The 288,358-nt window shown below is 44.0% G+C and overlaps 4 protein-coding genes across 8 annotated transcripts; 3 read left to right on the plus strand and 1 right to left on the minus strand.

The window, feature by feature from the left end:
- The first annotated feature begins 26,970 nt into the window (after positions 1-26,970).
- PIEZO1 (piezo type mechanosensitive ion channel component 1) lies at positions 26,971-194,289 on the plus strand. Of its 2 annotated transcripts, XM_031950143.1 has the most exons (51): positions 26,972-27,515; positions 103,066-103,161; positions 131,171-131,293; positions 134,271-134,313; positions 134,646-134,799; positions 147,622-147,787; positions 148,455-148,668; positions 151,173-151,344; positions 151,618-151,707; positions 152,161-152,239; positions 155,701-155,798; positions 156,841-157,101; positions 158,119-158,230; positions 159,253-159,434; positions 159,959-160,107; positions 160,663-160,845; positions 161,475-161,581; positions 162,175-162,335; positions 162,449-162,625; positions 164,923-165,048; positions 166,006-166,206; positions 166,827-167,031; positions 167,334-167,438; positions 169,747-169,900; positions 170,364-170,607; positions 170,736-170,832; positions 171,275-171,443; positions 174,740-174,829; positions 175,103-175,188; positions 175,767-175,838; positions 179,170-179,270; positions 181,551-181,668; positions 181,968-182,003; positions 182,571-182,743; positions 183,156-183,268; positions 183,561-183,773; positions 184,156-184,414; positions 184,807-184,995; positions 185,129-185,417; positions 185,877-185,976; positions 186,314-186,461; positions 187,373-187,587; positions 187,993-188,151; positions 188,528-188,675; positions 191,531-191,719; positions 192,291-192,383; positions 192,493-192,665; positions 192,770-192,892; positions 192,970-193,049; positions 193,259-193,439; positions 193,580-194,289. In XM_031950143.1, exons 1-51 carry the CDS (start codon positions 27,452-27,454, stop codon positions 193,827-193,829), a joined length of 7,530 nt encoding a protein of 2,509 aa, XP_031806003.1. In that variant the 5' UTR covers positions 26,972-27,451; the 3' UTR covers positions 193,830-194,289. The 2 variants fall into 2 exon arrangements, with proteins under 2 accessions (XP_031806004.1, XP_031806003.1); XM_031950144.1 differs by lacking the exon at positions 175,767-175,838 and having other exon boundaries at positions 26,971-27,515.
- CTU2 (cytosolic thiouridylase subunit 2) lies at positions 194,231-209,311 on the minus strand. Of its 2 annotated transcripts, XM_031950145.1 has the most exons (16): positions 209,013-209,311; positions 206,060-206,134; positions 201,356-201,434; positions 200,841-200,900; positions 199,677-199,737; positions 198,825-198,934; positions 198,273-198,571; positions 197,997-198,132; positions 196,697-196,828; positions 196,084-196,175; positions 195,784-195,887; positions 195,503-195,650; positions 195,293-195,359; positions 195,077-195,135; positions 194,765-194,911; positions 194,231-194,661 (listed from the first exon to the last, which is right to left on the minus strand). In XM_031950145.1, the coding sequence occupies exons 1-16, from the start codon at positions 209,081-209,083 to the stop codon at positions 194,589-194,591; spliced, it is 1,713 nt and encodes a 570-aa protein (XP_031806005.1). In that variant the 5' UTR covers positions 209,084-209,311; the 3' UTR covers positions 194,231-194,588. The 2 variants fall into 2 exon arrangements, with proteins under 2 accessions (XP_031806005.1, XP_031806006.1); XM_031950146.1 differs by lacking the exon at positions 194,765-194,911 and having other exon boundaries at positions 209,013-209,310.
- RNF166 (ring finger protein 166) lies at positions 209,218-221,792 on the plus strand. 2 transcript variants are annotated; one of them, XM_031950148.1, is made up of 6 exons: positions 209,218-209,516; positions 215,214-215,370; positions 217,239-217,351; positions 218,375-218,489; positions 218,713-218,820; positions 220,433-221,792. In XM_031950148.1, exons 1-6 carry the CDS (start codon positions 209,323-209,325, stop codon positions 220,496-220,498), a joined length of 753 nt encoding a protein of 250 aa, XP_031806008.1. In that variant the 5' UTR covers positions 209,218-209,322; the 3' UTR covers positions 220,499-221,792. The 2 variants fall into 2 exon arrangements, with proteins under 2 accessions (XP_031806008.1, XP_031806007.1); XM_031950147.1 differs by lacking the exon at positions 209,218-209,516 and adding an exon at positions 209,575-209,942.
- A 34,900-nt stretch (positions 221,793-256,692) lies between these two features.
- On the plus strand, positions 256,693-266,619 carry SNAI3 (snail family transcriptional repressor 3). Of its 2 annotated transcripts, XR_004231628.1 has the most exons (4): positions 256,693-256,940; positions 262,945-263,553; positions 263,668-263,883; positions 265,713-265,798. XR_004231628.1 is itself a non-coding variant. In XM_031950149.1 (3 exons), the coding sequence occupies exons 1-3, from the start codon at positions 256,865-256,867 to the stop codon at positions 265,892-265,894; spliced, it is 867 nt and encodes a 288-aa protein (XP_031806009.1). In that variant the 5' UTR covers positions 256,693-256,864; the 3' UTR covers positions 265,895-266,619. The 2 variants fall into 2 exon arrangements, 1 of the variants encoding a protein (XP_031806009.1); XM_031950149.1 differs by lacking the exon at positions 263,668-263,883 and having other exon boundaries at positions 265,713-266,619.
- The last annotated feature ends 21,739 nt before the right edge of the window (positions 266,620-288,358 follow it).

Here is a 288,358-nt window from a genome sequence, read left to right on the forward strand (position 1 = left end):
GGATTTTCTGCCTTAAAGAGGATAGTTGGATTCAATTAATTTAAGCTCAGAATCCATTTAGGACTCTCTTTGGGGGCACAGACTTCTTTCTTCTATGGGAAATATTTGGGGCTGGGAAATTTTGCTTTTTGTTTTAATTAAGGAATACAAAGTGTGGGACAGGGAGGTATTAAAAAAGAGAAAAAAAAAGTTGTAGGATGTATATCTTCCAGAGAGCCCAGATGACAACAAACCTGAGCTATAGATATATAGAGAAAGCACACAGTACTTGCTCTGGATGGAGGGGAGGAGATCCCCCTATCTAGAATAATCACAGGAAACTTCCTATGCCTTGGTCTTAGGAACAGCTTATATTTGCCTCTTCAAAATAGCCACCTATTGCTCCTGACTGCCTTCCAAGCCAAGCCCAGACACGATTAATCCATTTTCCATGTGACAGCCCTTCAATTATACATGTAATAGGAATATCTCCTAGATAAAGAGAACTCAGTCTTCTTGATTAAATCTAGGGAAGGAATCAACTCCATCTTCCTTCTTTAAACCTTTGATGTAGCCAGCCTCCATGCCTGGAGTGCTCTCTTTGCTTCCACCTCCCAGACTCACCTGCTTCTTAAGCCTCCTCATCACGGCCTTTCCCAATTCCTAATTCTAGTAGTACATTTCTTCTTGATTTATCCTGTGGATAGCTTTCTTAAATAACCTTGTGTAGTGTTTCTCCCATTAGACTGTATAGGATAGTCTTTTGCCTTTCTTTATATCCCTACCACTTAGGACAGTGCCTGGCACATAACAGATGCTTAATAAATCTTTATTGACTGACTAGCAGGCTTTAAGAAGGCCTTAACATTACAAGAACCAGGCACATCAATTAAGGGTTAGAAATTTTGAAAAATAATTTTGCTGTAATTTATTATATGTATATTATAACATATATAATAGTATAATATATTATATAATATAATAATGTAATATAACTTTTCCTGTTTGTGCAAATGTACTTTAAATACAAATAATTACAAGTAGAGATCACAATTTTATTTTGAAATTTAAAAAATTAGCTATCATTGCTATTTTCTTTGCCTTATGAATTTAAAAAATGCACTGTGAGCTGATGTACTTTGATATTTTATGATATTCTTAAATTCTGCTCCTTCTATTAGCATTATATTAGGTAGGAGGGATTCTTAAAAGCCATTGGATGGAGAGGGGCAGCTAGTTGGAGCAGTGGATAGAGCATCAGCCCTGAAGTCAGGAGGACTTAAGTTCAAGTCTGGTCTCAGACACTTAACACTTCCTGGCTGTGTGACCCTGGGCAAGTCACTTAACCCCCATTGCCTCAGCAAAACAAAACAAAAAAAGCCATTGGATGAAGGGAAATGACAAGTATCTTGGTATTGGCTAGGGAGACTCAGCCCAGTTTGGAACCCAGGGATCCTAGCATCTGGTGATTTACAGTAGAAGCCTTTGCCTTGGCTTTCTATCCTGTCTCCAAGCAATTCTTTCTCAGAGACTTGGCTGAAAGGCTTCCACCTTAAACTGTCAGATGCTCGAATCTATAGGTGATTCCATTTCCTTTCATTTCTCTCTTCTTAACACTTAATACTGTTTGCCTCAGTTCCTCATCTGTAAAATGATCTGCATAAAGAATAGCAAATCTCCAATATTTTTGGCAAGAAAACTCCCAATGTAGTCACAAAGAATTGGACATGACTGAACAGCAACCAACAATAAAAGCATTTTCCTCCTTCCTACAACTGAGGGTTGTTGGGCAAAAGCATTAGGATATAACAGAGAGTACTGAATTTGGATTCAGTCCTGACCCTGACTTTTACTTGCTGTGTGACCCCAAACAAGATCTTTGTACCTTACTTTCTTCATCTATAAAATGGGATTAATAATGCTTGCACTTGAACTCCTGTCCTGGGACGGTACATTCCTGATTGATAAGAGATCTGCAAATTGAGTCTGATCCAGACCTAGCATACTGCTCTTCTGCCATCTTGGTGCTAGGCTGATGCCCATCAAATCTTCCCCCTCAGCCCACAGATCAAATATTGCTTCCTGGTTACCATTCCCTTCAAGAGTGTTGTCTTCCTCTATTAGAATGGAAGCTCTTTGAGAGTGAACTTCTTGCTTTTTGTCTTTTTATCTCCAGTGTTTAGAATAGTTTCTGGCATATATTAAAAGATTAATAAAATCTCTTTTTCATCCATTCATCTATCATTCTCTATTTATCTCACAGGATTATCGTGTTTTATAAACCTTAAGACATTGTAAAACTATGACCTATTAGTATTATTTTAAAACAAATAAGCAAATCTATTTATTTAGCTCTTCTAAGAATTCTTGGGGTTGTTCCCAATCTGCATTTTTTTCCCTTTATGTCTTTGCTTTTAGATGTTTTCTTTTTTTAATTTATTTATTTTTAACATACATTGCTTTATGAATCATATTGGGACAGAAAAATCGGAGCAAAAGGGAAAAACCATGGGAGAGATAAAATAAACACGGAAAAAAAAGAAGTGAACATAGCATGTTTACTTTCATTACAGCCACTTTTACATTCAGTCTCCTTAATTGTTTTTCTAGATGTAGATGGCACTTTCTGTCCAAAATCAATTGGGATTGCTTGAAAATGACTTCTTCTTCTTCTTTTCTTTCTTTCTTTTTCTTCTTTCTTCTTCTTCTTATTAGTTATGTCAGTTTTTTGGGGAACTGAGAGAGAAAAATGTTATAGCACACTTTTCCCTGTTAGAATATCTAGGACATAAAAGACCTAGATGGGCTGAATCTCTTCTAAGTTCCCTTCCAGCTCAAAAGCTATACTCTTAATGGATTGTTGAAGAGGATGGTACAAACTTTTCATTCTCTGGGGGCCTCCATTAATAGAAGCAGGGCAGTCTGTCTGGGTTTCTTTAGCCAGAAAAATAGAGGAGATATTTTTTTCCAAGAGCTTTCAGAGTTAATGCCACAATTGACCTTCCCTGTACCTGTCATCACTAACCATCATCATCAGGAACAGCTTTCAGTCCCCCAAATAAGAAAACCCAATCATTTCTTCTAATGGGACTATGAAACTGCCCTGATTAGATTTCCTTTATTTTATATTTAAAGCCTTTCAGAACCTGGCTCCAACCTACCTTTTCCCAGCCTTCTTATAAATCGCTTTGCTTTCCATACTCTAGAGTCCAGCCAAATTAGCCTTATTCTTGTTCTTCATGTATAACATCTATCTCCTCTATCCATGACTTTGGCAAGGATGTCTGTGGGATGCTTCCCCCTCACTTGCAGAAACCTCCCAGAAGTTCTAATTTCCTTTAACTCTCACCTCATTCACCACCTGCATATCACCTTTCCTGATTTTTCTTCCCCCTCAGATGGCCCCAATTTCTAATGCCTCCCTCTCAAAATTACTCTGTATTTATTTTTGGTAAATATTATATATACTTATGTAGAAGAATGGGGCCCTGTAGAAACCATTCCATGGAATATGTACCCAGAGCTCCCCTGGAAACTTCTGGGGGAGTCCAATAATCAATAAACATTTAAGGACTATTATATCTGCAGGAACATAGTGCTCAGTAATTGGACATTTGGGGCAAAATACACTTCGTGGTTATTTCTGGCCATTTGGTAGCCGGGTGCTGAAAGAATATGGCCTTTTAGAACGCCTTCCAAATGTTGTAATCTCTTAGTTCTACTCCCTGCCCTGCCTCCCCCCACTTTTTGAGGGAGAGGGAAATGGGATGTTGCATTTGTTCAAATCAAAAATAACTTCATGCATTATTTCCACGTGGCAGTCTCCTCCCCCTTTGATTCTTACATGCAGGAGTAAGGGAATGGGCAATACACTTTTTCCCTAGGTGAGTTTGAAAAGTACATAAATTTTTGGATGTGTTGGCTGTGTCCACCTGAATGTTAGGCGACAGCATAACAGATGCATCGGGTGGAGGTGTTTGCTGTGGAAGAAGCTGAGTATGAAGTTCACAAAAGGCTTTGTTTGGAGTGGAATGATAGAACAGAGCCCAAGTGAAATGTAAAATGCCAGATTATCACTTTGAAAAATTGTTTTATGTTTTTCTGAGGTTTAAGTATTAGACACTCAGTCTAATAGTAGTTATCCATTGCTCCTGAATTCTGTGTTTTTCATTCTGTTAGTGCATATTATGGTTTTTTGATCGCTAAGATTCCTTTGTGAATAGGAATAAATAATTTTTCCCATACGCCAATTCACATTATGTGTTAGGACTTTTACTCCCCTCTCTCTCTTTGGTGGGAAAGGGAGTAATGTTCTAGATGTGAACTATAAGTAAATTGTTCTCAAGGTCACCAGAGTGACTTAACATGCTAATTAATGTGAGAAAAAGTAGTCCTGTCTCCCCAGAGTTAGGATCTCCAGGACCGAACCCAGTCCAAACCATTTGGTTGAATGCAGGACAGAGAGGGTCAAATGTTTCAGATGTTATGGGACTAGCTGAATGATGGCTAGATCTCTATAAAAGGTATCCCAAAAGGCTTGAAGTAGTTTTAAATTTTAGCAGCATTAGTATAAATGTTACAAAGTTGCCAAAAAATTTTTGAAAGGTTAATCATTTAAAATTTAAAATTTTTGATATTATTACTTTTAAATATTTGCAGTATTAACCAATGATTATTTAATACTTTAACTGATAATTATTTAACATTTTAAATTGTGGCTTCATTATTAATTGTTTTAAACAATTATATTAATAATTCAGTGATAAATTTAATTATGAATAAATCTTAATATAATTCTATTATTTAATTTATAAAAATATCAGTGGTTCTTATTCAATTATTAATAAATATTAAATATAATTATATTATTATTTGACTTTTTAAATGTTGGTGTTTTTTATTCAAAGTAAACATAATCACCATCATGTGTTATACATTGCCTATTTAATTTGTGAACTTGGGAAAAACTGTCCTTAAACACTACTCAGTTTGCAGTTGTAAAACTAGTCTTAAAATGAAACAAAATGTAAGGTTTCAATGTATATGTAACAATTTTGACATTTCTAATGAAAATAGATCAGATACCAAAATGATCAAACAAGATTTCGTATAGTTTGAGAAAGCGTCATCCAGAAACTGTCACACACATAACAGGATTCCTTGAAATTTTTTTTTATTATAGCTTTTTATTGACAAAACATACACATGGGTAATTTTTCATCATTGACCCTTGCAAAAACTTCTGTTCCAACTTTTCCCCTCCTCCCTCCACCCCTCTCCTAGATGACATTTAGTCTCATATATGTTAAATATGTTAAAGTATATCTTAAATCCAATATATGTATACATATTTATATAGTTGTCTTGCTACAAAAGAGAAATTGGAATTAGAAAGAAGGTAAAAATAACCTGGGAAGAAAAACAAAAATGCAAGTAAACAATAACAGAAAGAGTGGAAAAGCTATGTTGTGGTCCACACTCATTTCCCAGTGTTCTTTTGCTGGGTATAGCTGGTTCTGTTCATTACTGATCAATTGGAACTGATTTGATCCCTTGAAATTAAAATTAAAATCTTGTTATTCAAAGTTCACACAACTTATTTTACTGTACCTGTAAAAATAAATTGAAATCACAAAACTTTCAACTGATGTTTTAGTAAGTTTGTAGCATTCATTCTTCTGATATTATTAAAGCTTAAAATTACAATAAGCCTTTTGGGACACTCCAGATAGTTATACTATTTCCCTCTACAGACTTTTAGGTCATGCATGGAGTGTTCCACTGTTTTCCTTGTAATTCCAGCACCTACTGCAACATCTGGTATATGAGGAGACTTAATAAACACTTTTTGATTGATTCTGATAGAATGTTATCTTACAGCTGTAACAGTGAGACACTGTTTATTGAAGATTAAAGTTCTTTCTTTGCCATATTTTGTTCACTGTCACATTTTCCCAGAAAGCAACCCAAAAATAATTTTGGAGGCAAAATAATAATATTGGGCTTCCTTCTACAGCTCACCTCCCAGAAATTGCAAACTAGACTCATTTCCAGGATGAGCCCCTACAGGAGCTAACAATACATTTGTCCTTTTTAGGAATATTAGTCGTTGTTCAATCATTTTAGTCATGAATAGTGAGGATTTCTTGGTAAATACACTGAAGGAGATTTGCCATTCCCTTCTTCAGCTCATTTGACAGATGAGGAAACTGAGGCAACCAACATTAAGTGACTTGCTCAGGGTAATCCAGCCAGTAGATGTTTGAGGCCATATTTGAACACAGGAAGCTGAGTCTACCTGACTCCAAGCCTGGCACTCTATCTACTAGTCCATCATTAGGTTGAATAAATTATCTTATAATAATGTAATGAAATATTATTGCACCACAAGAAATGGTGAAAATGAGAAAAACATGGGGGGAGTTTGGTGAATAGAAGCAGAATGAAGCAAAACCAAGGGAATACACACAGTGACAATAAGGTAAATCGAAACAAACCTAAAAGACTACAAAACTCTAATTGGAATGAACAGAGTCAGAGAGATGATGAACACATTGACTTCCTGTTTCCTTTTATTACAAGGTTGGCTTTGGGGGAGAATATTTGCAAATGTCCTTAGGACCAAACAAATGTGAACATTAATTTTTTCAAATGAGTACACTGACCTAGCTGATTTTTAGAATCACTTCTAATTCCTTTGCCCATTTTTTTTCATCATTCAATCATTTTTTCAGTCACGTCCAACTCTGTGTCCCCATTTGGGGTTTCTTGGCAAAGATACTAGAGAGAGATATTGATGAGGAAATTGAGGCAAATAGGATTAAGTGACTTGCTCTGGGTCACACAGCTAGTGTCTGAGACCAGCTTTGAATTCAGGAAGATGAGTCTTCCCGATTCCACTCCAGTGCTCCAAATACTGCACCATCTAGCTGCTCCATGGCCAATTTAGTACATATTAATTAAATGAATACTGTATGAGGAACATACATATTTTTACCAACAAACTGGTATTACTTACAAAAGAGATAAAGTAGTAATAGGGAACTAGGAGCAAGCATTTATTAAGCACGTACTAAGTATAATATACTTTATAAATATTATCTCAATTGATCCTCACAACCATCTAGGGAATAGAAGAATTGTGCATATTTAACATATATTGGATTATTTGTTGTCTAGGGGAGGGGCTGGGGGAAAGGGAAGGAGAAAAAAATTGAAACATAAGGTTGTGCAAGGGTGAACGTTAAAAATTATTTATGCATATGTTTTGAAAATAAAAAGCTTTAATTAAAAAACCCCAATAACCCAGGGAGGTACATATTTTTATCTCCATTTTACAGATGAGGAAACTGAGGCAGTAAATGATTTACCCAAGATCATACAGCTAGTAAATATCTAAGATTAGATTTGAATTCACTTCTTCCTGATTTTCAGGTCCAGTACCCCCTAGCTGCCTAAGCTTGAAGTAAGGAAGTCATGAGTCAAAATCCTTCCCTGACACATTAATTCTGTGATCATGGGCAAGAATTTGAATTTTGGGAGCCTTTGTTTTGTCAATTCTCATAGTAGGAATTGTAAAAGGGAGCTAAAGCTATTGTAGTGTTTAAGGGGTTGTTTAGAACTGGGGATGAGATACTATATGTAAATCTCTTTGTAAACTTGAAATATTATATCAGTGCTGATTACTATGATCTCATAGGGCTGTTATGAAAATCCTTTTTAAATGTTAAAACTATACAAATATGAGTTATGGGTCAATCAATATTTATTAAGCTCCTACTATATGACATTGTTCTAAATGCATACAGTTTTATATTGTTTATATTGAGAGAGATGACCTGAATTCAGATCCCACCTTTGATAAATACTCCCTCTGTGACTCTCCCAGAAATCTGTTGAAGAATCATAGAATCTGGAGTTAAATGAGACTTCATAAGTCAGTTAGTCTAACTTCCCAACATCACCATTTTACAATTGCAATTGTAATATTCACTAAAATGAACTGCTAGCTGGTGCAGCTAACAGGATAGAGCACTGGCCCTGAAATCCAGCCTCAAACACTTAATATTTACTAGTTGTGTGATCCTGGACAAGTCACTCATTATTTATTTATTATAATTATTTATTAATGTGTTATATTACATGTAATTAATATATATTATATTTTATACCATTTTTATTAATTATTAATTCTAATTGCCTCAGGAGAAAAAGACAATTGACAGCCAATTTCTATTATTTGTCAAAAGAAGCTGTATGATTGAGAATCTAATATTTCCTCTTGCATGTGATTATTCTTCTCACTTACTTAACTTAGGGAAACTCATCTTTTAGTTGTCTGGATACACATCCATAATGTTTTTTGTTTATTGTTTGTTTTTTTCTGTTTTATTCCATCTATGTTTGTTTCATACAAATTGGGGAACGAGAAGCCACCTAACAATTCTTTTACTTGTTGTGAATATTTTTAATTTTCTTTTGTGAATTTATTTATTTATTGGGAATGCAAATACAGCATATGGGCTATTCAGCTATTATTTCTTATTCTTAGAACTTGCTTAATCCACTTTCTCTTGTGATCATACATGTCCTTGATGATACTTTCTGTAAAGGAGTGTGTGGGTAAATGTTTAACAACTGGCTTTGGGAGGGGTTGGGAAACTATACACACAATATATTTTAGAGTTTATTCTGCATTACTAAAATTTTCTTTATCACTTTATAAAATATAGCCAATCAACAAGATAATAAATCAGCCTCTGATTTGTAGAATTTGCTGAGTTTCAAGGTGTGGAGGCTTATCCTGAAAATTTAATAATTGGCTCTTAAGGTCCAGCCTGCTCTAGCAAACTCCCATTTTTACATCACTTATCACATAATCACATAAGAATGAGTGAAGCTATCTGGTCCAAATACTTCACTTTATAATTGTTGTTTGTCCTTCATTATTGAAGAAGAACATGACATCAAGGAGGTGAGACCATGACATGCAAGTGAATTGGATTTAAGTGATTTAAGATTTAAGGGCAAGGTCACCTGTCTCACTTTCTCCTCTAGACCTATCTGGATCCAATGGCCAGATATCGATCAGCATGGCTGGAGATGGCCCTGGCAGTGGGAGACCTTGCCTTTTTAAGATAAGATCTTCAACGGGTTTCAGTTTGATTGAGGTCACAGCCATTCAGCGATATAGTAAAAGGATATTTATTAAGTGATTTGCTCAAAGGTGTAGAGATAAGCACCACATGGGAGATTTGAACTCTTGTCCTCTTACCCCAGAATGAAAATCCTTTCCAAAATATCGCCTTCTTCCTCACTTCTCTCATCTAATTGTTCTTGGTAACATGCTCCAGCCTACTCATATATACTAGACCTCTTTCCTTGCTCTTAGAGTAATTATGAGAATTTTGACATTACACTGTTCTGTGATTTGATGCCATAGGGCATCACCAAGAGACCATAGGGCTCAAAACCCAAAGTAACTGAAGCATCCTATATCGTTCCACCTTCTAAAAAAGCCTTCTAGGAATATTTGGGACTGCCTGATCATTTTCTGTGGAAGTCCCTTCAAAGGCTCCATGACCTCCCAATTCCATTCTCTTTATACCATTACCTAGACTAGTTGGACAGTTTGGACAATGGAAGAATGCTAAAGAAATTGGAGACTATAGTTTTTTTATGAAAAGCATATATTTTGTGCATAATTATTTAGCACCCCCTTGGAGATGCATGATATCCTTCCTCCCAAACTCAGTTCAGAGTCACAGAAAATATTCTTCAACTGTTTCCTCTTGGCCATAATGACTAGAACCTTTGGGAATATGAGAAAAGGACAATTTCTAGCCCTCCATCCTTTCTTTCCTACCAGTCTCTATCTTCCCTGGTAGAAGTTTAGCTCCTTGAGGGCAAGATTGTTTCATTTTTGTTTTGTGTTTCCATTTGTACACAGTAGGTGGTTAATTAATGCACATTGGTTGGTTGAACCATTTACAAATATTATAGTCTTAGTTAATGGAAACTGAGAGGTTTAAGCAACTTGGCGGTGGTCATTCTGCTAGTGTATGTCAGAGATAACACTTCATTTCCAAGTTGAAAACTACTCCACAGTGCCTTCTTTTATATTTTACAGAAAAGGAAACTGAGGCACAGGGAGGTAAGTTTCCTGTCCAAGATTATATAGATAAGTAGCAAAATCAAGGTTGTGCATCTGGGATCTTTGACTCTTTCCATTATCCACCCATTGGTGCCTCTCACCACATCCTCCTGCCCCTCTGAGAAAGAAGGCAGAATTGTGTCACCCACCAAAGCCCCTGTCCCCTCACTTTGGCTTCTTTCTGCCTACGCTCTAGGAAGCTGTCTGCACTCTAGCCACAAAAGTTGAAGATGAATTTTCTTAAGTGCTAACTCTCATTTCTGCAGTAGTTTTCCATGTACATAACAGCCAGACTCTATGAGTTTCCCAAGATGTGCCGGCTTAGGAAGAAAAACATCAATCTCTGGATTCCCTTCTCTTTTGCCCCCCTTCTCCACCCATTTCTCAGAACCCCTTGCTGGCAGAGACCTACTAAAAGGAGTTTTCCAAAACTACAGCTATAAAGCAGTGGCAAAAATACATAGATGTGAGCTCAAATTATGGCCCTGGTTCTCCCCATAAATAAATTACTTTCCCCAGGACTCAGTTTCCTTCTCTGTAAAGTGAGAGGGTCAGAACAGATAATCTTTAGAATCATTTGCATCTTCAAATCCTATAGCTAGGAGGGTCGGGGAACATCCAGGGGGACAGTGGGCTGGTTAGGCAGTGTGGGGAGTCAGGAGAGACAATGTCACTAAAGGCAGGACTTGATCAGGGATCAGATTACTGTGCACCTGAGACAAACCAAGTCTTAGCTCGATGCCTCCTCATACTTCCTGCCAGGTCAAGGACTGACCCCGGGACTTCAATAAGTCTCTCTCTATGGCTCCACTCAGTATTAGCTCTACCTAGCAGAGTATGACTAGAAAACCAGTCAGAATCCAGCTGGGAGCCTCTCCCCACCAGCATTTGCTTGAAAAGTGAGTTAACAGGCACCCCCCTCACCTAAGGGAGGGCCCTGTCTGCTACCGGCCTGAAAATGAGAAAGGAACAATGCAGAGGGAGATCTCCAGAGCATCTTGCTCTCTGATTTCAGGTAGGAATCACATGGCCATTGTCTGCATGGAAAAGCAATCTGTTGCTCGAATAAAGAGCCTCTCTGTTCGAACCAGCCTCTGCTCTGTCCCACAGGGCCCAGGGACCTGTTTATCCCAAGAATCCAGGGAAACCTAGAAGTTTGGAGGCAGAGACTTCGCAGAAGTGTGCCAAGTGGTAGATTTTTTTCCCCCATGGGGTAACGCTTATGTTCTGGTGGAAGAATTTCTGCTGCTTTTTCACAGAAAAGGAGAACTGGAAACCTCTTCAGCAGCCTAAGGATTGGAATAAAATACCAAGACAGGAAATTCATCAAGCATCTGGCAAAAGGGCATGAAAATAACCCCAAGCTCTGCGGAGAAATCAAAGGAACACTTGTGAGGGTTGTCACTGAGGGGATCCCTGCGCTGGGTGGAAAATTAGGCTAAAGTGTCCTCCAACTCATCACCAATATCATCAGCCATAGATTTTGCTGGTTATTTCGCTCTGTGTGTGTGTGTGTGCTAGAGTGTTAGTTCTTCCAGATCTGAGACTATGGATTCTCTTTTTCCTCTTGCTTCCTCCTCCCTCTCCCAGTCACCTAAACCAGGCACTGGACAGACTCGGATAATGAAGGATGATCCAATCCAATCCAACAAGCATTTAGAAACAGCTGGATTTTTTTTTAAATTTTATTTTATAATAACTTTTTTCTTTTGCTGAAGCAGTTGAGGTTAAGTGACTTGCCCAAGGTCACACAGCTAAGAAATGTTAAATGTCTGAGATTAAATTTGAACTCAGGTCCTCCTGACTTCAGGGCTGGTGCTCTCTCCACTGTGCCACCTAGCTGCCTCATAACTTTTTATTTTCAAAAATATATGCAAAGATAATTTTCAACATTCACCCTTGCAAAACCTTGTGTTTCAAATTTTTCTCCCACCTTTTGCCCCATACCCTCCCCTAGACAACAAATAATCCAATATAAGTTAAACATGTACAATTCTTCTAAACATATTCCCAACTTTATCATACTACACAAGAAAAATAAGATCAACTTAAAATACTATGTAAATGTCACTGATTATTCAGAACATAGTGGATGCTTTCTTCTGTCCTGATCAAAGCAAAACTGGAGTACCAAGCTCTATTTAAATGTCACATCCATTAGGATTGGTCATCACATAATCTTGTTATTGAACGGAAGACCTGAGTTCAAATATTGCTCTTCTTCTCTCTGTTTTTCCCCTTCCTCCTTTTTTGGTCTCTCGGTCTCTCTTAAACTTCCTAGAAATTCAGCTTTTTGCACACAACAGAGCACACATATGTGGTTATGTATGCGGCTGCTGTTGCTACAGTTTCTTTCCTTGAGCATAGGTTGCCTAATCATGATATATTGAGATAAATATTTCAGTCCCTAAAAGCAACCTCATGAATTTGCAAGGCTAAGAGCTTCTTGTTGTCTCAGACAGAGCTGACTGGCAGGAGGAGAAGGTTTCTACAGCTCTCTGCTTCTCAGAAAAGACCATGAAGGGATGATGGGCACAAGCCCTGATCTGCTAAACTAGAAGACATGGAAATGGAAGGAAATGTTCAGATGGTACTGAACTGAGACAAAAGCAAAATAACAATTCACGGTTCCACTGTTTCATGTTTTAAGTATCAGTCTTTTGGAGGAGCACAATAGTTCTAGATTATTTTATCGTGCTCTAAGTATTTTTCAACGGGCCTCTTTTCTCAGTCTTGTCTTAAGCATTTATTGTGTATGTGGAGAAAATAAATAGCTGTTCCATACCTCATCTATTTTTCTGTTCCCTTTTAGGAAATCCTACACGAGTCATACTAAAGCTTTTTTTATAAATTTAATTTTTTTGTTGAGGCAATTGGGGTTAAGTGATTTGCCCAGGGTCACACAACTAGGAAGTTTGAACTCAGGTCCTCCTGACTACAGGATTGATGCGCTATCCACTGCACCAACTAGCTACCCCATACAAAAGCTTTAAGTAATTGTCCCCAAACTTTTGGTTTAGGGACATGAAATGTCAGAGAAAATGAAACAGAGGTTTTGGAAGCCAGGTTCCCCAGGATTTCTCTAAACTTTGCATGAGCCTAGAATTTAGACTTCATTCCTCAAGTATAAACAAACTCCCACCAAGTCATATTCTCTCTGTCCTATGATTCTGAACCCCCAGCAGTCAATATTCAAACCATATTTCCCCCTCCCCTCATTATTTTCTCTCATTTCTATTCTCTTCAACCTATCCCTCTCTTCAATAACCCACTCCACTCACCCCTTTCACTGTACTCTCTGGAATTCTTATTTCATAGGTAACAAAGTTGCTTTCATCTTAAATTTTTTCTTTTCCCACTCCTTCCATCTTCTGGCATTCTCTGAAACCTGGTTTCCTTTTGATGACACAGTCTCCTTGGCTTCCCTTTCCAGCACTGGTTACACTTCTATTCATTTCCCTGACTCATTAGTCAAAGTGGGGAAGTTGCAATATATCCCTTTTTGCCTTTTGCCTCTTCCAACTCACCCTTTACATAATCACTCCATAACCTCTTCCTTTGAGGTTCACTCAAATCTTTATCTCTCAGCCAATAAAAATTCTAGTAGCCATTAAAAAAAAAAAGACAACCTACTGCATATTCCCTTTCTTTCCTCAAGGAGACCTGCATCTGGCTCTCAATTTTTCCTCCCTACTTGGACCCTCATACTAAAGGACTTCAACATGCATGTTGATACTTCAAATTTCTATTTCCCCAAGTTATTCATTCCCCATGACATCTGCCCCACCTCAGCTATACAGAAAGATGACCTTGCTGTCACCCATAAATGTCCCACTTGGAAAAAGAGCTTTCCTGTGACAATCACAAGGGATTCTTTCTCTGTCTCTTTCTCACTCTCTCTCTCTCTCTCTCTCTCTCTCTCTCTCTCTCTCTCTGTTTCACTGCCAGGATCCTCCTTAGAAAATGCTCATCTATCCGAGAGCCAGTATGGCTTCAGAGAGTTGAGGAATGACTGCTATGGTGTTTGCTGCCCAATAAGTTCAGGATAAATGTCAGGAATAGGACAGAGATCTATATACAATATTTGTCAATGTAACAAGCTTTAGATACTGTCCGGTGTAAGAGCTTGTGGAAGACCATAACAAAATTTAATTGTCTGGAGAAGTTCACTATTGTATATTAGTTCCATGATCCCATGTGTGCACATGTGCTCTTATAAATTCCCATTCACCAGTGGAATGAAGTAGAGCTGTGTGCTTGTTCCCATACTTTTTAGCATGATGTTTCTAGTGATGTTGTCAGACACCTTCAGTGGTCGGCTGCCACAATGCCAATAAATTTTCTGACTTGAAAAGGTTACCAGCCAAAACTAAATGGAAGGAGATTTGGTGTGGTTTTTGGGTTCACAGATGATTATGCACTCAATGCAGCCCGTGAGGCTGAGAGGCAACAGAGTTTTGATTGATTCTCTGCCACTTGGGCTAATTTTAACCCTTTACCAAGAAAACACAGGTTCTCCATTATCCATAAGTGGAACCATCTGTTTCAGCAAATGAAGAAATTCTGAATGCTGGGGATACACTTACCTTGACAGTGTATTTTCCAGGGATATCTGCATAGATGAGGAGGCTGATACGTATGTCGTCAGAGTTAGCTCAGTGTTTGGGAGGCTCCAAAGGAAAATGTGGGAGAGAAGAGGTATTAGGCTACTTACCAAACTGAAGATCTACAGAGTTGTTGTGCTGACCTGTCTGTTGTATGCCTGTGAAACCTGGACAGGACCAGTGGCATTCCAAGAAACTGGATTGCTTCCATTTGAATTGTCTTAGGAGGAGAAGAAGGAAGAGGAAAAAGAAAAAAGAAGAAAGAAGAAGGAGAAGAAGAACAACAACAACTATGGAATCAGTTGTGAGACATAGGAGACATGGCCTTCTGAGCTCATAATGATCTGATCAGTTATAGTTGGACACACTGTACACAAGCCCTGACATAATGATATCATTTTGTAAACCAAAAGGTTTTTTGAGATCAAAGGACAATGACCAACCAAATGTCCCACTTCAGTGTTTACAGATTCTAAAAAATTCCCTTATCTGATTTCAATATGTTGTCATTCTATCACTCCCTCTGTCTTATAACTTCAAATCCTGTTTTCTTCATCCTCATCATGACCCTCCCTAGATACCACAGTTCTTCCTTAGGCCATCAGCCTATAGAGGCTACATTCAACAATCTTTTCCATCTTATCTCCTGGTGAACCAGTTCAACTTTACAAGGTCTTCTTCACTTAAGTCCCTTGCTCCCTCAGCCTTGTTTTTCCAAGCCTCGGCCTTGGATGATTCCCACCATCCACAGCTTTTGATTCTTTTCACACTCTGCAGAACAAAATTTGGGGGAGGGGGAATCTCAAAACTGTGCTTACTAGATCCACTAGAAATGAATGCTACATAATCTCAGCTGTGCCCTCATTGTACCAAGACAGTCCTTTAAACATTCCATAATTGATTCACTATCTTACTTGCCACATCATTTTTCCCAAACCTTTTCTATCCTCCTCAATTCTCTTGTGGCTCCCTATTCCCCAACTCTCTCAATTGAGAGTTATCCTCATCTTTCACTGAAAAAAAATTAAATCCATGCACTAAATGATATGTGCTCACCTCCTCCTTAACCCGCTTCTGTAAGCTGGGTTTTTACCTATCTCTTCCATCATTCTTGTCTCACATAAAGAAATTAACGCTTCTTGCCAAGACAAATATGATACCATTTTATCCTGCCTTCTCTAACAGATTGTTTCTTCTATCATCTCCACTCTCTACTCCAATCTCTTACTGTCTACTGGATGCTTTCCTATTGCCTACTCTCATATTCATGTTTCCCTCATTCTCAAACAAAACAAAACAAAATAAAACCCAATATTTCATTCGATTCATCCAAGCCTATTAAGTATCATCCTATATCTTTTCTCTCTTTTGTAGCCAGACCATTTAAAGAAAAGCATCTGATGTACTGAGTTAACGTATTGATCATCCATCTTCAAATCATTGGTTGGTCATCCATTTAATTTTTTTATATGGATTTTAAGGTCATTAAAAAAAAAGGAATATGCCATCTGGGGGAGGAGGTGGGGGGGCAAGAGGTGAAAAATTGGAACAAGAGGTTTGGCAATTGTTAATGCTGTAAAGTTACTCATACATATAACCTGTAAATAAAAGGCTATTAAATAAAAAAATTAAAATTAAAATTTTAAAAAAAGGAATATATGGCAATACATGGATTTAAATTCTCAAAGATACATCTGATTTCAGTTATTCCATATTAGATAAAACACTTAATCTCAGTTAAGGCAAATCACTTAATTTCTTTGGATTTCATCATCCTCAACTATAGAATGGGGATCATAATAACAAAAATAACATTTATCTCACAATTGTTGTTGTCAGAATCAAAAGAAATAACATTTGTAAAGTGAGTTGCAAACCTTAAAGCATTTTTTATTATTTTAGAGCATTGGGAGTGGTTTGGTGAATAGAAAGCAAGATTTAATGGATAGAAAGAACGTGGATAAAAGAGCTCACGATATAGAACTATCCAGAAAATAGTCACATGAATGAATTAATGGATCTGTAGATGCACTGAAGTGAAGATATGTGTTTACAAAAATGGGTTTGACACATTTTCCCTATGGTGGAGAAAGATCCTAGAATCCCAAAGGTAAGGCTAGAAGGGAGCTCAGAGGTCATGTAGTCAAAATTCTTAGCTGTTTATTAATTTAAAAAAAAAACTAGTTCCTAGTTTCATTTAATAATTCAATGGAGATTTTTTGTTTTAAATTTCATTAATCTCATTTGATTTTCTGAATTTCTATTTTGGTATCTAGTTAGGGTTTTTAAATTTTTTCTAGTTTTTAAAAAAATTATATTCATTTATCTGTTCCTTCTCATAAAAATTTTCAAAATATGAAATTGCCCCTGTGGACTTCTTTACCTATGGTATGTTGAATTTTTATTTTCATTTTCTTTGATATTTTTTTCTAGAAAAAACACCAAACTTTGATCATGGACAATGTGAGCAAAAGAAAGTGATCTTTTGGGGGTAGTTCACAATATTGAACCTTATTTGTACAAGTATATTTCCTAAAATGGAATCATTGGATAAAAAAGTATAAATAATTATATAATATTGCTACATTGTTCTGAACAAAGATTGAACTAATTTTCATTGATCCTACTAGTGTCCTCATTTCCATGGTCCGAAAACTGTTGACACCTTATTATTTTAAAAATATATATTTTATTTTAGTCAACATAAAGTGGCACATTTACCTGGTTTCAATTTTTCTCTCTTTAATTGTTAGTGAGCTTGAACACTTTCCCTTGATAGAACTGTCTGTATTTATTTCTATAAAACTGACTATTCTTCTTTAATCACTTATCAAGTGGACTTTATGTCAGCTCTTGATGTATTTTGGAGAGCAAGATTTGACAAGTTACATTTGTAGCACATTGCTCTCCTTTGCCTCAAACTTTCTTCTTTGTCCATGAATAGAGTGTTGGAATTGGAGTCAGAAAGTCCTGGGTCATATTCCATCACTGATACTTCTTATCTGTGAGAATCTCTCAGTTTCCCTTTAAATCAGCCAGCTTCAATTCCTTTATTAGTAAAATGGTCCCATTTCTTGCTGGAAAAGAGAGGGAAAAGAAATGAAGGCAGTAGGGTCACCATCTGTAGAGATCTATATAGGATAAATCTATAGGTAAATCTGGACAGCACACTAAAAGCAGAGCTATCACCTTGAAAACAAATGTCTATATAGCAAAAACGATGGTTTTTCCAATAGCAATGTACGATTGTGAGAGTTGGACAGGAAAGCTGAATGCCACAGAATTGACACTTTTGGATTGTGGTGCTAAAAACTTCTGAGAGTCCCTTGGGCAGCAAGGAGATCAAATTAGTCAATACTTAAAGAAATTAATTCAGACTAGTCATTGGAAGGTCAAATACTGAAACTGAAGCTTAAATACTTTGGTAATATAATGAGAAGACAAGACTCATTGGAAAATATTCTGGTGCTGGGAAAGATTGAAAACAGAAGGGAATGGGAGAGGATGGAATGGTAGCATGAAAACAATGAACATGAGTTTGAACAGACCTGAGGAGAGAATAGAAGACAGAAAGATTTGGTGTGCTATGATCCATGGGGCCTCAAAGAATCAGACATGACTAAATGACTGAATGACAACAACAACTTGTCAAAAAGTGGCCAAAAACCGCTATTGTGGGTACCATTTGCCATTTTTGATAAGTTGCCAATCTACCACTCAGAGTTATTGAATTAAATGAGATAAATGTTCATTAGACATTTTATAAACTCTGAAGCACTTATTGTATGAATGTCAGTTATTATTATAAAGGATATTTTTTTAACCTGATCTGTGCTTTCATCTGTGTAGGGATGTTTGGAAGGGTAAAGGTTTCTTCCTCTGCCTAAGCGGGTTACTCAGCATCTTTTCCACAATTTAAAAGGCTTAGAGAATTGGCTAGAGGCACTGAGTGGTTGAATTACTTGTCCAATCACAAGGCCAATATTTATCAGCTCTAGGGTTTAAACATGGATCTTCCTTGAATCTCAGTTGGGCTGTATGTGTTCCCTGGCATCTTGGTCAGCAGAAGTCATAAGATTACAGAGTTGAAGGGACCATAGAACCATAGTCCATAGAGCTGAAAAGCACCTTAAAAGTCATTGAATCTACCCTCGTCTGTTATTTTACAGATGTGGAAAATAAGACCCAGAATGACTAAACAGTAAGTGGAAGGGCTGAGATTTGAACTTATGTCCTCTCAATTTAAATCCAGAGTTTTCCCTCTGTGTTACTATTATTCCTCTCAATGTCTCATGGTTTTAGAGTTAAAAAGAGCTCTTGGAAGAGTCTATTTGATTACATTTCATTGTATTTTTTCATTTTTATATATTCAGACATATCCATCTGGTCTTTGATAGCATCATCCATTTTATTTTCCATAGTCAGAAATTGTATTTTCCCTTCACATCTGGGATACATTTTGCTAATCCATTTCCATCTTTTCTCCCCCCTCATACAATGGATTTTAGATTTAATTCTTTGATTCATCTGGAATTTATTGTCATATACTGTGCACAGTATAGCTGCAAGGCCATTTTCTTTCATACTGGATCTCAATTGCCCAGACATTTATTGAATAGGAAAGTTCTTTCCCCGTCAGTGTTGCTTTGAGTTTTTCATTCGTTGAAGCCTTAGAGTTGGACTCTGAAAATTCTGAACTGCATCTTCCTTGTTGTAGGAGTCCTCAAACTTTTAAAACAGGGGGCCAGTTCACTGTCCCTCAGACTGTTGGGGGGCCAGACTATAGTAAAAACAAAAACTTTGTTTTGTGGGCCTTTAAATAAAGAAACTTCATAGCCCTGGGTGAGGGGAATAAACGTGCTCAGCTGCTGCATCTGGCCCGTGAGCAAGAGCAAAGCTTCTTAAATTATGAAATTGCATAACTGAATGTGGGGTTGTGGAATTATGATTTATTATCAGTGAGTGTTTGATTTGTATATCTATTTTATAGGCCTCTTTTTCTGGAATCAGGTAAAAAACTTCTTGGGTGAAAAAGAGTCAGGAGTGGGAAAAATTTAAGAAACTCTCTCCTAGAGCATCCTTCCCAAGCCTGAGTGATTACAGATCTTTTCCTTTTCTCAAGTATCTGTCCAATGGCTGACTTTTAAGTCCAGTTTCCACTTTTCCTTCCCTTCTCTTCCTTTTCTTCCTCTCCTCCAAACTCTAAGGGCTAAGTTAAAGGAATTGAGGTTATTTGAGGAAGGGGCAGGTTGGATGCCATACTTCCTATTTCATTTATTTCTATAGACGGTGAAGCTATGTTGGTCAGTAAATATTTACTATGTGTCCACAATATGCCAGACACTGTGTTAAGTACTGGGATATAAAATAAGGCAAAAGACTATTCCTTCTCTTGAAGATTTCATAGTCCAAGGGGAGAGATAACATGCAAATAACTATGGATTAAACATAGGATTTTAAGATAGGATAAATTAGAGATATTCAAAAGGAAAAAAAAACCATGTTATGTCCTAGGAAACAATAAAGTGTGGATATATGGATACTCAGGAATCTAAGTGGAGTGACAGGGATGTTAATGATTATAGAGTTCTGTCATCCTAGGGAAAATGAAGAAGGTGCAGGAAGATGTGATTATAATCTCCATTGGAAGGATGGGCAAAGTAGAGCACAGAGAACAGTAAGTGAGCTGAGAAGACACACAAGAAATTCATTATTTTGGCTTTTTTGGTCAGATCCCAAAGGTCTATTTCACATGAGCCAGACAACCTATGTTTGGTCTTAGCTACTATCTAACTTTATGATTTTGGACAAATATCTTCCCTCCTCTGAGATTTATCTGACAATAAGGAAATAAGTGCTAAGCTAGAACTGGAAGGAAATGCAATGGCCACCTAATCCAACGTCCATCCCTCTTTTCATTAAATAGACTAGGAAGCTAGTGTTCATGAAAATTGACTTGTCCAAGAACCTAGAGGTGGGAGCTGAAACTGGAAGTTCTAACTAGCTCGTTAATGATTTCTAGGGTCAGCTAAGTGACGCAGTGGATAACAGACTGGCCATGGAAACAAGAGGACCTGACTTCTCCTTCATTACAGGGAAGGGTGGAAGGGCCAAGCTGAATCTGCCTCTCCATGTGCACACCTAAGTCTCTTATGTTTCTCCCTAGGGCCAAAGGATTTTCCTGCCCTCTGCAGAAGTAACAATCATAACTTGTTCCTGAGCTGCAGCTAATATGTAAGTTTCCTTTTGCAATTCTTTGAAAGGTATCAAGGAAGAAAGACATGTGGAAGTCTTGGAGTGGCTTTAACATAAACATAAGGGAATACTGGGAAGGACAGAAAAACAGCCAGCCCGACTAGAGAGGGAGCTGTGCCTTAAACCTGAGGGAAATACAGGAGTGAAGATGGCTGCCTGGAAACCATGACTCTGTACCATTCCATTGTGATAATTATTCATTTTCAATCAATGAGCATTTTTCCTTTTATTTTTCTCAATTACATGTAGAAAACCATTTTAAATATTCACTTTTTAGAATATTGAATTCCAAATGTCCTCCCTTAGAAGCAATAAATTGGGAAAAAATTTTAAATTGAAGGGTTCTGATAATGGCCTCATTTCTAAAATTATTGAGAATTGACTCAAATTTATAAGAATTTAAGCCATTCTCCAACTGATAAATGGTCAAAGAATATCAACAGACAATTTTCAGATGAAGAAATTAAAATCATTTCCAGTCATATGAAAAGGTGCTCTAAATCACAAATGATCAGAGAAATGCAAATTAAGACAACTCAGATACCACTACACACCTCTCAGATTGGCTAAGATGATAGAAGTTAATGATGAATGCTGGAAAAGATGCAGGAACACTGGGACACTGATGCATTGTTGGTAGAATTGTGATCAGTTCCAACCCTTCTGGAGAGCAATTTGGAACTATGCTCAAAAAGTTACTAAACTGTGCATACCCTTTGATCCAGCAGTGTTCCTACTGGGCTTATATCCCAAAGAGACCTTAAAAGAGGGAAAGAGACCCATATGTGCAAAAATATTTGTGGCAGGTCTCTCTGTAGTGTCCAGAAACTGGAAACTGAGTGGCTGCCCATCAGTGGGAGAATGGCTGAATAAATTGTGGTATATGAATGTTATGGAATATTATTGTTCTGTAAGAAACAATCAGCAGGATGATTTCAGAAAGGCCTGGAGAGACTTACATGAACTGATGCTAAGTGAAATGAGCAGAACCGGGAGATCATTATACACGACATGATTATACAATGATCAGTTCTGATGGACGTGGCTCTTTTCAACAATGAGATGATTGAGACTAGTTCCAATGACCTTATGATGAAGAGAGCCATCTATACCCAGAGAGAGGATTGTGGGAACTGAGTGTAGACCACAACATAGCATTTTTACTCTTTCTGTTGTTGTTTGCTTGCATTTTGTATCTTTGTCATTTTTTTCCTTTTTGATCTCATTTTTCTTGTTTTAAGCAAGATAATTGTATAAATATGTATGCATATAATCCAATGATTTAACATATATTTTGACATGTTTAACATATATTGGATTATTTGCCATCTAGGGGAGGGAGTAGGGGGAAGGAAGGGAAAATTTGGAACACAAGATTTTTCAAGGGTCAATGTTGAAAAATTATCCATGCATATGTTTTGAAAATAAAAAAGCTTTAATTAAAAAAAAAATTTCCTCCCTCACTCTTCCCCTATTCCCTTCTTGAAAAAAACAAGCAATTTGATATTGATTATTCATGTGCAGTCATGTAAAATATATTTCCATTTTACAAAGGAAAAGACAGGCTAAAAAATAAAATAGGAAAAAAGCAAGGAAAAACAAAGTTTTAAAACCATGTTTCAATCTGCATTCAGATTTCAGCCATTCTTTCTTTGGAGGCGGATAGAATTTTTCATCATGTCCTTTGAAACTGTTTTGGTTCAATTAACATTTTTAAAAACCTAAAGCCAGGCACTGTGCCAGGCCTGAGGATACACAAAAAGTGTCTGCCTTCCAAAAGCTTACATTCTGGGGGTGTGGAAAGATAATATGTATGGAGATAAATAAATAAATACACGAAGTAAATAAATTGGGCAGATAGATAAAGCCATGGACAGAGTGCTGCAGTTGGAGTCGGGAAGACCTGAATTCAAATTCACAAACATTTATTAGCTGTGTGATTCTGAATGTCACTTAAGTTTTTGTCTGCTTCAGTTTCCTCATCTGTAAAATAGGGAAATTAATGTACTTCCCTCCCTAGGTTGTTATGAGGACAAAATAAGATATTTGTAAAGCTCTTTGCAAACCTCAAAGTACCATTATAAATGCTATTATTATTTTTATTATATGTTTTTATTCACAAAACATATGCATAGATAATTTTTCAGCATTGATCCTTGCAAAACCTTCTGTTCCAAATTTCCTCTTCTTTCCTCCACCCCTTCCCCTAGATGGCAGATAGTCCAATACATGTTAAATATATTAAAGTATATGTTAAATTCAATACATATATACATATTTATACAGTTATCTTGCTGCACAAGAAAAATAGGATCTAGAAAGAAAGAAAAAACTGAGAAGGAAAACAAAAATGCAAGAAATGCTATTATTATTAATTAATAAATTGTAATTTCTGGGGAAAAGGGACATTAGCAACTGGATGCATTCTGATGCATCTATAGAAATAGATGGGCAAAATGGAACACAAAGAACAATCTCCTACAGGAACTGTGTGAGACAAATTAGGGATGATGGGAGGGGAAAATGGGAAGGAATACATTCAAGACTTGCAGTATGAAAGTATAGCATAGGAAATGGGGTGTTGAGTTACAGGGACCAGCAATAGGTTTGGGATATCTTTTGGACAGACCATTTTCTAGCACAGCATGGGAAAGCCCTTGAGATGGTCAGCATGAATATTGAGGTATAAATATGCAAACATAATTAAATACAAACAGCAGACATTTATAAAGCTATATTTTTTTTGTTCAGACTCATGAATTTATCAGTGTAGGTAGGAAGTACTAATGTGTCGATTCCTTCCATCAATATGAATGGAATACATATATATTATAGATATTCAAGTCTTACAGAGGTATATGGGGTGCTGAGAAGTTAACAACTTGTTCATAGTCACAAGGTTAAAGGATCAGAGGTTGTAGCTACCTCCAAAGTCTGATTCCAACCTTCAGGACTGGCCCTCTATCCACTAACCCAAACCACTCTCAGTTTCAGTATTTAAAGAACATATTATTTCATCACTTCCTTAACCAATGCAGATTGCAGCTTATTAGAAGGCAGCTTTCTTAAGTTGATATAGCTGAAAAACTTCATCTGATGGCTAGGCTTTCTAGAGATGAGCCTTTAGAAACTTAACTGGATGACAAATGTTAGATGAATTGCACAAGTTTAACCTATATTGGATTATTTGCTGTTTAAGGGAAGGAGAGAGAGAGGGAGGAAAACTTGGAACACAAGATTGTGCAAGGATGAATGTTGAAAACTATCTTTGCATGTATTTTGAAAAATAAAAATCTATTATTATATTACAATTTTAAAAAAAGAAACTTAGCTGGGATGTTCCTTAGGGATCAAAAATATAGTCCATTGCTGACTGTACCCAGAACATTTCCTATGAAATGAGACCTAACAAACGATGCCTTCTGCCGATTCACAATCTGAGCACCCAGCAAAACTTATACACCATGTAGGGTATTGGGGGAGAATATTGTTAGAAAGACAGAGACACACACAGTTTGGGGTTCCATTTTTTCCTTCTTCCCCTTTTTTAATCTCCCTCTCCCAAGACAGCAAGTAATCAGATATAGGCTGTACATGTACAATCATTTTAAACATATTTCCATGCTTGTCATGTTCTCCATCAAAATCCTTCTGTGTTCCACTGTATTCTTGGGATGGTACTGGGTTCTGAAAGGGACAAACAGGAAAACCCAGGGGGAGGCTCTTGGTGCACTGCTGTGCAGTGAGAACCAGACTACGGAAGCTTGAAGAAACTTCTCATTAGAAGGTTCTAATCACTCCTATAGATAGTGAAACTTGTGGCCACAGCAACTCAGAAGGAGTTTCTATTAAGTAGGTAGAGTAAGGACATTGAAATGAAAGGAGTAGAAATAGAAATAAGAATTAAAAGTGGGACAGTGATTTCCCTGATGGAGAAATCTTCAGGGTAAGGAAGTTCCCTCTACCAATACAATTCTCTGCTATTTATAATATTTGAGAGGTAGCTAGAATATTTATCCATGAAGTGATTATTAAAGGGTCTTAAACCCAGATCTTCCTGGCTCCAAAATTAGGCACTCATTGGCTTTATTTGGCTAGAGTACCCTCATACACGGCTGGCTCTGTAACCCAAAGAGATCATAAAAGAGGGGAAAGGAGTCCATGTGCAAAAATAGTTATAGCAGCTCTTTTTGTAGAAGCAGGGAATTGGAAATCTAGTGGATATCTATCCATTGGGGAATGGTTCAAAAAGTTATGGTAAATGAATATAATGGATTATTACTGGCTGATTTCAGAAAAGCCTGGAAAGACTTACATTATCTGAAGCTGAATGAAGTGAGCAGAATGGGGACAGCATTGTACACAGTAACAGCAAGATTGTGTGATGATAAACTATGATAGACTTAGCTCTCCTCAGCAATGCAGTGATCCAAGACAATTCCAGTAGTCTTGGGATGGAAAATGCCATCCGCACCCAGAGAGAGAAATGTGGAGTCTAAATGTGGATCAAAGCATATAGCATTTTCACTTTTTTTCTTTTTCTTTCTTGTGGTCCTCCCCACCCCCTTTGCTTTGGCTTTTCTTGCACAACATGACAAACATAGAAATATGTTTTAAATGATTGTACATGTATAACATATCTGATCACTTTCTGTCTTGGGACAGGGGAGATAAAAAAGGGAGAAAGAAAAATTGGAACACAAAATCTTACAAAAATGAATGTTGAAAACTATCTTTACACATATTTGGAAAAATAAAATACTAAGAAGGGAAAAAAAAGGGGGGGGTATCCATCCACACAGATAAAATTCAGGATATCCTATATAGCCTAGACAGGGCATGTTAAGTGAATGACTTTGCAACTGCTAATGAACTAATCCCTTTCTTGTGAATTAATCATGATTGTCCCTGCTTTATGGGGAAGTAAACCTAGCAATAGAGAAAAGTGATTTGTGCTGGCTAGTTTGAGGCAGAAATGACTTGGATAAGAAGTCGGGAGAGGAGAAGCCCACTACATATCTTTGCCCTTCTAGGAAACTATCCTGCCCCTCGAAGAAAAATTTCGAGCTCCCTTGGGCCACCCCAGAGTTCCTGGGGCCACACAATCCAATACCTCCCATTCACCAAGGGCCCAGACAGGGGACTAATCGAGGAACATAGATTAGCAGATGGGTCCCTGTTGGGCAGATACAAGAGGGCATCTGGGCCTTATGTGATTTCTCTCTAAAATGAAAATTAAAAGGGCTGATGGATGGGGTCCCTTGCCGCTCTAACTTCCAGGGTTGGGGGGGGCTGAGGGGGGTGGGGGGAACCGAGAGAGTATATGGATGCTGAGTTGTGTAGATCTCCTCTTCTGGCTCTAGAGTGCGCTGCTTCTCCGCCTCCGTGGCCAGTGAAGCAAAGTGAAAGTCGGTTCTAAGGCTGGGACCGCTCCAGCCCCGGGTTGGGGGCCTCGGATTGGGGTAGCGAGTTAACACTAGTACCCGGCCAGGCCAGGAGGGTCAGGATCCCACAGGGATCGAGAGGTCCCACCACATGCTCCCTGTGGGCCAGTAAGGAGGAGCGGGAAACTAGGCAGGATCCCCCCAGACCCCCCCTTCCCCCCACACACACACACGAGTTAGAGGCTCGTGCCAGGGGGTCTCGGGGCCTCGCAGAGCTCCCCAGGATCACTCTGGTTGGTGGCTGGACCAGCTGGGCGTCTGCCTCTTCTCGACCGGTAGGGGAAAGGGCTAGGGTCCCGAACCACCTCTGCCAGGTCGGGTGGTTCGGAACCGGGAGAAACGCAGACTGGGGAACCGGGGAAGCGCCGGAGCGCGGGGCTACAAAAAGAAGGCGGGGGATCCCGGGGGCGCAGAGCCAGCCTGCTGTCAAGAGGGAACCAGAAGAGGCGGTGGTGGGGCGGCCGCGGGAGTGGGCAGAGCCAATAAAGAGCCGAGGGCGGGAGGCGGCCGGGAGGCGGCGGCAGAAGAGGCGCTCGCTCGGGGGAGCTGAGAAGCCGACACCTCGGGGTGCGCAGCGCAGTCCCGGAGCTCGGTGCTGCGCCGCGTGCTGCGCCCGGGACACGCTCGCTCGTTCGGCTAGGCTCCGGACCCGGGACTAGGGGCGCCGGGCGCCCAACTCCGCCTGCTGCACGAACTTCTCTCGGCCGCCCCCACCCCGGGTTAAGTCGGGGAGCCCCCACCCCCACAGGCTCCGGGACCGCGGCGGGCGGCGCCCTCCACTACTTTTCAGCGCGGGAGAAGCAGAGGAAAGCCGGGGAGCTGAGTTTCCTGGAAGCGGCGCCTGGCACATGGAGTGAGCGCGTCCGGCGGCTCTAGGCACCATGGGGCGCTGCTCCCTGGCTGCCTACCCGGTCCCTTAGCCCCTCACCCCGGCGCCCCGGGACTCGCGGATCGCAGCCGGCCTCCGAGTCCTCTTGCCCAGCCGCCAGAGCCGGAGGGTCGGGGGTGGCCCCGGCATGGAGTTGCACGCGCTGTGTGGATTCCTCTACTGGCTGCTGCTGCCCTTCTCCCTTCTAGCGGGTGAGTCCCCCGATGGGGAGAGGAGACGGGGGGAGGGGAGGAAAGGGGGTCCTAGACACTTGGGCCCCGTCCCCCGGGAGAAGGGGAAAGAGACATTTCTAATAACCTGCACCAAATAGACCAAATAAATAAAACAAAGGTTTATTTAGCACCGACTGGCGGTTAGGCACTGTGGAAGTTACAAAGATTAGTCAAGGCAGAGTTCCTGTCCCAGGGGAGTTTATTGTCCAGCAGGGAATAAGACCCTCATCCCCTCCATTCTCCCCCGACCCCCAGTGAATACAACTATCATTTACACTAAGTTCTTAGTGAACGATAAAACAAAACGCGATGGGGGGCCCCAAAAGCAAAGTAACTCCAGAACTTCTCAGTTTGGACAGCAGGTTCTGAGACCCTGGCAGCTCTTCCCTGTCTCTGCAGCCCCCCTCCCCTCTCAGCAGCCCCCTTCCCAGGGAATGACTCGGATCTCCATGACGCCAGCATGGTCCCGGGAAAGGCTCGTGGGGGAGGTGCACGTTCGTGCGGCTTCCGACCTCTCCGTATTCCAGGGTTGCGCCCATGGGCAGTCGTGGGATCCCCAGCTCTCATCAATCTGAGGTCCCCTGGCAGTTGCTGTCCAGTCAAGGGGGGAGGCGCCCCACCGAGAGCCCCGGTGGAAGCAGGGGTCTTGGGGCGGGGTTCTCTCTGGAGACTAGGGGGCGTCCAATACATTCAGTATTACTGTGTCTCTGTAAGGGGGTGGGGGGGCTATCATCTTTTCTCTCTCTCTCCTTAAAAAAAAATGCCAACTTGCATCACTACTTCCTGACCAATCTGGAAGAAGGCGGGTTTCCTGCCTGGAACTGTTTAATTTGGACCCTCCCGTCCAAAACTAACGTCTATTCCCGCGCCTGCTCCTACCGTCACTAACCCTACTCCTCCCTACCTCGAGCTGGACGTGCAGAACTGGTGGTGTCCCTTCCTTTGGAAAAAAAAAAAAAGTCAGGTCTGCTCAGAGCTCCCCTAGTTCTGGCCCGAGTGGGCCTCTACAGTGGCAGCTTGGATTGGACCGGCGGAGGTGGGGAAGGGGGTGGGGAGTCTAGCACGGCCTCAGCTCAGGCAATCCTCTTGGGGGAGGGGACCTAAACTGGACTTGTGGAAAACCCCTGGCGTGATAAAGGACTTCGTTCTCGGGCTCGTTAGGCAAAGGAGACATCCCTCATCCCTTTCTTTTTGTGCGGACGTGCTGTCAAAGACGCTGTCCCCAAAAGGTCCGTGAGTCTCAGAAATGGGCATTTCTTTTACCCCTCTTGAGTTGTCAGGGGAGAAAAAAATGTGGTCCTTAGTGGTTCAACCTGCTAGTGGGATCCACCCTAGGAGAAAGGGAAAATGTTCTTCCACCTTCCTTTCAGGGTCCCTCTCCCACTACTGATATCCCCTTTCTTCCATCCTGCTAGTCATATAATAGCAAATCACATTCCGGTAGCCCTTTAAAGTTTACAAAGGGCTTCCTTCTCACAATACCCCCTTTTTACAGAGACCTTGCCCAGTCTCACAGTTCCTAGTTATCAGAGGCGGTGATTTGAATTCCAGTTCCCTTGATTTCAAATCCAAAACTCTTTCCTAAATTCAGCCTAGTCCTCTAGTCCTCTCTACCCAGTACTCCATGCTCTAAAACTACCTCCAGGCTTCCTCCCACCCCACCACTCAGTCTCTAAGTGGGACCAAGTTCTGCTTGAGTAAGCAAACTGATTAAACTAATTCACACTTAAGTGGAAATAGAATATTTTAATTTTCAAAGAGAAACACTTCTTGATTTTGATGATGCTGGAATTTGCAGCATTAGAAGAGAGATAAGGAAAGCCTTACCAATACCCCTTTAATCACTTCACCCAGTGTTATAAGACAGTCCTGGGTAACAATAAGAAAGGGGGGGGAGGGAGGGGATATAGAGCAGAGATTTTATGGAAAAGGATTCTAGATGAGTGTCCCAGCCTAGCCGGCAGAGAGGATTTATCCTTGGTTTGGTTTGTAGGAAAGAAATCTCACCAAACCTAGGAACATTTTCATAATGCTGGAAAAAAAAAAAAAGAATCAATGAAGACCATTGAAGGGGAGGGAGAGGCTTTTAAAACTTTCCTCTGCCTAGTCTTTGGACAGAAATGTCCTGGACCTACCCAGGAGAACCAAAAAGGCAAATGGGATTGTAAACAGAGTTGTCTTGTTTGCTTTCTACCTTCTGTGGGGGACAAGGTAAAAACAAGCCTGATCGTTTGGAAGTTTTTAAGTTGAGGCAGAGGAAATAAAGAACTCTTTAAAAAACAAAAAGCCTCAGATACCTTTATCATGCTGGTCTCTGTTGAAATTTTATTTTGAGGCAGGGGACTATCTGACGGATCTCAAGTTGTTGTTTTGTTTTTTTTTTTTCCTTTAGTTTAAGTGTTAGAAACATATAGTATTAAACTCTAGAGAGAGAAAGGAAGGGGGAAAACTTTGTGCCAGTAAGAGGATTATGGGTCAATAGGACCTACCCCAGAGAGGGTCCCCAGGGCAATCTAGAAAGGAAACCTGTATTATGCAGCCATCATCCAAATTGTGGGAGGTTTCTCCTTAATTCTCTCCTTAATAATGGTGATTTCGATAACTCCCCTTCTATACGTTAAACTTCATTTTCAGAGTACTTTTCTCACAATAACTCTATGAGGTAGGTAGCACAATTATTATTTCCCCAGTTTTTCCAGATGAGGAAAATAGGCCCAGAAAAATGGAAGAGGCCCACATTCATTTAAAATAACTTTCCTCGACTGGAAAATGGAGGCTTGGATTAGTTTCCCTGCCATTCAAAGTTTTCAAAGTTCCCTGTCATTCCAATTCCAATGCCCAAGAAGTCTGTGACTGGAAGTTCCCATATGATTAATGTGCTTGCCAAGTACCAGGGTTGAGCAAAGGGTTGAGTAGGTGTTCTTGACACCCCAGTTTTCTTGCTCCTCTGGCATCTCCGCTGCCTTCAGACAATGGCTGGCTGCTGCAGCTCTTTGGGAATGAATAACTCATCTCCAGTGAGGTATCAGTCAGAAGATATTAGTCAGAAATTTTGCCCTGCATGGGCTTAGGCAACAATTGAGGGTGCAGGTTTGACTCATCTTGGCCCAGAGTCCCCAGGCCTTCACTCCACTCCCTATAAGGCATCTCTGCCTAAAAGCAGGCGGGTGCTAGAACACCTGATACCACTCACCAGAGTGGTTGTCACTCAAGGAGCCCGGACTGAAAGGCATTTGAGAATCAGAAGGAAGAGAGAAATATGGCTCCTGGCTCGGGTCCTAGGGCCCCTTGGGGACACTGATTTCTTGGTCTAAGCCAGCTGGTTTCAGTCCTACCTAAGTAAGAGTTCTCCCCACCCCCACTGGAGTCTGTGGCTTTGAACCCAAATTCTGAAATGACGTTTCTCAAGAGGGGCGGGGTTCCCCTGTGTTGGGGCAGGCCCCAAAGCCACAATAACTAGTTAGGAAAGACAGACATGACTAGGGCCCTGGTGAGATAGGCAGAAACACAGCCTTGCCGGGGCGGAAAGACAAACAGGTGGTTAGAAAGCAGTTAGCCTATCACTGCTGATGTTTCATATCTGGGGCTGCTGCCGAGCAGGTTGTGAAAAATCTACCTCCTGCCTTTCAGGAGAGGGTGTCTGGGGGCGTGTCCCCAGGGGCCTTTCATGTGTGAAGGCATGACTCTGCCAGCTGGAGTGCCTCCTCACCCCAGGGGCACATGCGGGCAGCGAAGCGTTCATCCCTCACCCGTTTTTGTCCTCAGAGGGACTTCTATGTCCATGTTCTCTTTGGATTCTCACAGAAATCTTAGAGGTGGGTGAGGTATTATTGTCCCATTTTACAGATGAGGAAACAGCGACTCAGAGTGGTTAAGTGAATTGCCCCAGATCACACAGCAAGGCAGTGGGAAGGGAGGAACTAATTCTGATACTTCTAATATTAATAATAGACCATATTTTGAGAACACCTTAAGGTTAGCAAAACACTTCACACATAATCACTCTTCGAGTGAGGTAGGTGACACAAGAATCCCCATTTGACTTATGAAAAACCTAAGGAGTGGGTTGGGGTGTCAGCATTAATTAAGTGCCTACTAAGTACCAGGCAGTGTGCTAAGGTCCTTACAGCTATTACCTCATTTGACCCTCATAACAACATTGGGAAATAGGTTCCATTACTATTCCTGTTGTACAATTGAGGAAACTGAGACACACAGGGGTTAAATAAATTGACCCAGGTCACACACAACTACTACTACTACTATCTAACATTTATATAGTACCCACTATGTACCAGACCTTGTGCTAAATGCTTTACAAATATCTTCCTACTTCTTGATCTTTTCAACAATGAGGTAATCTAAGATAATTCCTCTAGACCTCTGATGGAAAATGTCATCCTCTTCCAGAGAAAGAACAATGGAGATGGAATGAGAATCAAAGCATAGTATTTTAGCCTTTTTTGGCTTGGTTTTTTTGGGTGTATTTTCCCCCTTTTTGATCTAATTTTTCTTATGCAGCATGATGAATCGCACATTTAACTTATATCGGATGGCTTGCTTTCTTGAGAAGGCGGAGGAAAGGGAGAAAGGGGGAGAGAGGGTGAAAAATTGAGAACACAAGGTTTTGCAAAGGAGAATGTTGAAAACTATCTTTGCATGTATTTGGAAAAATAAAATACTATTAAAATGTAAAAAACAAAAAACAAATATTGTTCTACTTGATCCTCACAATTCTGGGAGGTAGATGCTAATTTTATCTCCATTTTTAAGATGAGAAAATTGAGACAGATGACAGTTAAGGGACTTGCCCAGAATCACATAGTATGAGGCAAAATTTGAACTCAGGTCTCCCCCACTGCCAGACCCACCACACTAGCTAGATGCCCCTTAGAGATTACCTCCAGGTAAAATCTCCAGATTCCCAGTCCGATATTCTTCATGAACCCACTGAGAGGATTTAATCTTTGATCAGGAACCCTCACTGCTCACTTGACAGTAATTGGTCCTAGCTTCCCTCCAGTCCCCTGTATTGGAGGCCAATTGGAGGTGGGAGTGTAGAAGTAAATAGTCTCTGTGGGTGTCCACCCTTTTCAGAAAAGAACCGAAGAAGATGTGGGTGATGGGGGATGGGAGGTGGTGGGTGGTAACTGGACTACCCAAACTGCAAGCGGCTTCCTGCAGCCTTGTCTCTTCAGTCTGTTAACTTTCATTTCCTTTCCTGCAAAACAGAAGTTACATCCCAATTATGGGTGATACCTCATTAAAGTTGGAAGAAAATGGTCTGAAACCTGGGATCATTTGAACCCCAGTTCTGCTGCTTACAGCCTAAGGATCTGGGGCAAGGGATCTGGGAACCTGGGCAGCCTCTAAGCCTCAGCTTCCCCATTTGTAAAATGAAAGAGTGGATTGAACTAGGAGACTTCTAAGACCCCTTTAAGCTTTAACTCTGTGATACCAGAATGGTCAGTGTCTTGTTTCATCTTATTTCCTTACATTCATCAACAAAACCAAATAGTTAAGGAAACAAAATAATATATAAACCACCAAATGATTCATGTGTTCTCCAAAGGAAAATAAACTGAGAAATAAATAGCAATAAATTAAAGTGGGGCAAATTTTTTTAAAAATCAAGCTCCCACATTCTGGGTTCCTGGGAATATAAAGATGAGAATTAACAGAATATTAAGTTGTAATCAACACCTGTCTTCTGGGAGCTTGCTGTCATCTCCTATTCACTACCTTCCCACATCCCTCATCCTCTTCTCCCCTCTGATTGGATGGTTGAATCCTGAGCTCCACCCACAGCTTTCCTTTATAGAGGATGGAGACTACTTTTTGGCAATCCATTTTCTATCTACAGTCATATATGGTGTCAACTACATGGCACAAGATGTCACCTCTCTAGGTATTCTCTAGGGTCCCATCTCCCCCCTCTCCTTTGTTTCCCAGATTTTTGTATTTTTGTCTACTCTTATTAGATGGAATGGCACATAATAGATGCTTAATAAAGGTTCACTGGATTGAATATACTAATAAGGAATACAACATGTACACAAGTATAAGTTAAATTGTGTGGAAGTGAAAGGATCTGAAGAGGGACAAAGCATTAGCAGATAGAAGGGTAAGGTGGGAAGGAAACTTGGAGAATGTAGCATCAGACCTGGACTCGAAGGGGAGGATTCTGGAAGACAAATTTAGAGCTGGATCTGGCCTCCAAGGCTGTGTAGTCCAATCCCTCAGGGAGATTCCCATGATGCATGCAAAGTCACATAGGAGGTAGGAAGCATCAGAGGCAGAATTGGAACTCAGGTACTCTAACTCTAAAGCCAGGATGTGCTTTCTCTCTCTGCCTCCCAAGGGCTGTGTGGATGAATGAGATCCCTGACAGCCATAGGGGAAGTAATATAATATGACAAAACTCTGAAAAGGTAGATTGGAGCCAGATTATGGAGGGAATCAGCCATAAGGAGTGGCTTATTTGCCCCAGTTTCCCTATATGCTCTATGCTTCATCTATTAATAGAACCTCCAGAATTTAAGAATATCTCCAAGGGTTTTTTCCTTTTTATTCTCTCTTGGCTTTTCCCTTTTGCTCTGATTTTTCTCTCCCAACATGATTCATAAAGAAATCTGTGTTTAAAAGTTAATATACATGTATAACCAGAAAAAAATAAAACAATTAACTAAAAAAAATAGAATATCTCCAAGGAAGCTGTGTCAATAGACACCATTGATCTATAAGTCAAAGAAAAATAGAGTAAATAGGAAAAAAAACCTCGATTTCAAAGTAAAATTATAATACCTGCTTGTAAATTATTTGTATTTAAAATATATTGCTCAGATAGGAGGAATTATAGTAATTTTTAAAATTGCATCAATTGATGTCCATGGTCCTAAAAGTGTTAACTGAACTGATGTTTTGCTTTTATTATGCATATGTTCACACATGTATATGTTTCACTTTGAGGTTTAAAGTGAAATGTTTTTGCTAATTGCTGCCCTTCTGTCTCCTCAAAACCTCTTATACAGCAGAGGGAAAGAGGGAAGCCCAGCATCCTGAGTCACATTTAGATTGGATTAGTTGCTATCCAAATAAGTAACAGAAAGCGTTCTATCTTGTTATAGAATTAAAAGGGAAACTTTGAGCCTCATCAAGGTGATTTCTTGGCTTTTTTTCTCTCTCCCATTCCTGCCTCTGTCCCTAGCTACATCCTCCCTATCAATTAAGAGCTAGTTCAAGTTCTGAAGGAGCCCTTCCTAACTACAGTAACTCAGGAGCAGCTCCTGCAGCATTTATAAGCCATCCTACTTACTATGGCCCTTCTCCTCTCAAAGATTATTTTTGTCATCTTCCACATTCAGACTCTTAGCAAGTTGAAGGCAGAGATGCTGCCTTATCCATGTTTCCAAATGTCAAATAAACTTGACAAGCACCAACCAACACTAACATTTCCATATACGAAGAACAGAAATGGAAGATTGTATATGAAACAATCTCTGTAACTACAGCTTTTGGGGGGGGAACATTTATTTTATTCAACACAGAAATAACCACATTACTCAGTTTGTCTGGATCTAAACTTCCACTGACTTGTATGGTTTTTAAAAACATTTCACTGATGCTCTTTATTATTTGGCATCATTCCCACATTCTCACCCACTTCCTTCCTCTCTTTCCTCTCCTTCACCCCCAGATTAAAGCTCTTCCTTATTACAAATAAGTGTAGTACAAATCCACACATTGTTTATATCTGAAAACATATCTTTCTAGGTCAAGGATTTTTCCTTTTTTAGATATATTTTTGGTGTGTTATGCCCTTTTTTTAACAGTCAAATGAAGCCTATGGATCTCTTCCCAGAATTTGTTGTTGTTGAGATGTGCCCAACTCTGTGTGAGCCCCATTTGGAGTTTTCTTGGTAGAGATCTTGAAGTGGTTTGCCATTTTTGCCATCCAACTCATTTTACAGATGAGGAAACTGAGGCAGAGTGAAGTGACTTGCCCAGAATCATAGAACAGGATTTGAACTCATGAAGATGAGTCCTCCTGAATTCAAGCTCAGTACTCTGTCCACTACACTACCTAGCTTTCCCTTCTTTCCAGAATAATGCTTTTAAATGCATAAAGTAGGATTCACAGGATTACAAAGGAAAACAATTATATTAAAATGAATTATTGGAATTTTTTTAAGTGTGTTGACTGACCCTGGGTTGAAAACTGCTAATCTGGTCCTATGGTGCCAAATTCAGCAAAATGAATATTAATAAACCTTACCTAATGACCCCTGGAGTTCCCATATTGACTTAGGGGAAAAACATATTAACATCATCTATGTTCTACTGTATTTTTATTTATTTTGCTACGTATTTCCCAATTACATTTTAATTTGATTAAGGCCACAAGCTTGGGTGTTGTGGGTGACATATGCCTACTATGGCATTTTTGAAATCTCTGACTTAGTTTATCCTTTCTGCCAGTGGGTGGGAAGCATGGCTCATCATCATCATGAGAGATCATTGCATTGGTGAGAGTCCTTGTCTTTTGCAGTTCTTTCACAGTAGTGTAAGTTGTTTTCTGTGTCATTCTGGTTCTGTTCACTTTGCTAACTGAAATTTTCTGTTTCTCAGACACTGCTGTTGCCTTGGTAATTTTTTATATTATACTTTGTGTATATGTGTATATATATGTATATGTATAAATTTCATTTTCTTTTTTCATATCTTGATAATGTTCAGGATAGAGATTTGTATTCATGAGTGGTCCGTATATTTTTTTCTCACTTCCTGCTGTAGTGGTGGATGATGAATTTGTTTTGTTTTTGTAAGTCGTTCCTAAACTTAATTTTTTGTAAATAATATTTTATTTTTCCAATTATGTGTAATGGCAGTTTTTAACATTCATTTTCTTTTCTTTTTTATTATAGCTTTTTATTTACAAGTTATATGCATGAGTAATTTGATGGCACTGACAATTGCCAAACCTTTTGTTCCAATTTTCCCCCTCTTTCCCCCCATCCCCTCCTCCAGATGGCAGGTTGACCAATACTCAACATTCATTTTCTATAAAATTTTTGAGTTTCAAATTTTTTCTCCCTCCCTCCCTCTCTTCCATCTTCCCTCCCGAGATGGCAAGCAATCTGATATAGGTTATGCACGTGCAATCATGTAAACATATTTCCACATTAGTTCTGTTGTGAAAGAAGAAAGAGAGCAAAAGAGGAAAACTTCCAGAAAAGAAAAAAGTGAAAATAATATGCTTTGATTTGCATTCCATAATCTTTATCTGGATATGGATTGTAATTTCCATCATGAGTAAGTGGAATTGTTTAGGATCACTGTATTGCTGAAAAGAGCTAAATCAATCATAATTGATCATCGTACAATGTTTCTTTTATAGTATACAATCTTCTCCTGGTTCTGATCATTTCACTTATCATCAGTTCGTGTGAATCTTTTCACGTTTTTCTGCAATCTGCCTGCTTATCTCTTCTTAGAGCACAACAATATTTTATTACATTTGTACACCACAACTTGTTTAGCCATTTTCCAATGATTTATATCCCCTCTATTTCCAATTTTCCCCACAAAAAGAACTGCTATAAGTGTTTTTGTACATTTGGGTCCTTTTCCATGATTTCTTTGGAATAGAGACCTAGCTCCTGGATCAAAGAGTATGCACAATTTGAATGCCCTTTGGACATAATTCCAAACTGTTCTCCAGAATGGTTGATTCAGTTCATAATTCCAACAATCTATTAATATCCCAATTTTATGGGTGATGAATTTGAAACATAGCCAGTAGGGGAATTTGTTTAGCTGGATATCGTTCAAATGATGAAGATCTTGTTTTTGCTTTTTTGTTCCAGTGGGGGGAAGAGAATGAGAGGGATGGATTATAAATGCTTGTAAAAATAAATAGATTTTAGGGGAAAAATTTGATTGATTTTCAGGATAAGATGCAGACTGAAGAGGCTGGTCTTCAGAGTTTCCAACTCCCTTTTGCCTTCAGCACTTGACAATCTCTGGAGGCCTGCCTGAGGTCTAGAAGAGGAGGGCTTTTTCATTTCCTTTTTCTCCTCTCTAGGGAGGGTCAGCACCATGCCTCTTCCCTGGGTCTCTAGGAAACGCTATTGTTTCAGCAGCCAGCAAAATCTTAGGTGTAAGTTTAATGGAAGGGCCAAAGGGCAGGTTTTGTGTAGAAGAGACTTACGTTGTTTTTATGTGTTTTCTGGGTAGATTGGGGCCATTTCACACAGTCTCTGCAGCTAGTCTCGGAGGCTGTGGCCTGTAACTGCTTCTTCAAGCAGAAAAGAATGTAGGAGTGAGTTCCTCTCTTGGGCCCAGGGCAAAGAAACTCTCTCCTGACATCCTGATTGATGCAGCTGATTTCCACCCTTGAAAGAGTTTCCAGAGCCACCTAGGGAAAAGACCTGTCAGCTTTTAGGGACCCTTCTGGGCATATGATTTCATCCACAAATATCCCCGACTTCTCAGTCATTTTATCTGTTGAACATCAAGTCTGACATCCTGCCCATCCAAGGGATGGAGGAACTCCCCCTTAGGGGGAACAGTCTCCACTGTGGATCATCATTGGGAGAGGATTCCCATATATCTTCCCTAAGGCTTCTGGGTTCAAAACAGCCACAGTGTCCGTTCTGCAACAGATGCTGGGGACCGTCTGAATAGAGGAAATCTGGCCCAGCCCGGCCAGTCTTTTCCTGGTCTCCTCGGGCCATGGAAACATGCCACAGCTTCAGAGACATAAGAAAAGGGGTCAAATAGCCAGTTGTAAGTCCCAGAGAGAGTCTCAAAGCACCCAGGCAGGTGACTATGGACACTACAGCCAGATATGTGGGTTCTTTTGCAAGTTTCTAAGGTCCCCCTTCATCCATTCACTCTAACTCTAGGCCTATATAGCAACAGAAGTCCATATGAACTTGTCTACACATGTCTGGACATTTCTGGGTTTTTTCCTCAATTCATTCATTTATTCAACAAGGTATCTGGCTGTAGGACAGAACTGTTTTCTTAACCTCCATTTGCTACTAATGTGTGAACCTGGGAATCATCCCTTCTTTCCCTTGCCTTTTTTTTTTTTTTTTTTTACAATTAAGGACTTCTACTGGCATTAATTTCATTGACATTTATTAGCTGCCTATTGTATGCTAGCCCCTGGGAGCCAAAAAGAGATAAAACCTTGAAATCTAATCATCTCACCCCCCACCCCCCCACCCCCCCACCCCCCCCACCCACCCCTCTGTGTGTGTGTGTGTGTGTGTTGCTGAATCAATTAAATGACTTGCCCAGGGTCACACAGCTAAGAACTGCTAAGTGTCTGAGGTCATATTTGAACCCAGGATTTCTTGACTTCAGGGCTGATGCTCTGCCCACTGCACCACCTTGCTGCCCGACTATCTCTTTTAAGTGGAACATCCCATAGTTCTATAATTCCAAATATTTGTTGGATGCTTAATATGAATGTGGCTCTCTCCTTAGTCTCGGGGTAACCTTTTCTCCTTCTTTACCTTGTGTTTATTTTGTATTATTTTGTTTATACTCACTTATGGGCATCCCATTCCTCCTGATGGAAGCGACTAAGTGAGGGGCAGTAGAGAGAGTATTAGATTCGGAAACCTGAGTTCAAATATTGCCTTTGCCATTTGCCAGCTGTGTGACCCCAGCTGAGCCACATAATGCTTTCTTGCCTTAGTTTCCTTATCTGTAAAGTGAGGGCAATAATAATAATATCTTCCTCACAAGGCTGTCTGGAACTTCAAAGGATATTGTGAACCTTAAACCTCCCTGTATTATTATGCTCAGGTGACACACCTTGAAGAAAGGTGTCGGTGTGTGATTAAATGCTCATTTGAAGACTAGACAGGAGGTACCCATAGTTCAAATGAGGCGGGACTAGAAGGGAGTTGGGTTTCAGACTAGATGGGGGATCCCAGGCTGAGCACGGTACATGCAGGTGTCTGAGAGAAGCTGTGTTTGGATAGGGAGTGTGGGGACCATGGAGGGGGTCCTGAGAGCAGGGAAGCATTGGGCTGGACAGAGGGTAGGTCATAGGATGTCTGTCCAGTACTGTTTCCACTATTCTGGCTCCTTTGAACTTAAACCTATAATTAATAGGGAGCTGGTGAAGGTCTTTGAGGGTGTCTGGGTAGCGGAAGGCTTCTGGATAATCAGTCAGACCTCCTTCCTCTTTAGATTCAGAGGTAGCCGGGCACCTTCCACTTTGGAAGGGAAACAAGGAGGGCCTGATCAGAAGTAGGATGGATTTGGTGGGACCCCCAGCACACAGGGGAAGGGAACCTGAGCTGAGCTGGGAAGCTGGTGGTTAAACTCATGGTCCGGCCTAACTCGGGACTAGCAGAAGCCCTTTGGGATTAACCCCGGGCTGGCTGGGTCATGGAGGAAGAGGAACTGAGTCACAGAAGTGGCTGGGCCCTGTGTAGCCTGGCTGGGCTGCTCCCTCAGGCCAGTGGCTCTGGCCTGGGCTGCCCTCCTGGCACACAACAGGAGCCCTATGGCCTGGGCCACCAGTCTGCTCCCCTCCACCCCCCAGCCTTGCCCGAAGGTTTCTGTCGTGTAGGGCTGGGTAATTTCGTGTGTGTGTTGGTAGTTTTAATAGCATAATCATAGGGGGTATTTTTAGTCTCCCTCTAACGGACAGGGCTGGTTTTTGGGCGACTGGCTGTTTACCAGCCTTCGATCTCCAAGCTATTTTTCTCCTTAAGTAAATACAGTCCCAGGCTCCTCCAGGCCTCTGCTGTCCCCCTGCCCCCAGGGCTGGGGCTAAAGCAGGCCAGTGGGCCCCACAGCTGCCTCCTGTGGTTGCTTTTTTAAGAGAGCTGGGTGGCTAAAAATGGGCCCAGGGTGTTGGCTTCTGGAGGCCTGGAGAAAGGCAGCACCCCACAGGGAGGGAAGTTGGGCCTGGAGGGCTGGGCTGGCCTGGTTTTCATTCTCCTGATTCCGGGTATTGTCTTCTGAGGAGGGGTCCCGCCACAGGCAGCCTGGGACAGCTGGGATCCTGAGGGTCAGCGTGGCGGGGTGGGCCGCCCGCCCCTCACTCCCCACACTCCCCATGAAGCTCAGCCTCTGCTCTCGGCTCTCCCTGGCGCTCTCCAGGCCCCGGCTCCGCCTTGGCCCTTGTCGGGCAGTGTCAGGATTTGTTTTTGGAACTCTGGCTCCCCAGAAGCACGGCCCTCTTCCCTCTCCCCCCTCCCACTGCCCTCCTCTTCCTCCTGCCTTTTGTTTAGAAGTTACCGATGTTGGATCTCCTTCTCAAATTAACCTTCTGGAAAAAAAAAACCCGTGCTATGTAAACAAATTCCTTCTGCCTGGGCTGGAGGTACCAAAGGAATGTGATTGCGGCCGACTCCTCTGCGCTCTGGTCCAGCCCTTGCCAAGGGCAGCATCCACCCAGGTCTCCCCCTCCTCCTCTCCCTCTCCCTCTGCTTCCCTCTGACTGGCTGGGGGGCCAGAAGGGGCCTGGAAGGCCGCCCACTTGGGACCCCTTAATTTACTTATGAGCAAGCTGAGAAATAAAGTGGTCTCCTCAGACTCATACAACTCGCAAGCATCCGAGGGGAGATTTGAAGCAGAGTTTTCCTAATTTCCAATCCACTACCTTCCATGTCACCTGTGAAGAAAGAAGGGCTCTCCAGGGCTTTGAGTGGGTGGGACACGTGAGCTGGGTGGTACAGTGTATAGATCCTGGTCAGGAGTTAAAAAGGTGCATCTTCCTGAATTCAAATATGGCCTCAGATACTTCCTAGCTGTGTGATCCTGGGCAAGTCACTTAACCCGTTGACCTCAGTTTCCTGAGCTGGAGAAGGAAATGCTAAATCATTCTAGTTTCTTGGCTAAAAAAAACAAAACAAAACAAAACAACCCAAATGGGGTCACAGAGAGTTAGACGTGATTGAAAAATAACTGAACAACAACTTTTTACTCCATCTCCTCCCTCTTTCTCTCCCCCCTCCCATGCACAAATTGGCCAATATCTCGGCTCGTGGTCCATACTCTGCCATGAATTCCGAACAAAGTCCCCGATGTTCCATCTTTTAGAATCCCCTGTGATTTCGTCACCTGACATCTTGGAGCGCAGCTCAAGCTTTACCTTCTCAGATGAAGGGTGAGATCTTCCTGGCCCTCATGGAAACTCCCCCCAAACACACACTTTTTTCTGCTCAAAAACACTCAGTAGCTGCATTACTCATTTGGCAGCTATGACCTGCCTTGTTGTGTTATTTAACTAAGTGTTTCTTTGTAGGATCTTAAAACATAGAATGTAAGAGCTGGGAAGGTTCTTGGGAAATAGAATATGAGAGTTGGAAGGGGCCTTCGACCACAGAATGTTAGACCGAAGGCATAACAGCTGGAAGGGACCTTCCAATCTGGCCAGTGAGAATTGGATGGGACTTTCAAACATGGAATCAATGAGCTGGAACAGGTCTCTGGGCCAACCCCTCCTCCCCCGTTGGAAGGTAGAAGAACCTGAGACCTGGAGAGAGAAATGCCCTCGCCCAGGGAGACCCAGCCAGTGAGTGTGGAAGCCTGGCTCGGCCTTCCCCTCCTCCCAAGACTTTAAAGACAGGATTCTACCTTCTTTTGGGCAAAGCAAAGCGGGTGCTCGCTAAAGATTTCTCAACTGGAATCGGGTTGGACTTATCTCAGTCCTTCCTTCTGCTCTCAATACTAGATACTAGTGTTTTTAGAGCTTTTTTTCCCCTCAAACTACTGTGTTTGTATTATAGTGAAAGGATCTTTCTGGCTTGGAATTAATTCCTTACCCTGTGATTTTTAAGCTGAATGCTCTTGGGCAAGTTGCTTCAAATCTTAGTATATTTATCTGTAAAATGGCATGATAATAATACTATACATGGTGAAGAAAGGACAATAAATTGGAAAGTACTTTAGAAATGTTAGTTTTATTGTTACTGATGTTATAAATGTATGAACAATGCTTCCTCACTGCTTTCTTGAAGGTCAATCCAACATTCATTTGTACCAACAGTGTGATTTTTTTTTGGGGGGGGGGGTGATTAAAAAAAAAAGAAAGAAACTGCCAACAGAACCATCTGACTGGTTGAGATGGTTGGCTGTTTTTTTGGGGTGTTTTTCTCTTTAGCTCATCTGTGTGGTTTTTTCCAGTTTATATTTTTATTATAAGATCAGAGCCAGGACAAATCACTGACTAATTCTATGGGAGTGAACTACTCCCCACTAATGTGTTTCCACAGGAGCTTGAGAGAATGTATGTCTGGGGGGAGGGGGTGTAAGTGTCTGCTAGGAGCTTCTGATACCTGAAGATCCAGACAATGAAGATTACTTCTGTCTCCCAAGGGAGAGCAGCTCCAAGGTCCTGTACAGGGAGCCTTTGTCACATCCCTCTCTGGCGTGCTTTTGCAGCCTTTGTCTGAGTCCACAGATCTCTGGGGGATCAGGAAAGATGGAAGAGGGGAGATGGGGGCTAATTTCAAGCGCTCAGATAGAGCATCAACTGGGAGAAGGATATGTGTGTGTGTGTGTGTGTGTGTGTTGTATATGTCTCTGTGTGTGATTGTGTGTCTGTGTGTGTGACTGTGTGTCTGGGGTGTGTATTTAGGGCCGACAGGATTGGAGGAGCAGAAAAGAGAAAAGCAGAACCAGGTTCCCCCTCCACAGCTGGAAGGAAGATCCAGGAGCACTTATTGTTTGACTACATCATTTGAGCAAAGAGCAGACATTTATGCAGCCTGTGAATGCTGCCCAGTCCTTGGTCTCCGGGTGGGTGGAAAGAGCTTCCAAGAAATGTCTCTGATTGGGTCCTTGTCCTCCAGAGCCTCAGCTCTGTAGCTGGAAAAGGGAAAAGAAAGCTTCCAATGGGCAGCTACGGGCTAGTGAATCTCTGGGTCGGGCTCAAGAGGCCTGGATTCTGGTCTGGTTCTGACCCACTCCTCAGATAATTTATTAGGCTCCAATAAATATTTACAAAGTACCTGGTACACACAGAGTGCCGGAACGAGAGGGTTTCTGCCCTTCCGTTCCTGTAGGCCGATTTCTCCCTGCATGGAAAACGAGGGACTAGATTGTCTCTACAGCTGCTTCCACTTCTGACTGGTGTTGGAGGGGCCTTCCTAGCTCAGACATTCTATGTCCTAAGCCAGGGTCCTAGACCTGGAGTTAAAGGACCCTAAGGAGTCCGTGGAGCAGTTTCAGGGGATCTGTGATCTTTGGTGGAAAAAAATTACACTTTTATTTTCAATTTTAATTTCAATCTAACTGAAATTTAGTACTTCCTTAAATTATTTAAAAACATTATACTGAGAAGGATCCAAAGACTTCACCAGACTGCTAGAAGGGTTCAGGACACAAAAAGGGTGAAAATCCACTGCTCTAAGGTCTTTCCTGGCATTGTGTGTCCTGAGCTCTCCTTCTTGGTGGGCTGTCTTCCTCTTCCTCTTCCTTGTCTTCCTCCTCCTTTTTTTCCCCCAACCCTTCTTTTCGTTCTTCTCCTCCTCTACTTCTCCTTCTCCTCCTCCTCCACTTCTTCTTCTTCCTTCTCTTTCCATTTCCTATACTCTTTCTCCTCCTTCTCTTTTCCCCCTGCCCCCCTCCCACTTCCTAAGCTCTCCTTCTCCCCTTTCCTCTCTTCCTCTTTTTCCCTCTTCTCCTCCCTTTCCTCTTCTTCTTCCTTTTCCTCCTTCCCTTCTTCCTCCTCTCTTCGCTCTACTTCCTTCCTCTCCTCCTTCTCTCCTTCCTTTTCCTCCTTTTCTTTCTCTTCCTTCTCTTTCTCCTCCTCTTCCTTTCCTTCTCCTCTCCTTCCTTTTCTTTCTCTTCCTTCTCTTTCTCCTCCTCTTCCTTTTCTTCCTCCTTCTCCTTCTTAAGCCCTGGCCAATCAGGACTTACATAATTAAGATTCTCTGAGGACACTCTGTGGTTCAGGAACCATGGGATAGATCTGGTCCTTTGGTAAGGAGCTCTGAATCATCCTAGGCAGGGGAAGAATTGGTGGCCATTAGTGACTGGGTGACTCAGAGGATGTAGGTCTGGACTGAATGGGAGCACATGGCAGAATGAGATGTGGCTGTCAGTGAGTAGGAAGTCTGTATGAATATCCTAGACTGGGTAAGGAAGAAAAAATTCCTTCTCATTGAGATTTGTAATGTCCCAAGATGTGGGTGGGAAATTTATTCATTCAAAAAACCCATATTCAGTACGTTCTCAGTACAGGGCATTTTAGAAGAAGGAGCATGACCCAACGAATAACATAAGGAGAAGAAACAGTTTCAGGCCCTTTACAAATATTATTTTATTTAATAATAATAATAGCTGACATTTATATAGTACCTGACTGTGGGTCAGGCACTATAAAGCACTAAGTGCTTTATAATTATTTTCTCATTTAATTTTCATGACAACCCATCTTAAAATTCTTTTTAGAAAAAAGTTTTCTTTTTTAAAAAAAAATTTTTATTATAGCTTTTTATTTACAAGTTATTTGCATGGGTAATTTTACAGCACTGACAATTGCAAAACCTTTTGTTCCAAATTTTCCCCTCCTTCCCGCCATCCCCTCCCCCCAATGACAGGTTGACCAATACATGTTAAATATGTTAAAGTATAAATTAAATACAATATATATAGATACATGTCCATACAGTTATTTTGCTGTACAAAAAGAATCAGACTTTGAAATAGTGTTCAATTAGCCTGTAAAGGAAATAAAAAAATGCAGGAGGACAAAAATAGAGGGATTGGGAATTCTATGTAATTGTTCTTAGTCATCTCCCAGAGTTCTTTCCCTGGGTGCAGCTGGTTCAGTTCATTACTGCTCCATTGGAAATGATTTGGTTCATCTCTTTGCTGGAGATGGCCACAGTATTGTTGCTGAAGTGTATAATGATCTCCTGGTCCTGCTCATTTCACTCAGCATCAGTTCATGTAAGTCTCTTCAGGCCTCTCTGAAATCATCCTGCTGGTCATTTCTTGTAGAACAATAATATTCCATAACATTCATACACCACAATTTATTCAGCCATTCTCCAGTTAATGGGCATCTACTCAGTTTCCAGTTTCTGGCCACTACAAAGAGAGCTGCCACAAACATTCGTGCACATACGGGTCCCTTTCCCTTTTTTAGTATCTCTTTGGGATATAAGCCCAGTAGAAACACTGCTGGATCAAAGGGTATGCACAATTTGATAGCTTTTTGAGCATAGTTCCAAATTGCTCTCCAGAGTGGCTGGATGTATTCACCATTCCACCAACAATGCATCAATGTCCCAGTTTTCCCACATCCCCTCCAACAATCATCATTATTTTTTTCCTGTCATCTTAGCCAATCTGACAGGTGTGTAGTGGTATCTCAGAGTTGTCTTAATTTTCATTTCTCTGATTAATAATGACTTTGAACATCTTTTATATGGCTAGAAATAGTTTCAAGTTCTTCATCTGAGAATTGTCTGTTCATATCCTTTGAGAAAGTTTTCTTTTTTCTTATGAATTTATCAAATATTTTTTTAAAAAATGAACATTTCAATATACATTGCCCAAAAAGAGGTTTTATTATTTATTAATTTATTATTTTTTATAATTTTATAATTTATAAATTTATAATTTATTATTATTATTATTATAAAACTATAAACTTTTGTTATGTACAGTTTATTTTTAAAAGTGCATATTAAATTTAACATGGTAATATTGAAACTTTACTATTGTCTCTATCCCCTTCTGAACTCCTTTCTTCTCCCTTCTGTGTATTTTTTAAAATGTTGTATTGATGATTTTCCCTTCCTCCTTCCCTTCCTTCCTTCCTTCCTTCCTTCCTTTTTCTTTATTCCTTTCTTTTCTTCTTGTTTTTGTTCTCTCTCTCTCTCTCTCTCTACCTTTTTTTTGGGGGGGAGGAATATCTCTATTGTTATCCACCTCCTTCCACCGCTCCTTACCCTTGTCTTCAATGAAAACTCTTCCTTTAAGCAAGAATAGCAAAGCAAACTAAACAAACTAACACATTGACCAAGTTGGAGAGTGTGTGTGTGTCTTTTCTGCATCTTTATCTCATCACCTTTATGTCAAGGCTCATAGACTTTGCCATTGGTCCTTGGAAGTCCCTGCATTGATCAAGTTTCTGAAGTCTTCCAAAAGTTGTTTCCTTTTATATTGTTGAGGTCACTTTGTAAATTATTATCTTGAACCTGTTCAATTCTATCATCAATTCAGATACATTTTCTTAGGTTTTCTTGACTCACAAGGTTGGTAGAGTTCATTGATTAGCAATGACCCTTTGAGCTAGGGGTCACTTAAATTTCTCTAAATCCATCATATTTGTCATTTCTTTTGGTTCAATAATATTCTAACACATTCACATACCATAGTTTGTTAAATCTCCAATTGATAGGCCCCTATTTTGCTTCTAGTTCAACAACAAAAAATACTCATGTAAATAATTCTGTACAAATGGTCCCCTTTTCTCTTTCTTTGGTATATGTTAGCACTGGCATTGAAGGTACAAGAATATGTACGGTTTTATGACTTTTTGAGGTTAGTTCCAAATTTCTTTCCAGAGACAGTTTAATCACCATTATATCACCTCTACATCACCAGACATTTTCATCTTTTGTTATTTTTACTAATCTGACAGAGGTGAGATGGAACCCCAGAGTTGTTTGGTTTCTTTTTCTTTTCTTATTAATTATTTGAAGTATTTTTCATATGATTATTTGTCTGCATTCTTTTATTTCCTTTGGGCCACTTATCTACTGGGGGAATGGCCCTTGACCTTATATTTTTAAAAGTCAATTCTCTAGTTATCTTGAACAAATTACTTTATCAGAGAAGTTTGCTGCAATTATTTTTCCTGGTTATTCTTACCTTGTTTAGGTAAAAATTCTCCTCCAAATCTCAACTGCTAAACATAACTCCTTCCTTTCTCTAATTTGCTAATGATATGACCTTTCATAGTTAGGTCTTACATCCAGTTGGAGCTTCCTGTGGTATATGGTATAAGACATTGTTCTAAACTTAATTTTTGTCAGACTGATTTCTAGTTTTCCCAGGAGTTTTTATTGAATAAGGAATCTTTATTCCAGTAATTGTCATCCTTGGGTTTATCAGAGTATTGCAGTTCAATTATTCCTGAGAATTATTTGCCTAATCTGTTCTACCTATCAATTTTTTATTTTTTTTAAATCAATAGGTTGATTTAAATAGGTCGATGATGAGTTCTTTGTGTTATAGTTTGAGATTTGTCCTGTTAGATTGGTCTTCTTTATTCATACTCCCCACCTCCTCCCCACACTGTTTCCCTAGAGATTTTTTACTTTTAATTCCTCCAAATGAATTACAATATTACTTTGTCTGATTATGTAAATTAATCCTTTAGGAGTTTTGATCTATGAAGCATTAAATCTCTGATGTGATAATTTTTTATTATTTTGGCATGGTCCAATCATGAGCAATTAGTCTCTTTAATTATTTAATATAGTGATGTAATATGGTTAATGTAATATGTCATTATATTAATAATAGCATTATATTAATGTAATGCATTATATTAATAGAGAAGCTAAGTGGTTCAGTGGTAGAGAGCCAGGTCTGGAGTCAGGCAGACCTGAGTATAAATCTAATTTCAGAAACTTATGAGCTGTATGACTCTGCTCAAGTCACTTAATTTTGCCTCAGTTTCTCCATCTATAAAATGAGCTAGAGAAGGAAATGGCAAATCACTCCAGTAAATTTTGCCAAAAATTACCACATGGGGTCACAGAGAATTGGACTTGACTAATTGACTTAACAATAACATTATATGTTAAAATCATATAATATTAGCATGAAACACTATTATACATATATGCTTATACAATGCATTATTATACTAATGTATAATACATTAACATAATAATACTGATGGTATAGTGATATGTTATAATAATAAAGTATATTATAAGATTTATATAATATATTATGATGTATTAAGATAATGATAATATCATATAATATAATTGCAAGAATATCATCCTAGGTTGTATATGAGTAACACAAGCTCCTTAAGAATGGGGGCAGTGTGATTTTTTAGTCTTTATCTCTACCCTTAATAAGAATTTACTAAATGTTTGGTGAATGAAAAAGAGGGCTTGGGCTCAAATTCCAGCTCTCTTGCTCCCTACTTTGAGCATTTTTTTCTTTTTTTTTTTTTGTGGGGCAGCTGGGGTCACATGACTTGTCCAGCTATTACCCATCAAGTGTTTGAGGTCAAATTTGAACTTGACTCCTCCTGACTCCAGGTTCAGTGCTCTATCCTCCTAGATGCCCCAGTCTTGGGCATTTGAACAACCTACTTGCTAAATTCACTTTCCCTCTCTCTCTAAAGAAAGGAATTGACTTAGCCCTCCTACCTCTAAATTATATGAAAAAGGGATATGGAAGAACCAACTATCAGGAGAGAAAGCAGAAGGCTAGAGAAGGCAGAGCATGTGGACATGGGGCAGGACAACACATCTACTATGTGCAAGAGATAATGCTGAGTCTCCAGGACACAATAAAAAATATAAATATAGATATATTTAGTCTTTGCCACAAGGATCATATATTAAACTGAGACAATACTTGATCTGCACAAATAATTTAGTACAAATTATTTGAGAGAAGGCATGAACATTTACTGGGGCTCAGGAAATGCAGAGGGCAAGTTATTTGAGCCTTAAAGGAAGTTAGGATTCTGGGAAGTAGAAGTGAGGAAGATGCAACTCTCCAGAGTTACAGACCTTGCTCCTTTGCAAAATGTGGCAAGGGGATGCTAAGTTAGAGAATAGTAAATAGTTTTTTTTGTTGTTGTTGTTGTTTTGTTGTTGTTAAAATGAAAGATAGTAATTTTTGTTTAGTAAATTTTTTATTCATTTTAAACTTAAATACAAAATGAAAAAAAAAAAGAAAAAAGGACATTTCCATGTATACAGCAGAACATGAGAGAATTACAATAAATTCTCATTTTAAGAAAAGCTGTATAATAACTACTACACACTGCACTCAGTGCTGTCCATCTTTTCTGTACTTCCTTCTAGGTATTTTTTTTTGTTCTCTGCTACGTACTTTTATTTTTATTTTTTCCCGTTCTTTACTCCTAAAGAAGGGTACAATTAAGCATGGATACACAAACATACATACACACATACAAACAAACATATACAAGATATCTATAAACATATATACATCTACACACTTATACACATATGAGGGCCATGTCCAGTCACCTGATCTGTATTTTTAAAATTATAGCTCTTTATTTTCAAAATATATGCATGGATAATTTTCAATCCTTGCAAAACCTTGTGTTCCAAATTCCCCCCCCCCTTTCACCCCATCCACTCTCCTAAATGGCAAGTATATGTTAAATATGTGCAATTCTTCTACACATATTTCCACAAATATTGTACTGCAATTATCTTGCTGCCCAAGGAAAATCAGATCAAAAAGGGAAAAAAAAGTGAGAAAGAAAACAAAATGCAAGCAAACAACAACAAAAAGAGTGAAAATACTATGTTGTGATTCACATTCAGTCCCCACAATCCTCTCTGGATGCAGATGGCTCTGTGTCACAAGACCATTGGAATTGCTCTGAATCTTCTCATTGTTGAAGAGAGCTACGGCAACTTGATCTTTATCTTGCCATTGGATCCAGAGGGCGCTTGACAGGAAAGCGAGTTAAGTGACTTTGCACATCCTTCTCCACTTAAATCCAATTTACTTCCATGTTACGCCATCACCTCCCTGATGTCATGGTCCTCTTCGAGAGTGAAGGACAAACAATAGCATACCCATTATATGTCAGATTATATTATGTTTATTTCCTCCTATCCTCTGTTTCTCTGGAGCTGGATAGTATCTTCCTTCACAGGTCCAAGCAAGTCTTTTCATGTTTTTTCCCACTCAACGAGCTCATCATTTCCTACCCCATAGCAGTATTCGAACACAATCACATTCTATTTGAGAGATTTGTGTATGAAAGTCATCCTCAATTTTCTGTATTCTTTTTATTCTTGGCTAGAAGGGGTATAAGTTTGGAACAAATCTGGAAAAGTTTATTGGAGCCAGCCTAGAAAAGCTTTTCTATCCCAAGTTGAGCTTGTATCTTATCCTCTAAGGAATAGGGAGGTATTGAAGATTCTTCAGACTTAGGTTTCAAAGTTATTTTGGTGGCTGTGTGTCGAATGGATTAGAGAGGACAGAGACTGGAAGCAAATGGACCAGTTAGGGCACTACCTATATGGAACTCAAATTTTGGAGTTGTACTTGTATCTGTCCTGCCCATTTCTAAAATGAATGATTGTTTCCCCTCCCTCCATTCAGTGAGGAAACTATTCTCCAGGGTTACCTGTCATATACATCATTAGAAAACTTCGTCATGACTTGTAACTTCCAAAATATAATCATTTTTCCTGATCTTTTCTCCACTGAATCCCACATGTTATATCAAAATATTTTTACACATGAAAAATCCTGAAGCACAGAGAGGTTCATCCTCCTCCTGAAAGTCACTGAGCCAAAGCAGGCAAACAATTGCTGCCTCTGAGGCTCTGGCTTGAGGCTTGGCTAAGTTTACACAGGGAACAGTTAAACTCTGTTGAAAATGACTCCAGGAGCCAACCTGCCCAGGCAGAGTTCCTTGCTTGGTCTGGTCTGGTCTGAGTCAGAGCGTGGAGCTTGGGGAGGGCAGAGAAGGGAGCTTGGGGAGAACTTTCCCAATGCTGTTAGCTAGAGGGCAGCTTCCTCCAGAGCAAGTTCAGGGGTCTTCTCCCAGCTGGGGCCAAGAAGGACTCTGGATGAGCATTCTCCCCAGAGACATTCCCACCAGTTAAAATTTGCTCCAGAGCTGGCTTTCTTGGTTCAGAGAAACAGATAGAGAAATCATGTGGGTTGGGAAGACCAGATAGACAGTGCTGTCCAACGCCCTCATTTTATAGATGAGGAGGTTGAGGCCAGGAGGTTAAGTGGCTTGTGCCAGATCATTTCCAGATTTATTCCTTCCCCAGTAGGCGTCTATTATAGTTGGGGTGTATTCTCGGCAGTGGGCCAATTTCCCTAATTGTATACCATATCTGTGTCAATAAAACTGTTAGGATCTCTCTATATCTTAATAATAATAAATAATAAATGTTAATTTATTTGTCGATAATAAATAAAGAAGTAATGACAATAAATAATAATAAATCTAGGATCATCTAAAAGAGACATCCTTAACCTTCTTCCTCCTTTGGGCAGTTTGGGGAAGACTTTGGATTCCCCTGGCAGATTCATGTTTCTCTGTTTATTAAATACTTAGGATTCCAAAGAACACCAAAGGCCATTGAAAATAAATAAGTATTTTTCTTCTATTCAAGTTCACCAAGTACTTAAAAAATATACCCATGGACCTCCAAGGAGTCTGTGGAGCCCACATGAAGAACCTCTGGTCTTATGATCTCTTCCTTATATTATAGATGAGGAAACTGAAGGAAGAGAGAAGGGAAGGAAGGAATCAGAGGAGGGAAATGAGTCATTTTATGCTAACACAGTGAGAATCAATGGTAGAGCTGAGATCTACAAGTCTTCTTTTCTGATTTGCCCATCTGGAGTTGTCTCATTTATTCTAACATTCTTCCCTTTCCCCTCAAGCAGAGACTGACTTAACATTTGCTGGGAGAGTTTGAGCACTTCCTTGGAGATACATGATGGGCATTTCTTCACTATTATTCCAGGTTTTTGTGATTCTGCTAATAGAAATTAGAAATTGATTGAACATTGGCCACAGAATTTCAAGAAGCTAAGTCTTTACTTTTTTCAATATTTTACCCTTCAAATTCCCCTCATTTTTTCCTGACTGTAGCAATTTATTACATTTATTATTATTGCATTTTATTATACCATACTCAAACCTAAGGATAGCAAGAAAGACCCAGTAATCTTCACCCTCAGTTTATGCAAATAATTAGGGACATACAAGATAAAGAGACAGTTGGTGAAAGGAAACTTAAAGCAGGAGATTCTAGCATCTTAAAGTACTGGGAAAAGCTTCCTGAAGAACATGGCATTTGGACACAGAAATTTCTTTTTGATGGCACAGTGGTCTGGAGACAGAAAAAGCTGAATTCACTGAGACACTTTCTTACTTGTGTAAGGGACACTTGTGACCCTAAACAAATCACTAAACTCTACCTCAATTTTCTCATCTGTAAAATGAGCTAGAGAAGGAAATGGCAAACCATTCCATTACCTTTACCAAGAAACCCCCAAATGGGGTTAGGTAGAGTCAGACATGACTGAAACAACTGAACAACAATGCATTTTCTGATTTAAAAAATGAATTCTATTGGTGTATTTCACCTCTACATAATTTAAATGTTTCTAATCTTTCCTCTTTTCCTCTCCCAGAGAGCCATCCCTTATAACAAATAATTTTTAAGAGAAATAAGAGAAAAACCAATCAGTATACCAAAAAAGGCTAACAACATCTGTATCTATATCTGTTCATCCATCTATCTGTCTGTCCGTCCGTCCGCCCGTCTGTCTGTCTGTGTGTCTATCCATCCATCCATCCATCCATCCGTCTGTCTGTCTGTCTGTCTATCTATCCATCCATCCATCTATCTATCTATCTCTCTATATGCAGTGTTCCAACTTTATGCTACTCCCTTCTATTTAAAGGAGCTGAGTCTTAAAGGAAACCAGGGATTCTCATTGGAAGTGAGGAGGGAGAGCATTTCAGGTATGGGTACAATTACAAAGATAGGGAGGTGGTAGCTGAAGTAAATTATTCAAAGAATAGCAGTCTGAGCAGCGCAAGCTAGATATAAAGTGCCTAAGGGGTGCAAAGTAGAGGAAGGAAGGGGCCAGACCATGAGGAACTTTAAATGCCAGAGAATTTTGTATTTTATCTTGGAGATAATGAATAGGGAGCTAAAGAAGTTTGTAGAGTGAGGAGAAGAGTGTGACAGGATCAGGCTTGTCTTCAGGATCTGGCAGCTAGGTTCAAGATGGATTGGAATATGGTCTTGAGGTTGAAAGAGCAGTTAGAAGCAGATGAGAGAGGAAGAGGTCCTGAACTGGAGATAAGGGAGGCTCCATGAGAGATATGGAGGTAAAAAGGTCAAGATTGGACAACATATGGGGCAAATGACAGTGATCAGTGAGGATGACACTGAGGTTCTGAACCTGGGGGACTTGAGATGTTGTAGAGTTTTTGACAGAAATAGCAAAGTCTTCCTTTTTTTTTCTCCCCTTCTTGATCTGGTTTTTCTTGTGCAGCACGATAATTGTGGAAATATGTATTGAAGAATCGCATGTGTTTAACATATTGGATTACTTGCTGTCTAGGGGAGATGGGAGGAAAGGAGGCAGAAAATTTGGAATCCAAGGTTTTGCGAGAGTGAATGTGGAATATTATCTTTGCACATATTTTGAAAATTAAGAAAAGCCATTATTAAAAAATAAAAAATAAACTAACTTAGGAACAAGACAATTTAAAATAAAAATAATATATGGAAGACAAGTGTTATTAAAGTTTTTGGATTTAAAAAAAAAAGAAATGGCAAACTCTGCAGGAGTGGGTCTGTTTTAGAGATGCCGAATCTGAAAAGGCCATGGGAGAGCTAGTTGGAAAGGTTCACTGGATGATTGGTGACGTGCTGGAGCTTAGGAGAAAGATGAGGTAGATTGGAAACCATCTGCAGAAAGCTCATAAATGAGCCCATGACAGCTGATGTGCTCTAGAGTGATAATATAGAGAGGAAAGAGAATGGGGCATTGGAGGAACCTCCAGGGACACCCACCAATATGGAGGATTAAAGGCAGGGTTTCTGACCACCGAGTCCAGCAGACTTTCTCCTAAGCCTCTTCTAGAGCTCTCTCAGTTCCCCTTTGGCCCCGTTCCCCTAGGCCTGTATCAAGCTCAGGTAACATATTCCCTACTCCTTTGGAAGATGGGGATTATGGCAAATGCTACTTCCCGGCTATTTCAGCCCTAACATGGAGGGAAAACACATCTCTAGTTGCCTTTGGCCTCTGTGCTATTGGCTTTAACCCAGGTAAAAGAAGTGGGAGCTGAGGCAACTAGATGGTGGATAGTCAGGAGAGCCAGTGTTCGAATCCAGTCTCAGACAATTAATACTTCCTAGCTGTGTGATCCTGGGTAAGTCACTTAACCCCAAGGGGGAAAAACCAAACAAAGAAGTGGGAGCTGAGATTGGCGAGACAGACCAGTCCTACTCTGATTGGTACGGCAGGTTTGGGAAGGATAGAGAAAGGGAACAAGCATTTATTAAGCACCTACTATATGCCAAATGCTTTACAAATATTATCTCATTTGATTCTCACAACCATCCTAGGAGATGCAGGTTATTATTATCCTCCTTTTATAGTTGAAGAAAGAGGCCTCCAGCACTTAGTATAGTATCTGGTGCGTAATAGGCACTTAAATATTTATTGAATTGAATTAAATTGAAACAAAGGTAAAGTGACTTGGCCAGCTATTAAATGGTTGGGGTAAAATTTGAACTCAGGATTCCTTGACTGTGGGTCACTGTGTAGCCCAGCCATCCTGCTAGATTAGGGGGTAGGCCTGTGGCTGGAGAGAGCAGAATGCCCGCTTCCTCCTCACCCCAGGAGCTACTTCTCCCCAGAGAGGAGATGGGAAGTGGTAAAAGCAAACTCCTCCTGATGAATCTATTGCAGATGGATAGTGTTGCTGGGGGAGACAGGACCCTGGGAGCCCTTTAGCTTTGCCATTTTAGTGGAGTCCAGGGGGCCCTCGGTCTCACGGGGGAGAATTTACTGAGGATCCTTTCACAGAGGTTCAGGAGGTCCAGCTCCAGACCCCCCATTGAAGGGGGACTCAGTCCATGGCAACCCTGGGTCCCCCTGGGGACTCTGGCGGATGTCTGCTGCTCACTTTGCTGTTAGGAATTAGATTAGTTTTCCATAAAAACAGGATGTAGTGGGTGAGACAGTGGCCGATCCCTTTTTCTCTTTTTCCAAGAATTGAATGTATAGGCCCGCTGGCCTGCCAGGACCAGCCCAGTTCCCCCCCTGGGTGCTGGGGGGAGGCGGAGTGGAAGGTTCCATTCTAAGTGGTCAGCTAGCTGACTTATGGCGTCATTAGGACGGATGTGGGAACAATAGCATCTTGTGTGGGGCCTGATGCTGCTGAGGAGCTTGGAGCACACTTTCCTCGGCGCCCCATTCATGCCCATTCCTTGGGAGGGGGAAGAGAACCAAGAAGGGGCTGGGGGAGGTGGGCGGCCCCCAGCCCGGGTCACCATTCATTCTGTTAGCGGTCCGCGAGTCCAGGGGCGTTCACCAGGCGCCTCCTGCTGCTACTGCTAATAACAATAACGGCCTTAGCTAGCACTAATTAATAGCACATGCATATGTACACGTTTAATACATACACATATATGTATAGATGCATACCTAGCACTGAGTAGCACCTTAAGGTCTGCAAAGTGCAGGGCCCGGGAGAGACCCAGAGAAGGGTAAGAGCCTGGTCTCTCCCTGTCTTTCAAATGCTTACAGTCTGAGTCACAGACTTAGCATTAATTGACATTTAGACCCATTTCCTCCCTGAATGCCCACGACTACCCTGGGTAGCAGGAAATTAAGTTCCAAAGACCTAGTCAAGATGACACAGACACAGGGCAGGATTTGAATCCAGGTCTTCTTGATTCCTCTTAGAGATCCACCCTCTTCTATATCATGGACCCTTGGGCAGATCTGGTGAAAGTTATGGACCTTTTCTCAAAATCATGTTTTTAAAACCACAAAGTAAAATAAGGGGAGTACGGCCGATAGAGCGCTGGGCCTGGGATTCAAATCCTGCCTCAGGCACTCATTAGCTGGGTGATTCTGGACGAGTCCCTGTTTACCTCAGTTTCCCCACCTGTAAAATGAGCTAGAGAAGGAAATAGCATTTCACATAAGTATTTTTGCCAAGAAAACCCAAGATGGCGACCACAAAATTGGGCACCACTCAATAGCAACAATAAAAAAGTAAATTAAATTGGGTTGCTGAGCAAATCCGTTTTTATTGAAATAATGGTTTTCTACACAATACATATATATGTAAATATTAAGTGTATTGTATATACATATGCACATACATATGCATAATGCACATACATGTGTGTATATGTGTGTGTACATACATACACATACATATATTTAATTTACCAATCCCAGGCTAAGAAGACCCTGCTCTAGTTCAGTAGCCTTCTCCTATAGATGGGAGAGCTGGAAGCTTATCCAGTGGAAAGCCCCATGGGAAGTTAAGGAAGAAGAGACAAACATCAGTCATACTGAATTTATCAGTCCTAGGCCAGTGCTGAGTGAGGGGTTCAGGCCATCAGTGCTAGGAGTTCCCTGCGGGCTTGGGGGGCTCAGGGGATGGTGGGAGAGGTGGGTAGAACCCTAGGAAACGGAGAGCATTAGCCCAGAGTGCCAGGCTTTGAGTACCAGACAGAGAAGTCAGGACTTGACTCGGAAGGCAAAAAGGAGCCGGTGAGTATTTTTGAACTGGACAATGGCATTTTGGGAAAATAATCACCTCCCTTTCTCTCCCATCTCCACGAGGAAAAGGACATTGCTCCCACCAGGTATTCAGGGCTATCACAGAACAACTGGAATATTTGTAAAGGGCATTGCACAGTTCCTGGCACATAGTAGGCGCTTAATTAATTAATTCTCTTTCCCTCTTCATGGATGTGACCTCCCTCCTTCCCATTCCTCCTGCTGTGTCCCCTGTCACACCCTCAAGGCCAAACTGTCCGAAATTGGAAGCAATGATAAAGCAAACCAGGGAGGGGTCTGCTTCGGCCCCCAAGTTTGTTTCTCTTCTTGGGGGAGACCCCCAAGAGGAGTGGGGTCATCTGCTGATGTTTCTAGGCAGGAAGCAGGTGGAGCTGGGGTACAGTAAGAGGGCTCATCATCATAATAAGGGCCTTCATTAGCCGCCCACGTGCTCAAAATCTGTCACCTCAAAGTAAGATGAAATCAGGGCTGTTGTCAGTGGATGGTGTTTGTCTTAAGAAAAAAGTACACAGAGCCGCGGCGTTTCAGGGCCCAGCCCTGCTTGGGAATGTTTTCAGGGCGACTGGAAGAGAGAAACATGGTTCGGCCACAGAGGGAGGCCCAGAAGCAGCCCGGGTGTTGTAGAATGAGCAGTCGTCCCAGATTGGGGTCTTCTCAATCAGTCAAAGGGTGCGTGGAATAAATACAAATTTGGCTGATGAGAGCGCTGAATGGGAGGTAGCGATCAATAACGGGGAGGCTGGATCATGTCATGGAAAGAACATTTCTGGGATTGTGGCCAGAACACCTGGGTTCAGATTCCAGTGGGCTGCCACTGTTCCCTCTGGGAGTTGGTTTTCCTTGTCTAGAAAATGCAGGGATTGGATGAAATTCTTAGGATTTTGAGCTGGAAGAGACTTTGGGGATTATCCAGTATCTTGTATTTTGGCCCAGGACTACATAGGGATTAGAGAGGATCCATTCTTAGATATCATAGACACAGAGCTGGAAGGGACTTTCTGAGATGTCCCAGTCCCAGGATTCAAGACCAGATCTTTGGATTCCAAATGCTGGACCGCGTCCACTGCCTCCCAATTATAGAGAAAAATCAGGAGCCTGTTTACGTAGGAGGCCAGCCAGCAGTCCACCCTGTCCCTTCAGGGTTGTCATTGTCCTAGGACCCAGGGGATATGTGGTATGTTGCCTTAGCCCAGAGAGCTCCCGCTGCTCCTTCCCAAACCCAGCCCTTCCACAATCTCCTTTTTAGAGTCTGAACTTCCCAACTGAGGGGTCTTCTGTGTCCCCTAAGATGAGACTGACCAAGAGGATCCAGGATCATTGTGGTCTAATTTTCCAGTGGTCAGGGCTGAGGAGGGGGGCCATAGTCAAGATATTTTGTCTTTCTTTAAAAACTCATTTTTATATATTTACTTATTATATTTTTGTCTATGTGCTTTTTAAAATTATTTATTTACTTTTAATACACAATGCTTTACGAATCATGTTGGAAGAGAAAAATCAGAACAAAAGGGAAAAAACCATGGGAGAGGAAAAAAAAAACAGAAAAAAGAAGTGGGCATAGCATATATTGATTTACATTCAATCTCCACAGTTCTTTTTCTGTCCAAAGTCTATTGGGATTGCTTTGAAAAGATTTTCATTTTAAAAAATTAAACAAAATAGATTATTTTCTCCCTCTCCTCCATTGAAAAAAGAACATTGGGGGCTGCCAGGGACTATGTTACTAAATGCTTTGTGGCTGTTATCTCATTTACAAATACAAGATATTTCCAGGGTGGGGAAGAGATGGAGAATGTTAGTGTGTATATGGGAGATCTGGAAAGACCCCTGTTTAGAAAGAAGCTCAGGAATTTCCTAAAGGAGTTTACATTCTCCTGGGCCTGCGGTGGAGCTGATGGACAGCCTGGCCAGCTTATAGAATCACATATTTAGAGGCCATTGAGTTCACCCTCCCTCATTTTACAGAAGAGGAAACTGAGGCAAGTAGAGGTGAAGATCAATCACTTAGCTACTAAGTGTCGAAGATAGGGATTTTAACTCAGCTCTTCCTGATTTTAAGTCCAGCACTTAGTTGCTTCTAAGTTTTGAACCATGACCCCTAATCTACATTGGAGGATACTGGACCCAAAGGCGACCAGGGCTAGACAGGATTGGGTCTCCCTCATAGCTTTCTCTGGCTCAAGCCAATCCCATAAAGGAGTAAGGGTGACATCCCCTTACTACCCCATTGGCTTGGCCAGTATATGGAGGAAGCTATTTCCCTGATGAATCCCAAGGGGCTTTGTCACTGGCCTCAGACCAAAGGAAGGGGAGGATGGGCTCCATCTCCTGGCCATATGGGCTGCTGGAATCTGTGCCCAAGGACGGCATCAGTGGGTCAGGGTCCCCTGAGGCCTCCTCTCTCACAGAGCCTTTGTTATTGTGGATCTGGAGCACTGTTGATTTTTCCTCACCCCCCTTTTCCATGCTGTGCTTGTTGGGCTCCTGTCATCACCCTGCCCGTGCAGCCCTTCCCTTCCCCAGGCACCATTATGGCCCTTACCACTGGCCCAGAACAAACAGCTCTGCAGCCTTGAGTCCTCTGGGAGTGACCAGGCGCCTGCCAGGGCCCCTGATGCTGGCAGGGACCAAACCTCCACAGCTCTCCACACAGCTGTCTCTGAGGGCCTAGAAGGGCTTCAGGGACCAAGGGGGGGGGGGGTGGAGAGAGATGTAACTGACTCCATCCCACAAGTCCCATTGTGGGGCCTGGGGTCCAGTTTTTGTCTCTCAAGGGACATTATTTACCAATGGATTCCCTTGTGACCAAAGTTTCAGCCCTATTCAAAAGCTGCCCAAGCTTGTGGCTAAACATATCACCGTTGATAGCTATAGGACCAGAAGGGGAAGGGACTTAAGGATCATAAGATTCAGGGGTTCTACACCTTTGTCATGTATTCTGACCCTCTTCTGCTGCCTGATGAAGCCTAGAGACCCTTACTCAGAAGCAGATTTTTAAATGGATAAAAGAAAATCCAAAGGATTGCAAGGGAAACTAATTGCAGTGAATTACTGCTATTAAAATATTTTTTAAAAGTTCATGAACCCAGGATTAAGAGTCCCTCATTTAGGCTGTGCTCCTCATTGACAGAGGAAGAAAGTGTAACTCAGAAAGAAGTGGGACTGGATGGGATGCTCTCAGCTGGGTTTTAGGAATCTAGAACATCTTGGAGAAGTAACTAGACTTCCACTAGTTCTTTATTTAAAATCTTCACTGCATTCCCCCTCCCCCCAGTCTACCTCTCTACTCCATTGGTGCTCCTCCTGAAGGAGGTCAGCCCCCTCATGTATCAGCCGAGAAGACAGAAATGGCCAAGCTACCTCCACATCTGTCCTCCCTGTGACCGGTTCATAGACCATCACAGGGTAGGGATCTGAGATCAGTGTGAGGTAACCAAACTGGTTCCTAGGCCACCTTGACCTCCCCTGCTGAAGGTTGGAGATTTACATTCTTCTAGAGGTCATCCTTCCTCTCAGGGCAGAAGCCTCCCTAAAAATACCTGGATTCTGTTCAGACAGACTGAGTTTAGATAGATAACTCTTGAGGAGTCAACGAGTAGCAGCAAGAATCTGTTTCTAAAATCTGAGATCACTATTAGGAGCGAAATCTCCAGTTATCGGAGTTCTGGGCTCTTGTCAAGTGGCCCTGTATGAGCAGAGTTCTTGCTAGAGAGTCTCAGTCCCTCATGAGGTTCCCCAAGTCGAGTTGGATGGGGCTAAAGTGGGGGAGGCTGGGGGTGTTGCAGGAAGGGTGAGTCACTGGGCAGCGTTCCTCTCTGACTCAACACCCCAGTCTTATGTCTAATATGCTCAGGATCTGAGGGAGTAATGTGGGGTGGTGCTCCTCATTGACAGAGGAAGAAAGTGCAACTCAGAAAGAAGTGGGACTGGATGGGATGCTCTCAGCTGGGTTTTAGGAATCTAGAACATCTTGGAGAAGTAACTAGACTTCCACTAGTTCTTTATTTAAAATCTTCACCCCAGTCTTATGTCTAATATGCTCAGGATCTGAGGGAGTAATGTGGGGTGGTCAGGTCTGTTGGTGGTAGGGATGGAGAGAGGGTTGGCAGTGGACCATGGAGCATTTGGCAAGGACCCACATTGGAAGGATAGGGTGGTATTGAGTAGGGACCAACATGGAGGATTCCCGCCCCCCCCCCCCCAAGTAAACAAGAATCCATTGTACCCAGCCTCATGGAAAGTGCCGAGGGTATGTAAAAGACATGGACTAGTTTGGGAATCGAGATAATTATAAGAAACAGCTGGAGGAAATTTAAATAAAGCAATAGAATTTAGGATCTTAGAGTTATTCTAGATGTCCCTGGAACCCAGAGAGACTTTGCCCAAAGTCACAGAAAAAGCGAGTGATGGAGTTAAGTCTAGGACCTAGGTTTCCCGACATTCAGACCAGGGTTTAGTACCATAGGGTCTCCTTATCATGAAGCTCATGAGGTGGTCTCAGTGCAGCTAGTCCTTACGACATCTTAACAGCATCAGCTACCCAGCAGGTTTCCTTTTCCTGGTGGCTAGGTGGCTCAGTGGATAGTCATTGGGCTTGGAGTCAGGGAAACCTGAGTTCAAATCCAATCAGACATTTACTAGCTGTGTGACCTTTAATCTCTATTTGCCTAATCCACTGGAGAAGGAAATGCCAAACCACTCCAATATCTTTGCCAAGAAAAGCCTATGGGCAGGGTGGTCAGATGTGAAAAATCACACATAATTGAACTATAAGGTAGAGAATGGTCCTCAAAGTCCTGAACACAGACATGTCTTGTTTGTGTGACTTTGGGCAAATGAAATAACCCCTTAATGTCCTAGATCCGTGGCATTAAATTCAAATAGGAAAATATCTATTAACATTATCTTTATTGTATTGGGTTTTTTTTTTAATTTGTTTTTGCTAAATAATTCTCAATTACATTTTAATTTGTTTCAGGGGAGTATTGGGAAATGTTGGGGAGCACTGGAGAGTGTTGTAGGCTTCTTACAATCTTCATGTTTGACATCTGGGTAGCTCACTAGCAGATGTGGAGAAGGTGCAAGCTTCCATTAGCTGGAGGAGTTTCCTTCCCTCTTTCACTGAAGTTAAAAGTCCAGCCCTGTCCCTGTCTGTCCCTCTTCCCCTTCCCAGAAAGCCATGCTCCCTTGTAATAAAGATAAAAGACAGTTTAGTAAAACTATCCCATATATCAATAAGGCCTGACAATGTAAGATAATTTGTCCTGTATTCTGTACTTCGCAACGCAATGTAGATTTTCAATGAATCTTCCAAAGATTCTTGATTTCATCAGTCTACAGATGAAGCCCTTCTTCCCCAGCCTCCACTGACTCTTAGTGAGAGAGAGAGTTCATTTTTCTCAAGACTTTGGGATTCTCCCACATACAGGGGTCTGATTTGGGCCCCCAAAAGATCAGCCAACATGGCGCTGACACTTACCTGCTTGGGTATACCCCGGGTACTCTGTGACACTGGTCTTGCAGTGGCTTTCCAAAAAACTCTAGGTTGGAGATTTCTGTGTGTCTGGGGCCACCAGGATGAGACAAAGCTCTTTAAGTTTGAGTTTAGAGACAGGGAAATTATTTCATGCAGGGGCCTTGGCAATGATAATATCTGTCTTTGAATATTAATAGATATTGATATCTATATGTATGTATAGATATCTATATATAGATAGATATCTATATCTGTCCCCACTATGTCCCAGACACTGTGCTAAACTTTAGGAATACAAAGAAAAGAAGAAAAGTCCCTGACTTGGAAAGATTTACAGGAACTCGTGCTGAGCGAAACAAACAGAACCAGGGATACATTGTACACAGTAGCAGCAACAATGTGCCATGATCAACTATGAAAGGCTTCTCAGTGGTTCTGTGATCCAAAGCAATCCCAATGGACTTGGAACAGAAAATGCCATCTGCATCTAGAAAAAAGAATTGTGGAGACTGAATGTAAACTAACACATGCTATATTCACTTTTTTTCTCTTTTTTTTCCCTTTCTCTCCCATGGCTTTTCCCTTTTGTTCTCATTTTTCTCTCCCAACATGATTCATAAAGCAACGTGTATTAAATAAAATTAAATTAAATTTTAAAAATGTAAAAACAAATCCCTGTTTTCAGGAAGCTCAGAATCTAATGGGGGAGTCAACATGTAAACAACTAGACACAAAGAAAACATAATAATAATGATAATAAATTTATCTTGAATCTGCTATAAACCAGGCACTGTGCTAAGCACTTTAAAATATTATCTCAATTGATCCTTACAAAAACTCTGAGAAATAGTTACTGTTATCATCCCCATTTTATAATTGAGGAAACTGAGGCAGAAAGGTTGAATGACTTGCTCAGGATCACACAGTAAGTGTCTGAGATGGTATTTAAACTGACTCTAGGCTCAGAACTCAATCCACCAAATACAGGACCCATGTCAGAGCTAGAAGAGACTTTAGAATTCAGGACGCCAGAGCTGGAAGAGATCTCACAATAAAGGATGTTGGGAAGAAACTTAAACATTACCTAGAGCCCATGGGGTTCCTCCTGCCATGATGTTTGGTCATCATTATCTCACCCTTGTGGGAGGACCCAGCTGGCTATGTGTCCTTGTATGGGAGACATAGAAAGGCTCACTTATCCAATGCATGGAGTGACCACTCTGGACTAAATGCTTCTTTGTCCTTGTCCACACCGAAAGTGGAAGACAAAGCCTGTCCTGGGAAGAAACGTCTGGTCTTTCCCTTGGCTGTGTTTCAGGAAATAGTCTCTTACCATTCCACTTAACCATCTGCCCAGCCACGCTCTCCACCCTGGCTACATCATATGCATGTATACGTCATGAGCTAATGTCGGGGAAGGTGCCGTCACACGAGATGCAAACCAGCCAGGTTTCAAATAGACAAAACATTTGGACGATGATCTGGCTAATTGAACGGTCTGGTTAACTTGGTGTTAACACAAAAATACATTTTTAGATTTAACTAGAACCATCACTAGGGCTCTTCCTAGGGTCATAGTTCCTCTGGGGGTGGGTAAAGAGGGAAATTTCCTTCCTGACTTGTACATCTTCTAAGTCTTCTACCATTGGATTCCACTCATTCACCATGACATTGCTCCCTTCTCTGGACCTCCGTTACTGGGGTTTCCTTCCTGTCCCACCAGTCCCTATGGATTGTTGGCTCGCTTCTTCAGGGGGACTGGCTACATTTTCTCCCTTCCACGACAATCCCCTATACTTAGGACAGTTTCCAGGCCCTTACCACTAACTATTTTTGCCCCAGATTAAGAAAAAATTCCTAGTTACAGCTTTGGATTTAACGCTTATTGTTGCAAGGTTTACAAAAAAAAAAAAAGTATTCTTTTACTTTCTTGCCTGAATAGCTGGAGTTTTGTTAACGCAAATGAATCCTTCTCGGATGATTCATGATCGTGTGAGGCCTTGGGCTGAACATTACTTCTCACTGAGTCCTGCTAAGTGTAGCAAGTGTGGGAGACTCAACTGACTATGTAATGACCCCAGGACATGTCTTGGAACTTAGAAGGTTTTTTTTGGATGAAATCCCTGCTCTCAGTCTGTTTCTCAGGAGATGCCGCCTCCTTCTGTAAATCACGTGCAGGAGGCTTCTGGTAATGGGAAGCTATGGTTAGTGGAGGTTTTCATGGATATTAAGTCGGGGGTCAGAGCTTCGAAACAGAACGAGAAAGGGATCTGCTGCTGCCTGATGATTTGAAGTTGAAATGCACAGAAAACACTGAATAGAGTAAAGCTGGTATGTAGAATCAAGTTGATGTATCTAATTGTGGCATAGGCTTTGAGGAGATATTAAGCTCTGGTAATACTTAAGTATTAAGTTGATTTCTCAAAGATGTCTGCATCATATGAGACCAGTTTTCAAAATATTTTAGGGTGGATATTTCTAGTACAATAGGCATTGTTGGAAGGAAAGAAAGGAAAATTTTAAGTGCCTACTATGTGCCTGGATGCTATGCTAAGCGCTTTACAAATATTCACTCATTTGATGCCCACAATGTCGGGAGATATATTATTCCCATTTTATAGTTGAGAAAACTGAGGCAAATAGATCACTTGACTTGTTCAGGGTCTCTAGCTAGTAAATGTCTAAAACCAGATTTAAACTCAGATGTTCCTGACTCCAAGCCCAATGTTTTATATTCAGCTGTTGGAGGAAGCTGGCACAGGAAAAAAAAAATCCTGTAGAGTCAGAAGACCAGTATTCAAATGTTGCTTTAGTTGCTTCCTACCTGTGTGACTTTGGGCAATTGATTTAGGCTCTCCAGGCCCAGGTTTCCTTATCTAGAAAATAGGGAGAGTCTTGTAGATGGTTTCTAAATTCCCTTCCAGCTTGAATTTATGCCATGATCTTGTGATTTGAAACAGGTTCCAGAAGAGGAGAGATGATATGTGCCATTAAAGCCACATAGTTATTAGTGAGACTAAGCACAATTTTGCGTTGGTTATTTTGGTTGTTCAGTTGCTTCATTGTGCCTGACTCTCTGGGACCTCATTTGAAGTTTTCTTGGCAAAGACACAGGGTTGGATTACCATTTCCTACCCCAGTCCATTTTACAGAGGCAAACAGGATGAAGTGACTTGCCCAGAGTCACATGGCTAGTAAGTGTCTGAGGCCAGATCTGAACTCAGGGAGATGAGTTTCCCTGACTCCAAGCCTGGTGCTCTGTGCGTAATGGCACCCACCTAACTTCCCAGAAGAACAGTGGGATGGGCGAGCAGCATTGTACAGATGACCAAGCCGGAATCCCAATTCTGCTGCTGGTTACTCATTGTGTGATCTTAGAGAGTCACTTCTTAGCCTTTCTGGGCCTCAGTTTCCCTGATTTGTAACAGAAAAGTGGTTAGATTAAGTCTCCAAGATCCCTCTGGTTCTGAATATATGTGAACCCATGACTAAGAGTTAAAAGGCCCTTTGACACTGTTCTCATATTTTCGAAAACTGAGCTGTAGAAAGGGAAGGTCAGAAAGTTAATAAGTAGCAGAGCTGAGATGAACCCATGCCATCTTATTCCAAACGCAGTATTCAGTGGGTGAAGCAGCCAACTTCACTGAAGGGGTAGACCCAGCCTTAACAATAAACGAGGCACATGCTTTAGGAAAATAGAACAAGACAGAGGAAAATAGGCTGGGAGTGATGTAGGATATCTAGGAGCCTAGATCCATGGAGAATTTTGGCTGAAGGAGATGTATACATGCAGTGCACTTAAAAGGTGGTCTTGGGGCACCAAACACCAGGACAGACTTGAAAAAGCCAAGAGCGCTGGAAATCAGAAATAGCCCACTCGTGGCCCAAGGAGAATAAGGAGGAGTTGAGTGGAGAGTAGGGATCCATTCGTGGACAGATGTGATAATAGCACACGTGAAGAGGAGACTTGAGTAGCAAATGTGGGGATCAACTTGCCACCAGACCTGGCAAGAGAGCCAGCCCAATCCTGTCTCAGCCTCTAAGTCTGAGCAACTTGGTCCAGAACCTGACCCAGACAGGATTGACAGCAGGAACAAAGAACCAGGCTCAGTTGTCATGCAAACTGTGCCAGCTTGGCAGGACACGCGTAGAACAAGAAATGTATATTCTGGACAATTATTCATTTCTAGATCTTGGTGTTGACTTTCATTTTTCTTGGTTTCTTTTTTGAAAAATTCCAGCCTGGTCTCCACTCAACTGAAGGGAAAATGGATTTATTCGTATCTGGTTCAGAGGGAGAAATATAGAGATGCTGGGAAATCAAGAAATCTGGGTTCAAATCCCAGATCTGCCACTTATTATGTGACTTGTGCAAATCACCTTTCTCCTGCTGAGAGGGTCTCCTTAGTTTTTTTCTCATTTTTACAATGAGAAAATTGGACTAATTGATTTGGGGGTTATTTTAGTTTTAAATCCTGTGTCCTGGGGAAATCAGAAGCTTGTTCCCTTAGCATCGGCTCTGGGGGCAGAAAGGACAGAGAGCACTCTGGAAGGTAGATGATTCCTTCCCACTTGGGAAGCCCATTTTTCTGAGCTCTTTCCAATGGAATTTATGAACTCCATCGGGAAATAACGTGAACCTGCTTGGAACGGCTAAGAGCAATACCTTGCTCCTTAGAGATGATCATTTAAGGGTAGAGCAAAGAACTTGCTTGAAGAGATTATTTTCAGCATTCTTTGTGTTATCATCAATTTAGTCCTAGAAGGGGTCTCCACAGATCAGAGTCCAAACCCCTTGTTTCCCAAATGAGAGAACTTGGACCCAAAGAGATTATGGGTAAGTGGCTGGATCAGGATTTGAACCAGGAACTTTGCTTCCAAATCCAGGGCTCTGGAGCCTCTCATTAAACCTGGAGCTAAAGAAATGAGTAAAAAACCCAGCACATTTCCTTTTACCAATGGCCCAGTCTTCCCCACCTAGCTTACCTGCAGAGGTGACGTTGCAGCACCAGCTCTGTGGCTTCCTCCCCCTTCTGTTGGCCTCAATCCCAGGAATAACAGAGATACCAATGTGGGGAATGTCAGGGACAACTCACAATCCAGGCATGAGCCAGGGACCTGCCTCTGCTGGGCCAGAGAGGTGGAGGAGCACCTCTCATTCCCACATCTGGGGGAAGACCAGGAATGACAAGAGTCTGACCTGGGGTGTGGCTCGATTTGTTTTTCTGAGCAAGGGACTGTGTCTGAGGGAAGGGCTGGGGATCTCCATTGGGTCACCCCAGGTGGCGTCTGTTCCCATCAAGCAATGGGAGCCCCTTCTAGATGAAGGGGATCTGGTTAGATCACTCAGACCTCATGCCAGTCTGAACAGGGACTGCATTCTGTGGCTCAGGACACTGCCAGCAGACTGAAAGCACAGACTGCCAGACCAGGGCTTAAGACACCTCTGCTGTGTCTCGATTTTTCCCTCTGTCTTGCTGAATTAATTTTCATTTTTTTCTCATTTTTGTATATGAAATGTATATCATAGATTTAGAGGTTAAAAAAAAAAAAAGGCCCTTAGAAATCATAAAGTCCAGTCCCTCTGGTTTTACAGATGTGTAGGCCATCCCTCTGGATGTATAAACTTCTCCCTTTGGCTCTTCCTCCTCAGATGCCTACCTTTCAATGTTTGCAGAAAGAGATGCCCCTCCCCCCCAGATGAAGTTGCTATTTTCCTCCATCTGGACCACCACTAGATGAGGAAACTGAAGCCCAAGAGCATGACCAGGGGCATACCTATGATAAGTAATTAAAGTGGTATTCGAACTCAGAATAGTTAATTAGGTTAAATGATAGTTTTAAGAGTTTGCAAGGTCCATGAGACTATTTGACAATTGGGGAAACTGAGGCCCAGAAAGACTGAGACCTGCGAACATCTCATTGTTTTTCCACTAACATCTGTCAGAAGGACCAGCCCATGTGTGTATGCAGAAAGGGAGTTGAGCTTCTCAACCCTCTTTGTCTTTTGTAGAACTGGGGAGGGATGGCAGAGTGCTAATTCTGTTTATTTGAGCCTCAGGTCTTTCTTTTTTTGTAAACCATTTGCCTGACCCACTTCCTTCCCCTGAGTCACTGCCAGCTGCTAGCAGGGTAGGGGAAGAGGGAGGGCAACATATAAGATCTCACCAATTTGCCATCCGTTTTGAAAAGCCTTATTCTTAGAACAGAAGACTGAGGGTTTCTCTTAGAGGGAGCTGGTCAGGTGAGATGCTTTGTATAATGAAAGGCTTGACCTGTTTGGATAATGCCAGGGCAAGTAGATTGCCTCAATGGTACTAGTTTTCCACATCTTCACTGTGTGGCATTGAGTGAGAGAATGATTTGGGCATCCAGGTCCAAGCCCCAGCTCCATGGACTCCACCCATGGGGGACTGATTTTTGAAGACCCTCAAGTGATAAAAATTGGGGCCAGGTCCCCCCAATGAGGGAAAAGGCAGCCAGTATAGATAGCAGGGCTTCCCAGCAAGTAGATCGGGTTTGGGCAAAGAGGTCATAAGCTCTGATTCTAAACATGAGCTCTGCCTTTGCTTCATTTCTGAGGTTTTAGCCAGGACCACATCCTACAATACCCTTGATTTAGAGGTTGACTTAGTGTAAGTAGGAGTGTGTGTGTGTGTGTGTGTGTGTGTGTGTGTGTGTGTGTGTGTCTGAGAGAGAGAGAGACTCTCACAGACTCCTTGATCTCCATGAAGATATGCCCAGGATAGAATATCAGTTAGTTCTTGTTTTAGGTAGGATGCCAGGTAGCTAACCTGCCCCAGGGCTGATGTTGGGTGTGGATTTGTATTAGAAAGATGTGACCAATTCCTAAAGACCCAAGATGAAAAAAATACTCTCTACCTGCAGAGAGAGAGAATTAATGCACTCCAAGTGTAAATTGAAGCATACTTTTTTTTTTTACATCTTTCTCTCTTTTTTAAAAGTGTAACTTCTTTTGCAACATGGCTAATATGGAAATGTTTCGAATGACTTCACAGATGTAATTGATATCATATTATTTACCTCCTCCAAGGGTGGGGAAGGGGAGGGCAGGAAGGAGAATATTTGGAACTCAAAATTAAAAAAAAAAAAAAGAATATTCAGAATTTTCTTACATGAATTTAGGAGCCATTTAATGAAACAATAAACAAATTAAAAGGCTTGACCTCTTTGATAACATCAGAACAGATGGGCTAGTTTCACTTTGGAGACCTAGAACTTGGCCAAAAGATGCAGGTGTGAGAGAAAATCCCTTTTTCAGAAAGCTGTGACTTTCCTCATTCTATCAGAGCTTCACAGTTGCAATTTGAGCTTTTTTGGGGGGAGGAGGAGCTTTGTGAGGTACTACTTCTCAGGGTCAATATCCACTGTCATTTAACCTCTGCTAAAAGAGCTTTGGAAAGGGGAAAACCACCTTTTCCCTTTCCCTCCTAAACACTTCCAATTTTCCTTATTTATTGCCCTTGCCCTTATTTTGATCCCAGTATTACCTCTCTGTGACTTCCACTCATCATGGTTCTGCCCCCCCTAAGACTGGGTAAAATAAATCCAATCCCTCTTCCATTCCAAGTGTCTTGTGATAGAAGTATTCCTGCCCCTTTTCACTTGATTAGTCCTGGAAAAGCCTAATACTCTGATCATCCTGGCTGACTTCCCCTGAACCTGTTCCGGTACTATGGTCCTTCCTAAAACATGATGTCCAGAACAACTCTTGATAGGATCTGCTCAGAGCAGATAATATGGGCCTAAGATCAAAGTGGCTTTTGCGGCATCTGAATCATACCAATGATTCACATTGAGTTTGCGGTCTGATAAAATTCCCAGTGAATTTTCCCATGACTTATGGTCCAGCCATACCAACCCCTGTCTTATAATAATGCAGTTGATTTTTTGAATCCAAGTAGAGGACTTTGCATTTGTTTTCCCTGATTTTATTTTGTTAAGATTCCGTTTTTTCCTTCTGTCTTGTCCTTAAAAATCTATTTTCCTCCCCAACATCCAGTAAGTGGTTCAGCAGGTTGGGGCAGTGTTGGGGGAGGAAGGCAAGTGTCAATGTACGGATCAAAGAACAGCTTAGTACCTTCTGAAATGGCTCTCCTCCTTGACCCACTCCTTTTGTAGAGATGGGGGCAAGGTAGCTGAGCTTCAGCAGGCTGCCTCATGATGCCATCGCTCTGTGCTCATAAATTTTCCCTTTAGTTCTTCTATCTCAAATCTCCCTCCCCTCCCCCCTAGTGTTCACCATCTGGGCAGCTCCACAGGCCCAGAGAGAGATGGCCTCCTAGATAGGACTGGTGTTTCCCTACAGCTGGACTGTCACTGGAAGGATGGGGGTGAAACCTGAGATGAGGGCCATAAATTCTTATCCAGGATCAGTCAAAACAGCCTGGGAGAGGTACCCCCCCTCCACGACTGCCCAGTTCCTGGGAGTGGCAACAATGCCCCTTTTCTCTGACTTCCAGACAGGCTCTTTGCCCTATTGTTTTCTCTTGGAACCCTCCTCCCATTGTGCGCTGGGATCTTCAAAAATAATACCCCATGGGGAGGAGGGAGCATGGTGCCCTAAGACTGAATCTCGTCTGCTGGAGTCCTTTGGCCAGCTGGGATTGTGGGAAGGTTGAGCCTGGGGGAGAGGTGCTAAAGGAAAGGATTGCATTTCTGGTCCTTTGGAGAATTGGAGAGGACTGAACTCTAAAATCCTCCAAACAATGGAATCTCCTAGCTTTGTTGACTTTTTCTTAGGTCTGGTTTTAATAGCCTAGGGCAAAGTCCAGTGCCTGCAAGGGAATGGGGATAGGGAAGCAGAAGATGGCCATTTTCTCCAAGCTAAGACTGAGGCTCTGAGCAGACAATAAAGCTGGGCACACTTGCTAAAACTAGACTCACAGAGCCTGGGGCATGTGGCTGAAGTACTAACGGGAAGAACAAAGCATTAAGCTTTTCAATTGTTCTATTTTCCTCCTCAAGCATTTCATCAACAGGTCTTCAGGATCATAGGATTTTGTGCCAGAAAAGGTCACTAGATTTCAAGCGAGAAGGAAAATTGGAGATCAAATGATAGTACTCCCTGGCTCCATTTTGGGGTAAACAAATAAAGCCCAGAGAGGGCAACTTGTTGAGCAAAGTTTCAGTTCATTATTTTCCAGTCCTGTATGACCCTTTCAAGGTTTACTTGGCAAAGATACTGGAGTGGTATCATTACAGATAAGGAAACGGAGGCAAACAGTTTAAGTGACTTGCTCAGGATCACACAGCTAGTAAGTGTCTGAGGTCAGATTTGAACTTGGAAAGATATGTCTTCAGAGCAGTTAGATGGTGCAGTGGATAGAGCACTGGAGTCAGAAGGATTTGAGTTCAAATGTGACCTCAGACACTTAACACTTCCTATCTGCATGACCTTGGACAAGTCATTCAACCCCAATTGCCTCCCCAAAAAATTAATAATAGAAAGGTGAGTCTTCCTTACTCCAGACCTGACATTGTATGCATTGTACCAGCTGCTCCCACTGTACAAAGTAGTAAATAATAATCATATCTAGCATTTATGTGGTACTTTTAAGATTTGCAAAGTTTTTGCTTTACATGTGTTGACCTTATTTGATCCTCTCAATAATCCTATGAAGTAGGTGCTATCATCCCCATTTTATAGAGAAGTAAAGAAGGCTGACTGGCCCAGTAAGTTTCCCAGGAAGCATTTGAACTCAGGTCTTCTTGACACCAAAAACAATGTTCTATCAAAATGATGATAAAGAGACAGAATCTAGAACTATGTTCTCTGGCTCTAGATCTGATCCTCTGTCTAGGCCATCACAATGCCTTTTCCTAGTAATAATAATAAATAACCATAATAATTGGCATTTATATAGTGCTTTAAGTTTACAAAACATTTTACAAATATCTCATTTGGTTATTAAAACAACCACGGAAAGGAAGTGCTATTATTACTCCAATTTTACAGATGAAGAAATTGAGATAGACAGCAATTAAATAACTTGCCCAGGATCATACTGCTAGTAAGAGATTATATTGAACCACTGGATCTATTGTACCACACTTCTGGTTCAGGAACAGAACAAGTAAAACAGGAGAGGTGAAGCAGGATGGCCAAGAAGCCTTGGAAAGAACCACCTGTTCACCTGCCTGCTTCATGGACTTCTCTAAGTGAAAGAACAGGAAATTATTTGTCCCATTTGAGGGTATCTAAGACTTATGATGGGCAATAGCCAAGCCCTAACTGCTCTGGTCCCTGCTCCCTTATCAGGGTTATTGCTTAATTTTGTCTCCCTGCTTCAAGTCTTTATCCTCCATTCCATCCTTTCTTCTGGAAAATCAGCGGCAAGTAAGTGATGCAACGGGATAAGATACTGGGTCTAGAGTCATTTTCCTGAATTCAAATATGGCCTTGGACACTTCCTGGCTTGGGTGATCCTAGGAATGTCACTTTACCTATTTGCCTCAGTTTCCTCACCTATGAGGAGGAAATGAGCTGGAGAAAGAAATGATAAACAAAATATCTTTGCCAAGAAAACCCCAAATGGGATCATGAAAAGTTGGATGTGACTTAAACGACTGGACAACAACAATGGAAAATGAGTTGCTCAGGTTCATACAGCTAGTAAGTGTGGATAAAATGGCATCCATAGTCTTTTTCTGTTGTAAAGCCATGATTGTTTTTTTCTGGATGGGATTCTTTCTGGAAAGATTGGGAAGCTCTGTGACACATCAGGACCTTGGATTAAGGCTCAAAAGGCTGAAATTTTAGTCCCAGTTTTTCCAGTTACTAATGATAAAAGCTTGGGGCAAAGCATTTAATCTCTCTCAGGCTTAATTTCCTCATCTGTTAAATGGGCATAATATTCCCTTCCCTTCCTGTTACCTCATAGGGTTGTCATGAAGATCAGATAAGATCATGGCTATGAGAATTTTGAAACCCCTCAATTGCTCCATCCATAAATGGGGTAATAGCAGCATCTTTTCCCACAATTCTGAAAGCCTTTCTCATACTGAATGCATCCAAAATCAGTGAAATTTTAGGGGATTGTAGAAAAAGAAAAAGAATTTGATTGCTTTATTCTGGGAAATAACTTAAGAAAAATTTCCATATTTATTAAAAAAAAAAAACCCCAACCCAAGAGACAAGCTACAAATAAAATCTATAACCTCCTTCCTTCAAAAAAAGATCAAAATGCAACTCTTTCAGACAAATGATTGAATTTCAAAAATATGACAAGAAAAAAACTCCATCAGACTGAAAGAAGAATGTATCATATATGCCAAGGGAATCTCAATCTGTATTTTTCCCCCAGAAAAACAGGGGTTGATGGGAGAATTTGGAATACATTAAAACTGAAAAATCTGGATCCCAGGAACCAGCTTTTATGATTTGGGAGCAATGTCCCACTCAGACACAGAGCTTGCAATAGCAGCTCTGGTTTAGATTTACTGACATTCCAATAAATTTGAGTATCCTGTTTAAAGGCAAGAAATAGCCATTTAAGCATCTGAATGTCTGAAGAATCTATGGTGGATAGATTTCTATCCTCAATATTGGAAGGGCTGACTAGCATAGAATGGAAGAATGGGATGGAGCCCAGAGGCAAATTAAGGTAGCTGTTGTTTCTCCTTTTTCTAGGGCTGTGACTTCATGGGAATGATGTCTTGACTTGCTGGTGAATTGGATTTAAGTGAAGCAGAATTGTACAGACACCAGCAGTCTGTGAGTTAGGGGGAATGTCTACTCCAAGCATGTGGACATAAGGAAAAGCTGCCTAATAATTAAGCCATTCACTCATATGGAATAATAGGTTGAAGATTATGGACTCTTGCTGTTAGAACTAAGAATGTGCCTAAGAGACCATGAAGTCTAACTTTCCCATGTGAAATGTACTCAAAAGGGATAAGCCACTTGCTCATAAAATGAATGTTTGGGGAAGGATTTGAACTCAGGTCTTTTTGCATAGTACATTTTTTGACCTGATAATCCTTTAAATGCTTTTCTATACTAACGGTGGTCTAGTCACACTCTGCCCCCTGGCACTATCTGAGGCTCTATTGGAACTGGGTAAGATGCGTCTAAACTCCAGGCCGGGCACTTTGTGCAATGCGTCATCTAGATGCATAAAACACAACATAAACATAACCTCAATCAATACAATGGCTAAATACTTAAATAACTTAGAATAACTTAAATAACTTAATACTTAACCAAATACTTATCTTAGAATAACTAAATACTTAATTTAAAACTTAACTAAATGCTTAAATAACTTAGAATAATAGATAACAGTAATACTTAACTAAATACTTAACTTAGAATAACTTAAAACTTAACTAAATACTTAACTTAGAATAACTTAATACTTAATTTAATACTTAACTAAATACTTAAATAACAGAATAACAGATAACAGTAATACTTAACTTAGAATAACTTAAAACTTAACTAAATACTTAACTTAGAATAACTTAATACTTAATTTAATACTTAACTAAATACTTAAATAACAGAATAACAGATAACAGTAATACTTAACTAAATACTTAACTTAGAATAACTTAAAACTTAACTAAATACTTAAAATAACTTAATACTTAGCTAAATACTTAAATAACTTTGAATAACTTAAATAACTTAATACTTAAATAAATACTTAAATAACTTAGAAGGAAGGGGATCATTTGGGGGAATCAGGAAGGGTTTGGTGCTGAAGATTGTAGTGAGCTTTTCCTTAAAGGAGAAGAGGGACTCATTGAGTGGGGCTAATCATTTTTTAAACAAATATTTAGTGAGTAAGCAACTACTATGTGTCTGTCCCTGGTGCTGCAAAGTAACAGTTCCGACCCTCAAAGAGTTTAAAGGGAAACATTCTAGTATGTGGGCAGACAATTAAATATGATTTGTTGACAAAGCACTGGGGGAGGCTTCCAGCCTCCTCCACGGAGAGACATTGTACCATCTTTACATCTCCCTCCCCCTTTGGTTGGCCAACCTATCCATCCCTCTATGCCCCTGCCGGAGCCCAGGTGCATCCTGGAGCCAGGGCTGCTATTGCAAGACTAGCTTCGAAATAGAACACTGCTCCCAGATCATAAAAGCTGGCACCTGAAGCATGGCCTTGATCTTGGAGGTAGGGCTCGTGGGGAGCAGCTGGGGAGAGGCTGCAACAACTAGGAACTGCCCCCAGTTTAATGGAGTCTTCTCAGCTAAATATTAAAAGCAAGTTTACCCCCAGAGGTGCTAATCAAACCCCTCATCCTTTCTTGCTCTTCAACCGCAAGCACAGTCAAACCTCAGGCTGCTGGCCGGCTTCCAAGTAAGTAAGAAAGTTTAGACAGAACGTTCTTCCCTCTAGGCATCGCCTCCAGTTAAACTAATTGGCTTTGCCGGTGGATTGGAAATTGCAAAGTGACCCAACCTGCACTTTGGGACTGTCCTTGGAGTCCTTCCATTCAAGGTCTGAGAATTGTCAACACAAAAGATAAAACCTTTGTTTTTGACCCCCAGTTTCTGAATTGGCTCCAGGACTTCCCTCTCTTGGTTAGTTGTCAGGGATAACAGTAACAATAATAGCTAGCATTTCTATTTTTCTTTAGGATTTGCACAATCTTTCAATCAACAATCACTTTTTGTCCACCTGCTTTGTGCTGTGAATAGAAACTCTGTAATAATTCCTGCTTTCCCCATATAGATTGAACCTCACAATAAGCTTATGAATTAAATATTATTATGACCCTTACTTTTTTATTAAAGCTTTTTAATTTTCAAAAGATATGCATGGATAATTTCTCTTTCTTTCTTTCTTTCTTTTTGCTGAGGTCATTGGGGTTGTAATTTTAAGCATTTTCTCTTGTGTTCTTGGGCTTCCCTAAAAGGCAACATGAAGTAGACAGACTTTAGACTCTGAAGTGCTGGGGGTTCAAATTCTGCCACTAACTATTACCTTTGTGGCATTGGGTAAGTAATTTAACCTTTCTGAGCCTTAGTTTACTCATCTGTTAAAAGTAAGGGTAATACATGTTTAACATATATTGGATTACTTGCTATCAAGGGAGGGGGCTGATGAGGAAAGGGGAAAATTTTTGGAACACAAGGTTTTGCAAGGGATAATGGTGACAAATTGTCCAGGGCCAGCTAGGTGGTTCAATGGATGGAGCATCAGGCCCTGAAGTCCAGAGGACCTGAGTTCAAATCTGAACTTAGACACTTAACATTTCCTAGCTGTATGACCCTGGGCAAATCACTTAACCCCAATTGCCTCAGAGAAAAAGAAAAAATATATATCTATGTGGGGAAAGCAGGAATTATTACAGTGTTTCTATTCACAGCACAAAGTAGGTGGACAAAAAGTGATTGTTGATTGAAAGCATTTTGTAAATCCTAAAGAAAAATAGAAATGCTAGCTATTATTGTTACTATTATTCTCTCCCTCTGAACTTCGATCAGCCAAGGAGCATTTATTAAAGACTTCCTATGTTCCAGACGCTGAGCCTACATTCTTTAGGGAGACATAAATATTTATATGTTGTTGTTCAGTCATGTCCGACTCTTTGCGACCTTGAAGACCGTAGTATGTTAATGTTATCCATGAGTTTTTCTTGGCAAAGATAACTGGAATGGTTTGCCATTTTCTTCTCCAGTAGATTAAGAGAAACAGAAGTTAAGTGACATGTCCAGTATCACACAGCTAGCAAGTGACTGAAGCCAGATTTAAACTCAGGTGTTAAGACCTCCAGGTTGGACCTCCAGGTTCAACACTCTATCTAGGGAGCCACTTAGCTGCTTCCAAATGCGCATACGCACATATGCATGTGAAAATAGATTCAAAATGGATACCAGGTAATACTGAGGGGAAGGCACTAGCAACTGAGAGGATCCGGAGGTAAGGCTTGAGTGGAGTCTTGAAGAAAGCCTGGGATTCTAAGTTAGAGGTGAGGAGGGAATGTGCTCCAGGTGTGGGGATCAGCCTGGGAAAACTCACAGAGGCTGGAGATGAAAGAGTTAGAAAGTCCGTTTGGTTTACTGCAGCGAACATGAAGGGGAATAAGACAGATGAGTCTGGAATAGTAAACTGGGACCAGGTTGTGAAGAGCTTTGAAAGCCAAACAGAAGGATTTATATTTGACTCTAGAGGGGAGAAAAACATTTTCTTCCTTTTTCAGTTAAAATTAATAAATTGAACTAGATGACCTTGAAGGTCCTCCCAAGCATGACTCCTAAGATTTCTAAGCTTCAGCATTCTAGAATTTGTTTATTATGAAATAATCATGGGAAAAACTCTGAATTTAAAAAAGAATACATGAGTTAGAAATCCAGACTTTGCTATTCAATCCCTGTGACGTTGAGGCAGCTAGGTGGCACAGTGGACTGGAGTCAGGAAGAGTCATTTTCCTGAGTTCAAATGTAGCCTCAGATACTAGTTGTGTGATCCTGGGCAAGTCACTTAATCCTGTTACCTGTTTCCTCTTCTGCAAAATGAGCTGGAGAAGGAAATGGCAAATCACTCTAGTATCTAGTACCTAGAAACCTTCATATGGGATCAGGAAAAATTGGACACAACTGAAAAAATGACTGAACAACAGCAATAAACCTCTGATCTTGAATATCTCTGACTTAATGCCTCAGCTTTTTCATCTTCAAACTGGGGCTAATAATACCTGGCCTATCTTCTTTATGAGAATTATTGGAAAGATTGTATATAAAAACTTGTCTGAAATACTTTGTAAGCCCTAAAGTACTTTAAATGTCATATACTAGTTTTATTATTCCTCTTATAGTCTACTGTGTGTACTTGTTATATGTGGGACCCCATGCTCAGTACTGAGGAAAACATAAAGATAAAGAAAACAGAATTTTCATTGTCATGTGTAGAAACATAAAAGTCTCTACCTTGAAGTGGCTTAGCTTCTGGGGAGGGAGGAAGGGAGAGATAGCATATACACAGGTAAGGTCATTAGCAGAGAGAGTACATAATATGAGTCAAAGATTAGCTAGGAAGGGAAGGGGAACAAGCATTTTTGTTTTTTTGGAGTTTTTCTTTTCTTTCTTTCTTTCTTTTTTTAACTAAAGCTTTTTCTTTTCAAAACATATGGATGGATAATTTTCAACATTCATCCTTGCAAAACCTTGTGTTCCAAATTTCCCCCTCCCTTCCCCTATCCCTTCCCCTAGATGGCAAGTAATCCAATATATGTTAAACATGTGCAATTCTTCTATACATATGTCCCCAATTATCATACTGCACAAGAAATATCAGATCAAAAAAGAAAAAAAAAAGAGAAAGAAAACAAAATGCAAGCAAACAACAAGAAAAGAAGTGAAAATTCTATGTTGTGAGCCACATTAAGTTCCCACAGTCCTCTCTCTGGGTGTGAATGGCTCTCTCTGTCACAAGATCATTGGAACTGGCCTGAATGTATAATCTTGCTGTTGCCATGTACAGTGATCTCCTGGTCCTGCTCATTTCACTCAGCATCAGTTCATGTAAGTCTCTCCAGGCCTCTCTAAAATTATCCTCCTGTTCGTTTCTTATAGAACACTAATATTCCATAACATTCATATACCACAATTTATTCGGCCATTCTCCAACTAAAGGGCATTCATTCAGTTTCTAGTTTCTTGCCCCTACAACAAGGCCTGCCACAAACATTTTTTGCACATGTGGGTTCCTTTCCCTCCTTTAAGATCTCTTTAGGATACAAGCCCAGTAGAGACATTGCTGGATCAAAGAGTATGCACGGTTTTATGGCTCTTTGGGCATACGAGCAAGCATTTATCAAGCACCTACTATGCATCAGGCACTGTGCTAAGTACTTTACAAATAACTCATTTGAGCTTCACAATTACCATGGGAGATGAGTGTTACAATTATCCTCATTTTGCAGTTGAGGAAACTGAGGCAAACAATTGAAGTGACTTGTCCAAGTTCCCACGGCTAGTGTGTCAGATTTGAACTTGTTTTCCTTCTTTCTATCTGTACTGCTAACTGTCTGGGTTGGATCGAAAAGGAATGAAGGAAAGGGGGAGATATATAGGTAGAATTGATAAGAATTGGCAATTAATTAGATAAAGTAGGATGGGGAGGAGAGTGGTTTCCAGCCTGAGCATCCAGATATTGGCATTGTTATTCAAAGAATATGGAACTAGGGAGGAGGGGCAGCTTTGGAGGAGGAAGATGAGGAGCTTGCTTTGGGACAAGCTGAATTTGTGGCCTGGTGAAGACCAGCAGCAGGTGAATGACTATTGCCCAATTCCTATCCAATTTTATCTTCTAGCTCTTTCTTTCCTAAGCCTTCTGGTCTTTCTGAGATCTCAGGTTCCCTCTGCACAGAGATGAGTGTGGATGACCTCTAAGATCAGCTCCTATCTCTAACAGACTCTGCACTAAGCTCCCTTTCTGGGATGACGTTCTGAGTTAAGGTCAGGGCTCAGCTCAAGTGGCGCTCCCAACCCACTCTTGCTCTACCTGATAATACTTGCTCCCTCTTCAAGTTACTTTGTACTTACCTTCAGCCAGGAGTTCTTAACCTGGCATCCATGAGCTTTTTAAAATGTGTGTGGATAATGATACGGTGTCTCAAAAGCCTTAGTCTAGTTTTAAGCTTTCATCACTTTTAAAGAGCTTTTAAGCTATCAAAGTTTGAAACTATACTAAGACTTCTGGGACTTCATGTATTTTAATATAATTGATTTCCTTTGAAATGCTCCATATTTTGTTTTATATATTTAAAAACATGATTTTTCTGGGAAGAGATCCACAGAGTTTTCTCAGACTAGCAGACACATACCCTTAAGAACACCTGCTCTTGGGGACTTAAAACTCAGAAGATCCAGGTTCGAATCTTGACTCTTATCACGGCCAGATAGTAATTTTCTGGCCATGAGTCATTTTCTCTGAATTTCAGTTTCTTTATTTGTAATATGGCACTAATAATTAAGTACTGCTTCCCTTTGGGGATTACTGTGGGGAATGAAACCTTAAAGAATTAAAGAAATCAGGACAGCTACATGGTGGAGTGGATAGAGCACCAGCTCTGAAGTCAGGAGGACCTGAGTTCAAATGTGATCTGAGACACTTAACACTTCCTAACTGTGATCTTGGGCAAGTCACATCCAATTGCCTTAGAGAAAAAAAATGAAAGAAATCTGTTTTTTTTTCCCCCAAGACTGGAGATAGAGTGTCACCAGACAACTTCAATGGTCCACTGCTTCTTCCATTAACCAAAACCATATGGAAAAGATCCAAAAGGAGATCTCTTTGTCTATTGACCACCAGAAAGAGCATCAATAGTTTAAAATTGAGGCTCAGAGACCATTACCTTATTTGAGGGCGTGGCAACCAGGGATATAGGAATGGCCTCTTAAACCTAAAAAACATAGTGACTAGAGAGTTGACATGGGATTCAGGGAAGTACTGGATTTGAATCTCACTTCTGATACTTATTAGTCAAAGTCTAGTCATTTAACTTCTCTGAGACTCTGTTTTCTGATTTATAAAATGGGGATAATAATAGCTACAATAGCTTCCTCACAGAGTGATTGTCAGTTGACAAACATTTATTAAGCTCTTGTTGTATACAGAGCACTATGAAAAGTATCTGAAATACAAAGAAAAGCTTAATCAGTTCCTGCTTTTAAGGAACTAACATTCTGGTGGAGAAGAGAATATAATTACTAACAGAAGAAAGGAACAACTAGTTATAGCAGTGGTTAGAGTTCAAGAGTCGGGGAAACTTCATTTTCATGAGTTCAAATCCAGCCCAGACATTTACTAGCTGTGTGACCCTGGGCAAGTCACTTAACCCTTTTTGCCTCAATTACCTCATCTGTAAAATGAGCTAAAAAAAAAACTGGTATAATGCCAGAGAAACTGAGGCAAGATAGAGATGAGAGAGTTTTTACTATTTTATTTGGATTTTTGGGAGGAAGAGATTGTGCACAGGCATGATGCTCCCAGGGCTGATGTCCAAAGCATCCACCAGCAATGTGAGTTCTCAATGACATATATATCCTTGGTTCCAAGCTTGGGGCTCTAAGACAAAGGGAGGTGGAATCCAAATTCTGGGAGTTAAGGAGGTGTCCAACTAGAGTCAGGAAGTCTAAAACTTAAGAGTTATAAGCAATGCCATTTAGCTATCTGAGATAGGACATCTGGAGTTTTATCTTCTGGAATGTCAGATATCCACAGCCCTAATTCTCAGTTCTAATGAGCAGAAAAGAGGTTGCAACCAGGGAAACTGAGACAGGTCAGTTTAGGGAAACTGAGGCAGGACAATTAGGGAAACTGAGTCAGGACAATAGAAAGGAACTGTGCCACAACAGTAGAATCACATACGACTACAATCAGAAGAACAGAAGTAACAGAAATAGGAGATAATCTGAGGAGAGTCACTTGAAGTTGGGGCATTACTGGAAAAGGTCTCCTGTAGAAGATGAAATTTGAATTCAGGCTTCTAGGGAAGCTATGAGGCAGAGATATAGAAGGAGCGTGTTCCAGACATGGGAGACAACTAGCACAACAGCAAGAAGGGTAGAGATGGAAAGTGGGTGAAATGCTTTGGAAATGTCTTGAAAATCAGCTGTAGCTGCCCCACTTTGGGTAAAGGGCCCTCACTGGTACAGAGTTTGACCTGTTAGGATGGGGACATTGTCAGAGTCAGACCTCAAATCCACACTGACCCTTTCTGGACTCCCCCACTTCCCAGTTCCCAAGGTCTGGGCCCCCTTCTCTCTTCCTCCTCTGCTTTGGAGTTCTGGAGTCTTTGCAAGCCTGGAAGACTGCCTGACCCCTGACCCTCCCACCCCCCTCTGCATTCTCCTCTCTCCAGCCAGATCCCTAAATCTCCTCCCAAGGAAAATTCATCAACTGTTTATGATCTCCTGTCAGACCAAATTAAGTAAAGGCTGTGCCTAGGAGAGGAGGTGGAGGATGGTGCTGACAGAGACTTGATGGTGGTGAAAAGAAGCAGACCTGTGATCTATAGCTCACCAGGTGAACAGAGTTTGCTTTGAGCCTGGGTCTCACTCACCCCCTCTGCCCCCATCCCAGTCCCTATTACGGGTTTCCAGACTGTCATTTGAGAAGAACTTTCTGATCCTTAAGAATGAGCCAACTGAGGTCACCCCCTGTCCCTTTCTCCTGTCCCAACTGCCAGCTCCTGTGGGACCCTGGACCCAGATACTTCTATGCCATGAATCCAAGTATACCCATGGACCTACCAGCCCTGAACTCTGTACTAGGGACAAATCATCAAGCATAATCACTCGCCCCCAGGGAGCTTTTAGTTTAGTAAAATTAATATCATGGCTTAGAACCATGGATTTGGGATTTAGGAGATGGTAGTTCTGGCCCTATAAGTGTCATTTATTAGCCATATGACCTAAAGCAAATCACTTCCCCTGACTGGGGTAGCAGATTAATCCCTTGCAAAATGAGTGGCTTGGTCTTGATTTCCCATAAAGTCTCTTTGTCTCTTAACAGTCTATATGCTAAGCTGCCTTCCAGCACTGACTTTCTTTGGTGGAAGGTCAAGTCTCAGCTTCCTCACTGTTAATACTTCCTGAATCTTCCAGTTGTCCAATCATTTTTTAGCTATATCTGACTCTTTGTGACCCCATTTGGGGATTTTTCACCAGAGATACTGGAGTAGTTTGCCATTTCCTCCTCCAACTCATTTTTACAAATGAGGAAAGTGAGGGATGATGTGACTTGTCCAGGATCACACAACTAGTAAGTGTCTGAAGTGGATTTGAACTCAGGAAATTGTTTTCCTAGCTCAAGACCCAAACCTCAATTCACTGCATCTCCTAATTACCTTGTCTTCTAGTTGCTTTGACTTTAATTATCTGGGGATGGCTTGTATCTGCCTAGAGAATATAAACTAAGAAAGAGAGAGGAGGTAGAGGGAGGGAGGGAGAGAAGGAGAGAAGGAGGAAGGGAAGAGGGAGGGAGAGAGAGAAGAAGAGAGGTAGAGGGAAGGAGGGAGAGAAGAGGAAAGAAAGAGAAAAAAGGATAAAGACAGAGAGAGAAAAGGAGAGAGAGAGAGAGGAGAGAGAGGGAGAGACAGAGATAGAGAGAAAGAAAAGGAAAGAAAGAGAGAAAAAGAGGGAGAGGGAGGAGAGAGGAGAGAGACAGACAGACACAGACAGAGACAGAGAGAAGCAAGGAGAGAAAGAATACAGAATTCCTTGAGGGAAGGGACTGGTTCCTCTTGGCCTTTCTGTTTTTAGAACTTCATTTAGTGAATGGCACTGGAAAAAATACAAGAAAATCCAGTGATTCCTTTAGGGGTAGGAATTCCTTTATAAGAGCTCTCTCTCTCCAGAATGAGATCTCAGCCCATCTCTGCCTCAGTAGCTAAGTCTCAGAGCTGCTTTAAGCCCCCAAAAGATGGTTTGCTTGCTTAGAGTCACAAAACTCATAAATGTCCTAGGCAGGACTGGGGAACCAGATTCTTTTTTTAATCCCCGGTCTGGCAATCAGTCTCCTGTACCCTTTTGTCTGCATGGAGTCAGCTCTTAAGAGTGACTTGACTTGAATTTATTCTATGCTTTAAATCTCTTCTATCTCAGAAATTTTAGGAACTTACACACCCAAATTTAGGAATTTTAGGGTACAATTTGTTGCATCTGTCTGTGTGTGGCAGACTTGGGGTGTTTTAGAAGTTGAAAGAAGGGGGAGACCAGAATAGACTAAAGTATCACAGAAGCAGAAATTTAAAAGTTAGAAGGGACTTTAAAGGCTTTCAAATACCCACCCACCCCCCCAATTTTAAGTGATGGTCTCATTTAGATAAGTAGGTGGCAGGCAGAGCTACCAAATCCAATGCCTTTTCTACCTCAGTAATCAGGGAAGACTACTTGGAAGGGGTGAAATTTGAACTGGATCATCAAGCCTGGATGGGATTTGGCTAACTGGAAAGAAGGGAGCTCCAGGAAGCAAGAAACAGGGGCCTGAGAGACAGAGGGGAGATCTGGCCAACTGCAGTAGAGATTTGGTGTTAGGGATAAGGTGGAAGAAATAGCTTGAGTCCAGAGAGCCTCAAATGCCAGGAATTTTGAGTTTATCCTGTAGGCAGTAGGGAGCCATAATAAGTGTTAATTGATTCTCGTCTTAATGGATCCACCTGTTGACAAATTGTCTTTTGTGACCTTTGAGGGGATGACTCCCTGACAGATGTCAGTCTGGGCAATGCCAGTCCCAGCCTTCTCTCAGCTGGGCTGGTGCCAGGTGCCACTTTCTTAATATTAGTTACACTGGGAGAGTCAGGGGGAAGATAAATGATCTCTGGCTTGAGAATCTCTTTTCTTGGTCCCAGTCCCTGAAATAGGATTGCTTTGGGGGCTTGTAGGGCATACTTGAGGTAATGTGGTGAAACCACTTGTAGGACAGAAATGATTCTGAGGTCTCTTCTTATAAACTGAACTCACAAAGTCTCTGTGCACTTTGAGGCAATGACCACGATAGAACTTTTCCAGCAGCCTTTGCCTCTCCCTGGATATTTGGGGTCCTACAGACAGTGCCTGGCTTTCATTGTTAAACGCCTGTTCCAGAAAGGGTGAAAGGCTTCCCTAGTAGGGTTTGGGACCAGACTGGTTTAGATCCATTCCTCTGAACAGTGTTTAGAAGTCAACTGAACTACATTCAAAACCTTGTACTGCAAAAAATAAGGTACAAGGGCTCTCCAGAGTTAGACACTTCCCAGTTCTTTCATCTTCCCCTATGGTCGCCAGCTGGTATGGCAGAATCATAGATTAGAACTGGAAACCCCAGAGACCATCAAACCTCTATTGCAGATGTGGAAACTAAGGCCAAAAGTGGTCTGGATTTATAGATAGTGATGGTATTGGGATCTCTGGAGTTCACCTCTGCTCTGGATTCCATCTTCTTGTTCTCCTTGGCTTTCCGGAAGAAAGTACCATCCAGGATCTGTTCCTGGACCCATTGCTACATTTCTCTTGTTAGGGTGAAGGAAAGACTGGCTGACGGATGAATGGACTGACCTAAGTAGTTATATCTCCCCTCTTGGCTCCTCATTTATGAAATGAGGGAACTGAATCAAGTGACTTCAACCTTCTCTTCCAATTCTCAGTTTAAAATCTTATGACCCTTTCCCCTTCTACCTACATCCTTACTTGGAACCGCTGGCTTTACAGTCATAAAGTGCTTAGAGATCATCTTGTCCACCCCCTCTTTTTATTGGGCAGGAAACCAGGAACTTAGATGGTTTTTGTGTCCAAAGTCATCTATGGAGTATGAAGCAGAGATGGCAATCCGATTCAGATTCTCAGATGCCAAAATTCCTGCTTTTCCCACTACACCTTGCTGTGTAATCCAGTAACCCAGGTTTCCTGGCTATTCCCTGAACAAGACATTCCGTAATTGGGCTCCAGGAATTCTCCCTGATTATCCTTCATGCTTGGATTACTCTTCCTTCCTTATTTCTGACTATTGGTTTCCAATCAAGACCCAGATAAAATCCTATCTTAAACAGGCAGTTTTCCCAGCTTCTTTTAATTCTATTGCCTTCTCTCTTTTACTTATTTCCAAATTATCCCTTATTTTATAGCTTATTTGTAAATAAGCGCTTGTTTATTATCTCCCCCTTGAAATTGGGAGCTTCTTTAGGGAAAGGGCTGTCTTTTCCTCTTTTTGTCTTCTTCATACTAAACACAGAGTCTGGCACAGCAGGTGCTTAATAAATGCTTATTGATTGACTTGAAATGTAAGCTTCTTACTCTGCCCAAAGGACTATAAAACTGTGCATACCCTTTGATCCAGTTTTGTATTTTGTGTTTGTATCCCAAAGAGATCATTAAAAAGGGAGAAGGATCGACATGTGCAAAAAATGTTTGTAGCAGCTCTTTTTGTTGTGGCAAGGAACTGGAAATTGAGGGGATGTTCATCAATTGGGGAATGGATGAATAAGCTGCGGTATTTAAATGTTATGGAATACTATTGTTCTATAAGAAATGATGGGCAGGCTGATTTCAGAAAAACTTGGAAATATTTACATGAACTGACATTGAATAAAATGAGCAGAACCAAGAGAACATTGTACACAGCAAAAGCAGCTTTGTACGATAATCAACTATGATAGACTTAGCTCTTCTCAGGAAAAGTGATCCAAGATAATTCCAATAAACTTGAGATGGAAAATATCACCTACGTCCAGAGAAAGAACTATGGAGACTGAATACAGATCAAAGCATGCTCTTTTCACTTTTTCTGATTTTTTCTTTCTTATGGTTTTTCTCTGTAATTCTTTTTTTTTTTTTTTTTTCACAGCATGACTAATATCAGATTACTTGCTGTCTTGGAAGAGGGAGAAAATAGGGAAGGAGAAAATTTTGGAACTCAAAATATCGCAGAAATGAATGTTGAAAATCATCTTTATGTATAATTGGAAGAAATAAAACACTATTAAGTGGGGGAATTTTTTAAATATTAATTTTATTAGTACAAAAAGAAAAGAAATATAAATCCTTGGGAGCAAGGACTGGTTTTTTACTTTCTTTGTATGTTCCAGGACATAATTAGTACAGTGTCTAGCACATAGAAAATACTTAATGAATGTTTGTTGATTGACTAATCATTTATACTTAATATAAAAGACCCAGCATTTATAATTGTCTTTTGTCATGTCCCCTATTGGATTATAAGCCTCTGGAGGGCAGGATCTTCGGTCTCTTTCTATGTCTCTATAGCATCTAGCACAAGATTTCACAGATGTATGTCTGATTGACTGTCTGAGGGATCTCTCCCAATCTTGAGCTAGGTTTCCTTGAACCAGATCAAAATCATAAAGTAGCCTTTTTCTGTAGCTCTCAAGCTTACTTAGCATGACATATAGTAGGTGCTTTATAAATACATGTTGATTCACATACCATGTGTGTTTTTTATAAAAGATCCTTCTGTCTTCCTTTTGGGGGATATTGAGATAGAAGAGCTTTAGAGTTGGAGTCAGAGGTTTTGGGTTCAAATCTTTGGGCTTCAGTTTCCTCCTCTGTAAAATGAAGAACTTGGATTAGATCCAGCTTTAAATCCCATTCTGTAGATCCTGTAATCTTGTAGATTTGTATAGGAGCCTGGGTTCTAGGCTGGATGGAGCCCGGTGGGATTAGACTTTTAGCTTGCTGACTTCATGTCCAAAATAGAAGTTGAAGCATCCAGGGTGTGGCCATGCTGAGCTGGGTTGAAAGTTTAGGCTTTCAGCCTGAGATCCTGTTGTTGTTATTCTTGAGTCACGTTCAACATTTCATGACCCCATTTGGGGTTTTCTTGGCAAAGATACTAGAGTGATTTGCCATTTCCTTCTTCAGCTCATTTTGCAGATGAGAAAACTGAGGCAAATAGTTAAGTAACTTGCTTAAGATCACACAACTAACAAGGATCTGGGGCCAGGTTTGAACTCAGTAAGATGAGTCTTCTTGACGCCAGACTTTGCACTCTATCCGGTGTGCCACCTAGTTGATAGGATTATACATTGCCTTTCCCAATGAGGGATGGAAAGCAGCCAACGTCTCCTCCTCCACCAGGATGCATCAGCTTGCTATTGTGCCCACAAGCCACCTCGGTCTCTTCGCTATGCAATGCCCATTGGGCCAGGTAGACCTTCTGTGGGTGCATCGTCCCTCAGACCTACAATGCCTAAACCAGGGTGTTTCCTAATGGGGCTCATAGCTACTTTTGGAGATTAGAGAATAATATGAATCTGTGACAAAGATACTAGCTTCCCTCTGCTCTTTCCTGTAAAGAGTAGCCCCAGCATGGTGCTGGGCCAGATATGACTCATTTCTGGGTCACCCGTCCCCATTTCTTAGAGATGTATTTTGAAAGGTACAGAAGGGAGATAGACTCATGGCTTGAGACCTAGAAGAGACCTTAGAAGCCATTTAGTAGAGAAAAGATGTTGGATTTTAAACCAGAGTCCAGGGATCCCCAATCTTGACCCTGCTCCTTAATCTCTGTGACTTTACATCTTTGGCCTGTTTTCTTCTCAGTAAATGAGGAAGTTGGGCTCAATGGCTTCTGAGGGAGGGGTTCTTCAGAATATCACTGGGTATATTTCCCAGAGCCCAAGCCAATACTTGTTTTAGGGTCATAGATTTAAGGACTGGAAGGAACCGCAGAGTCTAGCTGAACTTAATTTTATGGGTGAGGAAAGTTGGACCCAGGGACATTAAGGTCAAGGCTAGGGAGTGAGCAAGAGGAACAGGATTTGAATCCAGATTCTCGCTCCATGACTTTTTGCCTTGCTCCATTCATTCTCTCTTAGGCTAACAATTCCTTCTGGTCTGGTGACCGTTGGTCTCTGTAGGTATCCCTACCCTTTACCATAGCCCCAAGCCCATTGTCCCCAGCTACCCACAGGCCATCTTCCCATGTGCTGGGTCCCAAAATGAAATTCGCATCTGCCTCCGTTTCCAAAGCCAACTTCTCTTTCCCACTTCCCCATTTCCACCAAGAGCACCACCCAAGTCTAAAACTCCCAAGTCATCTTGGGCCATTCCCCTTCCATCCCTAATCACTTACAATTCTTCTTGATTCTTCATGATCCCTCTGTTTTTTTCCCTCTTCCATTGAGTCCAGGCTGTGAGCTTTGTGATCATGGATAAATCACATCACCTCTCTGAGGACCAACTTTTCTTTTTTTTTTTTTTTTTTTTTTTTTTTTTTATTTAATAGCCTTTAATTTACAGGATATATACATGGGTAACTTTACAGCATTAACAATTGCCAAACCTCTTGTTCCAATAGGACCAAGTTTTCTCACCCATAAAGAGATATAATCCAACTTTGATTCCCTTATGTCTCATCGGACTGCTGCAGATTTTGCAGCATGTAGCAGCAAGAACTTGTGATTTGGGACAAGATGACCCCGTCTGCTTCCATGGGCCTCTGTTTCTTCATTTGTAAAGTGAGAGGGTTGGTTTAGAATCAGACGACCTCAAAGTCGTCTTCTCTCTTTAAATCTCATCCATCTACTTATCAAGCATTCATTAAACACCTACTATGTCAGGCACTGTGCTGAGTTCTGAGGATACAAATATGAAAGTGCCCCAGTCTCAGCCCTCAAGGAGCTTACATTCTATGTATGGGAGTTTTATGTATGCATGTAAGTATATATAGATACAAGACAATTGGGAAGGGGGGGAGTATGAACAGTAGGGGGAGTAGGAGAAATTTCATGCACTAAATAGTGGTTGGGCTGAGCTTTGGATGCAATTAGGGATTCAGAGGTGGAAGGGAAGAAGGGTGTTCGAGGCACTGGAGACAAGCTGCATTGGAGACAGGAAATGGAACATCATATAAACAGGAAGAAGGCTAATTTACTTCTGACCACCACCTCCCTCAATCAGCCAGCCCTCTTCTAGTTCTCCTTTCACCTCCTAGTTCCCTATAGGATAAGATGAATTTCCCTACCCAACTGAGTGTGTATATTATTCCCTCTTTGAGCCAAATTATGAGAGTAAGATTCAAACAATGCTTACCCTTCCCTCCCTTTCCCCCTTTTATTGTAATAAGTCTTTTGCACCTCCTTATCATGTTCCTATTCTGAAAGACCAATTTACATTACAAAATGTGTATTAAAAAATAATGAACAGCAAGGCTGGAAAATAGATTGTCAAAAGTTTCAAAGGCCAAATACAAGAGTTTGGGTTTGATTCTTGAGGTAATAGGGAGCCATTGAGGTTTATTGAGTAGACTGAGAACTAGGTTTTAGGAAAATCACTTTAGCATCTGTGTGAAGGATGGATTGAGAGACTTGGATACAGGAAAAACAATTAGGAGGTGGGAAATGGTAAACTAAGGCAGCAGCCCTGTGAGCAGAGAGAAGAGGCAGGTGGGAGAAATGTCATGGAGGCAGAATGGAAAGTGGATTGGATCGGTGGGGTGAATAAGAGTGAGGAACCAAGGAGGATACTAGTGCTCTGAGTCTGGATGACTGGGAGTATAGGGTTGCCCCAAGAAGGAACGCATGCTCATGGAAAGTGCTTTGTAAATAGTAAAACACTGCGTCTGTGTGAGTCACAATTGTATAGGGTATAACTATTACTCTGTATACAAAGGTGTGGGAGCAGGTGGCAGCTGGCTGGCCTTCAGCCTGAACTGTGCGATATGCCCTGCTCACTCCTCTCCGGGAGGACTCTCCTGGAGTCCAACAGACTGGAATCCCATAGGTCTATAGTATTGCTGCTGCTGATGCCCATGGGCAAAGGGCAGGTCCAGAATGGATGAGAATAAAGATGGAAAGGCTAGGCTTTTATAGGATATGGACCTGGCAGGAGTCATAGAGATCATTGGGCACAACCTCCTCCTTTTATAGAGGAGAAAATTGAGATCAAGAGACTGTGAGGAATTTGTCCAATTTATACAAGTCATAAGGTAGCATCTGGGGGTTGTTCTGATTAGAGCACCAGATCTAGAGTCAGGAAGAACTAAATATTCTCAGATGCTTCCCTGCTGTGTGACCCTGCATAAGTCATCTACCCTAGATTGCTTCAGTTTTCTCATCTGTGAATCGAACTGGAGAAGGAAATGGCAAACTATTCCAGTTATTTTTGCTGAGAAAACCCCAATGGGATCACAAATCCGACTTGATTTGGGACTTGTGATTTGGGACAAGAGGACCCCAACAATACAAGTAGTAAGTGGTAGCCCAGGGATCCAATCCAAGTAGCAGGGCCATAGAATCACATATTTTAAAGACAGAACAGTCCTTAGGGCACATCTAGCTCAAAGATTCTCCAAGTATGCCCCAGGGTCCCTTTGAGTCCTTGAGATCCTTTCCATAGGCTTGCGAAATCAAAACTCTTTTTATAATAATACCAAGAGAGTTTCATTTTTAAGATAGTAAATGTAGATAAATAAAAACCCACATTTAAAAATGTCCTTTGGGGCAAAGAGGGGTTCTAAGACCAAAAAGCTCAATAACTTCTGATCTGGGGAAAACCCCTCATTTATCAGATGGGGAAACTGAGGCCCAGGCAGGTTTTATAACTTGCCTAAAACCCTACAGTGCAGTAAGTAGCACAGCTGGGATTCAAACTGAGGTCTTTTGACTTAAAAAAAAAAAAAGACATTTACATGAAGAAACAAAATGAAAGAGAATACAAAACCCAAACTACTGGGTGATTTACAAGTTTGTATAGCACCTGTCATCACAGCCCCCAATTCCCAGCTCCCTCACCAGCAGAGATCTCAAATCTCTTTCTCTGGTCTCATGATCTCCAGGGACTAACCCTCTTCCCTCCCAATGACAATATTATTTTCTATCAGATGGAGCAGGACTGGGGAGCCAGGGCTGGCTTTGTTGTTTGTCCTTCCTTATAGTTCTTGACTTTGCATAGTGTTGTATAGGAATCAAAGGACACAGAGAGACACAGAGAGAAGCACAGAGAGAAAGACAGAAATGGACAGCAATAGAAAAGGCTAGGGAGGCAGAGAGACAGAGAGATTGGGAGACATGGACAGAAGCTCAAAAAGAGGAAAAGTGATGGGGGGAGGAAGAGGGAAAGATAAGAGACAAAGAGAGAGACAGAGACACAGAGAAAAGAGATAGAAACAGAGACAGAGAAAAGAGAGACAGAGATGGAGAGAGGGGAGAGAGAGAGAGAGAGAAAGAGAGACAGAGATGGAGAGAGGGGAGAGAGAGAGAGAGAGAGAGAGAGAGAGAGAGAGAGAGAGAAAGAGAATTACTTTGCAACAGTCCATTTCACCAAAAGTAGCCATCTTCTCTCCTCCCAGATCCTCTGCTTAGTGTGACACAGATATATAATTTCTTAGTCTTCCTCTCTATCCTTCAACAAGAACAACCCTTTGAGTTTTTCTCTGAATTTTCTTTTCTTTTATTGCCAGTAACTACAAGGAAACAGATGAGGGGGGAAAAACACAACAAACATGAGGAAGATACAGAGTTATGGAATCTCAGAAGTCTAGTAATAATTATGTCTGGTTCTCATTGCACTGGAGTCTGGTCTTTTGACCACTTCTCTCAAGTTAACTCTCTCTGTCCCTCTTCCCTGTCTCTCCTCTCCTTCCCCCTCCCCTTCTCTCCCTCCTTCCCTTTTTCTCTGTCTCTCTGTCCGTGTTTCTCTCCTTATTTCTCTCATTTCTTCCCTCTCTCTCATCTCTTTGTTTCTGTCTCTTTCACTGCTTCTAGGAGTCAGTCTATTCCAAAATACTTTTGTATCTCATTAGATACTAAATCAAAGGTTCCTAACTCTTTTGTGTATGTGTGTGTGTGTGTGTGTGTGTGTGTGTGTGTGTAGTGAGACAAAGACAAACAGACACACACACACACAACACACACACACACACACTGGAACCCTTTGGCTGGCTAATGAAACCTATCAACCCCTTCTTAGAACAATGGCTTCTTGCTTGCATTCTTCATTGTAAGAAAATGCTAAAATTCAGCTAATAAATAAAAATGTACTTTTTTTTCCCATTCAAGTCCATGAACCCAGCCCACAAACCCCAGGTTTTAAATCCCAAATAGGAGAGAAAAGTGTTAATAGTGGCAATTTAAGTCCTCAGAGGCTCGAGTTTGTCTCCTTATTGCTCAGACATACTTTGGATTGCCTAATGAGAGCCAGAATTTTGAAACTATAAAATGTCAGAGCTTGGAAGGACCTTGAAACAGAGGATGTCAGACCCCCCCCCTCCCTGCCCTCCACCATGTTTGGAAGAGGAGAGCTGTGATTTCTTGCTCCCTTTGGGGAGTATCCCACATTGTCGGGGATAGCTTCATCAGATTCAGCCTCAGCGAGCATTATGGAACCATGGCACTGCAGATTTGGAAAAAGTTGGCCCTCCTTCCAAGCCAATTCCTGCTCTGAAATATAATACTTTTACAGTGTTATTGAATCCTCACAATGACACTGTGAACTGAACTCAATAAGGGGAAAGATTCAGCTTAATATTTAGTTCAAATTTTAATACTGTATATTACAGCAAGTGCTTAATAAATGCTTATCGATTCATCAAGCTTTTATTAAATATCTGATATGTACATTGTGCAGATTGTCAGTTATTCTTCCCATTTATCAGATGAAACTGGCTCAGGAAAGTGAAGCAATTATCCTACATCACACCTAAGAAGTGGTAAAGCTGAAATTCGAACTCAGGCCTTCTCACTTTAAGTCTGGTCTTTTTCTCTTTGTCCACAGCAGACTGAATTGATCATCCTCCACCATGTCCACTCTCACAAGTTGGGGGTGGGATTGTGGGATGCTTTGCTTCCTGGTAGCTGTGTAAGAATAGTATGTGGAGTCTTCCTCAATGTAAGAAAGCTGATAATCAGGCTTGGGTGAAGAGTGAAAACAGAGAGGAAGAGACACAAACGGTCATTGGGTGTGCCAGTTCCAGTGCCTGTGTGCCCGAGAGGAAGAGACTTTCTCTCTATCTTCCCCCACCCTCCTTGTTGCTGGCACAGGAAAAGGCATATTTTTTCCGTGAGGTCACAGACTGAGGCAAAATCACAGCGAGCAGCTAGCCCATGCTTGCAGCTCTGGGTAGGCAGGTGGACAGATCACAGCCACCAGACAAGTGTGTGCTCCTACTGTATACTGGGTGGCCCAGGGATCCTACCAGGAACTGAGCTTTTCTTTTTTAATTTTTTTATTTAATAGCCTTTTATTTACAGGATATATGCATGGGTAACTTTACAGCATTAACAATTGCCAAACCTCTTGTTCCAATTTTTCACCTCTTACCCCCCCCACCCCCTCCCCCAGATGGCAGGATGATCAGTAGATGTTAAATATATTAAAATATAAATTAGATACACAGTAAGTATACATGACCAAACCGTTATTTTGCTGTACAAAAAGAATTAGACTCTGAAATATTGTACAATTAGCTTGTGAAGGAAATCAGAAATGCAGGTGTGCATAAATATAGGGATTGGGAATTCAATGTAATGGTTTTTAGTCATCTCCCAGAGTTCTTTTTCTGGGCATAGCTAGTTCAGTTCATTACTGCTCCATTAGAAATGATTTGGTTGATCTCGTTGCTGAGGATGGCCTGGTCCATCAGAACTGGTCATCATATAGTATTGTTGTTGAAGTATATAATGATCTCCTGGTCCTGCTCATTTCACTCAGCATCAGTTCATGTAAGTCTCTCCAGGCCTTTCTGAAATCATCCTGTTGGTCATTTCTTACAGAACAGTAATATTCCATAATATTCATATACCACAATTTATTCAGCCATTCTCCAACTGATGGACATCCATTCAGTTTCCAGTTTTTAGCCACTACAAAAAGGGCTGCCACAAACATTCGTGTACATACAGGTCCCTTTCCCTTCTTTATAATCTCTTTGGGATATAAGCCCAGTAGTAACACTGCTGGATCAAAGGGTATGCACAGTTTGAACTGAGCTTTTCAAGAGTTGGTGTTGGGGCAGTTAGGGGGTGCAGTGGAAAGAGCACTGGTTCTGGAATCAGGAGGACTGAGTTCACATCCAGCCTCAGACACACACACAAATCACTTAATCCTATTTGCCTCGATTTAAAAAGAAAGAAATATAAAATATATATGAGTTGGTGCTGCTTGCTTCTTCCTCCCTCTTCTCCTGTATTCCTTTCTCTCTATCAATTGTGGAAACCTCATTCTAGAATATTACATCTCTAATTACAGAATCACAGACTGCCAGAGTGGGAAGGGATCGGAGGGCTAATCTAGGAAACTCCTGCTCCATTTTATAGATGAGGAGACTGAGACCTTGAGAGTTTCAGTGCCTCATATGAAGTCACAGAGCTTAGTAAGTGGCAAGCTCAGATCTTCTCATTTCAAGCCCTGGGGTCCTTTCTACAACACTGTTCTTATACTCACTAATAATAATAATCGTTAATAATTATATAATCACTGTGTGTCAGGCACTGTCCTAAATCCCCTACAATTATTATATCATTTGATCCTCATAACAATCCTGGGAGGCAGGTGCTATTATTATTCCCATTTTATAGATGATGAAACTGAGCCAGTAACTTACTTGGGGCACATAACTGGTAAGTCTCTGGGCCGATGTTTGAGGGTAAATTCTGTGCTTTAGTGATCAGATTCCATATAGACCATACCAGCCATTTCTTCAACTCAGTTCCCAATGAGGGAATCTCCCTCCCAAACCACTTATCTTTGCTTGAATACCTCCAGTGACAGCAAGTTCACTACTTCTCCATGGCAGTCATTCCATTTGTGAACACAGCTGATGTAATCAAATCTTCCCTTATGTTAGGAGATATAGTAAAAAAAAAAACAAAAACAAAAACAACAAAAAAAGACCCTTTGACTTTAGAATCAATAAATTTAAAGTCAAATTTGTCTCTGCTCCTTAAAAACTACAGGCAAAGGATTCCCCATCCCTGGGTCCCAGAGCTCTTATTTGTAAATTGAAGGTGTTGGAGTAAATTGAAGGTATTGAACTGAGGTCTTTTCCATCTCTAAACCCTATGATCTTCTAAAACAACCCTCCTACCATCAGTGTAACTTTCTAAAGATTTAGTAAGTATCTGGTTGATTATTTTGATAGCCACTGGGGGAAAGCCATGGGAAGGACTGCTGGATTTGGGGCCAGAGACTTGAGTTTGAAACCCAACTCTGCCCACCTGTGTGACCTTTGTCCCATCATGAGAGTCAGAGTGCCAGAGTTTCTTCTTCTGTAAAATGAGGGATTTGGATGAAACGACTTCTGAGTTCTCTCTAGCTCTAAGTAATCCTATGTTCTTAGATCGCTTACATAGCCCTCGGAGAGGTTCCCAAGAGAGGGGGTATTGGCCACCGGTGCCTTAACAGCTCCCAAATTACCATAAACAAGCAGTAGGATCCCCCAATGATCACCATCACCTTGGGGGAAAGGACTAATGCCTTAGGGGAGTTCCCTGCAGACCCACCAGCTCTTCAAGGCTGCCCTCCATGTATATTTCAATGGGATTTTTCTGTATACAAATTGGACATGGGAGGTTTGACAGGGTAGTTTGCATTACTAACGACTTTATTTGTATCCTCTGCCCACTGCTTTGGACTTCTGCTGGGGCAGAGCTGACGAAACCAGATGGTTTGGGCTGGACCTCATCTAGAGATCGGATGGGGCCTTCATCTCCGCAAACACGCAGTGGCCAGGGGCCTCCCTTGGTACCTCAGTTGGAGCCAGGGAGAGCAGATGGACATTTGGAATGGTCACTTTCTAGTGAAAAGGGAACAAGTCCTGTTATTCAATACCTTGGCCCAGCCCAGTCGAGGGAGCAAGGGGGGAAGTCCCTGGTGGGATCTGCCAACTGCTCTTCTCTCATGCCAGAGAAAGAGGCCCCAGAGATATGTTGGCAGCCTCTGCTCTCCTACAAGCTGAAGTTGGCATACAGAAGTCCTCCCCCACCATTCTGGAGCCTCCAAAATCCTTCCCACACCCTCTCCTTTGCCCCTATTCCCTCTGGCTCCCTTAATCTTCAATTTCTTGGCTCTTGGCAGTCTGCAGAATCCTCCAGATTCTTTCCCCTCTGCTCAGCTCCTGGGCTGGTAGTGGAACTAGATGGCCATCCTTTTGATCCTAGATTCCAGCCCCTCCTGAGCTCCCCCTGACAAATTTCCAACCTCTGATCTCTCTCTCTCCACCCTGCCCCCCATCCAGATCCAACAACAACATACCTCTCCCTTTCCATTGGGAGCGGAGATAACAAAGCAAGGCTGGATAAAAGTTGGACAATTTGGAAAGAGGACAGGGGTTTCTGGGAATATTTTCCATTGTACCAGGGAGGGGATTTTAAACAGCCCTTCATGAAACTGGTTAGTCTCAAGTCCCTTAAGGTCAGTTCAGGAACCTGCTGCCAGAGATTGGTGGGGAGGGGGCTGATTTATCGGACCTCCTTTGGTTCTCCATTTGGTTAATTCATGCTCAATTTAGTCAAGTTGAGACATAAAGACTTGAAGCTATTTAAGGGGAAAATAGGATATAATTGGATGCTATTAAGTAATGCCCAAATGTAAATTCTAATAGGGATTCAGAAGAAGAGATTGTTATGGATTGTACTGATTAAGATAAACTTCCTTGGCTTGAGCTTGGGAGGACAAGTGGGTAAGGTTCAAATAGATAGAAAATAGTTCAACATTTCAAGTTGTTTTAGGGTAGCAACATGGTGCAGTGGATAGAGAGCTGAGCCTGGAATCAGAAGGACCCGATTTTAAATCCAACCTCAGACATTGTCCTTGAACAAGCCACTTCACCATTTGCAATAATTTCCTTATTTGTAAAAGTGAGCCAGAGAAGGGAATAGCAAACTACTCCAGTATCTTTGCCAAGAAAACCTTTTAAAAATGTCACAAAGGGTTGGAAAAAGTTCGGGGGGGGGGGGGGGGGGGGGCTTACCTCAGAGCCACAGACACCTTGAATAGATTTCAGGAAGTCTGTGAACTTGGGTGAGAAAAATTACCATTTTACTTTGAAATCCGACCTGTTTTATTTTATACATTTGAAAAACATTCTGAGAAGGAATTCAGAGGCTTCTTTAGACCACCCTAGAGTAGGTTAAAAAAAAAAAAAAAAAAAGTAGGACCAAAGAAAGGCGAAAAAGAGCATGTTGGTACCAATGTGTATCAATGGAGGGTTTGGAACTGGAAGACACTTAAAGTTTCCATCTCCTTATTTTACACATGAGCAAACTAAGGCCCGAAGAGGCATGATTTGTTCATGGTCACATAGAGAGGAAGTAGCAGAATGTAGATTTAATGAGGTTTTCTGACTCCAGATCTTCCTTTTACATCAGATTCTGGAGACATCTCTACCCCTGCTGGGTGAGAGAGTGACTTTCAGGGTGTAGGTTGGGTAGTTGAAGTGAGGCTTTAATGTTCAGGGCTTGGGAGAACTTTGAGTTGATGTGATGAGTAATGGGGAGCCCATCCCATCGGGCTAACAGTTCTTCTATAAATTGGGATGTATGAAAGCAGTGGCTTTAGAAGATTAGTCATGAGATTTAAAAGAATTGGAAAGTACCTAGGAGATCATTGAATCCATTTTACAAATGAGAAAACTGAGACCAAGGAAGAGGTGATTTTCCCAGAGTTACAAAGGTTTCTACTCTAGATTCAAGCTCAGGTTGAGGGCTTCCCCACATGCAATGATAATGGTAGATGACGTCAGGGAAGAGAGACAGAAACTGTGGTAAATGTAATTGCAAACAAAAGTGGTATATAACAAGTAATGAGAGAAAGAGCAAACGAAGTCATAGTAATCATTTATTCAATAGAAGAAAAGAAGGGATGGTCTAGGTGCCCCCTACTTCACTTCTAGAGTTGATACACTCAAGGCAGCCTAATGAGTTTAGTGGAAACTGGATGTAATGCCTCTTGTTTGTGAGCCACATTTCCCTCAGTCTCAGAAACTCTCTGGGGCCACCCTCAAAAGGGCTCCTTGCCAGAGCAGTGATATGGTTAGAGTTGTCCAGTAGTGGGAGGACAGAACCCCAGGACCTCATAATCCATTATTTCAGGAAAACAAGTTGCCCAGGGTCACACAGCTAGTATTTGAGGTCACATTTGAACTCCTGATTCTAGGGCTGGTGCTATGCCCCCTAATTGCTCTTTAATTTTTTCAAAAATTAAAAGCTTTTAATTTTTCAAAGCTATTCTACAATCATTGGATACACGGTTGTTTCGTTTATTGCTCTTATGAATACTGATGCTGGAATTTTTTTTTTTTTTTTTGTACACATAGATCTTTTGTTCCTGCTAATAAATATAGTCTTAGTTGTGGGATTGCTGATTCAAAAGACATGAATGTAGAGTTTCAGAACTTTTGTTTATTGTTTTATTGCTTACCAAAAAATTCATGCAGACACTGAGCTCTCCCGGCAGTGTTAAGAGTGTTAAGAGTCTTTGACAGATGATTCTCTCAAGAGGAAAGAGCATTGAATTTAAGCTTCAAAGGACTTATGTTGCTATCCTGGCTGTCATTAACTACTCCACATGACAGCTGTTGCTTCTATCTCACATGAGTACAGAGCTTTATAACTTTTAAAGCAGTTTATTTTACGATCACACTAACAATGTCCTGATGATCCAGGCAAACCATCTTTCTTCTATGAGATTAGACAGGTTAAATGCCCCAGATCATCAGAGTCCCCCAACTGAAAGCTCGTGAATCCTGGTCCAAGATCTTTCTCCCACATTATGTCAAAGGCTTTACCCCCACAACCATTAAGCTTCTGACCCTCCTCATTTGTTTTTATCACTTGGGATAAACAGAGGAGGCAGGTGTCCACCAGACTAGCCCAGAAGGCTCGCTTGTGGGCTGACCCATTTAAAACTCAAGAGGTATTTCCAGGGCAGTTAACTCTTCTCCGAGATTTTGTGGATGTTGCTCTGGCACTAAGGTTCAGAAGGAGGGGCAGGCAGTCCTGGGCAGCCTGGAGAAAGCGGAACTGTAGAAATCTTTTTGCTGTAAATGCATTTCCCTCTCCCTTGTGGGTCAAATTGGATTGATTTTTTAAAATGCATAATTATTGAAAATCTTATTTTCTAGAAGATCAGATTTAAAAAAAAAAAAAGAGTTGGACATTTCTTTACATTTGAGAGGAGGAGAGCTGGGGGAGAGGGTCTTCTGGAGATTTTAAGAGAATGGGTCTGGGGGAGAAGGGAAAAGCCTTAAAGTACAGGCTTCCCCAAACCCTGAGGAATTAGGGGGAAATCCCCAAAGTTTAGAGACGGAATAGATCTCAACAGCCTTTTAGTCCAACAAATGTTAATTAACATTAACTTCTAATGCCTTTCCCTTTTAGATTACAATTCTCTAGTCAATATAGAACTTGAATGTGTGCTATCAGAATGTGAACTCTTTCAGAGGGCTTTTTGGTTGGTTGGGTTTTTTTGGTTTTTGGTTTTTTGCCTAACTTTGTTCCCCCAGCACTTAGCACAGTACCTGGCACACCATTAATGCTTAATAAATGAATACCCGTTGACACCCCATTCCCTACCCATCTACATTTCTCCAGGCAAAGTCCAAGGCTCATCCCCTCCTAGAAATCCTCCTAGATCCAAGCATCTTTATTCCAACAATCCCCACACTACCCACAATAAGCCCCTACTGTATTCCTGGTTAAAGCAGCAGCCTGCCTGCCCTCGGGTCACCACTTAATCTTTCAACCTGGGCTTCCCCCGCAGTAAAATGCAGATAATAAGGGTTATGTTTACCTCCCAGCATTCTTTTTAAAAAATCCCCCTCTCTCCCCCAATAAAATGTAGAGGAGAATTGCACTCAGTTCTTATCTCAGTGCCCCAGGCTTTTTATGCAGGAAACCCTGGTCACCTTCTTCTACTCAAAGATTTAGGTAGAGGTATTAAGAAAGTGAATTCTTCCCTTAATTTCTCCTCTTCCCAAAGCCTTTTGGTTGGGGAGAGAGACCCAGAAAATCTCAGCAGTTCACACTCGGAATTTGAGGGCGGGGTGAAGAAGAAACATCAAAGGAAGAGGAAGTGATCTCAGCCATGTTTATATTATTTGCCTTCTCTTGATTCACTCCTGGTAAGCCCCCTATGTTGCCATGGGACTGCGTTGGGTGCAGTCTGTTGGCAAAGATGGCCACAGGAGTACCCATGTGTCTTTCTTGGCCACGGAGTAGGAGTTGAGGGTAATCAAGGGTAATAGGCTTCTTGGGCTACCGGCCTACGTGTCAGTTGAAGGTGTCTGGCTTCCATCTTTGGTTTTTGAACCAGTGGTGTCAAACTCAAATAGAAATGGTCCAGTTAAGTATAAATAAGCATTATATTGACTCAGACAACAACATACCAATGTTATCTATGTTCTATTATGTATTTATTTTGTTAAATATTTCCCAAATATGTTTTAATCTATTGGAGGGGGGGGGGAGTGTTGTGCACTGTGTCTTTGACACCTCTGGTCTAGAAGATGTCCGACAGTACTTCCAACTTTTATTCTTTTTTTTTTTTTTTAATTCTATTTTATTTTGTTTTCAGGTCTGCATTCTCTCTCCCTTCTCTTTCCCTCCCATTGAGAAATCAAGAAAAACAAAAACATTACAAATAAAGGCAAGCAAAATAAATTCCCCCATTGACTATGGAGAGAGAGAGACAGAGACAGAGACAGAAAGAGAGACACAGAGAGAGAAAGACAGAGACAAAGAGACAGAGGCAAGACAGAGAGTGTATGTGGGAGGGGGCGGGGGGGGGGTGGTTCTCAGTCTGCCTTCTGACTCCATCATCTCTCCATCAGGAGGTAAGCAGCATGTCTCATCATGAGGCCTCTGGAACTGTGGTGAGTAATTGTGTTGATCAGAACTTTTAAGTCTTTCAGAGTTCCAACTCTTATTCTATGATACAAATGGAAAAAATAATAGAGCTTTGTTTGCTCTATGTAAAATAGAATCATTATAGTTAACTAGCAAAATTGATACCAGAAATGTTTCCATATTTATAAAACTTTCAATATAATAAATTTTGGCTAAGAAAAACTATAAAAACCATGGGATTAGATGGATACGATGACCTCAGTAGCCTACATCACCACTCCCTGGCTTAGTGGGTAAAGTGCCAGCCTTGGCACCATGGATCCCTGGATTAAAAACCTGTCCTTAGACTTTTACTAGCTATGCAATTCTGGGAAAGTCACCTAGCTTCTCACATTCTCTGTTTCCCCATCTGTAAAATGGGGTCAATAATAGCACCTCCCTTAGAGGGTTGTTGAAGATCAAATGATGAAATATTTGTAAAGTCCTTTGCAAAACTTAAAATAAATGTTAGCTATTACCATATTGATTAGTTTTTATATTAGGCAGGTAGATGACAGTGGATAGAATGCTCGTATCAGGAAGACCTGAGTTCAAATACCAGTAGACATGGTGACATTTGAACTCAGGTCTTCCTGATTTTAGCATTCTTCATTTACTTTTCTATTCCTATCAATGAGCATATAATGCCTCAAGCACTATAGCAATTAATATTGAATTAAATTATTAAACTCACTAATTATTTTATTTTCAGGCTTGCATTCTCTCTCTTCTACTTCTCTCACTCTCTCCCTCCTCATTGAGAAAGCAAGAAAAACTCAACCAATGCAAACATATCTAATCAAGGAAAACAAATCCCCCCACTGAACTTGCCCAAAACTGTGTGTTATCAAATAATAAAACAATAGTTAATACTTTTCCCATCCATATTATAGAACTTGGAACTTTGAAAAGCTGAAGACTTCTAATCAAGACAGTGACCCATCCTAAAGTAGATCTGTTCAAGTTCACCATCATTTATTAAGGGTGATTTTAGAAATGCAAATTCAAACCATTAAACAAAAACAAAAACAATAAAAGGAGAATACGTTTCTGGTTGCAGATAGGTTTTGTTTTTTCTTGCCTTGCCCCTACCCCCTTCTCTCCTGGAAAGAACCTGGCTCAGGCAGGGAAAGGAGGTTGACCAGAGCCTGATTTGTTCCTCTTCAGTGCCCAGATCTAATCTGCTTCATCTCTTTCCTTCCTCAGCCTGCCTGTTCCGGATCAATGGTCTGTCATTCATTTATCTACTTTTCCTGCTGCTCTTGCCTTGGTTCCGGGGGCCCACCAAACACAGCATCAAAGGTAAGAAAAGAACTGATCTTCCATTTAGTTTCATTGGGAAGCAGCTGGTCAGGAATTGGTGGGAGGGATGTCTGCATTCCTCAACTCCAAGTGTACAGGACTTGGGAGTCCTCGCTATGAAACGGCCCTTTATGGTCCCCTTTTCTGGTTCCAAAAGCTTGGCAGTACCAAAAGATTCCATGAACTCTGCTAAAAGGGACCAAAAAATAAATAAATAAAAACCAGTATATTATTCCTAGTGACCATTTTTTCCATGAAACAGTCATCTTGGGGGCCAAGAAGAAATTGAGGCAGGAGAGCATGTTTTTTTAGAGATAATCCAGGAAGGCTTCTCAGAGGAAGTGATTCCTGGGATGAACCTTAAAGGGAGATAAATACTCTGAGAAATAGAGGTGAGGAGTGAGGGGAGTACTCTTGACCTGCAAGTGAAGCCCAAGGCAAAGATTTTGTGCTGAAGCTACTGGGCAAAGCTGTCCTAGGAACACTGGTTTCCTTGCCAGTTTCCCTCATCTCCTTTCTGAGGCTTCAGGGTGGTCCAGGGAAATTTAGAACATAGTCCCTGCCCTCCGGCTAGGGAAAAGATGTACCAGGCAATCTACGGTAAATGCCAAATTCCGTTCCTGGATCAAGCTCATCGTCCATGATGCTAATGGACTAAATCAATGGGTCTCTTGTCCAGCTGCATGGAACGAAAACATTTTGTGTTATTGATGGAGAAGGAGCATGTGTTGAGATGAAAGTCAATAGCTGGGCAGCCCCAGTGGGCTGTGTATGAAACACATAAAAAACCAGAAGGATTGGGGCAGGTAGGTGGCTCAGTGGATAGAACACCAGTCCTAAAGTCAGGAGGACCTGAGTTCAAATTTGACCTCAGACACTTACCACTTCCTAGCTGTGTGACCCTGGGGGCAAGTCACTTAACCCCAATTGCCTCAGGGGGGAAAAAACCCAGAAGGATTGTGCAAGTTGGAAGACTTTCTAGTGGAAGATTCATGGAGACACATGGTCAAGAATGAGAAGACATGGCTGGGTGCAGTGGATCAAGCACTGAGCTTGGAGTCAGCCTCAGACATTTACTACGCTGCCCTTGGCAAGTCAACTTAACTTCTGTCTGCCTCAGTCTACCTCAACAGTAAAACAAGAATAATAATAGCATCTCTTTCCCAGGATTGCTATGAGGATCAAATCAAAATCTTCCCTTCCTCCCCTCCTCCACCCTCCACTCCTATTCATGAAATCACTGACCTTTTCCAGTATTAAGGGATATGAACAAAGATTTCTGGGAGTTTGGAGGAGGAAGAGAACCAAAGATAAATAGAGCAATCAGAGGTCAGTGACCCTTTTAGAGGATATCGATAAGCTGGGAGAAAATCTGATTGTGGGTGATCAAAACTGAGATAAATCCCCTGTGGACTGGGTGAAGCATCCACATCTGTGTAGCATGAAGAAAAGATTTATGGGAGTAGCCTAGATATCTTCAAGGATCCAGAAGGCTGTGGGACCAACAGATCTTTTTATTCAGTTTGGCCCCAGAGGGAAGAATTGGGAGTGATGAGTGGAAGTAGTAAGGAAGTATGTTGAGGCTGGAGGAAAGGGGGCAGTTGGGTACTGGGGAAAGAAGAAACTAGATTTGGAGTTGGAGAAGCTGCTTTGAATCCTGGTTCTATCACTTTCACCATTTCCTAATCTCTAAAATAAAAGCAAAATTTCTTGGCCTTGGAGCACCTTTTGATTCTTAATTCTGGAAAATAATAGGAATAATTACAACTCATTGATTATTCCATCTCAAGCCTTACATTGTCTCACAATAGCCCGCGAAAGTATTAGGGACCTCAGCAAGGTGCTTGCCTAGCTTGTAGGTTCTAGAGCTGAAACAGAACCTTGGTCTCTCATTATCTCCCCAGCCCACCATTAATCTCACAAATGGGACTGAAGATGGGATTTGGAAAGGCACTAAGGACAGGGGATGGTCTGAAAGTCTCCAAGTACATGGGGAGGGTGAGCAGACCTGTTTCTGGAGAGTGCTCCCAGCATCCGGGGATTTTTCCTCACCCCACCCCCTTAAAAAATAGAGAGAAATCTGAAAGGGGTCAGAATTGTTAGACCTGCCAGTCTGATTTTCTTCCCCACCTTCAGCTGTGTGGAGAGCTGACGTTACCCATGGGCAGGATCGGGGGACTGCAGCTGGTCCAAGCTGGGCAATTTTGCTCTTATTCCCTCGGATCAATTCTCTCTTTTCCCAGACCCCTTTCCAAGTAGCATGAGCACCCTGAAATCTGATTAACTCCCCAAGGTTGCCTTTGCCTGTAACTAACAGATCCCCAACTGGGAGGGCTACTTACAGGCTCCTCTGCTAAAAGCTCTTTATTTTGTAAATATTTCATGCCTTTTGGTGCAATTTGCAACACTATTCTCTCTAAAAGGCCAAAGGAAAAAAAAAAACAGAAAAATTAAAAAAAAAAAAATAAAATCGAGATGTCTAGTTAAGAGCCAAGAAGGGGAGGGTGAGAGCATCCCAGTTAGAATAGAAGAGAAAATAAGTGAGAAAGGAGGGACACTATGGGGAGGGAGTTAAGCCGGACAGGGAGAGCTCAGGATAGGGGAGCTGCTGGTAGAGCTCCCCTTTCCTCCCTCCCTTTACCTCCCCCAGTCCCCAGCAGCTGCTGCTGAGCTCCACTGGGGCCACTGCCCACTGCTGGCTTTTTCCAGTCCAGAAAGGAAAATGTGAACCCTAGTGGTACCCGTTCCCCTGGCCCAGAAGCGAGCAGGTTTATGAGTTCCACAGCTGCTGGGGGCCCACGAAGCAGCATCTGGTGGAAGATCTGACACTGGTTGGTTAATGTCCTCATGGAGTGCTGGCCCCTGGCTCACCTTCCTCTTCCTTGCCTTCCCCTGCACCTCCCTCACAGGGGGAACTTCTGAGCAGACCTCTGCTTGGGAAGAAGATGGAAACCAGCCTACCTCTGTCCCAGGGGAGAAAGGCAGGGGGCTGGATTCACTGGATCAGAACATGTTCTGACCTATGGACCACAACAGGAGACCGGGGAGTTCAGCCCAGGACTTTGCTTGGAAGGAATAGGAATGGCGTTCCATTGCTTTGAAGAGGACTCAAGCTTTTTCCCAGAAAAATTCCAGTCACTGGCCCTCTACTTGGCCATGGAACTTACTTATAGCCTCACCCCCTTCGCCACCCCACCTAGTACATTTAGAACCAGAGGTCAAAACGCATGGAGCAATGGGATAGTAGCCAAGCTGCACATAGGATGTGGGCCTCCCATGAGGTCCCTGGTGAGTGTAGAGATGTCCATGAGGGCACCCAGAGAGTTAGGGATGGGCCTATGTGTAGCTCTTAATGCTTGGTACTGCTCGGTCTTGTCGCCTCCTGGGGAGCTGTCTGTCCACCCTTCTCCTTTGGACTAGCCCATATCTCCCACCATGACATGTGGATTTGGGCGCCTTCTCACTGGAACATGTAGATTTGGGTGCCGCTAGCCCCAAATTGCCTCTCATAGCTGTGTGATCTTGAACAAGTCACTAGATTTTACATTTCTTGATCTGTAAAATGAAGGAGGGAAGGAGTGGACTTGACAGACACTCAAGTCCTTTTAGATCTAAATCTGTATTTCGATGACACTCTGGTCTTTGAATATCAAGATTATAGGAGGGATATTAAAATACAGAATGTCAGAGTTGAAAGGGTCTTTGGACTATATGTAGCAAGTCAGTAAATTCTACCATATTAAGATATCTGAAACAATACCTCTTATCATTCCTTTGGATTGAGGCATTGTCTATTAAAAATTCATTCATGGGGCAGCTAGGTGGTGCAGTGGATAGATCACCAGCACTGAAGTTGGGAGGACCTGAGTTCAAATCTGGTCTCAGACACTTAACACATCCTAGCTGTGCGCCCCTGGGCAAGTCACTTAACTCCAATGGCCAAGAAAGAAAAGGAAGGAAGGAAGAAGAGAGAGAAAGAGAGAAAAAGAAAAATGCACTCATTATATCTACTGGGAATAAAACAATATTTCCATAGTTGGTTGTTGTTGGTCAATTGTTTTCAGTTGTGTATGACAATTCACAACCCCCATTTAGGATTTTCTTGGCAAAGATAGTGGAGTGTTTTACCATTTCCTTCTCCAGCTCATTTTACCGATGAGGAAACTGGAGACAAACAGAATTAAGTGACTTCCCTAGGATCCCACAGCTAGTAAGTGTCCAAGGCAGGATTTGAACTCGGGAATGTGAGCCTTCCTGACTCTAAGACCAATGCTCTTTGTACCATGGCATTCCCTAGCTGCTTCTTCCCACTTAACCCAGTGGGATTAAAGGCCTTAACCCAGGCCTAATTTAATAGCTTCCTTGTATCTACCAAACAAGATTCTTTCCCTTGTCTTTGGAGATCCTCTACAACTTGCTTGACCCCCAAGCTACCTTTCCAGTCATCCCATCTACTTCTGTTATTCTTGCTTCCTTTGCTCCAGCTGGACCCAAAACAACCTGTGTTTTCCCATAGCCCCCCACATTTCATCTTTCCAGAACACCTTCCCAACCCATCTCTCTTTGTCTTATTCTTGGTCATACTTCAAGGGACGGCTCAAATGCCAGCTCATCCATGATGCCTGTATTGTGTCTAGCCAAACCAGAAATAATTGTCCTTTTCCTTGAACTCCCACACGGGAAACAATGAGCCGCTGCTTCCCAGGGCTGGTGTGAGGTCAAATGAAATTACTATCTATAAGATCCTATGCAAACCTTAAAGTGCTATGTAAATGCCGGTTGTTATTATTGTTATTGTTATTAATATTATTACTCATTTCAATTCAATAAGAAATTATTAAATACTGTGTGCTAGACACTGCCCTGGGGGATACAAAGAAAGATAAATGAAATCCTCCCCGCCTTCAAAGAGCTTACATTCTGCTGGGTGTTGGAGGGAACAACATGTGCCTAAAAGCCACAACACATGACTCTTCGTGACCCCTTTTGGGGTTTTCTCCCCAAAGATATTGGAGTGGTTTGCCATTCCCTTCTCCAGCTCATTTTACAGATGAAGAAACTGAAGCAAAAAGAGTGACGTTTAACTGTTCAAATCTTAGTAAACTAGCAAATCTTAGATCAGATTTCAACTCAGAAAGATGAGTTTTACTCACTCCAGGGGAGAGAATTAATTATTGGGGGGAATTAGGAAAAGCTTTACCTTTGCTTTGAAGGAAGCTGGAGATCCTGTAGGGTAGAATCAAAGAAAGTTATCCAGACATGAAGGACAGACTGTTCAAAGACAAGGAAGTGGGAGATATATCACTCCTGGGGAATGTCAAATTAAGTCATTTTAGCAGGAACGTACAGTACAGGACAGGGAAGACTGAAACAGCACTGAAAATAATTTGCAGTCACATTGTGAAGGGCTTCAACTGTTACTTGGAGAAATCTGTGGTTTTTTGTTTTGTTTTCCTGGAAGCAATAGGGAGCCACTGAAGCTTCTTGATTTAGTGATTAGCATGGTTACATTGATGTTTTAGGAATGTCAATAAACAATAATGCAGGGCAATAAATCAGCAAAGCCAAATGTGTGGAGGGGAGAGCGTCAGCCGAAGAAACTCTGCCTTCCAACGGAGTGTATGTCACCTTTCACATTGTTGGCTGGCCAGCTCTGATTCCTTATGCCCTACCAGGAAATAGCTGGCAGAATAGAAGTCTTCCCTTTCTCCTCTCCATGTTCCTGCTCTCTCGTTGCTGGTACAATTCCGATGATACCCTCCCACTATGTGGGGCTGGAGGGCTTAGCCCATCCTGGGATATTGAGTATGGAAGCAGAGAAAGATAAGGTGGGGGTCATCCATTGCTTTTACCCAGATTGGCCTTTAAGGACAATGCTGAGGGATGAAACCTTCTTTCTCATTCATTCAACCAGTCATTGATGCTATCAACATGTACTTATTAAGCACTCACTATGTATCAGGGAGAAGGAAGCCTGCATTTATTAAGCACCTATTATGTGCCTGGCATTTTGCTAAGTGCTTTACTGTAATGCTGGAGAAATTGAGCAAGACAGAGATTAGAGAGTATTTAATAGTTTATTAAGTGGAAGAGATTTGCTGGGACCAAATGGATCCATGTTTGGTCCCAGGGCTGAATGACACTATTGTCTCAAAGAATCCAGCGCTGGCTATGGGATACAAGATTCTTTTATAGGGTAACAAGAACAATGATATAACGGGGGAGGTACCTGTATGGGGATAATCTAATGGGGGGAGGCACCTAGGATGACATAATGGGAAGTACTGGAGAGACTCCTGATATTCTAATGATGTCTAAAATGGATAAAGACCTTTATCCCATCAAACATTTAGAGGGATTGAGTATAGCCTAAGGTCTAAGATCTAAGACCTTTATCCTAACATTAAGAGGGAATGGTTATAACCTGAGGCAGAGTAAACTGAATAGGACAATTAGGGAAACTAGGTCAGGACATTAAAAGGAACTGTGGCACAACCTACAAATATTATCTCTTTTGATCCTCCCAACAATCCTGTGAGATAAATGCTATTGTGTTCCTCATTTTACAGTTGAGAACACTGAGGCAGATAGTGGCCGAGTTATCCAGGTTCATACTATGTGCTAGAAAACATCTGGTCCTGGATTTGAACTCGGGTTCTATCACTTTGGTCAGGTTCCTGACCCCAGGATTGGCCCTCTATCAACTGTACCACCTAGATGTAGATGTATGATCTTGGGCAAATCAAATGACTATGTACCTCAGTTTCCTAATCTGTACAATGGTGATAATGATGCCTTCCTGCTCAGCTTGTGTCACTGAATTGTGATAGAAATCATAGATATAAAAGGGTGGAGACAATCAGATAATCAGCGACAGTCTCATTCAATCCCTTATTTTACACGAGTTAACCAAAGCCCATTCTAACTGTTTAAAGGCCATGGCAGTAGTAAGTATTAGAGGTGGGATTTGAACCCATGACCACCAGAGTCAGTGCTTTTTCTTCTAAAATGTTTTGTGAGAAACAAATTAATAATGTAATTATATAATAATAATACCAAAGTGCTTTGTAAACTCTAGAGCCTGCCCATGCTTCCAAAAGTTTCTCACTCTGAAGATGCTTCTGAGCTTGTGGTCCTTCCTCTGATGGATCATTTTCTGCCTGGGCTCCTGCTTTATGAAGAGGTCGGGTCATTCATGCACAAAGATCTCTCCCTCTCCTTTTTCATGTGTCATTTCCCTCATTGGAAAGTAAGCTCTCTGAGGGCAGAAGCTATCTTTTTTGCTTGCCTCATATCCCCAGCCCTTAGCACCTGTGCTCTGCACACAATAAGCAAAGAAACTGTAGAGTTCATTTAAGGAACAGTAGCAAGACCAAGACTCCAGCCCCAGGCTCCCAAACCTACTGCTCCTTTGCTGGGTGCGCTGCCTTCGCAGGACAGTGAGCTTCTCCTGTGAATCTTTATTCCACACCCCTGGCAGGCTTTCAGAGCGGAAAAGAGTAGAAAGAGGAAGGGCTGGGACTGGGAAAGAGATCAGTGAACAAAGGCTGAAGGGAGCTTGTGAAGGGAGAACTCTGGGGCTGGCCTCCCTCTCTCCCCTCCTGGTGACAAAGGAGTGCTTATGAGCTCAGCCTGCTGGCTTGAGAATGAGTCACTGGGCAGGGCCCCGGAGCTCTGAAGCCCCTGGCTCTAGGGTCTGCTATTTCCTCTGTACCTGGCCTTGCTCCCTCAGAGGGAGGAGGGCATTCCCTGGGCCCAGCGGCGGGGGGGCTGACTCTAACAAGCAGCAGACCTCCACATGCATTGGCCACTGGAGGATGGAATTTGAGGAGAGGGGTTTGACAGGGTAGCTCAGTGATAAGAGCAATAACACAGCTCCCGATTCTCCTTCAAATTGGAGAGTTGAGAGAGACTAGTCAGCCTCTTTCATTTTACAAATGAGGAAACTTGGGGCCAAAAAAGATTAAGTAGTGTGTCCAGAGTCCTCTAAATAAGTTCTGAGCCAGTATTTGAACCTGCACTATGTCAATCCTACAATTTGGCTGCTTTTCTGGCCCTTATTTCTTTCATCTGTAAAGTGGTAGCATCTTCTGGTAGAAAAGCTTTGGCACTGTTCCCTGCAAGTGCCTAATTAAAAGGTGATTTATTGAGCACCCAAACACCCAGGTCTCAGTTTCCTCATTTGTAAAATATTCCCACAAATTTCTCCCACACTAAAGCCTAAATGATACTGTCTGTGCCCACTAATTGTGTCTAATCTCTAGTTCTCTGAAGGCTAATTAGTCCAATAAGGTGCCTCTTTTTCTTTCTCTCTGTTCCCTCAGCTAGACTAAGATAGTGGGAATCTCAGGAGAATGGGGACCATGTGCAGGGCTCCTACATCAGTGGAATGGCAAGGATATTGTGTGTTGGATTTGAGAGAGGTAGTCTGTTAGTGAGATATTTTAGGTGGGGGGTTATTTGGTTTTTTGGTATTTTTTTTTGGTAAGGCAATAAGGTTAAATGACTTGCCTAGGGTCACACAGCTAGGAAGTCTCAAGTGCCTGAGGCTGGATTTGAATTTAGCTCCTCTTGACTCCATTCTACCATGCAGCTGCCCAGATATTTTAAAGCTTTAGAGACTCAGTAGAACCTTGGAGGAGGCTTCCTCCCTAGGTCCTGATTCATGGGATCAGATCAGCTTAGATCCTTACAGTCTCTCATGTAAACTCACCTAGGAATAACCTCCTTGCTTCAAGCCTCCTCATTTCCAATCCATCCCTTGAAAAGCTGCTCGAAGTGTACATCTGAAGGTATAATTTCTTTGTGCAGATAGTTCTGCTGCCTTTTTCTTGTCTCTGGCAGCAAACAAAAATTCTTTGTTTGGCATGTAAAGCCCTTCTCAGTCTGGCTACTACCTACCTGTCTTTGGGATTTATTACAAATTATTCTTCTTGGTATCCTCCACATTCCAGCCAAGTGGGCCTAGATGCTATTTCTCATCATTGGTGCCCTTGTATCACCTGCCTCTGCTGCCTTTGTCCAGTTGTTGGAATGCCCTCCCTCTTAGAATCTCTTATTTCTTTCAAAACTCCTATCTCCTTCTATGTGAGGCTTTTGCTGATTCCTCCAGCTTCCCTTGTCCCCATCTCCTAAATCATCTTTGTATTTGTTGGTGTCTTGTTTCCCCTCGATAGAATGTCAGCTTCTTGAAGGCAAGTTCTGTTTCACTTTTGTCATTGTAGTCTTAATGTCTAACACAGAGCCTGTGTTAGGTGACTATTTAATACATGCTTGTTTATTGATTGATTGATTAGTAAAAGGCCTCTATTTCCAAGAACTGTGTCAAGCTGAGTCAGTCTTGCTCAAATAAGAGTCTCAATTACACCTCCCTTAGGAGAAGGAGAAGGGCATGACTGGGGTCAAACCCATCTTGACCATCAGAAAGAAAGCAGTCATTCACCAGCAAAAAAGGTACTTAAGGTGGAAGAAATGATTCATCTCTGTGTGTAACTGATCTTTGGATTCCCTGTGCTTCCTCTCCAAGGGAGTTCCCACCATATTGAACATCTTGCCAGGTATTGCTATTTATTACACACCCCAGAGGACCTGACAGATGGTGTTATTATGGCAGAACAGGAAAAACACAGTCTTTTTTTCCTCAATTATATTTTTTATACTAAAGCTTTTTATTTTCAAAACATATACATAGATAATTTTCACATTCATTCCTACAAAACCTTATGTTCTAAATTCTTCTTCCTTTCCCCAGTACCTCTCCTAGGTAATCCAATATAGGTTAAACATGTGCAATTCTTCTGTACATATTTCCACAAATATCATGCTGCGCAAGAAAAATCAGATCAAAAAAGGAAACAATGAGAAAGAAAATAAAATGCAAATAATGAAAATACTATATGATCCACATTCAATTCCCACAGTCCCTTCTCTGAGTGCAGATGGCTCTCTCCATCACAAGACCTTTGGAACTGCCTGGATCTCCTTGCTGTTGAAAAGAACCACGTCCATCAGAATTGATCATCATATTTTCTTGCTGTTGTTGTGTAGAATGTTCTCCTGGTTCTGTTCACTTCACTTAGCATCAGTTCATGTAAATCTCTCCAGGCTTTTCTGAAATCATCTTCCTGATCAAAACACAATCTTTGAGGTCAGAAAAGGCTATTTCATCTGCTCTCATAACTTAGTATCTTTTATCCTGGATTAGTCACTTAGTAAGTAAACAAGTAAGTAAACAAACAAAAAAAAGCAGCAAGCATTTATTAAGTGCTTACTATGTATCAAGGGCTGTATAGAGTACTCTGGATACAAAGAAATGGAGTTTCCCTGCCTATGCAGTTTACAATCTAATGAGGGAGATAACAGCCAAGCAATGATGTCCATATACAATTTTGAGCCTCAGTTTCCTTGTCTTTAAAATAGGATATTATTAGTTACATCATGGGATTATAGAGTTTTGTAAGTCTTCACATATAAAAGGTGCTTAATAAATGATTGTTGAATGAATAATGGACCTCAAGGGGAATCCAGATGGTGCAGTGGAGTCAGGAATATCTGAGTTCAGATCCAGCCTCAGACACGAATTATATGATCCTGGGCAAGTCCCTTAATCCAGTTTGCCTCAGTTCCTCATCTGTAAAATGGGGAACACTAGAGAAATGAAAAACCGCTCTTGTACTTTTGTCTAGAAAACCCCAAGGACAATGTCAGTGGGAATCACATATGGTCGAACATGACTGAATGACAACAAACTGATCTCAAAGTGCTAGAGAAATGTGAATCATTATTTAACCTTTCAGGAGTCTCAGGAGGCAGGTCAAAATGGGGATGTATCTCTGTTTAGAAATAAAATAGTTGGCAAGTTTCAAATGGAACTTGTCATCCTCCATGACCACGCCCAGGCTGGCCCCTGAGATCCTTCCCATCCTGACTTTCCTTTTGCCAGTGAAGTCACCTCCTTCTCCCAGTCACTCAGGCTTGCAACTCCACATGGTATCATCTTGGCTTTGTCCCTTTGCCTTCCCCCAATTCCTACCCCTTGCTCAGTAGTCAATTCCTATCAATGCTTCCCATGTAGCCTCTTGCAAATGCATCCCTGCCTTTCCATTTCCTAGCTCGGCACCTCCCTCATTCTGGCCCTCATTACCTCATGTCTGGATAGTTGAAGCAGCAGCTCCCCACTGTATCCCCCTCCAGTCTCTCTCCCTGGCCAGTCCATCCTGGTCTGTGCAAGCTGCCAGATTAATCTTCACTCGGGTGCAACTTTACTGATCACAGTCCTCCACAGAGGTTGCTAACTGAATAAAGGCTAGACAGACATCTCCCCCATCTCTCCCTGGCCCCATCCCCCAGATGATCGAGGTTCTCTCCAATCTAGCTCTGAAGTAAACTTCTGGCAGAATTGGATTCAACAAACTTGTTAGGTATCTACTAGACACCGGGACAAGAGTTACAAATAATAATAATAAATTACTACAATACAAATACAAAAAATACAAAACAATGTAAAAAAAAAAACAAAAACAAAAACAAAAAAAACCAGCAGTAATAACCTGTGCCGAACACTGTGAGATTTACAAGTATTATCATGTTTGATCCTCATAACAACCTTGGGAGGTAGGTGTTTTTATTATCCCTTTTTCACAGGAAATCAAGGCAGAGACTAAGTGATTGGCCCAAAGTCACATAGCTAGCATGGGTGTAAAGCTGAATGGGAACTCATGTGTTCCTGATTCTTGGCCCAGCACCCAATCCATTCCAACCCCTAGCTTCCCTAAAATGGCAGAGAAAGGAAAGAAATAGTTCCTGCACTCGTGAACTTCTATTTCACTGATGGAAGGGAATGGAGGCATATTCATACTTTGTAATTAATGCTGTTTAATAGGAATAATTATTAATCAATAATTAATCAATTATTATTAATTAATAAAACAGTGTTAAACATTTCATACTATTAAATTAATACAAAATAATTGCAAGAAGAAAGAAGCACTAATAAGTGGGAAGAAGCTATGGAAAAGCCTCTTATGGGGTAGACTTGGAGCTGTGTTCTGAAGAAAGTTGGGGAGTACAAGTGGTAGAGTATGGGAAAAAGTTCAACATGCAAAGAAAGGTATGGATGGATGTTGCAAAAGGAATGTTCCACATGAGAAAGATCAGGAGGCTGTGAGTGGAAAGGAGACAACATGAAGGAAATAATGTGAAATAGGACTAGAAAGGAAGGTGAGAGTCCAACTGTAGAGAATTTTTTAAATTTTTTTTTTTAATTTTTAATTTTTTAAATTAAATTTAAATTTAAATTTAAATTTTTAAATTACCAGCCTGAGGTAATATGAAATAGGACTAGAAAGGGAGATGGGAGTCAAATAGTAGAGAGCTTTTTAAACGCCAGGTTAAAGATTTTGTATTTCATCCAGAGGGAATAGGAAGCCACTGAAGATTTTTATGGAGGGAAATGACATGGTCAGATTATTTGTTGTTCAGTCACTTTAGTTGTGTTTAACTCTCTGTGACCCCCTTTGGGGTTCTCTTGGCAAAGATACTGGAGTGCTTTGCCATTTCCTGCTTCAGCTGGTTTTAAAGATAAGGAAACAGGCAAACAGGATTAAGTGACTTGTCCAGGATCATATAGCTGTTATCTGAGACAGCTCAATACAGAAAGTGATGTCCCAATCAGGTCCCCGGCCCTTTGTTCCCTCCTGCCTCTGGAATATTTGCTCACATTGTTCTATCTTTGTTTGTAAAAACCTGGTATGGTATACTTTTCTGTGAAGTTTTCTCTGATTTCTCTAAAATAGCCTCTCCCACCTCTTTTTGGGATACTTTCCCAAAGTACCTTGGATTGTAGCTATTTTGCAAATATCTTATCTATCTGAAGAGCAAGAGTGCACATTTCTTGTTGGAAGGGAGAAGAGATGACCCCTCCTCTTTTTTTTTTTCTTTCAATTGTCAAGCTTCCCCCCTACTCTTCCACATTCCCTATTTCCCCATTGGTCGTGGGGGGGGGGGGGGGAAGAAATACAAAACCTTTGCACAAATGAACAGTCAAGCATAACAAATTCCTCCCTTGGTCACATCAAAAATGTGCATCTCATTCTATCCTTTATCCTCCACTTGTCTGGAATCACAGTCAATAATTGTGTTGATTGAAGTTCTTAAGTCTTTCAGAATTGTTTATTTTCACAATTGTTATCATTTTGGTGTACATTGTTTTTCCAGTTCTATTCAGATTACTCCGCATCAGTTCAGATATGTCTTCTCAAATTCTTTTCTTCCTTCATTTCTTATAAACAGGAACCATATATTAGTCAATTCAATTCCATCAACATTTATTAAGCATTTTTGGTATAGAAGGTCCTGTGCTAGATGCCAGGATATGAAGATATGTCAGACTCTACTTTCAAGAAGCTTCCAGTTTAACATAACTCTTTAAGCTTTTCCTTATATCCAACAGAACATCAGCCTCTCTTCATCTTCTACTTCTTGGTGCTGGTGGTTCTACCCTTGGGCCACATAACAAAAGTTTCCTTTGTAGTCCATGAATTTTATCATTTGTACAGTTTATTCTGGGTTCTAGTTTCAAGACATTGCCAAAGGGTACCATTTACAAGAAGAATTGACACAAAAGGTTAAGGACTTCTGATCTAATAGGAGGGATATGGACTCACAAAGAATATGGAAGTCAAGGGTAGGGTGAGATCCAGATGAAGCTTATGAGAAATTCAATTAGGAAGGTTAGCTCACTTTTAGGAGGGAATCAGCATCTGACTTAGATCTTAAAGGAAGGAAGGGTAGCCACGTAGCAGGATCCAGAATTTGGAAGGGTTTTCTGAAGCCATCAAGGTCAACCAAACCTGACTGAGATCCCTCTATTCATAGCATCTTTTATGAGTGGTCTTCCAGACTACTTTGAAAACTTTCCAAAATGGGCATCCCACTATTTCCATATACTGTTCATTCTACTTTGGGGCAGTTCTAGTTGTTAGAATATTTCTCTCGACATCCAGCAGAAATCTGCCTCCTTGAAGCTCTTCCCTGTAGGTACTGGTTCTGTCCTCTGGCCAAAAAGAACCAGCCTAATCCCTCTCCCACAAGGCACTGATTCACATACTTGAAGACCCTTTCCATATCCCCTCTTAAGACTTTTCTCTAGAAAGAAGATCCCTTGTTGCTTTAGTCATTCCTCACACAGCATTTTAACATCATGGAATCTTCTGTCCATCCAGTTTGTCCAAGTCTTTCCCAAAATATGGCTTCCAGAATGGTCCACAATATTCCAAAAGTGATCTTACTGGAGCAAAGGAAAAATACTGACTATTTAGGTTGTGTTCCGAACTTCCTCGCATGCCTAGATCATCCTTATCATCCTGGAAGCTCCCTCCAGCCCCAGAATTCATATATTGGGAAGCCTCCCAGAACCTCCATTTAATGAGGGACCCCAGGTCTCATTTCTCTCCAGGATGCATTTTACCTTTATTCAGCACATCTTTGTCCCCCCCACCCTTTCAGCTTCCTGTTACATGTTGTCTATCCACATTAGAAAGTTTGTTTATTTGTTATACACATTGTTTTATGAATTATGTTGGGAGAGAAAAATCAGAGCAAAAGGGAAAACTCATAGGAGAGATCAAAAGAAAAGAAAAGAAAAGAAAAAAGACATGAACATAGCATGAGTTGATTTACATTCAGTCTCCTTAGTTCTTTTTTTAGGTGCAGATGGCATTTTCTCTCCCAAGTCTATTGGGATTGCTTTGGATCACTGAACCACTGTGAAGAACCAAGCCTTTCATAATTTATCACCGCACGTTCTTACTGTTACTGTGTACAATGTATTCCTGGTTCTGCTTGTTTCATTCAGCATCAATTCATATAAATCTTTCCAGGCCTTTCTATAATCAGCTTGTTCATCATATGCAATAATATTCCATTACCTTCATGTACCACCACTTATTCAGTAATCCCCAACTGATTATTCCCATTAGAAAGTAAGCCTCTTCTGTTGTCTAGAATCTGTCTAGAATTTGGTCAGTGTGGCAATATGTCGTGCCTCCCTACCCTCAAACCATCATTTGTCCCCCACCCCAGCCCTGGAAAAAATACTTTTTTTTACCTTTTGTTTTACCCTTTGTTAGTTATTGTGAGATTGCTGTGTATATTAATAAACACATTTGTAAATTCATTGTTTACAGAAAGAGAATTGCAGAATTATAGTGCAGGATTCCAAAATTTGTTGTAACCATGACGTAATGTAGTAATATAAGAAAGGTGAAATTTCAATGAAATATCACCTTGATCCTTCAAAACTAACAAACTGGGAAATTCCACCCACTTCCTTTCCTCCCCAGATCCTCTTTGTCACCAGGAAGTAAACCTCAAGCCCTTGGATTATGGAACTAGTGGAAAATCCATTAATTGGGGTTTCAGGGCTAGCATTAAGTCTTCATACCAATAACTTATGTTTTTTTTTTTTTAAGGCAAATTGATATGGAAAGAGCTTTTAATGTGATATTGTTCAAGGCAAGGTTTTTTTTTTTGACATGACATGTTAAATAATATCAATTACATAAATAAGAAATAAATATCAATTAAATATGAAAAAAGAAAGTAATCTTAAGACTGAGAACTGACTTTCTTCCACTTGTACTTGCACAGAATAAGCACTTAATAAGGACTCTCAGCCTCTCTTAATTTCCCTGCATCTCTAGTAGCTCCCCACATAATGTCAAGCACAGAGTGAATGAGACTGGGTGATTTGTCCAACGTCATACAGTGAGTCCTTGGTAGAGCTAACATGGGAATCTGGTGTTCTAGGTGTCAATCTTGTGGGCAAAACTTGTCTCTCCTTGCCCCAATCACTAGACACCAAGCCGCTGCTTGTCTCATTCATGATCATTAATTCAGAAGTGAAAGACATCTTTGAGATCAGCATCAAACCCCTGTATTTTATGAATAAGAAAAAGGAAATGAATGGACTTGATTGAGGTCTCACAGAGTGAATGGGAATATATTTTCAATCTAGTATTATTTCCACTGTGTCAAGGCCCTTTCCCTGGTAACTCTCAGGTTTTCCAGACCACCAGGGTCCAAGGTACAAGGTCTACTACAGCCTTTCCTGAGGGAAGCATAATCCCCTTCTGGCCCTCTCCTTCTTCTCAATTCAGGCTCTCTAGCTCCAGAATAGGTTACATCATACTTGCTGCTTCTTTCCCTGGGTCTTTTTTTTTCCTCTTTCAAGCTCATGCTTTGATGTACAAATGAAGTGTCTCAATCCTGACCTCTGAAAGCTATTAGCCTGGCTTCTTCTCAAATTTTTTTTCTTACCAGTTTTTCCTGTTTCAGAGGGAGTCTCCATGACCTCTCCTGTCCAGGTATTCTGGCTGGGCCTCTCCACCAGAGCCAGGAGAGCCTGCCTGTCTGGGACAGCTCCCTCCAATTGCAGCCTTCCCTTAGGCTTCCTTTAGGCTTCAGTCCCCTCTGTGAGGCTGCCTCAGTATATCCTGAAAGATGTTTATATATTTTTGTGGCAAGCCAAAGGCTTGAGGAGGATTGGAGAGAAGGAGATATTAGGTTCAGAGCCAAAAAAATCTGGATTCAAATCCCAGTTCTTCCATTTACTCAGAGGAACTTCAATCAAGCCCCTTCACTTCTCTAGGACCAAAACAAGGGTTTTTAATTTTTTCTGTGTCACAAACCCCTGAAAAAGCCTCTGGACCCCTTTTCAGTCATGTTCTTAAATGCCTAAAATAAAATGCCCCAGATTACAAAAGGAAACGAGTCATATTGAAATATAGTTATTCAAAATTTTTTTAAAGTTTATAGACCAAATGCCATTCACACCAGAGAAAAAACTATGGATTTGAATGTAGCTCTAAACATGGTATTTTTATCTCTTTTTTTTTTTTTTTTTTTTTTTTTTTTTTTTTTTTTTTTTTTTTTTTGCTTTTTCTTTCTCATGGTTTTCTCCCTTTTGGTCTGATAAATGCTGTGCAGTGCGACAAATATGGAAATATATTTGAAAGGCTTGTACATGTTTAATCTATATCAGATTGCTGTTTTGGGGTGGGCGTGGGGGGAAGTAAGGAAGGGAGGAAGAAAAAAATTAGGAACACAAAGCTTTACAAAAATAAATGTTGAAAACTATCTTTACGTGTATCTGGAAAAATAAAGTACTATTGAGGAAAAAATGTTTATGGACCCCCAGGTTAAGGTCCCTGGACTGGCAAAAGTGTCTCCCTTTCTCATTTGTAACAGACCCCCATCTCCTCATTAGGGTTCCCTTCCTCCATTACATTCCATGAGGATGGGAACTTGGTCATTTATCCTCTTAGTAGCTTTAGCATCCAGCCCTGCACAACCCACAGTGTCTTAAACAGAGTATTTCTACTCTGAGGTTTCTTCCTAGAATGTATTTTTAATAAATGTTTGTTGAGTTAATGAAAGGGAAAAGATAGAAAGGAAGAGGAAGAGAAGATATGTATATATATATATATATATATATATAATATCTATCTATCTATCTATCTGAATGACAATGTCCCATTTCTCATCTCTAGATTTGGTAACATCTGGCCGCCATCATCCCTTAAATCAATAACCTTCTCAGCTAGGGACTGGGAGCTTTAAAAAAAACTTTTACTGGGTCTATAAGTAAAGGAGTTAAAGAGAGAAGAAGAGAGAGAGAGAGAGAGAAAGACCCACAAAAATGTTTGTAGCAGCCCTTTTTGTAGTGGCAAGGAACTAGAGACCGAGTGAATGCCCATTAGGTGGGGAATGGTTGAATAAATTGTGGTATATGAATGTTATGGAATATTATTGTTCTGTAAGAAATGACCAGCAGGATGATTTCAGAGAGACCTGGAGAAGCTTACAGGAACTGATGCTGAGTGAAGTGAGTAGAATCAGGAGATCATTGTACATAGCAATAGCAAAACTATATGATCAATTCTGATGGACGTGGCTCTTTTCAACAGTGAGGTAATTCAGGCTAGTTCCAATGATCTTGTGATGGAGAGAGCCATCTGAACCAGAGAGGGGAGAGGGAAAATGGACACAACATGTTTTTCAATTTTTGTTGTTTGCTTGAATTTTTTTTCTTCTCATTTTTTTTTCCTTTTTGATCTGATTTTTCTTGTGTAGCAAGATAATTATGGAAATATGTATAGAAGAATTGCACATGTTTAACATGTATTGGATTATTGCCATTTAGCGGAGGAAGGTGGGGGAAAAGAGGGAGAAAACATTTGGAACACAAGATTTTATAAGAGTGAATGTTGAAAACTATCTATACATATGTTTTGAAAATAAAAGCTTTAAAAAATTAAAAATACAGATACAAAGACATTGAAGTGTTAGTGACCTAGCAGGCATTTCCTCAGGAAGGCTGGAGGCAGAAGGCAGAGGTTTGGGACTTATTGGGGGGAAGAAAAGACTCCCAGGTTCCTGAAGGATGGGGCTCTACTAGGCTAGTGTGAACTTGGACTCACTAGAGAGCCTGAATTAGGGGCCTGCTGTTAGAACTGGGCAGGACCTTAGGTCACAGAATGTTTTTAAAAAATAGATTGTTATTGGTATTTTTTGTTTTCACATCACACAGATTTTTCCCTGTATCCCTTCCCTCACCCTAGCCATTTTTTTTAAATTTAGAAAATTACAGGAAGAAGGGGGTGGGGAATTCAGCAAAACCAGTCAGCATATTGAAAAAAAAAATCTAATGTTATATACAATGTTCCAATTGGACCCCCTCTGCAGTGGAGAGGGAAAGAGGCCCCATTTCTTCTTTGAGGGGTTGTTTATTTTTTATAATTTGTACTGTAAAAGTTAGAATTTTGGGAAATTTCTTGTCTCTCTGTGTATATACACACACATATATACTTAAAGAGAAAGAGAGAGAGAGAGAGAGAGAGAGAGAGAGAGAGAGAGAGAGAGAGGAGAGAGAGAGAGAGAAAGAGAGAAAGAGAGAGAGAGAGAGAGAGAGAGAGAGAGAGAGAGAGAGAGAGAGAGAGAGAGAGAGAGAGAGAGACAGGAGAGAGAGAGAGAGAGAGAGACAGGAGAGAGAGAGACAGGAGAGAGAGAGAGAGAGAGAAAGAGAGAGACAGGAGAGAGAGAGAGAGAGACAGGAGAGAGAGAGAGAGAGAGAGAGAGAGAGAGAGAGAGAGAGAGAGACAGGAGAGACAGGAGAGAGAGAGAGAGAGAGAGAGAGAGAGAGAGAGAGAGAGAGAGAGAGAGAAAGAAAGTGTTAATGAGTCTAGTCCAATCTGTTCATTTTATAGATGATTTTACAGATTTTACAGGTCTCTATCTCCCAAGGCTCAGTGTCTTTTTCCTCTGTATCACAATTCCCTAGTAGGATGCAGGGAAGAGCTGAGCTTCTGGACGTATTAAAATCCCACCTCCAGCTCCAGATGCTAGCATGCCCCTATCTCTTTGGCTGGCTCGCTGGGCTCATAACCTTCTGGCTTTTCCCTCTCTTTCTTTTTCCCCCATCTCCAGTGACACTCACACCCCTCTGGCTGACTCCCCTTCACCCCTGACTTCTTTCCCTCTTTCTGCTCCAAGCCTGGGGCACAGCCAGGAGCAAACGCTTCCAAATGTTCCGGGTGCCTTTGCCATCCCGCCTCCAGCCTGCCTTCTTTCCCACACTGCTCCTCATTCCTTCCAGGAGCTCCACCCTGCTTCTCCCTGATGTTCTTGATCCCTTCCATCCCACTCTGGAAAGATATATTATGGGTCACCTCCTCCCACCTCCCCAAACCTCTGCAGGCCCCCAGCTCACAGTATGTCAATGACACACATGGTGGACTTCACCCACGGAGGCCCTGAGCTTGCTCCCTTACTTCCAGGAATTAAGAGGAGAAGGCAGGAGGAAGAGGAGGGAACAGAGATACAATATCTATTTGTCTTACAACATACTTAGGGTACCACTCATCCACACACAGATATGTGAAAGAAATCAGCAATGTGTTACCAGGTTTCTATGATGATGTCTCCTCATAGCATGGTATTGAGCTGACATTCTTTTTTATGGGGGGGAGGGGGCGGCAATTTTTCTTAAAAATAATAGCATTTTATTTTCAAATTACATGCAAAGATAGTTTTCAGCATTTACCCCTTGCAGGACTTTGTGTTCCAAATTTTTCTCCCTTCTTTCCCCCTACTCTCTTCCACCAGACAACAAGTAATCCAGTACAGGTGAAACATGTGCAATTATTCTAAACTTTTTCCACATTTATCATGCTGCACAAGAAAAATCAGATCAGAAAGGAAAAAAGTGAGAAAGAAAAAGCAAGAAAACAACAACAAAAAAGGTGAAATATACTATATTGTGATCCACAATCAGTCCCCATGGTCTTCTTTTTGGATTGAACTAGCATTCTTTTAAAAAATTAATTATTTTTTTATTTTTAATAATAACTTTTAATTTTCAAAAATACATTTTCAACATTCATCCTTGCAAAACTTTGTGTTCCAAATTTTTCTCCCTCCCTTCCTCCTACCCTCTCCCCTAGACAACAAGTAATCTATGTTAAACGTGTAATTCTTTTAAACATATTTCTACATTTATGATGTTGCACAAGAAAAATCAGATCAAAAAGGGAAAAAAAAGAGAAAGAAAAAAAACATTCAAATAACAAAAAAGGTGAAAATACTATATTGTGATCCACATTCAATTCCCATAGTACTCTTTCTGGATTTAACTAGAATTCTTTTTTTTTTTAAATAATTATTTTTTAATTTTTAATAATAGCTTTCAGTTTTCAAATTTCAAAATACATTCAAAGATAGTTTTCAGCATTTGCCCTTGCAAAACCTTGTGTTCCAAAATTTTCTACCTCCCTTCCCTCTTTCCCCCTCCCTTAGATAGCAAACAATCCCATATAGGTTAAACATGTACAATTCTTCTATACATTTATCATGCTGCACAAGAAAAATAAGATCAAAAAGAAAAATTGAGAAATAAATAAAAAAAGAAGAAGCAAAGAATAACAAAAAAAGCGAAAATACTATGTTGCAATCTACATTTGGTCTCTACAATCCTCGCCCTGGATTGAGCTGGCATTCTTGAAACCTGACAAAGCAAAGGCTTTGGTGGGTTCTATCCAGGGTTCTATCCAAAGTAATTCAGTAGATAGACCATTGGGTCTGGAGTCAGGAAGACCAGAATTCAAATCCAGCCTCAGATGTTTACTAGCTTGGGCAAGTCACTTAACCCTTGTTACCTCAGTTTCCTCATCTGTAAAATGAACTAGAGCAGGAAACGGCAAACTACTCTAGTATCTCTGCCAAGAAAACCCCAGGCACGAAAGAGAGATGTCCTTGAGAGCTAAGAAACAATGTTAATTATTTGTTGCTCAGTCATGTCCCACATTTGGGGTTTTCTTGGTAGAGATACTGGAGAAACTTTTCATTTTCTTCTTTAGCTCATTTTACACATCAGGAAACAAGGAAACAGAATCAAGTGACTTGTTCAGGATCATACAGTCAGTGTTTAAAGCTTAATTTGAACTCAATTCTTCCTAACTCCAAGCCCAGAACTCTATCCAGTGCACCACCTAAACGTCAATGATAATCATACCTCACACTTCTTTCTGGATGGTTGCAATTCTCCTTCTGGTTAATCTCCCTAACTCATCTCTCTCTTCCCTAGTCCATCCTCCACTCAGCTGACAAAAGGACTTTCCTAAAGAGTAGCTCAGAGCTTTCCCTATTGGCATTCAAGGCTTCCACAGCCTTTCCAGTCTCCTTACACCTTAATTTCCTCCACAAACTCTACAACCCAGGGACAATGGGGGGTCTCTCCTGTTTCTCATACTCAGCTCTCCATCTCTTGTCTCCCCTATTTTCACTGGTGCTCCCCACAAGATTGCCTCCTGGCTCCCATGAGTCTCAGCTCAAACCTCATCTTCCATGGCACTGACCTCCTGGCTGTCCCACCAACCCTCCATCTCTCCACTCTGAGCATTCTCTCTGGCTCTCCCTCCATGCCTCCTCATCTCCTCTTAACTCCCTGGCTCCCTTCAGGTCCCGACTGAAACCACACTTTCTACAGGAAACTGTCCCCAAATGCTCTTAATTCTAGTGCCTTCCCTCTATTAATTATTTCCTATTTATCCTGTACATGGCTTGTTTATATGTGTTTGCTTGTTGCCTCTCCCATTAGATTGTAAGCTCCTCCAAGGAAGGCATTGGCTTTTGTCTCTTTGTATCTCTAGGGCTTAACACAGTGACCAGCACACAGTAGATTCTTAGTAAACGATTATTGATTGATAAATACTTATTGATTGACTTGTTTCTCAATCAATTTTCAGTATCTCTTAAGCTCCTAGGGGTCAAAGTAGAGCACTGGACGTGGAATCAAGATGACTCATCTTTATGAGTCAAATCCAGACACTTACTAGCTGTGTGATCTTGGGCAAGTCACTTTACCTTGTTTGTCTCAGTTCTTCATCTATAAAATGGGTTAGAGAAGCCACTTTGGAGAACTTGAGTTCAAATGTGACCTCAGATATTTAACACTTTCTAAGTCTGAGCAAACCACTTCCCCAACTTTCTCAGCCAAAAAAAAAAAAAGAAAGTATGTTGTATCAATCTATCCTACAAGCCACATTAGACACATCTATGATAGATAGAAAAAGAGGGGGAGAGAAAGAAAGAAAGAGACAGAGACAGAGAGAAGGAGAGAGAAAGGGAGGGAGAGAAGGAGAGTGAAAGAAAGGGAGAGAGGAGAAGGAGAGGGGGAGATAGAGACAGAGACAGGGAGAGACAGAAAGAGGCAGAGAGACAGTGAAAAAGGAAAGTGGAAGAGGGAAAAGAGAGAAAGAGAGAGAGAAAGGAGAAAGAAAGAGAGCAAGAGAAAAGGAGAAAGAGATAGACAGAGAGAGATAAGAGGAGGGAAAGAGACACAGAGAGGAGTTGGAGAGAGAAAGAGAGAGCACACACTAGCAGGCTGGGTGATCAGGTAAGGATTCATGTAAAAGGTTGTGTTTGAGGTGAGTTTCAAGGCTTGCCAAGTTCACACTCCACCTTGTCAGAGATCTCCCAGCATCCTCCTCCTCATATTTCCCTGATCTCATCCTCCACCTCCGCCATCCTGCACCATGCTTTAAGCTTGAGTTTGAGTAATAACGATCCTGTACATGTGGGTTGTATTTTACATTTTTGATTAAAGATTGACTTTAATTCAATGTTTAGGAAGCACCTACTGTGTTTAACACACCACACTCTGCCTTAGCGGTTGTACAGCATTTAGGCAGGACCTAGTCCTTGACCACGCGGAGCTTTCAGGCTAGTTGGGGGCTATTGTCCAAGCACAAACATCCCTAATGGAAAGCAGTGTTTAAGAGGTGGCTGAGCCCGGTCTGGGCAAGGATCTGGAGCTCTCTGCGGGGTTGAAGGGATGCTGTCGCCTTGGTGCTGAGTTATCAGAGACATGAGTGCTTCTCACTTCCACAATCCCAGGTCTGGGTGAGTAGAGTCTTGGGCTTTGGGATGGACCAGAGGTAATTCGGGGGGCAAGCTGGGTCGTAGCTGCTCCTTCTGGGGGCTTCCCCTCTCCTTGGAATGAGAATGCTATAGCCACCCTCTGTCTCTGCTCCAGGATGTGGGCACAAGTGTCAAGAAGCTGTAGCAGGCAGGAGATAGGAATGGCTCGTGCCAGATCTTTGGGAGAAGCAAAGGGAACCTGGCTAGGTCCCCGTTCCCCTTAACTCAGGAGCTGCAGTTGAAAACAGAAAAAAACGAGCAGGCCACACACCCTAAAACCGTCTCATCCCTGATCTTGAGCTTTCACTCTGGGATCTCTGCCCAGGAATTCCTGCACATCCATCCCTCAGAGAAGTAAACTGAGACCCAGGGTGGCGAGCAGCCCTTGCAGGGCACTCAGCGTTGGGTTTCTGAGTGAGTCTCCCAAACCGCCGCTCTTCCCACTGACTCGGGGAGGTGCCAGCCAGCTCGGGCTCACCGCCTTTCAGGCCGGTTCCTGTGGTTTGGGGCCGGGAGCATCTTCCCGCACTGTCTCTTTGAGACGGATGGCAAGAAAGAGGATCCGGGCACACGATGGTTGGGCGTCGTTCCAGCTGTCCCGGCGGGAGGGGCCCAACTGGTGCCTGCGAACCCTTGGGAGTGGGCAGGAGACTGCACGCGGCACATATATAGAAAGCCCAGGCCTCCCTGTGCCAAGTACAACACTCGGGAGGCAGGGCCAGGGCCCGGCAGAGAAGCAGACGGAGCGCCTCATCCAGAGGCTCTGCACTGACCACGCCAGGTGGCCCCTGATCTCCCGGCCGTGCTCCCAAGCTGGCACGCTCTGAATGGGGCTTTGAGAGGGCAGGGCCCAGGAAGGGCCGGGCAGTGACCCCCCACTCAGTTTGAGGGGGACGAGCTGCCACAATGAATTCAATTTATTAAGTACCATGATGTGCAAGATTACTGGGCTAAGCCCTAGGAATACAGATGTTTTTAAAAAATACAAATTTTTAAAAGTCAGCCCCTTCCTTTAAGGAACTTATGTTCTCTTTTAGTGTGATTTAAGTAAGCACGGGCTAATTTAGGGAGAGAGAGAAATCAAATCATTCCTGAACCCTTTCTAGGACCATCCCAATAAGTGTTCATTCTGCCTCTGATGAAAGAAGGGAGCCCGCCATCTCCCAAGGCAGTCTGCTCCACTTTTGTACAGCTCTAAGTGTTAGGCTTATCTTTATTTGTTGTTCACTTGTTTAAGTCATGTCTAAGTCTCTACGATCCCATCGGGGGTTTACTTGGCAGAGATACTGGAGGGATTGGCCATTTTCTTTTCCGGCTCATTTTACAGATGGAGAAACTGAGGCAAACAGGGTAAAATGACTTGTCCAGAGTCACACAGCTAGTAAGTATCTGAGGCTGGATTTGAATTCAGGTGACTGCAGCCCTGTACTCTATCCATTGTACCACCTAGCTTCTTTATCAAGCCTAAATCTATCTCTCTATAGCTTTCATCCATGACTTCTAGGTCTTCCCTTTTGGGACCAGACAGAATATATCCCTTCTCCGTGGGATAGTCTTGCAACAATTCAGAGCCATCTTGTAACGGACCTCCATCACAGCACCTGGACTCCTCTTCTCCAGTCTAAACATCCCTACTTTCTTCAGAGGATTGTCAGATTGCAAAGCTTCAAGGATCTTTATCATCCTGATTATCCTCAACTGGACACTCCATTTTATCAATGTCTCTACTAAAATGTGGCAATCAGACATTTTTAACCAGGATAACGTACAACTAAATTGCTTCCTCTCTAGCACTGGTTAATAATATCCCTCAGTATAAATTAAGATCACATTAGTTTGTCGTGATTCTTTTTGGGTTTTCAGTCCTCTAAATCACCCCTCCACCAGCTTTTTCATACAAATTGCTATCTGGACACTCCTCTCCCCTCAGTGCTTAAGAAATTGATTTTTTGTGCCCAAGGGTAAGACTTTATATTTATTCCATTAGATTTCATTTATTACATTGGTCCTAGCATTCTGTCCTATCGGGTCTTTTTGAATATCATCCAACTGATTCTCCCTGATTTTGTGTCATCTGCAAATTTAATGTGTATATTATTTCTGCCTTCTCCAAGTCATTGATAAAAGTGTTCATGAGCGCTAAGCACAGATCTAGTGTCTTTTCAAGTTTCATTGGTAACTTTTTTTAGTTTGTTTTTCTCATAATACTTAAAAAAAAAAATTCAACTATGTTTTTCAGTGGAAAAAAAATGTTTTTCTTCCAATTAAAAAAGAAACCATGCGATTAAAAAGCAAATAGAAAAATAAAGCCCAAGTAACAAATATGCATAACCAAGCAAAACTTATTCCCCCACTGGCTAGGACCAAAGAATATGTATGTCTTTATCTGCTCTGAGTCATTGGTAACTTTTGGGAGAACGTTTCAGGAAAGCTGAGGGGTCTGAAGTCAGATGGATAGGTTAAGAAGTGAAAAAGTAGAGTCAGTGGGCGTAGACAACTCTTTCTAGGAGTTTGGCAATGAAAAGGAGGAAACTAGAGGATAATCGTTCCAGGGTGTGGCAGGGTCAAATGAAAGGGTTTTTTTTAAAAGGATGAGCCAGACCTGTGGAGAGCTATGCTGCCCTTCTTTTGAATGTGCGGACCAGAAAAGAAAACCATAGAGTAAGAACTGGAAGAAATCTTAGAAATCCAACCTCTTAGAAGCCATGGAGTGCAGCCCTTTCTCTTTACAGATGAGTAAACAGAGGCCAGGGAAGGAAAGTGATTTATCTATCCATGAGTTAAACATCAGGGAAAAGGCAGGAACAGGATCTGAAAATCCCGAGTTTCTGACTCCAAATACAGGGCTTTTCCCATCTGCTTTTCAAGCATCTGTGAAGATGCTTAACTTGACGGTTTCTCTCCTTATTAGCCTCAAAGGTCAGGGACTTATCCAAATAACTTTCCCAACTATATGGGTCTGACATCCAAAAATATACTTAAACTCTTAAGAAAGAGCCCCAGATATGTAACCAATTTGGATTTTAGCCTGGATTCTGCTGCTTACAGTGAGACCTTAGGCAGGATGCTTCCCTGCTCTGGGCCTCAGTTTCCCCTTCTGTAAGAAGAGAGGGGGAGGGACTGCTCTAGCATTCCATGGTCCTTGGAACTTTCCTAGGGATGGGACATGTTGGAAGGGGTATGCGTGTGTGTGTGTGTGTGTGTGTGTGCGTGCGTGTGTGTGTGTGTGTGTTCAGAATCATAAACTGAGACCAGTGGGGGCTTTACAATCCGGAGAGTCCATTTTCCTGAGGAAGCTGAGGCTTGTGTGATGCAAAGTTAGTATGAGGAAGGCTTTGAACTCATCGGATCCCAAATTTAGGACTCCATCCATCATGATACTGGCCAATGCTGGCCCTTCTGCAGAACGTCAGAGCCTGGAGGTGGAGGTGGGGAGCTGTTGGGGGGCACAAAGAGGGGTGGAGAGGTCCGGGGTGTTCATAAAGTCCCTCCAGACTCCCCCCAACTAAAAATTCTTAGAAGTGGATTCAGAGGGAGTTTTCTACATTACCACAGTACCCTCTGCTGGTCTCCAGAGGTAACAGCCCCAACAAACCTGGATTCTCCCATGAGGCAGCTCAGACCCAGAAAGGTCAGCTGAGCAGAGCCACACGTTCAATGTACTAAGGACAGATTTAGGACTCAAATCAAGCTTCTACAGTGTGCAAAGTGTGAGCTACAAAGAGGGAAAGTATCTGCACCCTGCCCTCAACAAGCTTGCAGGCTGATCAAGCAGAAAATTGTGAATATTAGCAATAATGCACTGGGTGTTCTCTGCCTCCCTGGGTTGCAACGGGGCTGTGTGAGTCACTGGGTCAGATCTGTAGCTGGAAGAGGTTGAGGGGCTCTTAGAGGCCCCTTTATTTGCAGAGGCAGAAACTGAGTCCCAGGGGGCTAAGCACTTAGCCCAGCTAATAGGTGTCTGAGCCACGATTGCTGTATCCTGGCCTCTCACCAACGGCTACTTTAGTCAACCTCCGCTTAAAGAATCAAGTGAGGGGAGAACTCACTATCTAACCCAGAAGTCCACTTACTTTTGGGGACCCCAAGTCAGCCGGAATGTCCCTCTCTGAAACTTCCACCAGTCACTCCTGGTTTTGTCTTTTGGGGCCAGATTGAACCCTTTTTTATCACGTGACAGTTATTTAAATGCTTAAATGACAGAAATCATGTCCGCCTCTTTCCCTCACCAAAAAAAAAAAAAAAATCTTTTTTTCCAAGTTCAACATCCCCAGCTCCTTTGATTCTCAGATGACAGGACCTCAGCTTGTTGGGGATCCCCCTTTGGGTGAGCGCTACCTTGTCAATATTCTTTTGATATATATATATCGAGCTTGCAGGCCACGAAGACCCCAGAAGAGTTTTTGGTTTGTTTTATGAGAACTCTTGTCCGGTCCGGGCTGCCTTTGTGCCTTGGAGCAGTCCCAGAACCTCTGCTGCGCAAGCCGGGCTCCGTATCAGTGTCTCCCATACCCCCCTCCCCTCTGTCTTCCAGGTTGCACAGGTCACCTCCTCCGAGCCCTCCTTTGCATCAGCACCCTCTTCCTCGTCGCTCATGTCGCCTTTCAGATATGTCTGCACACCGTGCCCGGCCTGGACGAGAGCCTGGGAACCAACTGTGAGTAGTCCGGCTCTTGGGAGAGAGAGCAGGGGGCTGATGGGAAGGCAGAGGATCCCCCTCCCAAAGCTGGCCACTGGCAGAAGCCTTCCCACTCCCCCTCACCGGCATTTGTCTGTGTAACCGGATTTAGGTAGAGCCAGGAGTGGGGCCCTGGGACCGGGGAGGTGGGAGATATCAGGATTCTCAGGCCCTTAATCTACCAGACCCCCACCAGGACAGTGTTGGGCTGCAGCGGATCTGTGGGCTCTGCTTATGCTGGGGAATGGTTCTTGGTGGGAGCCCGGCCTGCGGGAGGTAGATCTGGTCTGCTGCACCTCTGGAATCCTCCTGGACAAGGTTGGGGTGGGAGGAGGATGGGGGAAGGGAGGCGGAAAAGAAGGATCACCCCCAGTCACCTCCAAGTCTATCCTGTACTTCCTGGACAGAGACAACCTTGAGACTTACCCCCCCTCCCCACACTCCCAGCTCACTGAGGTATTAACTCCTGCCTTCCCAGAGGCTGCTTGGGGACAGTCTCACTGGAGAGGTATTTTGAGGTAGTGAAGTCTCAAGCCCTAGTCCAGCTTTCCCTCCTCCTCTCCCCTCCTCCTCTTCCCTCCTCCTTTCCCCTCCTCTTCTCCCCAGCTCTCTGTCCCCTTTCTCTAGCCCGATTTGCCTGCCCACCCCCACCCCCACCCCCTGCCCCAAGGGGATTCAGGGAGGCAAGAAAAGATCCCAGCTGTTCCTGGCATTGCACTGGGGGGCCCTGGCCCTCCCTCTCCACCCTATCCCTGTGCAGGCTCCAACCTAATATGGACCCCTCGTGGAAAGGCAGATCATGATTTATGGCTGCTCCATATGTGGCTAGCAATAAATGCTCCCAATAATAACCCAGCTCTGCCCAGCCCAGGTGACCGACCTCCCCATTCCTGTGTCATGAGAGGACCCCAGCAGGGTCTGCTCGTGTAGAGCCAGAGTCTGGTTTGGGAGGTGGGGAGAAATAATCGGCCAACCCCGAGGGGAATTCTGTTATGACCCCTGACCTTTCCAGCTGCCCTCTTCTGGCGTCCCCCCATCTCAGAGGCATTGATTCAGCTCCCAGGGGCCCAGCTGGCTACTGCACAGAGAGCAGGGAGGACCTTTGCGCTATATAATGTCAGGGCAAGGAGGAAGACCCAAGGACTTGGAATCTCAGCTGGAAGGGACTTTAGCCCCCAGAATGTGAGGACAAGGAGAGACCCGAAGACAAAATTCAGAGCGCAAAGGGATATCAGAATCTAGAACACAAATGTCAGGGCTGGGAGGGACCTTAGAATTTGTAATGTCAGAATTAGAAGAGAACTTAGAACATAGAATATCAGTGCTGGGAGAAATCTTAGAACAAAAACTGATAGAAGCAGAAGGAACCTTAGAACAGAGAACATCAGAAGAGGCCTTAGAGCATATTGGCAGAGCAAAAAGAGACTTTCAAGCAGGAACCTTAGAACACAGAATGCCAGGTCTAGGAGAGAGCTCAGAACATAGGGATGTCAAAGCTAGGAGGGACCTTAGAACATGGACTGAGAGACTCAGGAGAGACATCTAGCTGACCTTCTCCCAGTACAGAAAAACAAAACCAAAAAAAAAGGCCTGAGGTCCAGGCAAGACAGCTGTAGCTCTTAATTGCATACCCGGCCCCAGACTGGGGCTTTATCTTCTGTGAAACTTCCCTGTCCCCTTTTCCAGATCTGTCTGTTCCATGGTCCCCAGCTCCTCCTGCTCTCTGACACCCAACATTCTGACCTAGAGCTTCCCTTGAACCAACCCCAATTCCATGTTCTTAGGAATGACGGCTTGACTTAGATTCATATAAGAATAGTACATCATACTTAGTGAACATTTGACTTTTCAAAGTGTTTTTCCATCCGTTATCTCATTGGATTCTCACAATAAATGTTTGAATGGTATTCCCATTGTACAGATGAGGAAACTAAGTTGCTTAGTGAGTTAGTAAGAAGAGCTATAATTTGAATTCAAGATCCAGGACTCTTCACTATGCTACATTGTTTCCCCTGGCCCCTGTACTTTGTATTCCATACCCTACTCCTTCTGGGAGTAGCCTTTCCCTCCCAGACTGACTTTTTTTTTTTTTTTTAAACCAGCCATTCTTTGTCTCATTTCTTCCCTAGCCTCAATCATTGATTGGGCATTGCCTCAGTCAAACTGAGACCAGGGAGAGACCTTTGCTTAAAAAGACCTTGGTCTTCCATTGCATCCAGGCAATCCCCGGTCATCCTGATCTGTATCTGGCCACTGCACCCATATAGATCTAGAGGGGAAAATGAGGCAGGTGACCTTGTGCAGCCCATTCAGTTCTTGCATTTATGACATTACCTCCCTGATGACATGAGCCACTTGAGAATGAAGGAGAAACAATAGCAGCAAGGGAAGGAATAAGCTCCTTGATATAGTGGGAAAGACTCTTGGGTTTGTGACTGGAGGACCTGGATTCCAATCCTGGTTCTGCTAAGTATGACCCTTGGGGGCAGAACTAATCAGAGTCAAAGAACTGACTTAAAAGAGAAAGGGGATTAAAAATGTATGACTTTGGGGCAGCTAGAGCACCAGCCCTGAAGTCTGGAGGACCTGAGTTCAAATCAGATCTCAGACACTTAACACTGCCTGTGTGACCCTGAGCAAGTCACTTAGCCCCAATTGGCTTGGGGGGGACGAAGTATGACCTTGGAAAAATCTCACGGGCTCATAGTGCCTCAATTACTTTATCTGTAAACTCTAATACCAGGATCCTCTAGTCCTGTGAAGGAGGCACCCCAGAATGAACTGTGGCCTTTGGAGGGGTCTAGGAGCCCATTGCCTTTCCCTTACCAGGCACTGTGATATTCACCAGCCAGAGAGCTGGAGATGGGGAAAAGGGGCAATCAGAACAGTGGGTGCCCCTGCTAGGGGCAAGGAAAGCGCTCATCCAGATAACCTTGATCTCTTTGTTTTCTGGTAGGCAGTTCCTGGGAGATTCTGTCCTACCATGTGGGAGTCACCAGGTAAGAGGGTCCTCTGTGTCTGTCCTGTTCCCCTCGGGATATCTCTCCCCATGACGCCTTATGGCAGGATGTCTCCCCATTCTAGGAGTTTTGGTTCCCTAGGAAGCCTTCTTTGATTTTCTGATCCGCACTGAGCCCTTGGAGAGACTAGTAGCAGCTTAGACACTGTGGGGTGTTAATGCTGCGATTGCTGTGTGGTTTGGGGCTCATCTCCTTTCCTGATCGTTGTCCCCGGGGGGAGATCCCTATCCTGCTCCTGCCCCAGCCTGATCTGAGAACTGGCTGGGATGGGTCTTGTTACCAGTTTGACCAAATATTCCAAACCCCTCCAGGCTGAATCTGAATGACATCCCCAACACCGTTCGCTTGGTGGTCCCAGACCTGGGCATCCTTGTGGTCTCCTCCATCTGCTTGGGCGTCTATAACCGCCTCGTGAAGAAGGCCCGCCGCGCCCGGCGCTCGATGGTCCCGGAGCCTCTGGAGCAGGTGCGTTGGGACTCCTGCTTTGGATTCTAGAACGCCTGTTGGGAAGGCGTGGGAACCCTATAGGCTGTGAGAGCATCGGGTCTAGGATGCTCCAGCTTTTGATCAGATTTGAGAACTCTGAGGGCCACCTAGATCTCTTGGGTGCTAGACTGGGAAAGCATGGCTTGAGGGCTCCAGAATGAATCTAGATTCTTCCAGCACTCTAGCAGATGGAATGATATTGGATTGTGCTACAGGGATACGGTGAAGGAGGGTTCTAGATCCTTGCAGGGAATGGATCTAGAAGGACCCAAAAGCTGACTTCTACATCCATGTGTTGGGTTTTCTAGAGCTGTTATGAGCCCAAGAACCAATGAAAAGTTTTGAAGCCTAAGAGTTTGAGAGATGGGAAAGGCAGCACTCACCAGTCAGAAGTCCCACGCTTTTTGTCCCTAATCCCCCATTTGTTCGCATTTTCACCACTAACCTTGATCTTTTTCTATGCTGGGGGTGGGATGGACAGTCTCCCGGTCCAACTCCTGAGAGTGTCCCAGTCTGGCCTCCCTCTACCGTCCTCCCAGGCCCCACCCAGAAAGCAGCCTTCCTTGAAAACCACATGAAGGAAAACACAGTTCCTGCCCTGACTCATCCCTGTGGCCCTGAGCAGGGACCTTTCCCCAGTGCCAGGAGCCAGCTCCTTCACCATGGAGGCCCACAGTGGCCACCAACTGGCTCTGGTGCCATCCCAGGGCTGGGAATCGGCGGCTGCCTCGCCCTGGGGAGGGCTGGGCGTCAGCAGGCTCCCAAGGAGGATTCTGGCAGGGATAAGTCAGCCAAGAGTAGGGAGCCCGGGAGATGGTCTGGGAAATGCAGAGCAGGCTCACTCTCTGTCTCCATCATGGCCCTTTTACTCCTGTTATCTCCTGGCCTAAGCCTGCACCCTGGCTCCTAGCTCTGAGTTCTGCCCCTCCCGACCATCCCTTTCCCTCCACCTCTGAGTCACTCGGAGCCATGACACATCAGAACAACTGGTCAAGTCAGGACAGCCTCCTCTGTAGAAATAACAAAAACATCAGAAAGGCCCCTCAAACCCTGCTCCCTCCCCAATCCAGTTCTTGCTGGGTCCTCATTCTCCTGCTCCCCGGCCTTTTCCTCTCTGATAAAAGTGACAGAAAAAGATCTTGTCCAAACCAGAAAGACTTCCCCCATGGGCCTGATCCCACCCAAACTTCTCCAAAACTAGCTGCTTCTCAAAGACATGTGCTTTAGTCTCCTTATTTATCAAAGAAGGAAAATACTGTTTGCATTTACTTATTCCATAAACTTGTTGGAAAGCAAACCCTCACAAAATGAGCATCCTATAATCTGGAGGTATAATTATAATTATTATTGTTATTATTGCCAATATTATTGTTGGAAACAGTTCTGTCTGGGAGTCAGTGGACACGTGTCTGGCCTGGTTCTGGGGCTTCTGAGGGACTTTGGGCAATTAACTGCTCCTAACGAGTTTCCTTATACGTTAATTGGGGGCTAGGTGGGGAGGGCACTAAGTTAGGAGGTGATGGTCCTTAATACTGAACTTGGGGTCAGTAAGTTCTTGGTTTGCACACTCTTTCAGCCACTTGTAGCAGTTTAACCCTGACCAATTCACTTCAACGGGATGGCCTCAGTTTCCCCATCTGTAAAAGGAGGGGTACTTGGACTGTGAGGGGGACTCTGAGAGAGTAAGGTGAAGCACCAGGCTTAGGCAGGAAGACTCTGAAAGTCTCATTCTGCCCAGAACAGTGTGTGAAGCTATAAGACCCTCTCTTATTCCCCTTCCTAGGTGAGAGGTAGGGCTGGGGCTAGGAGAATAGGCGTGCCCAACCCATCCCTCTGAGCAATCCCAGAAACCCTAGCTTGGATGCCGGAGGAGCCCAGGGGGCCATCTGGTTCAGCTAAAATAGAACAGAGAGAGTGGGCTGCTATTCCCCTCCCCCCGGGGGCAGGCGTCGGAGTTTGTCGCCTACCTTTCTCTTTGCTAGTGTTCCAGGCCAGCCACACCCCCCTCACACACACACACACACACACACACACACACACACACCTCCATACCCCTCTGCATGCCTCATAAAAATGACTCAGAGGGCCACGGAGCACCTCCTCCTGGTTACCAGTCTGACAGGCAACAAACACGCCAAGGAACAGAGCTTGCATTATAGAAAGCCTGGCTGGGCCACGCTGCTGAGCATGAAGGCTGGAGAGTCAAGGGCTCAGGCACTCCCGTTTCCTCCCTCTCCTCCAGGTAGCCCTATTTATCGGGGAAGAGGAAAGACAGAATGAAATGAGAACATTCTGTCTGCCTCCTTAGACCCACCCAGCTCTGAAATCTATAGGAACCATCCCCCCCAAAGGGTGTTCCCTCCCCAAAGTCCTACCCTGACCTGAGATCAGCCAGCTCAACAGCCACCCCATTCAGGTGGCTTAGAAAGAACTGTCTGTGTCCCAAGCTTTGGAGCCAGTGGGAAGCCTGGGTCCCCTGAGAGTAATGAGAGGAGGTTCCATTTACAAAATCCTTTAACTGTTACAAAGTACACCCCACTGTAGAGATTTCCCAGCATCCTCCCTGTCTGCTAGTTCCCCATTATCTGAGAACAGCAATGGAAAGAATGAGAGAACCAAGGTTCAGATCCCTTTGACTTAGGGCAAGCTAATTTGGGGGGGCTCTCAAGTTTCCTTATCTTGAAAGGGAGAGGGTAGATGATTTCATGTTCTATCCAGCTTTAAATTGGATGATGGTATGCAGCCTTGAACCACCTATCTCCTGCCAGCCAGATGTCCTTATCAAAATGCTCTGGGCAATAATAAATTAAATTAAACTTCCTTCCTTCTTTCCTTCCTTCCTTCCTTCCTTCCTTCCTTCCTTCCTTCCTTCCTTCCTTCCTTCCTTCCTTCCTTCCTTCCTTCCTTCCTTCCCTCCCTCCCTCCTTCCTTCCTTTCTTCTTTCTTCCCTCCCTCCTTCCTCCCTCCTTCCTTCCTTTCTTCCTTCCTTCCTTCCTTTCTCCTTCTATCTAAAAAGATTGAGTTGGAGTACATGACCTCTCAAGTAAATCCCTTCCATCTTAGACCTATCATCTTTTCAAAGATCATACAAATCTTCTCAGGTTGCTGTGAATTCTTGATGTACATCATTTCTTAAGATATATTAATATTTCATTATTTCATCATACATTTCATTCAACCTTCCCCACTTTACTCATTGTCCACTTTCTTATTTCTTGCTAGCAGAAAAAGGTCTGCTATCATCATTTTGCTGTACATTGGACCTGTCTTTGTTTTACCTCTGTGAGTTTTCAGTGGTTTGTAGTGGGGTCATGGAGTCATAGAATCATATCTTTCTTTCATTTTTTTTTGTTTTTTATATATTTTTTGGCAAGGCTTGCCCATGGTCACACAGCTAGGAAGCATCAAATTGGATTTGAACTCACCTCATCCTGAGTCCAGGCCTGGTATTCTATCCACTGTACCTCCTAACTATCCCTCATCAATTCAACTTGAATCTCCTCAGAACAGCAAATCATACTGCGCTCCCAGAGGTTATGTGGAGATTAACTAATAATAATAGCTAGTATTTATATAGCACTTTAAGGTTTCTAAAGTGTTTTATATCTTTGTTTGATGCTCTCTCCAATCCTATGGGGTTAGATGCTGTTATTCTCATTTTACAGATGAGAAACTGAGGCTCATAGCTCAGATAGCATGTCCAATCACATGGCTACTAAGTTGTGGGGCAGGATTTGACCCTGATTCCAGATCAGCCCCCCCGGGGTGGGAGGGGAGTAGCAGCCCACCCTCTCTGCTCTATTTTAGCTGAACCAGATGGCCCCCTGAGCTCCTCCTGCACCCAAGCTAGGGTTTCTGGGATTGCTCAGAGGGATGGGTTGGGCACGCCTCTTCTCCTAGCCCCAGCCCTACCTCTCACCCAGGAAGGGGAATAAGAGAGGGTCTTATAGCTTCAGACATTGTTCTGGGCAGAATGAGACTTTCAGAGTCTTCCTGCCTAAGCCTGGTGCTTCACCTTACTCTCTCAGAGTCCCCCTCACAGTCCAAGTACCCCTCCTTTTACAGATGGGGAAACTGAGGCCATCCCGTTGAAGTGAATTGGTCAGGGTTACACTGCTACAAGTGGCTGAAAGAGTGTGCAAAGAAGGGCACGCCTCTTCTCCTACAGTATGTCCCTGTGTTACTCATGGTTTAGGGAGAGACATAGCATGCATGAATAAAGTCTAATATGAAATCGTGTATGAGGGGGCACAGGTCAAGTGTTATCAGAGAGTTGTGATGGGAAGAGCTCTGGATCTGTGCCCCCAGAAACCCGAGTTCAAATCTACTCTCTGATGCTTACTACCTGTATGATATTGGGAAAGTCACTGGACCTAGTTGGACCTCAGTTTCCTTATCTGTAAAATGAACTATATGGTCTCTGCAATCAGTTCTCTATCTCTGATTCTATGACAGATGCAACCTTGCTTCTCTTTAGACAAAGGGAGTTGGGCTAGGGCTCCCTCCACTTCAAAATCCTGGGATCCCATAGGAGGGCAAAGAGGGATGAAACTGTTACAGGGGTGGGATGATGACCATCATAGAAGGCTTCTGGGAGGAGCTGGCTTTGAAAAGGCTGTCTGGGAATTGAGATTGAGGAAAGGCACTTTGACTCAGATGATGACATGGACTTTTCCCGACAGGCCTGCTGGCAGCTGGGAAATTGTTTATCCTAACTTAAAAAATGAGGAAATAGGTTCAGAGGTGAAATCTTGGGTTAGGGTTACATGGAGATTTAGTGATAGAGAAGGGAAAGAGAGAATCTGGCTTCTGACTTCCAGCCAGGTCACTGAGAAGCCAGAAATCCTCCCATCCATGGGAGCACCCCTCTATTCCCCATACCCCGAGTTTTATTCTTGCCAGTGAAAATAGTGGAAGACACTGTTCCTATGAGACCCATCAAAGTGGAAGGTCCATTTCCTCCTCTTTGGTTTGAAGCTCAATCCTCGTGGGGATTTACACAAAGGTGAAGTGTACCTCCTCATGCTAAGAATTGCGTCCCATCCTAGAGTGAAGCTGAGTTTAATGGGTTTGTCCAACCTTGGCATTGAATATGATCTTAAGACTTCCCAGGACAACAGCCCCACCAAGTGGTCATCCATTTGAGAGGCAGTATTGTACAGTGGTTACAATCAGGCAGACCTTGGGAATTTTCTCATCATTTGATCTTGAGCAAATTCAGGGGACTGGGCTTGAAAAGGTTGCTTCTGTCGCCAAATCTTTTTTGGAAATCTCAGAGAGAGGGAACTAGTGACCTTCAGTCTGTAGAATACTGATCTGAATGAGGGATGGAAATACAGTGGAAGCATTGTGGGATAACTGATTGCTGGGACAGTTTTTTGACCTGCAGACCCTGCCTCCGGCCCCTGCCTCAGCCCTTGCCACCATACCTGAAAGCAGCTTTCGGAGAACTTCTTCTTCTTCTTCTTTTTTTAAATAGCTTTTTATTTACAAGATTATGCATAGGTAATTTTACAGCATTGACAATTGCCAAACCTTTTGTTCCACTTTTTCTCCTCTTTCTCCCCATTCTCTCCCCCCAATGGCAGGTTGACCAATTCATGTTAAATATGTTAAAGTATAAATTAAATACAATATAAGTATACATGTCCATACAGTTATTTTGCTGTACAGAAAGAATCAGACTTTGAAATATTGTACAATTAGCCTGTGAAGGAAATCAAAAATGCAGGCGGACAAAAATATAGGGATTGGGAATTCTATGTAATGGCTCTTAGTCATCTCCCAGACTTCTTTTGCTGGGTGTAGCTGCTGAGAACCTCTCCTTGAAAGCTAGACTTCCCATCCCCATATATTATATCCCCAGGGCCCTTTGACCTCCTGGTTTCCTTCTCTGGTGCCCTCCAGTCTGTCATAGACCATCAGCTAGACCCAACTTGGTTCCCTAGAGAGGCTACAGTAGCTCGGGAACAATTTTTTTCCTTCCTCCAATGTAACATGGGCACATGCTTGCTGTTTACCAGGTCTGGACCCCAGGGGTTGTTCTAAAACCAAGTTGGGCCTGACTCTGGCCAAGGACAGTTTGGGCTTGACTGACCTTTCTGAGTTTGTATTCCCCCAGTCTGCAAGATTTCCTTCCAGATTTCTCCCAGCCTAGGTTCTGACCTCCTTCTCAGTTCAACAATTACTGAACTCTTACTCTATACAAGTTCCCCTAGCCTTTCCCTTAGAAAGGGAAGATGGGTAAGAGATGTTCTCCTTGCCAAGACTTCAGGCCTCTGTTTTTCTCATTAGCCGAGCTGGGGTTTCCTGGAGCAGGCTGGGACATACCAAGAAGGCTCTGACACAGTGCACACATCATGCGGGAGGTTGGAGGTCATTGGCTCAAGGCCAGGCCCTGAGGAGCCGAAGGGAAGTCAGCTCCCCTGTACCGTCCCATTGCCTCTCCAACACCTCAGGCTCCCAGAACTTTTGTCCGACCGCAGAGTTTCAAAAATTCCTCCTTAGGAGCTCTAGACTGGCTGAGGGGGAGAAAGATGGCAGTCTGCTTCAAGTAATGGATTTTGTTTTAAACAATTTTTTTGAGAGATATTGGAAACCTAGAAAAGGACTTTATAGGTCTTGTTATTTAGAGATTTTTTTCCCTCAGGAAAGAGCAGGGATGAGTCTTGAGGCGTGAATTAGCAAAGAGAGTTTGATATTTTCCATTTTCTCAGCTTTGGACTCTTGAGACAGCTGTAAGGTGTGATGGATGGTCAGGACACTGGAGTGGGAGTAAGAAAATCCATGTTTCAGGACCAGCTCTGTCATTAATTAACTGAATAACTAAGTAATTTTAACCCCTCAAGGCCTCAGTTTCCTCAAATGGGACTAATAATTTGGTTCCTGCCTATCTTATGAGAATGGAAGATATGACTGTCTCTATGTTTTTACTTCCACTGCTTCTCCCCTTTCTATTCTTTAAGTTTGAATTGAAATCCTTCCCTTCAAGGCTTCCCTTGGTAACCCACCATCCATGAAGCTTTCGCTAAACCTAATCCCTGAAACCAAAAACAAGCCTTTATCTCAAGCCCTTACTCAAATCACTTTGCCTGTTTTCATTCTTTCTTCTTGTCACATTTCCATCCTTATTATCATTTATAGGTGCTTGTGTCTATCTATCTTTCCCACCTTGAGGTCAGGTTCACTATCCCATCTATGCTTGCATCCTTGGTACTGAGCACAGTGCCTTGAATATAGTAGTCAGTTTATGTTGAGGTGGAAATGGAATGAGTAATAGAGGGACAGCTGTATTACTGTGGACTTCTTAATGACTTCTTATTCTCTATGTGCCTTAGTTTCCTCATCAATAAAACAACAAGGTTGGACCCAATGGACCCTAAGTTTTAAATTCATAGATCATTTTATATTATATTTTATTTTTAATTTTTGCTAATTGCATGTAAAAACAATTTTAACATTTGTTTTTTAAATTTATGAATTCCAAATTTTCTCTCTGAGAAAATAAATTGATATTATTATATATGTGCAGTCATGTAAAACATATTTTCATATTAGCCTTATTGTGAAAGGAAACAGACCCTTCTCCCCCCAAAAAAGAATGAAATTTTAAAAAACCAACACACTTTGCTTCAATATGCATTCAGACTCCATCAGTTCTTTCTCTGGAAGTATCTGCCAGTTTTCTTTGTGAATTCTTCGGAAGTGTTTTGCATTATTATATTGCTTAAAATAGCTACATCATTCAGGGTTGCCGATCACACAGTGTTGCAGTTATTGTGATACAATGTTCTCCTGGTTCTGCTCACTTCATTTTGTATCAGTTCATCTACATCTTCCCAGGTTCTTCAAAAACCATCCTGCTTGTTATTTCTTCCTAGAATATGTCTTATAAAAATATAAATCCCTGTTCATAAGAAAAGATTATTAAAAATCCAGACCAAGAGAAGGGATTTTGAAGGTTGTCAAGTCCAACCAACAACACACACTTTTCCAGAGTGATGGCAATTTGGGAAGTGTACACATATTTAGAGACCACCCCACGTAGACACAAAACCATATACACCCAACAATTGCAATCACCCTCCATCCCACACTCATGCGGGATTCACATATATGCACATATTTACACACACACACACACACACACACACATATCACACTTGAACCAAGAACAGAATGTCCTGCTCTGAGCTTCGCAGATGTGAGGCAACAACTATTCGCATCCCAGGTTCCCTGCTGGAAACTTTGCTGCATGTCAGATGGGTCCATTAGGAGAGGGAGCTGAAGCTGGCCTAGGTTCCAGCCCGTGGGCAAGCCTGAAGTCAGCAGGCCCTTTTTCCAAGCACCTGCCTTTCCCATCAAACACAAATTCTGAATCAACCCTCCCCAAATGTCATAATATTCCACAGCAGACCTCTCAGTGGGATTTCCCAGGACCTGGGCCAGGGGCAGGTGGGAATGATGGCATGAGGGAACTTTACATGTGACGGCTTCTCCTTTTTTCTCAGTGCCCCCCCTCCTTTCCTCTTGAATCTTGTCCATTAGCCAGTCTGGGCACTTGGGAGCAAGGCTCAGACTCTCCAGATGGGCTTTCTGACTTAAGATCGCTGGGCCCCCCCCCTCCACCAATCACCCAGCAGTTTCCCCCAAATCCTTTCTCACCTCTCCTTTGTCTCCTGACATGGTCAGAGGTGTTTCTGTGGTCATCTTAGTTTATAGAAGTACTATCCATCAGGGTAGAATTCAGAGGGTTAGATTTGCAATCAATCTTCCCTGTTTCTCAAAAACCTCTGATATGTTTCTTTTTTTCAGCAGATACTGTATCTCTTAATAACTTACTTTTCGGATAAAATAGACTTCTTTTCCTTTTGGAAAATGACCTCCTTCCACCTTTGGTGGGGGCTCCCTGGTTCTAATATTGTGGAGTTTAGTGATCAAACCCACATGCCCCATTGACATAAAGTCCTTCCCACTCACAGCAGCCTGACTTTAGTGATCTCTCAGCCCCAGCGTTGGGGCAGCTAGGTGGTGCAGTGGATAGAGTACTGGGTCTGAAGTCAGGAGGAGCTAAGTTAAAATCTGGCCTCAGACACTTTTAACACTTCCTGGCTGTGTGACCCTGGGAAAATCATTTAACCCCAATTGCCTCAGCGGGAAAAAAAAAAAAGAAAGAAAACCAAGTGTTTTAAAAGTCTTTTAATATATAGGTCTTAGTGAATCAAATAGGACTCCTGACCTTTTTTTCTTGATTCACTCATCAAAAGTCATGGGTCCTCTCCTCCACGGGAGGAAACTCTTATTTTAAAATAGTTTTAGGGGCAGCTAGGTGGTGCAGTGGATAGAGTACCAACCCTGAAGTCAGGAGGACCTGAGTTCAAATCTGGTCTCAGACACTTAATACTTCCTGTCTGTGTGATTCTGTACAAGTCACTTAACCCCAATTGTCTCAGGGGGAAAAAAAACTAAAAAAATATTTTATTGAAGCTTTAAAAAAAAAAAAACCAAAAGAAATCAAAACATCACTGTCATTTACAAATTATATACTTCAATTCTTCTGCCTCACCAACAGCCAGGTTTTATGTAGCACTTTACATATATTATCTCATTTGATGCTCACAACATGGATGCTATTATTACTCACCCTTTAAAGATAGGGAAAATAAGATAGACACAGGTTAAATGGTTTGCCCAGGGCCACAGAGCTACTAAGTGTCTGAGACAGGATTTGAATTCAGCTCTTCTGATTTCAGTCTCAGAACTCAAGCCATACTGTTTAGTTAGGCAGGAAGAGCCCTAGCTTGTAACAGTGCAGTTAAACAAATCAGACTGTGTCAGATGTCAAATGTCAAATGAGGTCAAAACATTCGCAAAGAGCTTTGCAACCCTTACAACTCTAAGTAAATGTTGGGGTTGGTGAACCTGACACCCAGTGATACCTCATTAGGCTCCTGTGGTCCACCACCTTTTTTCAAAGAAGGGTCATAGAGTTGATCAGTTCTGATGTCTGTTCTTTCTGGTTGTGTTAACTGTATTCTTCCACTTCCCCCCTTTTTATTATTTTCCTTTTTTCTGGTTACACATGTACATTAATTTTTTTAATATGCATTTCTTTATGAATCATTTTGGGAGAGAAAAATCGGAACAAAAGGGGAAAATCACGAGAGAAAAAAAAGAAAAAGAAAAAATGAACATAGCATGTATTGATTTACATTGTTTCCAATTAATTGTATTCTTGACTCTAATTAGTGTATTCTAGGTCAGTTGATTAGGTGATGACAATGGATAGAGCACTGGGCTTGAAATCAGGAAGACTCGTCTTTATGAGTTCAAATCCAACCTTAGATACTTAACAGCTGTGTGATCCTGGGAAACTCACCTAATTCTATTTCCCTCAGTTTCCTCATATGTAAAATGAACCAGAGAAGGAAATGGCAAACCACCTCATTATCTTTGTCAAGAAATCCCCAAATGTGGTCATAAAGAATCAGATATGACTGAAGTGACTGAACAACAAACTAGTCAGTGAATAGCCAATATGATATATTGGCTTTTGTCAGAGGATGCAGGATTTAAATCCTGCCCCTGAAGCTTCTTATCTGTGTGACCTCTTTCTATTGCCTTCTATCTAAAAGGATTGGGTTGGAATTATAAATCCCTTCCACCCCAGACCATCATCCTTTCAAGGCTCATATAAATTTTCCCAGATTGCTGTGAATTCTTGATATACATAACTTCTTAAGATATATTCATATTTCATTATTTCATTGTGCATTTTGTCAAACCTTCCCCAGTTTACCGATTGCTCACTTTCTTGTGTCTTGCTAGCAGAAAAAGGTCTGCTATCATTATTTTGCTGTATATCGGACCTGTTTTGGTTTTACTTCTGTGAGTTTTCAGTGGTCTGTAGTAGGGTCATGGGATCAAAGGGGTAAAGTCATTTTTTTAAAATAGCTTCAAATTGTTTCCCAGAATTATTGAACCAAATCATAACTCCATCAGTAGCATATCAGAAAGCCTGTCAGGGAAAACGCTTTCCTCATTGCATTCATTGACCCTGTTCTCTAGAACAGTAGTTTTCAAACTTTTGTTCTCAGTATAATATAAAGATACTCAGTTCTCAGTATCTTTATATTATTAAAAATATTGAGGATCTGTCCAAAGAGTTTTTGTTTATGTGGGTTATGTTTATAGATATTTACCATTTTTAAAATAAAAATTAAATTTGAATTTTGTAGACCCCATGGAAGGGTTTCAGATACTCCTAGAATTCTCTGGACCACACTTTGACAATCACCAATCCAGAGAGAGGATTCCTAATCTGTTCTTTCATGTGTGTCTCTCATTGGATTGTGGCCAAACAATGCAATAATCTACTACCATTCCCCAGGATCAATGAAATACAGTTATTCCTTCTACATCATGACTTCTCCCATCGAGATTTTGCTATATTGCAGGTTGGCATAAGAAATTAAATGAGAATTTTGGGGAATTTTGCAGAAGCTGCAGAATGTGTACAAAAGCCAGCAGATGACACAGAAAAAGTTTAGAGATTCTGAAATGCCTAAAAAATTTGTATAGTTTTATAAAATGTAGCTTATGATCCAATACTTAACCCAAATTTTACAATAAACACCTCATAAAAGAAAAAGAAAAAATCAGACTTCTCTAGTATTAAGATAGAGCCAAGTAATTTTACACAGATTTTCCACATCACAGGGGCACCGTCCCCCTAACTTCTGTGAGATGGAAAGTACAACTGTATATTGTCCATCTCCTGACAGAGAGGTGACGGATTCAAGATGTTGAACAAGACACATTTTTGGATATGGTCAATGAAGGAATTGGTTATGCTTGACTCAGCAAATTTGTTACAAGGGATTATTTTTTTATTTGTTCACCCCAGTGGGAGAGAGGGGGGATAAATGGGAGAGAGAGAGAAAAAAATTAATAAGTGAAAAAAAATTAAATGCTTGTAATGAACATCTGACACGGGTCAGACTGTCCAAGACTCCAGTGTGCCAAGATAGAACAAATTCCAGCCCCCGTGACCCGTCTTGGTCCAGAGCAGATGTTTTCCCCCTGATGGCATATTTTCTCCAAAGCCAAGGGGAAAATGTCTCTGCTTTGGAAGCTCACAAGAGGGCTAAGAAAAATGGGTATTTCTTATTCATTACCTTTACAGATAACTCAGTTACTTGACCCTGCAGGAGCCTACAGGAAAAGTAGCTCCTACTTGGGAAAGATCAGGGTGTCTCACCCCCAGACTGAGAGTGGAAGAGGGACCAGGCAGCCATTTGGGTTTGATTTTTTGGGAAGAATGGAGCAATTTAAGATTACCTACTCCCTAGGACTTTCTCTGCACCCTTCATCCCACCCCAGCTGCCAGTCCTCAATAGGGAGTTGCAGGGGAGGAGAACCCTATGTGGAAAGGGGAGCCTGAACCCCTGAGAAAGGGTGTAGGATTATGGGAATTCATGCCAATTTAGGGTGACATGGTGGAAAGACAAGCTTTATAATCAGAGGACATAAGTTTGAATTCTGGCTTTTCTATTATATCTGTCTTATTTCCTCTCTCTGGGCTTCTATAATAATGAAGTCAAGCTGAAGCAGATGATCTCCAAGGTGTTTGTTTTGCCCTAAATTCAATGATCTAATGATCTCCTTCCTTCCCTCCTTCCCTTCTTCCTTCCCTCCTTCCTTTCCTTTCTCTCTCCCTCCCTCCTTCTCTCTTTCCCTTTCTCTTTCCTTTCCTTCCTCCCTACTTTCTTTTTCCCCCTCCTCTCTCTCTCTTGAATTCAGGACAATGATGAGAGGGAGACCAATGCTAATCATCAAGTGTGGCCACAAGGAATTCCAGAGGCCTCAAATCGGGCATCCCGCCTGGCCGTGAAGCTCAGGGTCACCGTCCATTGGCTGCTGAAAGCGATGGGAAACACGTTGGCCATCGTATTGTTGGCACTGGCAGGTACCCATCCAGACACTGACCCTGAGATCCTGGCCTGAACCATGGCTAGGGCACCACCTGGGCATCAGCTCAGAAGTGAATGGCTTTTAAGGACTTTGTCCTTCAGTCCCCATCCCTACCCTAAGACAGAGGACTAGAACTTGACATCTCTGGCAAACAGTTTCTCTTCACCCTGCCTAAGCCACACTTGGAGATCCCCATTTGTGTGCCCAAGTAGAATGAGTCAAGATGAAAAGCCAATAGAGAGTCTGGAGGTGGGAAGAGTGGAAGTTAGGAGACCTGAATCTCAGCCCAGCCCTTAACTGCCTTTGTGACCTGAGACAGACCCCTGTCCCTATGTGAACTTGTTTCTTCTTCATTAAAATGAAAAATTTTAGAGTAAATGATCTCAAGGCTCCTTCTGGCACTACCTATCCATGATCTCCAGCTCCCATCTGGCAAAGGGAACTGTATATAGAAGGTAGAGCTGTGGGAGGCCCCAGCCCTCCAGTCTGGAGGAAAATCCATATGACTTGGGCTTAATGACTACTAAAGTCTTCCTTCTTCTCAAGCCCTGAGCTTCCGAGAGGACAAGGGAAATCCAGGATGCCCGTGATGTCTCCCCCTCTTTCCCATCTCCTCTGGCTGCTGCAAGTTCAGGTCTGGAGAGTGTCTTGTCTTTCTGCAGGTATCACTCTGCCCTCTGCCTTCTCCAGCATCTACTACTTGCTGTTCCTGGGCCTCTGTACCTGGTGGGCCTGCCACTTCCCCATCAGCCACCTGGGCTTCAATGCCCTCTGTGTGATGGTTGGCTGCTTTTCCGGTGGCCACCTCCTCTGCCTCTACTGCTATCAGACGTCCTTTATACAGACACTGCTTCCACCTGCTAGCATCTGGGCCAGGTAAGGGGACACAGATACCGGGACGTGGGAGAGCCTGTCTATGACCAGACTTCTAAGTAGCTCGGCACCTGCGCCTGTGATGAGTAGGAGTCAAACCACTGCCCCATCCCATTTGTCCAAGATCCAGGGAGGGCTAAGATCCTGAGACTGAGCCAGCTGAGCTGGACTTCATACCCTATAAACAATTTGGACTGATATGCGTTTTAGTGATACTTTTTGTTTTTACTGTACAGTCATTCTCAAATATTCCCCATGGCTCTCTTCAATATTGAGATGATTTAAACCAGTTCCAATTGTTTAGGGTTGAAGAGAGTCATTCATACCCAGAGAGAGAATCGTGGGAACTGAGTGTGGATCACAACATAGCATTCTCACTCTTTTTGTTGTTATTTGCTTTCATTTTGTTTTGCTTCTCTCGTTTTTTTTTTTTTTTTTTTACTGGTTTGATTTGATTTTTCTTGTGCAGCACAATAATTGTATAAATATGTATGCATACATATATTTAACATATTTTAACCATATTTAACATATATTGGACTACTTGCCATGTAGGAGAGGGCAATGGAAAAGGGAGGGAAAATTGGAACACAAAGGTTTGCAAGGGCTAATGTTGAAGAATTGTCCACCCATATGTTTTGAAAAATAAAAACCACCAAATATTCCCATTCCCCATCCCAACTCCTATTCTCATTAAGATTTTCCTCATAATTAAATTGGGACTGGGAGTGGGAACTTATTGAGCAGAACTCATTGTGTCTGATAGCCTATGAGATATTCTACTCCCACCTCTCTTCAGGGAGCTTGGGAACAGAGGATAGGGGGAAATGGGAGGAGAGGGGCTGCCAGCTGGACCTGAAGCTCTGTGGGAACTGGTCAGGATGGAGCTGAGGTGAGGGTGTGGAAATACCCAACTGAGGCAGACAGGCACAGCTGTGCAATCACTGAGCATGAGACTCAGGCTGCTTGGAATGGGCCCGAGAGTGGGGGCCGAGGAGGGCCCCTTTTGCCCGCCTTCCCCCCACTCCCTCCCCTCAGTTCCTCAGGCCCCTCATCCTTTATGAAAACAGACCATGAGTCACCCCACAGCCTTGGGATTAGAGATTTATTGCGTGAAATCTAAAATGTGGGATTAAGTGTTGGAAAGGGATGCGGATGTCTAGAAAGGTCCATGAGAATCTTTCCTCCTGGCCATGAGACCGCCTCCACTCCCCCCAGATCCTGACCTTAGTACCAACCCCTGAGTCTCCTCATCCCCTGAACTCCTGGCTTCTTCCAAGTTTCCATCCCTGGCTATCCAAGAGTTCCACATCTCTGGCTCTCAATTTAATCTCCCCTCCTACCTCTGAGTTCTTTTCTCAGACAGCGTCACATAGCTGGGTGGTACAATAGGTACAGCCAGAGTCAGGAAAGCCTGGATTTAAATCTGGACGCAGACCTAGACCTGGATGACCCTGAGCAAGTAACACCCTCTCTGGGCTTCAGGTTCCCCATCATAAAATGGGTGTGATACTCACCTCCTAGGGTTGTTGTAAGGATGAAATGAGATATTTGTAAAGCTATTTGCAAACCTCAAAGCACCATATAAATGCTGGTTAGCATCTTGTTATTATTCTCCATTCATGTATCCCCGTCCCCACCTCCCATTTCTTCCCCAGGCTGGACCCTCTGTAATCCCCTGGTCTTGAGCTGTCATTTCCCTTTTTGAGAGATCTCTTCTTTCCTCACCAGCCACAAGTTCTAGTGTCCTCCCCCTCATTTGAAATCTTTATCTCCACCCTATTTCCTCAGCCTGTATTTGTCACATAACCTTAAACCTCTATCTTTTCTACAGTCCTAACCCCTTCCCCTCCCCCTGAATTCCCATCTCCCCTTTAACTCCCACCTCCCCTCCCTCCCAGCACCCATTTCCCTGCTCCCAACCTCCCATATTCTCTCCCCCGACTTCTCATGTCCCCTTCCCTAACCTCCCATCTCCGTAACCTTTGTCTTTGCTCCCTACCCTGGAGCCTCCATTTTCTCTCCCCTGAGCTCCCATCTTTCCTACCCCTGAGTTCTGATGTCCCCTCCTTCTGAGCTCCCATATCCCCTACCCCTGAGTTCCCATTTCCTCTACCACTGAGCTTCCATCTCCCCTGCCCTGAGCATCCCTCCCTGAGCTCCCATCTCCCCTCTCTTCCAGCTCCCATCCCCCCTCCCTCCCAACACCCATTTCCCTTCCCTCAACTTCCATCTTTCCTCCCCTCATCTACTATCTCTCCTCCCCCAAGCTCCCACCTCCCCTCCCTTCCAGTACCCATTTCCCCTCTCTCATCTCTCCTCCCTTCCAGGTTCCAGTTCCCCTCCCTCCCAGCACCCATCTCCTCTCCCCCTGATTTCTCATCTCCCCTCTCCCAACCTCCCTGTCTTTGCTCCTTCCCCCGGAGCCCCCATCTCTCATCCCCTGAGAGAACCCACAAATTCCCTGTGCTTGGGAGATGGGTGATTCTCCTGCCTCTCCACCCCAGGGTTTTTGGTCTCAAAGACATCGTCAGCCTCGTCAACTGCTCCAACCCCAACGCCCTCGTCCTTAACACCAGCCACGACTGGCCTGTCTACGCAAATCCGGGCGTCCTGCTGCTGCTATACTATACTGTGGTCTTGCTGCTCAAACTGAGGAGGATGGAGCCCTCTGACCAGGTGAGGAGCCTAGCAGGAGCCAACAATGCCTGCGGCTGTTCTGGGAAAGGGGAGAGAGATGTCAGGAGTGAAGGGCCCAGTTTCCTTATGTCTGGGAAAGAGTGCAATATTCTTGCATTTGGCAGACCCTAAGACGATTAGCATTTTAGAGCCTGTTTCCTCATCTGTGAAATGGGTACAGTAATAATCCTCATAAAGTTCTGGGGAAAACATAAAGCTTAAAGGTACTGCAGAAATGAGTTTTTGTTGTGATTTCCACCTTCCATTCATCAGAAGGAGGATGCTGAAGGAGAACAAGAAGTGGAGTTGATGGAGGTGGGCCAGGCGCCCAAAGGGCGGAGCCGAGCCATGGAGGAAACCAAGGTGAGAACCTGCCATTTTTCTGGCTCTCTTTAGATGGTGTGTCCCCCAGGGAACACTGAAGGCCTGACTCAGGACAGGCAGGAAGGGTCAGAGAAGGGCGTTTTTTAGAGCTGACTCTAGAGCAGGAGGAGATCTTCACCTGGTACCTATGAACCCCTGAGATCAATTCTCAGGTCCCTGCCCGTCCCTCAGGATTGAGGATTCTCCTTTTCAGAGGCAGCTGGGGAGTATAGTATATAGTGTCACCTAGAGTCAGGAAGACCTGATTTCAAACTTATCAGCTGCGGGACCTGGGCATTCAATCTGTTTGCCTCAGTCTCCTTATCCGTAAAATGGAGCATAATAATAGCTCCTACCTCCTAAGGTTGTTGTAAGGATCAAACTAGTAAAACATTTAGTGCAGTATCTGGCACATAGTGGGTGCTACATAAATGCTGTGAATTAATATTCCAGAATATGCTGCCAGGGAGTCCCACTGATTCCACAGAGAACTGCACCATACACGTCTTGAACAGCGAGACGCATCGTCCGGGTAAGAGCCTGAGGGACCGGGGGAGGGGATGGCAGTAAAAGGCTCGGTCCCGGCTATCTCTGTCTCTCCAGAGCCACGGCTGGTGACTGTGCTCAGTCCGCTTTTCCGACCAGCCAAACATTTAGCCAAGAGACGCTCCAGAGTCCGAATATTATTGGCTGAAAGTTGAGACCCATTTCCACCCTAGCTGCTGGGGGTGGGGCTGGCCAGGGTGGTCCCCCCCTTGTCGGGTCACCAGCTCCATCAGGGAAAGCCAAAGTGTGTCCCCTCTTGTGCTCTCTTCCCAGAGCTTCCTCACTCCCTCCCTTCACACCCATTTTAGAGATCTCAGCAGAGGTTCGGGATCTGGAGGGGTCTCGGAGGGTTCTCTGGTTCTGGGTTTGAGGCTGCACGTTACCAAGGGTCATCCAACCCCCCGTGGAAGTGGGTGGTGACGCTCCCGGGGCAGCCCACCGGCCTCGATTGGCAGCTGAGCTAAATCCGCCTCTTGCAGCTCCCCTCCCCTCTCCCCCAGTTCTGCTCTCTGTGTCCATGGGATTTCCACGACACCGGCCTCTCTGTCCCCGCCTTTTTACCCCAGAGGGACTGGCTCCCACTCGAACCCTGCTTGGGATGCGCTTTTATTAAGCACAGAGCACTGGGAGTCCTTAGGAAGAAGACGGGAGATGGCCAAAGGGGAAGGGTGGGGGCATTTGTGGGCAGGAGCGGCTCTCCCGGGCCCCTTCCCGGTCACCAGACGGGGGCTGATGTCCACTTTGAAGCCTAGTCCTTGGACTCTCTCTTTTCTAAATGAATTACTCCCTAGTTTGGCTCCTCCGCCAGGAGAGCAGGCTGAGAAGGTTTGCCCCCTGGTGGCCAGCTGAGATCATGCTGCTGCAGGTCGCCTGAATCATGGCCAGTGTGGAAGGGAAAGCAGGGGACTCTGTCCAGAAAGGGCCTTTTAGTGACTCTGTCTGCCTTAGTTTCCTCATCTGTAAAATGGAGATAATAACGGCACCTCCTACCCAGAGCTGTTGCTTTGCCGACCTTAAAATGCTGACTTTTCATTGTTATTCCCTTCTGCCCGGCATTTCCTATTCCCCTCTTCATAGACATCTGATTATTATATCTGGAAAAGAACTTAGTCCCCACCCCTTCATTTTACAGAGTAGGAAAATGAGGCTCAATAGAAGAAGTGATTTCCTCCAAGTCTCCCAGTAGAAAGCAGCAGGGACTGGATTTCAACCCAAGTCCCCGGACCCCAAAGTCATTAAGTTTTCTGCCTCCTGGTGTTGGCCATTGCTTCTCTCTGAGACTTCCCATATCTGGGGGCTCCAGGGAGCCCCTGACCTGCAGATGAGAGGCCACTCGGGGAGTGTGGGGGCTGCTGCCCATGGAGCTGACTCACAGGGACCATCCCGAGAATTCCTTTGAATCCTCATCCTCTTCCCTCAAGCCTGGTTTCCTGCCAAGGCTCCAGGCAGACTCCAACTTGAACTTGGCTTGACCTATCCCGTTCTCTGGGTCACCAGCTCCCATGCCCTCACACTGCATGGGTCTTGTGACTGAGGCAGGAATGGGGCTCGGGGGCCTCCTGTGGCCAGGGCTGAGGGCTGGACCGAAGGGATTGGGAAGTGCTGGGAGTGGGCTGTTCTTTAAACATCATTAGGCCACCCACTGAGTCAGTGAGAGAAAGAAAGTTTATTCCAGGGAAGAAGCTACTCTTTTTGCTCTTTATATTATTTTGGGTTTCATTCCCCCTTTTTGATGCACAATTCTATTGGGTAGTTTTTCTTTCCTCCTCCATCTCTTACTTTTCCCCTTCTGCTTCCTCTCTTCCTGTCCTAATCTCCCTTTCCTTCATCTTTGCCTCCACCCCCAACCTGATCATTCTCCTCATTCTTCTCCCTTTATGTGTGCATAAAGGTGCAGTGGATAGAGCACTGCATCTAGACTTAAGAAGACCTCAATTCAAATCCAGCCTTAGATACTTAGAACTGTATGACTCTGGCCACTTGACTTCTGTTTGCCTCAGTTTCCTCATCTATAAAATGGGAAAAATTAAAACACCTAACTCACAGGGTTGGAAGGAGCAAAGGAGAAAATATTAGTAACACTTAGCATAGTGCCTGCCACATGTAGGAATTTAATAAAGTTTTTTCCTTTTATAGTAGAGGGCAAGAAAGGAGGGAGATGAGTATTGTCTGAAGTTTAATCTCAGATTTGGCTCAAAGAGGAATAGCATACACACTCAGTTGGGTATAGAAATTTATCTTGCCCTGTAGGGAAATAGGAGAAGCAGGAGGGGGAAAGGGAAGGGCTAACTAGGTAGAAAGAATGGCGGAAACAGTAGGAGAAAGGGATAAGAGAAGAGAGGAGGAGTGTTAGAAGGGAAGACAAATTGAGGGAGGGGGTGGTCAGAAACAAAACACTAGTGAAGAGGGACATAGTGGAAAGAGAAAAAAGTATAAACGGGAAACAATAGGAAGGAAGGAAACACACAGTTGGTAATCATAACTGTGAAGTGTTCCATAAAACCAAAGCAGATAAGAGTGGATTAAAAAGTAGAATCCTACAATATATTGTTTAAAAGAACACATTTGAATCAGAAAGATATACATAGAGTACGGTAAAAGGCTGGAGCAGAATATATTATGCTTCAGTTGAAGTAAAAAAGCCAGGGGTAGCAATGCTGATCTCAAACATGGAAAAAGTAAAAATAAATCTAATTAAGAGAGAAAGTACATCTTGCCAAAAGATACCATAAATAATGAAGTAATATCAATACCAAACATATATGCACCACATGGTAGAGCATCCAAATTTTTAGAGAAGGTAAGTCAGCTAAAAGAAGAAATAGCAAAACTATATTGTAGGGGGACCGCAACCTCCCCCTCTCAGAATTAGATAAATCTAACCACAAAATAAAGGAGAAAGAAGTTAAGGAGGTGAATAGAATCTTAGAAAACTTAGATATGAGAGACCTCTAGAGAAAATTCAATGGGGACAGAAAGGAATATATCTTTTTCTCAGCATGGCACCTATAGAGAATGAACCATGTGTTAGGGTGCAAATGCTTGTTTCCTTCCTTTTTCCTTCTTCTTTCCTTTCTTCCTTCTTTCCTCCCTTCCTTTCTATCTCCTGACCTAGCCCCCCCTTTACCTCTTAATTTCCCAGCTTTTGCACAGAAACTATATTTCCATGGCCAAGCTCATCTGTAATTTTTATCCAAATGTTAGAATGTAATTCATAGGGCAGAAATACCTAAGAAATGACTAAGAGTAGGGGATACTTAGTTTATTGCGTCTCTCTTATTGAGCTTTGACTGTTGGCTTAGATTCTCTCTAGACTCTGGAACAGTTAGAATATAGGGAACAAAGTCATGGAGAGAGAGGAGAAAGGGAAAAGGGAAAAGATTAACAGCCCGGGTTGGGGGAGTATTCTTCTCTCATCTGCCCCCCTCAATCCTTATTCCTTTTTAGGAAGTAATCAAGCTGAGCCCAGGGAGACCTCATCTCTGCATGCCCTTGGCCATGTCATCATGAACCAGAGCTATGTGTGTGCTCTCATCGCCATGATGGTAAGGAAGTGAGTGCAGGAGACCAGATGGATGGTGCCAGATAGGGATACTCTGCCCATGACCCTAACACAATTGCTAATACCATCAAATCATAAAATGTCATGGTTGGGAGGGACCTAGGGATTTAGAATTTATGAACTGGAAAAGCCATAGGACATGGCCCGTCAGGATTGGGAGGACCATAATACAGAGAACATCAGCATTGAAGCAGATTTAAGAGCATCGATTATCAAAGGTGGGAAGGAGAGACTGTCAAACATGGAAGGGACATTAGAACATAGAATGTCAGAACTGAAAGGAACCTTAGAACAGAGATTGTCAGAGCTGAGAAAGACTTTAGAACAAAGAATATCAGAAAAAAAAAAAGTAAGCAAAGAATATCAGAGCTGAAAGGGAACTTAGGACAGAGAATGCCAGAAATCAAAGGAACCTTTGAACAGAGAATGTTAGAATTGGAAAGAACTTTAGAAAAGGGAATTTAAGGACTGGGAAAACCCTTAGATATAATCTTTTTCAAATTCCTCATTTTGCAGATGAGGAAACCAGAATCCAGAGGGGGAAATTTCTTAGACCATGACCACACAATTAGAGGGCAGGGGTCTGAATGAAAATTCAGGTCTCTTATATCCCAGTCTAAAAGTCTTTCCACTAATTTCCTTGCTGCTCAAGGGAAAGAAGGTGACATATTTCCTGAAATCTTTCAGGAAGAGTACACTCAGGGACCATCCAAATAGATCCATTCTCTTGCCCCTATGTGTAAAAATGGTCACAGCTACTATACCCAGTAGGCATTAGAGTCAAAAGACCTGGGTTTAAAGCCTGTCTCAGCCACTATTATTTACTCTGTGACTCTGGGAAAATTGTCCAACTTTTCTGATCTCCATTTTCTTACCCATAAATGAGAGGGTGGAAATGGATGGCTTCATGGGACCCTTCTGCCCCCAGCCACCTGATCCTAGGGCCCCCATAGTTGGGAGCCAGGAGAGGCTGCTGATACCAACCATTCACCCCCTCCTGGCCTCTGGCTTCCCTGGTGTCCTAGGTGTGGAGCATCACCTACCACAGCTGGCTGACCTTTGTCTTGCTGCTATGGGCCTGCCTCATCTGGATTGTACGGAGCCGTCACCATTTCGCCATGATCTGCTCCCCCTTTATTCTGCTCTACGGGCTGGCCCTCTGCAGTCTGCAGTATGTCTGGGCCATGGACTTGGAACCTGAACTCCCCAAGAAGGTTGGCTTCATGAGCTTGCACCAGCTGGGGCTGGAACACAGTCGCTACCCCTGTCTTCACCTGGGTGCCATGGTCAGTACTTGTCCTTGGGTATCGCTCTGGGTGGGGCTGTTTGGTGTGTCAGTGTGTTTATCATCATGTGTGCCCCAGAGAATGGGGATGGGGCAATGTATATGTACTGAGTGTATAAGTCATGTGTGACTTCTCAGTTTGTGCCCCTAAAAGTCCATGTGTATCTCTGTTTCAGTATCTGATCATTATAGATCAGATTCTATCTGATTCAATCTCCATTACAGGAGAAGGGAAAGAATGATGAAGGATTAAGAGAAAGATAAAAGGGGAGGGAGAAAGAAAGAAAAAAGGAGGAGAAGAAGATGAGAGGAAGAAGAAAAAAGAGAAGAAAAAGAAAGGGAGAAGAGAAAGAGGGGAAGGGGAAAGGAGATAGATGAAACAGAAAGAGGAAAGGAAGAGAAGGGGAGGATGGAAAGGAGAAAGGGGAGAGGAAAAAAGGAAAAAAGGAGAAGAAAAAGAAGAGAGGAAGGGTAAAGAAGAGAGGGGGAAGCAGAAAGAAGAAAGGAGGAGAAGGGGAAGATGGAAAAGAGAAAGACAAGAGTAGAAAAAGAAAAGTAGGAGAAGAAAGGATATAGAGAAAGAGGAAAGAGGAGAAGGGGAAGCAGAAAGATGGAAAGAAGAGAATAAGGGGAGAGGGAAAAGAGAAAGGGGAGAGGGGGAAGCAGAAAGGGGAGAGAAGGAGAAAAAGGAAAGAAGGAAAAGAAGGAGAAGAGAAGAAGGGGAAAGGGGGGGAGGAGCAAACAAAAAGAAAAGGAGGAGTAGGGGAAGAGGAAAAGGAGAAAGGGAAGAAAGTAGAATATATTCCCCTCAGGCAGTTTGCCTCTGAGTGAAGTAGGCACCCTCAATCTCCTCCTCATCTTCCCTCCCCCCCCCCATCTCCCCACTTCCCAGCTTGAACCCCAGTCCTCAGTCCATAGGGGCACTCAAAAGACAGTCCCAAGTGGTAGGAACTGTGCTAAGGGTCCAGAAAATCTAGTCATTCCTCTACTGAACCTTCCCCTTTTCCTGGCCCCCTAGCTGCTTTGCACTTTGACCTTTTGGCTCCTGCTGCGCCAGTTTGTGAAGGAGAAGCTACTTAAAAAGAAGCAGTCTCCAGCCACCCTCAGAGAGGTCACTGTGAGTGAATTTGGTGAGTGGGGTCCTGGGGGCAGTTTCCAGCCTGGATCCTCAAGAGGTGCAGTCCTAGCCAAGACTCCCTGGGATTGGGAAAAGGGTTAGGGAGTGGAGCTGGGGGTGGTGGTAGTGATGGTGAGGGACAGAGCATGACAGAGACTGAGTTTTCCTTCCCAGACCATAGAGCCCAGACAGCCTCAGATCATAGCTACTGCAGAATGTCAGAGTTGACCTTTTAATTAGTCTAAGCCCCTCATTTTACAGAGGAAGAAACAAGCCCATAGAAGGGTCCTCTGCTCTAGAAAACCTAGGACCCGCTAACTCCCATTCCAGTGATCAAGTTCAAGGGCTCTGCCATCTTCCAGAGCTGGATTGTAGCTCTCCCCTAAATGCCTTCGCAGGAAGTCTGGATAAAAGACTAGATAATGAGCCAGCAGGCGATAGCAGAGAGAGCACTGGCTCTGGGGACACAGATGTGGATTCCATCCCCTCCCTGGCTTTCAGTTTTTTCACTGTAAAGTGAGGGAGCTGGACTGATGGTCTGAGATCCCTTCTAGCCCTAGATTCAGAATCCTATGTGAGCACAGGGTTGAGTACTGGTCCGGGAGGCAGGAAAATTCTAAGTCTCCGATCAGGAAGAGGCTTGGGCAGGTCACAACCTCTGGGAGAGCCAGTTTCTTTATCTTTAAAAGGATAAAACTTCTTGCCCTGCCTCTTTCACAGGGATGTTGAGGGGGCTAATATGAGTTAAATTCTCTGTACCATTAACCCACCGGAATTCAGTAGACATTGATTGAGCACCTACTTTGTGTCGGTGCTGTCCTTGGTGCTGAAGCTAGTTAACAAACACAAAGCCAAATGGTCACAGCCCTGTAGGAGCCCCACCTTCCCCAATTCCCAGCATAGGGTAGGCTCATGATAGATGTTTGTTGGGGGCTTTGTGAGGGGAAGGAAGCCTTGTCCGGCTTGGCTGGGCAGCACCCCCTTGGTCATCTCTTTTGGGCTACGAGCCTAATTTTTGTCCTGCCCTGATTTCAGGAGAACACACACGGACCCGGGTGTTACTCAAGAAATTAGGGGAGTTGGTGACAGACTTTTATGCCAAGTACTGGATCTACGTCTGCGCCGGCATGTTTATCGTGGTCAGCTTTGCTGGACGCCTCGTAGTCTACAAAATTGTCTACATGTTTCTCTTCCTGCTCTGCCTCACCCTATTCCAGGTACCATGACTGAGGGGGCTGTGACCCTACTTTTATCTTCCCTCTTTTGGCCTGCTCTGTCTCACTCACCGTCAAGTCCCTGAGTTCTAACCCTCCTCTGCCTTTCAGTGGGCAGACAAATTTACTCACTGGTCCCAGCTCCCAGGTCCAGTATCTGATTCCCTGTGCCCCCGGGAGTTCCAATCCCCATTGCAGTCAGAATCCCAGGAAAACCACCCAAAAGGAAATTTAAAAAGTCAGGAAGAGGGAATTCTCTCAGGATCTGGTCAGATCTGGATGGAACTGGTTTTTACTAATACAGTCTACAAATATGGCAGGGTTAAGAATCAGAGCAGAGTGACCTCATCTCCTGCATGTCCTTCTGCTGCTGGGCTGTTGGGATATTTGTCAGTCTGTAGCCCTAGTCTGCAGTCTATACAGGATGGAGCTTCCCACCCCTCCCCACCTCCCAGCCTTGGGTTATGTGTTTGCCCTGCTTCTTGGGTGGGTTTCTACTGGTCTGATGCTGTGTTTTCACCCTACAGGTCTATTACAGCCTATGGCGCAAGCTGCTAAAGGTGTTCTGGTGGCTGGTGGTGGCGTACACCATGCTGGTGCTGATTGCTGTCTACACCTTCCAGTTCCAGGATTTCCCCATGTACTGGCGCAATCTGACCGGCTTCACTGATGAGCAGTAAGTCTTGCTGGTGGGGATCCCAGACTGCCCTGTGTTCTCAGACTTGCCTCGCTGAGTCGGGCATCTGGCGCCGAGCACGATCACCAAACCTCTAGCCCAAGACTGGCACTGACCAGTTGGCCCTTGTCATCCGCTCTCACACCCGGGTTTTGTGGAACTGACTCGAGGTCTGCTCTGGGTCTGGAGGCGAGCTTGACTTTCTCCCTGGCTCTGCCCTCACGGATTCTCAGGTGGGGTGTGGAGGTGGTGAGGGCAGGGAGAGGGAGTTTCCCATCTAGGCTTTGGGGCGGGTGAGAAGTTCTTATTGAGGGCATGTGGGAGGCAGGGATGGTGGCAGTCCCCTAGACTGGCTGGAGCAGAGTCTCCAGGATGAGGCTGTGGGGATGGGAATCATCTGTCTCTGCTGGGATGCAGGGAGGGGGGGGTTCTCCTCTGTACAGGAGCAGTGAGGACCCCGGCTCGTGTGTGGGCATAGTGAGGTCTCCCAGTTCTCGTGTCTGTGATGCTGGGCAGACTGGTGATGGCCCATGCTCTATTTATCCTCCCCGCCAGATTACAAGACCTCGGGCTGGAGCAGTTCAGCGTCTCCAAGCTCTTCTACAGCATCCTCATCCCTGGCTTCTTCCTCCTTGCCTGCATCCTCCAGCTGCACTACTTTCACCGGCCTTTTATGCGCCTCACCGACCTGGAGCACATCCCACCGCCGAGCAGCCGCCACCAGCTGTGGGCTCAGAGGTATCCATGAACCACAAACATCTCCTTCCTCCCCACCCGGGGCTCCTGGGTGTACAACCATACAATGTGTGTGCTGGGGAGAGATACCCCACCCCCTCAGTAACCAAACCTCAGATTTAGAATCAGAGACCTGGGGTTGAATCTCAGTTCTGCAAATAGTCAATCAATAAGTCAAGCACTTATTAAGTGACTACTGTTTGCCAGACATAGTGCTAAGGAAGCTCTGAGGAGGGAAAGCAAAGTACAGTCCCTGCCTTCAAGGACCTCACAGTCAAATAAGGGTCATAGCATGGTAATAGCTAGCTCTACCCAAAGCAACTACACTGATCTGAGGGGAAGATACTAGAATGGGGGGGGTCCCCTGGAAATGCTTCCTGCTGAAGGCAACATTTGAGTTGTGTCTTGAAAAAAAATTGGGTTCTGAGAGGTTGAGTGTTTTAGACATTGGGGAGAACATCAGCCACTGGACAGACACCATTGGGACCAGCCCCTGAGGTCAGCTCATGTAAATCTGCCTGCTCTCTTCCTCCTCCTTTTCCTCTTCCTCCTCCTCATCTTCCTTCTCCTCCTCCTCCCCCTCCCCCCTTCTCCTCCAATTGGCTTTTCCCCTGATTGTTCTTACTCTGCAGGCAGGAGGAGGACAGCCGAGCTCTGCTGCAGGATGAGGAGGGGGCCCCCAGGGAGGAGCCCGGTGGGGTTCACCCCGACCCTGACAATGCTGACTCGGACTGTGAAGGTAACCACTGAGCCGAGGAAGGGCAGGGGGGATGTGGGATGCTTCAGCAGCCCTTCTAATAAGAAGAGACCGTACCAAGCCTTGAGAATGGGCAGGACAGAAACAGCCCCTGGATTTGATTTCCAGCTCAGCCACTTAATCTATGTGACTTTGGCCAGGTCATTGCAACTCTCGGGGCCTCAGTTTCTCCACCTGTAAAATGTGGGAGTTGGGTTCCAATCCCATCCCACTAAGGGGGTGAGAAGAGCTTTCTGAGGGAAAAGATCTGTCCGGTTTTTGCTCCAGGGGCAGATCTAGTGGGGGCAATCGATCAGTTCCCACTTGTTAGGACCTACTGTGTGCCAGGCGCCCTGCTAAACCCTGGGGCTACCAAAAGGCCAAAGGCAATCCCAGTCCCCCAAGAGATGACAATTGAAGGGCAGAGGGACCCGCCGCCCAAGTGGGATGCTGCCCCGAGAAGCAGCGAGGCGGGGCCTGGGAGGCTGGTGGGCCCTTCCTGAGGATGCTTCCGAGGAGGCTGCTGCTCGTGTAATGCCCCGGGTTCGAGTCCTGCCCCCTCGGCCAACCACTTCTCCCCTCCCAACCCCGCACAGATTTGCCCAGTAAGTGGGGCCTGGTGGCCGAGCGGCTGATGGTGCTTGCGGGCCGCTTCTCTGACATGCTGACCCAGGTGCAGGTGTTCGTCCGGCGCCTGCTGGAACTCCACATCTTCAAGCTGGTGGCTCTGTACACGGTCTGGGTGGCGCTGAAGGAGGTGAGGGGCCGGGCGGCGCCGGGGAGGGGAGAGGGGACCCCCAGGCAGCCAGGGGAGCTTCGGGGGTGGGCGGGAAGGGGGCGTTCCTCCCCAGCTCTGGGCCTCCCCCGCAGGTGTCGGTGATGAACTTCCTCTTGGTGGTGCTGTGGGTGTTTGCCCTGCCCTACCCCCGCTTCCGCCATATGGCCTCCTGCCTCTCCACCATCTGGACCTGCATCATCATAGTCTGCAAAATGCTCTACCAGCTGAAGATTGTCAGTCCCCATAAGTACTCCAGCAACTGCACTGAGGTTCGCGGGGCGATGGGGGGCAGGGGGGAGGGAGGGAGGGAGGGTGATGGGACAGAGGGAGGGAGGGAGGGTGATGGGGCAGGGGGAGAGGGAGGGAGGGTGATGGGGCAGAGGGGCGGGGAGGAGTGATGGGACAAAGGGAGAAGGGAGGTGATGGGGCAAGGGAGTAGGAGAGGGTGATGGGGCAAAGTCGGGAGGGAGGCGTGATGGGGCAAGGAGGGAGGGAGGGGTGATGGGGCAGGGGGAGAGGGAGGGAGGGTGATGGGGCAAGGGGAAGAAGGAGTCTCCAATCTCCATGCTCTCTACTTCTGGGCTTCCTCACTGGGCCTTAAACCCATCCCTCCTGTGCTTGGGCAGAAACTTGCCCTGTATGTGAGTGTGGTAGGCATCCCCAAATACTGTCATTGTGCCCCACGTATATAGTTCATTACTTTGGATCTTGAAGACATGATGAATTTACCATTGAGATACTAATGCCTCACAGACAACTATTTATGATAAAATAAAGAAGTTTTTAAAGAGAAGAAAAAGGAGAGAGAATGCCTTATCCCTAAAACTCTTAAGCCAGGAATTACATATATATATATATATATATATACACACACACACACACACATTTATACATACACATATGCGCATGTGTGCATGCATAATACACACATACATGCATACACATGTGTGCATATTTGTCTTCCAACCACGTGTATATGCATATATACACATACATGCCTATCCATACGCACATGCATATATGCATGCACATGCATAGGTTTGTCCTTCAAACACATGTATGTGCATGCATACATACAACGTCTATATATACATATATGTATACACACGTGTGTACATATTTGCCTTTTTTTAATTAATAGTATTTTATTTTTCCAAGTACATAATGAAAGATAGTTTTCAACATTCACCTTTGCAAAACCTTGTATTCTGAATTTTTTCCCCCTTCTCTCCCCCTCTCCTCTCCCTTGGATAGCAAGTAATCTGATTTTCCCTTGGCAGATAGATTCCTAAATATTTTATACAATCAGTAGTTACTTTAAATGGAATTTCTCTTTGTAACTCTGTTGAGTTTTGATAGCAAGTAATCTGATAACAGGTTAAACATGTACAAGTCTTCTAAAGACATTTCCATAGTCATCATGCTGCTAAGCCAGGAATTCTTCACTGAATGAGTGAACTTTAAGAAAAAAATTTAATGACGGTAGTTCTTGGTTTTCTTTTTCAATTTTCAATTTTTTGACCTTTTTAATTACATTTCAATACAATGGTTTTCTTTGTAATCCTATGATTTTTATTTTTTTGTTATTCTGAGAAGGGGCCCATAAACCTCACTAGACTGTCATAGGAGTCCATGATTCAAAAAACATTTATGAGCCCATGCTATAAACTATTAATGATTATTAATATTGTGGGAAGGGAATGAAGAATGGGATTAGGACAACTACTGGAGGGCCCAGCCTTGTAGAAATAGGACAACTTCTCTACTTCTCTATGGCCTCTATTCCCCCTACTTCCTTTTCCCCCCTTGTCCTGTCACTATAATGGAAAGAGCCTGTCAAAAGACCTGGTCTCTGGTTCCTATGTCCCTCATTTACTAGCCATGTGACTTTGGGCAAAGTGACTTTGGACAAGAACTTTCTCTCCTGAAGAAGCTCAGGGTGCAAACCTACCCCTACTTATGTCCCATGGGCTGGTTCCTATAGGCCTAAAACCCACAGATTGAGGGCTCTGACTGCCTCACTCTGACGCAGATGAAACAGAGTTTGCAGCTCCTGCCCTGCCTACCTCACAGGGCTATTGTGAGAATAAAATACAGAGAATTACAGAGCATTATGGAGTTACACATACACAGGCACATATATATACACATAAACACATATACACATACAGGCATATATGTGTATATATACATATTACCTCTCTGGAGCCTTGAGGACCTCCACAGTCAGTCTTGGACCCCTTCAATCACTCACAGCCAGCCTTGGACCTCCCCATCTCCCTAAAGTCTGCAAAAACTCCCTAGAATTTGGAGTTCCCTGGCAGATTGGGTATTGTCAGTCACTCCCTGGGAATTATGGGCTCCCTCCCCAGGTGTCTGTCCCTGTCCAGCACCAGACCTGCCCAGCGAGATGCCCAGTGTAGGGGGAGCGTGTAGTGGGATGTGTTGGGAGGTTTCAGAAAGAACCCCTCTCTTTCAGCCCCTGAAGGGGTGCTTGACCTATGGAGAGAGGCTCTCTGCATGTTGGTGCATCACAGACTGAACTTCATTCCCCTTGTACATATAGCCACTCCTCAACAGCACCAACCTAGAGAAGTCCGAGATCAGCAGTTCGGTGCTCTACCAGAAGCCGGTGGACCCTGCCAACTGGTTTGGGATCCGCAAGGACGTCTCTAACCTTGGTTACATCCAGGTGGGTGAACTGGAGAATGGCACTGGTCATCATCATCATCAGCCGTTTGTCAAGTGCCTTCTCCTAGGAGGAGCCTTCAGAGAAGCGGGGTCCTCCCCATTACTAAGACTAAAGATGATGTGATCAAACACTTAAATCAACAGCAGAGAAGAGACCTGGGCTCCATGGAAGGAAAGTTACTGTTTAGCAAGTTGGGTGACTTTGGGCAAAAAGTTTAGCCCTCTGAGTTTCAGAATCTGGGAGGAAAGGGGTCCAAAAGGTCTGTATTGAAATCCTGACTTTACTATTTGTCATCAATATGAAGCTGGGCTAGCTCTTTAAATCTTGAGCCTCAGTTTCCTTCTCAAGAAAATGAGGAGATTGGACTGGCTGATTTCTAAGATCCTTCTTGGCTCTAAACCTTCTATTCTTCATTTGTAAGAGGGGCCTAATAGCTTCTACTCTGCCTACGTGGTAGAGTGGATAGAGAGCCGGGCTTAGAGTCAGAAAAAAAACTGACTTGTTGTGTGACCCTCAGCAACTCACTTCTCTCTGCCTCAGTTTCCTCATCTGTAAAATAGGGATAATAATAGCATTTACCTCTTAGGGTTGTTGTAAGGATCAATTGAGATAATAATTACAAAAAAAGTTATGTGCCTGCTACATAGAAAGCATTATATGTTAATCATTATTATTATTAAAGATCATAATCATATTAATTGCTAGCACTTAAAGGTTTTGCAAAGCTCTTTATTATCTGATTCAATAAAGAGGTTCTATAATTACTCCCATTTTATAGATGGGAACATTAAGTTGGTTGTAAGGATCTGATTGAATGACTGAAAGGATGGGAAGGTGCTTTGAAAAGCTTCGGGGGCTTTCTGGAGGAGAGATGTTGTTACTGTTATTAGTAAACATCAGTCTCAGTCACTGGTCAGAGGCAGATGGCCCCATGCCGACTGAAACCCTTGTCTCCAGAATCACCTGCTGATCCTCCTCTTGTTGGTGTTCGAGGCCATCGTGTACCGCCGCCAGGAATATTACAGAAAACAGTACCAGGTGGCGCTGCCCCCTGCCCAGATTGTCTGCCCTGAGGGTACGCGCCACCACCTGGACCAGGGCCTCCTCAGCTGTATCAAGTACTTCATCAACTTCTTCTTCTATAAATTTGGCCTGGAGGTGAGTGGGCTTGAGCTGACCATGAATGGTTCGAGGGCTTGTCCCGGGGCAAGGGGGATGCCAAGAAGCCCCTACAGCATGCCCCTGGGGCTCACCCAAACCCAAGGCTGAAGGGGGCATGGGACAGTCGTAATATAATTTTCAAGTGCATTAGACTGGCTGGATGTGGCTTTCTTCGCTAAGCTGGGATCACTTTGTCCAAGGATGTCCAGCACCTCCCAGGTTGCCTCTGATTTCAATCCCACAGGGCTTTGAAATGCTAGTAACTCTCCATGATCCTCCATACTTCTTGTGTTCTGTCTGATCATAGCAACCGAACACCAGAGACCAGCAAGCAAGGACGGACGGGTTTTAGTTTTTGTAGCCCTGTTTCCTGTTTTCTCTTAAGTCCACCTTAATTTAGCTTAGGATTAGGGGGTCGATAAAGGGATGAGAGAGAGGGAGGGAGAGAAAATATATTTTTGTTAATTGAAGAAAAATGGAATTTATAAAAAGGTCCAACATCTAAGCTAGGTGAGGGCTGACCTGTTGAGTGTTGCCGGGCTCAGTGCCCATCCTCATACACCTCAGTGCTGCATGTCCCACCCCATCCCTAATAGTCTCATTCTCCCTGCCTCCAGATCTGCTTCCTGATGACGGTAAATGTGATTGGCCAACGCATGAACTTCATGGTGATCCTCCATGGTTGTTGGCTGGTTGCGATCCTCACTCGCCGACGCCGGGAAGCCATTGCCCGTCTTTGGCCCAAATACTGCCTCTTCTTGGCTGTCTTCCTACTTTACCAATATCTACTATGTGTGGGCATCCCCCCTGCCCTCTGCATTGGTGAGGGCTCTGTGTGTGAGTGTGTATGTAAAGGAGAGACAGAGACAGATGCTCCCTTTGGGTGGGTCCTCAAAGTAAAGGGTTGTTGCAAAACTCCTCTTTCTTTCAGGGGCAGGAATTGGGCAAGGAAGGGGGAAAGGGCAGCATGGAAGTGGGAAAACTGGGAGACAAATAAGAGCCCAGGGCTGAGGAAAACTTTGGGGGTAGAGAGTGGCTGAGAGTGAGGGATGGGGGATGGTCCAACTTGAAGCATCCTCAGCTTTTGGATGCCCAATGCATGGAGAAGTGTATCTTGCCTTTAGATTACCCATGGCGCTGGAGCAGCACCATTCCCATGAACTCTGCACTCATCAAGTGGCTGTACCTGCCCGATTTCTTCATGCGTCCCAACTCTACTAACCTCATCAGTGAGTAGCCATGCATCCTTGTTCTGAGAGCATCTTCCCCATAACTGGGGTTCTTGTAGACATGTCTCATGCCCACGTGGGGTGGTAGCAGATAAAGCCCCCAAATGGGAGTCCTATATTAGTATTATTGGTTATAATTAAGAGTAATGGCAGCTATTTAGTATAGTGACTAGAGCACTGGGCTGGGCAGGAAGATTCATCTACATAAGTTCAAATCTGATCCCAGACACTTACTAGCTGTATGAGTCTGGCCTTTGCCTCAGTTTTCTCATCTGTAAAATGAGCATGAGAAGGAAATGGCAAACAACTCTGTTATCTTTGCCAAAAAAACTCAAAAGGAGTCACAAAAAATAGGACCAACTGAAACAATTCATTAACAACATTAATAATAAAACATTTTCATCATACTGAATATTCTTAATGTCTAAACTATCATAGAATAAAAATCTTTTAAAATATAGAAATTTAGCAAAAGAATTTTTAAAAATATGGAAACAGAAAGAAATATCTATCTTCTCTATCATCTTGGCTGTTGTTGGAGATATCCCAAAGATGAGCCTACAGATTATGGGCTTACATCCCAATACTTTTATTTGCTTACAAAAAAAGTCACTTTACCTACTTATGTGGAGCCTTTTTACAGAATATTAAATGTCAAAGGATAATAGCAGAAGAGGGACTTGTTCCAGGATGATTTCTGTTTGAACTGTATTGAAAAAGGCATTGTGGAATAATAGATTGTGCACTAGACTGAGAAGCAGGAAGACTTGGATTTGAATCATGGCCAACCTACTAACTAGTTGGATACCCTAGTTTCTTCATCTGTAAAATGAGGAATTTGGATTTGATGACCTCTATGATAGCTTTTGGTTCCCATGGGAGAAAATAAGAATGAAGTAATATTGGTGGAGTAATAGCACCTTTCAGTTCTCTGCTGTCCCATTGGAATATGGAGGTAGTGTGATGTATGTGATGAACTCTGTGTCTTGTTACCTGGTAAGTTCCAAAGGATACTTCAAGTTAGCCACAGAAGAGCTAAGTATGATTCAGGACCATGAAGAGAGCATCCTTGAAGTGATGACATTATTATTATTATTATTATTATTATTATTATTATTATTATTACAAAAAGTACCTTTTTCCCCCAAGTCCAGTCTTAATTATAGCTCATAGGTTTTATTTTTTTAATTTAGTTTTCCTTTTCTCAGTAATCAAAAAGTGTGTTTATTACCTAGCTAAGTTCCGAGGGACTCTTCACTAATTTGGTCAGAAGGATAGTCTCAATTATGTATGATTCAGGACCATGGAGAGAGCATCCTTGAAGTGAGGACATATTATTGTTATTATAATGAACTGTGTATGTCTATTACCTAACTAAGTTCCAAGGGACTCTTCACCAAGTTGCTCACAAAGCCTAATCACCGAAGAGCGATGTATGATTCAGGACCATGGAGAGAGCATCCTTGAAATGATTATGTATTGTTATTATAATGATCATGCTATAGTCATTTCTATAGCTTTGCTTTCCAGGTTACAAAGTGCTTGCCCTAATAAGAAATAAAGAGGGGTAGCAAGTACAAGTCTTCTGGGGAGCTGAGTAATTCTAGCTTTGACATTCCCTAGCTGTGGGGTCTTGAGTAAACTATTCTGAGTAAATCTCTTTCCTCATTTGAGAAATGCAGAGAATAATCCCTACCTTGCTGACTTCACCAAGTTAGGTTGGGGTCATATATTCTTTAATTTTCACCATGAAATCACACTTACATTACTAATTAAGTACCTTTTCCCCCAAAGTCCAATCTTGATTATAGCTCATAGGTTTTATTTGTTAAATTTAGTTTTCCTTTTCTTAATAATCATTTTTTTTCCCTCCCACCTACCATTATTGAGAACTCCCACTCCAAACCCTTATAATAAATATGCAGTCAAACAAAAGAGCTTTCCACATTGGCCGTGTCCAATAATGTGTGCCTCACTCTGCAGCCTGAATCTATCACCTCTGTGTTGGGTGGCAGGTAGCGCACTTTATTATCAGTTTTCTGAAATCATTGAATTCATCAGAGTGCCTAAAACTTTCAAAATGGACTTCCTAGATTTGTGATAATCAGAGGAAATCATGGATGTGAAGCCTTCTTGGAAAATGAAATTGTTGTCCAAATTCCAAGGGTTGTTATTCCCAACCTTGTGGGTCCCCAAATTTCTCTGACTTTTGTAGAAAATAGTTAGGGCCAGGTGATGGCCTCCTGGAAAGCCCTCCTCGCATCCCTGAGCTGGTTCCCCATTGCTTCCTTCCCCATCTGCCCCCCAGGCGACTTCCTTCTGCTGCTGACCGCCTCCCAGCAGTGGCTGGTGTTCGTTGCCGAGCGGACTGAGGAGTGGCAACACACAGCTGGACTCAACACGGACTACCTGGAGCCACTACGTGGGGAGCCAAACCCTGTACCCAACTTTATCAACTGCAGGTGAGCCAGGAATCAGCATGCCCGCCTGCGGGCAGAAGGGCATCTGAAGAGGGGTGAGATCTATGAGCACTTGGTCAATATATAACCTCTCTAAACCTCAGTCTTCTCATCTGAAAAATGGGGCACATGATACCTCTTGACTGAATTGAGAGGTAATGAGTTCCCCATCACTAGAGATCTTCAAGTAGAGTTTGAATGATTGATTAATTTCAGTTCAATAATTTCAGAGATCCCTTTAGCTTTGGGATGCTATCTTTTTTAACTCATCCCTTTCCCCAATATAACTCACTTTGGGAGGGAAACTGCCCCAATTTTGTGGCCATGTCTCAGTGATGGCATGCTGGGCAAGTTACAGAACCTGGTTTCTGTGTGTGGGGATAGACTGTCAGCCTCTGGGGTGCTAGAGCTGGGGGCTGATCCCTCCAAAGCTGATCCTCCCCCCGAACCCTGTTCCATCCCCTAGATCCTACCTGGACATGCTGAAAGTGGCGGTGTTCCGCTACCTCTTCTGGCTGGTGCTGGTGGTGGTGTTCATCACAGGCGCCACGCGTATCAGCATCTTTGGCCTGGGCTACCTGCTCGCCTGTTTCTACCTGCTGCTCTTCGGGACCAGCCTACTGCAGAAGAACACCAAGGCCCAGCTGGTGCTGTGGGACTGCCTCATTCTGTACAACGTCACCGTCATCATCTCCAAGAACATGCTTTCGGTGAGCTTCTCATGGGTGGCAAATGGGGGTTGGCGGCCTGCTGCTGCTGCCCACCCGGGATATCCTCCTGCCCCAGAGACCCTCGGCCTTCAATAGCCCTGAGTCCCCCTCTCCACTCTCTCCTGCAGCTCCTTTCCTGCGTCTTTGTACAGCAAATGCAGAATAATTTCTGTTGGGTCATCCAGGTCTTCAGCCTGGTGTGCACAGTCAAAGGCTACTATGATCGTAAGTAAAGAGAAAGGAGAATGATGGGGGTAGGAATGACGGTGTTAACTCATGTTTATATAAAGCTCGAAAGTTGGCAAAGCACTTTCAAATGTTCTCTCATTTGGAAAGAGGGGAAGAAGAGGGAAACGGAATCCTGGTGTTTGGAGGCTGGGGAGAATCCATGAGTCTCACCCCTGTCCCCCAAGAAGGGGATGTGGAAGGGTCCAGATTTCTAGAGGCAGAGATGGAAAAGATCCAATTGGTAACCCAGTGGGCTTTCAGTGAGCTCTCAGACAGCCTTGTGGGTACTAGATTTGTGGGGGACCAGGTGAAAGGGGGAGACTAAGTGGATGAAATGGGAGGTTCCTTGTGTGACACACATGCATATGGGTTGAAAGGAGTTGAGGAATTTATTTTAGTTGGGCTGGATAATCTGAATCCTGGGACCCTGTCTCTTTAGCCAAAGACATGAGCAAGGACCAAGACTGTATGTTGCCCGTGGAGGAGGCTGGGATCATCTGGGACAGCATTTGCTTCTTCTTCCTCCTTCTACAACGTCGGATCTTCCTTAGTTACTATTTCTTGCATGTCATGGCTGACCTTCAGGCCACAGCACTACAGGCTTCCAGGTATGCAGAAAGGGAAGCAAGGGGCTGGGATATCCCCAAGACATTGTGATGTTTGACTCAGTACGAAATTCAATTTGTAAGGCTGGCATTGCAGAGGCCATTGCTCCTTTTTGATATTGTTAGGGAAATTTGAGTAAGATGCCCAATGGCTAATGGTACCTTGAGCATTGATTTGTTTTTCAAACAACCATTGACTCAACCAATGAGTCAATTAATCATCATTATATCTATTCAAGTATCTAGAGAATCTCCAGTGTTCTTATATCTCGTTCTAACTAAATATTTTATAAAATGTTATATTCAATATTCAAAAAATCTTATCCAATATAGTTATATATTACACAATACTTTGTTATTATCATTTATTATCAGTTTATTATCATATTATTATCATTATTATCAGTAAGGATTTATTAAGAACCTTTATCTTATAACTTGCAATTCCGCATAATTATACTTTTTTCCATACAAAACTGAACTTTTGCTAAACAACCGAGTGAAAGATATGAATACATTATATTTAAATATGAAATACAATTTTTTTTCTTAATAGTATTTCATTTTTCCAATTAGATGTAAAGATAGTTTATAAGATTTTTAATTCCAAAATTTTTCTCCCTTCTTCTTTTGCCTCCCCCTTCCCCAAGACAGTAAGCAAATATAGATTACACAATGACATATAATGCTAATCAAAATTTAAAGAAATGCAAACAATTTAAGAACTGTTCTCAAAATTTGCCTAATTCGAAACAATGTCATGTAATGGAAAAAACACAATAGAAATCAAGAGATTTTTACAGCTCAGCTATTTATTACTTGGGTAGATTATTTCCTGCTCTTTAAAATGAGCATACTACATGAGATGATCTCTAAAGTTCCATCCAGCTATAAATCTGTGACCTAACTTTTCTTCCAAGTTTGAGTAAAATACAACTTACTTCCTGTGGACCTTTCTTTGTGACCCTAACACTTCACCAGGTATTAAAGTCTTGTAATGTCTTTTCTGTTCCTGCCCCAGCCCACTGTTCAGGACTCTCACAGTCCACTATCCCATCCCCATCCCTCCTTGACTCTTGGCTAGAGACAAAACATCCTTTTATTCGGTTCTAAGAAAGCCAAGATCAATTTTCAAAGTACTCATGATTATTGCCTCTTTTCTCATCCATACCCAGAAGAAGGAAAATGATCCCCAAGTGTGACTTCCTTGGGACTCCCCAACAAGTTGGTGTTTTCTTTGGCAGACCTGCATCTCTTCCTTAGCCTGCTATCTTTTTAAACTCATTGAATAACTACATCATTCTCTTGAGCTGAAAGGGACCTCTGACCTTATCTACTCTGATCCCTCATTTTATAGACAAAGAAACTGAAACCCAGAGAGATTGACTAGTTTATCCTTTCACAGAGTCACTCCATTATTACTAATTTATTCCTTTTTATCTATTAATTTTAAACTTAAATACAAAATAGGAAAAGAAAAAAACTGCTGTGTGCATAACAGAACCTGAGAGAATTCAAAGTATAAAGCAATAAATTGTTATTTTAAGAAAACCTATGTGATAAATATTATACATTATGCTCAGAGCTGTCCATTTTTTCTTTGCTTCCTTGTAAGTTTTCTTTTCTTTTTTTACCCCTTCTTCTCCCATATCTGCACTTAATTATAGCCTTCTCAGGAGAAGAAGGGACAAAAAGAGAATGAAGCAAATATATATATATATGGAGAGAGATGTAGATAGAGATATATCTGTATCTGCATCTATATGTGTATATGTATATAGACATACCTGCACATACACACATATGGATACATATATATCTACATATATATTTGCATACAAAAATACATACAAAGATGTCTATAATCATACACATATATGCATATACATCCTTCTGCATCCAGGTAAGACCTTGTCTGTCCAATACTGATTTACATTAAATGCTTAGATTAATTTTTATTTACCACCAAACCTACACTTATAATTATTATATTATATACAAAGTATTATATAATATATAACTATATATTGGATATGATTTTTTGAATATTGAATATAACATTTTATAAAATATTTAGTTAGCACAAGATATAAGAACACTGGAGATTCTCTAGGTACTTGAATAGATATAAATAGAGATATCTTCATAGAGATCAAGAGGATTAAGCAGGAGCAGATTAAGAGCAAATAAATTCTTTTCTCTCCCTGTTGAGAGTTCAGGACTCAAAGTCCCCAGAGATTTCAGATCATGATCCCCCTCCCCTTGCCCCATAATGGTCTATGTTTGAAACTGCTGCAGATTTAGGGCATCTTCTTGATTGCACTTACCCTGAAAGTGGATAAGACAGTGCTTACCTCTAGATGATCAGTTGGGAGGCAACTCTGGAAGATAATTCTCTATGAGCTGTGTCTCTAGCTTCCACCTAGAATCTGGGATTTCTGATCTGAGGGCCAGGGGATTAATGGTAAGCTGATTTGATTTGGCTTACTTCCTCTGTGCTTATCATTATAGTAGGCTCTGTATGGTTAACAGACATGGAAGACTTGATCCCTAACTTCGGGGGGAGGGAGGGAAGGAAGGAAGGAAGGAAGGAAGGAAGGAAGGAAGGAAGGAAGGAAGGAAGGAAGGAAGTGAAGGAAGGAAGGAAGGAAGGAAGGAAAGAAGGGAAGAAGAAGGAAGGAAGAGAGAGAGGGAGGGAGGGACTTATTAAGAAAATTTATTAATTTATTAAGCACCAGACACTTTGCTGAGTTCTCAGGATACAATACATCTCTGCTCTCAAAAAGCTTCTGTTCTAGTAAGGGAAGACAGCTTATAAGAGCACACTAGAAGAAGGGAAAAAAAGTTAGCCTTTAAGAGACATGAGGAAGTGATGGTAATTCAATCTTGGAGGCTTAGTTCCTGGCAAAAGGCTCATCCATCAGAGCTGAAAGGAGCCAGAGTAGCATCCAAGACAAAATAATGCTAGTAATTAATTAGATACTCCCTAAAGGCAGTGGGGCTTTGGAGAAGGGGAGGATCAACCTGGGCTGGAAGATGTCCAGAAGAAGTAGAATTAGCCTTGATCCATTGTGAAGGTTTGGAGAAGCAGAGAGGAGGAATGAAAGGCATTCCAAGTCAAGGAACAGCTTGAGCAAAGCTAGAAGATGGGAATGGCAATGGTTTCTGGGAGGTTAAGGGGTTGCCAGTTGACAGGAAATAATCTCGCCATGCCATGGGGAGTCCCTTCCCCTGCAGACCTGGGATAGGTGGGGAAGGGTCTCTGACATCTCTGGGCCCTTCTCTTTTTCTCTCTGCAGGGGCTTCGCTCTGTATAAAGCCTCCATTCTTAAGAGCATCGATTTCCATCGGCAGGCAGAGGAGAAGTCCTTGGCGCAGCTGAAAAGACAGTAAGTATCCTCTCCATCCCCCCAGGACTAGAACTGGGGGGTCTTTGAGGTAGAAGCTGGCAGATGGCTCAAGAGCTTCAGCTTGGGAGCAACTGTCCCTGCAAGGGGAGCAAAGCAGATTTGAATAAATGGAGAGTGTCTTCACAGCCCTGCTGAAATGGGTTAGGAGAGTTGACTATTTAAGAGGCTAAATGACTACTTGAGCTGAAAGACGTGGCCTGAGCTAAGCCAGAGGAATGGTTTTGAGGGCCCTTGGACCTTTTCTTCTGCTAGGATGGAAAGGATTCGGGCCAAACAGGAGAAGCATCGCCCTGGGCAGACATCCAGTGAATGCCCTGAGGACCCAGATCAAGATCCAGGTGAAAGCCAGTCCTGGGAAGTGGGGAGGGCTTGGGGGACTTCACGTTCATCCTGAGGGTGGGGACTAGATGGAACCCCTGCACTTCCCAACCTATCCTCCCTCCACCTCCATCCACGGCATCCAAATCTGCCATGGCAACCATTCTACCACAGATGTGCCTAAGGACCTATTTGGGACCATAGCAAAAGGGGAAGCTCACTGCCTAGGCTGACAAGGCACTAAGAATTCTGGAGAGAGTTCTTTGGGGCACTGCCCACTTGGCCAAATGTCCTGTTCTTCTGTTTGACCCTGTGTGTCTTTGTCTGTGTTGTACGGCCCTGTGACAAGGCAGAAACAATCTCAGAAGTACACAGACACACACAATGTGCCTCCAGAACCAGATGCCCACTTATGCATAATTTGAATGAAGAAAGGCACTCCTGACTCATCTTGCCCCTCATCTGTCCCCCGACCCCTCACCCAAGTAGCTAGTCCCGATACAGGGTCTTCTGGACTCGCCATTTCTCCAAGGTCCCACGCCACCCTCAGCCCAAGGCAACCCATTTCACACTCTCATTCATCATGCCCATTCTGCAGAGCCAACTGGCCCGAGCAACTCTTCCCAATCCAGAAGGCGATGGTGGCGGCCCTGGTTAGACCATGCCACAGGTACAGCTTCCCCCTCCCTAGCTGGGGCCTCAGTGGGTGTGCTGGCCAGCCCTAGCCCTACAATACTAACTGGAGACCCTGACTCAGCTTGACCTTCCCTGCCTGGGTGGCAGGGCTCCCAATAACTTAATTTCCTTTCCCTTCCTCCTCCCCTTTTTCTCTCCTCTCTCCTTTTCTTTCTTCCCCCTTTCTCTCTTTATTTCCACCATCTCTGGGACCTGTCCTCCCCATATGAGAAGATTAGAGTTAGGGAAAAAAAAGAAAAGAAGACTAAGAACCAATGATGGCCATGATGGGCTATTGACATGGATATTAAACAATGAGATGAGGAAGATGTTGGATTTACAATTTACCTAGATGTGAGTCAAGTTCGTGATTAAATGTTCTAAGATATTTTCATAGAAAAAAGAGGCAAGATAAGGATTAAACGATAATCCGATTAGATGGATTTGTAACTGGAGAAGAAAATGGTAAACCATTCCAATATCTTTTCCAAGAAAACCCCAACTGAGGTTACGAAGAGTTGGACAGAACTGAAATAGCTGAATATTATAATTGGATATAACTTAGATTCCTGGACTCAAAATTAACTGTTGTCAGGTGTTTTGCATCATTGTGAAGAATATCCAAAAGAGAGCAGTCGAAATGATGAAAGATTTTGAGTTCCCATCCTGTAAGGATGGGTTGAAAAAACTAGTTACATTTAGCCTAAAGAAGACTCCTGGAGAGTTTATGATCCTGTCCTGTATTTGTTTTGTTTTTCTCAATAGCATTTTATTTTTCCAATTACATGAATTACATTCATTTTGTGAGATTTTGAGTTGCAAAATTTTTATCGCCCTCCCTAAGACAGCAAGCAATCTGAAATAGATTATACATGTACAGTCATTATATATTAGTCATGTTGTGAAAGAAAAATCAGACTGAAAGGAAGAAACCATGAGAAAGAAAAAAAAAAAAAAAGGTGATAATAGTATGTTTCGATCTACATTCAGTCTCCATAGTTCTCTCTCTGGATGACATTTTCTATCCCAAGGCTATTGGAATTGTCTTGGATCACCACATTGCTAAGAAGAGCCAAGTCTCTCATAACTGATCATCACATAATCTTGTTGTTACGGTGTACAATGTTCTGCTCGCTTCATTCATCATCTGTTCGGGTCTTTCCAGGCTTTTTCAAAATCAGCCTGCTCATCATTTCTTATACAAAAATAATTCTCCTTTGCATTCATATATTGTAACTTAGCCATTTCCCAACTGATGGACATCTCCTTGATTTCCAATTCCTTCCCCAAAAAGAGTTGCTACAAATATTTTTGCATAGGTGGGTCTTTCTCCCTCTTTTATGATTTCTTTGAGATACAGATCCACTAGCGACACTTCTAGGTCAAAGAGTATACACCGTTTATAGCCCTGTGGGCATAGTTCTAAATCGTTCTCCAGAATAGCTGTATCAGTTCATATCTCCATCAACAAAGCATCAGTGTCTCAGTTTTCCCACATCCCCTCCAACATTTATGATTGTCATTTTAGCCAATCTAATACATGTGAGTTTGTTCTCCTGTGTTTTAAGGATTATCAGGGATTAGCCCAATACTCTTTGGTTGCAGGGGACAGAGTTGGAAGTATTGCCAACTGCCACACTGCAAAGATGCCAATTTAGGTTCAATGTCAGGAAAAACTTCCTAAATATTAAAACTGCCCTAAAACAGAATGGACAACTTGAGTAGAGGATGTGTCTCCCAGTAGAGGCTGGACAATTACTTGCCAAACACATTAAAATAGGAATTTCTTTTGGGACTGGATTAGAGTATATGATTGCTGAGGTCCTTTCCAACTTTCAAATAATGTGAAAAGATTTTCAATGTCCCTTCTGGTCTGCACTGTATGCACTCTTTAGAAAAAAAAAAATATATATATATATGCATATATATATATATATGTATTTATGTATGTATATTATATATATATATATCTTTTGTTTTCACCTACATTTCTCCTCTTCCTTTCCCTTCTTTCCCAAAGTGCCTGTATATATTCCTCAAGAATTTTTTTCCAAAACCAAAAAGGAAAAAGCCTTAAAAAAGGAATTATTTCAAAGTCTTTTTCACTCTTTCCAATATTCACCTTGCCTCTCTCTTCTTTCCCTTCCTCCTTTTCTCTCCACTGGTCTCTGTTTGTTAGCATGGGACCAGATCTTCCCAGTATTCCTGTCTTCCCTTGGTCCCCCTTTTGTCCATGTCCTTGTCCCAGTCTTTGGTCCCGTCCCCGTGCCCATCCCTGTCTGGCGTGGTTTGCTGCTGATGGTGCTGTGGCCGCCGCTGCTTCCCGCCTTGCCTCCTGCTGCTTTGCTTGGCTGTGCATGATGGATGGGCTTGCTCCTCACCATCCCTCCTCCTCTGGATCCAGTGGTTTAATTGGAGAAGCCAGAGGGCAGGGAATGAGGGGACGTCCGACAGTGCAGTTGAGATGGTAGTCTCATATTGCCTCTTATTAAAAACACCCCAATGGAATTGGGTGCCTTGAAAATTAAGGCGGGAAGAGCAGAAACCCTTCTCAAATTCTACCTCAGGGGACATCCTGATAATCCACTCCCTTCCTCAGCTTCCTCCTTAGGACAAAGAGAAGTGAACCCTATCCTTTAGAAATGGCCCAGAAGACTAGGGTTTATAGCCTACTAGCCTTTCTTCATTTTCAGCCTTCAGAGAGAATTCAGTAGGGGACCTCATTTGCTCCTCTTATCTTTCCTCAGGTGGACAAGACCACTTCTGGGTCAAAACCATTTGAGAAATAATACTGTTACCTGATAATAATAGAAATAGTAGTTATTATTATAAAATTTAAAAATATATTATTATAATAAAATAACAATTTTTGTTTAATAATAAAATATTATAATAATAAAAATTATAAAATAAATAATATATAAATAAAATAATAGTAGAAATAATATCACTACTCTTACTAATCATTCCCAAGTTACATAGATTTCTGAAGGTTTGCAAATTGCTACATATATAATCCTATTTGAGCCTCACAATGCCCTTCAAGATGCCTACAATGGGTGTCATTATCCCCTTTTTATTGAGGGAGAAGGTTGAAGTTTAGGGAAATGACTTGTCCAGACTGATATATCTAGAAAGCTGTCAGAAAGGGCGTCATCCTGGCCACAAAAGTTGACCCATTTCAGCTCTTTCTCCCGACCTCTGGCCCCACTCTGAGCTAGGAGACAGGCAGTGCCAGGAGCAGGGCAGGGCAGGAGCTAGGGGTCTGGATCCTAGGATCCCTCCATCAGACCAGGACCAAATCCTTTGTCCCCCCTCCCCGACAGTGATCCACTCTGGGGATTACTACCTGTTTGAGTCTGACAGTGAGGAAGAGGAAGAGGCTCTGCCCGAGGACCCCAGACCTTCATCACAGAGTGCCTTCCAGGTCAGTTGGGGAGAAGAACACAGAAGGGGGTGGGGGCAGAGGGGGTGTCGTACTCCAGAACTCTGATGCCATCTCCAGCATCTTGGATAACGCTGAGGGAATTTCTTCTGCTTGCCTGGGCTGGTTCTCTCTTGAATGAGCCAGTCCGTTACACATATTGGTACAAAGATTTTGTCTCTGGTTGTCTTTTGTTTGGCTGGGGAGAGGAAAAATTAAAGTTTGTGAATTGAAAATTAAATTAAAAAAAAAAACCCTGGATTTCTGCACTAGACCCCCGTGTTAATACCTGTCCAACAAGTAGGTATGGAGCACTTACATTACTTAATGGCCTCTGCTGGGCTCATGGGAGAGATGGAGAAGTATAAGAGACACGGACCTTTCCCTTACAATCAATCAATAAATATTTATCGAGTAACTGTTAAGTGCAGGCTCTGTGCTAAGTGCTGGGGATACAAATATGAGACAGCCCCTCTCCTTAAGGAGCTTAGAATCTAATGAGGGAAAACACATAGAAGGAAGCTAAAAAGTAGGGGGAGGGTCTGGGGGGGCAGGATGGGGCAGCTAGGTGGCTCAGTAATAAAAAGCCCTGAAGTCAGGAGGACCTGAGTTCAAATCTGGTCTCAGACACTTAACACTTCCTGGCTGTGTCACTTAACCCCAGTTGCCTTAACCAAAATAAATAAAAAAGAATTTCCAAATGAATGAGAGCAGCTCATCTCCTATAAAACGAAGGAGTTAGAGTCTATGACTAATTCTAAATCTCTGCTGTGATGAGAAGTTCCAAATAAATCGCAGACGCCTACAACGGTAGAACCAGAATTATCCCACTGTCTCTCATAGGGTGGTGCAGATGGGCACTAAAATAATAGAAGAGATTGAGGGTGAGGGCTGACGTGGCAAGGACAGAAAAGTCCCAGCAGTCTATGTAGACAAAAACATAGAGCAGCCTTCAAGGTCCCTTTCTTGTACCCAGGCCAGATGAGCTTAGAAAAACACAGTCCCCCTGACTCTGAGCATCTTTCTGCCTCCTCATGTCTCCTTCATCCTGAATCACTAGCACCAATCCCTGGTCCTCGTCTGACCTTTAGATCATGAGAACTAGGGATGTATCTTAGAGAGATGTCATACGGGATCTCACAATGTGATTTTTTTTTGTCAATAAATGTTTGTATACTTTTATATACTGTACCTATATACCAAGGATCACGTGAAAATTTCTTGAGCAAAAAGGGGTCGCAAGTGGGAAAAGTTTAAGAGATCATAGCTGGATTTGGGTTGATATAGAATCTAGCACTCTCATTTACGGAGGAAGAAATGAGAGCTCCGCAAAAGGGAATGGCTTATGCAAGCTCACAGAGTTGGGATTCTCCACCAAGGTTTTTTCTGGGATCCCATATTGCCTTTCAGACAAATCTTTCCATTTTTTATAACATAATAGTATTACATAATAATGAATAATATAACTTGTTCAGTCATTCCTCAACTGATGGGCCTCCCTTCAGCCACCACGACAAAAGAGATAATATCATTATTTTCATATTTATGAGCCCTTTTCCTCTTTCGTCCATCCCTTTGGATATAAAGACTTAGCAATGGTGCTGCTCTACACAATTTAATGCTTACACACAACAAGCAGCACGTTGCTTTCCACAATGACTGAACCAATGTGTTCACCTGCCTGTTTTCTGTGCCTCCGGCATCTGTCACTCTCCTTTTTGGGTTTCTTTGCCATTATGATGGAAATGAGGCACGATTGTACTAATAATTAGAGAAAAGCAAGTTATAGCAACTTTAACTTGAGCACTTTTAAAAAATGACTTGGGTTATTTTCCTTTTAAGACTCTGCCCATTCATAGCTTTCAATCATTTATCAGTTGTATCCCCTGTTCCCCGAGTGCTCATGTGATGTGAGAAGACCTACAGAAAGCCTTCCTTATCCCTTCTTGATCCTGAATTCTCTCTCATACATAGTTTGTGCATCTGCACTTGCCTCCCCACTAAATTGGAAGCTCCTTGAGAGCAGACTGTCTCTTGCCCCTTTTTGTATCCCAACGGTTGCACAGTTAACCCAAGACGGGGACTCCATAAAGTCTGCTGACTGACTGATCCTGGCTCAAACCCACCTTGGGTTCATTTACAAATCTGTGACATGAGGGGCCCAGGCCAAGATCGGCTCTGGCTCCACCTCGGGGTCTTCACAAGGGAGCTCCCTCCAGGGGCGCCTCGGGGCGGGCAGTTTGGGGGGCTCCTAATCGCTCACACTTTCTCCCTCGGGCACAGCTGGCATACCAGGCCTGGGTGACCAATCCCCAGACTGTTCTGAGGAGACGGCAGCAGGAGCAGCAGGAGCAGCAGCAGCAAGAGGCTGGGGAAGGGCCCTCGAGTGGGCCTCTGGCAGGTAAGGGGAGAGCGAAGGGCGGCGCTGGCAGTCACTGTCCTGGAGGAGGCTGGAGGGGATCAAGCACCGGTCTGGCGGGAAGGGCTCCTCCCCATCCTTCTCTCTGAGGCAGTGCTCCCCATACCTCTGCCCAGCCTTCTGCCCGGCCTCTGTGGGCAGGAGTGCCCTGGCTATGGGTGCATGTGTGTATTGGGGTGGGGGCCGGTGCCACCCCCGTGTTAGATGCACAAAAGGCGCTCAGGAAAAGCTGAGCAGCTTGGATTGACCTGCTTCTCCGCCCGCATGTCCTGACTGCCCAGAGTCGGAGCTGTCTGAAAGCCCGGAAGAACTGCCAGGTGAGCGGGAGCAGGGAAGCTCTTGCCCTCGGGGGTCTCTGAGGGCTCAGTCAGAGTGCCCGCTTGTCAAGCAGCAGTGCTGGGGGCTGGGGTTGGCCGGGCTGCCCCAGCTTAGTTATGGGATCCAGACCCCTTCTGCCTCCCTGGCCCCTGGGGGCCTTAGTCTCAACCGAAAAACCGAGGGGGGGGGGACATGCCAGCAATGCCCCCAGAGCAGGAAGGAACCCCCCCCAACAGTCTGTGACCTGGTGTCTGCCAGCCAGACCTCCGAAGCCCCCTGCTCTAGGTCAGCCCCCAGACCCAGCTGGGAACGGGAGATGGCTAGGAGCTCATCATCCAAGTCACGTTGGGTGCATCATTCGACTTCTCTGGGCCTCAGTTTCCCTACCTGTAAAATGAGGGGGTTGGCGCTGATGACCTCTGAGGTCCTTCTCACTAGGGTTCCAGGACCCCAGGCTCTATGAGCACCTCCCTCCCCTCCCCAACTTGTAGGGAAGGACAGGGCAGTGGGTGGGAGGGGGCCACTCCTCCCTCTCCCGGAGCTCAGCCCCGGCTCCTTCCCCACAGGCAGGAACAACGTGATGCAGCGGCTCCTGAACATCCTGCACTTCCTGTGGGTGCTGGGCCAGGCAGGGGTGGACGGGCTGACCCAGTGGCTCAACACCTTCACCCAGCACCACGCCACCATATCCACCGTGCTTCGGGCCGAGCGCTACGTGCTCACTCAGGAACTGCTCAAGGTGCTTGGGAGAAGGGAGCGGGCAGGGGGCCAGGGAGGGGCGGCCTTCCCCGGGCACTGCTCACCCGGCCTGGGTGGGCCCCACTGAGCTCCCCACTAGGAGCCCCCATCTGGGTGGGCCCCGCTGAGCTCCCCACTTTCTCCATGTATCCTGGAGCACCTGCCCGGCTCTGCCTCAGTCCCACCCTGCTCCCACCAGTGTGTGCGTCCCACCTGAGGGAACGCCCGAGGGCAGGGACCCCGCTGCTTTGCCCCTTTAGGCCCCCAGTACCCATGGGCAGTAGATGCTGATAAGTGTCTGTTGGAGGGACGGGCGAGGGCCCGGGCAGCCCTGAGCTGTGGGGGGTACCTGGGGGTGGGGCGAGATGGGAGAGAGGGTCGCTGCGCCTGGCCTGACCCCGGGACCCCCACAGGGAGGAGAAGTTCAGCGGGGCGTGCTGGACGGGCTGTACCTGAAGGAGGGGGAAGAGGAGCTTGGGCTGCAGAGCCCCTTCAGCAGAGACTTCCACAGCAGCACAGCTTCAAGGCAGGTGCATAGGGGGCCTTGGTGGGAAGGGAGGACCCGGGTTATCTGGGGGCTCTCGGCCTGATCCCTGCCCCTCCGCACACGCCCCTCTTTGTCCTTCCTGTTCCCCATACGGGTTCCCACCAGTGGCCACGTGCCCCAGTTTCCACCCTCGCACGTGCCCTCGACCCCCGGGAGCCCTGGTGCAAGCCCCATGTGCCCCCCCAGCCTCCCTGGGGCTGCCCCTATGGGAGGGGGAGACCTAGAGGGACCCGGCCATGCTTCCCCTTTGACTGTGTCCCCCGCCTCACAGTGGGCATGGGGCCGAGGAGATATTCAGCAGCGCGACAGAATACACGGGGGTCACGAGCCCCCTGACCACGGGCTACAACACCCAGAGCAACAGCGAGGAGCTCATCGGGGGCCTGGACACACTGGAGGACGGGGACTCCATTCAGGGCTCCCAAGAGCTCCTGGCCCACCCCAGTATCCGGACCAGGACAGCAAGTGAACTGCTCCTCAACAGGTACCTCCCGGCCTTGCCCCCGCTCCCAGTCCCAACCAGGCAGGATGGGGGGGGGGGGGACCGCAGGGGCCGATGACTGGCTGTCAAGCTGGAGGGGAGGTCTCCAGTGCCGAGGGACCCCCCTCCTGGGGGCTGCGGCCCAGCCACTGGCTGACCGCCTCTTCCTCCGGGTCAGAGACTTTGGCAGCCTTTAGCCACCCCTGAGGAAAGGGGTCTCTGAGGCTCAGGGAGAGGGAGGGGGCAGAAGCCCGCCGTGGCGGGTCCTTTGGCGTGTGGGGATCCCGGGAATCCTGGCTGAGGGAGTGCCCAGAAGTCCGGGGTGGGGGCGGGGCTCCCAACAGGGCTGGGACCCCGGGGACAGCACGACCCCCCCCCCCCCCAGGCGCGTCAGGTTCGAGGAGCTGGAGGCCTCGGAGCGCTTCTACGCGAGCCAGGGCCGGGCGCTGAGGCTGCTGCAGGCCCTCTACCTCTGTGTGGCGGCCCACTCGGAGCTGGTCTGCTACTTCATCATCATCCTCAACAACATGGTCACAGCCTCCTCCGCCTCCCTGGTGCTGCCCGTGCTGGTCTTCCTCTGGGCCATGCTGTCCATTCCCCGGCCCAGCAAGCGCTTCTGGATGACCGCCATCATCTTCACCGAGGTGGGGGCCGCCCCGGGCGCTGGGGCCGGGGCCGGGACAGAGGGTGTCGGGGCCGGGGGCTGGGACATGGGGCCGGTGGGGCCGGGAGCCCGGGACACGGGGCTGGGGGGCCGGGACAGAGGGTATGGGAGCCGGGGGGCCCAGGACACAGAGCTGGGGGGCCGGGACAGAGGGTGTCGGGCCGAGGGGCCCGGGACACGGGGCTGGGGGGCCGGGACAGAGGGTGTCCGGGGGGGGGGGGGGGGGGGGGGGGGGGCGGGGGGGGGGGGGGGGGGGGGGGGGGGGGGGGGGGGGGGGGGGGGGGGGGGGGGGGGCAGAGGACGAGGCAGGGGCGGAGGCAGGGGCGCGGATGGCGGCTGCAGCTCCTGGAGCCCCTCCCCTCTCCCGCGCAGGTGATGGTGGTGATCAAGTACCTGTTCCAGTTCGGCTTCTTCCCCTGGAACAGCTCCTCGGTGCTGCGGCGCTACGAAAACAAGCCCTACTTTGCCCCGAGGATCCTGGGGCTGGAGAAGACCGACAGCTACATCAAGTACGACCTGGTGCAGCTGCTGGCCCTCTTCTTCCACCGCTCCCTGCTGCTGGTGAGCCCCGGCGCCGGGGGGAGGGGGCGGCCAGGCCCAGCCTCGGGGGTCCCCCTCAGCTCCATGAGGGAGGTGGTCCGAGGTGACCCGCAGGGGCCGCGCGCTCACCGCGGCTCTTGCGCTCGCTCCTCAGTGCTACGGTCTCTGGGACCACGAAGGGGACACGTTCACCAAGGAGCAGGACCCGGCTGAAGACCCAAAAGAGCGGACCCTGGAGGAGGAGGCTGAGCCGGCGGCAGCGCAGGACGAGGCGGGGGCCTGGGGCCCGGACCAGCCCGAGGCTCAGGAGGCGGTCCCGGCCGAAGGCGGCAGCCAGGAGGAGGCCCCCCCTCAGGCCCAGGAGCCCAGGGACACCAATCGCCTCAGCCTCCGCTTCAGGAGGAGGAAGAAGAGCAAAGCGCCCGTGGGGCCGGCGGCCATCGGTATTGCGCCAGCGGCCCCTGCCCGTCCCCTCCCAGGAGCCGGCCCAAATCCCAGGGCGGCAAAACCTCCTGGCTTCCCACAGCCCTCCCCGGGCTATCCTGGGGCCCGGCTTTGCATCGCTCTTGCCTCAGTTTCTACGGCTTTTTAAATGGTGGCGACGGGGATGGAAATCAGGAGCAGGAGCAAGACCAGAATCCGGAGTCCCAAAGGACCTGGGAAAGGCCCCGCCCATTTCTGGGTGTCCTCCCTCCCTCCCTAGTGGGGCTCTTGCTGATGCTGAGCCCTGGTGGGGTGGGGTCGATGGGCCCCCTTAGCCCCCTGGGACCCAGAGGAGTCAGGGTAGCCCAGGGTGGTCAGGGTGTGACAGGGGAGCAGCCAAAGGAAGGCCCAATGACCCACCTCCCTATGCCCCCGCCCGGTCTGCCCCTGTCTGACAAATCTTCATCTCTGCCCTACAGAGGAAGAGGAAGAACTGAGGGGGAAAAAGAAGAGGAAAAGCCGTCCCCAGGAGAAGATGAAGGCCACGGGACTCAAGATCAAACACTTCTGCAAGACCATGTATGTACCCCAAGTTTTACACCCTCCCCCTGCCAGGAACTGGCCTGAAACTACCCACTGCCAGCATCTCAGGGCTTCGAGAAGGTGGGGGGGGGGGCTGCTTGATCGGGGAGGACAAAGAGACTGATGTTGATTGATGTTGATTGATGGCAGCCCAAGAAACCTCCCCATGCCCACCACCAGCTAGTGCAAAGGCCTGGAGGTCGGGAATCATTATCATTCCTCAGAGGCTGGGGTGGGCCTGTTCCCTGCCTGAGGCTGGTGCCCGTCCCACCCGGGGAAAGGGGTGCCCTGGAGGGGCGGCCACCAGTCCTGAGGTGCCACCTGTGCCCAACAGGGTGCAGAACATCTACCAGCCCATCCGCTGTTTCTTCTGGGACATCCTCCACACCCAGTACCGAGCAGCCACTGATGTCTACGCCCTCATGTTCCTGGCAGATGTTGTTGACTTCATCATCATCGTCTTCGGCTTTTGGGCTTTTGGGGTAAGGGGTGCCCGCTTCCCTTCCTACTCCCATTAGTCCACACTCATTCAGCCATGGGCTGGAGAACCTTGTGCTGGCTCAATTCCAAAATCTCAAGATTTTTTCTCTCACATGCCCTATTTTTGTTCACCAGTGTAAGAAATGTACAGAAGTGGGAAATATGGCCCCTATCCACGTGAGATTTCCAGTCTAGCTGGGGAGAAAGGCTGCCCAGAGTAGTAATCCCGTGGCTAGATGCCCCAGGGACACTCCCTCCTACCTAACCCCGCCATCTTGGCCTTTGATGGTCTGCTCCAGAGGATACCTCCATCTGACTGGGAATTATACTTCCTGGATGGATAGCTAGCTAGATGATAGATGAAAAAAAGAGAGAAAGAGAAAGGAAGGGAGGGAGGGAGGGATGGAAGAAGGGAAGAAGGAAGGGAAGCAAGGAGGAAGGGAGGAAGGAAAGAAGGAAGGAAGGGAAGGAAAGAGAGAGAGAGAGAGAGAAAGAGAGAGAGAGAGAGAGAGAGAGAGAGAGAGAGAGAGAGAGAGAAGGAGGGAGGGAGGAAGGAAGGAAGAAGGAAGACCAGGTCCCTTGTGGCATGCAAAGGCAGGGAGCAGAGGGCTTCCCTGACTACCTCAGCCCATGCTCAGGTCTCCCTTTTCTAGCCCTCTTTACCCTTTAACTAAAGTCTGCACCCTGTAATCCAGAGCCTTCCTCCCTTCCTGCCTCCCTCTTTCCCTTCCTCAGATCTTTCTTATACCCAGTATGGGGGCTCACCCACTGCCATTAAACTTCTTAGTCTTATTTCCACGCTCAGACTACAGCTCTCCTCACTGGGAGATGCTGTTCCCCCTCTGGGAAGAGGGCAGGATGGACTCGGTAGCCTCCAAGGCCGTCTTATTCTAACACATCCCAATCCTCACAGAAACACTCGGCTGCCACGGACATCACCTCCTCCCTGTCAGATGACCAGGTTCCCGAGGCCTTCCTCGTCATGCTGCTCATCCAGTTTGCCACGATGGTCATCGATCGGGCCCTGTACCTGCGCAAGACTGTGCTGGGAAAGCTCATCTTCCAGGTCATCCTAGTGTTTGGGATCCACCTCTGGATGTTCTTCATCCTGCCCGCCGTCACCGAGAGGTAGACCCAGGACGGGAGCTGGGCTGTGGAGGCTTGGGGAGGCCTGACTAAGGGACAGACACAGAAGCCTAGAGTATGTGCTGTGGGGAGCTGGAGGGCCGTCCCGTATACATACACACCAGACTGGGAAGCCCTGCCTTTGATGGGGATATATGGAGAGGGGCTCACCAGGCTCCCAGCCAATGGGACCAATGCCAACGTGGCTACCCGCAGCAGAAGGTCTGCTAAGGACCTGCGGCTTGGGATCCCAATCTTGAAGGCTTGGGAGTTCTGCCTGAAATCCGAGTCCCTGTTGCCCAGAGTGTTGGGGAGCAGGTCCCAACCCCTGCATGGCTGGGGCGAGCTTAGGCCAGGTATCACGCAGCGCATGGACTTGACTTTGGGGTACCCTTCCTCTCCCTGCAGGATGTTCAACCAGAATGCTGTGGCCCAGCTGTGGTACTTTGTGAAGTGCATCTACTTTGCCCTGTCAGCGTATCAGATCCGATGTGGATACCCCACCCGCATCCTGGGCAACTTCCTTACCAAGAAATACAATCACCTCAACCTCTTCCTGTTCCAAGGGTGAGCTCCAGGTCTATCCCTTCAGCTCCTAGAGTGGTCACTCCTGGGTACTCCAAAGTCAGCTTCACCCAAGGGGCCAGGCGGGTCCTGGACCCGTGTCTGCATCGTAGAACTGGAAGGTACAACCTCTCATCACTGGGCACTGGCTGTGAGCTTTTCCCCAGTGGCCCAATCATAGAACTGAGCTGACCTGGAAGGGTCTTCAGGGGTCACTGAGGCTAAACCTTCCCTGTTTTACACATGAGGAAACTGAGACCCAGAGGAAGGAAGTGATCCCAGAGGGTGGATAACTCCAGGATGTCCCTCCTAAGTGACAGAGGTCATGGGAAGTGGTCAGAGCCAGAGGTTAATATGTGAATCCTTCTGTCTGGGGCAGATTCCGGCTGGTGCCATTCTTGGTGGAGCTACGGGCTGTGATGGACTGGGTGTGGACAGACACTACATTATCCCTATCCAACTGGATGTGCGTGGAGGATATCTACGCCAACATCTTTATCATCAAGTGCAGCCGAGAGACGGAGAAGGTAGCAATGGCCCCCAAGCTTGTGCAGAGTTACAGAGAGGAGAGGGGAGGGAAGGAGATGGACGGAAGGAAGGAAGGAAGGAAGGAAGGAAGGAAGGAAGGAAGGAAGGAAGGAAGGAAAAAGAAGGGAAGGAGGGAGGGAGGAAAGAAAGAAGGAAAAAAGGAAGAATATATGATTATGATGGATGAATGGATGGAAGGAATGAATATATGATGGATGAATGGATGGAAGGATAGATGGATGGGTAGATGAATGAAGGAAAGAAGGGAGGGGGGGAGGAAAGGAAGGAAGGAAGAAAGAAATGAAGGGTAATTAGATGGATGGGTAGATGGATGAATGGATAGAAAGATGGCTGAATGGATAGATGAATGTACAGGAGATAGGTAATTGGAGATAAATGGTTAGATAAGCAGTCAATAAACATTTATTAAGCACTTACTATATGCCAGGCACTCTACTAAGCTTTGGGAGTGCACAGATTAAGAAAAGATCTCTCTTGCTCTCATGAAATCACAGTTTAATGGATGAGACAACATGAAAACTATTTTGTACAAACAAGCTATATACAGAATAAATTGGAGATAATCAACAGAAGGAAGGCACTAGAATTAATGAGGGTTGAGAAAAGCTTCTTGTACAAGGCAGAATTTTAATTGGACCTGAAAGAAGCCAGGAAGCAGAGATGAGGAGAGACAGAATCCCCATTATGGGAAAGAGCCAGTGACGATGGCAAGAGTTGGGAGATGGCATCTTATTCTAGGAATGTTACTGGATCACAAAGTATGTGGAGACAATGAGGTGTAAGCTGTAAAAAACAAAACAGAACAGAACCTGGAAAGGCAGGAAGGAGTTATGAATGACCTTGATTCTGGAGGTCCAGAGCCATTAGAATTTGTTGAATGTGTGTGTGTGTGTGTAGGGGAGAAGGGGCAGCTCGCTTTGATGGCTGAGTGGTGGATGGATTGGACCAGTGAGGGAGAGACACGAGGCAAGTCAACCCACCAGCAGCTGTTGCAATGCTCCAGGCGTGAGGGGGGAGGAGGGGAATAAGAGATGTAAGGTAAAAGTCCACAGGCCTTGGCAACAGCTGGGGGTGAGAGGGAGAAAGGGGGGCTGCCATCCAGGTTGCAAGTCTCAGGGGAGGAGTAACAGGGGAGTTAGGAAAAGGGAAGGGTTTGGGGGACAGATGAGTCAAACTGGATTTGTTGCTTTTAAGATGTCTACACTTCAAGACGTCCAACAGGCAGGTGACGATGTAAGACTGAAGTTTAGTCCCAAAAGGGGAGAGGGAGCAACAGCTAATGGGATTGGGGAGGGGACTAAGGATGGGGGAGCCACAGGTGTAACGGTAGGCACTAGGGAAGCAGCAGGAGGCTAGGAGAGGTTAAAGACAGCAAGAGAGGGGGATCTGCCAGAGAAGGTGGGAAGGACCAGGTTCCCTCATGCACAGAGTGGGCTGCCTAAAGCAAGGAGACAGCCCCCCTCATCGTCATGTGAGAAAGGGATGACGGCAGGAAGTGGCAGGTCCCCTCCTACCTGGAAGACCTGAGAGGAGGAGAGAAGGAGCTCTTGGCAAATGCCTCAGTTTTTCAGAGCTGAGAACTAGGATTCCCAGCGAAGGTGGGAGGAAGGGGATGCCCGGCAGGTTTGGGGATGGGCGAGATGCTGCTGCGATGAGTGGGGTGGTGAGCAGGGAGCTGCAGGGCCTCCTTGCTGCGGGGTGATTATGTAACTTCCATTTGTGGAGGACCCGGGCAGCTTGCTCTCGGGATTTTCTCCAGCTTTGTTCGGTAGCGAGTAGGAGTGACAGTATGGCTGGCAGAGTAATCCTCGGCGGGGTGAGGTTGGATAGGACAAGGGGGCAAAGGATTCAGTGCGAGGTTAAGCCAGTTCACTAAGGGGTCAAAACAGAAAGGAGAAATGACGGCTGGGGAATAACTAGGGGGCCTAGGAGTGGAAGCCCTGGTGGGGACCAAGCGCAGGATTTGGTGTGAGGCAGATTGAAGGTGGATCAATCAGACCGATTAGAGAAGGGAATATCATAAATATAGAAGTGGATGTGACATGATCAAGGAGGGGCCGCCTTTGGAGCCGAGGTGGGGTGAGGAATAAATCAAAGAACTGAGAGATGAGATCTGAGGGAGCATCAGTACACCTCCAAGCTGGAGAGCAGGAGAAAGTTGAGTCAGGCACATTAAGAAAAAAAAAAAAGGGAATATCCTAGAAGTCATGAGAAAATGGCTACCAGGTTTCTGATTTGAGTAAAAATCAAAGAAGTTACTGAAAAATGGTGATAGAAAGGGGGGTGGGCATTGAAGTGTCATTAGAGAGCAAGGGGCATTTCGTCTCCTCCAGCTGGGCACCGAGTCTGGGGGGGATGAGAATGCAACCTGTGGCTAGAAAGCTGGCCAGGGAGCTTGGTCATGAGGAGGGGACATCTCAGTAAGAGCCACAAGGAAGGGCAGGAAAGAAAAGACTCAGGAAGTTGGTTACCTACCAAGCAAATATTCCAGAAAATCCAGTAGAGGGAAAAGGGAATAAGCATTTATTGATATGCCTACTGTATACCAAGCCCTGTGGCCCAGCAGAGGGGAAGTAACACCTGTTCCACAGGTGGCATAGCTAAGGCTGCAAAGGTGACCAAAGCCGGTCTTGAGTTGCCCAGTTAAGGAGTTTGTCCATTGGTGGACACTGCTTTTTGTTTTTGTTTTTTAAAGCAGGTCAGTGACGCCACCAATCACAAGGAATGCCATTTCTGCCCCCATTCCCACCTTTCCTTTAATTATAGCCTCAGCTTTGGCCTCCGTCCTGCACAGCGTCCCACTCACCTGTCCCATTTCTCCATCTGACTCTAGAAATACCCACAGCCCAAAGGGCAGAAAAAAAAGAAAATTGTCAAGTACGGCATGGGGGGGCTCATCATCCTCTTCCTCATCGCCATCATCTGGTTCCCGCTGCTCTTCATGTCGCTGGTGCGCTCTGTGGTCGGCGTGGTCAACCACCCCATCGATGTCACCGTCACCCTCAAGCTCGGGGGCTATGAGGTAAGCGAGGATCGTGTTGGGGCCTTCCCATGTGCCCGAGAACAGAGCTCCCGTAGCCCTGCTCTCTGTCCGGCCGGACTCCCCCATGCCCCGATGACCCCCCACGTGCCTGAGAACAGAGCTCCCGTAGCCCCGCTCTCTCTCCGGCCAGACTCCCCCGTGCCCCAATGATCCCCCATGGGGAGCTAAGACAGAAGCGAGGATGGATGGAAGCTCGAGGCCCCAGGAGCTGGTGGTCTGGGGCGGGACAGTGTAGTGAGTGTGTGCCAGGGGCCAAGAAACCTCTGCCTCTTCTCCACGGGCCCCACTGGGTGCGGCGTCCTCCCGGGGGGGCCTCTGCTCCCCCTGTATAAGGCAGAGTGTGGGTAAATAACCAGCCCTCCCCTAGGAACGGAGGTTCCCACGCTCCCCCCTCTGGCTCGTCACCACGGCAGCAGCTCCCTCCGGAAACCAGGGACCCTTGTATTTATTGGGGGGGGGGGGGGCACTGCGTTCTGGGGGAAGAGATGGCATCCTCCAGAGAGAGCTGCAGGGGGTGGATGCCTGACACTGAATCCCCCTCGCCCTCCAGCCCCTGTTCACCATGAGTGCCCAGCAGCAGTCCATCGTGCCCTTCACACCTGACACCTACGAAAAGCTGACCAGGAAATTTGACCCCTTCCCGGTAAGCTGCCCTGGCCCTGGGGGGGAGGGGGGATGGCCGGATGGGAAGGGGCGAGCCTGCAGGGCTGGGGCCGGCCAGCTGACTTCGTTCCCCCTCCCCCCTCCCCCAGCTGGCCATGCAGTTCATCAGCCAGTACAGCTATGAGGACATCGTCACGGCCCAAATCGAGGGCAGCTCGGGGGCCCTGTGGCGCATCAGCCCCCCGAGCCGGGAGCAGATGAAAAAGGAGCTCTACAATGGCACCTCCGACATCACCCTTCGCTTCACCTGGAACTTCCAGAGGTCGGAGGACAGGACTCCAGGGGGTGGGGGGCCAGGGCAGAGCCCTGAGGGGGCAGGAAGGAGCTGGGCCCCCTCCCCCACACTCACTCCCCTCCCGCCCACAGAGACCTGGCCAAGGGAGGCACAGTGGAGTACACCAACGACAAGCACACCATGGACCTCAGCCCCAACAGCACCGAGCGGAGGCAGCTGGCCGGCCTGCTGGAGGGCACCACTACCAAGCCTGTGTAGGTGCCAGGCCTGCAGGGGGGTGGGCAGAGGTGCCCGGGCAGCGCCACCCAACACTCTCCCTCTCCCCTTGCAGGGTCATCCCTCACCTCTTCCCCAGATACATCCGTGCCCCCAACGGCCCCGAGGCCAACCCGGTGAAGCAGCTGCAGCCAGGTGAGGGCAGTGGACACATGGGGGAGTGGGGGTCAGGCAGTTACTTCTGGGACACCCCCAGTGCCAGCTGCCTCCAGGCGGTGCCCTCACAAGGCCCCTCTGCCAGGGCCCTTATGGCCCTCAGTGACTGGGGGGAGGAAGAGGCAACCCCTCCCCATGCCCGGGGATCTGGACTCAGCCTCCCCCAACCTTCTGCATCTACTTGCCAGAGGAGGAAAAGGACTACTTGGGGGTGAACCTGTCCCTGCAGCAAAGTTGGGAGAGAGGCACCTCCCTCGAATGGTGGGTGATCACCCTCCAGGACTGTCAGCCTGACTGTAACATCCTGCCCATGGTCATCTTCAGCGACAAGGTCAGCCCCCCCAGCCTGGGCTTCCTGGCCGGCTACGGGTAAGTACTGCAGCCCCAGAGGCCCTCCCAGCTGCCCTTCCTCGAGGGCCTGGGGTGGGAGGTGGGTGGCCCATTCCCACCCCGAGCTGCCCCCCACCCCCTCCAGCCAGGCCTGACTGTGCGCCCCCTCCCCCCGGCAGAATCATGGGGCTGTACGTGTCCATAGTGCTGGTGATCGGGAAGTTTGTCCGCGGCTTCTTCAGCGAGATCTCGCACTCCATCATGTTTGAGGAGCTGCCCTGCGTGGACCGCATCCTGAAGCTCTGCCAGGACATCTTCCTGGTGCGCGAGACCCAGGAGCTGGAGCTGGAAGAAGAGCTGTACGCCAAACTCATCTTCCTCTACCGCTCCCCGGAGACCATGATCAAGTGGACCCGCGAGAAGGACTAGGAGCTCCCAAGGCTCTCCTCCCCAGCCTGGGGAGGCTGCACCAGAAGCAGGCCGGGAGGCTCGGACTTTGGGGGCGGGGCCCATCTGGACCCCTCCACAGGGGCTGATGCTGCCCCATACGGCTGCTCCCGGCGCCTGAGAAGGCCCGGCCAGGCCTGGGCCCCGTGCTGCCCACTGGACCCAAGGCAGGCGGCCTGGCCCCGGAGGGCACGGGCCCTCCTGCATGGGCGCCAAGCCGCAGAGCCCCAGGCTGTCTGTGTGTGGTTGGGACCCCCAGGGCCCTGTCAGGGTGCTCCGCCCACCCCCGTGTCCCAGCTCCAGCCTGAGGGCTGAGCGTGCAGCTGCCCGAGGTGCCAGTCAGGCCGCCGAGGGATCTGGGCCTGCCCACATGTACTGTAGAGTTTTCTAATTAAAAACGATTTATTTATACAGACGGACGATTAAACAGCGAGTTGCGGCCTCGCCTCCTGGCTTGTTTCCTTCGCTCTCTTAGCTGATGCACCCCGAGCTGCTGGGATGGGGGCGCGGGTCAGGGTGGACGCCCACGGCCCCCCAGCCGCTGGGCCCAGGAGCACTTGTCAGCAGCAGCAGGGGGCCCTCAGGGGCAAGGCCTCGTGTGGAGGGGGGAGGCCGGCCCCAACAGGGCCGAGATCAGGAAGGGTCCCTAAGGCGTCGGGCCGGGGATGGCGAGCCCGGGGGTGGCCTCTGGCCTCCCAGAGTTCCAAAACAGGGTCCTGGCCTCCGGCCCACTCGGTCCGTTCAGTTCCCATCTGGATCTTCCCCTTCGCTCTCCTCAAACAAGAATTCTTGGATCTCCTGCTTTACCCAGGCCCTGAGGCAAAACCGTGGGCATCAGGGGCCCTTCCTGCCCCAGCCCCTGCCCCAGCCCCTTCCCAGCCCAGCTGGGCCCCGGCTTCCCCAGGAGCAGGACTCACACCCAAGAGGCCCCTTCCCTGGGACCTGCTCTCCCCGAGCTTGTGGGCCAAGAGCTGGGCAGGGGAACTCCTGATGGTCTGATCTGGGTCAGGGTCCCCAGCAGGAAGCCACAGCCCCCTGTGGCCACAGGCTTTATTTCCCCAATTCTGAAAAAGTGACGGCGAGGATAGGAAGGGTTTGCCCTCCCCCCTTATCCCGAGACCCGGCGCCACCACTGACGTGCTGGGAAGGCAGCTACATGGGGTGCAATTCTTCCCTGGCCTCCCAGACCACCAGGGGCTCCTGCAGGGGGGGCGCTGCCCCCGCCTCACCTCTGCCTCCGGCACTGGGCCTCTGTCAGGATGTAGGGAGGAAGGGGCTCCAGGAAGGGCTGCAAGGAAGGCCCCCCAAGTCCCCAGACATTAGCAGGGCCGGGACCCTCTCTGTTCCCACAGGGACCTCCCCCTTCTGGCACCCTGAGGATCCGCCCTCTCCTCCCTGGGGGTCCCCCCTCCCTGCCAGGGACAAAGGCTGGAAGCCCGGCTCACCACGTCCTTCATGTTCACCCGGCAGCTGTAGCACAGCTGCTCAATGAAGCTGGCTCTGGGCTCCTCCCTGCAGGGCGGGGGAGAAAAGGTGGACCCGTGGCCCGGCTTCTCCCACTGCTCTCCGGGAAGAGCAGACCCAGGGGAGAGGGGGCTCCCAGCGGGCGGAGGCGCAGCCACGTTCCCCCTGGGCCCGGTGTGGCCGGCTCTCACCTCTGGGACGCGGGCTGTGGGCCCCGGCAACAGGCACGCGGCAGCTCAGTCCCCCTGGTGCAGCAAGGCCTCCCAGGGGCCCCTGGGGGCGGGGTGGGTTTCTGGGAGAGATGCTCCAGGGTCTGGGCTCCGAATGCAGTGGCGCTGTCTGCAAAGCAGGGGGCGACACTCCTGGTGGGCTCCCCCGAACGGCCCAGATTCAGGGTCCCCACCTCCAGGGAGCTCCCACCAAGTGCGGCCCCGGCCGGAGGCACCCGAGGGGGGGGTAAAAGGCTGCCCACCTGCACTGTCGATGTCCAGAGTACACATGCAGAGAAGGCACCGAGTGGGCACGGGGCCAGCGGCACCCCCGTTCCGGGGAGCCTTTACCAGCTTCTCACTGGTCCTGGGACCACGGCGGGGGAAAGGGGGAGGAGAGGGCAGTCAGGTGGTTGTGGCTTGGCTCGGGGAGGTGGATGGATGCCCCTCAGGAAGGGCAGAGGGTCCCCATGTTCTTGCTGGGTTAGGGCCCTCCCACAGGGCCCTGTGCCCTAGCCCGCCCCGGTCGGCCTCGTACCCTGTCCTGTAGCCCCACGCCAGACCTGTACACAGTGCTGATGGTGGAAGGGAACTGGGCCTGCAATCGGAGGATGAAGCTCTCCATCAGCCGGTGGATACTTGCCTTTTCTGGGGCCTGGGGAGGAGGCACAGAGCGAGGCTGGGGCTGGGCCCAAGCTTCCACCCCCTCCCAAAGCAGGCCTCTAAGCCCTCCTCGGTGGCGCGTGGGGAAAACTAACTTTCCTGCACACCTGACTTTGTGGCCCTGGCCCATAATGGGGTGAGCCCCAAAGTTCAGGGGGTCTGAGGGGATCTTCAGGAAGTCTGAAGTTTCTCTGCACTCCTGGAGCTGCTCTGACAATGTGACCGAGGGGACACAGGGTCCCCATATTGGGGGGGGTGTACATGCACGTGCACTCTCAGTGCCCACGGCCTGCACACGGAGTCCCCTCCTCTGGAGGCTGGCAGGATCAGGAGAGAGTGGGCAAGGCCCTCGGAGGCCCCCCATCCAGCCCCCTCCTTGTGAAGGGGAGGCAGTGAGGCCACGGGCTGGGAAGGGGCTCAGCCCCCGCAGCGGCACCAGGCCGGCTCTTTCCTGCCTCGCCAGGAGCGCCCCCCCAAGCCGAGAACAAGCCGAGCACCTCGACCTTCCCCTACCTTGGTGTCAATGGCTGGGGTGAAGACCGAGGGCACGCCAAACATCCGGTTGTAGAAGGCAATCTCCTTCAAGGTGTAGTCTCGCATGGGCCGGAGCAGGACCACGTCCCCGTGCCGGTCGTCCGAGAAGCCCTACGGCCGGGGGACAAGACGGGGTCCGGGCTGCCGCTTCCCTCCCGCCCCCCCCACCTTGCTCCAGGGTCCTGAGGCTTTCCCCACGTAGCAGGAGCGCTCACCCCAAAGGCAGGAGCCCCTGAACCCAATCCAGCCCCACTCAGGTCTAGGAGACCATCTGTGGGCCTTCTACAGACATGGGAAAGAACTGTCTTCCCAGAGGATCACAGCGAGGTTGGGGGATGGGGAAGAGTCCGGCAGCCACATGAAGGAGAGAGGGGCTTGCTAAATGATCTCAGCAATCTAGGATCCAATTGATAATAGTAATAGCCAACATTTATATGGCACCTACTACGTGCCAGGCACTTTGATCCTCATAATAACCCTGGACAGTAGGGATGACTATCCCCATTTTACAGATGAGGAAACTGAGGCAGACAGTTACCACTAATCACTATTTTAAGGGGTTTCCTTTTAACTCTGACTGGAGCGGGGGCTCTTGACCTGGCGCTCACGGATTTGTTTCTGAGAATATTCTGATAACTATTTCTATTGAATCAGTTTCTCTGTGTCTCCTGGTATTTCCTCTTGGGCAGTCCCGGCCCTGCAGGCTGTTGGCTGTTCCTGGAGCCCAGGAGCACCATGCTGGGCAGGGACCTGCAGTCAGGGGTAAACCGAGACCTCCAGCAGGGGGAGGACGGTGCATCCCAATGAACTAAGGAAAGGTCACTCCGCCCCAGAGGAGAGAGACAGACTTCCCAGCATCTACTATGAGCAGCTCTTCAAGGAACAACAGCGCCCCCCCCCCCCCCCCCCCCCAGGCCCAGGGCCCTTCCAGAAGCCTGAGCATGGCTTCCTCTGATCACGGAGGGGCACAAGACCCCACTCATAAGCTGTCTCAGCTCCCAGGGAGTAAGAAAGGGAGGGAAGACTCCGGGCACCCTCGCCCAGGGCAGCCCCGGCGTTTCTCGGGGTTATTAGCCCAGAGGACCCTGGCACTGGGGCAGCAGCTCAGCATACGCCCCTTCCTGTGCTGACCGCCGACCAGGGGCCCGGCCCGAGAAGCCACAGAAGCGGTCCTTTCATCTCAGAGACGCAACCACAGACTTCCATGATGTCAAATGTATCACGGCCCTCCCACCCTCACCAGCCCCCTAGAACCCACCCGCCTCTCGCCAATGCTTACTGTGTCCCAGGCGAGGAAAGCCCCTCTCCCCAGCGCCAAATTGGTCATGAGTTTGATGGCCAGGCGGGTACAGCTGTCCCCCAGCATCACCTTGGAGTAGCCGTGCAGCCGAGCTGTGTGCAGGATCAGGTGGGCCCTGCAAAGAGAGCGTGGCTCAGGAGGGGCCGGGCCCGGGAGGGGCAGATGAAGCCGAGCTCTGGATCGGCTCTGACGTCCCACCCCCCAAGCCGCCGGGTGGGGGGCAGGCAGGGCAGGGGGCAGGCAGGGCAGACTCACCGGAGGGTCTGCAGAAGCTCCTCTTTGGCAGTCAGAGTCTTCACGGAGCTGAAGAGAGTCGTTAAAGCCGTGCTCTGGGCCGGTCTAGGGAGGCTGTCGCCGGCGGCCTCCTCTGGTCCCACAGGGTCCCGGGTGCTAAGCCGTCTCAGCTCATCGCTCAGGGCAGCTTCCTGGCCCCCTTCCTCTGGCAGTCTCTGCTGTTGCTGGATAAAGCCATCCACGGCTTCCTTGTAGGTATTCTCCGGCCCTTGGGGGCCCTGGGAAACGGGCTGCAGGACTGACGCAGGTAAGTTAAAAACCTGCAGGGACATTGCGAACAAGAGGTCACAGGGAAGCTGCTGGACCTGACATTCTCAGTCATGGGCACATCACACCCAGGGCAACGGCGCTTGAACTCCCAGGGTCGCCTCCTCGGGCATCACAAACTGGTGCCAGGGTGCAGCTGGTTTGCCAGCGGCCCATGGGCAGAAAGAAATCCCTTTCACTGGGGTAACGTTTTGGGCCAGACCCCAGGCCCCTCCAGGTTCCGTGACCCCGGGAGTAACTTCCTACCTCTTCTAAGGAGACAATGTGATATGGGAAGCCGACCGTCTGCAAGATCAACTTCATCTCTGCCACGGTCTTTGCTCTCTCCTCCAGGCTCTGCCCACAAACTGCTCCCTCTAGGGAATGAAGGAAGCAAAGTGCCACAGATTTCGTGCTGGAGAAGCAAGAAGAGAAGCCCCCTGTGGGGGTGACCCTCACCCACCCCCATCCAAAGTAAGGCACAAGAGTCAGAAAGTCTCCACCCCAGAACCACAGAGGACCAAAGAGCCCCAGGGGACACATTTCTAGCACAGGTTGGGAACAAAATACAAGAAAGAGACGTTAGGATTGAAATGCTACAAGGTCAACTGGACAAAAGACCTGACCTCATGTTGATACATTTAGCAAAGATGGTGTTTATGAGGACAAGAGTCTGTGACTTCCCGACCAAAACCCCAAGGCTGCCAATAAAGCCTTCAACCACTTAAAGAGCTGAGCCCTGGAAAACTCCTAAGCAGCCGAACTTCTTGCTAAAGATCAAGTGTTCTATTAATGGGAACTCGGAAGGACAACAAGAGGACCCTCACACTATTTCAGGCATCAACAGAGCCACTTGGCTGGTCTGGAGACCTCCCTCACATGATGGTTTACACTTTTCAAAGGCTCTTTTGATCCTCTCAGAACTCCTGGAAGGAAGCTAGGTCAAGGGGAAATGGAGACAGAGGAGGGACGGGATCTGCCCAAAGTCACTTGGCTAGTGACACCATTTATGTCACGCCAGCCACCATTCACTACCACCTCGACCTGGACACCCTGATGCTCTGACCCGGTTGCTGGCAGCCGGAGCGGGCCTGGGCCCACGAGTTTCACACAACCTACCGTCGACATAGATAACGCCCGGCACAAAGCGCAGCCTTTTCGCAGACTCTCGACTCAAACCCTGAAAACAAGACACACACACACACACACACACACACACAAGGTACTTAACTGAGGTATCGAACCGTGAACGCTGCCCTCTCTGCCCACTAAGTCACTACTTTTTCTGGATTCAGTGTGCCTGCCACAGGAGATGTCCCTGCCATCAGGACCAGGGCTGCTCCCTTCCCTCAGACCACTCTGTATTAAGACAGCCGACGCCACAACCCAGCCCCTCAGCCCTCAGCCCAAGCAGTGTCTGGAGCTTGTGGACTGTGGCCCGAGCACTACAATGGTCCCGTGACCACACCTGTCACTGAGATTTCCTGAGACTATTCTTCGATGTCTGTCCTGTGATGCCACCTCAGCAAAGCCCAGGGCAAGAGAGGTTGATCACAGGGAGAAGTGGATGGCAGGGCAGAAGTAACCCCAGAAGTGAGCTCTGACTTAGGTGCATATATAACAGATTAGCATATGACCTTCCCTCCCCTGTAAGAGCTCTTTGATAAGAAAATAAAAAAGCCAATAAAATAATCATGTTAAAACCATCTATTCGTGTGAAAAATCAAATGGCTGAGGAGACAGTGAAAGAGTCCAGACTGTAGTCAGAAGTTACTTTGATCAAGGGATCAAGGCTGAGGAGCTCCAGGACCTGTTCATGTTTAGCAAATTTGCAAACTGAGGTGAAAAAAATTTAGTGGGATCTGACAGCAAATTCCAGGTTTTTTCTCTGCCTCTGAAGAAGTTAAGTGTGAGTTAAACTCAAGTTTTGTCCAAAGATCAAGGAAAAAAGTACAGCTTCCATCCTGGTCAAAATGGCACATTGCCAGCTGCACAGCTGGCTGGATGCCAACACCAAGAGGGAGGCCGGAGCGCGAGGGACAAGAGGACGCTGTGGGACCTCTCAGGTACCTCTCAGTTACGGCAAGTGTTTGGATCTAGGGCAGAGGAGGGAGCTCTCCAGTCACTTATCCACAAAGTCAGAGAGAATCCGACTCCAGTTCCCACCAACATCACTAACTTTCAGTGAAATCTTGGAAGGATGAGGGAGTCCTTCCAAGTTCCCTCCATTTCACCCTTAGCAGAACGTGGCGAGGTCATGAAAGTAAGACACTGTGAAAATACCTCTTGGACTTGCCAGATCATTGAGCTGGATGAGGGACCGCCAGACCACGCAAGAAGGACCTGAAAAAGGAATGTAGAGGCATCAGGTTTTGCACATTAAGTTGTGGCCACTGAGATTAATAGGAAGCTTAACTCCTTCCCATAAAATTGGAGCAATGAGCATGAATGAAAGATGAAGAGACTAACACCCAGCTTTCTTTACCCTAGAAAAGACAGTGTAGATGGGGGTCTTTGTGGACCTCAAAATCTCCTTTCTCCTTAGCACACACAAATACCAAACGTAATAGAAGTGTTGTACAATATGGATGTCTGAGAATAACTTACAGGATATTAACAAAATAATGGTCATGTTTCAGGGAATGGAACGGAATAGATTGCCAACCCAAGAAATCCTGAGCTTCCTTACATCAGGACACCAGAATTTTGTGATCTCTCCTAGACCATCTTGGCCTCCCACTCCCCAAGCTAGGCTATCAATGAGTTGGTGAATTCACATCCACATGCATGTAAAGTACCTTTTCTCCTGGGAAGATGAGTCGATTCTTTCCTAGCATTGCTCGGAACTTATGAATATAATACGCCTTGAAACAGTCTCTAGAAAATAAAATATTAACAGGTGTCACAGAAATTTCATCAAACTTGTTGACTCTGGCACCAGGCTCATGGCCACTGAGAGTTTCACGATGGGCTCCTTCAGTCCCAACTGTTCATTTCACAAAGCTCCATTGCACAAAATCAAAAAGTGCTATTTCCACAAAGCTTTAAGCCTAAGGGGTTGAGCTAGTAAAAAGTGGATGTGTTTAGAGCAGAGGTTTCTCTCAGAAAAGGTGAAGGGTTAGGCCATCTCTAGGCATGAATCCCCTGACATTTTCCTAAGACAACTTTCACTCTTCAGAGGAACTACCTATCACCTTGCTGTTATGTTGTAAATCTAGAATCAAAATCCCACAAAGGCCCAAGGGTTTCCTTCAAATCACAACCAAAATCCCACCTTCTAAAGAAGGCTTTTATAAATCCTCCCTAACTCTAGTGCCTTTCTCTGTCAGTGATTTCCATTTATCCATCTATGGCTTGTTTGCACACGATTATTTGTATTAAACTGTGAGCTGCCCTAGGTCAGAGACTGTTTTTACCTTTCTTTGTAACCCCAGAGTTTACACAGTGCCTGGAATATAGACCTTTGGCAAATGTTTATTGACTGACAAATCAAGATCCCATTTTCCCAACAGGGAAAAAACCCAGAAAAGTATTCTAGAGATTCCATAGGAAGAAATTCCATTTCTGTATAGTGTCTAAGTAAAAAGAGAAAACTCTTCAACAAAGTAGGCTAGGGGATGTGGTCTACATACTACCACCATAATTGGGTTTGGTCCAACTTAAACACACCAAGAAGAGATTATCTTCTTGGGACCTGAATCTGCTGTAGAGCTGACTCTTTCCTTCTCTTCAATAAGTATTAAAATGAACAAATATGAAAGATAGAGGATTATTTTCCAAAGGATAAGTGATCAAAGATATATACAATGAATTTTTAAGAGAAATGTAAATTAATGGCAATCATGTGAAAAACTGTCCCAAATCACTAAGAATAAGGAGAAAAGGACATTGAAACAACTCTGCCACTTCATCTGCTACAGCAAACTGACAAAAGATAGATGGAAATAATGAATGTTGAAGAGGTTGTGGGAGGTCAGGCCCACCATACTATTGTGAGATGTGAATGGATCCAGCCATTCTGTTAAGCTATTTGGAACCATATCACCCAAAATGAATAAAATGGCCACTGACTCAAGAGATCCCCCTGCCAAGTAAGAGATCAAAGGAGAAAAGAAAATTACCATGTGTATCAAAATAGTAATAACTGCAAATTTTGTGGTCAAGAACCAAAATCAGAAAAAAAGTTGGGTCAACTGGCTAAACTATAGGACAAAATGCAATGGAAAATAACCGATTATTTGTCCTGAGAAACAGCAAACACAGAGTTCAGAGACACAAAAGCAGAATTATATAACAAAAGGTAAACTGCTTTTCTCTCTTTCTTTGACAATGTTTACGAGGAAGACTGACTCTCTGGATATCAGAATGGAATGGGAAAACAAAGCCCTCAATACAAAATTTTAAAAAGAAATACATCAATTTGAATGGGCTCCAAGAGTCCTCTCTCTCAAGCTGGGCTTTTGCTAGGAAATTACCAGATTTCACTGATTGTCTTACTGTAAAGTCACATGATTAGTTAACTATTTCTAGAGTCAAGGCCCTAACCTCTCCTGAGCTGTAACCATCATCTGTAAAATGGGGATAACCATCTACCCCGAAGGGCTATTGTGCACAAAGCACCACAAGGTTGAGTGTATACTCTCCTGTACTAGGATGGGTCTGGGATCTCATCAATCAGCGATGCAGACAAAGCTCACCTGGCCCAGCCTCTGGGACTTAGGTACGTGATCTCCTCCCAGTGCACCCCCAGGAGCCACCAAATGGTCAGAGGGCCTTCCTCCCCTCTAGGCTATCGCTAGGCCACTAGAGGTCTACTTCACCACACCATCCTTGGACTTCTTTATTCTTAGAGTAAAGGACTTCCTCATCAGTTAAAGGTGAATCTTCTCAAACCTACTAGGAGCCAATCCACTGACCTCTGTCCTTCCAAGCCAGTGGTGCTCCACACACCTGTGCCTGGCACAGAGTAGACTTTAAATAAATACTTGCTGACTGATTACTATGTGGCAACACCAGTAAAATGTCAGAACTGAAAAGATGGGTCTTTGCTTTCAAGGGAAGCCTGGAATCAATATAAGAGGTTTGCATCTATTTTTTATTATTGGTTAATTCTCCAAATTTACTTAAATGCATCACCGGCTTCAGATAATTTAACTAATAATTATCTTTATGCTCCACTTAATGATTATTATTTGGTCTCTAACGTCTCTAGATGTTCTAAAGTTCTCTAAGTTTTAATATATTTAGTGAAGAAGATATAACTCATTGTCCAGATTTAGTGTCCACCTCTAATACAGCAGAGAACTGGAAAACAAGATTACTTTAAAAAAAAAAAAAAAAAAAACTATATCAATCTACTTAGTTCCACTAATCTTTTTATGGATATGTTTTAGCAAGCAAAGAGCACGATTTCTGAATCCCAGCTTCAAAATCCTGACTCATCAGAGAGAGTTCCAGACCTAAAAATAGCTTCTAATGCCCATGTATAACCCTGAGAACATGCCTTTCACTGCAACAACTCCTCTGCTGCTGGGGTGGCCTTCATAAAATTGGCACAGCCTTCCCAGAAGGGCTTTGATCCTTTGACACAAATGCTTCCCCGGAGACAGTGTCTATCCACAGATCACTGACCAGCTCAATGACCTCTCAAAAAGCAGGTTGCATTTTTCCTGATCCACAAAAGTTTACCTACCAAAAAACTTTAATTTTTAAAAACCTTACCAACTTAAAACCTAACTCCTTTTCCCCATGTACTGTTTCTCCCACCTCTGGCTCTGGGTCTGAGCTGAAAGACACTGAGCTGAAGCTGCAGAGGAAGGTTATTCCTTGATTAAGTATCCATTCCTTCATGCTGCAGGATGGTTTGTTAGGAAGCCATGCTGCTGATCTGCCTTGGCTATTTCCCATCTGCTTCTGTCTCTTCTTTTCAGACCTATTATACTAGTTTAGGCCTCCAACTTTCCGACACACTTGCCAGGTAATACAATACTATATGGCTAATGATGAAGAATTTCAAAATGACAACAACCATTTGAAAAATGTTGCAACTCATTAATAATAAAAGAAATGCAAAGAAAAAGCACTCAGAGATTCCCCCTCATATCACCAGATTGACAAAGAGGATATAAGAAGAACACAGCAAATACTGGAAGGTCTGCAGCAAGGCAGGCTGTGTGGCCCCATGGGTAGAAAGGTGAAAGGGATTGGCCCCCCAGGGGACCATGAATACCTCTGCTCTTATACTGCTATAAGGCATGTAGCACATGGGGCCTGAGAACACAGGGCAAAGGCTCATGGGTACAAAAATAGAGTGGAGAACTGGAAACAAAAGAGGGGACCATCATTTGGGGATAGTTGAACAAACTGTGGAATTGTAACAGAATCTTATTCTGACATAAAAGCCAAATAGGATGGATTCAGAGAAACATGGGAAGACTTAAATAAACTGATACAGAATGAAATAAACAGAACTAGCCGATCAACTCATGTGATAACTGTGGAATTTATATGAGAGGAAAAAAAACTTCACAAGACCTCAGAGCTCTGATCAAACCAGCAGCCAATCATGGCTTCAAAAGATAGATAAAACAAAGGGAGACAGAGCACAGAATGAGACACATATTCTCAAACATGATGAGGGACATCTCCTTTGGCTGATGATCCAAGTTTCTTACAAGGAAGGGTTTCTACTTGGTAAGGAGAGTGGGAAGTGAGTTAGGGAGTGCAGACAGAGACATGAGAAATCAAAAATATTAATCAGACTTTTCTAATATGCGCAGAAGAAGATACAGAGCAATCTTGTTATCTTATTAAACTACCCACACACATAATACAGGTTCAGTTTCTCTTGTGGTTCTTCTATTTTCCTTTGTATTTGGATATGTTTCTGTTAGCTGAAGGTCAAGTTCAAAATTTTAAAAATAGTGAAATTTCAAAATAAAAATGTGCCAGATTTGGAGTCATAGGACCGTGATCCAAATGCTGGCTCTCCCCTTCTGCCTTTGTGACAGTTTCCTCAGTAGTTACACTGGCTATGCTCTAGGCAGGCTTAGAGGTTCTCCAAGAAATCCTCATTTGCTCCTCTAAGACCAGCACAGAATTTTTTAAGCCCTAATTGCATATTTGTGGAATAAAAAAGGTAGATGCTACGGAAATCTTTATCTAGGACACACTTACTCTCCAAAAGACAACTCCACTGGAGTCTTCCCTGGAGGCTGGAGGCCTGGGAAATAGTCCGAGGACTCTTGGGCCATTTTATCCCAATCAAGTACACCTCCCTTTTTTAATACCAAAAGCAAGATTTCTCTCAAGCCCAACCTCCAGTCTACGATGTCTCCCACGCTTAGGGCCAAGTACAGAATAGGAAAACCAGCAGTAGTAAAAAGGTAAGTACTGATAACTGTTATCTTAGAAGTCAGCATCACAAGCACAAAAAGAAACTTCACAAAAAGAGGCTCCAGCTCTTAAGAGGTCTCTTCCCACACAAGGTATCACATACTCACTTGCAGAAAGCATCTCCGGCACGGATGATCAAGACAGGCAAACCTTCCTTGCACTTCATGCATTTCTGCTCACAGCTGAAACAAAGCAAAGAGCAACAATAAGAGTTTATGAAGATGGCCTGGCTATGGCTTTAAAAGTAAATGTGTAGCAATACCATATCATTAAGAACCACTTTCTCCAGGAAAAAAATGAAATACTAAGTCAGCAAAGATCTAGTCAATCCCCTGGGTTCAAAGGATCATCAGTATCAGCTAGAACAAGTAATCTGAACTTCGGCCATTACAAAGACTCTGGGAAACTCAGTTCACCAGAGGGGTGGGAGACAGGAAAAACTTGTCCCTACTGCACCAAGGGGAAAGCTTCACTCCTCTGTAGAGAGGAGTTACTCTCTTCACATTCTCAGGCTCCTTACCAGCGCACCATTGTTGCTGTTCCTTTCAAAGGTACCTAGGATGGTGGGGGGAAACACTGCTGGATCTAAGGAGTTGAGTCCTGACTAATTAGTTGTGTGACCCTGCTAGGCTACATCCTCTCCGAGCCAATTTCCTCATCTCCAAAATGGAAATAATAGGATCAGAACCAAGAGTACATACATTGTGGCTACAGCAGTCATGATGAAAAAAATCACTCAAGAAGTTAAACTCTGACCACTTAAAAAGCCAAAGAAAGTCTCAAAGATCTGAAAGGACACCTCAGCCACAGAACAGGGAGCAAACTTCCAAGCCCAAATCCTACATAGTCTACAAGGAATTAGACATTTTTGCATAATTTTTTAAAGTTACAAATGAGATTTCAATAGGAGCTGAGGAAATTAAAATGACAATGAAATAAAGACAGAAGTCAGTAATAAAATGTAATAAAAATAGATACTAATAGCTACCTACCTTATAAAAAATAGGGTAGAACATGAGAGAATGTACATAAAGGCCCACAATATTAAAAAAGCGAGCTATTATTTCTTAATCTTATTAATGCAAGAGTGAGAATGACACATTTCATTAAGAAAATGTCCAAGGAGCCAGGCTAGTCTTTGTCCAGTGCCTTGTATACAGCAGGCACAAGATAAAAGTTTCTTGAACTGTTACAGAAATCTAGAAAACCGGGGCCTCCACGGAACACCAATGGGCATGAAACAAAGAGAAGTTTCAGCCACAAAGAAAACAAGCATGGGGCTGGTGGGCACTGGGGAGCACAGTCCTGGAGGAGACAGGCAGGGCAGGTGTTTTGGCGCTCATGGGAAATCTGGCAACAGGAGCGAAGGGATCTTCTAATCCATTGTCCTTATTTTACAGAAAGAAACGGGCCCCAGAGGCTGTGATACACAATAATGGAAAGAAGTTTGGATTTGGAGTCAAGAGGACCTGGCTCTGCTTCCCACTACCTGTGTGTAATCACTCACTTCATTCCCTTAGGCCTCAGGCTTTTACCTGTCTGTAAAATGAGGAAACTGGATAGGACTCAAAGCAATCACGCTAGATCCCCTGGAGAGTCTGGTGAAGCCCACAGGCCCTTTCAAAACAATATTTTTAAATGCACAAAATAAGATACTGAGGATTATAAGTTATCAAAAGGTTTTGAACCAGTTCACAGATGCTCTGAAATCTTTCCACAAAATCCAGCTGAAGAAGCCCTGGACTTAATGAGATAAAAACCTTTCATCTTTCAGCAGTTTGCCTTCTACGGCTACTTTAGCGATTTCGGAACTGGTGCGGGATCCAGCAGCGGGCCGGGCATCGGAGCCGGAATCCAAACACCAGTCCTACCTCCGAGTGATGCTCCTTCTACTTGACTAGCAGTATCAGGGATTCTTAAGCTTTTCCCACTCACTACTCCTTTTCTGAAAATTTGCTCCGCGACTCTGGGTACCAGGCGCATGGAAGAGGCTTCCCCAGCCCCCTCGGACAAGGCGCACAATTCCGCCAGGCCCACATCAGTCGGGAGACTCCCACACCGCCGGGAAACGGTGCAAGGGGCTGGGACCTACTTATGCACAGAGCCGTAACAGCGCGCTCGGACGGTGCTTTTAGAGCGGAACACCACTAACCAGACTAACCGGCCTACGTAGCCCTTGGAGTTAGAAGGGACTTGCAGAGGGATCTGGCGCTAGGCTTCATCATGAAGCTGAGGAAACGCGGGCCCAGAGATGCGCGGGCAGCCCCCCAGGTGGCGCGGCCGCACGCAGTGGCAGCCTTGCTCTGCCCAGCCCCACCTGGGTCCCTTGTTACCCATGGTGACGTCCCCGAGGGGCCAGGCTCGCCGGGCGGTCCCGCGCTGCCTCTCACCGGGATCCCAGCCCTCGAGCCCGAAACCCCGCCCCCAGCGCCCCTCGATGTTTAGCGCAGCATCCCGCTTCTGGACCCCAGGTGACCGGATGACATCCGGGACGGCCTCTCCCTCTGGATCCCCGAGCTCCGGGGTGGATGCTGTCTGCCATCCTCAGCTGGTAGGGGAGGTCCTCCCGGCTCCGGTCCTTGTCGCTCTACCCCTGCCTCCCATAGCGGGAAAGGGAGCTGGCGCTCTGAGAGGCCGATCGTAGTGGGAGGCGGATGCAGACCGGAGCCACGCCCCCCCCCCAGGCCCGGGCCCGGAACCCGCCCGGACTAGGCCCGCAGGCGCCGGCCCCGGGAGGACTGTGAGTCAGAAGCCGCCGAGGCGCGGGTGCGAGAACCGGGCTCAAACCCCGCCTCCTCGCCTGACTGACAGGTCCCCGGGCCCCGCTTTCCCAGACGCGGGCGGGGCCTGGGTCTGGCCTCATGTTGCGTCCCCAAGGTTGAGCACAAGGGCCGGCGGTGCAAGCGCTCCACAAGCGTTCCGGGCCGCTCAGAGGGGGCGGGCGGGGAGAAGGGCCGGACAGGGCGGCTCTCCCTCAGAAAGAGGCGGGGTCCGACCTCCGGACCCTCCTTCCTCTCCCCTGCCCCTCCCCGCCCAGCCTCGCGTCTCGCCCCTTCTTACCCGCGCCAGGGCAGCTTCGGCTGCAGCTCGGCCGGCCCGGGCCCCCCGTAGTCCTCGCCCACTTGACACATGGTTCCGCCGGGCCCAACTACACGCACCTAGGCTCTCTGCTACCGGCTCGCGACAGGGTGGGAGGAGGGCGGCGCGCTGGTGACGTCACGCAGCATCTCCGAGGTCGCGGGGTGATGACGCGTCCTCCGGCGGCGCCGCGAGATCCCAGACGGATGCACCCGGGCGGAGTGGGATCCCGAGCTCGGGATCGGGAGCGCGCTGGGCCGGCGGGCGGGGGCGGGGCGCGCCGGGCCCCGCGATGGCCATGTTCCGCAGCCTGGTGGCGTCGGCGCAGCAGCGGCAGCCCCCGCCGGCCGGGGCCCCGGCCAGTGCCCCGCAGCCCCCGGCCGGGCCGGGCGCCGGCGGCGAGAGCGGCCTGGAGGCCCAGTACAGCTGCCCCATCTGCCTGGAGGTCTACCACCGGCCCGTGGCCGTCGGCGGCTGCGGACACACGTGAGCCCCGGGCGGCGGCGGCGGGGAAGGGGCCTCCGCTTCTGGAGGGCTGGGGACGGGGGTCTCCTCGGAGACCGGCCCTGGCTCCGGCCCGAGCGGACGCTTGTGCTCCCGGGCCTAGGCGCCAGGAGGAGCGGGAGGAGTCCTCGCCGGCTACACCTTTCGTTTCTCGGGAGAAGGGGGGCGGGGCCGCCACCCCCAACCCTGCCGGAGAAAGGGGAGCTGGGCGGGAGCTGGGAGGCCCCCCCCGGGGGGGGGCGCTTGTCTGGCTGTGGCTCCCCGCCCTGCAGGAGGAGGGCGCTCCCCCCAGTCTCTCTTCCCGGGAGTCTCTCTTCCCGAGAGCTCGTTTGCAGAAGTCTGCGCAACCCCCGGGGAAGCGGGAGCCCCGCTCCCGGAGGCTTCCCGGTGTCCGCAGGGCGCAGTCAGGTCCGGGGCACAGGCGCGCTCTCCGCCAGGGGCAGACCGGGCAGGAGGGGGGGAAGCCGCCCCCGGGAGCGTCCTGCGGGGCACGGGGGCAGGGCCGGAACCTTGGGCGGCCTTCTTTCCGTTCCTCCGTTCCTTCCGTTCCGTTCCGTCCCTCGGCGCGCTCCCGTGCAAGGTGGGAAGGCTCGGGGACACCGACCCCCGGCTCCGGGCGGCCCCCGGCCTGCACGGGCGGAGCGGGGGTGCGTCCTTCAGCGGGCAGTGAGACGCTGGCACCGGGCGGGCCTCGCTCGGGGAGGCTGGAGAGCGGGAGCTTGCCCGGCCCTGGCCGTTGGCAGCAGCGGGCGGGTGGCTGCAGGGGCGCCCGTCCCTCCCGCGGAGAGGCTCTGGGCCTCCGGTGCCCCGGGAACGCGAGCGCTGCCGGAAAGTGCCTTCTCCGGGCGGCCCGCGGGGGCTGGTCCTGCCCGCGCCGCGTGATCCCTGAATTTACCTTTACTTGCGAGGAGCTCTCAGTTCCGTTTCCAGTTTAAAGAGGTCCCGTTTTCTTCCTGAAGAAAGCACTGAGCTTTCAGCATCTTCTGCGCCTCACGTGAAACTTCCTTACCCTTCCCTGTTTCTTGGGTCCCCTGATTCTCAGCCATCCCAGCTCTTTCCCCGCAGAGCATCTTGGTCAGTTTGCTCTTCGAGGGACCCGAGCCTCTCAGGCGCCCTTTTAATCTCTCCAGCGCCTTCCTCGGACACAAACTGTGATGGGTTACAACATCCTTCTCTTCTGCAGGTCTCCGAGTCCCTCACAGCTTCTCGGGACACTTCCCCTCCCCTCCTTCCCACAAATCTGGCCGGAGCTCCCGAGCTTGTCTTGCAAAAAGAATCCACCCCAAATGTTCACGGGGACTGCTTGTGAGGGAGCATTCTGAGCGCACATTGATTTGATCAGACACAGTGGGACATACTCTAACTGGATTGGAACATAGCGATTGTCGTTTTGGTCAAAAACAAGGACAACAACTTGAGCTTGTTGTAGTCAGGAAAACTTGAATTCGGGTCTGAACCCAGACACTGCAGCTGAATGATCCCAGACAAGTCCCTTCAATCTGTTTGCTTGATCCACTGAAGAAAAAGCCAGTCCTGATGGCTTTGCCCAGATAATCTCATGGCAGTAACTGCCTCTCTTCCAGAAGTGCCATTACACCCAAATGGGGACACAAACGCCCACAATAGATCATCTCACGCGGTCTCATCTTCAGTCCTCACTCTCTCACTTGTGGGAAGATTTGCCCACTGATTCAGAACTGAAAGTCACATTTCCAATCTCTAATTCTCATTCTTTTGGGGGACAGGAGCCTATCTGGCTTTGGTGGCTAGAGCAGTCCATTTTGGGGGTGGTTGTCTATTTTAATTTGGGGCAAAGAGGAGTGTTTTGGCATCTGTTTCTTTCTCTTCCCACCTAATCTATACCTTTTGCAACTTTTTTCTCCCTTGTCTTGTACCCCATTACTCCAGCATCCAGAATATGCCCAGTCCTAGTTGTTTGTGAAAGTAGTTATGAGGGAACTGAGGAAAAACAAACCTGTTGGAGAGAGGGACCTGACATCAGCAAGCATCCCAGAGACTCCAAAACAGATGTTTGTGTATGTTATCGGTCATCAGCTTAAGGGACCAAAAGAGACCTTTGGGTTAAATTCTGAAGAGAGCAAAAAGGGGAAGGAGGCAGAGGCACCCTGGTATGAGGAGGAATCGGGATCCTACGTAGGGCTGTTCTCCCTGCACCACTCATTGTTTTGCCCTGTTGAATTGTCAGCATCTTGAGGACCAGGACCCTTCTACTTGTATCTACAGTAGTTAGCAAGATAGATGCCTGGAACTTGGCAAATACTTAAATGCTTTAACTGTCTGGCTGTCATCAAACATTAACTGAAATAGAGAACCAGACAGAGGCACCTGGTGGGTGCCAGGGGAAGGGGTGCCCCCATCTTTGCTGCTGGCAGGATCAGTCATTTCGAGACTGGAGTCACTGAGGCACTGCAGAGTAAAGAACCAGATTCTTTGCCCAGCTGCAGAGGGAGGCAGGCAGGCAGGCTGGTGTTTCACAGCCCTAGTGGCAGATTTGACCCATTTTGAATAGTCCTTGTGTTAATTGAAATGAGTCAAGTGGACTTGAAAGGTTGAGATGTTCCCCTCCCCCAGACAGCTCCCAGGTTCTGTTTCGGTGGGGGCAGCTGTTTCTCCCTTGACAGCTGGAGGTAACAGAAATGTTTTGCCCCAAGGCTGTTGACTCTTAGGTCACCTTTAGTTTGAGATCACCCTGCCCATCCCCAGAACAAGCTTGCAGAATTTTTTTTTTTCAGTTAAGTGAGTTTGGTTGTGCAAATATTATCAGCCCCATATCCTAGTAAGGAATCTGCCCTTGCCCATGCTCCTCCTCCTCATGCCCAGCTCCTCAGTGCCTAAAGCATGATTTCAGCCTATATTCCCCCTTATTAAGTGAACTGAAGCCCCAGGTGGAGAGTGGGGGTCATTCTGGGCCCCAGGTTGGCCCCCTCTTGGACTCTGCTTTAGAGTCTAACTTGATCCCCCACCCAGATGATTAATACAGCCCAAGAAGCCATTTGCCACCAGGACAAGTTCTGGTGGGATTTTCTAATATGGGACGTCATTGCTGCATGAGTGTGTGCTCTTGGATCTGAGAAGGTTTCAGCCCCTGAAACCTGCATCAGGAGCATCGGACGCCCTGTTCTGCTGCCTAACTCCCCAGGGAATCTGGCATGTTGAAATAGTCGGAAGTGCGGCCCTGGTGCCCTCACAGCCCCTTCCCCCTCTGTCCTTCCCACACAAGATCCTTAAATTGGTTTTTATTCTTAGCCTTGTACAGTGTAATTGATGATATTTATCAAGTGTTTAGCACAGGGGCTGCTTTCTTTCCCTGCCCTTGACTTAAAAGGCCTGAGCTAAGGTCAGGTTTTGACCCTTTTAAGGCCCATAGTGAAATTTTCTTCAAGTAGATGCATGGCCTGGTTAGAAGCTAGATCTGGCTCCTTTCTCTTCCTCTTTCTTGGATTGTGCCATGTTCCCCTTTGGCCTGGCCAGCTAGCGTGGGGGGGTGGGGGCTGGGTTGGGGTGCCTTCCTGTGCCTATCCAAAGTGAGTGGGCCCAGCCCTTGGAGCTTGGCGGTGGGGTGGAGGGGGCTTCTGGGTGGGGATGATGCACACGCACCCCCACATCTCCTCTGCAGTGACAAATGGTGTCACCCTCAAGGCCACGAGCCTTGCCCTGTGAAAATAACAACTGTTCTGAACATGCTTCTACAGAGTGGGAAGTAATTGTAAATACCAGGTGGAGGGAGGGGTGTGTGTGTGTGTGTGTGTGTCACAGAGAGAGGGAGAGAGACAGAGGGAGAGAAGTGGAGAGAAACCTGGAGTTCATAAGAGCCCTTGGAGACCAGATTGGGGCTGCCCTGGGAGCTTCCAACCTCTGGCCCTTGTCCCTTACTCTTGCCTCTCGGGTGACCTACCATGCAGGCAGGTGCCCTTTGGGCAGTGCCGGAATCAGCTCCCCAGTCCCGATGGGGCCCCCTGCCCCCACTAAGAAGCTACAGAGCCTGGGACCCCCTGGATGCCAGCTTATCCCAGGTGGACAGGAGGAGGTTTGCTGTCTTAGAGGGTTTGCATCACTCCTCCCCTCCTCTCAGCCCTCAATAGACCCTTCCTGGCAGAACAGCCCACCAACTAATCAGGCAGCATTGGGCCTTAGTCTCCCATTCTAGCTTCTCCCAAGCCTCCTGGCCCACTTTCTCCTGCCCTGTTTTTAGTCTGAGATGGGTGCTCATTAAGATGACTCTTTCCTGCAGGGCCCACTCAAGTCTTAAGGAGGGAGGTAGAAGGATCTTGTGTTGAGGGCAGGTAGTCCTCCCGTCTTCTCCTTTGGACAGGCTGGGGGCGTCTAGTTTTTCTCTGACCTGCTTACAAAGGGTGGTGAGTGGCCTGATGATGATCCCTTTGTTCCCAGTAGGGGCCATCCTCCCTGCCCCCTTTGGTGGGTGTTAGTTCTGGGTGATTCTTTACCTTCCAATTCAGTCCTGATTTTCTAGAGAAAAAAACCAAGATGAAGTGACTTGGCCATAGCCACATAATTAATGATAATTATTCACGAAGCTTTGTAATGTTTGCAAACTTGCATGAGGGAAGCAGCCAGTAGAGAGGGAGATGTTGAGGGTCAGAGTGCTTTAATGTTTAACTCCTTAAGCCAACACTTCTAAGATTTTTGTTCTCTGGATCACTTTCCACTTGCTTAAAAATAATATTGAGGATCCCAAAGAGCTTTTGTTTATGTGTTGTTTATCAGGAATCACCAAATCAGAAATAAAAACTGTTAAGCTATGTGCTGATTCATTTAAAAATTAAAAACTCGTTATATTTGCAACTTTCTTTTCCATGAGAAATAAATTTTAAAAGTTAGAATGACATTGTTTACATGTTGTAATCTCCTTAATTCCAACCTTAATAGGAGACAGCTGGATTTTCATCTGTTTCTGTTAATCTGTTGGGATAATGTTGTTTTGATTGAAGTATTAAAAATCCAACTTCACATCCTTATGTAGCGGGAAAAAGAAGGACTATTTTACTAGGCAAATAATGTCTTGGCATTATTATTAAAATAGTTTTGTCCTTACATAACTTATGAAAGGGTCTCAGGACTCCCAGGGGGTCCCATACTCAGAACTGTTGACTGAAATTGCCATAGATAATTGGAGATCTCAAGCATTTTTGTATATACATTTAGGCAGGTTAGGTAGCATCATAACCATTTTCAGCTGAGGCTTGGAGGATTCAGTTAATTTACCCAAGATTACATAATAAATTGTTTGTTTGTTTTTTTTTTTTTTTTGGTGAGGCAGGTAGGGTTAAGTGACTTGCCCAGGGTCACACAGTAAGTGTGAAGTGCCTGAGGCCAGATTGAACTTCAGGTCCTTCTGACTTTGGGGCTGGGTTTCTGTCCACTGCCATCCAGCTGCCCACACACAGTAAATTTGATGGTTAACACTAAGGCCTCCAGCATACAGCCATTCTTTGTGCATTCTACCAAAGAAACAGAAGTGAATCATTGCCAAACACAGGATGAGCCCACGATGAGCAGGGCAGCCTGGTCCTTGCCTCATTGAGATCACTGACCAGGGAGTGAGGGGGGGAAGGGTGTTAGGGGCCCCAACCGTGGCTGCCCAGGACAGAGCCTCTTTCCCTGCTCCCAGATGGGCTCAGGAGTTGTGTTTCTTTGTAGATTCTGTGGGGAGTGTTTGCAGCCATGTCTCCAGGTGCCATCTCCACTCTGCCCACTCTGCCGAATGCCCTTTGACCCAAAGAAAGTGGATAAAGCCTCCAATGTGGAAAAGCAGCTGTCATCTTACAAGGCTCCATGCCGGGGCTGCAGCAAGAAGGTAACTTGTAGGGGAAACCTTTATGGACCCATTCTCTGCTTTTGGGGAGTGGTAAGCAAGCTCTCACATCCCTTTGGAGAGTTTTGTTTCTGCCTTTGAAGGCATACCTCTCCATGTTGAGTGGGTGGGCTTTCTCTTAGGAACTTTTGCTTTTCTGGAGAAATAATTTTTTCAGGCTCTATCAAGCCCCTGTCCTGTCAAACTACCTAGATCTAGAGAATGTCCTGAGTTAGTTAGCCAGCTAACTGAGAGTCTGGAAATAAGTTTGTGACAGTGATTGCTTCAAGAGAGCTGAGAACCAGGGGTAGAAAGCTTCATGGTACCCAGCTAACTTTATAGAGGGGAGTATAGTTTATTCCATAATCATGAGTAAAAAAACTATGTCCTTATTACTTAGGGTTTAAAAGGGACAACACAATAGAATAGAAAAGCATGTATGAAGCGCCTGCTGTGTGCCAAGCACTTAGCTATAGATACTCCTAGAAAAGCCAAGACTGTCTATTCTCAAGGATCTCGTAGTACATTAGACAATAGCTCCAAATCAGATAGTAAGGGCCACCATTTTGTTTTACTTAATTTTAATTGGCATTTTGAAAAATTTTCTTCAGTTACATGTAAACAACTTTTTTTGGCATTATACATATACATTCTTTTTTTTATATATATTTCCTTATGAATCCTTTTGGGAGGGAGGAAAAAATCAGAACAAAAGGGAAAACCACAAGAGAGGGGAAAAAAAGAAAAGGGAAATTAAAAGAAAAAGGGGGAAAAAGTGAGCATAGCATGTGATTTACATTCAGTCTCCATAGTTTTCTCTTTGGATGTGGATGGCATCCAAAGTTTATTGGGATTGCCTTGAATTACTGAACCATTGAGAAGAACCAAGTCTGTCATAGTTGATCATCACCCAATCTTGCTGATGCCATGTACAATGTTTTCCTGGTTCTGCTTATTTCTCTTAGCATCAGTTCATGTAAATCTTTCCAGGTCTTTCCAAAACCGTCCTGCTCAGCATTTCTTATGGAACAATAATATTCCATCATATTCATATATCATAACTTATTCAGGCATTCCCCAACTGATGGGCATCCGCTCAATTTCCAGTTCTTTGCCATTACAAAAAGCTTCTTGCACATGGGAGTCCTTTTCCTTCTTCTCTGATTTCTTTGGGATCCAGACCCAGTAGAGACACTCCTGTCACCTGTCTTCTCTCTTCCCTCCCTTATCTGGTTAGTTGGTTATGTTTTCTATTCTATTAATAGAGAATTGGTTCCTGATTAGTTTTTGCTTCCTCTCTAACCTTCCAAATCACAGTAAAAAAAAAAGTATAGCTGAGGAAGACACTGACTAGAATGTCCCTCTGCTTCCAAGACACTTGCAGGAGCTCCCTGTGACTTCTGCACTTTCCAACTTAGCTGTCCAGTCTTAGTCTCCTAAATCAAGACTCTCCCTTGAACTGCCCCAGAGCAATGTCAGCTCCTAGGGCCTCCACAAGCCTGACCAACTAGTAACTGAAGTATCCCGGGTTCCCCCATCATTCTTTTTGAGTCACTCCCCATTAGCTTTATCCAAAAACTTACCTTGAACATTGTATATATTTTGAGTAAAAACAGCTTCTTTAGCGTTTCTCCCCATCCCCTTTGCCTTTCTAGTTGCTCTTCCCTGAGCTATCTTTGTCACTGCTCCTATGGTGGTCACCAGAGCCATGGAGCTGCCATTGTGCTTAGAGGTTGTCCTAAGTTTGTCTTGTTTGGGGCTCAGTGGCAGCTTCTGCACAGGAGTGAGGTCACCTTTTGTGTTCCCTTTTGGTGAATGTGGCACACTGGCTCTGGCTGGCCCATGATGCCTCCTGTCCTTTGCTCCCTTAGGTGACTCTTGCAAAGATGAGATCGCACACTTCTTCCTGTGTGAAGATTCAAGAGCAGATGGCCAGCTGTCCCAAGTTTGTCCCTGTAGTGCCGACGTCCCAGCCCATTCCCTGGTGAGTCGCCCCAGCTGGGCTTTCGATTTCCCTTTGGTGATGTGAATCCCAGTGGTCCCTTCGGGAAAGGAGATGGGGAGGTAAGTGACAGGATCTGGGTCTGCAGGTTAAATTCTTGAGCTGGTGGTTCTGAGCTCTTCCCTTAAAACAAGCCTTGAGAGTAGGAAGGGTAGAAGCCCTGCTCTCCAGGCAGTCTGCCTCATGCTCTTGACTCAGAGCCTTAGTTTTTCCCATTTTTCCATGGGGGCAATGACAGCTTGGTCCATATACATAATAAAATCGTGAAGGGAGCCCTTTATATGAGTTGTTGTTAATTCTGGATCTGAGGCTGATCAGTGCCTACAGGGCAAGGGAAACAGCCACATGGTCATGAAATGTTGCTGTTATTAAAAGAACGGCTGAGAGGGACCATTTGGCCTGGCTAGTAAGTACTTAGGCTGCCATATGGGGCAGCAAGTGGGAGTTCCCCTTTTTTGGTTCCTTAGAATATGAGCTGGGCCCAGTCTCTAAAGCCTCTAAGGGATGAACAGCTTAAGAGGGTAAGAGTTACACTTGTTAATTGAGGCCTGATAGAGAAGGCAGGAGATTCCCAGGGGGATCTGCTCTTGGGAGACAGTTTCCCAGAGCAGGGGGCCACTCAGGGCCCAGCAGATTCTAGTTGGGCCGGTCTTCGGCTTCCGAGGAGAGGCATTTATTTCCCCTAATCCCTCAGCCTAGGCGGTTCTGGTTTCTGCCTGGCTAGCTGGGGAGGGGGCAGCATCATTAGCGGCCCCTGCAAAGAAGGGAGTTTGGGAGCCTTGGGAAAGAAGGCAGAAGAGCAGGGTTCAGTGGCATCTGTCCCCAGAAAAGAGGGGGCCCTTGTGAAATGGGCCAGAGGCCACAGGACAGGCCCTCCGATGGGGGAAGCTGCTGGATGGTGACAAGAATGTTCAGGGGAGGATCTCTGATACCAGCCCTGCCCCCGTGGCTCCGAGCCAGGCTGTCGCGCCCCTAACTCCCTCTCTTCTCCTCCCTCCTGCTCAGCAACATCCCAAACAGATCCACCTTTGTCTGTCCATACTGCGGAGCTCGAAATCTGGACCAGCAGGAGCTGGTGAAGCACTGCATGGAGAACCACCGCAGTGACCCCAACCGAGTGGTGAGTGGGCAGCGTGCCAAGCATGGGATGCCAAGGGGCAGAAGCAGTCCCTCTCGCTGGCCGGGGAGGTTCTGGGGGGCCCTCCTTGTTGGCTTGTCTACGTGTAGGGGGAAGGGCATGGGGACCGTTTGGGGGCAGCCTTTGTGGAGCTTTCCCGGAAGCTTCGGGGACAGCAAAGGGTCTCTGCCCCCCTTCCCCTCAGTCCCCACCTGCTCTGTTTCAGGTCTGTCCAATCTGCTCCGCCATGCCCTGGGGGGACCCCAGCTACAAGAGTGCCAACTTCCTGCAGCACCTCCTCCATCGACACAAATTCTCCTATGACACCTTTGTGGTGAGTGCCTTTGGCCCCCGGGGGGGAGGGAGGGGGTGAGTCAGTAAACATGAAGCACCTGCTGTGTGCGGAGCCGGGGACACTGCGAGACAGGGGTCCCTGCCCTCGGAGCTTAGCGTCTAATGGGGAAGGAGGCACGGGGGGCTTCAGAACGGCCGGGGCCACAGTCAGAGGGGAGGGGCCCCTCATCTCCCTTCATTGGGTTAGAAGGACAAGGGCTCCCTGAGAGCAGATGCCGGGACAGACGGCCCTGAGCAGAACTGTCGGGGATGCAGCTTCTGGGCCCGGGCCGGCCCCGCTCCCACCAACCAGGAAAGAGGCAGGACTCTGCTTGGTCTCATCCCTATTCCTTCCCCTGCCCTGTGGCTGGGGGCAATTCCCCCCCCCGCCCCCCTCCTTCTGGCTCAGGGCAGTCACGGGAAGGCCTCGGAAGCCAGAGAAGGCCCCAGCTGTGCCCCCTGCACCACCCCTGGCCCACAGGCTCTCCCTGACTTATGTCCTCCTCCTTTGGGCTGCGGTCCATTGGCTTTTTAAAATGACTGATTCCCCCTCCACAGGGAAAGCCCTGGGGCCTAAGCCCCCCTGAGTGTGGCCACTAGAGGGCGGTTGGGGCCCCTTAAAAGGCTGAGGCTCTCAGCTTGGGGAGGAGCCTGGGGAGTGCAAGCCCAGGCCGGCTCCCAGACCAAGCTGGACTCCTGTCTTCCCTCCCCTCAGCTTCCCACGTAGCTGCCATTAAGATGCTGAGTCATGGCCCCTTGCGGCTTCCTGACCTTCCCACTCCCTTCAGTATTCTCACTAGCCCTGGCTTGTTGGAAGAGAGCAGACCGAAGGGCTGGGGGTCAGTCCCTGACATTTCTAAGCCCCCCTAGTTGTAGAAGGGGAGGGGGCCAGGCTCAACAAGGTTGACTAGAGCTGAGGCTGGAGCCTCTGGGGCGACTTACTGGTAGCAGAGGGTGAAGGGCTGCTGGAGCAGGGACCCAGCCTCTGGGTGCCCTGGGTGGCCGTGAGATGAGGGTGAGATGAGGGCCTGCTGTTTGTATGGTGTGGGACAGACCTTGAAAGGCCTGCCATGGGAGGGAGGGGGGGCTGCTGAGCAGGGTCTGGGGGCCCGGGTGAGGCTGCAGCAGCTACATCCAGCACCGGGTCACTCACTGGGCCTGGGTTCCCCTTTGTTGGCCACATTTACCCTGAGTTCGTTGTCTTTAGGTCTGCCTGCCGGGTCAGTAGGGATAGCTCTCCATGCCCGGCAGCATTTCTCACACTCATTCTGACCTCAGCAGCAGAGTTCTCATACATCAGCTTACTGGGATTAGGGAAAATGTCTTCCAGTTGCTGGGCATGTGTCACTGTGCATGTTGGTGTGGGTCTGAGCCCTGGGGTGGGCTTGCCCAGTCGGGGGGAACAGTGGGATTCCAAAAGACCTTCAGCTGTACCAACAGCGTAGGAGTATGGCTTTCTGCAGCCCTGGCTGCCCGCTTCCCAGGATGGGGACTTTGGGATCTGCATCTTACCAGGGACACGGAATGTTTTTCTTTGTGGTCACTGACGGTTGTGTTTCTTTTGCATGAGCCCTTTGGGGAAGGACTGGAGAGCTCCTCTTGTTTTCTTCCAGGACTACAACATCGATGAAGAAGCGGCGTTTCAGGCAGCCCTGACGCTGTCCCTCTCTGAGAACTGAAGGCGGCCCTGGCTGTCCCACGTGGAGGGACAAGAGGCTCGCTTGTTCCTCAGGCCTCCCCGCACCTTGATTTGAATTGCACCTTTTGTCACAAGGTGGAAATGTATTCCTTGCACTAGTTGAGCAGGCCGAGCCCAGGGGTCCGCCCTCAGCGCCCTCCCGGGAGGGGGGAATTGATGCACCTTTTATTGTTCGAAGGTTCGGCCGGTGAGCTCTCTCTTATGGCTAGAGTTGGTTTGGTGTTTGGAGACTCAGGCGATGCCTAAAGAGCAGCTGAATGGAGGGAGGGATGTTTGACTCTGGCAAACAGAGCATCCTGTTGTCTTCTTTTTTTCCTGAACACTGGTCTGGCTTTCATGGTTCTAAAGACTAGATGGAGAGCCCTGACTCTGTCATTGCTGATCCAGACAGGTTAGATCCATTTAAGGGGAGCAGAGAGGTGGGAGACCGGCAGAAGCCCTGCCCGGGAGGAATGTTTTCCAAAGCTCCTTCCTAACATCTAGCATCCAGTAAAATTTCCACCTTGCTCATTTGGTACCAGCTTTTGTGATACTTAGAGATTCCGGCATTTTTCTATATTAACCAGTGTGATAATCTTTTCACATTTTATAGAGTGAGAAAAAAGCAGTTACTCTTCATATTACAATATCTGTGTTTGACTAGGAACAATAGTATTTTTATGGAACATTTAAAAATATATATATTTTTAAAAAAACAAAATAAAAAAATTAACCTAGTATAGGATCAGCATAGCAGGGATGATAGGGAGCCTGGGTAAGCCAGAACCAAACATGCTTGTGTGATTTTTGAGATGGCCATGTTCATTAGATTATTTCTATATTTTTAAAGGTTTTCGCTGTGTCTGTTTACCTTTTCCTTATAAAAAGAGGCTCCCAGCTCCATGTGCAAGCAGTGATGCTACTGGGGTGTCAGGTACCAGGGCCTCAATGGATCTTCACAGCAGAGTTGCTCTCAGACTTAGGAGAAGACTAGACAAGAAGGGAAAATAGAGGTAAAGAGGTGCCCCGGTCCCCTTTGATCACCTTTCCAAAGAGATGACTGGAATTCTCAGGCAAAGGCTTGGGTGCAGCCTCACTGAATGAATGGGGTCTGTAGCCTCCCAATGAGTCAAGGGAGCAGCTGTGAGAAGCCATGGACCATTTTTCCTAGCTGATACCTGTGCTCAGCATTGGGATTTGGGAAGAAGTTCGTTAAGCTTTCTGGTTTGTTTACTGACGTAAATTATTGTTGTCTTTTTTTAAAAAATGAAATAAAAAGTTTCAGAGCAACTACAGTCAGATGTGATTAAGTGCTGTTTTCTCCAAGAGTCAAAAGCATCTTGGGGAACTTGTCATCCACACTCACGGTGGACCTTAAATGAGGGAGAATGGTTCCCTACTTTAGGCAATAGCCAAGATTCCTTCTCCATGGTCTAGAATAGACAACTGGCTACCTTCTGCTCGAGCACCCCATCCCTTTGCTTTTGAATCGGTGCCTCTGTAAATGCTGTCTGCATTTGGTCATGGTTCTTCTAAAGCCATAAAGAATGAACCCCCTTAAACATTTGAGGATATCACCCATCCTGAGGACCCTTAGTTCTACAACAAATCACCATAGAAAAATGAATTAAGTGCCTATGGAGGGAATCATAAAGATGGGAAACCAAGTAAGTATATAAGGTGTTGTATAATGAGTACCCAGAAGAAATCCTGTCCAGAGGCTTTTGGAGACTGAGGAATGAGACAGGTATGTGCCTGTCTCTGCCATAGTATCTTCATCTGTAAAATGGGCTTGGGAATACCACCTACCTCCCAGGATAAAAAGAGAAATATTTATAAAGTACTTTGCAAAAATCTAAAAGTGTTGATATAGGTACATGTTCTCTAAGCCTGGGTCTTGCAGTGTGGCCTGCAGGGATCCTAATGGATAGTTCAGTGGGCCTTTGTTGTAGGAGTTTGACACCACTGGCCCGGGACACTTAATATCCAGAAGATTACAGCCCCTGACCTGTCCTCAGCACCTCTTCTCCCAGCCCATGATTAACTGCTGGGATGGGCCCTAGCCAGCCCAAAGACACAGCTCCCGGCTAAGAAGGTTACTTGGGCAGTGACAAGACAGCCACCAGCTTAGAGGCTGGCAGGAGAGCACCCAGCCTTACGCGTGGCAAAAGGTCTCCAGGGCAGAATGGAGTTTGGGGCTTGAAATAGAGCTCAACTCCACACACAGCCTCTGGACCACAGAAGTTATCCAGATATCTGCAGGGCACCTAAACTTGATGTGGGGCCAGAGAACTAAGGAATAGATGGGGTGGGGCAGGACCCCTGCAGGGGACAGGAAGAATTCCTAAAACTAAGTATTTCGAAATGCCTAAGGAAGGTCAGAAGAAACCTGAGGAACTCCATTAAAGTCAATGGGAAAATCTCAGCATTCAGTTGAGCCCAGAAGTCACAGGCTCACACAAAAGTCAGAGGAGAGCTAGGCTGGTGAGCCAAATGCTGGAGAGGCTGAGACTTTGAATCCCCCAAGAAATCTGAACTTTGGAGAAGGAAAGCATGGAATAAAAACTGTTGCTGAGTGACTTAAAAAAGAAATAAGAATTATTAAAGCAGGATTTTTGGCTTGCACACCAAAATGGGTAGATTTAAATTTTCAATGTTGATGGCGAGTCTCACCAGAGAGGGGTTTCCCAAAACATGAAGAATGCAAATACAAAGGAAGTCAAGGACTATTGGAAGAGAAGCCAGCCCCTCCTCCCAAAACATTTTTTTTTAAAAGTGCTCATTTTCCAAGTAAAACATTGTTCTCAAAGACAGATGATCAAAGGGTTCTAGGTTTCCCAGAAGAGCATGCAGAAAATAAAGAATTGCCCCGTTGAAAGATTAGATAGCCCCTCGGAAAATTAAAAAGCAAATTAACATCGATATTGCAAGGTCTGCAATTATTAAAGATTAAATTTCATAATTCAATTAATTTAGAAGTAAGTTCTGCCAGCAATCTGGAGACTGGCTGTCAAATGCAGAGGAATGATTAAAATAACAAAAGATTTCCACACATCCGAGAAGACCTAGAAGAGAATGTTTTGAAGAACAATAAATTCCAAATATAAACTGATTTATCCTGCAAGTTTGAGCTTATTTCTAGATAATGAAAGATGGACTTTTAATAATATAGAGGCTTTTGCAACATTCTTAGAAATAAAACTAAACTTGAAGAAATTATTTCCTTGAATATCATAGCAGAAAATCAAACAGGTGAATGAATGCCACAGGCCAGGACAGCACTAGTTAGACTCACAGCTGAGAGACCAATAAGAAAGTCTTTTTTTTTTAATTAAAGTTTTTTATTTTCAATATTCAAAATGCTATGTTTCAAATTTTTCTCCCTCCCCCACCCTTAGCAAGTAATCCAATTATGTCAAATGTGCTGCAATTCTTATAAGTATTTCCACAATTATGCTGCACAAGAAAAATCAGATCAAAAAGGGAAAAAAAAAAAAATGAGAAAACAAAATGCAAACAAACTACAACCGAAAAGGTGAAAATACTAGGCCGTGATCCTCAGTCTCCCCAGTCCTCTGGGTGCACATGGTTCTCTCCATCACAAGACCATTGGAACTGGCTTGAATCACTTCATTTTTGAAAAGAACCAATTCCATCACAGTTATTCATCACATCTTGTTGTCATGTTCTTGTTCAATTATTTACATCAGTTCATGTAAGTCTCCAGGTTTTCGAAATCATCCTGCTGATTGTTTCTTATAGAACAACATTCATATACCACAACTTATTCAGCCATTCTCCAACTGATGGGCATCCACTCAGTTTCCAGTTCTTTGCCACTACAAAAAGGGCTGATAAAAATGTTTGTGGCAGTCCTGTTTGTAGTGGCTAGAAGCTGGAAACTGAGTGGCTGCCCATCAATTGGAGAATGGTTGGTAAATTGTGGTATGTGAATGTTATGGAATATTATTGTTTTGTAAGAAACACCAGCAAGATGAATACAGGGAAGCTTGAGAGAATTACATGAATGATGCTATGAAATGAGCAGAACCAAGAGATCATTATATACGCCAACAATGATACTGTATGAAGATGTAATCTGATGGAAGCGGATTTCTTGACAAAGAGACCTAATCTAGTTTCAATTGATCAATGATGGACAGAAGCAGTACACCCAAAGAAAAAAAGACACTGGAAATGAATGTAAACTGTTTGTATTTTTGTTTTTCTTCCGGTTATTCTACCTTCTGAATCCAACTCTCCCTGTGCAAAAGAAAACTGTTTGGATCTGCACACATACATTGTATCTAGGATATACTAGGACATATTCAATATATATAAGACTGCTTGCCATCTAGGGAGGGGTGGAGGGTGGAAGGAAAAATCGAACAGAAGTGAGTGCAAGGATAAAAAAAAATTACCCAGGCATGGATTCTGTCAATAAAAAAGTTACTATAATAAAAAAAAAAAAAAAAAGAGAGAGAGAGAAAAAAAAAAAAACAAAAAGGGCTGATACAAACATTTTTGCACATGTGGGTCCTTTTCTCTTTTTTCTTATCTTTGGGATACAGACCGAATAGAGACACTACTGATCAAAGGGTATACACTTTTTGAAAGCCCTTTGAACATTGTTCCAAATTGCTCTCCAGAATGGTTGGATCAGTTTACAACTCCACCAATAATGTATTAGTGTCCCAGTTTTCCCATATCCCTTTAATATTTATCATTGTCTTTTCCTGTCATCTTAGCCAAAGTTAGTAGTAGTACCTCAGAGTTGTCTTAATTTTCATTTCTCTGATCAATAGTGATTTAGAGCATTTCAAGAAACTTGTCTTATGGAAGAAGAAAGAAGAGAGAAATCAGGTGGAGTTTATACTGAAGAAGCAAGCCTGGGGCATTATGGATAGAATCCATATAACCTGCCTACAAGTGAATCAAATATGGGGAGAGGGGGTGGAGGATTGATTTTGCCAGATTGTTACAAAATGGTTCATAAAAGGGAGCAAAAGGTTGGAGAGGGATGAGTTATGTCTGGATCAAATCAAGGATTAGCAAATGAAGAGTAAGGTAATCCTTATAGAGGAACGGGTGAGGAGGTAAGGATTGGGAATGGAGGGGCGTCTTGCTTTGGTGATGGGAGTGGGTTTTATTAATGAAAATATTCCTGTGGGTGAAGAGAGGTTCGGTGAAAGGCGATGTAGGGTCAAGTTTGGAGGATTGGGAAAGACCATTTGTCTTACCTCTGGAGGCAATGGGGATGAAGAATGTTGGGAGTGGTTTGGAGTTCTTATGGACAGTTAGCACCTGGAGGAATGAAAGGGTATGGATGGACTCAGGAAAATTTCGAGTAAAATAAGGAAAAGAAGGTAATGAGAGGAAGGGTTGGACTATCTAAGCAGGAATGTGGAGGGGGTGGGGGAGAGCACTACCGTGACAGTGTTCTCTGTCACCTGTGGGAATTGGCATTGTTCTGAGATTAGTTAGGTACAATAGAAAAGGGTAATCCGGTAGGCAAGCTGTACAAAGCAATTCCAGAAACTGTCTGGATGGAAGAGTCCAGTCTGAGTTTTGATTCTATAAGAAATACAGTGGATAGTGGAAGACTAGATAATTCTAGAGGTCTTGAATGAAACCCTTTTTTTTTTTTTTTTTTTTAGAAAACGGATCTGAAAACTGAAATTATGGGACTAAACATATTGCCGGAAAACAAACTAAAAGACTAGTGGCATCTTCTAAATGGGATTACAAAAGAAATACATATTTCTCAGCACCACATGGAACTTCTACAAAATTGGTCAAGCACAGGGAGATTGAAAACAAATGTAAAAAGTAGAAAATAGCAAATACATCCTTTATAACTGTGACGCAATTAAAATGGCCATTGGTTCAAGGACCACATACAAAAGAGAGACCTATGTGAAGTTAATAATATTCTAACAAGTGTAGATCAAAGAACAGTCATAGATAAATCTATGAAAGAAAATTACAATATTATGACAACATATCAATATATATCTTGTATTCAACTAAAGCAGTCTTTGGGAAAGATTATATCCATGTAAACATATTAACAGAATAGAAAAAGAGGACTAATGAGCTGAATATACATTTTTAAAAATGAAAAAGCAACAAATAAGCAAATTTAAAATAAGCACAGGAAAAAAAGATTAAAAAAACCAAAAAAGATATGACTAAAAACTTTTTAAAAAGACAAAACTGATGAATCTTTAGCTACACCAATTAAAAGGAAGAGAGCAGAAGATCAAATCAACAAAATAGTAAATGAGAAAGGTAAAATTATAACAAAGCCAGAATTAAATCAGCAGAACATATTGCACAGTTATATGCCACAAAATTGAGAACACATCTTCAAACACAAAATACCCAAACCTTTAAGACCAGACAGACAGATCTTAAATAACCCAATCTCAGAAGAGGAAATATATCTAGCTGTAAAGGAAATGCCAAAGAAAAAACTGGTCCTGATGTATTCTTAAAAGAATTCTAACAACTTTTAAAGAAAAATCAATATCATACTTGACAAGTTATTTTCAAAAACTGAGCAAGAAAACACCCTGCCAAGATGACTTTTGTGAGACAAATATAGTCCTAGTACCTAAAGCACAGAAGTACAAATGTGGAAGGAAAACCATAATCCATTATAATTTATGAATATTGACTCAATTTTAAAACACAATCCTGTAAAACATACTACAATGATTTATCCAAGAAATAATTCATTACCACAAGTGGGATTTATACCAGGGAAGCAAGAATGTTAGGAAAACAGTCAACATAATCATGAAAAACCAAAACATCAAAAACCACATGATCAATGTGAATGACATTTATTTTCTCAGCAATACAATGACTATGAAGGATGGAAAATGATGAAAAATGATATTCATCCTCAGAGAAAGAACTGATTGTGTCTGAATACAGATTGAGCTTACTTTTTTTTGGGGGGGAAGACCTATTTTTTTTTCTCAACATGATTTTTATGAAAATATTTTGTATAACTTCACATGTGCCTTCTCAGTAGGAAGTGGGAAGGGGAAAGAGAAAGAATATGGAACTCAAACTTTTAAAAACTAAATTTTTACCATATCCAGGGAAAAAATTATTTCACATGTAAAATATTAAATTTTAAAAAATTTTAAAAGATCATGTTAATAGGTGACAAAATATAAAAGCCATACAAAATGTAATAGAAAGACCTTTTTAAATATATTTTTAAAATCTATCTAAAGCCTTTAAAAGCAAGCATTATATGCAATGAAGATATACTGGAATCTTTTCCAATAAATAGAAGATTGAATCATGGATATCTATTTTTCCCACTATTATTTGATAACGTTCTGGAAATAGCAACAGCAATAAGACAAAGAGAAAGAAATTAAAGTCACAAAATAGGTAAAGAAGATAAAATTAGTTGATGATATAATGGTATACTTGGAAAATCCTAGAGAATCAACAAAGATACTAATCAAGACAATAAGTTCAACAAAGTTGCAGGCCACAAAATAAACTAAAACATCAGCAGCATTTCTACACAAAAATAACCTGAAAAACAAAACCAGAGAGGGAATTCCATTTCAAATATCTACAAATTGTATAAAATATCTGAGAATTGACCTACTCAAACCAAAACAAACAAGACTTGCATAGAATCAATTAAAAGATAATAGTGAAATTGTTAGAGAAGTATTCAGTGCTGAATCAATATAATAAAAATGACAATACTACAAAGTTAATTTACACTTTCAATGCTAGTAGATACTTTGTAGAACTTGATAAAGTAATTACAAATTCATTTGAATAAACAAAAAATCTAGAGTATAAAGGGAAATAATGAAAAGAAATCAGGATAAAGGGGGAATAGCTCTTCCAAACCTCAAACAGCATTATAAAACAGCAGTCATTAGTTTGAAAATGTTTTACATGATTGTACATATATAGCCTATATTAAATTGTTTACTATCTTAGGGAGAGGGAAGAAGAAAATAAAAACAAACAAATTAAATACATAAACTAGCAGTCATCAAACCATCTGGTATTGGTTAAAAAATAGAGAGATGGATCAAGACTAGACAAGAAAAAATTATAATCAATGAGATTCAATAACCTAGTATTTAATAAAGCAGAAAAATGTAAATTACTTAGGGAAAAACTCCTTATATGATAAAAAAAAAAGATTGTAGAGAAAACTGGAAAGCAATCCATCAGGAATTAGGTTTAGCTCAACACCTTACTATATTCCATAATACATTCTAAATAGACTCATGACTTTAATATTATGAATAATATTTTATTTTTCCCAATTTTATACAAATTTTTTAACATTTGTTTTTAAAAATGTTGTGTTCCAAATTTTCTCCTTACCTCTCCCTAAGATAGTTACCAATTTTATATATATTATATATGTACAATCAACACATGACCTTAATGTTAAAGATTACACAATAAAAATTTTGAAGAGAAACAGATCACATCATTTTCACAGTTCTCTCATTGGAAGTGAGAGATGCATAGGTGTTAGACATTGCACGTATTTTTGGACTTTTTCAGTGTATCAGTCAGTACTTTTTTCTCCCTTTAAAAAATACTATTTGTTATATGGGATGGTTCTCAGGGAGAGAGAGGGCAAGCGATAGATGAGATGTTATGGTGACAATTCTTCAACATTAGTCCTTGCAAAACCTTCTGTTCCAATTTCCTCTCCCTCCCCAGATGGCAAGTAGTCCAATATATGAAATAACTTATTTAATAGAAAAAGCTTGAAGAAAAATACCATATACTCTTCACAGTTATGAGTAGATGTATTCTTAACCAAAGAATAGATGCAATTACAAAGGATGAAATGGATAACTTTGATAACATAAAACTAAGAAACTTCTCTGCAGACAAAATTAATGCAGAGGACACAGACAATTGGGAGGTAACTGAATAGGGAAAAAAATCTTTATCTCAGATTTCTCTGCTAAAGACTTGGTAGCCAAAATATATATATATACACATATGTGTGTGTTTGTGTATACATTTATATAGATATGTATATACATATATAATATTAATGGCCACTTCCCCAATAGATAAGTGATCAAAAGATATGAATAGTTTTAAAAAGGAAAATTACAAAGTATTCACAATCATATGAAAGAATATTGCAAATCACTAATAAGATAAATGCAAATCAAGACAACTTGGGATTTTGCCTTACATCTTGCAAATCATCAAAGCTGACCCAAAAAAATCAATACTTAATGTTGGAAGGATTGTGAAATGATGAGCACAGTAATGTATTGTCAATGGAACTATGAAATATAGTACCATTTTGGAAGGCAATTTGGAGTTATACAAATAAAGTGACTAAAATATCACTTGACTATTAAAATGTTACTAAATGATTGTTATTAGGCTTATATCTCAAAGAAGCCATGAATAAGACCCCATATACATCAAAGTATTTATAGCAGCACTTTTTTTGATAGCTAAGAATTAGAAACAATATAGATATTTAAACAAATTGTAGTATTTAAATGTGATGGAGTATTATATACAAGGAGAGGAGGAGGAATACTGGGGATAATTGTAAGAAATATATGACAGCAACAAAAATGTATTTAGAAAAAAAAATCCCAAGTGAGACCTGAATATTTAATATATCCCAATTTAGAGACAGTTACCTTTCTCCTTGCAGCTATTTCAGTTTCTGGAGGACTAGAGCTCTTCCCAAAAAAACTATTTTTGTCTGTCTTTCTCCTTTACTTAGAGTCTGCCTTTATAGAACAGAAGGGATGGGAATGGCCTCAGTGTGGATAAATGATGCTATCTTTTTTGCATTGGAAATCATGGGAACAGTCTGCTAGTTTAGAAGGAATGTCTCATGCTTTTAGTTAGTTCTTGCTGTCTCCAAATGTACAAAGGAACTAGTAGGATGGGGAGAGAACTAGATTTAGAGTCAGGAAGTTCTGACTTACTGAGTATATATGGGTATGTATGCATGTAGGTATAGGTATGTAGATATATAGATATATGTATATATGGGAATATATATGTATGTATGCATATATATATATATCTGAGCTTAACTGTAGCCTCCTTGGGGAATTTTTGAATCATCCCTGCTGTTCTGAGCACATGCCAATGTTTTTTTTTTTTTTAATTTTCCCTTTCTGTTTTTCTTTTTCTATTCTATTTTTTCTTATATTCTATTTAGTTCAATTAAAAAAGCATATAATAAATTGTGAAAATATGTATAGAACAGTTGTACATGTTTAACACATATTGGATTATCTGCAATCTAGGGGAGGGAATGGGGGTTAGGGAGGGGAAAAATTTGGAACAAAAGGTTTTGCAAGGTGAATGTTTTAAGATTACCTATGCATATGTTTTGAAAATAAAAAGCTTTAATTTTTTAAAAAGCATATAATAAATTTTACATGTTACTTTCATTAAAAAAAAAAAAGCTCTGATTAGTCACTTAACTACGTATGTGACTGGACAAGTCACTTAATTTCTCTCAGTTTCAATTTTCTCATCTGTAAAATGGATTTATGGCCTCTAAAGAGAATTCTAGCTCAATCTACGATTCTACTGAGTAAAAGTTTACCTTAATTTGGAAATAATAAATGCTTTATTGGCCTTAAAAGCTGGGATAACTTATCATAATTGTTGTTAGGGTTAGGAAAAGGTTCTGTTTCTGGATTTACATCTGATCCTGAAGCAAAAGTCTTTTCTCTTTAAAATACAAGACAGATCAATTGAACGTAGGACAGTTATAATGACCAACCTTCCTTGACATCACAGAAGCAAGAATGCACCTCCCTCCCTTCCTTGAAAATGTGACTATGACCGTGGAAATGGAACACAGTTTTGACTGATGTATTGGTTAATTTTGCTGAACTTGTTTTTTCTTCTTTATTACAAGGGATAGCTCTCAGAGTGAGATGTTCAATAATATATTGGAAGATTAAAATGATATAAAAACAAAGGACATCAAAAAAACGTTTTTTCAATATACCTAGTCAACCCCTAGGCTGTGCTAAATTCCCCAAATTCCTTTTCTGGTCAGAGTTGTCAATTTTTGAACGATGTCATTAGAAGGGATGTTGGGAGTCGAAGGATTGGTAATTCCTCTCTCCCTAACTCGATTATCTGGAATGGGTCAGATGCAGATCAGTCAGAAGGCAAGGACACAGACCAGGTGATGTCTCCAGCTAAAGTCTTTGCTGTGAGATGCTTGATAGTTCCAGAGCCAATGAGAACCTCAAGGGAACCCTTCATGAGAAATACCCTTCACATCCATCTGCTGGTTCCTCGCTCATAGCTGATAAATGGCTCGTGAGGTTTGGCCTGCTGAAGGCCTCTGTTCCCAGCTGCTGCCTCTGTTGGCTTCCGGCTTATTGCCCACCTGATTATCAGAGCTCTCAGATCTGACATGTTCGGCAGCCTGCCCGGTGCCATGGGCTTCTGGCTTCTGCATCTTCCACCTCTCCAGAAGGTAGAACAGAGCAGCCTTGCCACTGGTTCCCCTGCAACTCCCACAGTGCTCCTGATGTGCTCTAGTCAAACCACAGAGTATGCATTGTTTGGGGATTCTCCTGCCTTCAATCAGGTTTCATTTTTATTTCAATATCGGGTCATTAGTGAATCAACTGAAAATTCCTTCACTATGTTGAGATTCCCCCATGGGCTTTATTTTATTTTTATTTTTTTGGTGGTAGTGTTTGTTTGTTTTTTAGCGTACCCCATCTCCCCAACCTTTAGAATTATTTTCACCTAAAATAAGCAATGGAATATCCATGAATTGCATTCTAAGAAAATGGTTTGCTTTTGTTTACTGGTCCCACATAATTACTTACCCCCAACCTCTCCCTCAAAGTCCTCCCAACTTACCTGAACTCTCTTTCCAAATATAGTCTCTTCTTCCCCATCATCTCAAAAAAAAAAAAATCATATTGTTTGAGAGATTACTGAGAAATCTGGAAAGACTTGTATGAGCTGATGTAGAACCAGGAAAAAAATTGTATAATAGCAAAATTGTAAAGGCAAACAACTGTGAAAGACTTAAGGACTCTGATCAATCCAACAACCAACCACAATTCCAGAGGACCAAGAATGAAACATGTTGCACATCTCCTGACCAAGGAGTGATGGATTCAGAGTATAGATTGATATACATACCTTTTTGCCATTGCCATTGCAGGAATTTGTTTTGTTTATAATTTTTTGTTATAAAGGTTTTCTTTCTTTTTTTAATAAGGGAGAAAGTGATGAAATGGAAAGAAAATGGTGGGGTTGAGAGCAATTTGGAACTCTGCCTAAAGAGTTATTGCCAAACTGTGCATACCCTTTGATCCAGCAATGTTTCTATAGGGCCTATATCCCAAAAAGATCTTAAAGGAGGGAAAGGGATCCACATATGCAAAAATGTTTGTGGCAGCCCTGTTTGTAGTGGTAAGAAACTAGAAACTGAGTGGATGCACATCAGTTAGAGAATGGCTGAATAAACTGTGGTATATGAATGTTATGGAATATTATTATTCAGTAAGAAACAACCAGCAGGATAATTTCAGAAAGGCCTGGAGAGACTTATAGGAACTGATGCTGAGTGAAGTGAACAGAACTAGGAGATCATTGTACATGGCAACAACAAGATTATATGATGATCAATTCTGATGGATATAGCTCTTTTCTACAATGAGGTGATTCAAGCCAATTCCAATATTGATAAGATGGATAGAGAGAGCCATCTGCAACTTGAGAGAAGACTATGGGGACCAAGTGTGGATCACCACATAGTGTTTTCACCTTTTTGTTGTTGTTTGTCTGCTTGCTTTTTGTTCTCTTTCTCATTTTTTTCCTTTTTGATCTGATTTTTCTTGTGCAGCATGATGATTGTGGATAGAACTGCACGCATTTAACATATAGGATTACTTGCTGTCTAAGGGGGGGTGGGAGGAAGGAAGGGAGAAAAAATTTGGAACACAAGGTTTTGTAAGAGTGAATGTTGAAAACTATCTTTGCACATATTCTGAAAATAAAAAGCAATTATTTTTAAAAAGTTAAAAACAAAATAAAACATCAGGTTGTTGATGAATTCATAACATTCAAACCCCAAATTATTTATATTTATATTTATATGTACAATCAAGTAGTTTAGCTAGCTGTCTCCATTTTACAGTCATGCTCACTGCAGCTTTCATATTCCATCATTGAGTTTATTTCTTTAATAAAAAGTTAGGTCAAGATAAATTTTTCAAATGGAAGCAAGTGATATTACAACTAAGAAAGCCTGCATAGAGACATTCCTATGTGTCCTATGGATACTAGAGTATTAATGAATTATCTCAATGAGTCACTACTTAATATTCTTGGTATTGTTGCACAATGAAACCCTACTGCATTTTGTTACAAAGTTTCTTTTTTTAAGAGTAGTAATTATGATCATGAGAATACTATGTGTGTATATATTGCTTTGAGGTTTACAAATTGTCTTATATTAACAATTAAGAAAAGTAAGATTTCTTTAACCTTTATCTTCCTTTATATAAATTTTTTTTTCTAAAGTCCAAAAAAAAAAAAAAAGTTTTGCATTTAAAATTCTACTCCTTCCTCTCTTCCTATCCTCTTCCCTTCCTAAGATGGTAAGCAATCCAATATAGATTATGTGTGTGAAAACATTTCCGTAATAATTATTTTGTACAAGAAGATTTAAATAGAAAGGAAAAGAAGAAAGAGAGAAAGAAAGAGAGAGAGAGAGAGAGAGAGAGAAAGAAAGAAAGAAAGAAAGAAAGAAAGAAAGAAAGAAAGAAAGAAAAGAAAGAAAGAAAGAAAGAAAGAAAGAAAGGAAGGAAGGAAGGAGGGAGGGAGAGAGGAAGGAAGGAAGGAAGGGAAGGAAGGAAGGAAGGAAGGGAGAGAGAGAGTGAAGAAGGAAGGAGGGAAGGAGGGAGGGAGGGAAGGACGGAAGCAAGAAAGAAAAAGAGGGGGAAAGGAAGGAAAGGAGGAGGGAAGGAAGAAAAGAAAGAAGGAGAGACAAAAGGAAGAAAAAGAGAGAAGGAAGGAAGAAAAAGAGGGGAAAGAAAGGAAAGAAGGAGGGAAGAAAGAAAGAAGTGAAGAAAGAAAGGAAAAAAGTAAAGGAGGGAAGAAGGAAGGGAGGGGGGCAATGAGGAAGGAGGGGAAGGAGGAAGGAAGAGGAGAAGGAAGAAGGAAGGAAGGGAAGGAGGGGGAGGGAGGAGGAGGGAGGGGAAGGAAAGAAAAGAAAGAAAGAGGAAACAGCAGCTTTGGTCCATACTCAGTCACCTCCACCTGTCCTTTCCCTGGAGACAGAAGCGAGCTTCACTGATTGCGTTGCGGAGAGCAGCCGGGTCATTCCCGAGTCCCCGGGAGCGCGCTGCTGTTACTGTCCTGGTTCTGAAGGAACTTGCATCCGGACAATGGAAGCCTGCAAGGAGGGGCTGGAGCCTGGGGCTGGAAGAAGGAAAGGCACCTTGTCACGAGGGCCGGGCAAGGCTGGCGGGGAAGAGGAGTTCAGGAAGCAGACTGGCCCGGGGGTACAACCTGGCCGGGCAGTGGGCCGGCGCGGGGACTCAGCGAGCAGGAGAAGCCCCTCAGGAGGGGAGCCCTCCGGGCGGGGGACAGGGAGGGCGGGCTCTGGACAGACTTGAGCGGGAAGAAAGCGAGCGGGCCATCCCTCTAAGGAGAGCCCCCCTCCTCTCAGCCCCAGGGGCCGGGCTCCCTGCCGACCCCTCCGCCCGATTTCTTTGGCCCGCTGGGACCTGCCCCTTGCCACGGCGACGCCTCCAGGGGGCATAGCTGAGCCGCCGCGCTGGGTGGGAGCCGCCCGGGCTCGGGAGGGTCGGTGCTGCGCCGCTTTGCCGGCCGCCCCCGTTCCCGGGGGGGAGCGGCCCCCGCGGGCCGGGACCAGGTGCGGCTGCTGCCGGCGGGCCCGGAGCGACGAGCTGGCATTCCTCGCCACCAGCTGGACCCGGCAGCGGACGGCCGGGAACCCGACAGCCGAGAGCGCGCCCCGATGCCGCCGGCGCCCCCCCGCTCGGCCTCGCCCCCGCCCCGCGTTTTCTTTTCCCGACCCTCCCAGAGGAAGCAGCCCCCCGCCCGCGCGGGAAGCTGGCTCTGCCCCCGCTCTCCCTCCCCGGCGGGAGGGGGGCAAGGAGAGGGCGAGGGGGCCCCCCCGGCTCCCAGAAGTCGGCCCTTGGGCCGGTCCCCCCCACGCCCCGCGCCTGGGAAAGCGCTCCCCTAAATCCTGCTCCCGGGCTTCCCTTCTCCCACCGAAAGCCCCAGGGGCGGAGTCACGGGGCTGGGATGGAAGGAGCCGGTGGTTGGCCAAGAAAGGCATCAGTGAGATACCCGGCCCTCGGGAGAAACGCACGGTTCTTCCTGGCGGCTGGGATGGGGCTCCAGGCAGGGATATTCCAAGGGTTATGGAGAAAAGGAGAAGGACCGCAGATTGACTTGTTCTCCCCAAAGGGAAGAGAATGGAAGCCAACGGGCTTGCCTCCTTTCCTGGCAAAACTTTCAATTACATCATTAAAGATCAGCTACAGAAGGAAGGGATGCTCACAAAGAGCCCGCCATGGGGCTCAGCGAAAAGAGGCTGTGTCTGATGGAGCCAATTTCTTGTTTGGGGCATAATCACTAAAAACGAGAGACCAGAAAATTCTTAAGAGAGATTTTGACTAAGTGGGTGATAATAATATAGCTCATGTTATTCCCTGGAAAAGATGGAGGGAAATGAGCTAAACCCAAGTAGCTGGATGGATGCGGAACAGGTGGAAGGTCCCAATGCAGAGTCTGCCTCACTAACGGGACAACGTCAGCTGGGAAGCAGGAATCCAGATCCAACAGTGTCTCAGCATCTGTGACTGACCTTGTTGCTAGTCAACATCTTTATCCTTCTTAATGCCCTCTCCTCTCTGGGTTTCCATGACACCATTTGCTGCCAGGGTAGAATATAAAAATCTTCTATTTCAATCCCTGGTTCCTTCCTACTTGTTCAATCTTCTTACACTTGATTCCTCTCCCTAAATTCTAAGATTCAGCCAGTGTGACCTCATTGTTCCTTGAATAGGATGCTCCATCAGTCATATCTATATCTTTGTGCTGTTTATTTCTCATGTCTAGAATGCCTTCTCTCACCTCTGTCCCTTAGAACTTCTGCTTATCTCCCAGCCTCTACTTATATCCTATCTCCTGCAGGAGCCTTTGCTTTATCTTCCACCATGACATCACCGTTAGATCCTTCCCCTCCCACATTATCTTCCGTCCACACTGTTTTGTTAGTATCTAGTTACTTACTTGTTGCCTACCATTAAAATGTAAGCTATTAGAGGGCAGGGACAAAGTCCTTCCTTTCTATCCACAGTACTTAGCGAAGTTCTTATTATATATGTAATTTTATATTATATATATATTATATATTATATATATGTAATTTATTGTTATATCAGACTTTTATCTGACTTTTTATATTTTATATCAGACTTTTTATGAATCCATTTGGAGTTTTAAAAAAACATACTAGAGTGGTTGGTCATTTCCTTCTCCAAATCATTTTACAGATAAGGAAACTGAGGCAGCCAAGATGAAGTATCTCACAGCCAGTAAGTATCTGAGGGCAGATTTGAACTCATGAAGATGAGTCTTCCTAATTCTAAGCCTATCCATTGTGCCATCTAGCTGTCCCAATAGATCAATAGATAGATGGATAGATGAATGGGTGGATGAATAGAGAGAACTTAATAAATGCTTGTTAATTGACTTATTGACGGCAATAAAGATAGAATTGATTTCCTTATCAAACTGCAGATGACAGAAAGCTAGAAGAGACAGCTTATTGGATGACAGAGCTGAGATCCAAAATTATCTCGGTAGACTAGAACATTAGGCTACATTCAATAATTGGGAGGGGGAGGGAACCAGATCTATAGTTTTATGGATATAAGAACTCCCAGTATGGAAACTTCCTATATTATGGTCTTAGAGAGTTGCCTGGGCCATTGAGAGTTTAACTGATTTGCCATTCAGGATTTATCAGAAACAGAACATAATCTCAGTTCTTGAATTAAAGGTCAGGTCTAACTTCTGTCTCTCAAGATGATATTTAAGAAGAACAAGTGTAAAGTCCAAATATAATTGTAAAGTCCAAATACTTGAGTTCAAATTTGATTTTCAATCCTCTATGTGATGATCAGATTCCATAAGGGCAAAGACTGAGTCTTATCATTGTATACTTCCTTCCATATGAGAGCATAATTCTCTGACCACAGTAGGAGCTTAATAGATGTGTGTATGCATGATGATGCATGAGCTCAGTCTGGCCCTACCCAGATTTACTAGGGCTCCAAGATGAAAAGAACTGGGAATATTTAACCTAAGGGAATTTAGGAGGTATGTGATAGCTGTCATCAAGTATTTGAAGGGGTTACTCCTGGAACTGGGATTTGACTTATTCTTCCTGGCTCAGAGGGCAGGATTAGTAACAGTGGTAGGAAATTAGTGAGGCAAATTTAAGCTTGAAGTCAGGAAAACCTTCCTGAGAAACAGAGCCAGCCAGAAGGAAAAGGGGCTTCCTTCAAAGGCAATGAGTGACTTCCTATTTCTTCGAGATCTTTAGGGAAAGCACTTGTTGCATGTATTGTTTACAAGATAGTTGCTCTAAGTGGCTTCCAAGACCCTTACAACTCAGAGGTTCTGGGATACTGGGAAAAACAAAAGAAAGACTCATCCTTGATAAAGCTGACCCTTCTGCAAAGAGGTTTCTTCCCATGGATACCAAAACATCTGTGAAGATAAGGATTCCAACTCAATCTTCTTTCTTTTTTTGCTTTATTGTTCTTTTAATATAATTTTACTAACATCTTTTGTTATATCCATTCTCCCTTGTTCAGAGAGACATCCCTTATAACAAACAGTAAAACAGAGGGGAAAGCAATTCAACAAAATCATTCAAGATGTTAAAATAGCCATTATATTTGATGTTCCTTAGATCTCCCCATCTCTGCAAAGAAGTAGGATCAGTGCCTATTGTGTCTATTACATGGGGGAAGAAAGCTTGTTCATTATAATTTCACAACATTCAATTATGATTATTTTATTGTTTTCCTTCATATTCGCTTTGTTTCCTGGTTCTACTTACTTTTCTCTGTATCAGTTTCACATAAACCTTCCTATTCTTTGCTTTCTTTATTCATCATTTCTTAAAACAGTAATATTCCATAATGTTCATACCACAACTTATTTAATCATTCTCCAATTAATGGCTATCTTCTTCTTTGTTTCTAGTTCTTTGGGGCCATAATACAGTTTAGTTTTAAAATCTTATCAATTATTAATATTGTATTAATCAAATTTTGCCCTCACCCAGATGATTAATATGGGAACCTTTAAATTTAATTATTTTCTAGAGAGTTCAGTTAGCTTTATCTGCTGATGACCAGAGTTACTAGTGAGTATATTTAACTTGAATATTGATTACAAAGTAAATGATGTTATGTAAGTTGAACTCAACTCTAAACCCAATAGCAAGCAGCAAAGAACCCAAGACCAATAACACAGGTAGGGTTGAAGAAATTTAGTGAAGACAATGTCCAAATCGATTTCAGTTCTAGTCCTACCTTCTAATTTCCATGTACCAAATTTATGTCCAGCTCAGAGACTCCCTAGCACTGACCTGATAGCCACCTCTCACAATGCTCCTACCATCAGGCAGGCTAAGTACCACACTTACCATCTCTGTGCCACAGAGCTCATTCTTCCTCTGAGCAGCCTCCTTTCTCCTCCAACCAGCCCCGATATCCAAGGCATAGCCAGGGGTCCTCAAACTACAGCCCACGGGCCAGATGCAGCAGCTGAGGATGTTTATCCCCCTCACCCAGGGCTATGAAGTTTCTTTATTTAAAGGCCCACAAAACAAAGTTTTTGTTTTTACCATAGTCTGGCCCTCCAACAGTCTGAGGGACAGTGAACTGGCCCCCTATTTAAAAAGTTTGAGGACCCCTGGCAGAGAGCATCATAGGGAAGGGTATCCTTTTCCTCCCCTGATCCCAACCTGTGTCTTTGTTGTATTCATTTTATTTTGCATCAGTTCACATAAGTCTTTCCATTTTCTGTATTCACCATATTCATCATTTCTTACAACATGGTAATATTGCATACAACTTGTTTAGTTCTTGTGCTGGATGCAAGACACCATGGGAAATGATCTTTTCTTTATTAGACAGCCCCCTGTAGAATCCTAGAATGGCAGAGCTGGGAAGGACTTCAGAAACATAGTCCAACCCCTCCATTTCACAGAGAAGGGAACTCAAGCCCAAAGAGGGAGATTCAGTGCCAGATGACTGATAATGACTCAGGCTACCCATCTCCTGACAGAGGTAATGCACTAATGATGGGGAATGAGATAATCCATTTTCATACACAGACATCCTAGACATGTGTTTTAATTGATTCTGTGTATTTGCTGCAAGATTTTGCCATTTTTTTTCTTTCATTGGGAAGGAGGGGTGGATGTGGAAGAGAAAAGAGAGGTAGAGATAGGGTTGCCAAAAAGAAAATAAGGGAGCACTGAACTTTTTTACATGCACAGAAGAGGACAGAGGGAGAACCAGAAGGACAGCTTTGAAAGTTTCACATAAAATTCATAGCTCTGAATAAGAGATTCATATTTTCCTGTATAATCTTTTTTTTCTGTATGCAGATGGAAATGTTCTTTTTTTCAGTGTTTGTTAAATTCAGAATAAAAATAGCTTTCCAAACCAAACTAAAGAATTGGAGTTATCTACCTGTAGTCTACCCAGGTAACTTAGCCTCCAACTAACTGCTCTCTACCAAACCAGTGTTTTTATTTTGATTTATTGAGGGTTAGGTGGATGAAAGAAACTTCCAGGTCCTGATTGGAGTGTTGTCTTTTTGCAGGAGTCCCTTTGCCAAAATTTAATTTATTGGGCTACCTCTTCCCTCATTTTCCTGATTAGGCAGAGAAAATCATCTTGGCTTCAGCCCCATAGCATCTGCTCAGGCAGGGACTTAGAATGACCAGAATGGAGACGGGAGGCCAAAGAAGATCTCCCAAGATTCTGAATTTAAGCCCAGGAGAAGACAAGACTACCCTAAACTTAGTACTCTAGACCGTCTGCCTCCCGTCCCTCAACGTGGTGGGGGAGCAATCTGCCTGGGCATTCAGGTAGCCCCATCCCTCTCCCTGTGTAGCAGGGTTGGTCCAATTGGCCGGCCATGCCGGGGAAAGCAAGCAGCTGGACACGTGCACGTGGACTTGGTGGTTGTACTGCGGCATCTGCGGATGGGATACTGAACAGGGATAGATGTTGTTCCCCGGCTGTCCTTGTGACTGACCTGTGGCAATAATGGGGACTTGGAAGTGAGCAGAGCACATTTCCTTTTCATTTGTGTCTCAATATCTTGGGGAAGTAAATGCATTTTCCAATTTTGTTCTGCAGGGGAAAAAAATTGTCCTGTGATGGTTGGGAGTTTGGAGGTAGGGGGTGGGGATTGTTAGAAGATTATAAGAGGTATGGTGTGGAACAAAGACTTCTGGAATTGGATTCAGGGAACTTGGATTGATAGAACTGTGGTGTAGTGCAGTACAGAGGAAAGTCTCCCAGATCAAATGCTGCCTCTTACACTTAGCAGCTGTGTGACCATTGGCAAACCATTTAGCATTCCTGAGACTGTCTCCCCATCTGTAAAATGGTGATAATAATGCTTGTTTTTATCTATTCCATAGGGTTATGAGGATCAGTAGAGAAGATCCATAGGGTTATGAAGATCAGTAGAGAAGATACAGAGTAAGATAAATATCAACTATTACAATGATTCTCATTATTTTTATAATGCCGTTAAAATGTATGCATCTTGAGGCAGGAACTGTTTCTTTTTCTTTTCCTTTTTCTTCCTTCCTCCTTTCTTTCCTTCCTTTCCTCCTTCCTTCTCTCCTTCCTTCCTCCTTTCTTTCCTTCCTTCCTTCCTTCCTTCCTTCCCTCCTTCCTTCTCTCCTTCCTTCCTTCCTTCCTTCCTTCCTTCCTTTCTTCCTTTTCTCCTTCCTTCCTTCCTTCCCTCCTTCCTCCCTTCCTTCCCTTCTTCCTTCCCTCCCTCCCTCCCTTCCTTATTTCCTCCCTCCTTCCTTCCCTCCCTCCCTCCCATCCCTCCTTCTTTCCTCTCTCCCTCTTTCCCTCCCTTTCTCCCCTCCCTCTCTCTTTCTCTTTTTTCCTTCTTTCTTTCCTTCCTTCCTTCCCTTCTTCCTTCCTTTCTTTCTTTCATTCCAAGTACCTAGCACAATGTTTGGCACACAGTAGGTTTTTAATAAATGTGTACTGGCCAATTGATTAACATGTGTGTCAGCTGAGACCTCTAGAGCCTTCTCCTCTAGCACTTAGATCAAGTTTGATGTTAGTAGTTTTTTGTTTTTTTTTTCCCCCTAATAATAATTTGTATGGCTCATGACCTTCATTCAGAAATTTTCCCTGGGATCATCAGAATATGGTTTGTGTCTCTGTAAGGACTTTTCAGCCCCTTGTAATCCTCAGGCTTTCAAAAAACAAAACAAAACACTGAGCTTTATTAATTCTGTGTAAAGAACAGACTCCCATCTGAGTCTCTTTAACAAAACAGTAAGTCCCTCTCTGGTGAGCTCAAGTGTCCTTCATCCCTCAGACTCAGCCACACATCCTATAATTCACAGTAACCCTAGTGGGTCTTTTTTCCTCCCTACTATTCCATTTTTGAACCTGGAAGCCGTGATTTTCTTTAATGTCTGTTCTTCAACAAACAGGATAAATTTTTCATGCACATACAGCCTTGGATTATAAAGGGTTGATTCCTTAAAAAAAAAAAAAAAAAAAATGAGGGTTCTTTTGGCATGAATTGCCTTAATGCATGGCTGCTACATTATTAATTAACCAAGATTCCAACATAAGGGACCTTAAGCAAGGCATTTCTCATCTCTTTGAATCCCAGCTTATTCTTCTGTTGGTTTGGTTTTTTCCCTTGGCAAGGGGAGTGTTCAGATTCTTGGTGTGAAAACTCCCTCTAATGATAAAAACAGCAAGGGGCTAAAGCTGAAAAACTGAATTTAGCATCACTCCTGAATCCTATTTCTTAATGACTAAATGGAAGGGCCTTTCCTCCCACTGGATCCTCGACCTCTCTGGGGCATTTGAAACCATCCGTCATTTTGTCCTGGATCCCCTCTGATTTCTCCTGGATTTTCTATGTGTCTGATCACTCCTTCTCAGTCTTCTTCCACCACTAACCATGGATATAATAAATTATTATTATTATAGTCTCTTCCAATAATTAATAAATAATAATAAATGAGAAATTATCAAGTGCCCTGGGGAGTCAGAGAAAAAAATTGAAGCATTTCCTACCCTCCAGGATCTTACAGTCTAGCAGGGGCTGAGGGGGAAGAGGTGCCAGGCTAGCCATGTAGCTGTATTTTTGTCATTGAGTCTTTTCAGTCATGTGATCCAATGGGGGGGGGTAGTTTGCCATGTCTTTCTCCAGCTCATTTGACAGATGAGGAAACTGAGGTAAATGGAGGTAAATGACTGGGTCACACAGCCAGGAAGTGTCTGAGACCACTCAGATCTTCTGGAGGGCTCCAGGACTGTGCTCTGTCCACTGTACCATCTAGTCTCCTGTCTACAAGTAGAGACATATACAAAGCAGATAAGAGGTAAGTTTCTATATCCTGGACACTAAGGAGACCAAGGTCACAGGGGGATCTACTCCTTTGCCCTGTGCTCCCCATTTTACAGAAGGGGTGCGTGGGACCTAGGACACACCACCTGCTGAAGGTCCCCTGTGAGCTTCCCCCCACATCAGGTGGTGGGGAGCTGGATCTCCCACTCCCTGAGCCCCTCTCCTGGTAGCTTCCTTCTCCAGCAATGATCCTGTCCTCAGCTCTCCCAGGAACTTCTCCCTGGAGAAGTCCCCTTTTGGTGTGTGACAGGATGGGATCCCGGGACCAGCAGCCCTGCAGACCCCAGGAGCCCCTCCTCCTGCCCCCAGCCAGACCCCCTCCCCTGTCTCCCTCCCTTCCCTTAGAAGCCTCTCACCTCCATGACTCATTCCCAGAAGTGCTGGACGGAGCCCTCTTCCTCCTCCCCACCAAACTGCGGCAGCCAGGGACTCCCAGCCAGGAGAGGCCAGAGCCCATGAGTCACGGTGAGAGCCTTCTACGTGCGAGCCGGGAGCCCTGGCCTGGGGGCCGGGAATTGGGAAGGAGATAAAAGCCGAAAGCATCCCTCGGAGCAGGGGTGCTGGGGAGCCCCGGAGCTTAGTCCGTCACTCATTAACTCTTCCTCTTTGAGGTCTGGAGTCACTGGAAGGGGGAGATTTCGCCATCCCGCATTGTATGGTCTCCGGCCTATCCTAGATACACACAAGTGTGAACAATAGCCCGGCCGCTTATCTGGGAGCAGCACAAAGGCCCGGAGGTCTTATCTCCCAGGTTTGGGACCCTGTCCTGAGGTCCCGGGAGAGTCAAGGCGCCTGACTTGGCCAGGATTTGGGCCCCGCAGAAGTTTTGTGTTGTGCAATGCCTGGAGGCACTGGTTCTGGCTGTTTCCCAGCAGACCCAGGGAGGAGCCGGCCAGCACCCGGGATCCCAGAGAGGAAGCACGGGAAGGTCCCTGGTTGGCTGATCCAGTGCTTCTCGGGCAAGGGGCGCACTACCCAAGTGCCGCCAGGGTGGGCTCCGGGTCCAGTTTTTCTTTTTTCTCCCCCATCACTTGGGATCCAGGATCTGAGACACAGCTGCCCTGCTAGGGCACAGAATGTCCCATTGGCTGAGTCTGCCATATTGAAAGGAAGGAAGTCCAGGAGTCCACTAGACCCCTGGGTCATGATAAGTAAAATTGTTATGGGAAGGTCATGTCACTGCGACAGTGATTCCATCTGGGGGCTTTGGTGATTTTGAAGAGGGGAGCCCCCGAACTTGGAAAATCCTGGAAGGAGAAAATCTTCAATTCTGTCTCAATAAGAGACTTTGCCCCACGTCTTTTTCCTGAAATGAATTTAAATTCCAACTGCTTGAGGGGGGAATGATGTGGGAAAGATTCCTTTCTAGATTCCCACCCCCTCTTAGTTAATAATGTAATTATCCTTTGACTCACAAATCCTGGTCCCTTTGAATTCCAATAGAAGATCCTGACCTGTCCCAGCCCCACCCGGATCTGAGCCAACGGGGCTACACCCAAAAGCCCCTCGAGCTAAGTCTCCTATTATAAAAGGGCCATGCTGGGAACCCCTCTTCGCAGAGATTCCAAACATGCTGGCCATGTGAGGACCCTCTGTCCACTGGACCCTCTGTCCGGTGCCCTCCTTATCTCTACCTTCACCTATCTCCTACTTCTAAACCCAATAATAAACCTCTTTTATCAATCTAGCTCTCCGTCCAATAAATGCTTTCATTGAGGACTTGCGCAGCTACTAGACCTCATTTACCGCCGTATCCTTGTGCCAAGTCCAAGGGAGTTGCAGGGGAGCTCTGTTTGACTCCCTGTACCCCAAATCTGCCACTAGACCTCAACCAAACCTCAATTTCATTTAGGTAGCCCAAATTTAGATCTCAACAACCTCACCTGCACTCATTGATTCCCAAAGTCCCTTCCAGCTCTCAACGTTGTGAGCCTGTGATCCCAAACAAATCACTTTTAGGCAAATCACTTAGTTTCACTCTCAATCTCTAAATAAATGGATGATGGGAGAAGTTAGGAGACGAAAACATTGTCCAGGGGCAGAAGAAGATCCTGGAATGTCGCTTGTCCAGCCTGCTGTAGGATGGACTCGAGCCTCAGGCTGGATGACTCTTCAAGATCTCTCCAGTTCTGAGGAACAGCCTCCCGAGGGACGAGGAATCCTAATAGTAACACGCCTGCTTTGATGACAAGTGGCAGAGATGACCCCAAAGTGTGCCCCAACATCTCATAGTCACTTCAGTGGATTCCAGTCTTGGATCTGGGACCTCACTTACACGGATACTTCCTCTCACAGTACAGATAGCAACCCTCCTGTGTGACTTTTGTTTGCATTTTAGAGAAGGGATGCGACCCAGACAGAAGGAATTTTTTTTGGGGAGGGGGGTTATTAAGTGACTTGCCCAGGATCACACAGCTAGAAAGTATTAAGTGTCTGTGGCCAGATTTGAACTCGGGTCCTCCTGACTTCAGGGTGGGTGCTCTATCCACTACACCAACCATCTGCCCCTAGAAGGAATATTTTTTAAATATCACTCAATAGAAGCTTCTCTTAAGACATTTGATTTTCCAAGGGGATGCTCAGTTGGGGAATGGCTGAACAAGTTGTGCTGTGTGATGTAATGGAATACTATTGTTCTATAAGAAAGGATGAGCAGTCTGATTTCAAGAAAGCCCAGAAAGACTTCCATACCCTGATGCTGAGTGGAGTGAGCAGAACCAGAACACCGGACACAGAAACAGCAACATTGTGCGATCATCAGCTTTGATAGACTTAGCTCTTCTCAGTAATACAGAGTTCCAAGACAATTACAAGACTCTTGATAGAAAATGAAACTATCCACATGCAAAGAAAGAAGAATGATATCTGAATGCAGATGAAAGCATGCTATTTTCCCTTTTTTTCCCTTTTTCATGGTTTTTCCCTTTTGTTCTGATTCTTCTCTCACAACGTGACAACATGGAGACATGTTTAACATGATGAAACATGTATAACCTATATCAGATTGCTTGCCAGAGGAGGGGAGGAGATGGAAGGAGGAAGAAAAAATGAAAATCAAAATCTTATAAATGTTGAAAATTCTCTTTACTGATAACTAGAAAAAATACTATCAAGTGAGAAAAAAGAAAGAAAATTTTAAAAAAAGAAATCTGATTTTCTGTCTCATAGCTTTCAGTAACAAAAGTTAATGTTACCAACGTACCAACGTTAAACCAAGTGGAGTCAGTGTAGCAAATCCTCTTTAAAAGGTTCATTCAACATTCTGGGTCTCTTAACATAACGTGGGTACCAGTGCCCGACATGTCCCTTTATAATTCTCATGCACGCCAACTATCCAAGACAAAGAGGACATTTTTTTTTTCATCTTTTGCATCTCAGAGAAGTTGCTACAAGTCAGTAATTAAGGTACCCATTTTGCAGATGGGGAAACTGTGGGGAATATTTTACCTTGGGTAATGACACCTTAGAATGAGGTGAGAAGACAACGAGATGAGAAAATAAATGGAAAGAATCCTGAATGGGGGAAGCAAGAGTCTGATTGTATTGTGTGACTGTGGATAAGTCAGTAGGCTTGAGTTCCTCTCTAATTTATCTTTCTCAGGGTTATTGTGAGAGGAACTTTATGATATAGAGGAAATCATATTGAGTTTAGAGTCAGAGAATCTGAAGACCCATAGACTATGTAAGACTCCGTGTCTCTTAGGAGTAATTTCTAGCTGGGTGCCTTGGGGTACAAGCTTTGGTCCTGTGGAGCCCCTTCCGAGTCTGAGATTCAGTAACCCCGAGCATGAATCCTAGCTCTGCTCCTCATACTTAGGTGGCTTTCCAGATTTGGGTTTCTTCTCGATAAAAGGAGCAGGATGGCTTCAGTTTTCTCCAAGCTGCCTTCCAGCTCTCAGTTCCATTCTGCAAGCGCTCTGCAAACATAAAATGCTGTCTCGGAGGCTTATCATGCCCTCCTGGGTATTAAGACATTGGAAGCATTGAGACATTCATCTGAAATGCTAGGGAATGACTCACATTGAGTCTCACAAATCCACAGAGTCATTTTGCCATCGAGTGCAGCCCTACCCTAAAGTACCCTGAAGATTTCCCTGGCTTCTCCTGCCTGATTTTAGCCCTTATGTTATTGTTCAGTGATTTTTCAATGGTCCTGACTCTTTGGGACCCCATTTTAGGTTTTCTTGGCAAAGATACTGGACTGATTTGCCTTTTCCTTCTCCAGCTCATTTGACAGATGAGGAAACTGAGGCAGATTGAGATGGCCATAAAGAGAGGGAAGTCCACAAAGGATGTACACCGGAAGCTACTAGACTTTGTAAGCTCCAAGAGGGCAGAGAAATAGGTCTTATCTTAATTTTGTATCTCCCTCAGCTGTGAGCAGTGCAGAAGTAGATACTTGCTTGTTGAATGAATAAATGAATATTCAAGGGAGTTTAGACACTTTAGATGTATTTCTTCTCTCCATCCTTGCTAATCCCCAGCTATTTCTGGAGGGTGTGGAAATCACTGAAATAACAAAGAACTGGAATATCCAGTTCCAATGGGCATTCCAGGAGACCAGCAGGTGAAAGGCCCCAGTGGCTAGTGGGAATAGACATCTGTCTTTCCCATAGACAGGAAGGGCCCTGGACTTCCAAGAAGCACAACCCTCAGTACCAACTGCTTTGGAGAGTAGTAGGAATGATTTCACCCATTTTAAAATCTCCATCTCAATGCTTGTTGATTGACTTTCTGGACATGACTTCCTCACGGGCTTCTTCCCCATTTTCTCCTTCCTTCCGTGCTGACCTCTAGTCCAAAAGGCTTCCAAGGAGCCATGTTTGCTGTCCAGGCTGTGACTAGACTTCACTTCATCATCTGCTCGGGGGATGACGGAGACGTTCCGGGTCTGATTCATGCATCCCAGCTTCAGGCTGGGGATTCTGTGAGTGTGTGGGTTTTTAGAATTCCTGCCCTGGAGCAGTACCCGCAGAACAAGGTGTCTCCAGGTCAAAAGGAGCCACAAAACAGGAGGCCAGCCGGAGAGGTTTATCCTGTTGTCCAAGGGCCTGTCTTGGCTAGTGGTTTCTCCCCACCTTCATCCCTGTTTCAGAGTGTGGGGACTGACTCACCTCCTCTGTGCCGCAAGGCGTCCTACACTGGGTGAGAACAGGCATCTCTGGGCTGGTGTCCTTACCATTCCCCCTTCTCCCATTTTCATTAACCACGAAGGGTCACAGGAGAAGAATTCATACAATCTCCCTCCCTGAACTCACACTGCAAAAGGGGGACTTTTAGAGGTAAAAATGGCCCCTACCCGTGAGCCTCCCCCAACGATCAGCCAGCAGATTCAGTAGTTCTCCCACAAAAAGTCAACTAATCAAATAATACAACAAGAAACTCCCAGTCTCTCTTGTTCAACCATTCTTCCTAGTTCTGAGCCAGGGGACTCTTGGCTTATGGTGATGAACCCTCTTTCCCTTCCCCCCCTCTCTTCCTTCCCCTCCAGAACAGAGTCCTTTTGAGCTCTTTTGTGGATTAGTGAATATGGACAAAATAGGAATAAAGAGATCCTAGAAGCAAGTTCTTTGTCTCAGTGACTTCTTTATCAATCAATCAGTAAGCACTTATTAAGCAGACACTGTTCATATAAAATTGAGCGACTTAAGCTTCGGACTCTTTCTAAGGAAGAGTTTATTTTGCATCTGAAGCATTTTCCCTTTATTTTTCACAATCTGGCACAGCGCTAAACCCTGACAAAAGGAAAGACAAAACCCGTAAAGAGCTCACATTCTGATGGGGAAAACAGCATACAAATAACTATGTACATCCAAGATACACATAGTGTAAATAGAAGGTAAACTCAGAAGGAAGGGGAGGGCACCTGCAGAAGGGACTTGAGCTGAAGCTTCCAGGAAGCTAGGAGTTCAAAGGAAAAGGGAAAGCATTTCAGGCATGGGGGAAGCCAGTGCAAATGCAAGGAGCCTGCCGAGGAAAGCCCTGTTTGAGGAGAAGTGAGTGTAGTTTGACTATAAAACATGTGGACGGGGATGAAAATGTGAGAATACTAGAAAGGTAGAAAGGGACCATATTGTAAAGGTCTTTAAATGTCCAATAGAAGATTTTTATATGGGATCTTAGAGGCAATAGGGAGCCACCGGAGTTTATTGAGGAGGGGAGGAGCTGACATGATCAGATCTGCACTGTAGCTGGATCATTTTTGCAGTGGAAAGGGGATGTTTTCGCGAGGGAGAGATGAAACAGAGATGCCGATTCAAAGCTATTGTAATAGCTTAGGAGAGAAAATGAGGATCTATACAAGCATGATGGCTGTGAATGGAGAGAAGGGCATGCAGGCAGGAGAGGTAAAGGATAAAACAACAAAATTTGGAAACAGATTATTATGGGAAGCACGTTTGAGTGCAGAGATAAGGGTGACAGCTTGGGAAGATGGCAGGTCCTACCTAGTAACAGGCGTTCCTTTGTTAACTTGGATCTGCTAAATTGTAATCCCCACAAGGGAAGGGATTGTGTTTTATTCTTCTTCCTATTCCTCCACAGTTCCTAACTCAGAAACTTGCAGACTATAGATATTTAGTCATTTTTGACAGAATGAAGGTTTGTTTTATATATCCGAGTGGACTATAAGCACCATGAGTCAGTCAGTCATTTTAAAATGCCTACTATGTGTCAGGCACTATGTTAAGCATTTTTTTTTTTAGAAGAAAAGACTTTCTTTATTCTTATTCCTGTATGATAGAGCTATCAATGAATTTTTTCTCATTTTTTCATAAATTATTTTTGAGTTTTTTTATTTTTTCAAAAATTTTTTGGGGGGTTAAGCATTTAAAAAAGGCAAAAGATAGTCCCTTTTTTCAAGGACATGACAAGTAAACAACTATGTTTGTCTATGTACCAACAAGATAGACACAGGGTAAATTGGAAATAATCAAAAGAGAAAAGGTATTAATTCGATTTAAGAGGATTTGGGAAGGAATTCTTGTAGAAGGTAGGATTTTATCTGAGAACTGAAAGAAACTGGGGAATTCAGGAGGTAGAAATAAAGAAGAGTGTTGTAAGCATAGGGAAGAGCCAGAGAAAATACCTAAGCCAAGAGAGGAAATGTTTTGTTTGAGAAACAACCAGGAAGTCTCACAGAATATGTGGGGATTGGAGAGTGTAAGTTATAAGAATACGGAAAAGAGATATGGGGGATAGTTATAAAAGACCTTGAAAGACAAAAAGAAGATTTTATATCTGATCTTGGAGATTTGGGGGAGCCACTGGTGTTTATTGAGAAGAGGGGCTGACATAGTCCTGTTAGGAAGATCACTTTGACAGCTGAATGGAGGATAAAATGAATGGAGAGGGACTTGAAGCAAGTACTGGAATAGTCCAGGTGTGAGCTGACAGAGACCAGTACAAGGATGGGGGGGTACTGTCAGAGGGGGAGAAAGGAGTATATGTGATGGAAGTTACAAAGGTGAGATCAATAAACCTTGGCAATAGATTGAATATGAGGGGTGAGAGAGAGAGGAGTTAAGAATCTAGATTGTGAACCTGAGTGACTAGCAAGATGTAATTAGAAAGTTTGGAAGAAGGGAGGATTTAGGGGGAAGTTCAGTTTTGGATATCCTGAATTTGAGATGTCTACAGGACATCCAGTTTGAGATGTTCAGTAAAACAGTTTTAAAAGCAATCCTGAAGGTCCTTGAGAGATCACAAATTAATCATCTTTGTATTCAAAAAATCTTGTACATAAAAATCTAATTATTTGTTGAATTTAATGTGTAGTCTGTGACCCAAGGCCAAACTAGATTTAACCTTGTCTCTCAAGAGGATTCAAAAAGAATCATCAAATACAACTGAGATCACTAGGTCTTATACAAGAATACAAGATAATAGATACCTATCAGGTAGGACAACCTTTATTTCAACTCACAGAAAATACAAAAGAGGTAAAAGAACTCATAAACTGATAAATATATCCTAAAAATACATAAATTATTCATAGTAGCTTTTCTTGGAAGGACTAAATTTGAGGGTGCCATTGGAGCAAACCTTTGACATGTGTTCGTTTTCATTCTGTAAAAACAGATATGCTCAGGTCCATGGAAAATTCTCCATTCTAACTCTTATTACATGAAGATATAAGAAAGCCAGAGTTAAGTATTCATAGTTTCTGAAGCCCTCTTGTTTGTTTTTTAATAATAATAATCTCATCTATTTTTTCTACCCTTTTAATATTTTCCCTATTTTGAGAATGAACTCCTCAAAATCTGTTGATTGATTGACTGATGTCACTTCTTGCACCTCCATCTGGTCCAGTCATTCTTCCTGACTTTACCTTTTTTAATGATATATCTACTTCCCCATCCAATAGATTTGTACTGAGATGGTAATTTCCAAATGTGGTAGTTAATTTCATCAATGATAAGAATATATGGAGATAGAAATACTGGCAAATCCATTATGTTTTATATCCAGTCCAATCCAATAAACTTTTATTAAGTACCTACTAAGCATTACTGGTGATACAATTAATAAAAAGAAATAATTCCTGCCATCAAACACTGACAATGTAATATGCTGAAACAATATATAGAAGGAGGAAAGGAGAGTAAGGAACCAGGATTATCTTATTCCTTGGGGTTAAAACCAGATAGAGTAGCAAATACAGAGTGGAATGATTGGTGACTCCAGTTTCCACCCTCCAGCCCTCCAATCCAAGGGGAGGGAAAGCTGAAGGATATAGCATTAATTAAGGCTTAAGTTAGTAGCCAGGTGATGAGCTTAATCTGGGAGGGATATTAATTTGAATCATCTTCTTTCCAGTTTCATTGACAAATGGTATGGGAATAATTTGATTTAGTTATGCCTCATGATGAGCTTTCCATGAGCTTATTTTCCCATGTACTGTTTTTTTTCCCTTCTATTTTATGAAGCAATAGAGCTCATAATCTTCCACAGTCTTTCTCTGTAATGTTTTATGAATGAGCTTTTACCATAAAATGGTGCTACCTTTCATTGTAATTTGCTTCTACTTGTAAGGAGATTAATTATTTTTCTAGATGAGACAGTTGCTGGTCTCCTTGTTATAGTGACTATTGCACATTGTTTAATCTTGTGAAAAAAGATGATGATTATCAAAATAAATGTCTTGACCTTTATCCATTTCCCAAGGAGTTGTTGGGGGGAAAGTGCTCTATAAACCTGGGAGCACTAAAGATATATAAATTAAGATAATTTTTGTCCTCTTTCTTATTTTGATATAAAAGTGACTCTGATAAAAGTAATCAATTAAAAAAAACATTTATTAAGTGACTACTATGTGCAATTAGATGGCACAGGAGTTGAAACAGTGTTGGTCAGAGAAGCTCTAAGTTCAAATGTGGCTTACTAGCTTTGTGATCCTGGTCAAGTCACTCAACCCTGTTTGCCTCTGTTTTTTGATCAGTAAAATGAGCTGGAGAAGGAAAACCCCAAATGGGATCATGAAGAGTTGGACATGACTGAAATGATTGAACAACAATAACTTTGGGCCAGGTCATGCTAAGGTTTTAAAACCTATGTCTGTAGGATAGAAGTATAGGAGTATCTAGTTAGAAAGACTTTGACTAGAACTATGTCCAAAGGGCTATAAAATTATGTATACCCTTTGATCCAGCAGTGTTACTCCTGGGTTTGTATCCCAAAGAGATCAAAAAAGAGAGGAAAGGACCATATGTGCAAAAATGTTTGTAGCAGCCCTTTTTGTAGTGGCAAAGAACTGAAAACTTGAGTGGATGCCCATCAATTGGAGAATGGCTAAATAAATTATGGCATATGAATGTTATGGAATATTATTGTTCTGTAAGAAATGATCAGCAGGCTGATTTCAGAAAAGCCTACGAAGACTTACACGGACTGATGCTAAGTGAAATGATAGAATCCAAAGTACACAGTACAAGATTATGTGGTGATCAACTGTGATGGATTTGGTTGTTTTCAACAATGAGGTGATTCAGGCCAAATTCCAATAGACCTGGGATGGAAAGTGCCATCCACATCCAAAGAGAGAATTATGGGGACTGAATGTGGATCAAAGAATAGTATTTTCACCTTTTTGCTGTTATTTCTTTGCTTGTTTTCTTTTTCTTTTTCATGGTTTTTTCCCTTTTGATCTGACTTTTCATGTACAGCATGATGAATATGGAAATATATTTAGAAGAATTGCACATACTTAACCTATATGCTTGTTGTCTTGGGGACAGAGATGGTGAGGGAGGGAGAAAAATTTAGAATACAAAATTTTACAAAAATGATTCTTTGCATGTATTTGAAAAAATAAAATACTATTTTTTTTTTAAAAGAAAGAAAGTTTTGACTACAAAGCTTGTGACATTTTGTATGTCTAGTCCAAGAACTAGGCTAGTAAAGTAAGGCAATGCTCATCCTCAGAGGGATAGCTGCCAGCTACAGATTTTATTTCAGTCACAGCAATTAATAAAGATTGTCTACTAAAGTGTGGAGGAGTTAGGATCCTTATTGGTAGAAAAAGAATCCACAACAAAATCATGACTTGTTGAAGAATTGAAGATCAATTAAATTTCTTTATTTCATAAATTTTCAAGAAAAATTGAATGTTTGTGTATATCAAATGTAGCAAATGAGGGCAAAACTGGTTTGTTTAATGGAAATAACATCAAATTAGCATCAGAATGTAGGGAACTGGTTCTGATTCAGTTGCTGACTTGAGCATATCACTCAATTGATATGTGGCTAGATTTCCTCTCTTTATGTAAAATGAGTATATCTATTTTGAACTCTTGCTACTTCCCTCTGGGTGAGAAGGATTGTAAAATCAGAGGAAGGAATATTAGTAAGAAGCCTGAGAACACTTTTTTGAATGAAGTGTGCCCAGAGTGAAGTTAAAGAGAAAAACCACTGAGAGCCCGAGCCCCATTCACACCATGAATGGGTAGGCAGGAAAAAAAATGACTCTTAGGTGAAAAATACTTGTAGAAATGTAAGAAAGTTAGTGTTTTTCTTTTGGGATGATTCTATATAGGGGAGTCATAAATAGCAAAGGAAGTAGAAAGAGAGAGTACCTACACACATCCTGACAATCACATCCCCCCTGCAGTCAGCCTGTGATACAGCTGAAGGAGAGGTACCCTTTTCCAACCAGCCATATGGGAAGCAACATGAAAAGAACACTTGGAATTTAGGAGACCTTAGCTTTAGCTCTCAGCTTCTCCATTATCTCACTCTGTGATTTTTTTGACAACATATAGTTAGACAGACAGAAAGACAAATAGGTAGATGGATAGAATAGACAGAGGCAGGTAGACAGACAGATAAATAGGTAGGTAGATAGACAGACAGACAGACAGACAGGTAGACAAAGACATAGACAGAGAAACAGACATAGAAAGATAAACAGATAGATAAAGACAAAGAGATAGAGAAACAGACAAATAGAAAGACAGATAGATAAACAGAAAGATAAATAGACAGACAGACAAATTGATAGGCAGGCAGGCAGACAGACAGACAGACAAACAGAAAGACAGATAGACATAGAGGAAGACATAGACAAATAAAGACAAATAAACAGCAGATAGACAGGAAGACAGAGAGACAGACAGAAAGACAGACATAGAGGAAGACATAGACAAATAAAGACAAATAAACAGCAGATAGACAGAAAGACAGAGAGAAAGACAGACAGACAGAAGACAGATAAAAATAGATATAAATATAAAAACATATGTATGTATACACACATATATACACACACATATATGTGCACACTTGTATATACACCTCTGTGTGTATCTTAATTCTAACACTAATTATGTGACCTTGGACAAGTCATTTAACCTCTCTCTCTCTCTTAGTTTCTTCATTGTAAGGGAGGGAGGCCATACCCGCAGATGTCTATGCCCCTTTCTAGCTCTAAATCCATGACCCTGTAATCTCGGCAGGAAGGTGACCCTGGGCTCTTGAAGGCTTTGCTTGAGTGCAATCTCCGGCAGGTCCCAACAGGCAGGTAAGGTTTTGAGTCTTGTGATGCAGTCTCTCTCTGTTACCTCATCTATAAAATGTGGGTAATAATACTAATACTACTGCTGCGCAAGAGGGTAGCTTTGGAAGCGGTACAGAAAGGTGAGCCCTCTGTGTGTGTGTGTGTGTGTGTGTGTGTGTGTGTGCAGGTACCCAGACTCCCAGAGCCGTGTGTGTGTGTGCAGGTACGCAGACTCCCAGAATTACAAAAGCCCCGCATTGGGAGAGCCTGAGAACTATCTAATCTGATTCACACCAGAATAACAATCTCCAACATCCCCCATGTGGGTGTGTAGATGAAGGAACTAGTTTGAATTCTGGCTTGGCTGTGTGTGTGACCTTGAGGACATCCCATTACTTTTCCAAAGCCCAATTGCCTTGTGGGCAAAATCAGGGACTTGGTCTGGATTGGGGGTTCTTAACCTGTCCAAGGGACAGATTCAGATACGGGAAAAAAAAAAGTAACTTCATTTCCATTTAAATGCTTTCTTTGGTAAGTTTTTAAAAGTATTCTGAGAAGGGGATTTTAGGATTTATCAGACTTCCAAAGGGGCCGGGGACACCACAAGGGTCAAGAACCGGAAACTAGAGGGTCTCCAAAGCTTTTTTTTCTGGATCCAAATCATACGATCTATACATCTGTCATGTGCTTGGGGTGGGGGATTAGGTGGATTTCTGGTTCTTCTAACTAGAATAACAAAACTGGGGAATGTCAGGACAATCTCAGAGAGCTCGTAATCCAATCTCTTTTTACAATGGAGGAAACAGGGCTGGAACTGGGAAGTAACTTGCCCAGAGACACGGCTAGTTAGTGGCAGAACAGGTAGGACGCTCCCAGGGCAGTCTTCTTTCCGCGAAGGCTCCCCGGAGAAATCTTCAGTTATCTCACTGAGCAGATGCTTGATTAAGCGTGGGGAGGGTCCCTCGGTGATCCATCCCCGGAGTTTCCGTAGAGAAGGTGGAGAGAGCGCTTATCAGCGCGGAGCCGCGTTCCCCCGGTTTCCCAGGGCTCCCCACTATTCGCCAGCATTATTATACCCCGCGCCGGAGAGGAGGCTTCCTCAAAGACAGAAATGAAGGGTTTGGCGAGTCTGGGAGTTTTCCCTCACCTTCGGGCAGGGACGGTGGGGATTGCTGGGTTCACAGCCCAGGTAGCGGTCCGAGGATGGATTCCCGTCGGCCTGAGCCAAGGGAGCGCTCGCCAGCCGGGCACCTCAGGCGGGGACGGGATCCTCCCGAGAGCCTGGGCTTTCAGGGCTGGGACCCAGCGTCCGTCAGACACCTGTCCCCTGGCAAAGTAGCCTCGGGGAGGCGGCCCCGGCCCCGCCCCCTGCACTTGTCCCGGGCCCTGGTTGGCCCGCCGGGCGAGCTATGTTAATGAGCGCTGACCCTTATTGCACCTGACGCGGAGCCCCGGTCCAGCCGGAGAGGGCAGGGAGGCAGGCGAGCCTTGGGGGCTGCGTGACCGTGCCGGGCTCCGGGCAGGACTGGAGGCTCCGCAGGGGCAGCGGCCGCTTCGCCCGCATCCGGGACCTCCCCGGGACATCCGCGGGACTCGGCGCCCCGTTCCCCAGCCCCCTCCTCATCCCCAGGAAAGATGCCCAGGTCCTTCTTAGTGAAAAAGCACTGGAGCAACCGAATCCCCAACTATGGGCAGCTGGAGTCTCGGAAAGGTAAGGGACGGCCCGGGGGCAGCCGGCGGCGCCGGAGCGGGGAGGGCGGGGGGGGGGGTGTCTCCGAGGCCCCGGCCTCCCGGGCGGGGGGATGGGGGGGGCGCGCCCCCCGTCTCCTTTTGGGAAGGAAAACTAATTCGGAACAGCGGGCTAGTGGCCAGGGGAGCGAGAGCAGCGAGGCAGCGTTGGCGGCCTCGAGCGCGGGGCTCCTGGTTCTAGCAGGTGCAAGCCCGGCGGGAGTCCGGGCTGGAGGATGCGGGGGCGGCGGCCGCGGAGGGGGTGGGCTGCGCAGGCTGGGAGCTTCCTCGCCCACCTCGACTCCGGAGCGGACGAGGGAGAAGGGGGCGCCGGGGACCCGAGGCTGCGGGAACACGCGCGGACCCACCTGCTCGGCCCAGCCTCGGCCTCCAGGCCGGTTCGCAGCTGTCCGGCCCCCGCCCACCCCCAGCTGGGGGGGTTAAACCGCTCGAATCCTCTGCCAAATCCCTAGGAAAGCTCTTGGGGCTTGGGGACCGCCGGAACCCGAGCGTTCTTCAGGAACTTTCTCCTAAGGGCGAAGGAAGACCCCATAAAGCCCCTAGCTCTCGGTCGGGACCAGCGAAGGAAAAGCCAGCCCTTGGTGGTGGCGACCCCCCTCCCCGGGCCTCGGATGACCTCTGGAGTCCCGGGAATTTCAGACTCCGAGCTGGGCTTACTCCCCGGAGCTCCGAGGCTGCCGAGCCTTTCCCAGCAGGCGGGGGAGAGCGCTCTCGCTCTCAATCTCTCCGCGTCCGTCTGTCTGTCTGTCTGTCTGTCTCTCCGTGTCCGTCTGTCTCTTTCTTTTTCTCGGTATCTCTCTTTGTGTAGCTTTCGATCTCTATTTGTTTCACTCTCTCTCTTTTCTTTTCCCTCCCTCCCCTGTCTTTCTTTCTCTCTGTCTCTGTCTCTCTTTATGTGTCTCTCTTTCTCTATTTGTTTCATTCTCTCTGTCTCTCTTTTTCCGTCTCTGTCTCTTTCTTTCTCTCTGTCTCTCTTTTTCTGTCTGTCTCTCTTTATGTATCTTTTTCTATCTCTGTTTCAATCTCTCTGTCTCTTTTTCTTTTTCCTCCCTCCCTTCTCGGTCTCTTTGTCTCTCTTTTTCTGTCTCTGTCTCTCTCTCAGCCTCTGTCTCAACAGAATAAGGCTGAAAGGTCAGATTTCCCTTTTTCCCACCTCTCCAATGATTTCAAATTCCACTCCAGCCGGTGTCTGAGAGGAGCAGACCCTTAGATTCTGTTTCTCTCCATTTCTTTCTCTTAGGAACAGATCCTTAGAAGAAAGAGAGCGTCTAAGTATCCAATTCCAGAGAGCAATCAGAAGCTGAATTTAAACTCTTTGGGAAAGTGTTGAACTGAGCTCTCACCCATCTCTTATCAGCCCTGAATCCTTGTATTCCTAACCCTTTAATTCCCATTCCCTTACCTTCTCACTTCCTATGCCGCTAAACAAGCTCATCTCTGAAGGAAAAAAGTCCTTGGACTTCCTAAGGGGCTGAGTTCTAATTTATTGAATGAAAAGATTCTCAGACCTAGAGTTCATCGGTTAGAAACTTGTAGAGAGGGGAAAGGAGAGAAGAGAAATGACAGGGTCAAGATCACCCGAGTAGAAAGTGGTAAGCCTTGATTCAACTCCAATTCATACTCCTTCGCCTACAGCCTTTTGAACTACCTCTTACACTGAGCCATCAGGTGACTGGGAAACAGGGAAGTAAACTTTCCTAATGACTTTTTTCTTCAGAGATGAGCTTGTTTAGCGGCATAAGAACAAGTTCTCTGACTTGATAGAGCAGCCGCCACTATCTGGGGATGGACAAACAATTTGAGGGATGGTATTACTCTGTATCCCCCAAAGTAGAAGGGGGAGAAACCATGGGGGGTTTAGAATAGTCTTTGTGAAGAGTTATTTTTTCCTGTGCTAGAGACAAGTCACCTGATCAAACACTCCCTTCTAAGCCCCTGAAGTCCATTGTTTGGCAATGGTATCCACACCATCAAAGTGAATTATTCATTAACACATGTCCATGTCCACTCCCTACCCCACCCCCGCTCCAAGTAACCACCAAATGGATGATGATCTCAAATACCAAATGACTCCCATTAATGTCTATGCCCAGAGTCATCCCTAAGAAGCATCTCTCCACCCTCAACTTGATATCACTTCAATAAGTAAAACTAGGTTAAAATTTCTTAGTCTGTGGAAAGGGAATGTGAGACAGTGGTTAGTGAAGAGAAGCGGAGGTTATTGGGGAGGCTTGGTTCTAATTGCCCGTATATTACTACTCTCTTAAAATACTCCTGGAGGCCTTGAGGAGCTCCAACCACCTGTCCCTGGCTAGAGTGGGGTTGGGTTGAAAGGGGAATGGTCATGGGTCTTGCCTGTATCATTTTTCCAGGATAGACTTTCTTCTGGGGAAACTCCTGTGTCTTTAGAAGGTCTGGGACAGCCAGGGGTTTGCTTTTGAGGAGGTGTTCCACAAATAATAAGGTTGTCGAAAGATGCAAGGAAAATAACTTTAGTGTAAAGAGAGGGAAATTTAGGAACTGCTATGATTTCATTAATATAGGGAACAAATGGGGTAGCAAGGTGGTGCAGTGGATAGAGCACCAGCCCTGAAGTCAGGAGTCAAATCTGGTTTCAAACTCTTAACAACGTTTCCTGGGCAAGTCACTTAATTTTAATTGTCTCAGCAAAAACAAACAACACTATATATATATATATATATATATATATATATATATATATATATGTGGAAATTTAGGAAATATATATATACATATATATGTATATATGTGTGTGCGTATATATATATGTAACAAACATCTAGATGAGAAAATTCCTATGAATGTTCCTCAACACTTTTCTGTAGTTTATATAGTTTTAGAGTTGCCTACAACAGTGAGCACTTAATGCTGCCAGTCAGAAGCAGTGATTGCACTAAGTCCCACTGCTGCTTCTCTCTGTAGAGAGGGCCCTAATTGATAATGGTTCCCAGAACTGAAGTGGATCATTCCAGTGCCATAATGGAATAGAATTCTTTAGGGCCTGAGATCTCTAGAAAGCTCTTCTCCTCCCCAAGGAAGGAGAAAGAGTAAGATAGAAGCAGGATTTATTCTTTTGGAAGAACTAAGGTTGTAAATATAGGAGATGATCAAAGACGTAAATGAATGGAGAGTCAGGAAATACTGCAGGAGGTAAGCACAGTAAGCCATTCCATCAGGATTGCTCACCAGTATTTATTGTGTACCTGGGACACAAGCAATACAGTCATTAGACCGCACTTATGTGTTTCCTAGTTCTTTTGCTTTTATGAATTCTTCCAGAGGTCTACATTTTTTGATTATATGCCAGGGCTGGATTGGGGAAAGAACAATACAGTGAGTTCCCAAAATCTTAGTGTCGTTTTCAACTTGAATGGTTTAAGACTATGTTAAGAGTTTTTGGTTTGTTTTTTGGAGGGGGATGTTGAATAGTGCACAGAGGGCCAGGCCTGAAGTCAGGAAGGCTCATCTTGGTGAATTCGAATCCGGCCTCAGATACTTATTAATTTTGTGACTCTGGGCATGTCACTTAACCCCGATTACCTCAGTTTTCACATCTGCAAAATGTGCTGGAAAAGGAAATGGCAAACTACTCCAGTATCTTTGCCAAGAAAACCCCAAGGGGGTCATGCAGAACTGGACATGATTGAAACAACTCAACAACAAGAAGACAATACTCTATGTGGAAAGGCAAAAAGCAGATACCTTTAATTCACTGATATTTTCAAATGCCAGGAAATATATGCTTAACTAAAAGAAAAAAATAGAGGAAAGAGAGAGAACAAAAGAAAAGAGGGAGAAGGGGGAAGAGGAAAAAGATCTAAAAGAATGGGTGAATTTTAACCTTGCCGGTTTCATGACTAATTTCCAGCTGCATTGTGTCTGTTGGATTCTATGGGTGAGAACTAGAGCTGGCCAACAGGTGTGACTAGGTCTCCTAAAAAGTGACCCTTGGGAGGAGGGGGGTGGAGGACGGGAGATCACTATCATTGCAAAGCTGTTTGTTCAGAGTGCGCAGCCTGTTATCTCAGGGCTGATTCACTCTCAACTGCCTCCCCACCCCCCAGTGCTTAGGAGCCAAGAGTCCAGGTCCTCTCCGAAGTATCCTTTTAGTAAAATGGGGGAAAATAAATACAATGAAGCAGTAAGATTAAATTTGGGTTAAAATTCAGAATTCCAAATGGGAAGTTCCCTTGCTCTTTCCCCCCAAATAAGCAGATCTTTAAGGTTTTCTGCTATGTAGGGATTAATTGGTGAAGGTTTAATATCTCATTTAGAGTTTTACACTTTCGCGATCTGTCTTCCATAATCCATTTACCACAGTAAATGCCTGGCACACAGTTGATGTTTAATAAATGCTGGTTGACTTTGAATCATCGCCTTTTTCCTGAAAAGCCAGGGTTCTTTCCTAAGCGACTAAAAATTTCTAACTGAAAATCAGTTACTCTGTTGGAAGGGAATGGAGTACAAGAAAGCATCAGAAAAAAAGAGAGGTCCTCTCAGCACCTTTTTTGTTTTTCTCCGTGGATAAAATACTGGTTCTAGATTACATATGTATACATATCTTATAGGATGTTATAGGACATGTATTGAAATTCTTTAAGAACCAAAAGTAAGGGAATTCATTGTGAAATTTTGGTTTGGAAAAAACTCCAGAATTGAACCACAGCCTATTATAAGACTAATCTGTTTACACTGGGGATGTTTAAGCTTCTGGCCTCTCTATCTGCTTGGAAGATTGTAAGACTTGAGTCATGGTGCTTGACTTGGAAATGCTAGTTTTCTTTAATGGACTCATTGTGGATTTTTAGGCTTTGTCTTAAGTATCACAGTGAATAGATATATGGGACTGGAAATCAGGAAGACTCATCTCTGGAGTTCAAATCCAATCTTAGATTCTTCCTAGCCATGGGACCCTGGGCTAATCACTTAATTCTATTTGTCTCAGTTTCCTTATCTGTAAAATAAGCTGGAGAAAGGAAAGGCAAAGCCCTTCAGGATCCTTGTCAAAAAGACCCCAAACGAGGTGATGGAGAGTTGGACACGATTGACACAAATAAACAACAAAATTCTCACTATTATGAATATGTTTTAGTTACTACAAGGGGAAAAAGGGAGAGAGTCAAAAAGAGACAGAGAAGAGAGGGAGAGAGACAGAGACAGAAAGGAGAGGTAGAAAGGGAAAGAGAGAGAAAGATAGAGAGGAGAGGAAGAGAGGGAGAAAGGGAAAGAGAGAGACAAAGAGTGATAGAGAGAAGAGGAGGAAAGGGAGAGGGAGAGGGAGAGGGAGATGGATAGATGAAGCAATTCCCCCGTGGCCAGAAGAGCGCACTTGCAAAAGTCTGCTTTCCAATCTCTGCTTCTGGGGTAGCTCATATGAAATTCTAAACAAGCTCTGAGGCAGTGCACAACTGAAAGGTTTCACAGGTCAGATTTGAACTCAGGTCCTCCTGACTTCAGGGCTGGTGTTCTGTCCACCTAGCTGCCCCAGGTATTTATTCTCTGGCTGCTAGGGCTCCTTGGAAGCGAGAAGAAGTGCTGGTGCTTTAGATTCTGGGTGTGGGTGTTGGGGCAGAGGCTCTGCCTGCCAGGGTCAGACAGTGAGGAGAATATGTTTCCCTCATTCTAAGGAGACCTCCCTAAGGTGGGCTCCTTGTTTACCTCCTTGGCTGTCAGACTGCTGGTAATCTAAGGATAGATGAAGAGGAAGGACAGAGTTCCAAAACAGAGAAACTGAGGCAGACAGAAATGAAGAAAGAGAAAGTTTTACTGCTCAGATAACCCTAGCACTCATCCTTCATGGTCAGTGGGTTGCCCGTATTCATAATGATATTCAGATCCGCAGAAAGATAATACATGGTGAACCTCGCTTGATTTGTGGTGTGGAATAGAAGTATCGGGATGGGAACTGCTCAATGTCTTTCTGTTCTCTCTCCTTCCCCTTGCAGAGATAAGTGGGTCTTGCTACACCTGTGAGGGGCTGGTCTTCCCCCTCTGCCCTTCGGCGCCCAGTGATGCTCCCAGCCTGTGGGACCGCAAGTCTGTCATTGCTTGTATCTCACTGCCTCTGCCCTTGAGTGGAGAGGGCCGGGAAGCCCCCAGTCCAGGGCCTCTGGAGATCAGCGTGGTGGACTCCCTGGAGGGTCCCGTCCCCAGTGCGCCCCTCCAGGACAGCCTGAGCCCCTTCAGCCTCTCCCCGTTGCTGGACGGGCCTAAGCGTTGGCCTCTGGATCCCAGGCCAGAGCCAGACAAGGCTCCGGACAAACTGCTTGGGGACAGCGGTGGGAGCCTTCCCCCGGGCGCCGTGGGCTGCTTCGAGTGCTTTGGCTGCCATAAGACCTACCACACGCTCTCCGGGCTCTCCAAACATCGGCAGCTGCGCTGTGATCTGCAGGCCTGCCGCTTCTTCAGCTGCAAGTATTGTGACAAGGAGTATGCGAGCCTGGGGGCCCTCAAGATGCACATCCGCACCCACACACTGCCCTGCATCTGCAAGATCTGCGGCAAGGCCTTCTCCAGGCCCTGGCTCCTCCAGGGCCATATCAGGACTCACACAGGTGAGAGGGGGCAGAGGGAGGACCTCGAGGAGAGAGAGCTGCAGTCGTGTAAGGGGGAGCAATCAAGCACGGCCCCTTCTCTCTCTCACACACCATTTCCTTTTCCCCACACAGAAACAAAAAACTCCAATTGTCTTGCAGACTGAATTTTGTTTTTGAATTTGAATCTTTGCAAAGTGAATCTGTTTATTCCTACCCTACTATAATTCAGAGTTTGTGGGTCAGAGGTGGGAAAATTAGAAGAATTGTACAGAGGTCAGGAATGTGCACTTTCTCTGGAGTGGCTGAAATATGGCGGGAGATTTCACTGGGAAACTGGGAGAAGCTAAGGTAAGGGTGACTCACATATGAAGAGGTGATCAAATAGTTTAAAATATAAGGTTTTGAGAGAGAGATAGAGAGAGAAAAACAGAGACAAAAAGAGACAGAGAAGAGAGGGAGAAAGGGAAAGAGGGGGAGAGACAAAGAGAGACAGAAATAAGAGGAAGAGAAGGAGAGAGAGGGGGAGAGACAAAGAGAGACAGAAAGAAGAGGAAGAGAGGGACAAGGGGAAAGAGAAGGAGAGAGACAAAAAGACAGACAAGAGAGGGGGAGAGGGAGAAAGGAGAGGGAGAAAGGGAAAGAGAGAGAGACAAAGACAGGAGAGGATGAGAGGGAGATGGATAGATGAAGAGGAAGGACAGAATTCCAAAACAGAGAAACTGAGGCAGGCAGAAATGAGAAAAGAGTTCTACTGCTCAGACAACCCTAACACCCATCCTTTATGGTCAGTGGATTGCCTGTATTCATAATGATATTCAGATCAGCAGAAAGATAATACATGGCGAAAACTTTCAGTTGTGCACTGCCTCAAAGCTTGTTTAGAATGTCATATGAGCTACCCCAGAAGCAGAGATTGGAAAGCAGACTTTTGCAAGAGTGCTCTTCTGGCCACAGGGGAATTGCTTCTTCTCCCTTTCTGCAATTAGCTGACAGGCTCTCCTCATTGCCTACTTTCCCTCTTCAGAAGGGCCCTTGACTCCCTAAGCAGGCGGGCTCCAGGATGTCAGGGGTTGAGTGCTCTTGGGCCAGAGTGATTGGAATGCAAGGTGGCTCTATAGGAGGCTGTCCTTGGTGGCCATTTATCATGGGGTGCCCAGCCACAGGAAGAATGCTGATGTGGGTTGGACCCCATGTGCCAGATTCAGCTCAGTGGGGTAAGGGACTGGCCAAAAGACTGCGCGTTGTCTCTCTGATCCCGAGACCTGTCCAGTGACATTCTGGAATTGCTAATACTTCTTGAATCTATCTAGGAGCTATTTTGCTCAATTATGTACCAATAAATTTGACAATCTAAATAAAATGGAGGAATAGCTATAAAAATATAAATTACTTAGACTAATAGAAGAAGATTCGACCTTCTTAATTTTCTTTGATTGTTTAATCAGGGCCCAGAATTTGCATTTGTAGCTTTTTGTACTTCTGAACATAAAGGTAGGCAGGGGGCACAATGCATAGGCAGGAAGATCTGAGTTCAGATCCAGCCTCATACTTAATAGTCGTGTGACAAGTCACTTAACTTCTGCTTGCCTCAGTTTTCTCAACTGTAAAATGGAAATAATAAAAGCACCTACCTCCTAAAGTTGTTGTAAGGATCAACTGATATCATATTTGTAAAGTACCTGGCATATAGTAGGTGCTATAGAAATGTAAGCTTTTATTCTGGAAGATGTTTCCTCCCATTATAAATTTTTCCAAGGAACTAGTAATATGATCTCGTAGTTAGAACATGGATGATACGTGCTGAATCTATCACCAAATAGCTTTGTGACTTTTGGGAAATTTCCATCAACTACTCTATCTCAATTTTCCTTCCAATGGGACAAAGTGGCCAGTGATAATTCCTTTTACTTATCATCCTTTATAGGCCAGGGAATGTGATTATGACAATGAATTCCCATTCATAATAGGCATGAAGCACTCTGAATATTTTTTAAAGCATTATTCTGTCCAGCTACTCATTTAAACTTTCTTCTGTAACATAGAGCAGATTTAAATGAACCTGTTTTCAGTGGTCTCATTGTATCAGAGTTTGAGCTTGTTCTGGACTACTCTGGGAAGAGAAGCTAGAAAATAACAGACAGAGCAGTCATTTGGGTTTCACTTTTTCCTCTCCCCAGGTGAGAAGCCATACGCTTGTTCTCACTGCAGCCGGGCCTTTGCCGACCGCTCCAACCTGCGGGCCCATCTGCAGACCCACTCGGACATCAAGAAGTACCAATGTAAGAGCTGCACCAAAACCTTCTCCCGCATGTCCTTGTTAACGAGACACAAGGAAGCCGGCAGCTGCCCAGCCTCCTGATGGCCAGAAGTGGCCAGAGAAGCTAGGGGAGGAAGGGATCTGAACTGGGATACCTGGAGCTAGCGGGTCACTCTTGGAAGTCTGGGAACCTGGCGAGGAACATCTGTGCCCGGAGGAGAACTGCAAGAACCTGGATTCTTGGTGGGCTCGTTTTCCTTTTCCATTTTGGAGTTAATCGATCCAAGCTTGGACCAGCTTACAGCTCTCAAATTGCCTTGGGTCCCTTATTTATGCCTCCCACTTTACTTTGTTCCATATTGAGGCTTTGCTCCTGTCTGGGGGAAGAGAGTGCAAAGCAAGAAGAAGCCATTTCCTTAATTAACAGGTTGCAGTCCTCCATTTTATTCTTCAAGAGTTGGGGCTTTAGGGATTTAGGGAGAAGGATTGGGCATGCAACTAAAAAAAGGTAGATAAAGAACAAATTTTAAAATCCCCAATTAAGCAACAAATTGGGAAACCTGAAAATCAAAGGGAAGATTAATAAAATCGAAAGGAAGAAAACCATTGAACGAATAAATGAAACTAGAAACTGGTTGTATGGGGGGTGGGAGGGAAGGACCAATAAACTAGACAAACCATTGACTAGTTTGATTAAAAAAGAAAAGAAGAAAGCCAGACTACTAGTATCAAAAATGAAAGGGATGAATTCACCATAGATGAAGAGTAAATTAATACAATTAGCAGGAGCTATTTTACCCAATTATGTACCAATAAATTTGACAATCTAAATAAAATGGATGAATATCTATAAAAATATAAATTACTCAAACTAATAGAAGAAGAAAAAGTATTCTCAACTCAATTTTAGAAAAAGAAATTGAACAAGCCATCAATGAACTTCCTAAGAGAAAAATCTCCAGGACCACAGGGATTCACAAGTGAATTCTACCAAACATTTAAGAAACAATTAATCCTAATGCTATATAAATTACTTGGGGAAACGGACAAAGAAGGAATCCTATGGTGCTAAAAAAAAAACCATACCAGGAAAAGCCAAAACCAAGAAAGAAAATTATAGACCAATTTCCCTAACGAATATTGATGCAAAAACTTAAAATAGATTACTTTACAAAGAGATTATATCAATATACCACAAGGATCATACCCTATGACCAAGTGGGATTTATAGCAGAAATATAGAAGTTGGTTCAATATTAGGGAAACTATCAATATAATTGATCATATCAATAACAAAAGCAACAGAAATCATATAATTATCTCAATAGATGCAGAAAAAGCCTTTGACAAAATACATCTATTCCTATTAAAAAAACACTAGAGAGTATAGTTATAAATGGAGTTTACTTTAAAATGATGAGCAATATTTATTTAACACCATCAGCAAGAATTATCCATGAGTAGGATAAACTAGAAGTCATCCAACTGGGTGAAGCAAGGATGCTCACTTGCATTATTTAATATTGAACTAGAAATGTTAGTTATAGCAATAAGACAAGAAAAAAAATTGAAGGAATTGGGCAACGAGGAAACGAAATTATCACTCTGAACATGATATGGTATACTTAGAAAATCCTAGCAAATCAACTAAAAAGTAATTTAAATTATTAACCAGCAAAGGTTCAGGATACAAAATAAACCACATAAATCCTTAGCATTTCTATATATTGCCAACAACATTCAGCAGCAAGAGAAATTTCATTTAAAATAACTAATATAAAATACTTGGGAATCTTAAGACAAACCCAGGAACTATATGAACACAACTACATGACACTTTTTTACACAAAGTCAGATCTAAACAATTGCAAGAATATTAATTGTTCATGGATAGGCTGAGCCAATATAATAAAAATGACAGTATTACCTAAATTATTTATTCAGTGCCATACCAAACTACCAAATTATTTATTCAGTGCCATACCAAACTACCAAAAATTATTTTACAGTTAGAAAAAAATAATCCATCTGGAAGAACAAAATTCAAGTTATGTTAAAAAAAAAAAAATGCAAAAGAAAGTGGTCTAAGCATACCAGATCTCAAACTGTATTGTAAAGAAATAATTATCAAAACAATCTATTACTGGCCAAGAAATAGAATAATGAATCAGATTTGGTACAAAACTCACTTGACAAAATTGGGAAAATTGAAAAACAGTATGACAGAAACTAGATATAGGCCACCATCTTGCACTGTATACCAAGAGAAAGTCAAAATGGGTACATGATTTATACATAAAGGGTGATACCATAAGCATATTAAGGGAACATGTAATAGTTTAACTGTCAGATTTATGGATAAGAATTTAGGACTTAAAAGACATTTTGCATTGCAAATGTAAAATAAGTTTGATTACATAAAATTATATATGTATTTTTTGCACAAACAAAAGCAATGCAACCAAAATTATAAGGAAAGCAGAAAAGGGGAATCATTCTATCTCTGAAAGGCCCATTTCTCAAAGATATAGAGAATAAAGAAATTTATTAAAATGCAAGATCATTCCTCAATTGAGAAATGGTCAAAGGATACAAACAGGCAGTTTTCAGACAAAGAAATTAAAGCTATCTACAATAATGAAAAAAGATCCAAATCACTATTGATTAGAGAAGTACAAATTAAAACAACTCTGAAGTACTACCTCACATCTGTCAGATTGGCTAAAATGTCAAAAAAACAAAAACATTGGATATTGAAGGGGAAAACTGAAACATTAATGCATTGTTTGTGGAGTTGTGAATGATTCCAACCATTCTGGAGAGCAATTTGAAACTATGCCCAAAGGATTATAAAACTCTGTATATCTTTGATCCAGCAATACCACTGCTAGGTCTATATCCCAAAGACATCCCCAAAAAAGGGAAAAGACTTATTTGTACAAAAACCTTTTTAGCTATTTTTGTGGTGGCTAAAAATTAGAAATCAAAAGGATGTCTATCAACTGGGGAATGGATAAACGAGCTGTGGTATATGATTGTCATGGAATATTATTATACCCTAAGAAATGACAAGCAGGATGATTTTTGAAAAAAATCTGGAAAGACTGATACATACATGAATAGATACATAGTGAAGTGAACACAACCAGGAAAATCTTGTACAGCAATACTGTTCAATGATCTGTGAATGAGTTAGCAATTCTCAGCTTTACAATCCAAAATAATCCCAGAGGACTACTGATGAAATCTACTATCTGCCTCCAGAGAAAGAAGTGATTAAATGCAATCTGAAGCATGCTATTTTTCACTTTCCTTTTCTTTTGAGTCTTCTTGTACAAAATGACTAATATAGAAGTGTTTTACATAATTGCACATGTATAATCTATATTTGATTGCTTACCATCTCAGGGAGAAGGAGGAAGGAATAGAACTTAGAACTCAAAATTTTAAATAAAACTTTTAAAAATTGAGGGAGGAATTTTTTTTTTTAAAGGATTTAAGGAGAAGGGAAGATCAGCTGATGAGCCAAAAATCATTAAGATATATTTCTCTATGTTGGTGGAATTGGAGCCTTTTCCCATCAGTGACTGAGCAACACTCTTAACTTGGGCACATCCAGCTTTGCAGACCAGACTTGGGTTTTACCCAAAGTTGATGGCCTTCTGTAGAGTCTAGTTCATCTTTTTAAGTATTAGCAAACCTAACCTCTGGGCTTGTTTCTGACAACATGGGGCTTAGAGCAAGCTGTTACATGTCCCTCTCATAAAAATGGAGGAAAATGTGTCTGTCTACATCAGACAATGGCAGTAATAAGGGTGTGATATGGAGAAAATGAATGCTGTGAGGAAAGGATAATGGGAAATCGTACTGAAGAAATGTAACACATTTTGAAGAAGGGAAGAATTTCTTGGAGCACTTGTGAGAAGTTATAGTATTAGTATAGCACCTGAATTATCATTTTTTTCAATAAGCATTAAATACCTACTATGTGCCAGACACACAGAATACACGCTATTCTAACTTGGAAATGATCACAGAAAACCCTGTTTCGGCTGACAGCTTTTGATGACTACTGCATGGCATTCTCCTGAGGACATAGACTTAAACAAAAGAATTAAATTAAATTAGACCAAAAAACTTCCCCTTCTGAATTCTGTTGGCTTGTTACAAAAATGCCATGTTGGTTTGAACCTTATTCTCATCAGATTTAATTCAAAGAGGGAATAACGTACACAAATCATTTGGAGATAATAATTTGTCTGACCCTATAGCAAAGCTTCTTGTTGCTGGATGTGGGGGTCACAAAAATTTTTTGGCAACAAAGGCATCAAATATGCAAAGTTTTAATTCTTTATGTAAAAATAAACCAGCACATCCATCTCATTGGCATGGAAATTTGCTTTTATATTTAATAAATGGTAAAAATTTTATATATATATATATATACATATATATATAAATACATATAAAGAATTGTTTTAAAATAAACTAAGTAAAAAATGTCACATTCAGGAGCCATGTTTCTTTAACACGCATGGTTCCATCAACTCTAGCCTTTGCTCTTTCCTGTTTGTTGTCTAGGTAACAAGCTCCCTAACAAGGCTTCCTCCAGGCCCCCAGCCTTGGGGGGCTCCTGTCTGATGCCAGTCCCCACCTCCTGACTGCCTAAGTCCCGTTCTCAGGCCTGCCTGGGCAGTCACCCATTGGGTTGTTCCCACCTCCTGCCAGTGGATCTTGGAGGCCTCCGCCCTGCCCTGAAGGGATGGCATCTAGGAATGAACCTGGGAGGGGCCTTCTCTGAGGCTGATTGAGTTCTTGACGCCTCTACGAAGATGCCTGGTGGGGAGATTTTCTGGAGAGGACACCTGTCCCTCAGCACTGGGCCTGGCTTGTTCCCAGCAGTTCTACTTCTGGCCCAGGCCTGGGAACACATGTTGATCACCACTGTCCTAGGTCTGAAATGAGGTCATCCAGCAAATGGTAAAAGCTCTCATTACTGCTCTTTCTGCACTATCCAGAATCCAATTAATCAATCAACAAGCACTTATCAAATGCCTGTTCTATAATCAATCACTGAGCTAAGTGTTGGATCAGACACAAAAACAATAATGGAAAGGTCTCTACCACTTACTATTTATATTTGGGATATTTTATGTTTTGGGGGGATATTTTATTATCCCAATATTTTGGGATATTACTTTATATTTGGGTAGAAGGAAAGAAATAATACACACAAATTATGGAAAAATATACAAAATAAAAAACTTCAAATTTGCTTCCAGAATTCAGAATTTACTTGGACTCATGTTTAGGTACAAGATGCCTTATTCCTGACCCCTTAGGCTTAGCCAGTTATAGTACAGACCCCCCAAATGAGATGTGAACACAACTTGTTCCTGTCTCATCTGATGATGAGTTCATCACTGGGGTGGAAGACGAGGGGGGTTTAGTTTGGGACCAGTTATTTGAGGGACTTGGGTCTATTCTGGTAGAACCCAAGTTGAGATCTCCAGCCCAGAATGGATGTCCCAGTTCTGCTCTAGTTTCCCCTAGAAACTGCCTGACTTCTACATCAAACCTCATCTCAAGTAGTATCAAGGCTGTATTCTTGGTTAATCCTTACCATTCATGCTCCTCCTTCCGGAACGTCAATCAGTCAATAAATAATTATTAACCCTACATCTGGGTAGGGAGGTGATACAGTGGATAGTCAGAGCTGAAGCCAGGTAGACTTGTTGTCCTGAGTTTAAATCTGACTTCAGAGCCGTGTGAACCAGCCCCTTCACCCTGTTCACCTCAGTTTTCTCATTTGTGAAATAACCTGGAGAAGGAAGGATAAACTATTCCAGTATCTCTGCCAAGAAAACCCCAAAAAGGGTCATGAAGGGTTGGACGCTCCTGAAATGACTGAACAACAAAAACCTACATCTCATTTCAGAGATGGTGTCTGGCCCTGGCTACACAAAGACAAAATTAAAACGGCTCCTGTCCTGCAGAAGCTCACGGTTCTGGGATGCTCCTGGGGCTGACGGGGGACTCACCAAAAGTTTGTGCAGGCCTTAGGCTGCTAAGAGAGTAGGGACCTTCTCTCTCAGACTTAGCTTGCCTTGTCCCACCAGAGACTGAAAACCCAACAACAACAACTTGGAAACCCCCAACTCCAGAATAATTTGGCAATCATTAATTAGGTAAATAGCCTTTACTTACATATCCATCAGGCGAGTCTAATCTTCAGAGAGGAAACTCAAGAGATGGATGGATTGCTCACCATGGTCTACAGGGAGAGAGATTTAGAGTCAAGAACGTTGGCTGAAGTTAGAAGCTGGAAGTAACCAGAAGCTCCTTTAAGTCCTAACTAAAATCCCACAAATTGAAAAACAACAACAACTTGGAAACTCCCAACTCCAGAATTATGTGGCAGTCATTAATTAGGTAACTAGCCTTTACTTACATACTGATCAGGTGAGTTTAGCCTTCAGAGATTAAACTCAAGAGATGTATGGATTACTCACCAGGGAGAGATAGGTTTATAGTCAAGGACATTGGCTAATGTCAGAAGCTGGTAGCAACAAGAAGTTCCATAGACATTCCCTGAGATCCTTTCAATCCTAACTAAAATCCCACTTTCTACAAGAAGCCTTCCCCAACCCCTCTTAATTCCCACGCTCTCCCTGGTTTAATTATTTCCTATTTAGCTTGCTTTGTATATATTAGTTTTTGGGTTTTCTCCCCTATTAGATTGTAAGCTCTCTGAGGGGACTGTCCTTTGCCTCTCTTGATATTTCCAGCACTTAGCACAATGCCTGCCACATCATAGGTGTTTATTAATAAATGTTATTGAAAGGAATTGAATTGCAGCGCCAGATGGAAATCTACCTGATGCATCTGAAGACTCGGGGAAGAGATGCTGGGTGCACAAGTACCATTATCAGACAGTCGCATGCCCACAGCATCAGAAGGCTGTTCCCCTTCCATATTTGTTCCCCAAATGTATATGTACCACTTCTCTTGTGCACAGGGGCCTCAGGGAGATCAAGATACACAACCATCTGGAACAAGCAAATATAACAGAGACGTGGGAGGAAGATGGATTCCGCTACTCCTCCCTTCTAGCTCCTTTGGTCCAGAGTACATCCTGCAATTACAGGTCAGGGTAAAAGGAAAATAATGAAGGACCTGTGAGCCATGACATCTCTGTGGGGCTCATTTATGTGCTAACAGAGTAATCCCCCTTCTTGAACTGCTCACCAAAGCTATTTACCCTGGAGCTTAGCTTTGTCAGTAGAATAGTTCAGTCTTTCTGAGGGCAAGAGGAGGCCCTTTTCCCAACCAAGCTGATCGAGTCCTGTCCCCTTCCCCAGAAAAAAAAAAGGCAAAGCCCAAGCAATATTTATGTTCTAAGGAGGGATGGCTTAAAGGAGGGTTACAAGCAGAGGCCAGATGCCTAAAGGAAGCTATATTGTAAATTGTGATCTATTTTGGGGTTCCAAAAATCTAAACGAAGCCATTGCACCTGTTAGGCATGGAGGAGGAGAATTTCACAGGCCTAAAATAAAGCCAAATATTTTCCCATGGAAAATGCTTTTTATATTTAACTCCAGGTTGGCAGGGAGGTCAGGGGAGTAGATGGTAGGCTGGCATGGGGGTAAGGAGAGATGGTGGAAGTTTGCCAGTCTTCAAAGCCAGGGTGAGAATTGATATGTAATGAATGAATGAGATTTTCCACTTAGAGTAAGCCAGACCGAAGCTATCAACAGCAATTGGGCCTCCCTACTAGGTCCCTGTGTCATTCTTAGCTCTGGGACTCTTACCATATCTCCCTCCCTCTGGTCTTCCCATTTTAGGTTCCCCAGATACCAGCTTTTCTTCCTCAATTCTCTCCCTATCATAGGGTACAGGACACCAATCTCTTACTGAAATATAGTCACATACTTATTGCTCTTTTCTTTCCATCTGGGCCGTCTGTATTTTCTCCATTTCAACCCCTTTCTCTTTCTAGCCAGAATCTCTCTGATTCCATTTCAATCTCCAAGGGAAATTTTTTTCTTGACACAAATTATTCCAAAGGGGACATTATCAGTCTAACCTGGGCTGGAGGAGGGGCCAGGATGGTTTTGGAAACTAGAAGGAAAGAAAAAGGCGTGTCAGAATTCAGTTTTATCTGACTGACATGGGGATCATCTGAACACAATGAGAGCCTGGGGCTACAGAAAAGAATGAAAGGTTTTCAGTGGCAGCAAGACTATCTTGCTTGGGTGGACAATTAATATTGGGGATGAGGTGGTATGAGAACCTGTCTTAGAACATGTAGAAGAGAAGGACTACTGTATCTACATACACCACAAATCCAAGGTTTCTTTGATGGGGATCAGGGAGGGAAAGATGGCTTTCAAGACAGGTGGAAACTTCTATTCTGAAAGTTAAATAAGGTCACTCTCTTACTGTCTTTATTTTTTTTTTTCATTTTTTAAATAAAAACTTTTATTTTCAAAACATATGCATGGATATATATTTTTTTCTTTTTTCTTTTCAAAACATATGCACGGATAATTTCTCAACATTGACCCTTGCATAGCCTTGTGTTCCAAATTTTCCCCTCCTCCTCACCCCCTCCCCTAGATGGCAAGTAATTTAATATGTTAAAAATGTTAAAACATATGTTAAATCCAATATATGTATATATATTTATACAATTCTCTTGTTGCACATGAAAAATCAGATCAAAAAGGAAAAAATAATGAGAAAGAAAATAAAATGCAAGCAAACAACAAGAAAAGAAGTGAAAATGCTATATTGTGATCCAAAATCAGTTCCCACAGCCCTCTCTCTGGGTGTAGATGGCTCTCTTCATCACAAGATCATTGGAACTGGCCTGAATCATCTCGTTGTTGAAAATTACCCCATCCATCAGAATTGATCATCCTATAATATTGATGCTGCCATGTATGATGATCTCCTGGTTCTGCTCACTTAACTTAGCATCAGTTCATCCAAATCTCTCTAGGCCTTTCTGAAATCATCCTCCTGATCGTTTCTTACCGAACAATAATATTCCATAACATTCATATACCACAATTTATTCAGCCATTCTCCAATTGATGGGCAGCCACTCAGTTTCCAGTTCCTGGCCACTAAAAAGAGACCTGCCACAAACATTTTTGCACATACAGGTCTCTTTACCTCCTTTAAGATCTTTATGGGATATAAGCCCAGTCATTCTTTATTTTCAAGAACCTCAATGGATCATGTAAATACCATAGATTCTATGAATTTTCTAGGTGATTCTCTATGTTGTAGCTGTAGCGTCACCTCCGTGATATTTCCTCCACTTGCACTTGAATTTGTGAATTAGGTTCCCAGAAAAGAGGCCGTAACACTGGATTCGAGGGATCAGGCTATCCTAGCTATCTGTTTACTAGAGTTCACAAACCCTTACCAGCATACTCCCCATTAACAATCAGTCAGTAGACACAATTAATAGTAGGAACAATTGCTGCAAAAATTCTTCCCATCATCTTGGAGCACACAAATACATATTGCATTCATGAAAACAGGACATTCTAGGAGTATACTGGTAGTAAAGATGTGTGAATACCATACGTGCCGGTATTATAGGCCGTGGAAATTCTTTGTCTTCTCACTTTGTATGGCCCCACTGTTGAAAGGTAAAGGATGCAAAATCTCTCCCCCCTCCTTTTTTTATTTTAATAGTATTTTTTTTCCAAACATCTACAAGGATAATTTTCAATATTCATCTCTGCAAAATTTTCTCCCTCTCTTCTCTCTGAGTCTTCCTCAGACAGTGAGCAATCTGATATAGATTAAACACATACAATTTTTCTAAACATATTTCCATATTTGTCATGCTGCACCAATAAAATCATCAAAAGGGAAAAAACATAAGAAAGAAAGAAAGAAAGAACAATAAAAAGATGAAGATCTTGTGCTTTGATCCACATTCAGTCTCCATAGTTCTCTCTCTGGATGCCGATGGCATTTTCCATCCCAAGTCCATTGGAACTGACTTGAATCAGCTCATTGTTGAAAAGAGCCATGTCCATCACAGTAGATCCTCACATAGTATCATTGCCGTGTACAATGATCTCCTAGTTTTGCTCACTTCACTCAGCATCAGTTCATGTCAGTCTCTCCAGGCCTTTCTGAAACCATCCTGTTGGTCGTTTCTTACATAACAATAATATTCCATGACATTCATATACCATAATTTATTCAGCCATTCTCCAATTCATTCAGTTTCCAGTTTCTGGTCACTACAAAAAGGGCTGCCACAAACATTTTTTGCATACGTGGCAGATACTCTATCTCTTGACTCCACATTTTCACTGACTGGAATTCCCTCCCTCCTCTCCTCTTCCTCCTGGTTTCCCAACTAAAACCCCACCTTCTCCAGGAATACTTTCCTGATCCCCAGTTTCTAGTGCCTTCCCTCTGCTGAATATTTCCAATATATCCTCTATAGCTTGTTTATACATAGTTTTTTGTATGTTATTTTCTCCAATAGATTGTGAATTTCTTGAAAGCCAACTCCCTCTTGTCTTTCTAATTTAGCAGTGCCTGTAACATAGGAGGGGCTTAACAAGTTTGTTGATTGTCAGGCCTATTTCTCTTGAGCTCATTCTCTACTGCCAAAGGGATGAAGAAATCCTTTCCTTCCTCAATCCCTTCTGCCCCCTTACCTCTGCAGGAGCCTCCTCCACAAGAGTCCCCTAAATTCACAAACCAGCTTTTAAAGTTATCTGGAAGTTACCATATTTTGTCAGTTAATGTGACTGTCCTTTCTGATGCACTTGGAGAAAGGTGCAAACAAGTTAAAAAAGAATCTGTCCCTTAGGATTCTCTCTCTCTCTCTTTCTCTCTGTCTCTTGTCTTCCTCTGTATCTCTCTGTGTATGTGCTTCTTGTCTCTGTCTCTTGTCTTCCTCTATTTCTCTCTCTCTCTCTCTCTCTCTCTCTCTCTCTCTCTCTCTCTCTCTCTCTCCCTCCTTCCCTTCCTCCCTTTCTTTCTGTCTGTCTGTCTGTCTCTCTCTTTCTCTCTCTCTCCTTCCCTTCCTCCCTTTCTCTCTCTGTCTCTCTCTTTCTCTTTGTCTCTGTCTCTGTCTCTCTCTCTCTCTCTCCCTCCCTCCTTCCTTTCCTCCCTTTCTCTCTGTCTCTGTCTCTCTCTCTTTCTCTTTGTCTCTGTCTGTCTGTCTTTCTCTCTGTCTCTCTTTGTCTCTCTGTCTCTGTCTGTCTCTTTCTCTCTCTTTTTCTCTCTCCCTCTCTCTCTTCTTTCTCTGTCTCTTGTCTTTGTCTCTCTCACACACACATTCCCCCCACAAGCATATCACCAGAATGTGAGCTCTTCCATGACACTACACAGGGCTCCTGCCTGATTTCCAGTCTCCCTTGGGTGCAGGGATGTGGGATGTGGGCGCCTTGCCATCGTATTCCACGAGCCGCTTGCCTGTCTCCCTACCAGTCTCCTGTGGCTGAGGTGGAAGGTGAGGGAATCATTTCAGCAACTTTCCATCCTGATCTCCTGCCTTGGGGAAGGCTAGAATCACCATTCCTTCTGTTCCAGTTTCTCTGTCCTTTGTCTAAACTGCCCAAGGCTCTGAAAGGTGATAATACTATTGACTTTGAAAGTCTCTAAATTTTTCACTCAATGATTAACAAACTACCTCCTGGTCATACTCCTCACATTCCAGTGATTCTGAGCCCCATAGGTCACCATCCAAACCCAATTTTCTATCTCCTTTCACCCTGTTCCTCATTCCTATTCCCTTCAATATCACCTCTCCCTAGTCCAGACCAAGCCCTGTTCACCCTTTCCACTGTGCCCTCTGGAACACTTACTCCATAAGCAATAAACTTATGTGCATTTAGATCTTTTTCTTCCTACTCCTTCCATCTTTTATCTCCCAAGGAGACCCGGCTCTCTTCTGATGACACAGGCTCCATGTCACCCTTTCCAGCCCGGGGAGCCCTTTCACACACTCAGCTCTTTAGTCAAGGGGGGGAAACTGAAATGCTCCTTGCTCCCCCTTGCCATTCTAGCTTCTCCCCCCACCACCATTACTCAGTTACCTCTACCTTTGGATTCCTATACTCCACATCTATAACCCAATCAAACTCCTGGTAGTTGTCTGTAGACCTCCAGGGCACTCTCTTTCCTTTCCCAATGAATTCAGTACCTGACTCATAATCTTTCTCTCCTCCCCACACTAGGAGCCTTCATCATACATACTGATGCTTCCTCAAACATTCCAGCCTCCCAGTTTCTCATTACCCTAGCCTCAGCCACTCACAGAAATGGTCACACCTTCGATCTTTCCTTTACCCATAAATGCACCACCTCCGAGTTCGTGAATTCAAAAATGATCTGATCCTAAAATATTGGTTTTCCACCTCCCAAAACAGGTCTTTATTTATGCCGTGACTTTGACACCTTAGTTTTCTCCCAGGCCATCACTCCTGCAATAACCACACTTTCTCTTGCTCTCTCAAGTCTTTTGCCCCCTAATCCTATAACTGATTGTACTCTGCCAAGTCTCAGCCTTGGATCACTCCCATCATCCACTGCCTTCCATCTTATTACACATGTTGCTAAATGAAGGAAGAGAAAAATGATACAACTGTTCTGATTGGATCTACTACAAATTTATGTTATGTAACCTTAACTGGACCCTCACTGCTGCTAGGCAATCCTTCTACCCCTCTCTAATTAATTCACTATCCCATTCACGACTCCTGGCTCTCCTTCTCCCTCTCTGAATGCTCCCTCTTGGTCTACTTTGATGACTGGCTTTTCCAAACCTCTTCATCCAAAAAACTTCGTGTGACTCTTCGTTTACCCTCTCAGCTGAGAACCTTACTTCATATTCTGCAGAAAAAATTGAGATCATTTACAAAGAAGTCAGTTTTCTCCCTTCCTTCTCATCTCAAATCATTTGCCTTTTGCCACTATCTCCTATCTCATGTAAAGAAGGAGCCCTTTAACAACAAGATTATATGATGATCAATTCAGACAGACGTGATTCTTTTCAACAATGAGATGATTAATGCCAGTTCCAGTTGTTCAGTGATAAAGAGAGCCATCTACACCCAGAGGGAGACTGTGGGAACTGAATGTGGATCACAACATAGCATTTCCACTCTTTTTGTTATTGTTTGCTTGCATTTTGTTTTCTTTCTCACTTTTTTTCTTTTTGGTCTGAATTTTTTTGTGCAGCAACATAACTATATAAGTACATATAATGGGTTTAACATATATTTTAACATTTTTAACTTATTGGATTACTTGCCATCTAGGGAAGGGGGTGGGGGGAAAGAGGGGAAATTTTGGAACACAAGGTTTTGCAAGGATCAGTGTTGAAAAATTATCCATGATGTTGGAGGGGATGTGGGAAAACAGGACACTGATACATTGTTGGTGGAATTGTGAACACATCCAGCCATTCTGGAGAGCAATTTGGAACTATGCTCAAAAAGTTATTAAACTGTGCATACCTTTTGATCCAGCAGTGTTTCTACTGGGCTTATATCCCAAAGAGATACTAAAGAAGGGAAAGGGACCTGTATGTGCCAAAATATTTGTAACAGGTCTCTTTGTGGTGGCCAGAAACTGGAAGCTGAGTGGATGCCCATCAATTGGAGAATGGCTGAATAAATTGTGGTATATGAATGTTATGGGATATTATTGTTTGGTAAGAAATGACCAGCAGGATGATTTCAGAGAGGCCTGGAGAGAGTTACATGAACTGATGCTGAGTGATGTGAGCAGGACCAGGAGTCATTACATACTTCAACAACAATACTATATGATGATCAATTCTATGGACGTGGCCATCTCCGGCAATGAGATGAACCAAATCAGTTCCAATAGAGCAGCTACACCCAGTGAAAGAACTCAGGGAAATAAGTGTGAAACACTACATAGAATTCCCAATTTCTCTATTTTTGTCCACCTGCATTTTTGATTTTCTTCACAGGCTAATTGTACATTATTTCAGAGTCTCTTTTTGCGCAGCAAAATAATTGTTTGGACATGTATACTAGTATTGTATTTAATTTATACTATAACATATTTAACATGTATTGGTCAACCTGCCATCTGGGGAAGGGGATGGGGGGAAGGAAGGGAAAAATTGGAACAAAAGGTTTGGCAATTGTCAATGCTGTAAAATTATTCATGCATATAACTTGTAAGTAAAAAGCTATAATAAAAAAAAAAAAGAAAAATTATTCATGCATGTGTCTTGAAAATAAAAAGCTTTAATAATAATTTAAAAAAGGGGGAGCCCTTTTCCTTGCCAAGGAAAACTCCTCCATGTACAAGTGATTCCATTCTATACCACCTCCTCCAGCAGATCGCCACTTCTATTATACCCACTGTTTGGCTTATCTTCAATTTCCCCTTTAGTTGCTTCTCTATAGCTTGCAAACATGCTCATGTCTTCTCTATTCTCATCCTCGCTATCATCCTGTTATCTTCCCTTCTTTTTGTGCTTAAACAGCTTGGGAAGACCTTCTATGATCAGTGACCACCATGATACCTGGGGCAGCTAGGTGACCCAGGGGAGAGAGCCTGGCCTGGAGTCAGGAAGCCCTGAGTGCAAATCTGGCCTCGGACCCTCTCACCTCATGCTGTTTGCCTTAATCCCCCCAAGCAGGAAATGGCAGACCTCCAGTTTGTGTGCCGAGAAGACCCCAGACAGAGCTGGCCCACTGAGTCCCGAAGAATCAGACCTAGCTGGCTGACAACCGGCACTTAGGTAGCGCCCGCACATGCCAGGCTGGTGTTTATTTACAAATGTTACATATACTCATGGGAGCCTCTACTTTTTCCTTCTTCCTCTCTCTTCAGTATGGTTTTCGCCTTCACAATCCCACCCAAGCTGCTCTTCCAGAGCTCTCTCAGGACCTCTTCATCCTCATCCTTTTGGCTTCTCAGCATCCTTTGAGGCTGTGGGCCTTCTTCTCCTTGGCACCCTTTTCTCTCTAAGTTTCCAGACCCGACTCCTTGTTCTCCTCCTCCCTCTCTGAAGGCTCCTTCTCCATCTCCTGCAATGGTTCCTTCTCCAGGTCACACTCTCTAAACCTGGAGGTCCCACGGGGTTCTGTCCCCCTTCTCCCTCTCTATCTACTATTTCACTTAGTAAGCTCATCGGTTCCCAGGGATTCAATTATATCTCAATTCTCACATCTATTTATCCAAGGCTAACCTTTCTGCTGACCTGCTCTCACACAACCACCTCTAACTGGATGTCCTGAGGAGATCTCCAACTCAACTCGTCCCAACCTGAATCCTCTGTCCACTCCAGCCCAACCTAGCCAACCCATTCCTCCCTGACTTCCCTGTTACTGTGGAGGGCAACCCCCCAACCCATCCTCAGGCTCACAACCTGGATGTCCTCCTGGACTCCTAATTATTCCCCTCTCCCCCCATGTCCAAGCTCCTGCCAAGCCCTCTGCAATGTCTATCAACCCCTCCCTTCATCCCCTCCCCCCCCTCCATTATTGATTTGTCCACATCAAGTCTCTCCCTTCTCCAATCCATCCTCCATAGTGATATGTGACAGGTACATGACCGTGTTTTCCCTTCCCTCAGCCCCCCACTCAATATACTCCAATGGCTCCCTGTTACCTCCAGGATCAAGTAGAAAACCCTCTGTTTGGTGTTCAAAGCCCTTCATAACCTAGCCCCCTCCTACCATTCCAGGCTACTCACCAACATGGCCTCTGATCCATCAACAGTGACCCCCTTCCTGCTCCTCCATCCTTCAGTCCCAGGCATTTTCTTTGTCTTGTGTCCCACCTGGAGTGCTCTCCTTCCTCATCTCCGCTTCCTTAAAGTCTCATCTTCTACAGAAAGCCTTTCCCAATCCCTCCTCATTTCAGTGATTTCACTCTCTGGGTTATTTCCTATTTATTCTGTCTACAGAGTATCTGTCGTCTCCCCTTTTAGACTGTGAGCTTCTTGAGGGTAGAAAATATCTTTTGCCTTTCTTGGTCTCCTCAGGGCTTAAAAGAGTGTGGGGTACAAGGGAGGAGCTTAATAAATGTTTGTAACTGACTGTCCTTGTATCCTTAGCACCTACTGCATAGCCTTGAAGTATTAATTTATCTTAATAAATGTTCGTTGAACTTTGGAAATCCTCCCCTTATTGCTAGCTATACCCAGAAAACCCACTCTTGTCCTCTAGTCATATTGCTAAGTATAGCTCTCTGGCAAAGCCCAGTGGAACAATATAAGTTTCCAGGCCTCCATTACTATGTGGACAGCAGGACATTTCAGGGAGTGCACCTGGGCTGCCAAGATTAGAGGGAGATCAGGAAGGGGCCAGAGCTGAGGCTACGTGGCAATAATTATCTCCTTTACAGGTCCTCTCCTTTGAAATGCCCTCCAACTTAGGGGAAACTTCAGAGAAAAAATGGAGAGACATGGTGTAAAGAGACCAATGTATTCAATGGATACAACCCGTGGAGACCCAGAAACTATTGTGGGAGGTATCAAATAGACCCCATTAGTCTCTATCAGTATTAAGAAATCCTATTTCTCAATATCTTTGTCTAAAGTTCCTGATCTCACTCAATTATAAAACCTTATAAGTACTTAATGTCCTAGTCTAAACTCTTTTAAACATTCTTTTCACTTCTAAAGGGAAACAACCCCAAATTTCATTAATGAGCTTTCTTCTCTCAGAAGATAGAATCAGGAGGGTGATGGAACAAGGCAAGAGGACTTGATCAATCCTGTAAGTCAGTAGCTCCCTTCCCCATACCTTCACTGAAATGATTTTACAGGGTTCAATGAAATTTAATTTACTATTGTTCTGGTCAATGAATCAAAACTATTGCCTACACTTTGTTTTCCTATTTAATGTTGATTGTGAAATTTTAACTTTGCTCTTGAGTCCTATAAATTGTATGTGGAAAATGGCCCCGATACAAAGATTTTCAAAAGGAGGATGATTTCTGTCCCTTAGAATTCCCTGTCTGTCTGTATCTCTCTGTCTGTCTGTCTGTCTCTGTCTGTCTGTCTGTCTCTGTCTCTCTCTCTCTGTCTCACTCTCTCTCTGTCTCTGTCTCTCTCTATCTCTCTGTCTATCTCTGTCTGTCTGTCTGTCGGTCTCTCTCTCTCTCTCTCTCTGTCTCTCTGATTCTGTCTTTGTGTTTATCTCTCAATCTCTCTCTCTTTTTGTGTATTTCTCTGTCTCTATTTGTCTCAGTCTTTCTCTCTCTTTTCTTTTCCCTACCTTCTCTGTCTCTCTCTCTATTTATCTCTTTCTCTTTGTCTCTCTGATTCTGTCTCTCTCTCGTTCTCTTTCTCAGTCTCTTTCTCTCTCTGTCTTGCTCTGTTTGTCTCTCTGTGTGTGTGTATGTGTGTCTTTCTCTGTCTCTCTCTGTGTTTCTGTCTGTTTTTGTGAATCTATCTGTGTCTCTGTGTGTCTCTCTGTATCTCTTTGCCTCTCTTTCCCTGTCTCTCTCAGTGCTTAAAAATAGCAATAATTAACAAACATGTTTCTGGAAGATTTGCACCCAAAACATCAAGTTCTCCATTTCTTCTCCTCCATGAATTCTTATCTCCTGACTGTTGTTGACAAGTCACTTCAGTCCCTGAATCGTGGCCTCTTTGCCTGTAAATTAGACTTTTAAGCTCCAGGTTGGGATTTTAAGGAAAATAATGAAGACAAATGTAAACGGTCGTGTAAACACCAGTTTCTGAGCCCCCCCCCTCCCTGTTTTTTTTGCTCTTCAGACCACTCAGCTTGTGTCAGTCTCCTGCCCCAGTGAGAGCTGACTCTCATAAATCTCCCATCCCCACCCCCAGGCCAGCTGAGCTATTTGAGATCTCGGCTGGCTTGGGTCCAAGGCCTCGTGCAGAGTTCTACAAGACCATCAGCTGAGCCTGGGTAGGGCTACTATGGATGATGTAAGGGAAAGAAAGAGTGGGATTTCCAGACCCTTGCATTTAACACAGAAAAAAAATCAAACCAGTTCCCCAAACTAGGTCCCGTCCAGCTTTAACATTTTAATATCCAAATTCAGCTGTTTATTGGGAAGAGGCAAAGGAAACCGGGTTTGTATTCTAGCTTTTACCACCTGCCATGATCATGGGCAAATAATTTTAAAGGAAAAAAAACCAAAGTTTGTTTCGGTTTCCTCATCTGTACGACTTAGGGTTGGACTAGGAGGCCTTGAAGGTTCTTTGCAGCTCTACATCTGATTGTTTGTGCCCATAATCCCTTAGTCCTCATCTATAGCCTCTGAGAAGGGACATGCCTTCATTTCCCCAGAATGTCAAATTCATATTGTCCTTCCTCAGTGTTTTAAAATTTTCCTTTTTTAAAATTAGCGATTCAACCTTAGGAAACTTCAAGTATTTAAAAAACTTAAGTACTTATTTAAAATACAGTGGCACGTGCTGCTGAACTATGAGCTCTGTCCACCACTGATTTCCTTTTCTTCTCCCAGTTGGTAGAGAAAAACTATTTCTTTCCTGTTATTTATTCTTCAAGTTTCTTTTAAGGATGGTCCAATGACTTCAGTCCTAAAGAAATGTCTGAATCTCCTTGCTCCTACTTATCCAGATCTCTCACTCCTTATCCCACAAAATGAACAATGCAATCTCTCCATAAAGATACCAGGCAGAGAGATCAATCAACAGTCAGGGATACTGCCAGAGAGGACTTCAAAGTTTACAATGAAACACGAGAGAAAAGGGGCAGCTCAATGGCTCAGTAGATAGAGTACCAGCCCTGAAGTTGAGAGGAGTTGAGTTCAAATCTTAACCTCTGACACTTAACTTCCTGGTTGTGTGACCCTGGGCAAGTCACTTAACCCCAATTGCCTCAGGGGAAAAAAATGAGAGAAAATGAGTAATATGGAAAAGACATGAAAAGAGACTACCAAATATGTACAAGGGGCACGAGACAGGCAAAGAAATTAGGACGTTTTCCTTCCCCACGGTTAAAAATGAAAGATCTATTAAATAATGATTTTATTCTTTTCCTCCCTTGGGATGTGAAACTTATGACTTCTTCCCATCCTTGGAAAGAAATTTGCTAGCTCTTCAGCAAGGGATCTAGTCATCAACAACAGTCCCACGAGGCAGGTGGAAGCCAGACTCCTATATTTAGACAGACAGAGTGAATCAAGCCCGGGATATATTTATCTGGGAGGCCATGTGCGAGTACGTACATAAGCGTATGTGTGTCCTTGCATATGTGTGGGCTGTCTGTGCTTGTGTTTCTCACTAGGGAAATACTTTCCGCTGTGAGTGACTAGAATATAAAAATACCGATGCAAATGCTGAGCTGGCAGAGAGGAGCAAGCAGGGTAATGTCTTAGGGCTTCCACAGCAGTGTATGTACAGTAAATGAGGGTGTTTGGGGCTCCTTGTTTTGGAAAATGGTGAATATGCAGAGGGCCTGCATGTTGTATTACACGGGGCAAGCTTTTCTTCTGGGATGACATCGTACTCATGGATGGCTTCTTATTGGGAAGAAGGGATTTCTAATCATTTCATGGGGTTGAGTAGGATTTTATTTTGTTAATTTTTTCAGCTAAGAAGTATTTTTATTTTTTATTTTTATTTATTTCTGCTGAGGCATTTGGGGCTAAGTGACTTGCCCAAGGTCACACAGCTAGGAAGTGTTAGATGTCTGAGGCTGGATTTGAACTCAGGTCCTCCTGACTTCAGGGCTGGTGCTCTGTCCACCTAGCTGCCCCCTAACACATATTTTTAAAATGCTTGCTCTGTCCTTCCTACTACCTCCTCCATTAAGAAATTTGTTGGAAAAAATTCTCATTATATAATCTACTTAGTCCAACAAAACAAATTCGCACCTAAACCATACCCCAAAATATGTCTCTTTCTTTCTACAATGTGATTTCATCACTGCTGTTGGGAAGTGAATAGTGTGTTTCATTTTCTTCCCTCCTTTGGATTGATGATTTACCATTGTGTTGATCTAAAGTATTCTAAAATCCTTTCTCTCTGTAATATCATTCTACAAATTGTTTTCTTAATTCCATTCTTTTCTTTTGTTCTATCTCCATAAAGGTCTTCTAGTTTCTTCTGATAGGACAGCTAGATAGATTCTTTGACCTGAAGTCAAGAAGATTTATCTTCCTAAATTCAAATCTAATCTCAGACACTAGCCATGGAATCCTGGGCAAGTTACTTAGCTCTGATGCCTCAGTTTCCTCATCTGTAAAATGAGCTGGAGAAGGAAATGGCAAACCATTCCAGCATCTCAGCCAAGAAATCATCAAATGGGGTCACAAAATCAGACTTGACTAAAATGACTGAATGGCAACAACAAAAATTTCCCTCTGAAATTGTGCAGTGCATTCATTGTGACGGTGAAAAGGTGGCCCTCTTATCATATTGATTGAGGGAGAGGTGGAAGAGTGAGGAAAATAAGCGAAGAAAATCAATAGTAGGTTTTCTAAGTGATAGGAAAAGGCAAACTATTATAGAAGCTTTGATAGGACAATGTCCAAAATATGTTGTTGAGTTTGACAGTATGGTGGGGAATCGGGGGAAGAAATAAGAGAAAATAAAAAGGGAAGAAAAGGGGCAAAGAACAGGTACATCTAGAGATGAGTTGGGGTAGGATTCCTCTGCCCAAGTAGTTAGACTCCTGCACACAGAATGGCCCCCTAGCTTGCCTTTTTCACTCTTTAATTTAAAGGGTCTCTAATCTCCTTGCACACTAGTGACATAAGCTATTTCAGGGCAAGATCCCAAGTCCTTTAACCTAAAGACAGCTGAGCTTGAGCATCCAGTTTAAGGCTGAGTAGGCCAGTGGTTCCCTTGGTATTCATGTTTCAGAATTCCTTAAGACTCTCCAGACAGACTCAGTGTTGGGATTACCAAGGGCTCCATTTAAGCACTCAAGTGTTTCAATCTGCCTACCCAATGCACTAGCATTTTCAAAGTTTTGAATTTGTAATTTATTTTTTTGTCTTTATAACTGAATTGATTATTGATTTCTTTAAAAGAGAAGGACATTTTTACTGCAGTAGACCTGCTCTCCTTCGTCTTTGCTTGTACCATTTATTTGACAGCCCTCTTTGTCTTTCCTCTCCTGTCCCTTACTGAAAGAGAAGTTTAGATCTGGAATGGACTTTGCCCTGAAGGATCGTGCAATTTAGGAGAGGGAATAATACACTAACATAGATAATACACAATTTAATATAATAGGTATTATGTAGAGGAGAATCCCAAATGGTTTAAGGCAAATACAAAGATTCTAGATGAATTCTCCTATATTCCAAACATGATAGTCCCTCAGGGACTGCCTCTCACCTGGATTTATTTAGTTCTCATCCTGCTCCAAGAACCAGAATTCTAATTTATCTTATATAATTTATTCCAAGTTTCTCCTAAATAGTCATTAACATTTAATTTCTTTGCCTTTCTTATGGCCCGGTTTCATAATCTTTCCACTCCAAAAGATCTTTACTTCTTATTCTCAATTTGACCCTCTTTTAATTGGCTCCTTATCTTCTGGTGTTTATTAATGCTGAAATACTCTCAACTATCTGTCCTTTCTTGAGAATGCACTGCTTCTTCCAGACTCCCTTGCTCCACATCAAACTGTATATTTTCAGTACTGACCCCCTCAGTCACAAATAAAATGAACCAAAGTAAATTTAAAAATCCTTTCTTCATCCCTTGTTCCCATTTATAGTGAGAAAATTATGAAGCTAATCTAAGGGACAACTATGTATGGAATCTAGAAGTGGAAGGAACTACTCCTCAAGTGCATAAAGATATGTTGATAATTTTTTAAAAGAACAGTGTGAACTAAGTAAATACATAGGAGAGATTAGATTCAGGGTGGGAGGGAACAAGCATTTATTAAGCACCTACTATGCTAGGTGCTTTACAAATTAGGTTGTTTAATCCTCACCATAACCATGGGAGGTAGGTATTATTATTATCCCCATTTTACAGTTGAGGAAAACGAGGTGGACAGAAATATATGGCTCTGCTCCAGGGCCATATAGCTAGTAATTATCTGAGTCTGGATTTGAATTCAGATCTTCCTGATTCAGGCCCCCCACTCTATCCATTGCACCAGGAAGTTATTACAATATCCCTCAGGGCAGAGGCTAAAAGAGGGTGGAGGCTGTGGGACTAGAGAGAAGAGAACAGGTAGATACAAGAAGTACTGAGGACCCAGAAATGACAAGATTTGAGGGTGGATTTGCATATGTGAGGTGAAGGAGAGTAGGTCAGATTTGTAGATTTGGGCAACAGAAAAGATGGGGTTAGTAATGGGAGGGGTTGGGAGAGGAGTGGGCTTGGAAAGACCAGAGATGGAATGAGAGCTGTGGGGCAGCTGCCCATTCAGATTCCCAGCTAAAACGAGGAGGAAGCAGGGCTCTTATTCATCAGCCATTTGCCCCATGTGCAGAGACCCTGAGGTGCAATAAGGAAGGGTACCACCCTGAGGGGAAAGCTCACCCAGAAGTGGGCAGGCTGGCACCTTGCATGGAAGAGGGAGGCCCCGAAAGGGGGGGTCCCCAAGGATAGGTGTGCTGGTATTGGAGA

This window comes from Sarcophilus harrisii, chromosome 2 (genome assembly GCF_902635505.1).
Source record: "Sarcophilus harrisii chromosome 2, mSarHar1.11, whole genome shotgun sequence".
Classification (NCBI taxonomy): domain Eukaryota; kingdom Metazoa; phylum Chordata; class Mammalia; order Dasyuromorphia; family Dasyuridae; genus Sarcophilus; species Sarcophilus harrisii.

Coding starts and splice junctions, on each gene's coding strand:
- PIEZO1 (XM_031950143.1), top strand. CDS start 27,452: ATGGAGTTGCACGCGCTGTGTGGATTCCTCTACTGGCTGCTGCTGCCC. Junction 151,708..152,160: donor GAGCCATGGAGGAAACCAAG/GTGAGAACCTGC, acceptor TTAATATTCCAG/AATATGCTGCCAGGGAGTCC. Junction 170,608..170,735: donor TCTCCAAGAACATGCTTTCG/GTGAGCTTCTCA, acceptor TCTCTCCTGCAG/CTCCTTTCCTGCGTCTTTGT.
- CTU2 (XM_031950145.1), bottom strand. CDS start 209,083: ATGTGTCAAGTGGGCGAGGACTACGGGGGGCCCGGGCCGGCCGAGCTG. Junction 199,738..200,840: donor TGATCTGGCAAGTCCAAGAG/GTATTTTCACAG, acceptor TCTTGTTTTCAG/GGTTTGAGTCGAGAGTCTGC. Junction 195,136..195,292: donor GGGTGAACATGAAGGACGTG/GTGAGCCGGGCT, acceptor CCTTCCTTGCAG/CCCTTCCTGGAGCCCCTTCC.
- RNF166 (XM_031950148.1), top strand. CDS start 209,323: ATGGCCATGTTCCGCAGCCTGGTGGCGTCGGCGCAGCAGCGGCAGCCC. Junction 215,371..217,238: donor GCCGGGGCTGCAGCAAGAAG/GTAACTTGTAGG, acceptor TTGCTCCCTTAG/GTGACTCTTGCAAAGATGAG. Junction 218,490..218,712: donor GCAGTGACCCCAACCGAGTG/GTGAGTGGGCAG, acceptor GCTCTGTTTCAG/GTCTGTCCAATCTGCTCCGC.
- SNAI3 (XM_031950149.1), top strand. CDS start 256,865: ATGCCCAGGTCCTTCTTAGTGAAAAAGCACTGGAGCAACCGAATCCCC. Junction 256,941..262,944: donor GCAGCTGGAGTCTCGGAAAG/GTAAGGGACGGC, acceptor TTCCCCTTGCAG/AGATAAGTGGGTCTTGCTAC. Junction 263,554..265,712: donor CCATATCAGGACTCACACAG/GTGAGAGGGGGC, acceptor TCCTCTCCCCAG/GTGAGAAGCCATACGCTTGT.